General features: G+C 45.1%; 1 protein-coding gene across 3 annotated transcripts; it reads left to right on the top strand.

The window, feature by feature from the left end:
* Positions 1–65,223: 65,223 nt before the first annotated feature.
* GPR37L1 (G protein-coupled receptor 37 like 1) lies at positions 65,224–278,556 on the top strand. 3 transcript variants are annotated; one of them, XM_069238943.1, is made up of 4 exons: positions 65,224–66,348; positions 92,447–92,530; positions 274,218–274,326; positions 277,555–278,556. In XM_069238943.1, the coding sequence occupies exons 1-4, from the start codon at positions 65,536–65,538 to the stop codon at positions 277,635–277,637; spliced, it is 1,089 nt and encodes a 362-aa protein (XP_069095044.1). In that variant the 5' UTR covers positions 65,224–65,535; the 3' UTR covers positions 277,638–278,556. The 3 variants fall into 3 exon arrangements, with proteins under 3 accessions (XP_069095044.1, XP_069095045.1, XP_069095043.1); XM_069238944.1 differs by lacking the exons at positions 274,218–274,326; positions 277,555–278,556 and adding an exon at positions 126,306–126,386 and having other exon boundaries at positions 65,226–66,348; XM_069238942.1 differs by lacking the exons at positions 274,218–274,326; positions 277,555–278,556 and having other exon boundaries at positions 65,226–66,348; positions 92,447–94,433.
* Positions 278,557–288,358: the final 9,802 nt, after the last annotated feature.

Raw genomic sequence — 288,358 nt, 5'->3', positions numbered from 1 at the left:
AAGGATGAAAGAGTTGGGAACTACATTGCATCTCTTAAGACTTTAACACAGACTTGTGAATTTGCTGATTTAACTGACTCTCTCATTAGGGATCAACTTGTGCGGTGTACTAATAATCTGAAGGTACAAGACAAGTTACTAGCCAAAAATCCTTCTTTCTGTGAAGCCAATACCATGGTGGAAAGTATGGAGCATGCTGCTTGTTGAGCTAAGGAAATGAAAGACACAGTTCCAAATTGTCAGGCCTTTCCAGCACCTGCGGTAGAGTCGACATTAAGCTCTGCGGTTTCTAGGGTTGTAGGTCAAGAAAATATACATGAATGTGATATTGTACAAAAAATAGTAAGTCATTTAAGAGTGAGCAATGATTTGCCCAAAGACTCCAAAGTTAGATGTTATAAATGTGGTAGTCCTGGGAATCTGGCAAATAACCCAAAGTTTTTTGCTAGGAATATTAATTGCAGAACTTGGGGGAAGAAATTACATTTGGCGAAGTTCTGTAAGGTTAAAGTAAATGTGGTTGACGAAGCAGCAACGGGGTAACAGTTGATATTGAATGTGAACTGTTTTGATAATCAAAGTGCATCTGGTACTAACTTGGTTATGCCAAAATGTGACATTGAAGTTGATGGGAAAATTGTTCTGGTCCTTGTGGACTCAGGGTCTCCTTTTACTTTGATAGGTGATAGGAACTGAGAAACAATTTTTGGAAATTATAATATTGAATTATATCCACCTGACATTGACCGTATAGGTCAGGGTTCTGCAAAGTCTGTCCTGGAGAGCCGGGTCCATGCCAGATTTTTAACTTATCCACATTAGAAAAATGTAGATTTCTGAAACTTCTTGTTTCTAAATGTGGATATGCTAAAAATCTGGCATGGACCTGGCTTTCCAGGACCGACTTTGCAGAACCCTGCTATAGGTTATGGTGGTCAGAAGATTGACTTGTTTGGCTACTCTCTTATGACAATTAGATTTAAAGGGCGAGAAACAGTAGGAAAGATTTATGTAGCTAAACGAGGAGACAATTTGTTGGGTTGGAGAAATCAAAGAGATTTGGGTATTATTCTTGATCCGAACTCTCCTGAGCAAGTTCTCTCTTTATCACATGTGGGGAATGATGTCAATATTGTAGATTAATTGTTCAGTGATAAACTCGGATTACTAGTAAATTTCAAACATCAAAATATTTTTAAATCTACTGCTAAGCCAGTAGTTCAAAAAGTAAGGAAGGTACCTCATTTGATGTTGAATCCATCACAAGATGAATTATTGAATTTAGGAGTTATAGAAGAAATTGAATCCTCAGAATGGTTAGCTCCCATTGTTATTGTTCCCAAGGATAATGGATCTAAAATAAGAATGTGCGTGGATTTGAGAAGTCTCAACCAGTGTATATGGGTGGATTGTCAACCTCTACCTAATATTCATGAGACTTTAACAATGCTTTCTCAAGCTAAAGTACTTAGTGCAATGGATTTGTCAGCAGCATATCACCAGATTTTACTCCATGAAGACTCAAGATACCTTACATCCTTTGTCACACCTTTGGGAGCATTCAGATTTATTAGGATGTCGTTTGGACTAGCATCAGCTGCTGCTTGTTTTCAAAGGAGGTACTTAAGGGTTTGAAATCGGTTCTGTTTATTCAGGATGATATGTTAGTTTATGGTGAAGCTGAAAATAAACATGGCACAGCTCTAAGAGCAGTTTTAAGGAGGTTGAAAGATTGACTCTGAAAAAAGAAAAATGCAATTTCAGAGTTGGTACTGTTTCCTATTTGGGCCACACTATTTCGGGGGATGGTATTAATCCTAAATTAACATTAGCCAAGTCAATTACATCCATGCCTACTCCTTTAGACAAAGATCAAGTGCGATCATTCCTGGGTCTTGCTGAATATTATTTAAAATTAATTAAGAATTTTGCAAGTGTTGTGCAACCTTTAAGAGTCATTCTGAAGAAGGGTATGAATGTTGTCTGGTCTCTGGAGTGTGAAGAAGCCTTGAATCTTGTAAAAAACAGAATCAGAGAAATGCCTACTCTAGGTCATTTTGATACTAACAGGAAAACTTTGTTGTCCACTGATGCGAGTCTGAAGGGTCTTGGTGCAGAGTTGTCACACATTGTGGATGGTGAAGAAAGAGTGGTAGATTTTGCATCTTGTTCACCTAAGGAGTCAGAAGTACGCTATTCAGTAATAGAGCGTGAAGCTTTGGCATGCAATTGGGCTATAAATCATTTTAGGTACTACTTGTGGGGTTTACCATTTGTGCTTAGGAGTGATCATAGACCTTTAGTTCAGATGTTTGCTTGTCGTTGCATTGAAAACACAACTCTGCGGATCAAGCGATGGGTAGAAAATTTGATGGAATATAAATTTCATGTTGAATATTTGCCTGGGAAGGAAAATATTCCTGCTGATTTTCTCTCTAGATTACCCTTAGTGGATCACATTGCAGAAGATTAAGTTCCGATATTTTGGGTCAAAGAATCAGCTGTTGATAAGGAAGAATGATATTCAGAGTGTGAAAAGGACACTTTTCGCAAGCTTGTTTCTGATTATGTGGTGGAAGGTTGGCCCTGTTCAGGCAGTTGTTCTAAAGGTGCCAAGGCATTTTGGTTTGTCAAAGCTTGAGCTAAGCATTGTGGAAGGCAATTTGTATAGGGGTGATAGATTGGTACCACCAGCAGGATTATATGAGAAGTTAATTAATATAGCTCATGAGGGACATTTAGGTAAGAATTTGACTAAAGAGAGTGTCAGGGAATGTTACTGGTGGCATGGTCTTGATAGACAGATTGAGGCACTTGTGAAAAATTGCATACAATGTGCTGGCAATGATAAGTCTAAATGTGTGACAACTGCTCTGCTTTCACCTTTCTCGGTTCCAGATGAACCTTGGCACAAACTAGGTTTGGATCGGGTTGGACCATTTGAAGCTTTACCTTATAATGAAAGATTTCTCATTGTGTTGGTTGATTATACTTCCAAGTGGGACACTGTCAGTTGTGTGAGTTTGATCACCACCAAAGCTGTTATTGAGTTCTTGACTGATGTTTTTGTGTGTGAGGGCATTCCTAAGGTGATAATTACTGATAATGTTGTACAGTTTACTTCACTTGAAATGAAGAATATTATTAACAAATTAGCCATTTTGCCTTTTCTTACAGCTCTATATTCCCCTCAGGCTAATGGTTTGGTTGAGAAAATGAACCAGTTGGTGAGGGCTAGTGTGCAGACATCCACTGATAATAAACTACCTTTAAAGACTATTCTCTAGGAACAATTGTGGGCTCACAGAAATGCTCCAAATGCTGTTACTGGTATGTCTCCATTTAGAATCTTGAGAGGTAAGATGGCTGGTTCCAAATTAAATCCTTTATGGCTATCATCTGATGTAAAGTGTGGAGAGTCATCAGTGAGTAGTGGTTGTTGCGAAATAATTGAGAACCAAGCTAAATACAAGGAGAAATATGAGGACAAACATAGTGCACACCATAGAATTTGGCATTTAGGTGATTTGGTATATGTAAAGAAACCTATATGGACGAAAAAGGGTGAATCAAAATTTATGAGACCAAAGAAAATTGTACAAGTTAAACAAATGTTGTGGTTCTGGAGGGAGGAGATGTCTGGAGAATGTCACGTTTAGCTAAATATGTGAATAAAGCACCGACTTGTGAGAGCAGATGCAGAAAACAGAATGTTTTTGAGTCTGATCTGAGTGGGAAAGGCAGAAAGCCCACTAGATGCCAGGGCTTTAAAAAAATAGAGGGGTGAGGTTGTCAACCACTCTGGGTATGGTTATGCCCACCACCCCACCTGCAAACTAAAGCATCTCATCCCAATGGCAAGCAAGAGGACATTTGACTCTTTTGGGTTTTGATTTTACATATGAGCCAACAGAGCTTGTCTAACGCCCAATATCATCCCACTTGGAATGGTGAGCAGCTGTGTTTTTTGGACTTTGGTACGCTACCACCTAGAAAAACCTACCAGGCCTAGACACATCGGAAAGCTAAACATCTGGGCGAGTCCAGGGAGAAGTGCTTCACATGCACCCCACACCATTTTCTTATCCAAAATACCCTGCAAACCTCCAGCTTTGCTTGAAATCATGTATTTTCCCAACATTTGTATGATGCAACCTTCTGGAATCTGTGGGAATCCACAAAATTCCTCCCACCCAGCATTGTTACATCCATACAGATAAAAATTCTGCCCCACTTGTCAGCCTAAAAACGTTTTTAAAAAACTCCCCTTTTGGACCCACTTTGGTTCACCCTCAATTTCTACGTTTTTGACCCTTACCTGTCACATGCACTAGGGCCACCTACACAAGTGAGGTATTATTTTTATATGGGGAATGAGGGGAATGCTGGGTGGTAGGAAATTTGTGCCAGTGCAGTGATCCCACACAGAAATGTGATGTGATTTTTTAGCTAAATTTGAGGTTTGCAGGGATTCTAGGTAAGAAAATGCTGGGGGATCCACCCAGGTCACACCACACCTCTCTGGACTCCTTCGGTTGTCTAGTTTTCAGAAATCTATGGGTTTGGTAGGTTTCCCTAGATGGCTGCCAAGCCCAGGACTAAAACCACAGGTGCCTCTCTTGCAAAAAAAGGTGGTTTTGTAATGGATAATTTTGATGTGTCCATGTTGTGTTTTGGGTCATTCCCTGTTGCAGGCACTAGGCCTACCCACATAAGTAACGTACCATTTTTATCTGGAGACTTGGGGGAATGCTGGATGAAAGGAAGTTTGTGTCTCCTCTCAGATTCCATAACTTTGCAGGACCGAAATGTGAAGAAGTTTTTACGTCAAATTTTAAGGTTTGCACAGGCTTCTGGGTAAAAGAACCCAGTGAAAGCCCCAAAAGTTACCCCATCCTGGATTCCCCCAGGGTATCTAGTTTACAAAAATGTACAGGTTTGCTATGTTTCTCTAGGTGCCGGGTTAGCTAGAGGCCAAAATCCACAGCTAGGAACTTTGCAAAAAACACGTCTGTTTTAATTGGAAACCACATCATGCTTTGGGGCATTTAGTGTCGTGGGCACTAGACCAACCCACACAAGTAAGGTACCATTTTTTGGGGAAAACTGGGGGGAATGCTGGGTAGAAGGAAATTTGTGGCTCCCCTCAGATTACAGAATTTAGCGGCACCAAAATATGAGGAAAGGGTATTTTTTTAGCCAAAGTTTGAGTTTTGTAAAGGATTCTGGGTGCCAGAACCAGTCAAAGCCCCATCCTGAACTTGCCTAGATGTGTAGTTTCCAAAAATGTATAGGTCTGCTAGGTTTCCATTGGTGCCGGCAGAGCTAGAGGCCCAAATCCACAGCGAGGCACTTTTCAAAAAACACATCCATTCCCATTGGAAAAATGTGGTGCCCATGTTGTGCTTTGGGGCATTTCCTGTCATGGGCACTAGGCCTACCTACACAAGTGAGGTACTATTTTTATCGGGAGACCTTGGGGATTGCTGGTTGGAAAGAGATTTGTAGCTCTAGTCAAATTCCCAAACTTTGAAGCAACCAAATGTGAGTAAAAAATGTTTTTCAGCCACATTTTGAGGTTTACAAAGGATTTTGGGTAACAGAACCCAGTCAGAGCCCCACAAGTCACCCCATCCTGGATTTCTCTAGATGTCTTGTTTCCACAAATGTGTAGCTTTACTACATTTCCCTAGGTGCCAGCTGAGCTAGAGGCCAAAATGAAAATCTAGGCACTTTGCAAAAAACATGTCTGTTTTCATTGAAAAAATGTGATGTGTCCACATTGTATTTTGGGGCGTTTCATGTCAAACGCACTAGGCCTACCCACACAGATGAGGTACCATTTTTATCGGGAGACATGAGGAAACACAGAATAGAACAAGTGTTATTGTCAATTGTCTTTCTCTACATTTGTGCCTTCCAAATGTAAGACAGTGTGTAAGAAAGAAGTCATTTTGAGAAATGCCCTGTAATTCACATGCTAGTATGGGGACCCCCGAAATCACAGATGTGCAAATAACCACTGCTTCTAAATTCCATACCTTGTGCCCATTTCAGAAATACATAGGTTTCCTTGATACCTATTTTTCACTCTTTATATTTTACCAAATGAATGGATATATACCTGGTATACAATGAAAACTCATTACAAGGTAGCTCGTTTATTGGCTCTGGTTACCTTGGATTCTTGGTGGACCTACAAGCACTATATATCCCTACAACCAGAAGGGTTCAGAAGATATAACAATATATTGCTTTTAAAAATCTGTCATAGGTGGAAAACGTTACAGAAGAAAACGTAGACAGAAATGGATGTTTTTTACCTCAATTTCATTTCTTTTTTTATTTCAACTGTTACTTTCTATAGAAACAACCTTGAATGATCTACACAAGTGACCCTTTGCTGTATTCAGAATTTTGTCTACGTTTCAGAAAGGTGTAGCTGTCTGGGATCAACCATTGATTTCACACCCATTTCTGTCACTAACTAGAAGGAGGCTGAAATGACAAAAAATAGTAAAAATGGGGTGTGTCCCAATAAAATGCCAAAACTGTGTTGAAAATGTTGTTTTTCTGATTCAAGTCTGCCTGTTCCGTAAAGGTGAGAAGATAGTAATTTTAGAGCCGCAAACCCTTTGTTGATGCCATTTTCAGGGAAAGAACACATGCTTTGTTCTGCAGCACCTTTTTTCTCATTTTTCCTAAAGAAAATAAAATTTTAGCTGTATTTTGGCTAATTTCTTGGTCCCCTCCAGGGGAGCCCACAAACTCTAGGTGCTTTTAGAATCCCCAGAATGTCGGAAAAAAAGGTCATAAATTTGGTGTAGATAACTTATGTGGACAAAAAGTTATGAGGGACTAAGCACGAACTATCCCAAATAGCCAAAGAAAGGCTTGGCACAGGAGGGGGAAAAGGCCTGGCAGCAAAGGGGTTAAATACAGAATTCTAGTCCTGATGCATAACACAGAACGTTTTCCATATATACCACTCGAAAAAAGCACTGTTCCATCTATGTCACTCCACAAAGTAGTATGCTACTGCTTTACAAAGGTGCTCTGATGCATCATTAAGTATGTTGCACTGTATAAATGCAACTGCAATACAATACAACATAAACAAACCCTACAGCAATGGCAATAGAGAGCTATTTTGACATACCATTTTCTTCCCTTCTATAAACATACAGACCTTGCTTAGACTGTAATTCAAAGTTTTATTATAATTTCTGATCCATGTACAAATGAAGGTTTTCACACAGATCGAAATTCTGAGTTTTGCATCAAGTACCACATTCTGAAATTACCCCCTGACAAAGTTCACCAATCACAGCCTAAAGAAATCTATCAAGATAAAATGTTAAGAAATAAATGTAAAATATGCAGTAATCAGTGTGGTAAACACTGATTTCACGTTAGGCTTTATTCTAAGGTGGAGAGCTCAAGAAAAGGTAAACGTGTTACCCAATCAATACCCCAAAGCAGGATGGCATCAATTACCATATGCACTCATTATCACTATGCCTTGGCAGAGTTCATGGAGTTCCACTCACGGAATTCCTTAGAGTTGATTATAAACTCCACTGAATTCCATGGAAGCGGAGTTCCGAATGCGCCCGATCTCGGAAGAGCTAAGCAGGGTCGGGCCTGGCTCACCAAACCCAACCTGGCTTAGCGCTTACAAGATAGGGCACACTCAAGAGAGGGCCATAGGCAGTGAAAGCTGCCATTTCAGGCCTCTTGTGCACCGGCCTGTCCCATGTGCACAAGAGACCTGAAACAGCAGCTTTCTTTCGTGGCCTACAACCCTGGCCTGGGCCGTAGGCAGCAGAAGCGGCCAGGCCTCTTGTGCACCGGCCTGCTACATGTTCACTGCACACAGGACAGGCCAGTGCACAATAGGCGTGAAATGGCAGCTTTCATTGTCTGCAGCCCTGGCCTGAATTCAGGCCAGGGCCATAGGCAGCAAAAGCTGGCGTTTCAGTCCTTGTTTGTGCACCAGTGTGCCCACACAAGGAAAAAGAAAAGAAGAGATGAGGACTTACCTTGGTCTTCCAGGGGGTCCTCCTCTCCATGTCATCCTCCACAGTGGCCTGGCTCTCAGCCTACCTCTGCCCCCTGTTCCCAGGCTCTGGTGCACACTGCAGCCCAGTTACGGACTACATAGCACTAGCGCAGGCTGTCTGCACTTGCGCTGTGTAGCCCATAACTGGGCTGCAGTGTGCACCGGTTGAATTCTGCTCTGCTGGCGCAACTCGTTTTTGGTCAAACTCCACACTACAAGCAGAGCGCAAAGTACCAAAAACTCCTTTCGCTCTGCCAGTGGAGCTCCCTGCACAAACCTAGTTATCACTCGAACTCTACATAACTGGGAGCCATAGCTTCAGTCTACAAATCTGTATTTCTGCTGCCATCATGATGATATCCAAAAGGGTACATAGTTAATTATATATTAGTCTTAGTATGGGGTCACCAAGCTCATCTTGTTTGTTCATTTTTCAGCCTACTGTAACTTCATAGCCTCCTATAGCCTAGATAACAAATGTCCAGTCAGAACTCCAAAATCTTTACCTGTGAATCTGCTTTTACCTTCATCCTTAACACCTCGTTTCACCTGGCACTTTCACTAGTGGATTGAAGAAAGGGGTTATCAAACGCCTTAAGAAGAAGACAAACTTGGACCACAGAGCAGAGCTAACTATATGCACACAGCGAACTGTAGGCTCATTTTGATTTTGCAAGGGGTCACTAAAATTGAAGGGAAGTTCTGGCTTACAATATTTCTAAATATCTTGAAGAGCACCAGATACTAGATGCTAAGAAGATGAGTTTTACACCTGGATTAGCCAGTCAGGCTGTCCCTATAGTGTACTGAATTACTTCAGAAAAGATTACTATGATGGTATTTCCACCTGCTTCATTTACCTATGTCAATGCCTGTCAGATCCCGAAATCAGGTGTGTTAATCCAGTAATATTTTTTTCTCAGACAAGCACGTATGTGTAGCCTCAAACAAGCTGCTCTTCTGATGGCAGACTGCAAAAAATACTTTTGATCATTCCATCGGACAGACATGCTTTCTGAAAATGGAATTAAAATATTTTGTGAGCACTTTGTCATCTAATAGAAAGAATTTTTGAAAAAATGACAAAAAGTGTTGTAGTCTTGACCTGACTTTGTGAAAACTGGTTCTATAGTGTTATTTATTGAAATCTATAGAAAGTTTTTTCAATTGTTAAATCACTCATTCCCTCTTTAAAGATCTCTGTCAATAGCTTATAAGCATAATCAAAATTCACAAAAACGTTTGTTGTAATCATATCTGGTTTGACTAATATGTTTAAAGTGCACAGATTATCACTCTATTTTCTTGTATTAGCTCTAAGGATAGCTTCACCCCATTGTTTGAGGTGCTAGCAGTGCCTCATTTGATTGATCTGTTCTTCACCCCATCCCTGAAGTTTGGGTCTAGTTGAGCCCCTGTTTTACACACAGCGACGTATGAAACTACTCCAACATTGACATCTTCAGGGCAGTCAGCACTTGCTTCTGAACCACGTCTCATAAAAATCAGTGGAACTCCATTCAGAGCCTCAGTCGGGCAATACTGATAGCCCTGCTGGTGGCAAGTTTTACCTTGATACATACATCTTGCCATGGGTAGAGTGACACATGTGCGTCAAGCTGACTTCACAATACCCTACTGCACACATATTTGTCCCAGCACAAGCTTGGTTCATTTTCCAGTAACAAACTTCTCCCATCACAAACCCATAAAGGTATCATCAGATAAGACTTAGGGGGTCATTCCAAGCTTGGCGGGCGGCCGGAGCCGCCCGCCAAGTGGGAACCGCCAGAAGACCGTACCGCGGTCAAAAGACCGCGGCGGTCATTCTGGGTTTCCCACTGGGCTGGCGGGCAACCACCAAAAGGCCGCCAGCCAGCCCAGTGGGAAACACCCTTCTACGAGGAAGCCGGCTCCGAATGGAGCCCGTGGAGTGGAAGGTGTGCGACGGGTGCAGTAGCACCCGTCGCAAATTTCAGTGTCTGCTAAGCAGACACTGAAATTCAAAGTGGGGCCCTCTTACGGGGGCCCCTGCAGTGCCCATGCCATTGGCTGCGCCGCCATGGAGAATTCCCCTGGGCAGCGGAAAGTCGGCGGTACACCGCCGACTTTCCGTTTCTGGCCGCGGCTGTACCGCCGCGGTCAGAATGCCCAAAGGAGCACCGCCAGCCTGTTGGCGGTGCTCCCGCGGACCCCGGCCCTGGCGGTTTTTACCGCCAGGGTCGGAATGATCCCCTTAGTATTGGTTTTCTCGATGCTGAGTCAGCCATCAAATACTGTCTTTGCCATCAACCTTGCACTGCTACCCTACACAGCTAAACAGAAAGATCCCCTGCATTTTCCCATCCTATGCTTCGGTAACGCCTTCAGAATCTGTGTTCATTCCTAAACCTTTGCCTTTCCTGTACACCACATTGAAACGCGCACCACATTCAGGGTCATATTTACAAGGCCCATGGCACTGGGCTGCACATTAAGGCCCATATTTAAACTTTTTTAGCGCCGCATTTGCATCACTTTTTTTTTTTGTAAGTTTGCACCCTTTTCCATCAAAAAGTGGCGCAAATGCAGCACTAAAAAAGTATAAATATGGGCCAAAGTGCCTTGCTCTGCTTTCCTGCCCCACCAGGAAAGGGCAGAAATGTACTGTATCTACAAGTTAAGGTGCATTTCCGTCCTCTCCCCCTGTGCTGGTGCACAAATTGCTGACATGCACCAAAGCAGACACCCTTGCACCAGAGTGCAAGGGTGTCTGCATTGTAGGTATAATTGTTTTTGTGCAGGAAGGGACACCCGTTCTTCACAAAAACAATCAATGGAGGTGATTTTCTCTAAAATGGTGAGAAATAAAGATATTTTTCCCCGTTCGTTACAGCACTCTTATGCCACCCTTGAGGAGGCATAGGCTTTTGACGCATTCCCAGGTTTACGAAACCTTGTAAATCTAGGAATGTGATCAAATCCATGGGTGTTGCGTAGGAACACCCACGCAACTCCCATGGAAACGCCTCCCTGATGCAAAGTAAGGCAACGTTTCCTGATGCAAAGTAAGGCAACGCAGTGACTTGTGCTCCATTGCCTTACTCCGTATCTACAAGGCCATGAAAGCCACGCAAAGTGGCCTTGTGTGGTCTTGTAGATATGGGTGTGCAGCTCATAAAAATAAAAAGTGACGCACCGGCAGCGCAGGCCGCTTGTAAATATAGGCCTTAGTGTATTAAACTAGGACAGTCCTAAGCACTTGCTAAATTAATCAAGACTCAAAACAGGTCATCATCTTGAATTAAGGACCTTATTACTACTCTAACATAAAGGAAAAAAAGAGGAGATTTTCTGAAATAGCAATGTTAGTGTGCGTGCTTGCGTTTGTGTGCGTATGTGAGTGCTTCTGTGTATGTACTTGTAGGTCCGTGTGTAGAGTTTCTTTATTTGCTTGTGTGCACATGTGAATTTACTTGTTTGTGTTCATGTGTGTATGCTCTCCTATGTGTATTTATTTGTGGATGACTGACCAGGTAATGTGTGTGATCAGGCTATGAAATTATCTTTATATCAACTTATTACTAAGGGGAAACATTTCTGAATTGGGCATGATTGTTCATACAGTTGTGGGTTGATATAAGGATACAGTTATTGGGTAGCAATTTGTGTGCGTGTCCGTTTGTGGATTTCAAGGTTGTGCTGAAGTGAGTGAATTGTATTTTAGTCTGTTTTATGATAAGGTTTACAATTCTGCGTATGCTTCTGAATTCCTTGCTGTTGTTGCATAGCCTAGCTTACGTTGTAGGGTGGTTCCTAAGTGTGTCAGGACTAAAGATCTGCCATTTTGAAAAGTTCTTCCATAACCTATAGGAATCAGTCAACGGAAGGGATTCTACTTCGTGTGTGAAGTTGCTGATGCACACCCTGCCTGGAAGAAACTTTATAACTTTTTTTTTTTTTTTTAAATTAAACCCTTTCCTGATTTCTTGCCCTATCCTGCCATCTAGTGGCTGAGCGGAGAAAACTAGCTGATTAAATAATTCTCCTTGTAAGGAGGCATACAAGTTCTTTGAAGGGACGTGTATTTTTAACAGGCTGGATCCCTTGTGTCCTGCATCTCTCCTGAGCAGACAGCACCAAGCCCGATCAGTCCTCCTCCCCTAATTGGGTCTTCCCATTATCCGGTGAGACAAGTAAGAGGTTTGAGAGGAATGAGGAAGCCAGGTTACCTGTTTTCAACCCTGACTAAAAACAGTTTGAAGTGTTCATGTTGCTATCACCTCTGTTATGTGTGTATAATTTTTCACCAGTGAAAGATTGTCTCTTAGACCCTCCTCTTGTACAACTCCATGTCCAATGCACTGAGAACTTTAGTAACGGTACTGAAATTATGAGTGTAAACGCTGCATGAAGTGGGCCTGTAAAGTAAGCACTTCGGGTTAGATTTACTGTGTCACTCCTCATCACGCATAGAAAGATGTGAAATATTTTCCCGCACAAAAACAGTCCTGCCTGTAACACAAGTATCCTTGCACCATGGTTGCTAGGGTGCCTGAATTGGGGCTGGCCAGCTTCAAGCGCACCAGTGCATGGCAGAAAGCCAAAGAGCGTCACATTTTAGTGGATATACAACACTGTTCGGTTGCCTCCCTTCACACAACACAGCTCAGCAACTTTTCTTGCATGAACGTTTAGTAAATATGTCCCTTCATTTGCAGACACATCCTCAATGCCATGATCAAAACCAGGTCTTTTGTCTCCATTGCTATTTTAGTTTTTTGTTATACATATGCTTCTGACAGGGGCACCTTTGAAATTTGTTACTGATGCTGTCCCTATTATTCCTGCTCGAAGGTAGATCAACACTATTTTAACATTTCTGTCGGTAAAAATGTCCACACGATGCCAAGCCCCTAACCGCTCACACTGAAGTTAGATGCCTGTAGCTGCAGTGCTCGGCAGTAACTTGATGTCTGCCTCAACTCCTGACGTTTGAGCTGCAGGCTTTCCATTCCCTGAGTCCAGAAGTCTAGGGGAAATACTTTGGGGCAGAGGTGAATGTGAAGTTACTTTAGTTTTTGTCCCCGGCTATCTCAAGTCTTGAGTGACAGTAAGTAAACCAATTCACAGCAGCTAAGTGTCTTGTGGGAGTTCTACTGGTATGGTGTTGTTTGGTTTCACCTATTGCACTGTATTTCCTCCCCTTTGCTTTGATGGAATGTTTTATTCTCAAGGACTTGTTTTTAAGTCCCATCCTCCCTGCTCAAGGACTGTCACTCACTTTATCTTACAAATTAGGGGCACACTGCCCCTCTTTACAAAGGGTGAGATTTTCCAGTTTGTCAGGGATATTTTAATTTCAAGCATTCCTACCCTATGACATGATATATTCTTCTAGAACTACACTGCCACAGGCGCTGACTTGGCATCATTTTGGTAACTCCTCTCTAAGGATCTCCTGTGCTTACAGTTCTGGAGATGGATTCCTCAGTTGTCCTCGAGAGCTCCCACACTACTTTTAAATCATAAATAAATAAATCTAGCAGTTATGTTAAATGTGTGTACCCCAAGACACCAGGGGTGGTTCCTCCGTTAGGGTGGAGAGGCATCACCCCCCCTCCCTCCATCGCCAGCAGCAGCAGGACCTGCAACCTTTAGAAACAAAATGACAATTAACACTGTTTATTGTCATTTTGTTTCTAGAGGGGCGGGACCAAGGGGGTGAAGAGCATAGAGGGGAGTGCACAGAGCACCCCCCTCAGTGCGCATGCATATTTGGCCAGCCGTCTTGGGCCATCCAAACACACATGCACACTGGACTCTCTCCAAGCCGGCACCGTGGTGCCAAGTTGGAGAGAGCCTGCACAGGATCCCAGTCTGCGCTGGAGTGCCCAGCCAGGGTGCTCCAGCCAATCATAACGCTACTCTGAGCAGAGTCATGATTGGCGCACGGCAGCCTGTGCCTGGAATGAGATGGCGACGACGTGGGAGCAGCACGGCATTGAGGTAAGTAGATTTTGTATTTATTTATTTATCTATCTATCTATCTATCTATAAATATATATATATATATGTTTGGCCTCCACCCTGCCACTATGCTGAGTCGACAGTCACAACTGCAAGACACTGCACAATAACATGGTTTAAATACGCCATTGAATGAAACAACTTCAGGACCACTCTTTTATGTGATGAAGTCAGGCAAGTTCTCTAGGCCTCTGGGACAATTAGGCAATTCTTTATACAGTTGAGGGTGTGATAGCATGCGCTAGAGCATGCATCTCACTTGCAAAACTCTGTTGTTAACTAAGAAGGGCTTGGAGCCTGCCCATTGTTTGCCATTTGTTTGCTTGCCTGGCACTCTACTTTACAGTCTCAAAATTGAACAGTGCAGGCCTAGTATAATTTCCGTTCTTTTCTGTGGAGCAGGGATTCAACTTAATCAGTGCCTGTCTGCTGCTCCGGGCATGATCAAGGTACGTTTTTTTTAAACTTCTTGGGCCCTGCAAACAAAAGGCATGTGACTGGCAAAAAAGTGCCCAGTAGGACAAACAAAATTGCAAAGCCTTATTTTCTGTAGTTAACTCTTATATTTTATTTTGTCAAGTCTTCTTCTCTCACTTTGCACTCATAATTTGTTTTGTTTTTGCTTGTGGGCGCTGGTCTCAAAAATGATGATTATCTTGTTCTAAACATTCCTAAGCAACATTGTTTCTCTCTTATGTGCAATATCTGAAATTATGCTTTAATACATAATCATGCAGTACACCACAATCCAACCCACTCCAATCCAATCTGCTGCACTCCATGCCAATCAATCCCACCTCACCCCACACTAATCCACCCCACTCAATCCAATCCACCCCACTCATTCCAGTTGAGCTCAGACAAATCTAATCCACCCTACTCCAATCCTCCCAACCCACTTCAATCTGTCCCATCTGTCCCACACCAATCCCAAAAATCTACCCTAGTCCAATCTGCCCCATGCCAATCCAAGACAATCTGCCCCATTCCAATCTAAAGCAATTTGCCCCACTCCAATCTGCCCCACACCAATCTAAAACAGTCTGCCCCACTCCAATCCAAAATAATCTGCCCTACTCCAATCCAAAACAATCTGCAAGATTCCAATCTGCCCCCTCGTTCCAAAACAATCTGCCCCATTCCAATCCAAAACAATCTGCCCCACTTCAAGCCAAAATATTCTGCCCCACTCCAATCTGCCCCCTCTTTCCAAAACAATCTGACCCATTCCAATCCAAAACAATCTGCACCACACCAATCTGCCCCACACCATTCCAAAACAATCCGCCGCACTCCAATCCAAAACAATCTGCCACACTACAATCCAAAACAATATGCCCCACTTCAATCTGCTGCACTCCAATCTGACCCACTCCAATTCAAAACAATCTGCCCCACTCCAATACACACTGCTCCAATGTGTCCCACTCAAGTTGTCCCTACTACAATCTGCCCTACTCCAATCTGCCCAACTCTAATCCAAAGGAATCTGCCCCACTCCACTCTAAACCAACCTGCCCCACTCAAATCCACCCCAATCTGTCACATTCCAATCTCCCCCACTCCAATTGAAAACAATCTGCCCCACTCCAATCTGCCTGATTTCAATCCACCCATCTCCAATCTGCCTCACTCCAATCTGCCCTACTCCACTCTGTCCCATTCCAATCTACCCCATTCCAATCCAAAACAATCTTCCCCACTCCAATCTGCCCCACTCTAATCCAAAATAATGTGCCCAACTCCAATCTGCTTCAATCTAATCTCACCCAATTAAATCCAAAAAAACATCTGACCCACTCCAATCTGCCTCGCCACAATCTGCCCCACTCCACTCTGCACCAATGTAGTCCAAAAGAATCTGCCCCACACTAATCCACCCCACTCATTCCAGTTGAGCTCAGACAAATCCAATCCACCCCACTCCAACCCTCCCAACCCACTTCAATCTGCCCCATCTGTCCCACTCCAATCCCACAAATCTACCCCAGTCCAATCTGCCCCACTCCAATCTAAAGCAATTTGCCCCACTCCAATCTGCCCCACACCAATCTAAAACAGCCTGACCCACTCCAATCCAAAATAATCTGCCCTACTCCAATCCAAAACAATCTGCACAATTCCAATCTGCCCCCTTGTTCCAAAACAATCTGCCCCATTCCAATCCACAACAATCTGCCCCACTTCAAGCCAAAATATTCTGCCCCACTCCAATCTGACCCCTCTTTCCAAAACAATCTGACCCATTCCAATCCAAAACAATCTGCACCACAGCAGTCTGCCACATGCCAATCCAAAACAATCTTCCCCTCTCCATTCTAAAGCAATCTGTCCCTCTCTAAACCATCCCACTCCATTCTACAAAATCTGTCCCACTCCAATCCAAAACAATCTGCCCCACTCCAATCCAGAACAACCTGCCCCACTCCAATCCAAAAGAATCGGCTGCACACCAATCTGCCCCACACCATTCCAAAACAATCTGCCGTACTCCAATCCAAAACAATCTGCCACACTCCAATCCAAAACAATATGCCCCACTTCAATCTGCTGCACTCCAATCTGACCCACTCCAATTCAAAACAATCTGCCCCACTCCAATACACACTGCTCCAATCTGTCCCACTCAAGTTGTCCCCACTACAATCTGCCCTACTCCAATCTGCCCAACTCTAATCCAAAGGAATCTGCCCCACTCCACTCTAAAGCAACCTGCCCCACTCGAATCCACCCCAATCTGCCACACTCCAATCTCCCCCACTCCAATTGAAAACAATCTGCCCCACTCCAATCTGCCTCATTTCAATCCACCCATCTCCAATCTGCCTCACTCCAATCTGCCCTACTCCACTCTGTCCCATTCCAATCTACCCCATTCCAATCCAAAACAATCTTCCCCACTCCAATCTGACCCACTCTAATCCAAAATAATGTGCCCAACTCCAATCTACTTCAATCTAATCCTACCCAGTTCAATCCAAAAAAAAATCTGCCCCACTCCAATCGGCCTCACCACAATCTGCCCACTCCACTCTGCACCACTGTAATCCAAAGATTCTGCCCCACTGCCCCGCTCCAGTCCACTCCAATCCAAACTACCCCAATCCAATTCAATCCACCTCACTCTAATCCAAACCATGCTACTCTAATGCAAACCACTACAATCTACCTCACTCCAGTCCAAAGCAATCTGCCCCACTTCAATACCAAACAATATGCCCCACTCCAATTAAAAACAATCTGCCCCATTCCAATCACAAACAATCCACACTACTCAAATCTGCCCAACCCCAATCCAAAACAATCTGTCCCACTCCAACCTAAAACAATATGTCCCTCTCCAATGTACCCCACTCCAATCAAAAGCAATCCATCCTACTTCAACATGCCCTGCTCCAATCTGCCCTGCTTCAATCTGCCCTAATCCAGTCTGCCCCACTCCAATCTGCCCTACTCCAATCTGTTCCATTCCAATCTGCCCCACTCTAATCCAACACCATCTGCCACACTGCAATCTGCCCCACTCAGCTCAAAACAATTTGACCCACTTGAATCCACCCCACTCCAATCTGCCCCATTCCAATCTACCCCACTCCAATCCAAAACAATTAGCCAACTCCAATCTTCTTCAGTCCAATCTAAGCCACTTTAATCTAAAAAATATGCCCCACTCCAATTGGCCCCACTCCAATCGGCACCACTCTAATCCAAAAGAATTTGCCCCACTGCACTCTGCCCCACTCCAGTCCACTCCAGTCCGATCTACCTCAATACAATTCAATCCACCTCACCCTAATCCAATCAACCCCACTCTAATGCAATCCACTACAATCCATTTTACTCCAATCTAAAACAATCTATCCCACTCCAATCTGCCCCACTCCAATCCAAAGCAAACTGCCCCACTGCAATCCCAAACAATCTGCCAAATTCCAATCCTAACGAATCCACAATACTCCAATCCAAAACAATCTACCTCACTCCAATCTGCCCCACTCCAATCTAAAACAATTTACCCCACTCCATATGCCCCAATCTGAAACAATTGTCCCACTCCAATATGCCCATTCCAATCCAAAACAATCTGCCACACTCCAATCTGCTCCACTCCAATCCACCACACCCCAATCCAACCCACCGCATGCCATCTTCTTTCACCCCTCTCCAATCCACCACAATCCACCCCACTCCAATCAACCCCACACCAATCCAATATAGCCCAATCCAATCTACCCAATCCCTACTCCAATCCAATCCACCTCACACCAATTCAGACAACCCCACCCCAATCCACCCAGTCCAATTTAGTTCAATCCACCTCAATCCTCCCCAGTCCAATCTGATCTACCCCAGTAGAGTCCAATCAACCCACTCCAGTCCAGTCCAAACCACACAAATCCAACTCACTTCAATCCAGTTCAACCCAATCCGCACACTCAGATCCATTCCACCCCATTCTAATCCAATCCACCACACTCCAATCCAAACCACCACAACCCAATCCACCCTCCTTCAATCCACCCACCCCACTCCAATCCAATTCACCTTAAACCACCCCTTTCCAGGTCATTCCAGTTCAAATTAATCCACCCTACTCCAATCCAGTCCACTCCACTTAAAACCACCTTAATCCACCCCCTTCATTTCAATCCATCCCCTCCAAACCAGTCCACCCCACTCCACTTCAATCCACCATAACCCACCCCACTCAAATCCAGTCCACTCAAATCCAGTCCATTCCACCCAAGTCCAATCCACCCACTCCAGTCCATCCAACTCCAATCCACACCAACCCACCTCACTACAATTCACCCACTCCAATACTCCCCATCTCAATCCACCTCACCCCAATCCAATTCACCCCAATCCAATCTACCCAGTCCAATCCACCCCAGCCCAAGCTGCCCCACTCAATCCAATTCAACTCCCTCCAATTAAATCCACCCCACTGCAATTCAACCCACTCAACTTCAGTCTACCCCTTTCCATGCTAGTCCACCACACTCCATTCCACCCCATTCCAGTCCACTCCACTCTTAATCCACCCCACTAGACTCCAATCAAATCTACTCGAATCCACCCCACTTTACCCCAACCCAGTCCACACCACTGCAGTTCAGTCCAATCCGCTCCAATCCAATCCATCCAGTCCACCCCAGTTCTGTTCACCCCACTCCATTCCATCTATCCAGTCCCCCACCTCCAATCCAATATACTAAAATCCAATCCAGGCCACCCACTCTAATCCACCCCACTCTAGTCTAGTCTACCCCACTCTTGTCCAGCTCTCCCCACTCCAATCCAACCCACATCACTCCAGTCCAATCCAATCCACCCCACTCCAGTTCAATCCAATTCAACCCACTCTAATCCAATATAGTCCACCCACTCAATACCATTCCAAGTCACTCCACTCCAAACCACCCTATTCCAATCCAATTCACCCCACCCAAATCCAAACCACCCTACCCCAATCCACCCACCTCAACCTTATCACTTCAGTTCAATCCACCCAACCCAATGAAATCTAATCTATCTCACTCCAATCCACCTCACCTAATTTCAATCCACCCCACTCCAATCAATCCCATCCAATCCACCCACTCCAATCCACCCCACTCCTCCCAATCACCCCACGGTACCCCACTCTACCCCAATGCAGTATACCCCACTCTACTCCAATACAATCAACCAGACTAATGCAATCCACTCCAAACCACTCTACCCTTTTCACCTCACTCCACTTCACTCCACGCTATGACACTGCAGTCTGACACTCTTTGCCACTGAACCACTGAACTCTACTTCCCTCTGCTCAACTCTACGACACTCTACTCCCTCACCTTACTCTATGACACTCCATGCCACTAACTTTAATCTATTCCCAGTGCCTAAAAAAAATCAAAACAAAAACAAACCTGACCTTGTGTAATGTAACTGCATTTCACAAAATTTGATTTTTTTATTAGGCAAGGGGAGATTGAGGGCATGTTTAGGTCTCAGCGGAGGGAAATACTCCGTCACATACATGACTGATATCCCGTCCACTGTATTACAGTCCTGCACATGAACAATCATTTGAAAATGAGTCTTTGGCACTTCTGTGTGTGCTGCATTTTGCAGCACACACAGAAGTGCCAAAGCGCCATTGGTGATTGTTTATGTGCAGGGAGGGACACCTTCCCGCACATAAACAATCACACCCCTGAATGCAGACATCTTTGCACGATGGTGCAAGGATGCCTGCGTTGGTGCTGGCAGCTACATTTAGCACCAGCACAGAGGACAACACAGGGGTGTGCCATATTCACTTAGATATGGTGCATCTCTGCATTGTGAAAATGATGGAGCATGATGCTGCCAATTTTGGCGCAGCGTCACACTCCGTCATTTTCCCATAAATATGGGCCTAAATGCTTCTCAAGACCAAAGCAAAAATAAAGTTGTAAAAGGTAGTCTTAATTCTACAGATAAGTGCAAGGTCAGTGTCTTACAGGAACAGTAATGTATCTGATGTCTCACTCTGGTCTGTAAATGTAGCCTGCTCATGGCTCTTGTGGTGCCACACTGCCAGAGCACTGTCTGTAATGGCACTCCCCTACCTTATCTTTCCATGTGGTTCGAATATGTGAAACCAGAAGTACAGTGCCATACAGAAGCACCAGGGCTCTATTATCAGGGATCAGTGCAACTTGCAAATATATTGAGAAGAATAAAAAATGATGGGTGGAATGCTTGACTTAAACTCAGCCTCTGGTATTTACTTGGGGTCACATTCCAGTCGATTGTTTTTTGCACACCATGCCACTTCAGACAAGGATCCTTCATATGCAAATCACCCTTTGACCTCCTCCAATAGAAGTAGTACAGCCAAAACTACCAAGTCAGGTTCATTCTAAAAAGGAAGTCAAGCAGCCCAGACCCCTCAGTAGGGGGCAGCTTGCCCAGAGGGTCCTGTACTCACTGTGCTGCTGGGCTCAAGCTATACCTCGCTAAAGAGACTAACATTAGTCTAAAGTTGTTTATTTTCTTGCAATGAGGGGCCCTGGCAGTTTGGTAAATCCTGTTCCTATTGCAGCAGAACTTAGGCTAGTATGCAAATGGCTGACTTCTGTCTTGAATTGCATAGTGGATGAAAAAGGATAGGCTGTGATGCGGCCCCAAGTGATTGCCAGATTCTTAAATTAATTCAAGCATTCCTTCCATCACTCTATTGTGTGATGCAGTCGCAAACATGCTGTCATTCCTAGCACTACAGACTTTTTTGCTGCTATACATTTGTGATAAGGCATCTGTTATGGCCCTGCATTGATGTTACAAATATTAGTATCTAATTTAATTAACATTTTGGCACTTTGGTGCATTTTAATCCAAACTCTTCTGTGGATATCAATGTGCACTGCTCCTAAACAAGACTAGGCTTGTGCTTGAACTGTGGCACCCACACCTTTTTAGGTCATACCACCACCTCAAACCGAATAGTTCCCTACATGAACTGCATTTCAAGTTTGCAAGATTAGGCCATAGCAATCCATAACCGGCCAAGGATGTGGAGTAAGGATTAACGCACAATGAATAGTTTTCCCTCTAAATAGGGGACCAAAACATTGTAATTCTCTCTGCTGCAGCTACCTTAAAGTTATTGTTGCGTCATGGCTTTTTTCCCCATTGAACTTTCAGCATTTTGTGATAATTTGTGTGATTCACTTACCTTCACTCTCTATAAATGCACATATGGTTATGGACCAGTGACATACAGTCATCACTCTATCAAATTTGGGGCCTCATTTACTTAGTTTTGGTGCGGGGCAGCACTGCAAAGCCTTTTTGCTGCGCTGCCCTGCCTCAAAACAAAAGGGCAGGAATGTGCTGTATCTATAGGATGTGATGCATTCCTGTCCTTGTACCCTGTGCTGGTGCACAAATTGCTGCATAGCGCCAATGCAAGCACATTTGCACCATGGTGCAAGGGTGCCTGCGTTGCAGGGATGATTGCCTATGTGCAGGAAGGGACACTTTCTTGCACATAAATAATCATTAATGGCATTTTTCTCTTTCTATGTGGGCTGTATAATGCAGCCCACATAGAAAGAAGAAAGAATGGGGAGAAATAATGTTATTTCTTACCATTGCCCCACTGCAATGCCACCCCTGAGGTGGCATAGGAATCTGACGCTTTCACAGACTTGAACATCTGGGAAAGCATCAGGTTCCATTGGATTCCATGGGTGTTGCGTGGTAACACCCACAGCAACACCCATGGAACGCCCCTTTCAGGCAGTGTTATGCACGAAGGGTTCCATGTACAAAGCCATGCAAATCCACGTAAAGTGGCTTTGCGCAACCTTGTAAATATGGCCTGGCACACTGCGTCACTGGAGCGTCAAAAAAAATGAAGCTCCGATGGTGCAGTTTGCTACTCGAGCCTCGTAAATGAGGCCCTTGATATTTTCTAGCGTCATTCAAAATGTTTAAAATGCAAAGCCCCCTTTTTCCCTTGCATATTCCTCAAAGCCTTTCTTGTAGTACATTTATATGCACACTTGACGTGTGCTTTTACTTGCGAAGGACTTTACTCCTGATGACAGACCCATGCAGCTGCACCAAAACACTGCAATTATCAATGAGACCGGGTATTATTACTTCTGTGATTATTTTTTGTTTTGTTTTCTAGCTAGGTTCCCTTACTACTGTAGGAATTCGCTGTTGCATCCTCTTTTTATGTATGCTTGCAGGTGGAGGGGGCAAGCAGAGCAACAAAGTTAGAGGCACGAAGGCCCTCATGCTGTTACACAAGTGTCCGGCCCAGGAAAGCATATTGAGATTGTCTGAGTGAGAAAATGAGGAGCAGGATGCCACATGCAGACCACATGCCACCTGTAGGAGCGGTCACTCCGAAAGATTGTCTCCAATTCTTAGTGTGCTACTCCAAGAGGTCTTCACCTCAGATGAATAACCTTCATTTTAAACCACTGATTCACAGAGAAGTGCCTTTGCTTTGGTACTAGCACCGAAGGAACAACGCGTGTGTGCACATTGGTTTCTATCCTAAGCATTGTGCAAAGGATTGCACAGAATGCATGTGTGCACACTGGAGCGTGCACATGTTGCCTTACTTGACACAGGTGGACAGAGCTGCCGCCTCGGCAGCCGAAGGGACAGCAAAGATGCCGCCACGGCATTACAAGAGGTTAATATCAATGTTTGCATTAGGTATTAAGCAAGCCAGTTCATGCGAAGTGTTTACCTCAGCATTCCTTGTGCGATCAGCCTTTTTTTCAGTCCCTGACACAAAGTAAAATAGTTCTAGAGAAGAGGTAATCTTGGCTCCATGATCTGACAGAACAGGATTGATCATGTTTCAGACTCACTCAACGCTTACCGAGAATTTCCTCCGAAACGCACGAGTGTGCGATGATAGCGGTTGTCACGGAAAGGTCAGCTGGATGTCCTCAGGAGGTCTTTCTTCTGAGATTCGGATAAGAAGCATGGACGATAAAAATATGTTCGTAAGATGTAAAATTGTCGGTTTTGAGGAGTGTTTGTCATGGGAGATGACACTCCTGAGTAGATATTACGGGGCTGTGCAAAGTTTTAAAGACGTAGGCAAAGTCTCAAATAAATCCACCGTTGTTTTTTCTTTGCTGGGGTGTTGTGCCATAAGGAATCATGACCATAGTTCCAGAGCAGTTGTCACTCCCCAGGCACAGGTTGTCAATAAACAAGCCTTTCTTCTAAAAGGAGGTAGCATACATGACCTTGGCAACACTAAGAATTACACCAACCATGAACCTTATCTTAACTGCTATTATTTCTACTGCTCAATTTGGGTCAAATGAATGGCAATTCCAGAAATAGACAAGGTAAATACCCTGGTCAGATAGATGTAATAACCAATGAATGCAATTATGTCATGGTGATAAAAAGTATAGAAAATACCACTTCCAGGTTGCCACCTGACGATATTGGCCTTGCAAATGCTTGTGCGACAAAGAACAGCACAGGGGGGCAGACTTAAGCAGCAAAGACCCACGGAGGAGGATATATATATGAGGGACGGGCAGAGAGAGTGGGAGAGGAGCGCTCACGGTTGGAGGCAATGTTTACTAGCCTGGGTGGGATCAACACAAGAATATGGAAGAAAGCAATTAAATAAGGAGCAAGTAACCAAGGTATGCAAGTAAGTTATCAAACAGTAAGCAAGAGGTTGACCAAAAGCACACTGTATATATATATGTTTAAGTTACTGGTTACAGTGCTGTCAGTAAAAGACTGCTAAAGCTGTCCAGAGCACGATTACACTCCAGTGCTCTTTGGTGCTTGGAGCTCCTCTTCCTCAGCATCACATGCGGCATTCTAATTGTAGAAGTCAAACTAGCAGGCTATTTGGGCTTTGGGTCATTTTATGCCCCTGGAGTAAATGGGACTATAGTTCTGATGGACATTTAATATGCTGAATAAACACCTCTAGAGCATGTGCTCCTTCCCCGCAAACAGTATTGGCTGAAAGAGACATTTAAAAAATTGGTTATGGTCAGAAAATGTTGAATGTGTGGCAGGGTGTAATTCTGATGGACTGTATTTTTCTTTAACATTCTATTTTGGGTGCATCCTATTGTGAATGCAGAAGACATAACAGTTAGTAAGGGGTTCTTGATTCTATAAAGGACTCATGCAATGTTTTCAATGAGGGAATATCATGGCCAGACAGGGAGTGAAAGAAAGAAAAGTCTTAGGGCCAGATGTATCAAGCTCCCGGTTCACATTTCTTAAACAGCAAATTTTAAGAAATCACTATTTAAGAAATGCAAAATGGGATGTATGAAATTTGCCATTCAGTGATAGCGATTTCTTCAAATTCGCAATCGCTATTACCGAATCGCAATTAGAGAATGGGACTCCATTCATCCCTATGGGCCTGTAGGGCCACAGGTGCGAATGGTTTAGCTTTTTCCAATTTGCAAATTCCAGTTAGGAATTCGCAAATTAAATTAGGTAATGCAAATCCCAGGATACTTGGGGTCTAAGGCTCCCTCTGATGCACCTCAAAAAACATATTTGCGGACATGTGAAGCACACACATGCCCTAGGGGCACGTGTGCTCTAAATGTCATTTTTAAAAATGCATTTATAATGCATTTTGTAAAATTGCACATGCTTACCACCAAATTGGATTCAGTGGTAATTGTGTTTCCTAAATGCCCAATTCACATTTACGAAATGCTTGATACATGTGCTTTGGAAATCACAAATAGGAATTCCCTATTTGCAATTTCCTATTTAAAGAATCACAGTTTGTGATTCTCTAAATGGGGACGCAATTTTAAGGAATCGCTATTTTTGCGATTCCTTAAAATTGCACAGCGCATGCCTTTCATACATCTGGAAAGGCATTTTTGCATTCGCAAACGGACGAATTTTGTAGTTCGCACCATTTGCGAATGCAAAATTGCTTGATACATCTGGCCCTAAGTTCATTAAGACAGAGTTGCCCCAATTGTTTTACAATATAATAGAGGTGCACTAACACTAGGAATGGGTATGAACCTGTATCACCAACACATGTACATTTATTGATTAAATATTTTCAGTTTTTCAATTCTTCGTTATTTGTATTATATTTATAGAGTCCCAAACCTGAGTAATGCGATGTGCCCCTGACGAACTCACAAGAAAAAATATGCCATGTGTTTAAAGAGGTGGAAACACGTTGGCTAATTTAACATGAGGGAAGTGCTGGAATGGCCCCATGTGAACATTTCTTTAAGAAGAAAGTTATTACTCCTCACAGTAGTTTGGTGCAGAACTAGTATTGAAGGGGACAATGTGAAGGATGCTCTGCCCTCCTCAATGTACTAGTGGGCACCAGATGAACTCGTTTGAGCTAATCCAATGTAGACCCTGATGGTTAGCTCCTGTGGATAAAACAGGAACAGGACTCAGAAATGTATCTACTCAATGGAGAATATTTTGTGTATATGTTATAATTGATATGTGGAACTAATATTTTGTCCTGTGTAGGTGTTGTGTAATTGCGCAAATTTATGTGCTTTTATGTGTTTTATTCACCTTTAAATATGTGTAAATGAGGGGATGGTGTGAAAAGCGACAATGTTAATGATACAGAATGAAAAAAGTGATATATTGATGTATAGACAGGATTAATGTACTTTGATGTATTAAATTGTTTAATCAATAGCCAGTGGGGTTCGTCTTTGCTGCTTTAATAAGGTTCGTGGATCTGGGCATGTAAGGGAACCGTTCGAGTATGGAGACAGAAGAAAGACTGTACACATCGGAAGTAACCATTAAATGACTACCAGTGTGTTGATGTAATATCGAAGCGCGAGCAATACAATATCCTTGCACCTGAGAGCATTCCTAGCACATCGGAGCCAACACCAGACAGGCTCTGGGATCGGCACAGATTTTAAAGTCGCAGCCTGTTCAAGCCCTGTACCAGGGGAGGTCCCCGTCAAATGCAGAGCCGTGTAACGTTATTTGCGTAGATTATTTCAACAACATACAATATACTCCTCCCTGGGTAGTTGCAGTTAATAATTGTGAGGCTTTAGTGCTGCAAAATAAAATGCTTTTAAAAGAGGAATGTAAACAAAACGTTCTTAGTCAAGAACAGTTCAGGGAGTTTAATTGACGGGCACCTGCCTCTCTTACAGCTAGATAACCAAAAAGGTATTTTAAATTCAAGATTAATTTCCTTACATATTACAGGTATTCTCTCTTTCTAGAGCCATTGTTTGAGCTGTGTTCGTCAGTGCACTTAAAGATCAAAATAGTAATTTTTGTTTTTATATTTCAAGAAGAAACTTTGTTGTATTTGGAACCACAGGTTGCCATCTTCCATCCAGTGTATATCTGTGTGGTATCTGGCGCTCCATTGGTTGCAAAATGATGGTCATCTTCTGGGGGTAAACAATATTGTAGCTAAGGGGGTCAGTATTTATGGAACAGAAAAAAAAATCATCTTTGCACCTGGTTAACTGAATTAATACTGAAACATTAGCTACATGCAAAAATAGGGTTTAGGATATATTGCCATAGCAATGACCTAAAACAGAGGTTAAATTCCAATAGATCCATTCAGACTGGGTTGGTAATTGGACATAGAGATACCAGGGACAGAGAGAAAATTCCAGTCCATATCTCCACTTCCGTTACTGGACTATCCAAGTTACCAGCTCTAAAGTGGGGAATAACACGCTGTACCTGGAATTACAATGTCCAATTTGACATGCTTTCCCTGAACCCGGGCCACTCGTCATGCGCATCTACCTCCTGCTAACAGCTCAATGAATATGTGTTGTGAAAAATTTTTGGTTTACTCATTGTGTTTCCACGCCCATTAAAACTTGGAATTAACTGAGAAAGAATATCACACTTGGGATATCACTCTAACTGATTGAGAATGGGACCCCCATTTTTTTAATAATAAGAATGTTTTTGGCAAGAGCACATATACCTGTGCTTTAAAAGTGCCTACAAATCGCCGAGTGCCCTGGGGTAGCTTATGGAACAAGCACAGGTACTATGGGAGGTGAGCCCTGTTCTCCAGAGGGAGGGTTTCCAGAATTCTAATGGGGAATATCCACTCTTGCAAGCAAGGAACTTTGATTGGCACCAAAACATTGTGCAGCTAGCCCAATCTTGCTGTTAGACGTATTCCATTATACATCGAAGAGAGTAGTTTCCCTTTTTTAAAGACAGAACACCGATTGAACATTAATTGTGTGCTGTTCTTGTCCAAAACCCCACGCTACCTCCCTGAGTAAATCTTAGATCATTCTCCTTCATTATCCTGGGGTCATATGTTAAATTATTATGCCCGGCGGGTCCATTAGTATGTCAGTTGTTAGGCAAAAGGCTCCAATTTGTACAACTAGTGCCTAAAAAAACATTGAGTGGTTTGGAACTTACGAACCAGGAAGGAACAAAGGCACGTACATACTGGGGATAGCATTGAAATAGAGGCAACAGACTTTATTAATCACAGTCCCTAACCTTCAGCCACACTTCATGAGAAGGATTCCTGGGGGCATAGCACAAGGGACTGCAAGTCACAAGTAAGGTCAATACAGATCAAAATTCTGTAAGAATATGTTTGTCAAAACAGTTGCACGAGCTGTGATTTCACTGCACCAATAAATAAACGTGCAACCAACAGGTCACGTATTTGAATCCCGAAAGGTTGATTCATAACCTAATTCTTCAAACTTTGTCAAAATCATGATCATTAATTTGAGTAATAGCAGCATCTATTGCTGAAGTGTTTTAAGTAAGCGATGTTATTCGTGATGCACTATATAAAAGACAGTATTATTTCATCATTAAAACTAAATAATCAAGAACTCAAGAACTAACTTTCTAGCTCTTATGTCTCAGTGAACACTCGGAATTAATATTGTGTTTATTCTAAAGTTTTATATTACAACACTATTTAAATTCGTCTATTTCACTAATTGATGTTGTGGAATATACAAATACACCCATGGCAATGGTCCTGCTGGATGCGGAAAAGGCTTTCGATGTGCGAAAGTATGGTGACTTTGGGCTTCAGTCAAACTTTTGTTAACTCTTTCAAAGCATCAGACTGAAACCCAATTTCCAAACTTCAGATAATTCGTGGCTCTTCAGACAACATTGTAATAACACGGGGATAAGGGAGGGCTCTCCTAGCTCACCATTACTATTTGCCATCTATCTTAGTCCTTTTTAAGCAACCTAATTAGAAAGCCGGATATTTCAGCAATATGCTCTAACAGCCATCTGACAAAGGCAATTGCATATGCAAATGATATGTAATTGTTACATCCTGCCTCAAAACAGCCAGAGAAACCATAGAGGGAGAGCTTACGAAATTCACAGCCATACCTGGGTATTTAATGAATAAGAGCAGAACTCAAATCTTAATTAATCGTCATGCATCCTTTCTCAATTCTAGGACTACCAAGGAGGTGGTATATTTGGGGGTTAAACTGGCTATGGATATTAAAGGCATCATTAATATACATTATGGACTGTTGAATTACATTTCACATGATCTGAAAGCTGGGATGCATTTCCGACTTTAAATTGCTGTAATATGGTGATTTAGTGGTATCAAATTGTATTTTTCTCCACATACTGGGTCTATTCCGTGCTATACCGTTGGTTATCCATAGCAAATAGTTTAAGAAAGTAGACTCAGCATGATCAAGTTTTATTTGAGGACACAGGCATCCTCTTAAAACTATAAAATTCCTTAGACTTTCGCTCTCGAGGGGATGTCTGCCTCTCTGTAGTTTCAAATGTTATTACTTCTTGGCCATGTTAATACACATTCACTTTAGGATCAGTGGTATGAACCATACCATAACAAGTGTACGTAAACAGCAGCCAATATAAAAACCAAGCCTGTAAAATATAGTCGAAAACTTTCTAATTAGCTACTCTGAACCAAGCCATTCCAAGAGAGCTCGCTTTAAGGTAATTCAAAATGCAATTAAAATTACGAAGAACTGGACTGAAATATCCATTATCAATGGCTATCATTACCATACTCCTCTGTGCTACGCGCAGAGGCTCCCGGCATTATTTCAGGATGGGCATACAAGAGTCTGGTAAAATGACGGGATTAATTGACTCACAGAAATCAGCAACAAAGTCACAATTTGCTCTTTTTCATCTTTACAAGATCAATAAGGGTTGCCCAAATATATGTTTTCAACTCAAAGGTTTCGTACGGGAAAAAAAACAGCTCTAGTCAGTTTAGAGTGTTCCCAGTCCCGTAGTAAAATATGTACTTTTACCAAAATTCTTAAGGTGAAACAATGCTGTATAATGTTTTTGGGACTAATCTTGCAACTAAGTGGTGGGATCTGCCCGGCATAAAACTAATGGGAGTAACCTTAGTGAGATCTTAAAGACAGGCAATAAATAGTCTCTTGAACTCAGCACAGAGTAAAGTACAACGTTACAATACATTACTTAATCTGCACTATACGTTTGCAAAACCTTATACGTGGCGTCCTAGGGAATATGATTTCTGTTCACTTTTACTTAAACTCAGATTCGGATATAGCACTCGTATGCTGGCTGTCCAAACCTACCTGGGTACTGGAGTGAAATCTTTGTTTTTTAAGTTCCATAGCAGGGAGAAAGATTATAGGATCCTCTGAATTGATAATGCCTGTTTTTCAGAACATGGGTTGTATAAGAAGTAAAAATTAGGATTTTTTTTTTGTAGCTCTTATAGTTGCTCGGATATGTATTACATGTGGATGCTTTGACACTGAACCTCCTACATTCTATCAATTGAGATCTCCAAATCTATCTGCCTGTCAGACATAGTATGCCTTATATCAACCTATGGGATAAGGGGCGCGTAGGAGGTGGGCAGAGCTAGGGACACCCAGTAGAATGTGTTAATTAGATAAAAAATGCTGAATTAATAAAATGTGTGTTTAGACTTGAATTTAAGCATACCTAGGGCTGGTTATTATTTAGAAATCATACCATTCGATTAGCTCCTTTTACTTCTTTTTAATCTGTGTCATGTTTCAATGAAAGAATAGACTGTGTATTACAACAAGCATTTGCAATGCAACGGGTCTCGCATTTCGTCGAGTTTGAGCTATTAGCTTTGTAAACTCCTAACCAGACTTTGCTTGTCACATTAAATGGAAAAAAAAATGAGCGCGATCGCACTGTGTAAAACATAGCACTATCGTGCTCCAAAATAAAGAGAAAAAGTAGTCCAGAAACCATACGGTAAACATGGAGCCTCTTATGTTTCCAGTAATTGGTTGATGTGCTTGAGGAGGGCTAAACTCCAGAAAAGGCATGACTTATGCATGCCTTACACTAATGAAAGCAAGCAGATTTTTAAAGGCAAGTTCACAAACCAATGGAAGAGACTGACGTGATATGGGCGTGGTTGAAGACTAAAGAGAGATTACATCAGGGGACGCAGCACATTGCGCTCGCCCCTAAAAATGCCACCGGTTTCACCCTTGGGAATATTGTGACTGTCAGTTGTGATAGAAAGTTTCTCACATAGTAACAACTCCGGTGATTTGGGCATTCGCAACACGAAATGTGAAATCAGGGAAATTATCTACTTCTCACCAAAAAATTTTTTTTTTTTTTTTTTTTATCCAAAATGGAAAAAATATACAAAAATCATCTGCAGCTTCCCACGTCCATAAGGTGCATCATACTGTCATTTAAGCACTGCACCACCACTGCATGTTTTGGGAGAAACCATCTCTCTTCCCCAGGGTTTTACTGGAGCAAACTATATCTGAAGACGAAAGAGCTAAACAATCTACACACACCCAGTTATAGAACCACAAAGGGGAGTAGCTTGGTCAGTAAGGTTTTCCGACGATCATGCTGCCATATCTTGTTAATCATTATATGGGACGCAGTGCAAGAAAGAGCCTTAAGGGCCAATGGAAAGGAGTGTGGATTGTGAGGGATAACTAAAATACAGCATTTTGTAAAACAAACATGTTTTAAGACCTTCAAAACAGAGCTAAGCGTGAGTGTGAGTATTTAAAAATCCCAGGTGAAATCAGACATCTTACTATAGCCGACTGAAATCCCCATACTCAACTATTTAATACATAATACATTTATTAGGGGGGTGTAACATCACACAAACATACATCCTCCCCCCTCCAAGCTACACTCCTGCAATCATGTCAATTGATTTCAATTATTTCAGTACCTATTTAAAATATATTTCAGTCACTAAGCTATCTTTTACTAATACCAGAAACAGTTAACCATTCATTGATTTGCCACAAGAGAAAACAGTATTAGTTAAAATCCACTATTATATGCGCAAAACTCTTAGAACAGAGAATGCAGCATTTCAAGTTGAGAAATATAGTTAATGGTCTCCCCCTGGATATTTTTGTTATTAATCTTTCAAACAGAAATTCACAGTGCTGTGTTTTCAACGCATGCAGATATTTCTTAAATATCCTCTATTCTACCTATCCCTGAACCCCAAATACCCCATTCCATACTTTCTTCTGGAACTCCCCTCCACAACACCTGTCCTTTTCTTTCTCTTTAGAAGGCAAACCCCAAACACCTTATCCTGCCCCTAAACCTAACCCAGACCGGGGCATAATAAAACCCTTATTATCCCAAAAACTACAATATCTCCGAATCCTAAAACCCTTTATATGCCCATAACCCAACACACCCCTGCCCCCTCAAAAACTTTTCTTTTCCTATATGCATCACATCCTATTTTCCAAGAAAACCTTCCTACCCCTAAACTCAACCAATTCCTGATATATCATCTGCATGGGTATCCTGGCACTGGAGGTAGAGGAGGGTGTGTGGAAATCTATTTGGCACAGCACGAACACACAGAATACGCTATTGTATTTTAAACGTTTAAGCTGGACAAAACCTTTGAAACATGAGGAGAAAAAGTGATTTGACCAGAATCACAAAGTTCATTCATCAGGTTTCAAACTCAGGATTAGCTCATTAGTTTAGCAGCTAAAACACATCTCCACCACTTTAAAACTGTGCAGCTTGAAACTGGCCAATTAAATCACAGCTGACTTTTTTAGCCATCTCTTTGGTTTCTGGTTTTAGGCTTTTACCAGTATATGTATAGTACAGATGGACAGTGGTCACCCAGTAGTTACAGGTAGTATTCCTAGGTATAGGAATCCCTCTGATTTTTGCTTGCTTATAACTTTGCCCTCCCTTTGACAAAGCTTCACAAAACTTTCCAGACCTATAGCTTTTTCTACAATGGTGGAGGATGGAAATGTTTGCTGTGATTGGTTAAGGGTGTACAAAGATAAAAGGGGGGAGCTCAAAACACTGTTTTCCAACAATGCATTTTCTACAGACGTTTGTATTCCACGTAGCACAAAAACGACTGAATGGATTTCCATGAAATTTGGAAGGAAAACACATTATGGAGGTCAGATGATTCTTTTGGGCACTATTTGTGAGTAGGGTAAGTATTTCTTAATTGATAAGGCATTTTAACTCAGTGATATCTGTTGTTGCCATACTTTCAGAAAATTTTATTGTATTTCATGGTATTTCACAGAAGTACAGTGATACATAGTGATCACAGGGCATAACGTGATTGGTTAATGACTGCCTTTACAAGCACTAAAGGTAGCCATACTTTTTTTAAGTGCACTTTGGCAGTGTTCTGCGTTATACCCTTAGATATATAGAAGTATTAGATTTGATATTTTTCACCTCCCCAGTACCACTTTATTAAATTTATAATAGGTATCGAAAAATATTTAAAAGTTTCTATATAGTTTGAAATATATACAGCGTACAGTGGTGCTTTTTAGGAGGTACCACAATACTTAAACAAATAATAAAAAATATGTTTTAAATTTTTTTTTTGCAATGTACTACACCATAGTTTATGAATATAGGGCCAGATTTACAAGGCCCTAGCTCCTCCTTGCACCACATTAGCACATATTTTCTTTACGCTAATGTGGCTCAAGGAGGAAACTTTCACCGCACCATATTTACAAAGTGGCACAATACATGCATTGCGCCACTTTGCAACCCATTGCGCCACGTTATGCCTGCATCAGACATAATGTATGGAAGGGGGCATTCGAGCATTAGGAGGCCCTAAAAAATGGTGCAGTAAAAGATGAAAGATTTCACTCAGCCAGTTTTGGCATCATTTTTAACGCCTGCTCAGAGCAGGTGTTAAAATGCTGCACACCCATTGAAATCAATAAGCCTCCGCACACTTTGCTACTCTAGTGTCAAAATATATGACGCTAGTGTAGCAAAGCGCCACATTAGCATCACAAATGTTGACACTATTGTTCTAACGACCACCATTGTATGCCATATTATAAATACAGGGCACACATGGTGTCGTTAGGTGGGGCAAGGGCGACGCAAGATAAGTGGCTCATAATTACTGATGAGCCACTTTCTTGTAAATCTGGCCCATAGACTAGTGCAATGTATTTTCAATTTTTTACATATTTAAACCTTCACAAAAAAGTCTGTGGAGTACCACGGTAATACCTACAAATTACCATGCTACTTAAACATTTTTTTTTTAAAAGCACAGTTTTCCCTAAATTGCTGGAAAAATATATGGAAAACTATAAATAAATTTGTAAGCAGTAATACGGAACAGCAATAAAGCCTAATACTTACCTAGATTTTCGGCCTTAACCCACAATGCAGCAAAAGTGTGCTGAAATCTATTTGGCTGCTGTTTATGTTTAGCAAAGACAGTCATTAGCCAATCAGATACTTTCTTCTTATCAGCATGTGCCTATGTAGATCAGAAAATTACAGCGGTATACTGCGGCACAATGTATTACACAGTATTTTAATGCTTATACCTTTAACACTGCTTACATATTTACAGCTTCTATAAAAGAAATAGCATTTACACCTCATAATCTATATTTCTGGCACATTACATTTACATCTGTTCACCAACTTCTGACTATGGTCCTCATTATGATAATAGCGGGAAATCCCACTTACCGCCACACTGACTGACGCCAACTTACCGCCGCCGTGGCAGATATCCGTTCACCATATTATGACACACATACACCAATCTGTCAGTATTCAGCCACATACACAAATCTGCCAGCCCGAAGGTTAGTGATAAACTGGCAGTATCAAAACCCTCACCGTTACGCCAACAAAACAATGCCCACCACAATATGACCCACGAATCACCACGGCGGACATTCAATGGCGGTAAACCATTGGTGGTACATACCGCTGCGCTCACAATGGACACACACAAACAAAACAACACGACATTGGATAATTCAAACAGCACACACCTGACACCCATACACACACCACACCCACACACCGACAACACTATAAAACACACACCCACATTACCCACAACCCTTTACAATTACTGCTAGGAGATTGACACCAAAATCACTGACACCACCAGAGCCACACACTATACACACCTATACACCTATACACCAATCACGCACAACACAGTACACACCCCAACACATTACTCAACAAACCCTCACCTACACACCTCACACAACACCCATGGCACCACAAAGACACCCCCGCTTCACAGAGGAGGAGCTACAGGTCATGGTGGAGGAAATCATCGGGGTGGAGCCACAGCGATTTGGAGCACAGGTGCAGCAGATATCGATAGCTAGGAAGATGGAGCTATGGCGGAGAATCGTGGACAGGGTCTATGCCGTCGGACAGCACCCAAGAACAAGGGATGACATCAGGAAGAGTTGGAACGACCTACGGGAGAAGGTATGTTCCATTACAGCAAGACACCAGCTCGCTGTACAGAGGACTGGCGGTGGACCCCCACCTCCTCCCCCACAACTAACAGCATGGGAGGAGCAAGTCTTTGCAATCCTACATCCTGAGGGCCTGGCCGGAGTAGGAGGAGGACTGGACTCTGGTAAGTCAACTCCCTACTACTATCAACCCCTGCCTGCATGCCATCACATACCCCCACCCTCACTCCCGTCACTCCACTCCATCCCACACACCCCATCATCACATCTCACTCATCCCAATGCCAAGCCCTGCATGCTCTAACAATGCATGGACACCACTCACAGCCCTGCATGGACACTCATCACTAAAGCATGCACAACATAGAGAACTAACAATCCCACCATACACCAAGATACACAAGTGAAAGCTGCCAGGGCAAATACAACCAAAGAGGGCAAGTCATGGATGCACAATATGTCAGACACAGAAACCATAACACATCATTTATATCCCCACAGGTACCCCAGCCAATGTCAGCGGAGAGGAGGTGCCAGCAATATCCAGTCCCCCAACTGACGAGGCCCACAGTGATGACAGCAACTCTGGACTTCAGGATCTGGATGACCAACCTGGCCCCATCAGGGACCTCTGGACAGCCGGTTAACCAGTAAAAATGAAATTGAGCAGCACTCAATAATAATCCTATAACACAATATTATAATAATTGTAAATGTCCATAAATAATATATTCTTCCATAAGTTAAGCCACAGTGCTCTTTATTCTTCTCAGTAGTTCTTGTATCCAAAGGTGTTCATATCACAGTCCTTTCACATCGTCCCAGTCAACACGTGTTTTTTCTTGGGAATACCCCTTTGACTTCCTCAGGACTCTCTTATCTTAAATAGGATGATGTCACACGCAGTGATTCGCTTTTGGCTGGTGATTATTGAATGATTATTGAGTTGCAATCTGTGATCTGTGCCAGGCATTTCTCCGTAGTACTCACGGAGCGCAGCACGACTGACAGCAGGATATGCTTGCTTGACTTAACGGCATCCACACTAATAATAGTATTGAAGCAAATATAAGAAGATCACAGATTGCAAATGATGTGACATCATCCTATTTAAGATAAGAGAGTCCTGAGGAAGTCAAAGGGGTATTCCCCAGACAAAACACGTGTTGACTGGGATGATGTGAAAGGACTGTGATATGAACACTTTTGGATACAAGAACTACTGAGAAGAATAAAGAACACTGTGGTTTAACTTATGGAAGAATATTTTATTTATGGACATTTACAATTATTATAATATAGTGTTATAGGATTATTATTGAGTGCCGGTCAATTTCATTTTTATTGGACAACATTGTTTGTTATCTGGGTTTCAGGGGGATTCCCAGAGAGTAGGCACTGCTTGGGTAGCGAATAGTTGTTGCTATTTTGAGAGGGAGCGCCAATTACCCAGTGTGAAATCACCCCTGAAAAGTTTTAGCCGGTTAACCAGACCCAGTCACACGTCACCACAGAGCCTCCCCATCAGGAAACACCACCACAGCACCCACCCAGTGTACCCACACCTCTGTCCCCAGGACACGTCATTCAGCAGTGTGTCCACCTCTACGTGGACCCCAGGCCACACCTCATACCTAAGACAATCAGGGTCCTGGGGTCAGTGGCAGTGGGCACACGGTTCAGGGGACAAAGGCACAGGCCAGCAGGGACACTGGGAGGACTGCTGTGTGCCAAGGGGAGAGCAGGGCCAGGGAACTGACTCTTCAAGAGGCACTTGCAGAGAGCATGTCAACATTCCCAGGACACGATGGGCCAAATCCTGGACAATGTGCAGGAGAACAGGCGGCTGCAGGAGGGACAGTACCAGGGGATCAGGGAGGACTTGCAGGCCATCAACAACACCCTGATCTCCATAGCAGGGGTGGTTGCAGACATGGCCAACATTATGAGGGAGGTAGTCTCACACCACTGGGCCCCTGCCACTAGCCAGATATCTGAACAGCCTTCCACCTTCCCTTCCACTAGTGGCCAGGAGGCCCTGCCACAGGACTCACAGGCCACCAGCACCCCTACCCTTGCAGAAGGTGAACCACCCCGCAAAAGTTCCCTGCGATCCAGACAGAAGGCAGAGACACTTGCCAAGGAAATGACACTCTCCTGATTGTCACCCTTGTGTCCCACTCTGTCACCCTGTCCACCTTGACCTGCCATTGCTCCCCTTCCTATGTCCCCTTGGACAATGCACCAGTGCTACAAACAGACTGGAACAATACCCTGGACTTTCCTCCATCATCACCCCCTTCCCCTTGCACTTGCCCCTCAATATTTTAGCACTTCAATAAACACCCTTGGAAACAAAAGAACTTTGGAGTATGTCATATTTTTCAAGTATGTATTTATTGAAACAGGTGCAAACATTGCAATTCAACTGAACAGAAATGAGCATAGATGAATGACCTGTAGCTGGCTGCAGTGATCACAACAGGAGTATATGTGAGGTCACCAACATCTGCAAAATGAATTGCCAGAGGGTACAGTAAGTGGCCATAGAAGTGGGTAAGAACAGCATGCCAGTGCCACAGAAATTCAAACAAATGTCAGTGTAATGTGAAGAAACACTGTCCTACCGGTGCGTCATTGCAAGTATTGTCTGATCACTGATGTTCTGTTGTCCTCATCCTCATCCTCTGCCTCCTCATCCTCACTGTCCACAGGGTCCACAGCGGGCACACAGGCATATCCAGCCTCCTCCTCCTGCAGAAAAGGCACATGTCGTCTCAGGGCAAGGTTGTGCAACATGCAGCATGCCACTACTATCTGGCAGACCTTCTTGGTTGAGTAGTACAGGGATCCACCTGTTAAATGGAGGCACCGGAACCTGGCCTTCAGGAGGCCAAAGGTCCTTTCTATTATCCTTCTGGTTCGCCCAGGGGCCTCATTATAACATTCTTCTGCCCTTGTCCTAGCATTCCTCACAGGGGTCAGCAGCCATGATAGGTTGGGGTAACGAGAGTCACCAGCAAATATTGAGGGACAACATTTAGCCACACACTATCCCATATGGCCCACACCATATACCAATTTATACTGGGTGGGAACCAGAGCTCACTTATTAGCCACACCCTGTGCCTCGGAAGTTGGTCCATCACATTTGGGATGCTGCTATTCCTCAGGACAAAGGCATCATGCACTGACCCATGATATTTAGCATTGACGTGGGAGATGTACTGGTCTGCCAAGCACACCATCTGTACATTCATAGAGGGGACCAATACAATAAGTGTTCCATCAGTCTCCCCAATCATGTTGGGGATATGTCCCATTCCATAGAACTCTGCCTTCACTGTGGCCAAATCTTCAACCTGGGGAAATACAATGTAGCTGAACATGTGTTTAATCAGGTCAGACAACACTCTTGTCAGCACTATTGAGAACATTGGCTGTGACATTCCTGCTGCCAAGCCCACTGTCACTTGAAAAGAACCAGTTGTCAGGAAATGGAGCACTGATAGAACTTGCACAAGAGGGGGGGTCCCAGTGGGGTGATGGATTGCAGATATGAGGTCAGGCTCCAATTGGGCACACAGCTCTGTGATTGTGGCCCTGTCAAGTCTATAGGTGAGGATAATGTGTCTGTCCTCCATTGTTGCCAAGTCCACCAGGGGTCTGTACGCGGGAGAATGCCTCCATCTCCTATTCATCCACAGTGGTAGGAATCTATGGGGCAAAAGAGTGAGGAGCCGGTCACAAACTGAACAATGGAGCTACAACTGAACTTTGCATGCTGCTAACTTGTAATGGGTAAGTGTGATTTGTCCAGTATGTTCAAATTTCTTCAGTGACGCAGCAATTTTCCAGAGCCTGCCCTCCCATGAAATGGTGACCGCGTGCCCTGTGTGGAGGGACAGGTGGAAGTGAGGTAATTCCGCTGACGTTGGGTGCCGTTGCGGGAGGCGGTCAGAAACACTGTGCAATTCCTCATTGGTTAACATTGGGCCCTATGGCTTACAGTCGACAATGGTGATCTACGCCGGCGGTGATGGTATGCACCGCCGCGGACGTCATCACTATTTTCTCTCTGATCCCTCACTTGCTACCTGATCTTCCACAGGAGAGGACCTACACTGCATATCCTGCTGTGACCTGTGTCTGGAACCTACCATGGCCCATGAGACTAGGGAAAGGGCCCCAGCCTTCACTTTGGAGGAGATGGAGAGACTGGTGGATGGGGTCCTACCCCAGTACGGCTGCTGTATGGGCCTCCAGACCAAGAGGTGAGTACACTGTGGGCATGATGTATGTGGCATGAATACATGGAGTGGTACGTGTGAAGGCCTCATGTAAGGGGGGTAGGTTGATGTCCTCTGGGTGGCGTATATTTTCTGTGCTGGGTCATGTGTGTGTAAATGGTGATGGGAAGGGGTATGGTGAGCCACAAGTGTAACAGGCAGGACTGTTTGGCTAATTCGATTTTCCTGTATGTTTTGCCTGTGCAGGTCAGCGCCCATCAAAGGAAGGGTACATGGCGTGCCATCGCCAGGGATGTGCGGACCCTGGGGGTCTATGGCAGGCAGAACACTCACTGTCGCAAACGGTGGGAGGACCTGAGATGCTGGCCACAGAATACCATTGAGGCCCAGCTGGGGATGGCCTCCCAACGAGGAAGGGGTGCTCGTCGAACCCTGATCCCCCCCTGATGGCCCGCATACTGGCGGTGGCCTATCCTGAGCTGGATGGGCGCACGAGGGCATCGCAGCAGGCACAAGGGGGTGAGTACAGTGCCCATCATTACAACTTACGCGTGGTAGGGTGGTATCCGGGTGGGGGAGGATGTGTATCAGTTGGTGCCCCTAGGCCAGGCCTGACATTGCAGCGTAGGTCCCCTGGTGGCTAGGGTTCTGATGGGGAAAACTTGCTACCTAGCTCGTAGGCATCCACTACTGGTCAGGGCTGCGTGGGTCCCAGGTGTGCTGCATTTGGCGGTGTGTGCCCCTCTCCATGCCTTGGCTGCTAACTATTACACTGGTAGTGCTATGGCATATTGGTAAGGCCTGTTCCCTGGGTGTTAGGGTGATGTGTACACCAACGGTGGTGTTGGTGCAGCCATTGACCAAGTGTATCCTTTGTCTCTTCCCCCTCCCTTTTTGTTTTGTCATTCTGTCCTTATGTGCATTAGTATCATCTGGCGGAGGAGCAGAGGCACCGGCGATGGAGGAAGCTGCATCCCACAGGACCCAGGAGGCAGAGTCCACCAACGGTGAGGGCACCAGTGGGACAGAGGGCGAGGGGAGCACCACGGCAGAGACTAGAGGGGATAGCTCTGACACAGATACCTCCTCCGATGGAAGCTCCCTGGTGGTGGCGGACACTTCTGTGACCACCCCAGGTACAGGAACAGCCGCCACCCCCCATACCAGCACCGCCCTCCCAGCAGCCCCTCATTGAGTTGCCCGTGCCCACTCGCCCAGGAGGGTGGGCATCTCCTTAGCCCTAGGCACCTCAGGGCCTGCCCCAGTGAGCCCTGCTGCCCTGAGTGAGGAAGCTATTGACCTCCTGAGATCCATCTCTGTACGACAGTCATCCATTGTGAATGCCATCCAGGGGCTGGCAGCCCAGATGCAACAGACTAATGCATTCCTGGAGGGCATTCACACTGAATTGGCGGCCCAACAGAGATTGATCCAGGCTCTGTCCTCCTCTCTGATGGCAGCCATTGTCCCTGTTTCTACCCTCCAACCTCCTCTTCACAGTCCCAGTCCCATTCTCCTCAACCCCAACCCATTCCAAGCACACAGCCAGATGAGCACACACACAAGACAATACACAAGAGTGGTACAGGCAAACACAAGCACTACACTTCATCCCACAGTCACACACACAAACGCCATTGAGATGCAGACACACCAACATCCCTATTTCCACTGTCTCCCCCTCCTCCACTACCTCCCTCCCAGTTCTGTCTACACTCAAACCTGCATGCACTACATCATCATCCACTACCAGCATCATCACCACACAAAGCAGAACACAAACCTTACTGGCAGACACCTCCTCAACAGCCATGCACACGTTCCCTGTGTCTTCTCCCACTGCACCTGCATCTAAAAGCAGTAGACAGACACCTCCAACAACCACTCCCTCTTCCTCCACTCCCATTCCTTCTCCCTCTTCCCACCCCAATGTCCCTAAAAAACTGTTCCTATCCACCATTTACCTCTTCCCTACCCCTACCCCCATCCTGCACGTATGGGCTGGTTTGGAAGAACCCAGCCAAGCACCTCAGCCACCCAGTCCACGGGCCCAGTCGTCACCACACCCACTTGTGGTGGAAAAGGATCCAGGCCACATGGCCTGAAGTTGAAGGAGCCTACAACAGGCAGCCTCAAAGGAAAGAAGCCTGCCCCAACTGCCAGAAAGACCAAGGAGCCTGCCCCAGCAGGCAAGAAGGTAAAGGAGCCTGCCCCAGCTGCCAGGAAGACAAAGGATCCTGCACCAGCAGGCAAGAAGGGAAAGGAGCCTGCCCCAGCTGCCAGGAAGACAAAGGAGCCCGCACCAGCAGGCAGGAAGAGCAAGGGCCCCGGGGTAGGAACTGTGACGGAGCCCCCACCACTAACCATGGTTGTGCAGCAGTCCGAGGTTGCAGGGGATGGGCAGGAGCCTCCCCCCACCCCGCAGCACCACCACCTCCACTGAGCAGCCGTCCAAGGTTGTGCCAAGTGGTGCCACTTTAACACCAACCGCCAGGGTTGTAATGAGGGCCAATGCCTTTTTCAGGTACCACACTCCATTCTACACCACTCCACTCTATGCCACTCCACTCTACGCTATTACACTGTACACCACTACACTGTACGTCACTCTACTACACACCACTCTGCTCTAAGTCAAGCCACTATACACTACTCCACTCTACACTAATACATTGTACCCACTCCACTTTATCAGACTCCGCCCTATGCCACTACTTTCTGAACCACTTAACTGTACACTATTACACTCTATGCTACTTTATTTTATGACACTGCAGTGCACACCCCTACACTTTATGCTCCTTCACTGTATGCCACTATGCTCTATCACAGTCCACTCTACGCCACTACCCTCTACATCACTCCAAACTGGGCTATTCCACTCTACGCCACTCCACTCTAGTCTATGTCACTCCGCTCCATGTCACTCTATTGTCCACTATTCCACTGTATGCAACTACACTCAATGCTACTCCACTATATGCCACTCCACTGTATGCCACCCCAGTCTATGCCACTCCACTGTTCCACACTCCACTCTACACCAATCAAGTATAAGCTATTCCATTGTATGCAACTACAATCTACACCATCTACACCACTATACTTTACTTTATTCCACTGTGCGCCATTACACTCTACCCAATTCCACTCTACGCCACCACACTGTATGGTATTCCAGTGTATGATACTGCACTGTATGTCCCAATTCTGTATGCTACTCCACTCTATGCTATTCCACTCTACTACACTACATTCTACACCACTCCACTCTGTGCTATGCCGCTCTATCCCACTCTTCCCTACACAACAATACTGTATGCCACTCCACTGTACACTAGTCTACTGTATTCCACTCCACTCTATGCCAATCCACTCTATGCTATTTCACTGTGCACTACTCCCCTGTATGCCACTCCAATCTACACCAGTCTACTATACCCTATTTTATTGTATGGCACTCCGCTGTACACTAACAAACTCTTCACCACTCCAGTTTATGCCACTCCATGCTATTTTATTCTATGCTATTCCACTGTGTGCCATTCTACTCTATGTCACTATTCCTTATTCCATTTCACTGTATGGCGCTCCACAGTACGTTACTACACTTTACACCACTCTAGTTTACAACACTCCACTTCACCCCACTCCACTCTACGCTATTGTATTGGACGCCTCTTCACTCTATGCCACTAGACGCTATGATATTCCACTGTATGCCACTCCACAATATGCTATTCCAGTGTACGATACTACACTCCCCCATGCTTCACTCTATGTCACTCCACTATGCGCTAGTCCACTGTACATCACTACACTGTATGCCACTCTACTCTGCCCTATCCCTCTGCATGCCACTCCAATCTACGCCACTTCACTCTATGCCACTACATTCAATGCTAGTCCACTCTGCATCACGCTGCTCTATGCTACTACACTGTATTACCTCTCCAGTCTATGTCACTAAACTCTATGCTATTACATGCTTGGCACCCCACTCTATGCCACTCCACTCTATGTCACTCCACTCTACACTATTAGACTGTACGCAACTACACTCTATTCCACTCCACTCTATAACACACTACTCTATGCAATTCCAGTCTTCGCCACTCCTGTCTACACCACTTTCCTGTGCGACACGACACTCTACCCCACTCCATTCTACGGTATTTAACTGTACACAACTCTACTGTACATCACTCCACTCTATACTATTCCAATTCATGCCACTCCAGTCTGTGTCACTCTACTATATGCCACTTCACTGTACTCTATTCCACTGTATACTCCACTATATGCTACTCAACTCTACGCCACTCCACTGTACACACTCCACTCTACACATTACAATCTATGCTATTCCACTCTTCGCCACTCCATTCTATGCCACTGTAGTCTACGCCAGTGCTTTAAATGGGCCGGTACTGTTCGGTACGGAGTACCAGCACTTTTTTCATTTTTAGAGGGAGAGTACCTGCACTTCCCAAGAAAAACATAATACTTTTAATTGGAGAGTACCTGCACTTCTCAGAAATAAGCAGGTACTCTGGCACAGAGTACCTGCACTTCTATTTTTCCGTTTCAAAGCACTGGCTTACACCACTACAATCTATGCTACTTCACTTTACACTATTCCACTGTATGGAACTCCAGAGTACACCACTTCAGTCAAAGCTATCACAGTGTACGCCACTCCACTGTGCACTGCTCTACTGTGGCCTATGCCACTGTACACCACTCCACTGTACACTACTACAGTGTGCGCCACTCCACTCTATGCTTTTCCACTGTACACCACTACACCTTACCTCACTCTGGTCTATGCCACTCTACTTTAAGCCACTCCACTCTATGGTGTTACACTGTAGGCCACTGCACTATACCATACTTCACCCTACACCATTTTAAAGTACTTTATTCAACTGTATGTCATTCCCCTGTACCACACTCCACTCTCTGCCACTCCATTCTACACCAATCAACTGTATGCCATTCCACTGTATGCCACTCTGCGCTACTCCACTATTCAGCTCTACATTCCCCTCTCTATTACACTAAAATGTACAACATTGTCCTCCTCTTTTCCATATGATACTCCACTTAACTACACTCTACACCAAGACATAAAACGGCATGATTTAAAATACATTTTTATTCAAATAAAAACCATTAAAATTCCATAAAAAAGGTTAAGCCTTTTTTAGCTAGGAACACTTTGGCCCTCATTACAACCCTGGAGGTCGGTGTTAAAGCAGCAGTAATACCGCCAACAGGCCGGCTGAAAATAAAATGGAATCACGACCATGGCGGAAACCGCCAACATAGACAGCCCCTTCAACACTCTGACTGCCGCGGTGGTAGAAACAAACACCGCGGCGGTAACCACCAACAGACAGGCGGAACACAAGGTTCTGCCCACTGTATTACAACATGCCTATTCGCCACCTTTTCCAGGGCGGTACCAACGCCATCAAAAGCACAGCGGAAACAGGACTTGGAACGGAAACCACTCACCTTTCGACACTTTACGAACAACCAGGACACCATGGAGCCCGAACTACAGGTGCTGCCCATGCTGGTCTACCTCCTCTTGTATCAGGAGCAGCAAAGACGCTGACAACGACCACAGTGAGTACTGCACCTAGCACACAGGGCAGAGGGGGAGGGAAAAGAGAGTGACACACACATGCAACAGGCAACACCCCCACCCCCCACCCTCACCCACAACACCATACACACAAATACATGCCGGTAGAACACAAGGACAAAAGGAAATGATTGTAACAAGTGTAATCAATTAAATATCAGCTAGGCCAAATTCAATATTCAGTATATATCAAATATGTACCCCAACTACACAAGTCCGGATATTATTGAAATCATTGTCCGTGGATCAGTGTCCCAAAATGCATGGGCGAAGCCCACACAAGATACCTGACTCGAAACAGAGAGAACACTGCAGGGGCATCAGATTGAAAATAAACAGGCACCTCAGGGGGAGGGGAAGGGGGCACCTCAGCCGGATGAATGGATCCCACTGCTCCACGAGGGGGCTCCATGCCCACTGATTGGTCCTGGGGAGTGCAAAACCACAGTCTCTCAAGTCTCTCCAGTGGGTGGGTTGCCCACTGCTTCATCCTGGGGAGTGCAAAACCACAGTCTCTCAAGTCTCTCCAGTGGGTGGTTTGCCCACTGCTTTATCCTGGGGAGTGCAAAGCCACAGTCTCTCAAGTCTCTCCAGAGGGTGGTTTGCCCACTGCTTTATCCTGGGGAGTGCACAGCCACAGTCTCTCAAGTCTCTCCAGTGGGTGGGTTGCCCACTGCTTTATCCTGGGGAGTCCAAAGCCACAGTCTCTCAAGTCTCTCCAGTGGTTGGGTTGCCCACTACTTTATCCTGGGGAGTGCAAAGCCACAGCCTCTCAAGTCTCTCCAGTGTGTGGGTTGCCCACTGCTTTATCCTGTGGAGTGCAAAACCACAGTCTCTCAGGTGGATAACAGTCTCCACTGGTTCTGAAGGGGGCATTGTGCCCAGAGTGCTTCATCCTGCCAAGGACTGAGGTAGTGGATGTGAATCTCCACTGGTTCTGGAGGGGGCTTTGTGGCCAGAGTGCTTCATCCTGCCAAGGACTGAGGTAGTGGATGTGAATCTCCACTGGTTCTGGAGGGGACTTTGTGCCCAGAGTGCTTCACATGCAGTGTAGCAGGTCCCATTTCCTCACCTTGGTGTGTGTGCCACGAGATTGCCTCGGAACAGGTAGCATGATACTCCATGGAGCCAGAGACACCCTCCACCCTGCTGCGACTTCGCCTTGCACCTGCTGGTACAATCAGTGCTGGGAGTCATGCCTCATGTACCCTGGGCATTGTAAGGGTTTGTGGGTAATGTGGGTATGTGTTTTATAGTGTTGTGGGTGTGTGGGTGTGGTGTGTGTATGTGTATCAGGTGTGTGTATTTTGAATTGTTCAATGCAGTTGGGTTTTGTAAGTGTGTGTGTATTTTGAGCGTGGAGGTGTGTATTTTCTCCAACATCATGGGAGCGTACCATAATTCCCAGGAGACAATGGCAATGGTACTGGCCAAGTTTCAGGAGACCCAGCGGCTGCAGGAGGAACAATATCTGGGGATCAGGGAGGAACTCAAGTTCATTAACACCACCCTGGTCACCACTGCAGGGGTGCTGCAGGACCTTGTCAACACTAGGAGGGACACTGTGGCACAACAAGGGGCCCCTGACACTAGCCTGGATGATGAACAGCCCTCCACCTCCACCGGCGCTAGTGGACAGGAGGCACCGCCACAGGACCACGACACCAGCACCCCACCCCCTGCAGATGGAGAGCCACCCCGCAAACGGTCCCTGAGATCCAGGAACAAGACAGAGAACATTGCCAAGACCCCCGCCAGGAAATAAGACCCCCCTGAATGTCACCCTTCTGTCCCACTATGTCACCCTGTCCATCCTACAACTGCCCTTGCTCCACTTCCTATGCCCCTTTGGACAATGCACCTGTGAAACAAATATACTGGACTCTGCCATTGACATTCCTCCACCATCACCCCTGCCCATTTTACAACCCCCTCCACTTATTTGCACAGAAATAAACACACTTCAATCACAAAACAATCTGGAGTCAGTCTGTGCTTTCACAAATGTGTAATTGCAATAACTATGGAATTTAGCAATGTCAATTTAATTGTTCACAAACCAATGAAACATTGCTGTAGGGCTGGATGAAATATAGCAGAGGGCACAAAGTGGGACCCACATCTGTTAAATGGAAAGGCAAAGTGTCAAGTCACAGTCCATACTCTGAGTGAAAATGACAGACTTATGAAAGCTCAAACAATAGTATGAGATGTGGGAGGCAGTGACATCTTCTTACCTGTGTCTCACTGGAAGTATTGCTGGATAACGCTGTTTCTGTTGTCAACATCCTCTTCTTCTGCCTCCTCTTCTTCACTGTCCACAGGCTCCACAGCTGCCACAAGACTTCCAGCTGGAACCTCCTCCTGCAGAAAAGGCACCTGTCGTCGCAAAGCCAGGTTGTGCAGTATACAGCAGGCCACGATGATCTGGCTCACCTTCTTTGGTGAGCAGTAGAGAGAACCACCTGTCATATGGAGGCACCGGAACCTGGCCTTCAGGAGCCCGAAGGTCCTTTCGATCACCCTCCTAGTTCGCCCATGTGCCTCATAGTGGCGTTCCTCTGCCCTTGTCCTGGGATTCCTCACTGGGGTCAGTAGCCATGACAGGTTGGGGTAACCAGAGTCACCTGCAAATGTCGAGGGACAACTGTTAGACACACACTAACCCCTAGGGACAACCCCATACCCAGACAACTATTCACACTGTATAGGGTCCATGTCCTCACCTTTTAGCCACACATGGTGCCTCTGGAGATGCCCCATCACATAAGGGATGCTGCTATTCCTCAGAATGTAAGCGTCATGCACTGAGCCAGGAAATTTGGCATTCACATGGGAGATGTACTGGTCGGCCAAACACACCATCTGCACATTCATCGAATGGTAATTCTTCCGGTTTCTGTACACCTGTTCACTCCTGCGGGGGGGACACCAAGGCCACATGTGTCCCATCAATGGCACCTATGGTGTTGGGGATATGTCCCAGAGCATAGAAGTCACCTTTCACTGTGGGCAAATCCTCCACCTGAGGGAAAACAATGTAGCTGCGCATGTGTTTCAGCAGGGCAGACAAAACTCTGGACAACACGTTAGAGACCCTGAAATGGCGGCTGCCTGACCTGTAAGGTGGGACAAGGGGATATGAGGTAACTGCGCTGGCGTTCAACACTGTCGCGGAAGGTGGTCGAAGACCGCGGCGCAATCCTGCATTGGTTAACCTTGGACCCTATGGGTCCTAGGAGCCAATGACGATGTACGCCGGTGGTGACGGTACGCACCGCCGCGGACGTGACCGCCATTTTCTGTCTGTTCACTCACTTGATACCTGACCTTCGACAGGAGAGGACCTACACTGCAAGTGCTGCTGTGACCTGGGTTTGGAAGCGACGATGGCTCATGTGTCTGGGGAAAGGGCCCCTGCCTTCACTTCAGAGGAGTTGTAGAAGTTAGTGGATGTGGTCCTCCCCATGTACACGCTGCTCTACGGTCCTCCAGGCAAACAGGTGAGTACAATGTGAGCATGCTGCATGTCCAATTCCTGTTTGGAGTATTGTGGCTGGAAGATACATGGGGGGGCTGAGGCCTGCATGTGCAGACGGTGAGTGCATGTGCGTCAGGGCAAGGGTGGGAACGTGGGCCAATGAGTATGACGGTCCGGACGGGTAAAGATTATCCTTTTCCCATGGACTATTCCTGTAGGTCAGCGCCCAGCAGAAGAAGGATATTTGGCGTGCCATCGCCAAGGACGTCCGGACCCTGGGGGTCCACCACAGATGGAGGACCCACTGCAGGAAAAGATGGGAGGACATTCGCCGCTGGAGCAAGAAGACGGCCGAGGCCCAGCTGGGGATGGCCTACCAACGTGGGAGGGATGCCCGTCGCACCATGACCCTATTGATGTTCCGGATCCTGGTGTTGGCGTGTCCGGAGTTGGATGGGCGCTTGAGGGCATCACAGCAGCTACAAGGGGGTGAGTACAGTCACAATCATCTGACTCTGCGCGCATTACGAGGTGTCTGGGTAGGGGAGGTGGGCAGTGGGTTCCCCTAGGCCAGGGCGAGCTTGGTAGACAAGGTCCCTTGTGAGGCAGGCTCAGTGGCATCCCAACCTCACTAGTGGTTAGTGCCATCTACATCTAGTCAGGCTCCTGTGACTTCCATGTGTGCAGCAATCGGGCATAGGCCTTGTACCCCATGGCCCTGTGAATAATCTAGGAACTATAAGTGCATGGGGTAGTGCAGAGGTCTGATGTGTCTGTAGTGTCCACTAACCGTAGTGGTGTTGCATGCACTGAACATGTCTTTCTTCTGTCTCCCCCCCCCTTTTTGTGGTCTCCCTGTTCTTGTGTGCAATAGCATCATCAGGCGGAGGAGTAGTGGCACCGGAGCAGGAGGGAACTGCATCCCACTTGGCCCTGGAGGGCGAAACAACAGAGTCTGAAGCCACCAGTGGGATGGAGGGTGAAGGGAGCTCCACGGCAGGGACAGGAGCAGAGACCAGCGACAGTGACTCCTCCTCTGATGGGAGCTCCCTTGCGGTGGCGGGCCCCTCTGTGCCCCCTGCATCGACAGGTACAGCTGTAACCCCCTACCAGCACCGCCCTTCCAGCAGCCCCTCAGCGTGTGTCCTGTGCCCGCTCACCCAGGAGGGTGGGCATCTCCTTCGCCCCAGGCACCTCAGGCCCTGCCCCAGTCAGCCCTGCTGCCCTCAGTGAGGAGGCTATTGACCTCCTGAGATCCCTCACTGTTGGGCAGTCTACCATTCTGAATGCCATCCAGGGTGTTGAGAGGCATTTGCAACAAACAAATGCATACCTGGAGGGCATTCATTCTGTTCAGGCAGCCCAACAGAGAGCATTTCAGGCTATGGCCTCAGCACTAATGGCAGCCATTGTCCCTGTGTCTAGCCTCCCCCCTCCAACTTCCTCCACCAATACCCAATCCCCTGGACCTCAGCCTATCCCAAGCACACCATCAGACCAGCATGCACACACATAAACACACAAGGGTGGCTCAGGCAAACATAAGCACCACACATCCCACAGGCACTCACACAAGCATCATACCCGTGCAGACATAACAACATCCACTTCCTCCACTGTGTCCCCCTCCTCCACGTCTCCCTCCTCCCTCCCAGTCTCGTCTCCACTCACACCTGCATGCACTACATCTTCAGCCACTACCTCCATCACCAGCACGCCCATCACCACACACCACTCACGTGCAATCACCACCCCCACTACCATTCACACATCCCCACTGTCCTCTCCCAGTGTGTCAGTGAGCCCTACTCCCGAAGTACACAAACGCAGGCACACACGCACCCAACAGCCATCCACCTCACAACAGCCTCCAGCCCATGCACCTTCACCCAAATCCAACAGACGTACACCTCCTACAACCACTACCTCTTCCTCCACTCCCAAACCCCCTCCATCTACCCGTCCCAGTGTGTCTAAAAGACTTTTCCTGGCTAATATTGACCTCTTCCCTACAACTCTCCCCCGTCCGTCCCCCAGGGCCAGGCTTTCAAGGCCCCAACCCAGCACCTCAGCCACCGCATCCCCAGGCACAGTGGTGCCAGCAACTGCAGGCTATTGGAGTGCGCCAACTATCAGGGCTGCCAGTGTGCCACGGAGCGAGGGCTAGGACATTCCGCCACCTGCAAAACAAAAAAAGTTGCCCACATCCCGAGGGAGAAGCAGAAAACACCTACCACCAAGGGCTCAGGGAAAACTAAAGGCAATAGTGGCAAGACAGCTGCGCCACCATCCAGGGTGGGGAAGGGCCAGAAACTCAAGGGCAGGTCAGGAGAGGGCATGGTGGCACCGACTGAGGGACCAGTGTTGCACCTTCTGTCCACGTCGATGCCAATCTGTACGGCGGAGAAGACCGCCACCTGCCCCGCTACCTGCACCGCCACCTGCACCGCCGCCAGCACCGCCGCCACAGAGCCCGCAGCCAGCACTGCTGCCACAGAGCCCGCAGTCAGTACCGCCGCCACAGAGCCCGCAGCCAGCACTGCAGCGGCTGACACCGCTGCAAGCACCGCCAGTGGCCCCGCAACATCCTGAGCCAGTGGCATCACCGCAGACATGGCTGCCATCCCAAGTGGTCATCCGTCCGATGAAGCACAGTGGGCACCAAGCCCCCTCCAGAACCAGTGGAGAAAGGCATCCACTACCTCAGTCCTTGGCAGGATGAAGCACTCTGGGCACAAAGCCCCCTCCAGAACCAGTGGAGAAAGGCATCCACTACCTCAGTCCTTGGCAGGATGAAGCACTCTGGGCACAATGCCCCCTCCAGAACCAGTGGAGTATCACATCCACTACCTCAGTCCTTGGCAGGATGAACCATTCTGGGCACAATGCCCCCTCCATAACCAGTGGAGAAAGGCATTCACTACCTCAGTCCTTGGAAGGATGAAGCACTCTAAGCACAATGCCCCCTCCAAACCCAGTGGAGACTGTTATCCACTAGAGAGACTGTGGCTTTGCACTCCCCAGGATAAAGCAGTGGGCAAACCACCCACTGGACAGACTTGAGAGACTGTGGCTTTGCACTCCCCAGGATAAAGCCGTGGGCAAACCACCCACTGCAGAGACTTGTGAGACTGTGGCTTTGCACTCCCCAGGATAGAGCAGTGGGCAAACCACCCACTGGAGAGACTTGAGAGACTGTGGCTTTGCACTCCCCAGGATAAGGCAGTGGGCAAACCACCCACTGGAGAGACTTGAGAGACTGTGGCTTTGCACTCCCCAGAATACATCAATGGGCATGGAGCCCCATCGTGGAGGAGTGGAGTTGTGCCTTCATCAGGCTGAGGTGCCCAGCCTCCCACTGAGGTGCCTGTTTATTTTCCATCTGATGCCCCTGCAATGTTCTCTCCATTTGGAGTCAGGTATCTAGTGTGGGCCTCGCCCATGCATTTTGGGCCCAGTGGTCCACGGACAATGATTTGTGCACGATCCAGACTTGTGTAGTTGGTGTACATAATTGTATATACTGTATTTATAGTTTTGACTACTGGATTTTTATTGATTACAATCGTTCTAATCAATCCCTTTTGTCCTTGCGTTATTGAAGGGGTGGTGGAGGGGCTATATGTAATGTAGCTGCATGTATTTGTGTGTCTGGTGTTGTGGGTGAGGGTGGGGGTGGGGGTGTTGCATGTTGCGTGTGTGTGTCACTCTCTTTTCCCTCTCCCCTCCCCTGTGTTGTAGATGCAGTACTCACCGTGGTCGTCGCCGCCGTCTCTGGAGCTCCTGATAGAGGTGCAGGAAGACGAACGCTGGAAGGATCTGCAGTTCTGGCTCCATGGCGTCCTGGTTCCTTGTGGTGTGTGGAGAGGTGAGTAATTTCCCCTTCTGTGTACTGTTTCCGCCGTGTTTTTGATGGCGTTGGTTCCGCCCTGGAAAAGGTGGTGGATTGGCATCTTGTGATAGGTTGGGCGGGACATTGTCTTCCACCTGTCTGTTGGCGGTTACCGCTGCAGTGTTTGTTTCTACCGCCATGGCGGTCGGAGTGTTAAGGTGGCTGTCTATGTTGGCGGTTTCCACTGTGGTCGTAATTCCATTTTTTTCCGCCGGCCTGTTGGCGGTGTTACCGCCTCTTTAACACCGACCGTCAAGGTTGTAATGAGAGCCTAAGTCTTTATTGGGAGCCCAATGCCAAACTGTCACTATTAGGCAGCCGACTATTTAACTACTAGAATGTCAAATTAGTGAGGGCAAGGAAGACATATCCTTCTCAATGTCCATTAGAGGTCAGGTATTGTTGACTCACTTGACAAAGGAACGGCAGTAGTAGAGCAAAGGAGGCATGCACAGTGTGTTACTAATACCCAATGACTGCTGCCAAGAACCCCGGCAGCCACCTTTGCTAAAAATCCTATATCACCTTGAGATACCCCATTGGAGAACCACCCCACAGGGGTTTTGGCTCTAACAATGGCCGTTCCTATATTGCACCTGCACAATACCATATTTCTCCCCAAAATACAGAAAGCTACCAAGAACTGCAATTGACTTGATTCAAACAACAACAACAAAATCATCCCTTGTATCCCCTTGTAAGGAATTGGGTCTCTAGTTGGCAGGGGTTTGTACACTGTCCAAATAGGGACCACAATCCTAGTCAGGGCAAGTAAGATACACACTAAAAGCTTACCGGTGCTCACCCTCTGCTAGCTTGGCACAGAGCAGTCAGGCTAAGCTAAGGAGGCAAAGTGTAAAGTATTTGTGAACCCACATAATAACACAGTTAAAACACCACAAAAAGACTCCACACCAGTTTAGAAAAATAGCCAATATTCATCTAAGTCAAACAAGACAAAATTACAAAATTACAACATACACACGTCAAGCTATAAATATTCAAAAATTAAATCAAACTACATGCTTAGAAGAAGGCCTGGGCAGAGTTCATGAAGTTACACTCTGCAGAATTCCACGGAGATGACTTTAAACTCCATGGAATTATGTGGAGGCGAAGTTCCTTGAGCCATGGAGTGCCAACCTGAATACGCCTGATCTCGGAAACTTTAAGGAGGGTCATGCCTGGTAAGCCAGTGCACAAGAGGCCTGGGCAGTCCGGTGCACAAGAGACCTGAAATGGCAGCTTTCGCTGCCTAAGGCCCTGGCCTGAATTTAGGCAAAGGCCGTAGGCAGTGAAAGCTGCCATTCCAGTTCTCTTGTGTACCAGAGTGTACAACGAAAAAATAAAAATACTAGGACACACGTGTGTCCTCATTGCCAGTGGCCTGGTGCTCTCCCTCCCTGTGCCCCCTGCTCCCGGGCCTGGCCCAAACTGCTGGCGGAAGGAGGCCTGGTTGATCCTCCTGATGGTGCCAGCTCCAGCTTCATCGCCGTTGGGGACAAGAATGTGCACTGCAGCCCAGTTATGGGCTACACAGCTCAAGTGCAGACAGTCTGCACTTGCCATCTATGGCCCATAACTGGGCTGCAGTACTCAAACAGTGAGCTCCGCTCCGTTGGTGGGGCTAGCGGAGTTTTTGGGCAAACTCTGCACTCCAAGCAGAGCACAGAGTGCCAAACACTCCGTTAGCTCCACCAGTTGAGCAGAGCTCGCCACCTACATGTACTTAGAAGACAATAGCTCTAACCTGGGCTATCTAGTCATGCTGAACTGGGGCAAATCCAAAAGAGCAGACCAACTATGATAGAGTGCAGGCCAGGTACAGGAGTCATGCAGACCTGCTGACTGTATCCTTGTTCTGTCGATGCTCGGTGAAGAGGTGTTGATCCAGAGGATGGGATGCCCTCACTTGTAGGCGATGCATCGTTTCCTGATTGGAAAACATCGTTGATGCGACAGCCAAGCCGGGGCTACATTGTAAGTCAGGGTCATTGCGTCATGCAGTCAGTGAGCAGTGTCCACCACTTCGGTGCAGGCAGCGGCAAAGCAGCGTTTCTGCAGCAGGATGCGTCGGTTCTAAGTGATGTGCCGATGTTGTGTTACAAAAACACACTCATTTCCAAGGGCCCAGGACTGGATTTGGCACCACTTGGCAGAGCAGGGCTCACAGTAGCTGGTAACAAGATGGAGGTGAAGTCTTTGATATCCCTCAGGCAGCAATAGGAGGCAGTAAGTCAGGTCCTCAGTCAGGTCCTTGGAGAAAATTTAGATTGCAGAATGAAGAGAGTTAGATCCAATCCTCTGCCTCCCAGGCAAGAAGTAGCAGGTAGCAGGCCAACACAGCAGAGCAAACAGCAAAGTAGCAGCTCTCCTGACAGCGGCCCTTCTTCCTGGTAAATTGTCCTAGGACCGGAAGTGTTCTGTGTATATGGTGTCAGAGGCCCAGTACTTTTACCCAAAATGGCCTTTGAAGTAGGGGTACTTCAAAAGAATTCTCTGAAGTGCACAAGGTTCCCTTTCAACCCAGCCTTGGCTCCAGACTACTAGTGGAGGGTATCAGCTCTTTGTGTGAGGGCAGGACCCAGCCTATTCAGATGTAAGTGTGAACTCCCTCTCCCTGACCAGGAAAATGATTAGTATGCAGATGTGCCTCCTGTCACACCCAGCACTTCCTGTATGTGGCTGCCTGGACAGAATGCACAAATGTAGCTGTCACCTAAACCCAGACATGTATTCAGAGACAGGCTAAGGCACAGAATGGTTAAAGTAAGAAAATGACATTTTTCTAAAAGTGCTATTTTCAGACCTGCAATTCAAAAAACAATTTTACCAAAAGATGTATTCTTAAATTGCCAGTCCAGAGACACCAAACTCAATTTTTCTATATTTTCCCAATTGGAAATTACACTTAGAAGATGTTCCAAGGCAACCCCAACTTTAGCCTATAGAAGCAATAGTACTTGCAATAGTTCACTACCTGGACATGTTAAACCTAAAAGTACAAGTCCAACTTTTTTAATACACTGAACCCTGCCCATGGGGCTAACCAAGACCTTAGTGGTGACTTACATGTAATAAAAAGGAAGGTTTGGGCCTGGCATGTGGATAAACTTGCCAGGTCGGAATGGCAGTTTAAACTGCACAAACAGTCTCGGCAATGGCAGGCCTGAGACATGCTTGAAGGGCTACGGTAGTGTGTGGCACAACCAGTGCTGCAGGCCCACTAGTACCATTTGACTTGCAGGCCCTGGGCACACATAGTTCACTTTACTAGGGACTGCCTGAAAAAATCAAATATGCAAATCATGGAGAAGCCAATGTTACCATGTTTTAAGCAGAGTACATGCACTTTAGCAGTAGTCAGCAGTGAAAAAGTGCACAGAGTCATAAAGCTAACAAAAACAGGGTCAGAAAAAGAGAAGGAAGGCAAAAAGTCTGGTGATGACCCTGCATAAACTAGCCATTTCCAGCACCCCTCAATCAGTTACTGTACAAAAACTCTGTATTGCTCAATTGACATAGGGTCAATTTAAAGATTGTAGTAGAGGTGGTTCTCTCTCTGCTCTCCAAAGACAGGCAGTTCTACATCTGCTTTCCTCTCTTTGCAGCCTCGGGAAACAACCTCAGACAAAGGAGTGGTTTCTCCCTATCTCTGTCAGTGCCCTCGCCTTAGAGATTCAGCCCACCATTAGGCTCAGCAGACTCTCCACAGACAGCCAGTTCCTTCACCCCTCCAGAGTCATCTTGCTGTTTGGGCAGGGCATTGTCAAAGACAACCTTTTAAAGATTTTGAAAAATTATATATTCCTTGAGATGTCTTTGCGTCTGGGCAGTTACTGAACACTAAGCAGTTACTGTGTCACTTTTCAACCAAATCACCAGTTCAAATGGGAGTTGGAACTTGGTGCTAGGATGGGGTCTTTTGTCAGTACCAGATCTCTCTGCAGCCTGCTGATTTTAGCTTGTCGACTTCAACTCAGAGAGGCATTCCTTTTCTCTCTTTTCCATCTGATTTGTTAATTGTCTACAGGATCTTGAACCCACACTCAATGGTGTGGAATGGTGTCTGCCCCACCCGACCTCTGTAGGCCATGCCCAAGGCCAGACCTGTGCTCACTTGTTGGGTTTGTCTTTACTCCAGAGGAGTGAGTTGATTGCCCACTTGTAATTCTGGTAGAAGGCCTGGGCTATTCGTAATACCTTAGAATTGCTTCACTAGCTGACATTGTGGAAACAATTTATACATCAGGATACTTTGAGTGATCATCAGTCATCATATGTATGGATCAGCCATGAGGAAGGCTTCCTAAATCCACACTACCTCATATCCACAGTGAACTCAAGATTTCTTCAGTAATGATTGTGGTTTAAGATCTGGACTCCCAGTGGCTTGCCACATTTTATAGGTATAAAATACCTGCTACAGTAGCTCATCCAACTGAGAAAAACATATTTTGGCTGTTATTGAACTACATGTTTTCAGTATATTTTTATGTGCCACATGAATTACTTACATTACCAGACTGAGGAATGACTAGTCTGTAGCCTACTATAAGGCAAACGTCCCTTGATGTTGCTAATTCATGCCGCACATTATGCACCAATGGCAATATCTGTTGAGCTTTTGGTGTTCTTCTTGATGCATTGGCCTTCAGGTTGTACCAGTTCCCACCACAGATAGCTTTGAGGGCGAGGTTCTGGTGATTTCTTCAAGTGGTATGGGTAGGATTGGGTCCACTTGATGACAAGTTAAACATATTCTTTGAACTTTCTGGCATGTGTTTCTTCTTCCCCCCATAGCTGATTGGAAGTGCTATGACAGATAGTTCACAGGACTCTGTGACTCCAATATATACTCAAAAGAGAAGAAGTATTCCTGCAACTGCAGGATCCTTAGTTTTTTTAATTTTGGGCACTATTTGGATGGTGACACTTGGAGCGATACATAAGTGTTTTGAAGTCTTTGTGAACAGCGATGGATGGCCTTACAAGTGAAATTGCCAATACATTGGCGATCGCCTTCCTCTCAATTTGGAATTTCGTTGCTCCATGGGGGTGAAAGCTTGACTGGCCTATTCTACAGATGACCAGTCTCCACAGGCCTACCATTATGAAAGCACAGCTTCCAGACCTGTGGGGCCAGCATCTACTGAGAGCTCTCTCTTCTTCTCCAAATTAAAGTATATCAAAGTGATCTCCGCTGAGGAGTTTTTTGCGGTCTGAAATGCTGTTTCCTGTTCTTGTCCCCACACCAACTCACCAATGCTTTTATCAAGCTCCCAAAAGGGAGCAGTGAGGTCAGATGGTTGATGAATTGCCTGCAACAGCTGACGATGCCCAGGAAGCTTCTGGCTGTGGTTACAGATGATAGACTTGCACCAATTTTATATCCTACTGTATCGCAGGCTCTGGCTCCTCTACCTTGGGTGAGCTTGAGGGCCACACTTATTGAGTCTCTGGAGTACTTTCCATAGGCATGTGTGGTGTTACTCGAGTGTTGGTGAATACACTTGTATGTTGTTGCTCACATGGAGGCCTCCCCTTAATCCTGACAGTACCTCTCTAATAGTGTTCTGAAAGACACAAGACCTCTGTGGCACTAGATTGGACCTGCAGAAGCCGTGATGTATTTTATAGTGGTCATGGCCTCCAATGACCACTTTGCATTTTAATGGAGTTGTTTCTCAAGTTTGAATCTAGTCTACTGTATGCACCTCATGTATGGTGCCTTCACCTTTGTCATCATCCAAATCATTTTCAGCACGATGGACATTTGAGGGCTCCACTGCATTCACTGGCTTTCTGGGGACTTCGCTGTGGCCATGATGACCTACACACTTCCACAAAATGGTTATTTTTCCACATGATGCTGGTGGGGCAATCTCCGGGGTGTGAAAAAGGTCCTCCGCTGTGACTGCATGGTCAGTGCTGCCTCAGGTTTCCTTCTCCCTGGGAAGTGGAGACTGTTCAAAAATTTTGATTTACTAGTTCACTCGTGATGGGTCTATGGAGAGCTGCCTCCATGTGTTTAGAGTGCTTCAAAGTCAAAATGTCCTGCATCAACGTGCCTGGCAGTTGTAGTATTTGCTCTCTATTAACGTGGCTGAGATACAGCCTTATATGAATTGGGCTTGTATTTCCCCCATTTTGGCACAGAAGGTACACTGCTAGCAAGTTCCTTCAGTCGAGTGCAGAAAGCATCCAGGGTCTTGTTGGACATTGTTCAGGAGAAATAGTTGATTGTCTAGATTGGTCTTGGGTTCAGAATGGATATTGAGAGCTGTCACTAGAGTATCATATAGGAAGGGTAGCCTGCCATGGGCAGGGTGAGGAACAATTTGCATATGTCTTCCCCTGCCAAGTGCACTAGTTGATGGCCTTTCCTGTTGTCTTCAACGGCAGTAACTGTGAAGAACATGTTGAGCCTCTCCACTCATAATTTCCACTTCAGCCAGTGGTTGCACCATGACTGCAAAAGGATCAATTGCTGGGATAGATGCAATGTTGTGCATGGGCCTCTACTTTCCATCTTCTCAGATGCAGTGACCAGTCCACCCATCTTGTGTGCAGCTCCACATATGTTCATGGCAATGAAGTTTTTTGTTACTCCTCATTGGTGTTGCTTGAACCTATTCCTTACCAAGATATTGAGTGGTGTGGTCCCTCTGACTCATCAGCTCCTCTGATGTACCTTCTCAAAGATACCATCTCTCTTGAAGAATATGTGTGTGTAGATGAGTTTAGATGGGCAGCTGCACTATTGTGTATGATTCTCCACAAAACGTGGTGTGTCTCTTTCCTGTGGTGCAAATAATTTTCTTTCCTTAGGCCTGATCAGCTAGTAGAGCTCCTAAAAATTGAGACCCCCCATGGGCTGACACCTGCTGCTCCACCTCACCCCTGTCTCACGGGTGTGCTGCGCTGTGTGATTGTGACAGCTGCTTCGTACTGCTCTCTCCTCCAAGAGCATCCAATGTCAACACTTCTCCTGAGAGCAGACTGCAGGCAGGTAATGCACACTAACTGTGGATCAGTAACATTTGTGATAGCTCTTGTGTAGATTGCAGGTGTGCTCAAGATTCTGCCCTCACTGGCTTTGTCAATCCAGGTTTCCGGTAAGGGGTGCAGGTTAAGCCACGGTCCTCATCACCAATATGTGGTCAGAATGCAATGGTCAAGCCAATGAGACACGCACAGTGTATTGGTATTACCCAGTGACTACTGTCAAGAACTCTATCAGCCATCTTCACTGAAAAGCCAATATCATCTTGGGATGCCCCACTGGAACCTCATTGCAGTGGTATTGGCTCTCACAATAGACCATTCCGGTATTGCACCTGCTCAATACCATACTTGCCGGACATGAAGAATGTACAGCAGTTGCTCCCCCATACCTTGTCACATGCTGGGTGTTCACTGTGCAATCACAGTGTACTTTGTGCTTTTTCCACACCAGTGCTCTTGAATATCAGTAGTATTACTTTTATTGCCGGCCTAAAGCTCAGCTACCACAAGAGCAATTGCCCAACTGGTCGGTGCATCTAAAAAACAGTCTAGGCTGGGGCAGAGCCATTCATATGTTTCAGTCATTTGATAACTGACCATTTTACATCCATAAATACCTTTAAGTATTTAAGCCACACAGAAGGTGCAGTGGTATTGGGGTCCAGTGATATCATGAGCCCACTCCACACATACTGCAGTTGTTCTTATGACCAAATATGGGAATGTTGAGTACTTTTTTTCTTGTTTGCATTATGGCCATTGACACCACTGCCACACCACTGAATGTGTGTGCTTGTAAATCTCAGTTTTAGTGTTTTGGAACAACATTGGGGCATTGGAGCTGGAAGTAAGGGTGCTAAGGATGCTGTAACACCACCAGAAATATCTATGCTGGAGTTCAGAAAGTGAATGAGCAATAAAAATGCCTTTAAAGTGTGTCTTTATCTTGCCACATTTGCTGTGTATTTAAAGACAGAGAGCAAATGTCTTCGGACAAATTGCTGTTCTGCTTATCTTTTTTTACATGGAGATTGTTTTTTACTTTTCATTCTCTGAATGCAAAGAGAGACACTTTTGTAAAATAAATTATGTGACCATCTTTCTGGAGTACAGAAAGATGGAAAGGCAAGGCTGTAGGATGTCAAGTGTTTTTCGAAAACAACATTTAAATACCTTCCAATAGACTGCATAAATATTTCAAAATATATCAGAAGAAAGCAGGAATGAAGCATTTTTTCATTTTAATTGGATCAAAACAAATCAACACAGTTAACTTAGTGGTGTGGAACTGATAATTATTCTCCAAAACTCGATTTCCACACATTATAGATTGTGCGCTGCACAGTTTTATTAGCAAATTCAGTGGCCATTTCAAATAAAAATGTGCTGTCTGTAAATGACAGTGTACTACCACATCATGCTTTTGTAACACCTTTGTGACAGTGTGCTCCAAAAGTCACATCTGGCTACATACCACACCTTCACTGCTCTGCTGCTTATGTGACTTGGGTGTTGTAACATTGATGGGAACTCTGAAAATTGTTCCAGCACTACCGCATTGAGGAATAGATTTATTCTAAAAAAAAAAAAGTAATTAGGAAACAGCAAACAATCAGCGGAAAATAAGAATCAATACTCAGCTTCTGAAGTAAAAGGGATCCACATGAGTCCAATATGAATTGGATGTATTTTGCATAACTTACAAAGTTAAATCATACAGAACCAGCATGAATTTTATTTAAAAATGCTTTATGGGAATGTTATGTGATGCAAAACTACTGGAGCATCGCTGAAACGCACAAAACCTTGGCTTCACCCTCTACTCCTCACTCTCCATGTCAAAGCAGGTCAACGCCATCTCCTCCTCTTGCTACAGCACCCTCTGCATGCTTCGCAGAGTTTACAAATGGATCCCAACAGAAACAAGAAAAACAGTTACCTAGGCCCTCGTCAGCAGCAGACTCGACTACGGCAACGCCCTCTACACCGGTATCTCATCCAAACTCCTCCAACGCCTCCAACGCATCCAAAACGCCTCCGCCTGACTCATCCTCAACATCCCTCGCCACTGCCACATCACCCCCCACCTAAGAGACCTTCACTGGCTCCCCGTCAACAAGAGGATCACCTTCAAGCTCCTCACCCACGCACACAAGGAACTCCACAACACCGGACCATCATACCTGAACAACAGACTCAGCTTCTACACCCCCACCCGACATCTCCTCTCCGCTAACCTCGCCCCCGCCTCCATCCTCTGCATCCAACGCAAATCTTCCGGCGGCAGATCATTCTCGTACCTCGCCGCCAAGACCTGGAACACCCTCCCGCCGGATCTACGACAGACCCAGGACCTTCTTTCCTTCAGAAAACTCCTCAAGACTTGGCTCTTCGAGCAGTAGCAGCACGTCCCCCTTTCCCCCCTCCCCCAGCACCTTGAAACCCTCACAGGTATGTAGCGCACTTTACAAATTGTCTGATTGATTGATTGAATATACAGTAAATACAGTAAACAGACCACCTTTAAATGTTCTGTAATTCTGGGTATTTACATTACTGAGATAAAAAATCAAAGCTGTAATTTGTTCAGCTTTTATATTATGTTTAATACAAGACGTTATGTTTCGAGCAACAAACATTTGTGAACGAAATTAGAGCTAAAGCCCAGGAAGATTTTTATTTTGTCAAGAAACACACAGGTTATATTATGGCAACAATGTAGATTAATGGAATGGTTGAAATTTGCGTAGCTATGTAACCATGTGTTTTCATTAAAAAATCAAAAAATAAAAACATTAAAAATTAGAATTGCTTAGGTTATCCAAGAAGGGAATAGAAAATTTAGATTAGGACCATAGGGCCAGATGTACGAAAGGATTTTACCCATTCTGTGTCTATGGGAAAAAGCTTTCGTACATCTGACCCATAATCCCTATTTATATAGTCCTTATTACGTCCAGGTTGCAAAGTATTTTCCTGGGCCATAAACTGAGCCATCAGAATGTATTGAGGGAGGTTGTATGCTGTTCTTACATCATAAAGGTATACAATTTGTTAAAATAATAAATTCTGAGTTCTCGAGAGTGGAGGCTACAATTTTAACTGTTAACTAATTACTGCTTCTTTGCAGGAAGGGGATGCCCAGAAACAGAGTAACCTGCATTAAGTCCCAAGTACAAAACACTGTTCACTTCTTACATAGCACCTGAAACAACTGCCCGAGTGTTTAGGAGTCTCCCTAATTTGCATAGTGGCACAGTGTGATAAAGGGTTGCGTTCAGGATTACACAATGTGGGTTTAATGGAGAGACTGGAGTAGAACTCGGCCTATGACTTCACAAAACATTTATGTAAACCAGAGGTTTTTTCAGTTTTGACTTCTGTGGACCCCCACTGCATCATTACTGGAATCCTGGGACCGCACTAACACAATATCGGAAGCTGGGGACTCCTGGCCTAAGCAATTTCTATGATTTGAACTCCAAAATGATACACAAAAATATATAAATGAGTAGAGACCAAACAAAAGCTTAAATATTTAAATATGTTGTTTAATTCACAAACAAATATAGAATGTTTCCAAATTTTCAATGCTGCTTCATTTGTGTATACTTTATTATTTGTAATGTATTAATTTCAATATTATTTAATGTTATAACAGTTGCAGACCCCCCCAAGACCCCCCCCCCCCCCCCTGAGTAGGCCTCGTAGACCTCCATGGGCACTCAAACCACATGTTAAGAGATACTGAGCTAAACCATTAAACCACATCTGTTTTATGGATTAGTTCCGGGCTCTAAAATTTAATTGTATTGTTTCGGGCCAGAGAGGACTTGTGCAGAGATGTAAGGCAGAGGTCATATGTAGATCTGACACGAGCCTCTTGAGGCATCCAGTAAGGGGCAAATATATACTCTGTTTGCGCCGGATTCACATCATTTTTTTTACTCAAATCCGGCGCAAACTTAACTCCATATTTATATTTTGGCGCAAGACCCGTCTAGCATCAAAATATTGGAGTTAACGTCATTTTTTAACCGTGAAAACCTACCTTGCACCAATGAGATGCAAGGTGGGTGTTCCCGGGCAAAAAATAACTATAAGGCCTTTGTGCCTTATTTATCCTCCTGTGCAAAAATCACGCACGGGAGGAGGAGGGCCTTAAATAATGGTGCTAAGCCTGTTTAGCACCATTATTTAATGCCTGGGTCAGGGCAGGCGTTAGGGGACCTGTGGACCCATTTCCATGGTCGGAGACCATGGAAGCAGTCCACAGGTGCCCTTCCCTGCCCCCAGGGCCACCCCTACCCACACCTGGAGTATATTTAAGGATGGGGGACCCATCCAAGGTAAGTCCAGGTAAGTTTTTTTCTTTTTTTTACAAGTGCCAAAGGGGAGCCTAACTTGGGCCCCCCTACATGGCACTGTGCCCAATGGCAATGCCCAGGGGACATAAGTTCCCTGGGCAAGGCCATTGGGCAGGGGGGCATGACTCCTCTCTTTACTACGACAGGAGTCATGTCCATGGGGGTTGTGGATCAAAAAATTACGTTAGTCAGGTTAGCGTCATTTTTTCTGATTCTAACCTGACTAGCGCCATTTTTCGATGCACAACCTCCTGTTTCCCCTACGCCTCCCCCACCCGATTAGCACCATTTATTTTGACACTAACTGGGCCTTACCATCGGCTAGCGTCATTCCTTAAATATGACGCCCGGCGGTAAACTTTTTGATGCAAACCTGCGCTAACGCAGGTTTGCGTCAAAAAGTATAAATCAGTGCCTAAGTGCTTTGTATGGGAGGTCGGCTGGAAGGCAGGAGAGAGCCTTGCTCAATTACAGGTTACCATAGGTTGTGCTGTGCGGGATCCCAGCCCAATGGCATAAAACAAATGTTCTCTGTCAGCTAACATCGGTGGGTATTTTTAATAGTCGCGTTGATCAGGCTTGTCAGAAGTCATTAGATGAATATTTTTTTATGCAAAACGTTCTATTTATATATTTCTTACAGAATAACAAATACAAGCCTATGCTCAATCTACATACCCAGGTCTGCTATTCCATAGGATTTCGTGTTCTCTTATATGTTCGAAAAATATTCAAAGAATATCAAGAATTTATGGCTGTAAAATTCACATTTTGTCCTTCGTGTTTGTACCCACTATTCAGATTTTGACTTCATACCCAAGAATTAGGATGAGCTGGGTGAAGAAAAACAAAACATAAACAAAGATACTGGCTTTTTTGGCCAGTTATGTGTGCATCTTATTTGGTGAGATTTATAATGTGGTGTTTTTACGTTCTGATTGCCACATGGTGCAGAAATAAACCTGTATTCAAAAATAAAAGAAACTCTATGATCATCGCAGATCAACAGACCTAATTTGATCCGTTCTGGAAGGATGAAATTGGTAGTAACTGCTTGCTTTAAATTCGGTGGATGCTGCCAGTTTTCCGTGGCTGCTCCTGAGTGAGTAGTGACGCACTACAGTGCCATGGCCACCGGGAGGCAATAGAACACCAGACTACTTTGGTATTTCAAAGTGAAGGCGGGTTGCGCGGGAGATGGAGTTGTGGGAGACCAAGGGATGGGGAGGGGGAGAGAAGAATAAAAGAGCTGCTTCATAAGCTTGTATGGGATCTAAAGAACACCCAAATCAGCAGGGGAAGCCGGCAGAGACAGACTGCAATGGTTTCTCTCCGCAAATGTATTTTCTTCTCAGTGTGTGAAGATTTGTCCTCGTGTATGTGAGTAAGGCGCATTGAAGGCATAAAACATCATCTGTTGCTGTGCCTTCGACGTTTTGCTACTGAGCATCTCGCTTTTAAAACCTCCTGTGTGCAGGCTCCTGGATCGGCTACGAAGAAAGCAACACCAAGTTCTCATCAAAACTTTTATGCTAACTTTTTGTGGTGAAAGCAGCATGTTGCTTGCTTGGTGGGTGTTTCATTGCCTCGTCCTGCGCCCTGGAGATATCATGGCTATCAGCGGGGACACCGACACGTCCGAGGTTGCTTCGTTTATCTGGCAAGCTGGCGACCCTTGGAGGACGGGTCCAGAGGCTGCGGAAGAGATGTTTTCGGAAAACCGAGGGACGGGGAACCCGTCAGTGGAAACACCTGGGCAATATTGGCTTCGAATGAGCAGGGGGCGACGGCGGAGTGCCCCGGACACCCCTGGGACCTTGTTGCGAGCCCGCAGAGGTGCAGAGGACGATGATGCCAAGGCTGTGCAGCAGTATGAGCCAAGAGTAATCGCCGAGTACCCTCGACTCATTGACCCGGCCCACCTGAGGCCTACCAAGCCCCTGCTTCCTTCAAGCACAGACCCTTCCAAAGGTGGACATGGAGGGGCCTCGGGGACCGACAAGGCTGAGAGGGGACCTCTGGGGAACAAAACCGCGACCGGCCAGAAGCGCCCCCAGGTCCAGAACCCACTGTACCCCATGACGGAGAACTCATATAGCGCCTACGCCGTGATGCTGCTCTCACTGATCGTCTTCGCCGTGGGCATCATCGGCAACCTGTCCATCATGTGCATCGTGTGGCATAACTACTACATGAAGAGTGCCTGGAACTCCATCTTGGCCAGCCTGGCCTTCTGGGACTTCCTGGTGCTCTTCTTCTGCCTTCCGGTGGTCATCTTCAACGAGATCACAAAGAAGAGGCTCTTGGGAGACATATCCTGCAGGGTCGTGCCCTACATGGAGGTAAGGTGGAACAGGCAGTGACATCTCCGATTCAATTACATTACTGTAGTGCTGCCCCACGAAATGGTCAGTTCCACATATAGCGCCAAGTCCCTGCAGGTAGAGCTGTCTAAGCACTTTCAGGTGTACAATTTTGTACATCAGAGAACCTCGGCCTTCAGAGATGCACTGGCCAGGTCAAGATCCCACTGTTTAGCCAAACATGAAAGCTGGTATGAGACAACTGTTTTTGCAGGACCACAACTAGCAACTTCATTGCTATACCAAAGCAACTAAACTACCTAATTGAGTTAAGCACTCTTTGCTGAGATGTGTGTGTATGTATCAGTAACGCACATGTTAAAGGTTAAGGATCATGACAGGAATCATCATTGAGTGGGTAATGACCTGAGTAACAATGAGCTTAGTGGTAAAAATATGTTATTTACAATGTTACAAAGTTGCAAAAAGTGGACGCAAGCAACATCTGAAATACAGTTTATTATTCACAGGAAACCACATCAAATACCAAGATAGTATAATCTTTGTGTCTGGGAGATCCCCTCTGGGAGTCAAGTTATTGAGTCCAGTTTACGACCGGAAGGTGTTTCTTATACATTAATCATGTATCCAACGGGAGCAGCGTTATTTTAGTACCTGACTTATGAAAAAACAAGCACACGGTGAGCAGGATTCTTTGATGGGAAGTGAGTTATGTCGCGAGGGGATGGAAGTTCTCTGAGTGCACGGGTTTGCGATGATGAAAGAAGGGAGTGATACAGAGAAGGGAAGGGCAAGAAACGAGTAGCTGTGATTTGAAATGTTAGAGCTAGGAGGGCCAGAGAAAGTGATGATGTTATGCTATTAGATGTGTCAAAGTGACAGAATGACCGTCTAATGTCAGTGTCCTGGGGAAAGGGTCATTCCTACTGAGAGGGAGGTGCAACCTGGTACCTCATGAGAAGGATTGGCAGTAGAGGAAATACATGATAGTTGGGGACCGGAAATAGATGCAAATACGCTCAAAGAGAAGAGGGAGAATTCAACTGAATTGCAAATAGGTGCTTAACAGTTCAATTAGCCACCTAATTTAGTGGCACTTCATTTCTGAATCCTAGAAGGGTGAACGGCTGTGAGAGGTTAAGTAGTGCTACACAGGCCCCATCCTTTTGTTTCGATGAGAACCTTATATAGGTCATCTTCCATTTATGTGTAACACTTGTAGGGGATTCTGCCAAGCCCAATCCTGACCCAGAGTTTGGCTGTTGTGTGACTTTTGCAACTTTTGTATGCATCCTACAGAGTACCAACTTGAGAATGTTAAGCAGCCAAACTACCTAGCAGGATAAACGGAGCTCACAGAGCTGTTATTTGTTAGGTTAACTGCCGTTATATGTCTATGTTTTAAATAGCAGAGCTACCCCCAGATGACAGAAATAGTGTTTGCATAAGTCCTTATCAAAAGAGCTATGGTTCTGGTTACACAGATTCCTCTGAGCAGAGATGGATTGGCCAAAAAAAGAATGAAAAGAGATGATTTTTTCTAGAGGCCAGTGCTTGCAAAGGGCAAGTGGGATAGGGAAGAAATAGCTCTTTATGCAGCAAGCATTTGTATATGGTAGGCCATGGGGGCTGTGACATACGCCTCGTTGGACAAACTAATCCACTTCTCTGATCTGTGTTTGACCACATTATTACTGATTGAAATCCCAGTAGGCCACATAGCCTTTCATCCTTCTTAGGTTGATAAATTGTCTACCATTATCTCTCAAATGCAACAAGAGACCTCTGCAGGGTGAATTTATGTTCTACAAATACCCTTGTTGTAAAAGCTGAGGAAGAGTCACACATAAACCAGGCAGTGTCTGATTCTGTCCCGCTTTCACGAGATGTTCAGGGTTCTTCTATCCCGTTGACAATGCTCGTGATTTCCCTAAACATCTTCACGCCTCTATCAAGGGAACACCATAAAACTGTCATCTGACTGATCGTCGGTGCTAGCTAATTAAATGGATAGTGAGGGTTCACGCTTACCTGCATTCACCCTCGTTAAAAGTATCTTACTCTCCTTTTTAATATATCAGTTTTAAATTTCTACAGCCCCCACCCTCTTTTTTCCTGTCTAATTGTAGCACAGGAGTGCTAGTACAGACATCCTGCTTAGTGTAGAGGCAGGATAAAGACATTTGGGCTGGAAATAGTAGACTAAACGGTTGCTCAAGACAGTGTGTTGGGGTTAAGGAAATTACAGTTGTGGTAGTCGGTAGTAGTTTGTTCTCGCCAAATGCGTGCCTGGTAACTGATGTTATATATATATATTCTCAGTGCTTAATTTGTGCTTGTGGTTTCTGGTGCACCGGCATTTATTTTTGAGGGCCGGCACTTACTTTTCTGCCTCAAGCATTTACTGCGAGCAAAAGACACATATGAGAAAGATGGAAGAAGAGAAAAATGAAAAAGTGTCACAATGGTAGAAAGCAGGAAGCTGCAAGAGTGAGCTGAAGGGGCAGGGAGTGGCTGTAAATGGATTGAAGAGGCCCGAGATGGCTTCAGGATTGTGCTGCCTCAGTATTCCATGTTGACACATTTAATTGCAGCAGCCGCGTGTTTCCAATGAGGGCTTTGGGCACTGACACGTTTTTATTTACAAACTAAACACTGCATATGCTAGAAATGGGTGCAATGTCCAAGCAAGTGGCAGTGTTGGTGATATGCAATGCTATAGTTAACTGAGTGTAAAATAGCACTGTGAGAGCGTTGTCTGCCACTTCTAAGTCACTAAGGGCCAGATGTACGACTCAGAGTTTTGCGACTCGCAATTTGTGACTCATTTGTGAGTTGCAAATTATGAGTTGCAAAACCATATGTACAACAGTGTACCTCACACTGTTTGTGATTCCCAATGGGGTCGCAAATGACCTATCTCTTTAATATTCATGAGGTAGGTTGCAATTTGTGACCCCATTGGGAATGGCTGCACTCACAGGAATGGTGGCCTGCTGGGGACTGTGACTCGCAAACCTATTTTGCAATTCGGTAAGTAGATTACCGAATCGCAAAATAGGGTTTGTGCATACCAAAATGCTTTTTCCTTGTCACAAATGGCGTTTGCAACAAGAAAAAAAGGTATGTACATCTGGCCCTAGGACTCTTCGGTCATTGGCTTGTCTTGCAGTACAACAGGTCCGTGTAGAAACCCTGCTAACTGCATTGTAAAAATGAAAAGGCCCAGAGAAGCTGCATGTGTTTACTATTGTTCTGTGCACGAGGGCGAAGCATGAAAATGTCAGCCAAACTGCTGCTTGTGAGGGATAGTTCAAGTAATTTGCATATTGGTACCTTTCCTGTAATGTCAGCACGTAAGATGGACACTGATGCAAGAGGTATTCCAGTTCATTTAGAGGAGTTAAAACAATAATTTCCAATCGAGGCATGGTTCGCTATATAACACATTTATCCGTGTTTTTACTGGTCGAGATTTTGAGGTAATTGTGCACATGGCAGTGTGTATGCGCGTGCAAAAGTACGTGTGCTTCCATGTATTGCAGCGTTCTGATGGTTTCTGCGGTGGATTGTGAGTGCAGTGTGTTAGTGTGTGAAGTGAGAGATTTGTCTGATGGTATATGATGTATTTATAACCAACCATTGATAGAGGGCAGTGCTCAGTTTGAGCGGGTGGTTGACGGTGGGGGGCACCAGCACTTATTTTTTGGGACCGGCTATTATTTTTTGGCATCTGACATTTACCAAGAGAGAGAAAGAAAAACAAAATGAATAGAAGAAGAAAGAGAAAGAGTGAACACCTCCTGGAGTGAGGGAAAGGGAATGTCTGGTAGTGGATTAAAGAGGCACAAGCTGGAATAAAGACCATGAAGCTTTGGTATTGGGTGCACTAACACTTAAGTGCACTGGCTGAGCACTTCTAAACACAGTTTTTGGAACAGGCACTCATTCTTTTTCAAAGTAAGCACCAAGTATTAGTGACTATGGCCCTCATTCCAACCCTGGCGGTGGAGGGCAACGGAAGCACCGCCAAAAGGCTGGCGGTGCTTCCAGGGCCATTCTGACTGTGGCGGTAAAGCCGCGGTCAGAAAAGGGGAACCGGCGGTTTCCCGCCGGTTTTCCCCTGGCCCAGGGAATCCTCCATGGCGGCGCTGCTTGCAGCGCCGCCATGGGGATTCCGACCCCCTTCCCGAACAGGATGGCGGGAACGGGTGTCGTGGGGCCCCTGGGGGCCCCTGCACTGCCCATGCCACTGGCATGGGCAGTGCAGGGGCCCCCGAACAGGGCCCCATAAAGATTTTCACTGTCTGCTTTGCAGACAGTGAAAATCCCTTCGGGTGCTACTGCACCCGTCGCACCCCTGCAACTCCGCCTGCTCATTCGGAGCCGGCTTCCTTGTTGCAGGGTTTTTCCCGCTGGGCCAGCGGGCGCCCTTTTGGCGGTCGCCCGCCGGCCCAGCGGGAAAGCCAGAATGGCATCCGCGGTCTTCTGACCGCGGAGCGGCCATTTGGCGGTTCCCGTTTGGCTGGCGGCACCCGCCGCCAGCCAAACTTAGAATGAGGCCCTATGTGTTGGAGTGATGGTGTGTGAGACCGTGGTGAGATGGTGATGCTGGTGATTGTGTTAGTGTGTGAAAAGGGATTGAAAACCAATCACAAAAGTTCTGGGTCTACCTGTCCATACCAAATAAAATGAATATTTTGGAGTGTCATCTGCTTAGACAGCAGAAACTGAAACAAATGTGAGAGTAGAAATACAACCAGCATGGAGACACACTCCCATGTGAGGGGATGGCAGATTACAGTGGTGAAGGGACTAGCAGAAGACGCTAGGCAGAATGTGAGAGGTGTGTAGAGAAACACTAAGGTGAGGAGAGGGTCAGAGGCAGAAGGGAAAAGGTGATTGGCCAGGAAAGAAAGAGCAGCATAGAAGTTAACAGGATGTGCAGAGAACTGCAAGTCCCCACCAGGCTATATGTAATGTACCCCTGCAAAGTTCTATGGTGGGGACTGATCAGCAAGGTTGTGGAGTTCCCTGCATTCCTGGGACACACACTAGGACTCCTAATCCAGATATGGTGGGACCCAATTACCAAAGAAAACAAAATGAACAGGGCAAGCCCTGGGAGCCTCCTGATTCTTGCCTGCATGGTGCAACTAGTGCCCAGAGTGATACCACAACAGTCGGGATGAACCAGGATTGCCTCCCAGTGTTCTTTGATCAGGGCACTGATTGCTGCCATCAGGACAGATCTTGGCACTCCTGATTCACTAACACTCAGCAGAGTAGGGAGTGGGACACAAGCTTGGGGATGAGTGGTATTACTCAGGTAGTGGCACAGAGTGGGGCACAGGCTGGAGAAGAGCTGGGAATTGAACATAGGTTAGTGGTGGAACGAGACACAGTTACAGATGAAGGATGGTACCAAATAGGAGACAGATGTTTCAGGCAGACAGGTACCTTGAAGTGGCACTGGATACGTAAGGACAGGAGTGAGGCGGGCGAGAGACCAGTTCAATGGATATAAGAATAGTCCATGGAAGGCTGTGTGCAGCCCAGTTGCTGTTCTGAGTGAGTCAACCATGATTAGATGTTTACTTACCAGTCCTAATCGCCCAAGTATGGCCTCGGGATCACTCATTCCTGCATATTATGGAAAGGGAACTCTCATGGATCCAGCTCTTTTTCTAACATGGTCACAGTGCTACGTCCGGTGGCGTCACATCCTGCGTACAGTGACTGGCAAAATGGATCTTCTTTTACAAACAGAATATTTGAGAAGTCCTTATAATTCTTGCTGTGTAGTCCATATTTTGCAAACATCACTCAGATAGTTTATGCCAAAACATAAAAAGTAGGTGTTCCCATTCTTGTGTCTAAGAACATGGTCAGATGGTCGTTCAGCATGGCATACTATATCATCACTGTGACATGCCGTGACTAACTTGCATGGTCCCTTCCCATCCTTGAGCACACAAGGCTCAACTTAAGAGCAACATTTTACTGTGCGTTACTGCCATATGATGGAGACTTAGCTCCATAGAAGAACTGGGGCATAGATTGTTAAATCCACAAAGGGGCACAATTCGACCTGCATGACATTTAGTAAGTGATCCTACAAACAAATCCAACGATATGTTAATGTATCCCAAGAAAAAACTAAATTTTGCAATCTGACTGTTTGAGGTCCAGGCCCTGCTGTTATGGGAAGGCAGATCGAGTGGGCTGCATCTTTGTGGCTTTCGGACTCTTTCTAGGCCTCCTGTGAGTAGCCTTTGAACCAGGATCGATTCAAGGTCAGAGGTCAAAAGACTTAGGATGGGGCACAGGAAAAGAAAGGGACCTCAGACAGAAGAAAGGAGCACCTGCAGGGGCTCCATGTGCTTTGTTCTGGTTTTGACAGTATTCTGGTTCATAGGCATAAGGTGACACTGCTTTTGTGAAGCCGTGGGAATGTTAGTATACCGCAAGAAAGCACTTAGCCCTAGCATGCGGGGGCACTGAGGAAACGGCAGCAGGCTTTCCCATGGAAATCACCCTATTCATAGTCACCATTAATACATTATTAATCACAACAAAGCCACGCTGCATCACTCTTGTCTGTTGTCCGAACTGTCCTAATTACATGTGCCCGCTTACCCTCGCCGTCATACTGGCTTCTTTAATTTGTTTCAACTAACCTTCCTCGCCCGCCTCTGCACACACAAAGCAGCTTTATGTATAATGCCACGAGATGAATATGCTATTATTTCAATAAAAATGCTCTATATAAACGCTGCTCATTGGAACTAGTTCTGTTATATTTCAGATATCTAAAATAAATCCTAACAAACCATTTGATTTAAGGTTGCTGCCTGGTTGGCATTTATGTATTTGTTTTGGAGTGCATTACATTGTACTTAGTAGCACATTTATTTGGTGAATGGTAGAGAAGGCATTGGCAAAGTCAATAGATTAAACCATTGTACTGTGTGCTTTTGACTTTGCCAATACTTGTTTGTGTATTAGGAAGCAAGTGCAGGTAAAACCATCTAAAAATGATGTTTCAGAGAGGTAAGGGTTGCTTCCTTTCCTTTAGCGCACCTTCTTCACATGCAGGTGTCAGCATACAATCTCCAGTTCTGCCAACCACTTGCAACCTATGACGGTCAAATTGTAACAGTTAAACAATAATAGAGTATGTGGAATGCCCTCCTAAGCTAACTTTCATTGGGGAGTTAGAGCTGGCAAAAAGCAACTAATACCCGGATGCTCCAGAAATTAAGCAATCCTTTTTTGTGTTTCATCCATCTTTCAGATGCTTTTGCCAGAGAGCATTTTCCAGCGTTATTGGTACTTGTACAAACTCACTGGAGAGAGAATTACACACCTAAACATCCAGTAGAAAAAGACTGACACTAAAATACTGTGGCGGGCAAACCCAAGATGCCATTGGCAATGTCTCCAGTCAATGGCAGAAGGTTCCAAGTCAAAAGCAATCAAATGATGTAGCTGGCTGTCCTAAAGTCCTTGAAGTAGGTACTGCATATAGTATTTTCACCATACACTTCAGACCTTTAAAAGACAAAAAATAAAAAATGAGTACTTTTCACGTTCAAATACAAAACAGTAAACAACAGTGGAAAACTTCAAATACCTTAGCATTCCTGTGCATACTTCAGCTGACTGTCCTTCCAGAATTCAAATATATAAATGGCCAACAGTTTCGGCTTTAAAGAGCAACATTTCTTGTGTTTTGTTATAAACATTTTATTAATTTTCAGAACACAAAAGAAATAATACAAACAGTAAAAAGCAACATATGGAATATAGAAAAACGAGATCCAAGTAAATATCGCATATCATACGTAATAATAAAGCAAAAATGCACAAACCATTATGCATGTAAGCTACAAAAGAGAAATGTTGGTGTAATAACTATCGAAGAAAAAATTGGAAAATCAACCATCTGTTTTGATTGCAAGCAAAATTAACCAAATATATAGAAAACAACAAAAACTAATCAAATCTAATAATACTAGTTTGATAGTAATTTAGTAAAATAAGGATTATAAAGAGAATGTGTGTGGATCTCAATGGTAAGTTCTGTAGAGAAGATGAAAAACAGGAATAGAAGAAAATAAAGAAAAAATTAAAAGACAGAAAAGAAAGAAGAGCGAGAACACCATGAAGTTATATTACATAAAATAAAAATAAAAATAAAGAGATACTTCCAACAAAACCATATAAAGCAAAAATATTAGTAAATAACAAATTATGTTGCTGCCATATAAGTGTCTAATGTGTGCCAGAGTGACTGTGAAGGGGCAGGTATCTTTGGGGAAAATTATAAACATTTATGTATGCTCCTAACGTAGGTAACCCATTCCGACCATGTATAAAATGAAACATTATTTAAAGATTTCCATTCTAGGAATATTACTTTGAGTGCTACCATCAAAAGAAGGTCTAACAAGTCCATATCACTGTCAGACATATCCAAAGGAGAACACACAACATGTGGGCCTAACATAATAAGAAGGGTAGAGAAAGAAAGAGATATATTAAAATTTTTAGAAAGTCGATCTTGAACATCCATTTAATAGTTGGAGAGGTGCTTGCATGTAAGGAACATATGATCGAGAGGATTGTGGTCTCCTTACAGGACAAGCAGAGGTCAGAATCAAGAAGCTATAATTTAAACATTTTGGTCGGTGTCCAATAGAGAAAGTGTGCAGTGTAAAAGCACATCTGGAATAATATTGGAATTAATATATTGTTAAGATGTGTAGAAGAAATGTTTGTCCAGTTCTAATCAGTAATCAAAGAAAGGTCTGACTTTTGAAGATATATCGACCAGCGTTTTTTCAGAGGTGAAGGGGACGTCATCATTGCATTCCACAAGATTTTGTATATTTTTTGAAGCTATATGAACCCCCTTTACTCAGTTGTTGAAAAAAGAGAAGAACATTCAACGAGATAATGTACCAAGTTTTTACATTTCTACTTTAATCTTTAAGAAATTGTTAAAAACCATGTTTGATTGTGACTATTTAGTCTTTAGTAGGGCAAATGAGACGAATAGATTATCTTCCAACAAATCAGGCTCTACATTTATACCTTTTGTGACACAGACTGGACCTATATCAGCTGAAACCTCAGTAGGTAGTTTTGAGTCGTACCACAAGGAAAAGGCAGAAGATTCAGACAATGTAGTCGGCTTAAAAGCTCAGATGATATCAAGAAAAATATGTGAAGAATGAGGTAAATCAAAAGAGTTCATAATTAAAGCTGGAAACAGAGAATACCGAGATAGAAGTTGATGCTAAATTAGAGGCCAAGGAGGAACTATGGTAGGTGAGAGATCGAGCCAATACTCTCTGTGAACTATAAGGAAAGCTGTTTGATGACTATCCCAACTATACCAATTTAGGAAGTCATACCCTCACACTGAATGCAGGACTCTTAAGTTTTTTAAAATTTATTCTAGGTTTTTATTAGACCACAACACTTTAGATCTAGATCTAGATGAGAGACAAAAGTAGAAGACAGGCAAACAGGAAGCACATACTCAGAAAATTTACAAGAAGAGTAATCATCATGTTTATAATTTCCAATCTTCCCCACCAACATATAAATTTAGGGGACCAGGAGGATAACTGGTCTTTGATATTATCTAGGAGTTTTGTTCATTAATGGAAATTGAATCTGCCAAGTTCTTAGAAAACCACTTACCAAGATATTTAATCATTTTTGCTTACCATAGAAGGTCTGAATGTCCAATACAAGAAGAGTGACAATAAACATCAAGCGGCATGACCTCAGGCTTATCTCTATTCAACTAGTAACCCAAATAATTTGTTTGCGACTGAATCAAAGAAAGAAGTTTAGGGATTCCTATAGCAGGATTTCCAGAGACAATTAAGATGTCATCTGCACATGCAGCTGTCTTAAATGTATGTGGACCAAAAGTAACACCATGAATTTCTGAAGAGGTATTAATCATCACTATTAATGGCTCAATCACCAAAAGAATAAAAGTTGAGATAATGGACAGCCTTGACAAGTGCCTTGAAATAAAGTAAAAGAGGATGAAAGCGAACATTAACTGTTATCCTCACAGTTGGGTTCACGTAAAGGGCCATAACCATCAAAGAGGAAGTTTCACCCAAGTTATTTTTATCCAAAGCAACTTTAAGAAAAGGCCATTAGACTTTATCAAACGTTTTTTCAGCATCCAAGGCTATTGCAACAGTAGCTGGGGAATTAACAAGTGATGCTTTTTTGACCACATGGCAAAAAAGACGAGAATTGTCACATACCAATTTACCTTTTATAAACCCAGATTGCGAATGATAAATTAATTTGATAATTAAGGGTTCTAGGATTTTTACAAACTTTTTTGCATAGATATTTGCCTCTATATTTAGAAGGGAGATATGCCTATAATTCTTAGGGTTCAGATGGTCCTTTCCTTCTTATAGGAATCACCACTATGGTGGCTTCCACTGATGACCCTGAGACAACTCCAGATGTAACAAATTGCTGAAGTAAAGACTCTAAAGGAGGTAAAATTGTATTAGAAATGGACTTGTAAAATTCAATTGGAAAGCCATCTGGTCGAGGAGCCTTACCTCGAGGAGTACGTTTAATAGCCTGTAATATTTCTTCTCTCATAATCAGTTTGTTAAGTGAAATATGCTCATCCTCTAAGAGGGAATTTTTAAGTCTCCCCATACAATATGTTTCTCTGATTGAGGTAAAGCATTAAGTTTAGAAGTGATTGTATACCAAAATTGAGAATCATCAATATTTAGAGCATATATATTAACTGCCTAGAGTTCACCACCATCATTTGGAAGTCTAGCTATTGTCCACCTGCCTTCATTGTCATGTTTGACAGATATGATCAAAAAAACAGATTGTTTTGTGATAAGTGTAAAGGCGCCATTCTTTTTTGAGTTGCGTGGAGAGCAACTAAGCTAGATATTGGTCCAACACACAAGGAAGTCGCATGCTTATGACCGATCATAGTTTCTTGTAAAAGGATTAAACCCTCCTTAAGACAAGTATAATAATCTAATTTTGTTACACTTTACTTGGTGATTTAAACTTTAACATTGAGAGACAACCTTCAATTCAGTTATATTAAAATGTAATAGTGGATCCAAAAATTGAGATGATGATAGCCACCCCATACAGAGGGCCAAATAGAGGAAGCATCTTCTCCAAAAGGAAAACAACCCATAGCACAAGAAATGAAGGGAAGAAAAATAAAAGAAGAATTTAAAAAAGTAACAGAAACAAACAAGAGAGCACACACAAAAACATATATTCAAAAGTCATCTCTAAAAATTGAGATGATAGATCCCAAGTGATGAAGTTTAAAGCCTAGGAGGCTGTGGGAGCATACACACAGCAGACGGAACACTGAGTAATCCATAGAGCTGAAATTTGAATTAAAGATACTAATATAAAAAAATTAATTCTCCAATAGATGGGGGTCGATATAAAAGATTAACAATTTGAAATAACACAACACACAAACAGATATAAAAAGAAACATCAGGTGTAACATACAACAGTTAAAGAGAAATAGTAATGTTAAGAGAGAAAAAACAACACAAAACAAAAAGAGAAACTCAGGTAAGGTCACTTGTATGCATGTCCTCAGCATAAAACAGTGGAGAGAGTACCATGTCTACACATACTTAGCAGATCATTCTCTACTACAAAAGAATAAAAAGGAATAGACAACCAACAGTCATCATTGGTGATGGAGAGTGAAGATGAGAAAAAGAGGAGAAGAGGAAATAAAATCTCCCTCCCTGACTCCCCACGGATAAAAGATAATGGCATATCATATATCAAATAATAGTTCAGTAAGCTAAGAATTAAACAGAACATAGCCATTGCTGAAAAAAGAGACAAATAGAGTCAATATATAACATCTTTACCACCAATAAGTCGAAAACAATTGCATTTTCAGGGCAAAAACTAGCAGCAAAATTTGCAGTTGAAAAATAAAGAATTCACAGAAATAATGTGAAATAGTGAAAGTCAAGGTGGGGAAAAATACAAAGAGCCAGAATAACCATCTTCGTCCATCTGAGTCTCAAATGTATGGTCCAAAACGGTAGCAAGATCTGAAGACTCATCAAAACAATCCTGAAGAGGGAGGGACCGGCAAGTGGGAAGGGGATATTCCTTTCCGACAGTCTATTTCTTAAGGCTATAAAAGCTCTTCCTCTTGCCACAGTGTCTCTCGAAGAATCTTGAGCAATTGAAATCTTAGTTGCATTCCAAGAAACCCCCTTGGATTTCCTCATCTGTGCAAGAATAAGTTCTGCATGATGAAGAAGTGAAGGTTTAAAAATTACTGAACGTGGTGTTGTAGATTGCTTCCATTGAAAAGGTGGTATCCGATAGGCATGTCCTATTTCAAAGTGTCTATGAAAACAAATTTAGAGGATATTGGGATCCAGAATTCCAAGAAGTCAGTTATATCTTCCACTCCCTCTGGAAAGCCAAAAATTTGCAAAGTACAATGATTATTACAATCTTCCACATCAGTGGTGTCTCTTTTAAGAGAAGAGACAACCTGATGAACCTTTTGGAGATGTTATTCTTGGGCAGTTGCACAATCTTTTATATTACTAATTCTACAACCAGCATGGTTAATCCTACAAGTCAGGTCTTCCATGTCTTTTCTGATAGCCGCAACCTCCACTTGTAGGAGATACATGTTAGTTTTAGTATTTTGTGCAATGCCATGTACATCATTGAGTTTAGATAGTATAGCCACCATTATTACAGAATCTCCAGTTTTGCCCTTCATAGGGGAGTCAGGGAGTAGAGGATCTTGCTGCTGATGCGAAAGAGTATGGTGACATGGGCATACGAAAACCAGCGCAGTAGAAGAAAGCACTGCAATGTTTTTGAAATGTGGGATGCAAAAAGTGAAGGCTCTACCATCTGTTACAGGCTTTTCTTAGTTAAATCCCTTTATGCAAAGAGGAAGTTCAAGAAAAGTGATCAGCTTACAGTTCAAACATCATCTGCTGCAAGATTCTATTTTGCAGAGTGCATTAATGATATAGTAAACTACTGCTGATATCATAAATCACACAACAAAACATACACGCACTCACAACCACACATGCACACACATACCACATGCAACGCACATCCGCATTCACGAACACACTAACATACACACACCCCCCTACACACACACAACACCCCTCACCCACCTCCCCTGTCGGAGCACCCAACTTACCTGATTTCAGGGGGTCCTCCGGCAGGAGCTGGGACGGCAGCAGCAGCGTCCTCCAACAGTACACCCCTTGACCGTATCATGGGTCATTCTGCGGCTGTCTATTGGCGTGGCGCTGCTGCTGGCAGCAGCACCACCTTTCCTCCGTCCGCCGCCATGACCATAGCTGGAATTCCGCCATCCTTCTGGTGGTATTCCGGCTACGGTCATAATAGGGCAGTCGGGTGGTGGCCTCAGCCTTTTGGCAGCTGTCACTGTGGCGGTAGGTGTTTTTTACCGCCAATGTCATAATGAGGGACTGTATCTTCATCTTTCTTTCTCTTGTCATCCTTTTTCAAGCAGCAGGTAAAAATTATCAAGCGTATCTCCAAGCATAATTTAGTTGCAAAGTGTTAAAAATCAAAGGTCTATGGGGCTGTGGGGTAGCAATATCGAAAGCACAATTCTCTCAAAACGGGAAAGTTAAGTAACTTTCAGCGTTCTCCAAGGTAGCACGATATTTATAAGACCTCGTCAGTCCTTTTTGCATCTCTGCGCTACCAGAGGAGAAACAGCCATGGCTTGGGGGCTGCGCAGTAGAGTTGGTGAGGAAGAGGTTCGCCCGGCGAGAGGAGAAGTGCCAGGCAGCTTACTACGATTCCCCTGGGGAGAATGGCTCCCTCGGAAGCTTCCCCGAACAAAGGAAGATAACGGGCAGTGCCATCTTGTGAGGTGCCTGTTCTTGAGGAGTTGATCCGTGGTCGGCATTTTGTAGTAAAACTGTGGTCCCCGGCTCATAACAGCAACTGAGCAGGCTCCATAGGCATCTCTACGTCCATGCACGTCATTGTTGTAGAAGCATCTTGCTTCTCTATGGCTCAGCGCGATGGAGGCTCAACAGAGTACAGAAGAGAGCCATCATCCAGCGTGGCACCCTAATCAGGCCCCCCCTAAAAGACAACTTTTCTTTTAAATGTGCCATGTGGGATCACCCTTTCGTCCACTGGAAGATAATAAAACGAGTTACAAGTTGAGTAATAATAAAAACTTTAATGACAAGCATTGACAACGTCAATATTAAGTCTTGATTAAAACATGAAAAAACAGTTGAAACCAAAAAAAAAACTGTTGGTTTTATAAAGAATGCATCTGTAAAAAACAGAATCAAATTTCTGACCATTCAGTGTACTTTTGTTAAATAAAATAGTCTCTCGTGTTGCAATATAGGCACTCTGTAGGAGAATTTATAATACATCAAAGAGCTATTAGGACATAGGGAAAGAGTTGTTGCCCTCGGGGAGGAACCGAAGCCCGCTCTATTTATAGCTCAATGAGTTGGCAGCAGTAGGCAAGCAGACATATGCCTTTTCAAACCATACCTAACAACCTTAAAGACTATTGAGTGTATGGTGTTCACTATAGAATTGGTCATTATTATCAACATCATATGATTTCCTGGTGTGGGAAGCTTTTAGTATGGCTGGGACATCATTGGGGTGTCAGCATTGTCCACAAATGTTACCCCTATGAATGGTTTTCAATTGCTTCTGTAAGAGTTTTAACTAATTATTTGTGCACCAATTATTATTATTATAATTATTAGTAGTAGTAGTGGTAATAGTATTAATGTTGCTGTTTATCCACCTCTCGTAGCTCAGGATTAAAGCTCTTTCTGTGAGATCAGGGGTTCCAAGTGCGTATGGTGTTCCTTTCTGCTCCCTTGTGATTCTGGGGAAATGACAATGATGCAAGCAGACACATCAGTGCTCTCCAAAACCAATGCGAGATCGAACTGACAACACAATTCGTAAATGCAAACAATATTGAGAAAGACAAAGCAGAGGTTAGCATTTGCAAAGCGCGATTACATTACTGCCAGATTGTAGCATCATTTCGTGCATATCTTGAGGTTGAACACTCACTGCTGGAAAGTCAGCAATTTATTTTTGTTGGTCGAAAGCAACATGGTGAAGCCTGTTAGTTATTGTTAGTTATTATGAATTGCCCTTTGTGTAGAAAGTGTACACTGTGCAGAAATCGTTGATACGGGTCTATGTTTCATGTAAGTGGGAACAGTACTTTGGTGTTCTGGCAGCTGTGTGATGGCTGCTTTCTGTAATAGCTACTGGAAACACGGTGCACGGGTTGAGGAACACTGGTGAAGTCTGATGTTCCGAGAAGCAGTGGTTACATAGGGCTTTACTTCGAACTGGACAGGAACGTAACATTGGTTTATTTCTGGAAAAGGCGCTACATACAGAAGTGATCTCATCAGAGGAGTTTTCTCCACTTGCAGAATAACTTGAAGAAAGAAACAGTAGTGTACTGTAATACAAAATGATTGGGCTTTCTGCAGAATATGACCAGAGCCCCCGAGTCTCATCAGTCTAAGATATACTAATTGGCCTTAAGCTGCAAGGGCACCCATTGAATGGTGTGCCCTCCAACCCCCTGCCCTCAGCGGCTGCAGGGGCCTGTGTTACTGATCTGGAAAGAAAAGCTCCAAGTGGACTTTCCTACGGGCTTTGTGATTTGTGATTAGAAAATTGTACATTACTTTTATGTGTCCAAACGCAGAGAATCCTTTGGGGGAATATGCACTTTTGAAGGAAAAGAGAAATCATCCATCTGTATTCCCGATGATTATGTGTTTCTAAACTTCCCTAAATTCAGCCCACAGACTCCTTTTCTGAATCAAAACTGTAACTCAGTCCCAGCTTCTGCAATCCTTGAGACGTTTGATGTGGTAGTCAAGCAGTCCGAGAGGAACGATTTAAGAACATCCAGCCTTGAGCGTCACAGTCACCCAAACACCAGCCACACTCCCCTCACCACCTAGATAAATAGCAATGCCGGCACAACCCGCCATGCGCACCAGAAACAGCTTGCCGTCATCCAAATGTGTTTGCGACCTAGCTTTAAATGAGGGGTTAATAAGAAATTAATAGATGGGGGACGGAGACGGGCTACACTATCCAAAAGCTTTGAATTGATCATAAACATCTATACTGTTTGATGCAGTGGTTAATTCGGGTTCATGCGTCAGGCAGCACTGCAGACTGGTGAGAGCCTTCAACAAGGCAATGTGTTATCAGACTTTGCAAATAGCACATACTGAAATGTGATTGCCAGCAATATCAGAGAGCTACGATGCCTCTGAAATATACCGAAGCCAGCCAAACCTGTTGATGGGATCAGGACCCAGAGAGAACAGTTAACCTAGTCTTATACATTTACTGCAAGAGGTTAAAGTTCCCATATAGTTCCAACCAGGTGACTATCAAACCGACAATACCAATAGACAAAATGGAGGAAAATATGGCAAAAAATATTGACAGGTAAGTCAGTCTAGATATTCTGTTCCTTAGTCCTCATATATATACCTACTCAGTACACGTATCTTCTTGGGATGTAGATGTGGAGTTATGAATAGTAAATGTATACTTCCCTATATGCACTTACCTTTCCATATTCTGTCCTCGATATTCTTGTACCATGATATTCTGGGGTTTTATATTCTGTAGTACAGTTTTCAAAGCACTATATCAGGCAGGACGGACATTTAATAAATTCTAAATATGTCCTTTTCGCACAAGCTAAATTAGGTGACCCTTTAGTGTGCTACCAACAGAATTTGTCAGATTACCCCTACAACCGTGAAGCATGGGTATTGCCAAGGTTGAGGGTAGCAAAGTATCAACTGCAGCACTAAACACCTTGTACCTGCCGGGCTTGTGTCAAGATGCGAGATCCATTGGGTGATGCGATCATATTTCTTCAGGCCTGGAATGAGACATACTGTGGAGTGTAGGATATCCTTAAGGGTTGCTAGGTGGAGTCTGGCTGGCAATAGAGCAGGGATTTTACTGCCATCTAGATGTGAGAGCACAATGGCTTAAACAGCAATTTTGTAATTACTTCTGGAAGAAATGTTTCACTTTCTATTGAAGAGAAAGTTGTTTCCAGGTCATCTATTTTGTTTAGCAGTGTGCTCCTTGAAGGAAGTGGGTGAGGTTGGTGTCCTGGGTGAATGACCTTGACCCCAGTGTTGTTGTTTTTTGTTTGTGGTTCTTGTAAAATAGCAGGAATTTTGCCCTGGGTGGGATGAGCTTCAAGTAAGTGATGGACATCCAGGGTCCAGATGAAATGCAGGCAGTGTTTAAGACATTATGGTCCTCATTACGAGTCTGACTCATGGTGGAGGTCGGACGACCACCAAAGCAGCTGTCCAGCCTTCACATTACAACTGTGCCGGAACCGCCACGGTCCCATCTGCTGGCACCGCCAGGTTGCCACCAGACGACAGCCTGACAGTGCCAGGTGTCTTAATCCGCTAGGGGAGCGCTGCCCTGGGGATTTCGAGTCCCCTCTCCACCGGATTTTGAATGGCGGTCTCACCACCATGCAAAGGGTGGCAGCGACTGGGTGCCGGGGGCCCCATGGAATGTCGTCGCTCTTTTCACTGCTTGAATTACAGACAGTGAAAAGCACAATGGGTGTTGCTGCACCCGACACACCACAACATTGCCGCCATCTTGATTACGAGCCGGGATCACTGTTGTGTTGAGTATTCCGCTGGGCCAGCGGAAAACTCATAATTCAGCCTGCAGGCAAAAAACCAGAGTGCCGGTTTTTTATCTGAAAGAGTTTGGTGGGTGGCCTCCGCCACCCGCCAAACTCAAAACGTGGCCCTGAATGTCTGAAGCAGAGGAGACTTTCAAGCACAGTTCTCCATCATTTGCATATTGGTGAATCTTGACACCGCAAACTCATCTCACTCATGCCTGCATAATGAGGAATCCCTGCTGTGACAAACCAAGTAATATCATGACACTGGATAGCTCTTTCATTACCTTCTAGCACAGATTTAACCACCCTGGTGCAGTGAATCTTTCCAGTGGAAAAACTCAAATTACCCATGCACCGGGCAGCCCTTCTTTAATAAGCAACCCTTTTTCCATACACATACTTTCACTTGACAAAATGAATAGCATTCTAACAGTAGGCAGCCCCATTCCTTCTTTCCTGTCCCAGAAAATGACAGCACCCGGACTCCACCCAAAAAAATAGGAGAAATCTGCCAATGAGCACCCACTTCTTACAACCATAAAATACTTGTGCACTCTAAGGCTTGGCACCATGCAGCACCCCACACTCCCAAAACGGTCAGTATTCTTTAATTCGGCAGCCTCCTTTACTCTCTCTGGAAGAACAGAAAGGAGTCTGTTCTCACCTTGGCACAGCTGCAACGGTCCAGCCTTTGGCGACTCTCAAACAAGGTAACAATGGTACAACAGTCATACATCTCTGCCATTCCGAGTAGTATTAATGCACAAGTGCTCAAGACACTTAAACAAAACTCTTTCCAAGATTTGTATGTCTGGACCAGAGAACAACTCTGCCAAGACCCATATATAGAGAAAAGGTAGCGGAGCACTCTTATGATGTATCTGATGTATTTTTACTTTATGTCCCAGGAATATACATTAATGTAATCTTTAAAAGAGTATAGTCATAACTGATATAAGTATTGAAATAATATAAGAAAAACTTCCAAATATTGTAATAGAAAATGTTCTTTTACTTGATAATAATTTATTTTACATACAAGCTATAAACATGTCAACATTTTGTTTACAGCAGTACAGACAATAGTGAATGTGTTGACAATCGTGACAGAAGCTTCCAGCAGACGCAAGTTTTGTCTCTATCTAGGGGCTTTTTCAAGGCTATATACAAGTAAAGTTGTATTAAAAACGAATCCTTTTAAGTGCTAAGCATAAGCCATAGAAGCCTAGCGATGTGTCAACCCTATGCCAAAAATAGAACCTGTTTGTTGTGTTAGAAGCTCTACAGCGGTATCCTCCAAAGTAAATCTGTGTTTGTTGCATAATCTGAATCCAGTGTTAAGAGCGCGTGGTGTCTGGTCTCAAGCGTTTTGCAACTGCCAAGAAGTTAGCTTTGTTGAGCAGTAAAAACGTGGTCTTTATAAGAATATGGACCTTGATAATTCCCTGTATAGTATCGTCATAAAGTCATTGTGCCATGCGACCAATTGTGACATTGGGTTGACAATTCACTAGACTTCTATGACTTAGGCTTAGCGCTTATGAGGATTCGTTTTCAAAACAATGTGATACAATATACATTTATTGCGGCACTCATGGCCATAAAAGTACATTAAAAAAACAAAACTATTTCATAAACATGTTGATCATTGTACATCTTGCAAGCAAAGCTACAGAAGTACTATGATAAAAACAATTTCATAAACTCAGTGGTCATGGCACTTTTTGAAAGCCCCATGTCGAGATTCAAACAGTCTCTAAAAACATATTTTAAGTCCATAGGCCAATTAAAATCATCAAAGTAAAATGCAAACATTTAAAACCATCATGAAAAGTGGTAGGTAGCCTAAAAAACAATTTCATGTGACCCGTTTCCGCAAGCACCTAATCCTAAATAGATATCTAGAGACAGCATATACAATGGGTTAGTGGGTATCAGTCTTCAGAATTCTTAGGGCTTCAGCACAGTATAATGAACCAATATTCTGACAGATTGGGAATAACCATAGTGATCTAGGTTTCCTATAAGCAGGACAGGAAAAAAGAAAGTGGGCATCTGATTCTTCTGCTTGGCCACAAGAGGGGCAAGCCTTGTCCGGTTAATGCCGCCTGTTATTCCAACTGCTGGTAAATGGGCGCAAGGGTAAGGCGCCACGTCTAAACTGTAGATAAAGCTTCCTGGCTATGGCTGGTCAGCATTCCTCCAGGAAGCATTCTAAACTATAAAAAATCCTTGTGGCCCAGAAATCTCAAGGTCAGAACACCTTTTGAAGAATCTATTAATAAAGATGTCAACTTGTGGTCCAGAAAGCATGTGGTGAATACCAACTTTACTTGTATATAGGCTTGAAACGAAACACGTGTCGGCTGGAATCTTCTGTCAAGATTGTCAACACATCGCAATCTCACCTGTTCTGTTGTAAACATAATGTTGGCATGTTTAGGGTTTATACATTAAAGAAATTATTAAGTAAAATAACACCTTCTATTACAATATTTCGGAAAGATGCTAGCCTGTTGGGGGTGGCCGTAGGGAAGGAGTGGGTTGTGCGTAGGAAAATGATGCTAACCTGGTTAGAGGTAAAAAATGCCTCTAGCCAGACTAGCGCCATTTCATGATTCCTGTTTTAGGAATGGCAGGAGTCATGCCCACCACCCGAATGGCCAGCACAGGGTACAAGTGACCCCTAGGCATGGCCATTGCACCCTGTGAAATGCAGGGGGCCCCACGTTAAGGCCCGATGGCAAATAAGATGTAGAAAAAAATACTTACCTGGACTGACGTGGGAAGGGGTCCCCCATCCTCCGGTGTCCCTCTGGAGGGGGTGGGGGTGTTCCTGGTGCTTGGGGAGGGCACCTGTGGACCCATTCCATGGTGCTTATCCATGGAAATAGGTCCACAGGTCCGCTAATGCCTGGTCTGACCCAGGAGTTAAATAATGGTGCTAAGCAAGCTTAGCACCGTTATTTGGCCCCTCCACTCACCTGTGCGTCATTTTAGCTTGGGGATAAATATGGGGCTATGGAGATAGCTCCATTTTTTGGATGGGAAACCCACCTTGCATCTCATCGACGCAAGGTAGGTTCACTCAACCCAAAAATGGTGCAAATTCCTATATTTTGACGTTAGACGTGTCTAACGTCAAAATATAAATATGGAGTTGGGTTTGCACTGAATTTGCATTAAAAAATGACACAAATGCATCGCAAAAAAGTACAAATATGGGCCTAAAATAGTAATTACGCCAAACCACAAACACCATGGCAGTCCTTGAATTCCATTGTCTCATTGTGACTTTTATGGATACGATTAAACCTGTTGTGTTCTATTTCCTTGCAGGTTTAGATGCCATTAAGATGTAATTTTTAGGTATGGCATTAACCAGGACCTTTTGATTCAAATCTATATATATATATATATATGTATGTACAATATATTTATTTGAGGAGGCTTTCAACCACCTTTCTTCATCCATTGATCTATTGGTGTGTCATGCATGTTTTACTTCCACCCACTGCAGCATACAAGATGGGGGTCAGCCCAGTCCAACCACTGGATAGCTTCATGGTGGTTTGATGTTTCACAAAGAGCACTTCCACACACAAGCTTGTTCCCTTCTGTGGCAATGTCATGTTTTAAATGTGTTACTTTGATGTTTCTGTTGTTTTTAGAGTATGATGTGACAGCAGCACACTTTAAACCATTTGGTTGCGTAGGCCGCATTCCACACTTTATCAGTTCCTGTCCCCTACCAATGCTTTTATACATTTCTTTCGAAATGCAGTTTATTTGACTGGTGGTATTTCACAGCATAATAGACGGCGTCCATTTTAAACTGTTCTGTACCAAGTTCTCCAAGGCCTAGGCCTCATATTATACATGTGAATTTATAAGCGGACAATTCTTCAGAACATGTTTATGCTGGTCTCAGTTTCACCAATAGTTCTGCAATACACATTCCCAAAAAGAATATCAGTCTTTATCATATCTAATTTTCAACATTTGTAATGCTTATTTTTTGTTTGAAAATGGGTTATTGGTAAGGGCAGATAAGTACCTACACTAAGCAATAGGCCACTAACCTCCACTTAGGTCCAGTAAGGTCTCAGTAAATTAAACCTAGTTCAACCCTTGGTAGCTTGGCAACGAGCGACAAGGCTTAACTTAGGAGACAAAGTACAAAGCATTCAAATATCACAAAACAGTAATTAAATAAAACACAGGAAACAGTTTAAAAATCTGAAATCAATTTATAAAAATAGGAAATATTTTTAGCTTTAAAATGACACCAAAACCAATAAAATCAGATAAGGGGAACCAGAGATATGAATTTTTAAAGAATTAATGCTTTCTAGCGCATAGAAACAAAAAGCGCCAATCTGGTCATCTGGTCGCACCTTAACCGGGGCAAAGTCAAAGTTTAAGGCCGACCGCGATGGAGCCCGGTTCGGCTACAGCCCGCGGGAGGCCTCAGTCAAAAGTTTACCTTAGGACTTAGTCGTTTTTCTGGAGATTTTCTTCAGCAGGACGAACCTGCAAGTCAGGCCTGGTCGCGGTTGAGGCAGGCCGGCTAGAGTTGCCACGGCGGGTCGGTCCCTCTATGGAGCTTTTTTCCAAAAGTTCTCCAAAGTTCTCCGAACTTCTGGATCTTCTTCCAGATGTTCTTTTAAGGTTCTTTTGAGGTCCACAGTTCACCCCAAGGTTCCAGAAGCTCTGAGATGCTCCTTGTGGGTGCGGACTACAACTCCCAGAAGGCACCTGGCGCAAACTCCATTTTGGCCACTGGACAGTGGTCAGCTGGTCGGTTTCTTCAGAAGATGGTGCAGGGGTCTCTGGTTAGCAATTGTTTACCTGTAGCAAACAGGGAGTCCCTCCTTGAACCAGTTGAAGTCAGGCAAAGTCCTTCTTGTGGTGAAGCCGAAGTGTGCAGCTGGTGCAGTCCTCCAGAATGCAGTGTCCAGTTGCAGGCCAGGGGTCCAGCAGGGCAGTCCTTCTTCTTCTGTAGTTTTTACTTGTTGTAATCTGATAAGGATCTGGTAGGGAACTGAGGTGTGGGTGCAGGTCTGACAGTTGTATCCTTGCTCCTGGGTGAAAAACAGCTGGGTCCTGGTTCTCCAATCAGGGGCAGGGTCCTTCCCCCTGTGATGACCACTTCCTTTGAAGTGTGACAAAAATCAATCCCAGGAAGCAACATTCCTCAAAAATCCATCATGGCTGAAAGTGATTTTTGGAGGTTACATCTGGCTGAGCCCACCCACTGGTGTGGCTAAAAACCCTAAACACATTCCTCTCCTGCCCTCTCCTAATCTAATCAAGGGGGCACCTAATTATCTGGGTTTGCAGGATGTGAGGGTGTTACTGGGTTGCTCCAAATGTCTTTCTCTGCCTTTGAAGACCGGTTTGGCAGCCCTCCCCCTTTCCTGCTTCCCCATCTGCTGAGGGAAGATCTCCCCCCCCCAGGAACATCTCTTTGTGTTGAGTCAGGCCACTTCACACCTCATCAAGGCAGCCTGGCCAGGCTGCCAGAGGCTGGCCAATCAGAGCAAAGCAGCAAAAACACTGCAGGGCTGAAGTTGGCAACTTTTCAGGTAAAGTTTAAAACTCCTTACCTGAACAAGTTATATTAAATCCCACAACTGGAACTTGTGATATTTATGATAACAATTACTTTGATACCAAACTTGTGGTATCTGTTACTTAAGGGGACTTTTAAAATTAAAATAAAGTTTCCCCATTCTAGCGTATGGAGGCCATTCACTACAATGAGAGAAAACATGAATTTGGCTGTTTAACTATTACTATTTATAACTATTTTTATAAGGTCCCTGCTTATAGTTACATGGTACCCAGCCCTAGGGGCACATAGGGCACACCTTAGCGGTGACTTATATGTAATAATAAAGTAGTTTAAGGCTTTGGAACTGCTTTTAATTCCAAAGTCGAATTTGCATGTAACTTTAATTTAAAAGCAGCCGGCAAGGCAGGCCTGCCTTTAAAATGACACTGGGCACCTCAGCAGTGCACCTACGGGTGCACTACCTATGCTGGGGTCCCTAAACCTACATGCCCTACCATATACTAGCGACTTATAGGTTGGTTGACTTAGCCCATTATAATTAGCCTAATTTGCATACTAAATTTACACAGAGTACAGGCCTGGGGACTGGTTAGCAGTACCCAGGGCACCATCAGAGTCAGGAAAACACCAGCAAAAAGTGAAAATTGGGGGCAAAAAGTTAAGGGGCCTCTGCAATCAGCCCTGTTCTCTCACATTTTTATTTCCTTCTTTCTTTTTTTTCTTCCTTCTTCCTTTATTTCCTACTTCCTTCTGTGTTTGTTTCCTTTGTTTTTGTGTTTTTCCTCATTTTTTTAAAAATCAGTCTTTCTTTCTGTCTTTCTTTTTTAATCCTACCTTCGTTTATTCTTTCATTTTTCCATTTCTATTCTCTTTTTTCCTCTTTCTTTCATCCTTCGTCCTTTCATTTTCCTTCTTTCTTTCTTTCCTTTTTTCTTTCATTCTTTCACTCATTCTTTCTTGTTTTTTTTTCTTCTGTTTGTTCATTCATTCTTTCCGTCTTACTTGCTTTCTTTCCCTCACCTTATTTCTTTCAGTCTGTCCTTTGTTCTTGCTTTCATTCCTTCTTTCATTCATTCTTGCATTCATTCCTTCTTCATTTTTCTTCTTTCTTCCTTGCTTTTATTCCTTCTTTCTCATGCTTTCTTTGTCACTTTCTTTCCTTCTTTCTCTCTTTCTTTCTTTCTTTCTTTTTATCTCTCTTTCTTTCTTTCATTCCATCCTTCCTTCTTATTTTCTCTTTCTTTGTCTCTCTCTTTTTCTTTACCTTTTTTATTTCTTTATCTCTATTACTTTCTTTTTCTCTGTTTCCATTTCTTTCCCTTTCTTTATTTCTTGCATTCATTCCTTCTTTCCTGCTTTCATTCCTTATTTCATTCTTTCTTGCTTTATGTATGTCTATCCGTCCCTTTCTTCGCTCTTTCTGTCTTTCTATCCTTCATTCTTCCTTTCCTTCTTTCTTGCCTTGCTTCTTTCCTTCTTCGTTGCTATCCTTCTTTTTTGCCCTCTTTATTTCTTGCCTTCTTTCCCTATTTCTTGCCTTGTTTATTTTCTTCTTTCTTTCTTTCTTTCCTTCCTTCTCTTTTCTTCATTCTTTATTTCTCACAGGCAAGAGGCTGGCAGCCAATTGCACAATTAATGGCATTTTGGAGCTATGTTACCCAAACCCTTTTGATTTTACCAAATTTATGTAATGTGTAATACATAGCTACTTACAAGGGTTTTAGCTTTCATCAATTTGTCTGTGATTGAGTCATTCACATTTTTTCTCCAACCCACTCAAGCATGCTTCAAGGGGCAATGCGTCACCACTCTTGAGTCATTGGCTGACTTCACTACTATTTGTGGCATGCTGCCCTTTCACAAGGAGCACATACACATGCAAAGTAGTTCCCTTCACTGCTAGGGAGTACTATGGTAATGTGTGCTTTTGTGAGGCCAAAAAAAACATATTTGCCTTTAATTAGTATTTTTTTTTAGATTGATAATTGTCTGGCAGCTTCCCAAACAATAACATTTTGCAAAATCATGACAAGACAATACAAAAATTGCCAAAAGGCTGGCGGATGAAACCGACCTATTGGCTTTGCCAGCTTTTGATAGGACAGGCGTTAGCCAAGGCCTTTTAATTTTACTAAAATGATAAGTGTACATAGTTACGCATTGGGACATTCAGACAGCCTTCTTCATCCATAGCTCTATTATTGTGCCATTCACATTTTCTTCCCCCTACTAGAACATACAGCATGGGGCTGTGGATCAGCCCACCTAGGCCATTGGCTAATTTCAATGTGAGTAATGGCATTCCACACTTTGACAAGGAGCACATCCATACACAATGTAGTTCCCTTCAGTGACAGAGACTGTTGTGGCAATGCGCTCTTTTAGAGAATAACATATTTTGGATTACAACCAGTGTTATTTGTTAGACTGAAGAAGGTCCGACAGTGCCCCCAACAATAAAATTGACAAAAAACATAGAGGAACAAAACAAGCATAGACAAAGCCAAGAGGCTGCTAGCCAAAGCCATAACTATTGGATTTACCAATGCTTATAAAAATGTGAGTTGTTTGTCATTTCTTTCTGTGCTTCATGCTGAAATGCTTATTAAGGAATTAAACTGCTGTAACATGTTTTATCAAATAGAATTAATACCAAATATGAACAAAACAACATGCAGTAATCTAGTACTTCTTTAAGACCATGTTATTTCAATCTCTCATACTTTTGTTTGCAGGTGTCCTCTCTAGGAGTTACCACCTTCAGTCTGTGTGCACTGGGAATTGATAGATTCCATGCTGTTACAAGTCCTCCCTCCAAGGTGAGACCCATTGAGCAGTGCCATTCTATTATCGCTAAACTAGCTATCATCTGGGTGGGTTCCATGACTTTGTCTCTGCCTGAGATACTCCTATGGGAGATAACACAAGACACCTCTCCTGTCTCTGGTATGGTCACAGAATACTGCGTTATGAAACCATCCACAAACCTACCCCAGTCCATCTATTCTCTTGTTATTACCTACCAAAATGCAAGAATGTGGTGGTACTTTGGCTGTTACTTTTGCCTACCCATCCTGTTTACCATTACCTGCCAGCTGGTGACCCGAAGAATTCATAGCACAGAGAAGACTATAGAATGCCATAGCTTGAAGCACAGTCAACGTGAAAACCAACTCAACTGGACTGTGGTAGGCTTGACAATCGTTTACGGCATCTGCACCATTCCAGAGAACATCTGCAATGTTCTGGTGGCCTATACAGCACTGGACATGTCAAAACAAACCCTTGATCTTCTCAATCTTATCAACCAGTTCTTTATGTTCTTTAAGTCCTCTGTGACCCCGGTGATCCTTCTGTGCCTCTGCAAATCCCTCGGCCAGGCTTTCATGGACTGCTGTTGCTGCTGCTGTGAAGAATGTGGTCAAGATAACTCATCAAGTGAGGGTTCAGACAGCAAGCTCAAGGCAGAGATGTCCTCCTCCATCTTTTTTGATAAGTCCAGGGATTCACCACCTCCAATCATGGCACTTGGCACTCCATGCTAAGATGCATCGTAAAATAAACATGCTATGGGTGTATTCCATGGTTAATGCCAAGACAGGACATTATTTTTAATTTGCAAATGTATATTATAAGTGAGAAAAAGGAACTGATGCTGGAATGTCTGGCTTTGTTAACCAAAGGACATTCTCTGCTCTCAACGTGAAGCTCCAATGGTTAAGACCTAGATGCTAGTCATTGAAAAGTGTTTCATTTATATGAATAAAGCAGTTATTGTTCTATGTAAACACCCCTTTTCTCAACCCTCCCTTTAAGGATATAGTTAAATAGTCATCCACCTTTTTACTTCGGTAATTCTAAGAGCAGCTGTTTGTTTTAATATATTTCCTTCTCCTGGAGCTCTCAATCTGCAGCCACTTTTTAACAGCTCTTGAGTCCCAAGCACAATATTCATCCATCACTTTTGGCAATCAAACATGGTATGATTTTTTACATAAAAGAGCCTTTAAAAGACCAGACACCTTTCATTCCACGGAAATAGGTAGAATGAGATGGACTTGAAGAGACTTATAGCAAGAATGAAGAACACACATGGACATTGAATTTTAAATTACTGAAAAGGTGATTGCTCAGCCTAAAAAGAGAACTTTGGGTGGAGTGCAATAGACTTAACTGTATGCCTTTACAAGAGTTACCTGGACACATTTCATGGCGCCCCATTCTAAGTCGGACTTGCCATGGTGACGATTTTGAGATTTCTATTAAAGTGGAACTTGTGAAATTAAATAGATGACATTGAACAATGAGTGAAACACTTTATTCCTGACATTGACCCAGGTTCAGTATCTATGGGGAAACTCAGATCTGATCCAATAGTGTATTCAAAGGTGCATTGAAGTAGTCAATAGTTATTGCATTAACTTGAGTGACATTCCCATATGGCCTGATGGGATGCAGATAAAGGTCAATATGTAATGTATCATCTTTATGTTGGCATTCACACCATACTCGCGGCCGTTGTTACCCAGCTTCTAACCATCAGATTATGGTTTTCATATGCAATACTTAATAACGTAGTATAACACTGTTAGCAACTTCTTAGCCCGGGATTACTAGAATCGACAAAGGCAGAGTAAAATTTACAACACTGGTGTTTATTAATATTTTATTAATATTAATATAGATATTATCGTGTGTAAATAAATGTAATAAATGAGCCTGTATCATGTTTTCATGCATTACTATTTTCTCCTTCTGTGTCTGTAATAGCCTACGCATGTTGGACATGACGGTGCAAGAAGCAGGTGTCAAGGCTCTGGGGTGTGATTTTGAATCTATTATGAGCACGTGTGGCATTTCAATGACCCATGAAATTAATGCAACTCCCTTTACATTTGTGTATTTCTTCCAGGTGGGAAAGCATGCATGAACCTAAAGAATAAAAAAAGTTACCGTTATAGATAGTTACTTCCATTAGGATCAATTCGACCTAGAGAAATAATGCAAATCCTCTTGAGGATGCTTATTAGAGATAGGTTTATGGTTTACTCGTGATTATGGGCAGAACACATCTCACCATGCTGATGGCAATTCCAGGCAGTTGTCAAGTATTAGGTGAGATCACAAACTGAAGTTTATGTGTATTTTCGGACAAAATTGCTTGGTTCTATAGACTGAACGTTACACAACATATACATAATGCTTTCTCTTAAGTTAGAGTACTGGAACCTAGGCACAAACACCACTCATATGTTCTCATTTGAATTTCAAAACAAAACAAATTGTCAATTAGGTAGAATGCTGGCACTAAAGATGACATCTGTAGAGTGATGTCAAATATTGACAGACTCCAGAGCAAGAACTCCCGGAAACATTAAACTGTCAATTCAAGAATGGGGCTAAAATACCAACTAGTTCCATATGTAAACGTCCTCTTACAACAAACATGGCTTTTATTCTAATTGGTGAGTCATTACCTGATCCTGTAGCCATTCATTATATTAAATATCTCACTAGGATGGAGTGAAATGTTGTTTGCTCCTATAGCAAGATCTCCACTCATCTTAAGAGTGGCTTTTCTTGTCCATTCACCCTAACGATTTCCTGTATGGAAATTACATAACACTTCATTCAATGTGTAGATGGAGTTTTTTTGATGGCTTAAAAGATCACATTGTCCTATAAAAAATAACTATACCAAAGGTATCCACTTTCTTGGTTCCTCGTATATTGACTTTATGTGACCTGCGCCAAAGGTTTGTGTCTCTAATACAAAAGCATACCATCATTCCTGAATTTGGTGTGCCGGTGGATTTGGGGAATGTATGTATGTGTTTTCAAGTGAGTAGTGTTCAAAGTGCAGTCCCATCAACATAACTAAGGTTTCTTATTTTCTTTGTTACTCTTTTCTGTTTTCATAAATTCAAGTTTACCCTGCTTCCTGTTAGTTCAAAAATAGCCCCATGCCTCGTATGTTGTTGCCTTAGTGCCAGAAAAACCTAAGGGTGAACATGCGCTATATAGGTTTTAATGATTCTTCTGGATACCATGACTAGGAGGTCCAATATTTTGTGCATCGTTCTCAGCAAGGTAAAGCATTTGCATGTCAGTTTTTTTTAAACTTGTGCTTCCATTGACAGAGAACTATTCAGCCATAAACTTTTTATAGAGTTTGAAGGTGCAGGAGGGGATCCTAGGCTCTTTGGCCGGTCTAATGTGGTCAGCGGACTACAAAGGGATGCCTTATTCCTCACCATAAGTAGTTCTGTTTTGTTTCCAGTCAATTTCAGGGAGCAACTTTACATCCATTGGGCAACCTTCTCCAGGCAGGGGCCCAGAGGATGCTGGATACCGTTACTGGGAAGAAGAGAAACCACCAACTGCGTATCATCAGCATAAGAAATTATAAAAACACCAAATTCCCTTACCATGGGGGTCAATGGCTGTAAATAGATGTTAAAGCGGACCCTTGCAGAACCTGGTTTTTCAGGGGGAATACTTCTAAGAAGCAAGGGGGAATCCCAGACCTGAAAAGATCTTCTTTAAGAAAAGAGTGCAGACAATTTCATACCTCCTTCTTTACCACTAGTTTACTCTGCCTGTGTGCTAAAGTGTTGTGGTCGATAGTGTTGATCGCTGCACTCAGGTCGAGGCAGATAATTGCAGCCATACCACCATTATAAAGAATTTGTTTGACCTCCTCCGTAAGCAGCAGCATGGCTGATTCCATGCTATGTTTTTGCTGAAAAACACTTTGCGTTCGATCGAGTAGCAAGTTTGCCTGTAGATGACTAGAGAGGAGTTTTTAATATGCTTCGCGAGAATTTTACCCCAAAACAGCAGCAAGGAGATAGGTCTATAGTTTCTAGACAGGATGGGTTCAAGGCCAACTTTTTTTAACAGAGGTTTAACTACTGCGTATTTCAATTCTTAGGGAACAGAGCCTGAAGTGATGGAGAAATTCAAAAGATCCAAAATAACAGGTAGAATTTCTTGTCTTCCTTCCCAGAAGATATGGGGAGGTGCCCTTTCAAGGGGAGTCCGATTGTAACCTCCCCAGAGAGTCTGAGAGAATTTCTTAAGCGATAAGGCGAAAACTTTGAAGATTCCCTCTATCTTCTACCAAGGGTACATTTCCTACTGTTGTAAATGGCACTTCTCTTCCCTTTAGTAGTTCGGTATAGATTGCAGCAACTTTATTCTGAAAAACAGACTGCAAGTTCATTGCATTGTTCTTCTGAGGGAGTGGGGGGGGCGTTACCTGATTTAAGGGTGTTCAGGGATTACGCAATCCGGAACAGCTCTCTCAGGGCATTCACTGCTTTTACCAATAGATCTTCATAATAGGCAGCTTGGACCCTTCTAATCTCTTGATGGTAGAAACAAGTGGAAGTACGCAGTCTTAGCCTCATTGTTATATTGACATCTCCATATTCTCTCCAATTTTTTACATCAGTTTTTTTACCACCTGGAAGTTTATGGTTCCAGCTCAAGACCCACACAACTGGTCCCATAATACTGTGGCGCCGTCCATATCATACCACAGCTGCAGTCTCCTCACCATATGTTTAGGCGTGGTCCTGATTCACGTAAAACTGAATGTACTCTGTCAAAGTCACACAATCCTTTGGAGGCACAGTACCACAGTGAGATTGTACCTCAGGGAACTCCTCCTGCCAGCACATAAGGCAAATAAGGACCTGTGGATAGGATCAGGAGTGTAGTGCAAGATAACCAGGCTATTAGCGAGTGGATAGTAGATAGCAGAAAGGACGGCTAGGAGAGTGCCAGTCTTCAGTCTGAGAGGCTGATTTGGTCCTTGCCACATGACACACCTTTCTTTGTACAAGTGGAAGTGCATATGAAGTTGTGAAAGTGCAGCCTCCTGGGGCTGCGTGGAAGCACACCAGGGACTAAAGGTCCCTTGCTTTCAATTCACAGCATAGGGTATTCAGGATTACACTGAAAGCAGTGGGGAGAATCATTACTCCGTACAGTGCCCTGTCAGAAGGGGTCGCTGTATGCCTGCTGAGCCATAGGCTCCATCTAGTCACAAGTAATGCCATAAGGCACATGGCTCCTGGGTTGGCCTTGCACATGTGGAAATACACAACACCCCACATGGATAGAAGGAACAGAGATGCTTTGAGGTCGCCAAATGCAGTGACCGTCCTTTAGTCGTCCCATAGGTGCATGCAGAGGGCAGTTACGGCCTACAGATCACGAGAGGAGGGGAGCACTTAAGAGCAACCGGTAGGCAATCAGAAGGAAAGAGTTGCCATAACAGTGGTCCTTGTGTGGCCTAGTAGTAGGGACACCGTTGGGTGATGGAAACAACCAAAGGGGATAGTTGCAAAGCAGACACGGCAGGTGTAACCCAGGCATGGATGGAAATGGACTCGGATGTCACATCTCAGCAAACAGCATACACTTATTCTGGGCAGGAATGGACATGTTTCTACTAAACTTAGTGGAGCGCTGAAACTGCTCGGTTTTACATAGGGAGTTGCAAAGGGGGAGCTGCATATGGTCTGGAAACCACAGGCATCATGGTGGAGGAAAAAACACAGACGGACAGAAGCATGATAGCCTAAAAGAATACCCGCTCAAACAATGACCCTGAGATGCCTTATGGCAGAGGCATATAGCCAAAAATAAGACCCGCTCAAACAATATCCTTGGGTTGCCTTACGGCAGGGACATGGGGAGTAGGTAGGGTCCACCAAAGGGTCAGCAGTGGGCAGACATCGCATTTGCAGCCTGGACACGGCCAGGGGCCACCCACAGAGATTGGTAGCAAGGTGGAAGCATAGCCGCAAATGCTGGGTACCCGACCAAGGGAGCCATTGTCGAGGAGGCTGTACATGAACACTGACTACAAGTAATATTCATAAACAAACCCAAAGGGACAATCAGGAAGGCCGGGAAACAAATAGTTCAGACGTGGAACGTGTTTATAACCATTAGTTGTGATGTTTTGTTATGTACCATATAATGTAATAAAACTGCGGCTGTTGATATTCCAGCAATGTCTCACCTCTTGTTTGTTGATGAAGAGTGAAGGAGAGGACTGGGAAAAGGCTATGGAGTACATGGACAAGAGAGTGACTAGGTGGGGTTGGCGGTCTCTCGCACGTCTGGGAGGGATTTCAACACAATACTGGAGGCTGTCAGTGGGGCAATGGTTGTATCATACATGCCTTTCATACCCCTTGGGCCGGGGGCATACAAACTGCTACATGATTTTTCCCTCCACTGCAGACCTCCATTATCAATGAGGGCTATGATCTCTTGGAGTTGAGGCCCCCTCTGACCCATGAAACGGAGGAAGTGGCCCTGGTACTATTAGCTCTTACATAGGGGGAGCCCACACCTCTCCGAGAGGACAGTATCTGTTTATCCGCCCTCCGCTCCTTCATTGCCAGAGGACCTCGACCATTCGCCCCTCCACTGTTTTGCATCCCCTGGCCAGTTGCCTCACATTCTGGAAGGATCCACACACCATGTCCCCTGAGCACCTTACACAAGGATCAGATGCGGTGGGATGCTTTTCAAAGAGGACTGTCTCCTGGGGGACTTAAAGCCTGAAGCATTCATCACTTCACATACTGCAGGACTGGGTGATGTCTTGACTGCCCAATCACTAGAGCGCACCTCTAATCTTACCTCCCATGGCCGCGCCATCTCCTCTTGTCATCTCAAAACCACCTTCACTATTTCATGTTGAAACCCAAGCCTTTCCATCAACTCACATTCCCGGAACCCATGGCAAACACTGCTTAGGCCAAAACGTCGACCACTGAAATACCTCAAGCCACCAGGATAGGTGGACACATTTACAGTGGATGAACTGCACATCTACACTGGATATGCAAAAGTGGTCCCAAGTTGCTATACCACTATCTGGGAAGATTTTCTAACCAAGAAACAAGTTGAGGACCCTCTCAAGACCTGATGAAGTTCTGCCTCTGTGTGTGCCTGGCAGCATCCTCTCCATTACATATACCTGTGTTATTATATGAATGTGAATTTCTCCATCCTCCTTCTCTCTCTCTGCCCACCCTGTTTGTGTAGGATTGTTGGAGACTGTGGAGGACCAAGTGGTTTGTTGTTGTTTTGGGAAGTGGGAGAAGGAAGTTGGTGGACATTCATTGTTGTGGGCCTATTTGCAGCTCCCAGTGGCCCTAGTGCCTCTTAACCCATCCATGGAGGTAATCCCCACACTAGCCATATTGGACTGGCTCTCCTCATGCTCTCTATCTACTCCTTCACATTTTACCCCTCGACCTGAAGAGCTCACTTGAAGCTTCATTGGCAGGTGGCCCCGCTCCTACAGTGCCAGCACCCCCTCTTGCATCCTGTCTGCTGGCTCAGACGTTCGGTCTGTCGGAGCCCCATATACGGCCCCAAGACCTGTTCCCCCTCCTGACATAATCTCCCAACTTCCAGTGATTATTGCCAATGTTGTAATGAGGACCAAACACTTTAACCTCAGTCACTACATGCAACCTAGTATTAAACGACATCACAAAAATTATCAAAAAAACTGATGAAACTTAAACTCGGGACAACAGCACCTAGAACAACCAAGAATTACTCATCAGAGAGGTCAGAACCAATGAGACTATTTGGTGCACACCTGACTATGGGCCCACCAAAATACAATGACTGTGACACAACTATCGGTCTGAACTGTCATGAGACATCTTCCTTGAAGATCATATAGCGTTTGTCATCTAACAACTGAAACAAAAACCTTAGATCTGGGTGTAAAAATACACAGGATGTTGAGGAAACATATTGTAGGACCTGGTCCTTTCTGCAGGGTCATCCCCAAACATTGTTATTTCCTTCTTCCCTTTTTGCTGAATACGTTTTGTTGACTTTAGGTCTCTGAGCCCTTTACCACTGCTAATTAGTGGTAAAGTGCATGTGCACTCTCCTTAAAACATGGTAAAATTGGCTTGTCAACAATTAGTATATTTAATTTACTTATAAGCCCCTAGTAAAGTACACTATCTGTGCCCCAGGCCTGTAAATGAGATGCTACTGATGGACCTGCAACACTAATTGTGCCACTCACTTCAGTAGCCCTTTAAACATTTCTCAGGCCTGCCATTGCAGAGCCTGTGTGTGTAGTTTTAAACTGCCATGTTGACCTGGCGAGTTAAACCTCTTGCCAGGCCCAAAGCTTCATTTTTAATACATATAAAAAAGAAGGCCCTAGGCCTTAGACAGCCCAGGTGCAGGGTGCATTATATTTAACAAGTAGGACATGTAACTTTAAGGTTTGCATGTCCTACTAGTTAAAAACTCTTAAATTTGTTTTTCACTTCTAAAAGGCCTCTTGCTCCCAAAGCATAACATTGGGATTACCTTATTACATTTTGTAAGTGTAATTTCCAATTGGGAAAAGATGGGGCCCCCGCATTTGGTGTCTCTGGAATCACAATGCAAAATCACAACTTATGGTAAAGTTGGATTTTAAATTGTAATTCAGAAAATTCAATTTTAAGAAAGTTAGAGTTTTCTTACTTTAACCATCTGGTTCCTTCTGCCTGCCTCCAATACATGTCTGGACTGGGAGAAATCTGGACGTTGTGCATTCCCTCAAGACAAAGGGAGCTTAGGTGCGACAGGTGGGACATCAACATTTTGTTTGGTCACACTAGGCAGCTTGTCAGGGATGGAGGAGCTGACACGTACACCTGAATAGGCACTGTTCTGCCTCAACACAAAGGGATGCATAACACCCTGTAGTGAGTCTGTAGCCAGGCCAGGAATAAAGGACCTATGTACACTTCAAAGACCCTTCTTGGAAGTAACCCCCAATTTAAAGGCACAACTGGGTATAACTACTTGAACCCTGACCCTGCTGACTCAGAACACTTCTGGATATGTGAATATTCTGCCAGGAAGACGGGCTGCTGTGCTGTTGAAAGGACTGTTGATCTGCTGGATTCTGCTGGACGTCTGCTCTGCAGTGCTGACCTGCTTCCTGCTGCTCTCCATGCCTGATAGTGAGAAGGACTAGACCTGAATCTCTCCAAACTTGAACCAAAAGAGACTCAAAGTGATTGCTGGCTTGCCTTCTGTTCTTCTGAAGACTCAGGGACACAAAAGACTTCCAACATACTGGCTACACCTCCTAGACCCATCTTCAACCATCTGCTGACCCCAAAAAGGTGCCTCTCCAGTCAGTAAGTGGTTTTTTGCTACTGAAATCATGTTTTGGGCTCTTTGTGACCACGAACAGGCCTGTTTGCACCAGAACTGCACCACTCACCTGAAGAATCAGCGCAAGCCACCGCAAGTTCGTCTCTTCCCTTCACAAGCATCACCACTTGTGATGGCGAGGCTCCAGTCCTCTTGTCTGTGTCACTCAGCAGACTCCTTTCGCCCATGGACCACCGCCAGTGACCCTCTCCTTGCTCCCCGTGAACTTCTTCTGCCCGAACACAGGACTCTTGGCTTAATTCTTGAGAAGGTAAAACTTCAACTGGACTTATCTGGGACTGTATCCGACCCCCGCTCCATCACGGTCAGGCTGAACTTTTAGATTTAACCTGGTCTCGTGCGACCAGATATTCCCAGTTGAAACTTTATTTTTTTAAGTACTACATTGCATTTTAATCATTAAAAATTAATATTTTAACTTCTACTTATTAGAGGTTTGTCATTTTGGTCATGTTTTGCTCATAAAATTAAGTTCTATTCTTCTAAGTGTCTTTTGTGGGGTGTTTTCAAAGTTTTACTGTTTAAAGTATTGCACAGATTCTTTACACATTGCCTCTTAACTTAATCCTGCCTGTTCTTTGCCAAGCTATCAGAGGGTGAACATAGGTTAATTCATAGTGTGTATCTCACTTACTTTGACCAGGACTGTGGTTCCTGCTTGGACAGGACCTGAATTGGGATTTCCTAGCAACATTAGAAAACCCAAACAGAAAGGAAGAAGGAATTATTTTTGAAAAGGTACAACTCTGGATTTATTGCCTGCAGGCATATCAAACAGGGTTAGCAGTAATATTCCATGCTTGTCCCTGCAAACGTATATTGCAATACCTTTTAAGCCAGTGATATAACATATTTAATTAAATGCATTCTTTCAATGACCTCACACATGTAATATAACAGAATTCATCTTTGGGGAGTGGAATGCTACTTGACCATATTCCTTAATAAAATCATGGCGCAACGTATATGTCTCTGTTGTTGGACACAAATAAGTCTGTAATACACACATTTTGGTATACCACACTCTGGTATACCATAACTTTGATATTTTCTCATTATTTGCTCAACATTGTTAATTTGTACTCCCTTAACCCCAGCTATTCTCTGGATGGTGTTTTCAAGACATTTCAAAATCAATAGGGCATTTTTTTACATTGATTGAGGCTGATATGTAATAGAACACCATGACGCACCCACGTGATGGCCACACACATGGTGGGCGGATCCACTACTACCCACATCTGTTTGGCATTTTGTACTGAGATGGAGCACTCGTCTATTAAGATGCAGGGAGTGGAGCTCAAGTCAGTTAATCCAGCAGGGCAGAACCCTTGACAAAGTGAATGCAGGCATCTGGGGAGGGGGAGATTGCTTTTCCCAGCAAGGATAAGAGAGTTTTTCTCACTTTTTACCTTATTGTTATAGTGTATGACTTTAGCGTTCGCCCTCCTTCAAAATACCCTATGGGTTATTTTAGAATCCCCTCACCTCCACTTTCCCTATTTGTTTTGGCAGGTTTTTCAAGTGCATGGAAACCCACACAATGCACTCAAGATATACTGGCTGCTATAGCCTTCTACGGCTCACACCCTGACTTCTGCATGTGAATTTCTTGTCGGCCATATTATGATTACACCATTATATCTTGCACACATAACATACACAGGCTAGCATAGTCTTCTATAACTTACACCATGACTTTGCATTATTATGCATGCAAGCTTCTTGTCTATTCTATTACGATTACACCATTAGCAGTGTTAACAGATGTTAAGATGGCATTTTGTTTCTAGGACAATGTATCTGAAAACTGTTAGAAATGGGGTTTCTATGTGGCAGGGGTATGCACCCAGTCCAAGTAAGGGCCACCACTCTAGTCAGGGTAAGTCAGATACATAATAAAAGATAATCTGTGCTAACCCTTTGGTAGTTTGACACAGAGCAGTCAGGTGTATCTAAAGAGGCAATGTGTAATGTATTTGTGCAAAACACACACAGTAACACAAATGAAAACATCACAAAAAGACTCCACACCAGGTTAAGAAAATAGACAATGATTCTATTAATAAATCAAGTTCAAACGACAAACATCAAAAAACTAGAGTTATATATTTAAAAAATATAAACAGAGTTCTAGAGCTTATAAGCAATAAGCGCCAATGGGGGTTATCTGCTCAAGCTGGACTTGGACAAAGTCAACAGTTCAGACCAACTATGATGGAACACAGGCTGGGGACAAGAGCAGCAGAGGCCTTTTGAAGAAAATACCTTGATCCTGGTCGCAACGGCGAAATGCAGGGAGCCGATGAAAGATGCGTTGAGCTATGTGTCAGTGCTGGGACCACAGTCAATGTGATGTGTGGGTTTTCCTCATGCAGTGGTGGCAATGTATTGGCTCTAAGGACTAAGCATTGAGCTGTGATGTGTTGATTCCGAAGTGTGATGCATCGGGTTTCTCAACGCAGTCGAGGGGATGCGCTAATCTCTCTGAGCTGCTGCAGGGGTGATGCGCAGTTCTGAGCATCGAGGCTTTCAAGGCGATGCTTTGATGCCAACAGCAGTGCACGGGTTCTACTCCCACAACAAGGTTGATGCACTGGTTCTGCTCCAAGCAGACTGGAGATGCGTTCATTTCTCTGGTGCAAGCATCTGGGTCCACTTCCAGTGAACCAGGCACAGGAGCACAGGTAGAGACTTTGATATCCCTGAATCTCAAGCAACAGGAGGCAACCCAGCAAGGCAGAGTCCAGCTCTCTCACAGCAAGGCCAGAGAGCAGCAGGCAGCAGGACAGCACAGCAGAAAAGCAGTCATTCCATGTCAGCAATACAGCCGAGAAACAGTTGTTGATTCAGCACAACATTAATCCAGTTGTAGGTCCAGAAGTGTCCGATTTGGTGGGGTCAGATGCCCAGTGCTTATATCCAAATGTGCCTTTAAAGTGGGGGGGACTTCAACAAAGTGTCTTAGAAGTGCATACGTATCCTTTCTTCCTCAGCACTGGCTCCAGACTATCAGTAGGAAGTATTTAGGTCATGGTGTGAGGACAGGCACTGCCTATTCAGGTGTAAGTGTCAGCCCCTTCCACCCTTCCTGCCGAGGAAGAGCCATCAGAATGCAGATGAGTACTCAGACACACCTAGGGCCATATTTATACTTTTTGACGCAAAACTGCGCTAACGCAGTTTTGCGTCAAAAAAATTAGCGCCGGCTAACGCCATTCTGAAGCGCCATGCGGGCGCCGTATTTATTCAATGATGTTAGCCAGCGTTAGCCGGCGGCGCTGCCTGGTGTGCGTGAAAAAAACCGACGTACACCAGGCAGCGCCGGCGTAGGGGGATATGGAGCTTGGGCGCCAACAAATGGTGCAAGTCAGGCTGAGGCAAGTTTTTCGCCTCAACCCGATTTGCGCCATTTTTTTCGACTCCCAACCCCCATTGAAATGACTCCTGTCTTAGCAAAGACAGGAGTCATGCCCCCTTGCCCAATGGCCATGCCCAGCGGACTTCTGTTCCCTGGGCATGGTCATTGGGCATAGTGGCATGTAGGGGGGCACAAATCAGGCCCCCCTATGCCACAAAAAAAAAAAAAAAAAAAAAATTACCTGAACTTACCCTAATGTCCCTGGGATGGGTCCCTCCAGCCTTGGGTGTCCTCCTGGGGTGGGCAAGGGCGGCAGGGGGTGTCCCTGGGGGCTTGGGAGGGCACCTCTGGGCTCCTTCCGAGCCCACAGGTCCCTTAACGCCTGCCCTGACCAGGCGCTAAAAAACGGCGCAAAAGCTGCCGGACGTCATTTTTTTTGACCCGCCCACTCCCGGGCGTGAATTTTGCCCGGGAGTGTAAATACGGCGCACATGCCTCGGAGTCAATTTTTTAGACGGGAACGCCTACCTTGCATATCATTAACGCAAAGTAGGTGTCCACGCTAAAAAATGATGCAAACTCCATGGACTTTGGCGCTAGACGCGTCTAACGCCAAAGTATAAATATGGAGTTAGTTTTGCGTCGGAATTGCGTAAAAAAAAACAACGCAATTCCGGCGCAAACAGAGTATAAATATGCCCCCTAATCTTTCAGTGTTTGTGGTTGTCTAGAGGGAATGCACAAAGTGAAGGTTTCATCTGCACCTGATGGGTATTGCAGACAGGCTGCAGGTAACAGCAGATAAATGTCTGCTTTCTAAAAGTGGCATTTCTACCAGTAAAGAGGGTTTATCATTATCATTCCAATGATATGAAACATGGCATAGCTACTCCTCTACCAGGAATTACAGCTTAAAAGTGTAACAAGAAATTCCCAGTAACCTATAAGAGGAGTTAGCCTCAGTCTAGTGAACAGAAGCATTAAACAGTGAAAACTAAAACAAAATCTTAAACTAGAAACACGCTAGTTATACTAATCTACCTGTATATATTAGTTTAATTGCTTGATTCTTGAGGTCCAGGATTATCCAATCACTGTGCCGGATAAAAACGTTCATGAAGCAATCTGTGTGCAAAACTCCATAAGGAAGTCAACACCTAGCATAGAAGGAAGACAGCACAGCCCAATATGCTAGCTATCACTGAAAACAAAAGGATTTAATCAATATGCTCAACCGAAGCCATTTGAATGGCTGGGCCAACATGCAACAAAGACATAGGGACTCAGACATGCTTCTCTCAGTATCCCCAGGTGTTAATTGTTAATTAATATTTCTGTCAGCATATATTTAGGTGGTCCTTTCACCTTTTCTATGCTGTGGGTACAATTTTACCCCAGCAATACCAACAACAATACCAAGGCATGTGACATATTATGAGGGAGTAATCATTTTAAATCCTTGTTAAAATCACCACAGATAATTGGGAATGCCTTATAACCTTAGTTCTGTGCAAGATCTGAACAAGCTCAAACTCTGAGTCATGGAACAGGGCTCTACCTATTCCAAGTCTCACCTGCCCTGGTTGGCAACACTTTGACACATATTGCTTTACATGAATCTAGTGTACCCAGGTTCCCTTTGCTACTTCTCTTTCTCCAAGGCTGTCCAGATTTAGAGGGTCTGCCCCACTGGACTGAGTCATCCACTCAAATATTGATCTGTCGTGTGCTTGGATCCCTACAGTCTCCAAAACTTGTGAAGCCTAGGCTGGGTCTGCCAGCTCTCAGGACAACCATAAGTGGAGCCAATATAAAGCCCACATGACAGGACCTGCCCTGCGCAGAGGTCTTCTTACTCTCATGACACAATATTATTTAGTGATAGGATTTCTCCAAGACATTTATACAACAAACAATTTAGATTATAGACCTAACTCAATGACATGAACCGCAACTCTCACCTAATGCCAAGTCACTTGGATTCACCTCAACACAAGCCTCAACCTAAGGGAGCACATTGCCAAGATAGCCATCCTGATACCATCTCCCTATTCTAAACAAAGTCAAGCTGTTTTTTTTGCAAGAAAGTACTTCAGAACTATTTTCAAGCCATCATATTCTTGCACCTTGATAGGGGTAATGCCCTACTCCATGGCCTCTCAGACTCCACATTGGCACCCATTAGGGGCATTCTACACACCACAGCATGTCTCATCCAGTGCCTGAAGATATATGATCAAATTGTCCACATATTGATGGAAATCCAGTGGCTCCCTCTGCTGGCCCACACCATCTTCAAAACTAGCTTCATCGTTTACAAAGCTATCACAATCAGCACCTCTACTTATCTTGCAGACACACTCACCATTTGAGTTGTTTTTGGCACACCCAAGGCCAGGGCACCATCAGACTAAAGACGAAAAAGTGTGTAAAAAACAAACAGCAGGCCTTTTGGTTTTATTTGGTGCTAAAAGGATCTCTAAAATATTTAAAGCTCGAACAGTAACAAGCAGTACATTAGATAATGAAAAGTATTGCACAAATTCAGTCAAAAAGAGAGTGGTGGCAGTGAATATGGAGACAGGTGACATCAAAATCTAAAGTAGATTTATAAAGATGAAGAGAGAGTACACATTTGCTGAGGAGTCTCCACATTGAGTTAGATAGCACCCACTTATAATAATTTGCAAAATAATCCAATACAAGAATAAGACACAGACATTTTTACTGGATAAATAATACATGGACGCATAGTCAATGCTCCCAGGTACTCCAGGAGATAATGTTGCTTATACTATTGAGAACATGTTGTTGCACCCTGCCACCCTCAGCACCTTGAGACCCTCACGGGTGAGTAGAGCGCTTAATAAATACTCTGATTGATTGATTGATTAAGGATCCTCCTGTGAGAGTGGCTACTGAGAATGTTTTTAGAAGTAAGAGTGAGATGCTATACCCTACCCAACTCCAGAAGGACAAAGTATTATGGTGCTAGAGCAGTAGGAGAGAAACAGAAACATAATTTTGGATATTGCATGGGGAAGGTTAGAAAGGTTATTCGAAATTCTCTCAGATACTGTAGATAATGTTGCTTATACTGTTGAGAACGTGTTGTTGCTCAGGACCCTCCTGGTGTGAGAGTGGCTACTGAGAATGCTTTTGAAAGTACGATTGAGATGATATACCCTACCTAACTCCAGAATATGGTGCTGGAGCTCTCGGGAGAAAAAGAAACAAACATAATGTTGGAAATTGCATGGGAGGGTTAGAATCGTAGGTCTTGCCAAACTTGTGAACACAAAATATCTATTTATATATCAGGTCCAGAGTTTTCATTATGACGCAGATGCCCATTTTACCAAGCTGAAAACTTCAACTCTGTCTTCAATGTTCCATTTGTTAGTGAGAATGAGTAGACATAACTTTGCTCTTTAGCTTAGTACCCTAGAGCCTGATTTATAACTTGGCTGAGGGATTACTCCATCACAAATGTGATGGATATCCTGTCCACTGTATTATGATCCTATTATAACCTATAGAGATCATATTATGGTGGACTGGATATCCGTCATATTTGTGATGAAGTATTCCCTCTACCAACTTCTATATCAGACCCTTAGTTTTGTGCCACAGAAGTTTAATGTGGTCATTAGAGGTCATCAAAAGTTTGAGGATGCAGGGTATCTACGAAACATTTTTGGCAGATTACTGTCCACCAAACTCCCATTTCCCTCATCCCATTTAAAGGTGGGGAAAATCCTGCCATCAGAAAACCTTGACTTAACAATCCATCTGCCACTACACGTCTGGATTATAGTGACGGCTGCCCTGCCCTGTTAAGGGCAGGGTGCTTGCCACTGAATTTTCCTGCCCAGCTCCACTATGTGAGACATTGCAGATATGAATAGGGAAAATAACAATTGACCTTGATATGGAGAGATCATGCCCACTGAGTTTTTATTTCTCCAAACCAAACTTTCACTTCAGAAGTTTGTTTTAGAAAAGTGGGGCTAGGAAAGCAGTCCCAAAAAAATAACATCCACGATGCTTTCTGCTTGGCGTTCAGTGAATTTGCTGCACAGCAGTACATGTAAGTCCCAGAAATGCCCACGAGGTAGACACTGATCTCGAATCACGTTGGGAGAGCTTTCACCAACCAAATGTTACTGCTTACCTGGAGGGCTGGCTGGGAACGAGCTGAAGTTTAAATGAGCCTGTAAACCATACATATCTTCAAGGCCACGAACCAGGACTGCAAATTTAGGCCATTGGTACCACTCGGGGATGGGTTCTAACATGATTGTTTTGCAAAGTATGGATGCCTAGAGATGGAAAATATGTGATAGCAAGTCATCACTGTTTGCCTTATGTCTGATCTTACTGGATTAGCAAACATAGCCCAAAAAAATATTTGTTTTAATATTTTTGATAAATAGCATACACATTCATCATAATATGTGGAAAAATAAATCTAATTCCACCAGGTTAGTTAAACGCAATACAATGTAAAAATAATTATAATTATTAATTGTAATAATAACAATATAGTCCTTAAAATAATAACAAAACTTCATTGTATTCCTCATATTGATAAGATTCTATGCATAATTTTCACTTACAATTTCAAATAATAATAGTTGTCACATCTTACATAGGCAATGTATGTCATGAGTGAACATAAACACAATTTTATCATTCACATTCATCATCATTATCTTCTTCTTCTGAAAAGGTGTCATCATTCTCTGTGTCTGTTTGTTTTTCACAGACACATGCAGGCAGTTTGCAGTTCCTAATGCAGTTGCAAACGAGTAGATCTAACACAGTCTGAGGTGCTGGGTGCTCTTCTATCTAGTCCACTACCAGTTGCTCTGCTCCCTTGTGTTTTTACAACTTCCACCCTCCCCCATTTGGAGTAGGTGTCTGTGGATCATTCAGAAAACATCTCCTGCTTACAGCAGCTTCATAATTCGCACATTCAGCATGTTTCTTCAGACAGTCCCTGCAGGATGGAAGCTGATGACTGTCTATCCCACCCTTCTTTGTGCAAAATAGATGATATCTCAGGTCATTCACGTGATGAACTGAATATTTTGGAGCATACAGCAAGCACAAGAATTGCTCTAATTTGTTCTTCAGAGAGATCCCATTTATCTCTGAGATGCGAAAATGTTTCCTGTGTATGTCTGTTGGAAGACAGGATTTTGAACACACTTACTTTTCCTTTTCCCGCAAATGCGCTTTTTGTGTCATATGTACTAAACGTATGGAAACATTTCATAGCTTGACAAAACTTTTCACCTAGAGTTGAAGCTATTTTCCCAATGTCAAGAACTCGCATGCTTTTAGTACCACATTTCAGAAACAATTCAGCCATGACTTTGACATGGAATCTCAAGCACATAATAAACACATTGGTGTCATCTGAGCTCATCATTACTACCTCATAACCCTATTTAGAAGCGTGTGCAGCATGCAGCAACAAACGGACATCTGCTTCTTCATGTGACTGTTGAGATCGGGCACTTTGTGGCTCCCTTCAGATGTTCATGAACAGTGTTTTATTCTCAAGTTTTTCAAAATACTCTCTTTTCCTCCATTCATTTGCAAGACATGTGATGAGAGTTGTTTTATTGCTTATGTGGCTTAGGAATTTCCTCCACTGTCTGACAATCTGAACAGGTGAGATGCTCTGTAAATGGTACCTGAATTATTACCCTCTGATTGTCCTTTAACTGTTCTTACTAGCCATCTCATTGTACGTATCAAACACAACATCGATTTTTTGACTCCTATTCCCTTCATGCAAAGCCATGGACAAGACAGACATAGCCACCTCACCAAAGTCTGATTTGCCTCCTTTTACTCTCTGAACAAAAACCATACCATCAATCAGCGTGGCTGACTTTCAAGGTATTTTCTCAGCAGGGGTAACATTTTTCTGCAAGTGTTGCTAAAATAGCTTTGTCTTTCGCAACACTCCTTCTGTTCACCTATTTCATGCACCTTCATTATGTCGGACACTATGGCCTCATTACGACGCTGGTTGTCTTAAGCACTGCCAGTTTCCCTCCACAAGACGGACTGGTAGTGCAGGCAGTCCTAATCCGCCAGGGCAGCGTTGCAAGCAGCGTTGCCCTTGGGATTACAACTCCTCTCTCTGCCAGCGGTTTCATGGTGGTAGCACAACCATTAAATGGCCTGGGCAGTGCAGGGGCCCCCCTTGCCAGCCCCATCATGATGTTCACTGTCTGCTTTGCAGACAGTGAACATTGAGACAGGTGCTGGTGCACCCTAGGCACTACAGCATTGCAGCTGCCTTTTTTGTCATGGAGAGTATAATGAGATCATGTGGCCCAACAAATGGGTTTATCCAGCTTTGAACCAGGTTAACAGCTCTCGTAACAGTATCTTTGACTTTTTCAATTTGTGATTTATGTAGGTCTGCTTGAGTAAGATCTGATCTGTTGTTACAAACAACTTCCCTAATCTGACCCAAAAAGGCGCTTGTGTGTTTAGCCGTCATATAAAATCATTTCACAGCACCCGCCTTTAGGTTAAACCTTGTTGTATCACCCTCGCCCTAGTCTGTGTGTCTTTGTTGACTGTTACCCCTATCACTTGATTGACAGTAATTCGTCCAGATGGACTAATATATGAGAGATGAACTGAAAAGCACCCGTTTATTAAGTTGTGGTGTATAACTGGATGTTTCACTGCAAGTAATGTCATTTTGGCATAGTATACATAAAGTATGTAGCATAGTTCATCGTGCCATATGCAAAACACCATGGGATCATAGAGCCTTTGGTGGTAAGATGTAAATGACAATTTCCTTCTTGAGCAGCACGCAGCAGAGTAAGCAAGACATTTTCAACAATAACCACATACAACATCCAAAATGCAGAGAGATCTCCACTGTCATGACGAAGATGTTCCAGGAATACATCATAATACTGTTTTACTTCAGCTAAGGTAGCATTCTGCAAGAGGTCCTCTAATCTCCGTTGGCAAAGGTCTGTTTAAAAGTCATTAACATCCTCAATGAAGGAGTAGACTACCTGAATGTTCTCTTCGTAATTCTTCTCCACCCAGGGTATAAATTCCAACCAAGCCAGTCTCAACATAGCTTTATACACGCACTTGTGTACTCGAGCTGCACGATTGTACATACAACCTTCTAGTACTAATGATTTTGATCCTTTTGCTATCATGTCTGCTTCAATGCAAAGGTCGCAAAGGCCAACGTCTTGAAAGTGTTTTCCAAGAATGAACAGGACACTGCAAATGGTATGAAATGTGCCCATTCGAATTATGATTCTGTTGTACGATGCTTTATGCTTCCACACAATCTCAGTTGCTTTTGCATAGAGAGCTTGATCCATGACCACTACAATTTTCTCCAAATGCAGTGATTCCCTTATCAGCTCTGACTATTTCAACATTTCAAAAAAAGTTAACAACTCAGTTGCAGGGGCATTAATGGTGGGCAAGTAGCTAATGGAATCCTGTGATACACTAACTAGGTCTCTAGAGCTGATGTTAAGTCCTGTCCAACTTGTTATTATCTGTGCAAGGCTCGTTTCTTGCCTTGTAACAATCCAGATTGTGTTGTTATTTTGTGCAACCTTCAATCAGGCAGCACATTCCGTCATGACTTTGGTACTTGTCATCAATGGCTGAGCCCCATCTTGTTTACTAGAAACATACATGAACAATTCTTCAGTATTTGTGGTGGTCAATGTCCTTTGCTTTTGTTTCTCAATGCTTGGGAGAGGAGCTTTAAAAGATTGTGGTCCAAACAACTTGGGCTGCATAGCTATACCATTGACTTGATGAGTTGTCCCCTTACTAGTAATATCCTATCAATGTTATCCCATGCTAATGGGCTTCTGCAGCCACTATGTCCCTACTACAAACTGCTAAGATCTTTGAATGACAATTAATGGCTGCACACTCTCAAAGTATTTTGTCAACTCTATGTTCCATAGCTTTGATTAATTTCTCAGGCATTGATGTTCCCTTGTAGCATTTTATCTTTCCACAAAATATATGTTCTTCAGCATACACATTTGACTTTAATGATATTCTTCTGTTTAAGCATTTATTTGTGCACTCACTCATTCCAGCATCATCACTGATTCTTGCTTCAGCTTTTCGCTTAATAGTCTGTAAATCTCTCTTCATAGTAAACAGACTCCTGCATTTCCTGTGGTAAAATACTTAGGGAACCGTGTTGCTTTCCACATTTCTCACAATGTCTAACAGTCAATCTATCGATCAATGAAATCATTTGTTAAGTGCACTACTCACCCATAAGGGTCTCAAGGCTCTGAGGGGGGGGGGGGCTGCTGCTGCTCGAACATCCAAGTCTCGAGGTGTCTCCTGAAGGTAAGTAGGTCCTGTGTCTGTCACAGGTGGGTGGGAAGAGTGTTCTAAGTCTTGGCGGCGACGTGGGAGAACGATTTGTCACCAGCGGACGTTCTGTGAATGCGTGGGATGGTGGCGAGGGCAAGGTCGGTGGAATTAAGCTGTCGGGTCGGGTGTAGAAGGAGAGTCGTCTGTTGAGGTATTCTGGTCCGGTGTTGTTCAGTGCCTTTTGAGCGTGGGTGAGGAGTTTGAACGTGATTCTCTTGTTGACAGGGAGCCAGTGCAGGTCTCTCCAGTGGGCTGTGATGTGGCTGTGGCAGGGGATGTCCAGGATGAGGCGTGCAGAGGCATTCTGTATGTGTTGCAGTCTTTTCTGGAGCTTGTCTGTGGCTCCTGCGTAGAGGGCGTTGCCGTAGTCCAGTCTACTACTTATGAGGACTTGGGTGACCGTCCTTCTGGTTTAAGTGGGGATCCATTTGTAGATCTTCTGAAGCATGCGGAGGGTGTTGAAGCATGAGGAAGAGACGGTGTTGACTTGCTGGTTCATTGATTGCAATGAGTCCAGGATGAATCCCAGGTTGCATGCGTGGTCAGTGGGTGTCGGTGCGGTTCCCAGTGTGACAGACCACCAGGAGTCGTCCCATGCGGTGGGGGTGGAGCCGAGAATGAGGACCTCAGTTTTGTCAGAATTCAGTTTCAGGCAGCTGTTCTTCATTCATTCGGCGATGGCCTTCATCCCTTTGTGGAGGCTGGTTTTGGTGGTTGCGGGGTCCTTGGTGAGGGCGAGAATCAGCTGGGTGTGGGAGAGGATCAGCTGTGGGTTCCAACAGTGGAATGTGATTCCTTACTTGAGCTGCCTTTACCAAAGTTTTCTATGATGAGTAGTCATGCGGGCTTGTCAGCTTAACTCCGTGTTGGACATTTGACCATTAATTAATAAAGGGACAGGATGTGCTTGTTTCAGTCTTCTTGATGATGATGCACAGTTAATCCCCACCAGCTCTGGGAGAAGAAATTAATGAAAAAATGCATACATTTCACTTGGTGAACTTAATATAATCATAATTGCTATTATAGTTATTATCAATTTAGATGATCTCATTTACTGTATTTGTAAATTTTAATAATAATATTCACAATAATAAAAATTATGAAAAAAATTCCATTCACTTCAATGTTTCTTGGGAGTGCAGTGGTATCTCACAAAAGGCAAGGAGATATGACTTGCTATCACATATGTTCCATCTCTAGGTGTCTATACCTTGCCAATAAATCGTATTAAAATCCATACCTCCATGTGGTAGCAATAACATGGTTGGCTCAAGGCTTATTTTGCCCAAAATTAACCAACACAGTACAAAATATATCCTGGTTGAGTAAATTTAGCAAAATCAAATATAATTATAGCATGTTTTTCCTATAGCACTTGCTTATAAGTGCTGGGAATAGCTGGGACTGCCAATGTAATGGTTTTCAATTTACAGCCTCAAAGGGTGCTGAGTTTTGAGTTTGTAAACTGAAGATCATCGCATGTATCAAAAGTGAATGTTCAATTCACCTCGGCATAATGCCAACTATTCACTTGAAAGAATCCTTTGCTAAACATGGTGAGTGCCTGGGGTTTCTTTCGAGGACATTTCACATAAAAAAAAAACACAGGCCCATATTTATACTTTTTTAGCGCTGCATTTTCACCACTTTTTGACGCAAAAGCGGCGCAAAATTACAAAATACAACTGTATTTTGTAATTTTGCGCCACTTTTGTGTCAAAAAATGATGCGAATCCAGCATTGAAAAATTATAAATATGAGCCTCAGTTCTTTTGATACACTTCCTGCTAGCTTTCCCGTCAAACCAATACATTTGAGGAAGCAATGGTAAACTAGGCTATTATTGAATCTGTGCAATATGTGCATTCATTATGTTATAAAATCAGTAGCGAAGTGGTTCAGAAATTGCGTGCGTCTAGAACTGAATCTGGTTTCAAAATATATTTTTGAACTAAACGACAGGTGTGCAGCACAGAAATGCAAAAAATATTCATTGGTAAAGATAACAGGACACGCCATTTTGACCTACTGCCTTTGCTTAAGGTTTTTGCAGATGTTGTGAAGCATCGGGGCATACAACGCTGTGCAGTGATGCGACCATGCCCGTGTGTACATCATACTACTGTGGCATCCTGTAAATGTGCACAAGCTTGAAGGTGCATGCATGTCGCCATACAAGCACTCGCCTACAGAATGACTAGTGCTTTTTTGTTCATTATTTTAATTCACTGAGCGGTAAACAAACAGCTGTCAGACTCTTCCAGTCTACAAGAAAAGGGCTGCAAGGAGTGAGGGAGCAATGGAGTAGTGGATGAGAGGAGGCAACAGGTAGTGGGACGGTGGAGCACTGCATACGGTACAGGCTAAACAGGCAGTGGGGTGGGGGAGCACTGCATAAGGCACGGGCTAAACGGGAGGGGGGATAAAGAAAATGCTGGGGCGTGGGAAGTAATGGTGGGGTGAAGCAGTTGTGAGTGACATGATGTATGTGGGGTGGGGAAGTAGCGCATAAGGGGAACAGCAAGTAGTAGAACAATGGTGGAGCTGGTGCTAAGGAGAGGAGGATGCAACATAGAGAACATAGGTGAGGGGTTTTGATGGAGGTAAGCTGCACACGCAGATAGAACTAGAAAATACTATGCTAAATGAAAAAGTAGAAATGTAGTTTCCTGAATGTGAGCAGTGGAAGCATACAAGTCATCCACTCAAAAGGATGGTAGAGAATCTACACTCCAAGGAAGGGACAAACATAAGAATATGAAGGAACTCTTCAAATAAGATGCAAGTAAATGAGAAGGACAATACAATGGTAAGCAATGAGTTGCCTTTAAGAACATTGCACATTTTGGTATGGGCCACGAGAGGTCTTTCAAAAAGGTCTTGAGAGACCTAAAATTAACAAGTATGGTCAGTATTCATCTGCAAACTGAGCAAGTGCCAAACAGGAATTAGAAGCACTGAAGCAGGTGCCACCTTAACAGCAGTATTCTCTGCCATTCAACTGAGATATCTCAGCAGTGCCTCCTGGCAGCTAGCTTTGAAAACTGTCTTGAGATACATATAGTGGAGGGAATGGTGTCATTTCACTGTCCCAGTTTCACAATACATCACACAATGCAATGCATAATTATTCAAGATGGTAGGAGCACATACCTTTTCATCCTTTGTTCAAAATCTTTCAAGGAGCAGTCCCTTCCCTTCCTTCTACACATTTTGCATTATTTAATCTTGGAACCTTAAATATGTGACACTTAACAGCCTGCTCTAATCTATAACTAAATGGAGGGTATGTTTACCGTACTGTTTAGTATAGTATGCAACCCTTACATATGCAAGCACATGGAATGTTCATCCTGATTCACTCACTTACTGATACTTGCCCCAGAACCTTTCAGTCAGGTAGAGATCAGTCTATAGATCAAAAGTCTCAGTAAGCTGATGCCTCACTTTTGTACTTCAGGGGTCATATTTTAACAGTAGGTACGATATGCAGCATAGTAAGAGAGAGAGAAAGTTAAGCAAAGTCCCCAAAGTTGCCCACAACTAGTTCAGGGCATTTGCACACAAAGGCTTCAAAGACCCAAACCCATCCTCATAGCAGATACATTTTTATTTGTTAAATTTTGTAGACTTACAGAACCACATAGAGTGATTCAGGGGCCAAGGGGGTCCTTAATAAAGTTCAATTTTTTTCATGTAACTGTCCGGATGAGGCTTGGATTCTGTCTGCTCACAGTGTTTTAAAGCACTCTGATGTGGTTGTAGGGAAGCATGTTAGAGCTATAGAAAACACCTAACCAAGCAAACTTCTCATCCAGCCAGATGAGCTGCATCTGGTACCGCTTGCACTACTAAAGACATTTTTCTTGTACATGAAAGCAAAGTAAACAGAAAATTAGCTTTAAGAAAAAGCTATTTCAGTGAAGATGGGAAAGCATAAAAAGTGACACATCTCAATATACTACAACACAGGTGGAGAAAATCAAAAGATGAAAACGACAAACTAGTACTATACTAATATAACAGCGTATAAGGAACAGCCATCAGAACCACAGAAGGAAAACACTATTCTTCCTACTTATTCAAAGCCAATTCCTCTTCTAAGGGATATCACAAGATTTTAGCAGAATTCTATAATCCAGAGTGCCAAAACACAGACATGGAACAATTGCATAACTTCTGTGACTACGTTTACATAGAATTAATCTAAAACACTAAAAAGATAGAAAATTACATTAAGGACATCACTAAAACCACCCCAATACATGGTCCATCCACGCAAGAAAGATACAAAAGCTTTCTTAGACACCCAAATCCCTTCAATGACTTCTCAGAAAAAGATTTCTACAACATTATCCTCGCAATACATCCTTCATACAACCTGTGCAGGGGAGGTAGCTATAAGCTTTTTCAACAAGTCGGTGTAACTAGGCTCACTGCTACCTGATAAGAAACCCTCCTACATTAGACTCCTCCTCACAAGGAGAAATCTTAGCCCATCTAACTCAGCAACCTACAGACCAATATCAGTTGGATGATCCTAGGAATAGTATTTGACAGAGCAGTGTTCATTCAACTGTTCTAGTTTATGGAGAAAAATTACTCAATGTTAGACCAAAAACACGATTTCAGACCAGGCAGACATAGAGTCAGCCATCATATTCATACTATGGTCAAGAATAGAGTGGTGGCCATATTGCTTCTGGATCTGTCAGGGGCTTTTGATTCTGTGCATCACCACATGTTACTAAAAAATGTCATCATCTCAGAATACATGAAAAGGATTCTGAAATGGTTTGCCTCTTACCAGAGAGACAAACAAAGCATTGTATAACTACCACTTTTCACATTAGCTTACCAAAACCTAAGCACTGGTGTCCCTCAGGAGTCCATCATACCTCCTCTATTTTCCAACATTTACCTGACCCCTGCCTAGGCCTGACCACACCATTCACTATCACTTGTTACAGTTATGTAGATGACGCACAAATCATCATACACATGAATGGTCCTCATAACCTTTACGATTCAGACTTTCCCAACTGCCGTCACCCCATAATGCATATGTGATGAGAGATGACTTACAGCTCAAACCCATAAAGACAGCAATTACGACCTGCAGACAATTGCAAATATACCACCCTACTACTATATGGCCCAAAGTACTTGCCGGCCATAACACTATTTCACGAGAAGTTGGCAACCTAGGGGTAGCCACCGATTTATTAATACCACATCAACAAGGTCAAAAAGAACACCTTCTACACAGTGAAAGCACTGCATTGCATCTTCCATGAATACTATAAAAATATACAAGCTCTCATCACACTCATAATCTACAAGCTTGATTATGCCAGCAGTTTATATCATCACGGTTGATGTGGCTTGGTCTAATCTGAGATGGCACTGTGGGCAAAAGAAAGATGGGTTAAGAGGCTGAGAATAGTTTAAGCATCCCATCCATCACTCTTTTGTATACTTTTGCAGCATATTATTTTGCACCCACAGTTTCATTGCGCCCAAAATACAACTCATCCAAATTGATGTTTCAAGACTCCTTCTCCACCTTCACCCAAGAGAATGCATGACTCCAGTTCTCCAATCAATTCCCTGGCTTTATCTAACTAGAAGAACAATGTTCAAGGCACTCTGCATTGTCTAAAGAGCATCCGATGGAAAATGGCCATTTTACTGGTAAGTTAAATTCAAGCAATACAAACAAGGCCAGACTGACTGTATCGGGCATTTGCCCAGGAGGCTGGAAGGGTGAGGGGCCGCTTTTGTTACTTGTGGCCAGTTTTGTGGCAGTGCAGCAGTTTTTAAAGCCCTGCAGATTTTCATGTATATCCAACAGTTTTCAGGCAACAATAATAGTGCCAAGATAACTCTGGTGATTAGTGTTCCTGCTGAAGGGTGTTCAGAGTTCAATGTAGTCCCCTTTGTCTTATGTAACATTTTCTATACACTGATAGACATGTATGATTCACTGTCTCTCTATGTGTGTGTGATGTAAAGTGCACCAACACCCTAAGATAAATGAAGTACATGTGAGAGAGCGCTGCTATGGAGCTATGAGAGGCACTGTTAGAGGGTGATGATAAGGGAATCATTGAAGAGCCCCAATAAAGATTTCCTTATCCTGGTGCACTGTACAGTCATCATTTACTTTGCTTTAGAAAAAAATATAATTGAATATATAATGAAAAATGTGTTGGCACCATTTTTTCAAATTTTCCCACATTTCCTTGGGCTGCAGAACCCCCCAAAGCCAATTGTAGTGGTCAGTCTTGCACACTGTGCACCTTATGGGGACTGATCTGACAAATTTTGCCTGGGCTGCTTTACGTTCCCAGTCGGGCCTTGAATACAAACAAAATAGAACACTACACTTAAGTCTTTAACCACAGATCATTGTATCACCTTACTGTAAGGAATTCATAGGGTCTTCTGATTTTGTGGAATAAGTCATCAAACTCTGGAACTCACTACCAGCTAAGTCTCTCTGAATTCAGGAGCATCTACACTTCACTTTGAGCACTTTGGCACGCTTTTACCCAGAAACGTTTCATAATACATGCGTGCCCAATTTGTGCGGGTCTGGGACGGAGTTAGCCTCAATGTCTATGAGGTAATGGGTCTCAAAAGACAATATCCAAACAATATTTCAAACATATAGTCAAGAGGAAAGGAAGGAATAAAAAACATGAGTTTGAGATCAGGAATTTAAAAAACCCAGTAAGGTTTATTAGGAGTTAAAAGTGCAATACAGAAATGTAAATGCAGAAATAATCTCATTGCATCAGCAAGGTACGCAGAAGCCAATTGCCATAAAGGTTCTCAGGTACAAAGAATAATGCAATAATGAACAGGTCAGGAAATAGGCTAAGTCTCAAGTGTGCAGCAAATCAGTCGAAAATCAGACAGCATCCCTAAAGGATCAGGAAGGGATTCAAAGAACCTCCATCCCGCCCTCCAATTCATGGGTTACATCACTAATTTCAGCATAGAAAATTATTAAAACTGCAGAGTCAACATGGACTGAACATCATTATAACAAATTGCAATTTCTATTTTTAACACATCACATAACCCTACCATCTTAAAAATAACCCACTACTTGAATATTAACTCTGACTTAATATTCTCTTCTGATTTAATATCATCCAGAGGCGTCAGAACAAACTAGTTTTGTAAACAACAGAAAGCAATTGTGAATAAATGCAATAAAGTGTGCATGCAGTTAGTGCCTGTGAATGTAGTGAACGGATTCCTCTAGTGAGTTCTTCAATAACAATATTTCATAAAATTAAACAGTGCTCATTTTGCTGCATAAAATGTCAAACAAGAAATTTAAACAAAGAATGAACATCATGATGTGGTAGCCATTTTAAATAAAACATGGCATTGAGGCCTATCTGAGGCTAGTTAGTCTAGGCCAGAAAGATCCATTAAAGCACATCATAATAATTTTGTTATAATTACAGTAGCTCTATGGCAATACACCAGTGTGATTCGGGATGCACAAAAACTACTATTAATGCACATTTCAGTTAAACATGGAAAAAGTATTCAAAATTCCCCCTCTGAATACTACATCATCATTAAACCCCAGACTACTTTCAATACAGTATGCATCCTTTTCTTTCTCTTGCATCTTTGTTCTTCTAACATCCTAAATCAATCATATATTTAAGCCGTTACATCTTTCATTTCCATCTGTTCAGTCTTCTTAGACATAGTTAACACTTTCTTTTTACACCCACAATTTGAAATAATTAAGACATTAAAAAAGGAATAGAACAATTGCATAAAATAACACACAATAACTATAGAGGTTAAAATAACACGCAGCATGTTCCCTACAAACCTTCAAACCATTCATCAACACCTTTAAATCCCTTTCCGATCTCACTAAATCATGAACCAATTGATTCCAACACATCATACTCTTCTCTATAAACAATGTTAATTCATAGGAGATATTAGTAATATTATTGGCATGGGCATCAAAAAGCTTACCGTTATCTTCGATGAAGGTAGGACACACTTGTACCCTCAAAACCTGACAAACTCCACCTTCTTTCACAAGAAGGATCTCTAGCACAAGACCATTCTGCATAGTCATAACACGCATTGTCATGAATTCTTGATTGATTTGAGTTAGTGCTGCGGCAGTGTTAGAAGTAAGGCGGTCTACAAGCATAGACATGCTTCTAATGTTCACATCATTTATGGTCACCAGAAGACAGAATCATAGTTCCTAACACATAAAAAAAAACATGTCCATAACTGTGCTCCACTGTCTTCAGCCAAGCAGCACTATTCATCATATTAACATGGTAAACCTGAGGGAATACCAAAGCAAGGCAACAACTTCCTACCCAATTATGAGGCAGGATGAAATGAGCTGCCTTACCACACACAAACAAATCCTCTAAAAATTGTCTCTTCACAAGCCAAAAACTCAAAATCAACAACATAACTCCATTCACTCTTTCTCTCTTCCACAAATCCCTTTGGCCTAGTTGTTTGAGTTTCCTTACCCACCACACACAACTAACCTCTTCTTTCATGCTTCATTTCCAGCCTTGGGTGCATGTGAACTGTTACATTTCTCTTCAACTTCAATGTGTTCTCTAATTTCACTCACCTCTCTCCAATCTGTTAGAATTCTCACTCTACTTTCATTATATTCCTCAACAAGCTTTTCTTCACTCAGGTTACATACATGCTCATTTTAGTCATGTGAGTGTCCAAATTAAGTTGTGCAATCTTCATCAAATATAATTATGATATGTTACATGATTCCCAGGTCTTTAGAAATAGAAATACCTTTCAATGAAATACTGAAATCCAACATATACAGTATGACTGAGTCTTCTCTGATTGATTCTGGTCTCTGAAAGTACAACCTCTTGTTGCTTCTTACAGAAGCAGGCCACTTATCTCCTCAATGTGCCTCTCAACGTCTGTGTCTTCTCTTCGGACTACTGCTGAATCTTCCTCACCACTCACAGCTGGACTTGTGCTTTGATCAGGAACTTAGCTCACTGGGCACCGCTTCCCTTTACTTTTCATAACAGTCTCAGCTTCCTCTTGTTGCTCATGAGTTTCCAACAACATTTCTCCTTGCTTTTGAATTTGCTGATTTTCACACTGGCTACTTGATCCACCAGGATCTCCATCTCCACGCTCTGAATCCATGCAACAAACTCAAGCTGGGCACTGAATCAGTGCTTTTTGTCATCACTTCTTAATCTACAATCTTCACTTTCTTTGTGTGAGCTGCATGGATCCCCTGTGGGATTCAAACACACTTCACAGCAGTGTTATTTACAAACACAACTAAATAGGGGCCCGTGCACCTTGTCTCTAGGCAACCTTTGCAGACATGCTTCTTGATCAGAACCCAGCATCCTAGATGCAGTGTGTGTCACTGGACTTCTTTTGTTGACAGTGTTATCAAACTTACCTGATGAGAGACAGATTTCAGCATATCCGCCAAACCTTTACAGTAATCCAATAGAATATCTGTTATTGATACAAGTGCTTTTCGGGGAATATATGGGATTTGTAGAGCCGTTCCTATGAGGATTTAGTAATGTGAACGACCAGTCTTTTTGTTTGGAGTACTTCTAATGCTTATGACAACAAGAAGAAGAGCATCAGGCCTCTTGAAGTTGGTCCAGGCATACATTTTGGCAAGTTTGGATTTGATCGCGCCATTCATTTTCTTAATCTCAACTGATTCCTCTGGCTGGTAACTAGAGTGGAACCTTTGCTCTATTTGTAAGGTAACACACAGCAATTTCAAGCCCTCATTTTGAAGATGAGTACCTCATCTGCCTCGCTTGAAGTAGGCATGTCAAACTTTTGCACCAACACCCTCAACAAACGTTTGTCCACAGTCATGTTATCGCTTCTCCTGGACGGTTAGGTCTCAGCTAGTTTAGAAACAAGCAGACAATCACGATAACATAAATGATACCACTGTAAACAGATCTCTCAATGATGTCTGATTGTAGTCAATGTGTGTTTGCCCTGATTAATTATCTAACAAATAACACATCTTTGACATAGTTCTGCTACACTTCTGTACTCTATATTGTACCAATATTTTTTTAATGTTTTAATCATACTATCTCTTCCTACATTAATCGGCTCATGCAGGAATCTGGCCATACCCTGCAGCATTGAATCTGAAAGAGCATATTGATGATCTGAAGTTACCCATATATCATTGCAATCCCTCTTGCAGACTGCTTTTTCCTATCTTTTCATCTTCTGGTGCTTCCACTTGCAATTCTCTGAATTCACTTAATCGTGTCTGTATTTCATTCAACAAAAAACAATTCACAATATTCATGCCATCAGTTTTCATATCAACTTTACATTGTTCTGACTCTGGTTCTTGTTGACAGTTGCATTTTCAACAGCACAGTACTTTACTGCTTGATCAGCATAATTATTGCCCATTATGATCATGTTGTCACCACATTTATGGGTGACACATTTCACAACTGATATGTCTCTAGGTTGCTGTATTGCTTCCAGTAAATGTAAAATGTACAAATCATTACAGATAAGATTACCAGAGGATGTCATGAGCCCCTTTCGACCTTAACTGCCAAAGCTATGTACCTTACCAAATCAATATTGGCTGTCAGTATAAATCATTGCACCATGTTCTTCTGAGGGCAATCAAATCTACTGTGAGGCTTCAACAATTTCAGAAATAGAAAAGACTGTACAAGCTGCTCCCAATATTCCTGCTTGGTCTCTCGGTCAAGAAACATCTGTGTACAAAGTCAAATCAGTCATTTCAAGCAGGACATATTTGATATCTGGTCTTGATTTGGTACATAACTCTGTTACACTGATGCAGTCAACATGAGTAACTGAAGGTATTGCTTCTTCGAACTGAAAAAGTTTCAGCTGCCAGTAATGTTTGTATATTTTGCAAGGTGGCTGTTTGTCAGATGCTGAGTTCGAGTATGAGTCTGTAGAATCTCAACTGCACAAGAGACTAACACAATGAGTATGTGACCAATAATAATTCCTTCACTCTGTTCAGTGGCAAGGCAAACAGATGCTACAGACGTTGAACAAACAGGAAGACCTATGGCTACTGTGTCTAAGCTAGCAGAGAAGTAAGTGACAGACCTGTCTACCTCACTATGCTTTTGAACTAACACTGAAAGTTCACATCCTTCTTTTTGTGGCATAAAAATAAAAACTTTTCATAATCAAACATTCAAGAGTGGGTGCTCTACAAAGATTTTCTCTGAGCTCTCAGAAGGATTTCATGAATTAGATATCAAATGTTGCAGGTGTCAAGCACTAACTTGGCCATCCCACGGAGACACAATGCTGACCAAGCTGTTTGTTCCCAATTCCACCAAATCTTGCGTGCCTCCCACTTAAATACACTTTATCGGCACTGCAACGTCCCAGGGAAAGAGGATGGATGACAGAAGGAGAGAGACACTGGTGTAGCAGGGTTGGATATGGACGCCTAATGATGGTTTTTGAAGAGCCGGTCTTTCCTATGGTAAATTACACATCAGTCAAATAACTAATATCTCATAGCCATTTATACTATACTGTTAAACTATGATGTGCAAGCTAGACGTCACTGTTGGGGTCCCCTTTCCTGCTTTTGATGGCTCTCCCTCTCTCTAAGAATTTTTGGAAACAATGTGGATTACCTGTAATTAAATAAGAGCCTGGAACCTCCTATACTGGTTATAACTACTCCCACTGTGATCCAAGATTAATCCCTTGTCATTTCAATTAAGCTTATCTAGATTTTCATTGACGTTCAGTGGATATCTTGCGTGTTTCGCCTTCATGAGATTTTCCAAGATGCTGACTCACTCAACTCATAGACATTTACATAGGCAACAATAATAAGAACAAATCCAAAGAGTTAATCATTGTACTGTGCTAGTACTGCAAGGAACGCAATCCAATGTATAAATCACACTAAAAGATATGGTTTATATCAAGGATTACGGTTCACATTATATTACTATGAAAACATACGGTTAACCAGTAGCGTTCACCTACACGAACAACTGGCTTATCACTGTAACATCACAGCATAATTTTAAACATGGCAAAGGTAAGCTTCAACTTTGTTTAAGTGCCAAACACAGAATGCTCTGCATCACCAGCAACAATTTGAAATAATGCAAATGCCACTTTGAGCTCAGCGATAATAACTGTATTCACAGTACACTGTATCGCTAACAAAAATAGTAATGCTCCATCAAACTCAGCGATAATAAACGTATTCACAGTACATCGTTTTCATAATAATTGTTCAATAGAAACTCCTTTCTGTGGTATAATGCAAGCAACTACAACGAGTGTTATAGTATGACAAGCTGCGAACATCCCAATGACCTTAAAATCCAAAGATGTCCCATTTTAGGCGCATCGCATCTTGGAACATTTGCTTTTCAAGTTTCAAGTCAGCAAGTATCAAGTTTTAGCAATAAATGTTCTTAAATTGCATGCAACATGTTACTGCCTTTTTAAGGGTTAATTCCCTTGGTCTCTTCTTCTTCCAGAAGCAGCCTCTAAGATGATGGACAGAAATGAACATGAAGATCAACAGCGGAGGAGCAGAGATTCCGTCTCTGCAGCCGTTGACTTTTACAGCAAGCAATTCTCTCAGACCTGGTGTGGGTTAAATACCTGCTGCATCCAGCGCCACACAGTCTGGGTCTTAGGGAGCCACACCCAGTCTGAGTCATAGGGATGCTGGAGGCTTGTGTAACACATGTTCCCAAACAAGCATTGGTCTCTAACAAGTATTAGTTCCAACAAGCATTGGTCTCTGCAAACAAGCAATGGTCTCTGTAAACAAGAATTGGTCCCTGCAAAGGCAAATGATCAACTCATTTGTTTTTTACTGGGGCATATTCGAGGTTGCAGGCCCGAAAGCAGGACCCTCTACATCACTGCGAGTGAGCCTCAGTAAAGGCTTACCAATCAGAGAAAGATTTTGAATCCACTGAAGACAGTAGCCAACAATTCCTAAGAATATGTGCCTATAAGTAGTTGGAGGATTCATCTTCAGGACTGCAGAAACCTGTTCTTTGGACACTTGTCCTGCCCCTTTCACAATGTTGTGGCCAAGATAAATCACTTCTCTTTTATAGTACTACATATTTGTGGGTGAATCCTTATGACCATTGCCAGCAAGATGGCTCAAGAGTGCAACTGTAACCAACTTGCAGTGTTCTTTTGTCTTTGGTACCAGCTCATCTATATATTGCATCATCAGTGAGGCAGAGGGAGCAGCAAGATTTCCAAACCTTTCTTTAAAATCAGGCTAAAGTTTAGGGTACTCGCTGTATACCCTTGTGGGATCGTACACCAAATGAGGACTTTATTGAGGAATAAAAAATCGAAAAGGTGTTAGCTGTATTCATGACAGTAGTGAAGCAGAACATTTGGCATAAGTCAAAGACTGTATACCATTCTGATTCCACAGGAATTTGAAACAAGATTTCAGCAGGATTCATTATCACTTGACAACATAGAACTACAATTTTGCTTGTTTTCCTAAGTTTGTAGACTACCTTCCGTTTTCCACTCAGTTTTTAATGCTGATTACAGGAGGTCTTCAAGGACAACCAAAACACTTCTGGTAAAATACCCTGCTTGAAGATCTTTTCTATAACAGGCTTCATTCCCTCTTTTGCTTCTTGTGAAAATGTATACTGTTGAGTACTAGAGAAAACAGTGCATGATTTGACCTTTATCTTCAATCACTCTGCCCTCTATTAATCCTATATCTTTACCTTTGAAATGCCATACCTATTCTTTCACTTTGTTTCTTAAATCAAGAGGCAGGTCATCTTTTGTAAGTACTGGGAATAAATGAGCTTTCAATTCTTGTAATTTTATTTTAAGTACTGAATCTTTGTCTTTGGTTTCAATTCCAATTCCATGCAGTGGGGAATAAATCACACAATTCATACTCCAAAGCAAGTCCCTACCAAGTAAATTAACAGAACTCGAATCATGATCACGGGCCATTTTGTTTTAATCTAGGCCCCTGGGTTTTTCCATATCCCCACCACCCAGAAGTGCCGGGGGTCAGAGTACCCCTACCCTACCCCCTAATATATTTTTACTATTTTATATACAGGACACGGGGACAGAGCCCCCATGACCTGTATATAAAGAGTCCTTATAACTTCTAATGGTGGCTGCAACATTTTCGTTGATTTTGCATCCATCCAATCAGATTGCTCTGTCCCACAGAACCAAAAGGGCCAATGGGAAAAAGGCCTCTCAACCAATCAGGCACTGTATTATTTTGAATGTTGGTACTGTTGGGGTCACACAAGACTCACACAGGACCAACTGTCCAGATATACCTATTTTTAATTAATTCTGAATGACCATCCTGAACATCTATTTAAACACATTTTTTTCAAATGCCTGAGCGCATTTCCAGCCAAATAACAAAAAACACACCTTCTCTGTAAAATTCTAACTTTCTGCAAAGTTGGTGTAGTTCTGTTCAGCAGTTTTTTTTGTGTCTCTTCCCAAATCTTCCTATGGAAATTAGCATGAAAAAACAATGACTTGGGATCGTCACGCTAGTCCCCCTACCTCTGCCTGCCCCCCCATTTTCCTCTGCTTCTTCTTGCAGATGACCTTGAAACTTTCCTGGAAGGAGATTGAATGAACAAACATTTATTTTGGAAAGTTTTGTGAAGATTTATCAAGCAGCATCAAAGTTCTTAGCAAAACAAAAAATGACAAAAAATGTTCCAATGTTCCTCCTATCAATACATTTATATATGCACTCAACTATATCTGTAAATATATCTGTATCTATATCTATAGCTATATTCACTGAAAAAAACAAAGGTTAAAGTAAGGTCAAATTGGCCATCCCCCATGGTCCGGCATTATTATTTATGGGAGGGGGTATGTGGCCTCCCTCCCTCCGCAGCCTGATTTAGGCTCCGGGGACCACATTACCGGGACTCCAGTGCTGAAATGAGGGGGAGGGTGGCCTGCAGCCCCCCTCCCCTGCCCAAGGGCATGGCATGGTACATTGGAGGTCACGTGGGAGCCCCAAGGTCCCCACAGCCCCAGCAAAGCTCCTGGCATCCTGTGGGAACTGGTATTGCTCCAACCTGGAGGGAGCTACAAATAATGCTGCTCTCACCAGGTAGGAGCAATGTTTAGGTCTGTTTCCCTGTCCACTTCACTGCAGGCAGGGAAACAGAGGACAAATCCGCTCACAGCAAACAGGGGAATATTTTTCAAGCTCCCATTCACCACTTGGCGGAAGATTTGAAAATTCTCCTGTCAAGTGAGAGGTTTCCCTGACTGTGCCAGTGCAGTCAGGGAAACCTCTTTGTCCCGTGATGGCTACTCTGTGACATAGCTACTGAGTTGGCTCTGGGGGTGGGCTTCTTGGGGCCATTAATGGCTCAGGGAAGGGGTACCGCGTGGCCCTGTTCCCTTTTTCTAAAGTTTGCATCCCAAGGGGACGGGGTCCATAGTACCACTAGAGACTGGAATCTCTTGTCAGACCTCTCTCTCAGATGCAGCTGTGCATATTAGGATGTAGAGGGGTACTGACCTCTCCTTTCAGACCGCTCTGTCAGATGACGGGTGTGAGTGGTGAGGTGTATAGAGAGAGACTGGCCTCTCTGCTGAGACCTCTCTCTCACATGACAGCTGTATGTAGTAGGGTGTGGGAAGGGATTTGTCTCATCTTTCAGGCCTCTGTCTGAGAGGTCGGGTGTGAGTAGTAGTGTGTGGGGAACTACATGCCTGACCTTTCAGACTCTCTCTCAGATGGTGTTCCTACTAGTGTGTGGGTAGGAACTGTCCTCTTCTGTCAGACCTCTCTCTGAGATGACAGGTGTGCGTTGTAGAGTGTGCGGATAGACTGGCCTTTCCTTTGAAGCGTCTGTCTCAGATGACAGTTATGTGTAGTAGTGTGTTGGGATTGACACGCCTGCCCTTACACACCTCTCTTTCAGATGACAGGTGAGAGTAGTAGTGTGTGGAGAGCAACTGGTCTCTCCTGTCAGACCTCTCTCTCAGATGATGGCTGTGCATAGTAGGGTGTGGGAAGGCATTGGCCTCTTCTTTCAGACCTCTCTCAGATGACGGGTGTGTATGGTAGGATATGTGAAGAGACATTGGTCTCTCTGCTGAGTCCTCTCTCTCAGTTGAAGACTGTGCATAGTCGGTTGTTGGGAGGAACTGGCCTCTCCTATCAGACCTCTGTCTTAGATGGCAGGTGATCATAGTAGTGTGTAGAGAATGATAACCTGTCCTTTTATACCTCTATCTCTCAGACGACAGGTGTGTGCTGTAGTGTGTGGAGAGGGACTGACATCTTCTGTCAGATCTCTCTCTCAGATGATGGGTGTGCATTACAGGGTGTGTTGAGAGAAACTGACCTCTCTGCTGACACCTCTCTTTCAGATGTCAGTGGTGTGTAGTAGTGATTGGAGAGGGAATGTCCTTGATGCTAACATCCCTCTCTCTGATAATGGGTGTGCATAGTAGGATGTAGGAAGAGACTGTACTCTACTCACAACTCTTACCAAGCAGATGGGAGTAGATGGGTAATTCTGCTATACATAATCTCCTGTTAATACTCATTCTTACAGTAGCACATGTGCATACAACAGTGTATCCAATGATCACCTACTCTTTTCTACTTTTAGCAATTCTGCAAGAGTTTCACCAGAGCGTAACATTTTTTTTAAACACAGAATTAACTTTTACTCATCACAATTCTTATCTCTTACACTCTTCCTCTCAACAATGAGGACCACAATGTACATTTCTACTAGAAGACGGTACTGAGAACTCACATACTCCTTTTTAGGGTCGAGCTTGCGTCTCAGGCGCTTGCGCATGCGTTTCGGTTGCAAGACGATTTAGGAGTCAGAAAAGGGCTCGGAGCCCCGTTCACGTCACGTCAGTTGTCTTTCATTGGCTCATGGGCTTGCCTGTTAAAATCTGCTTGCTTTCATTAGTGGAAGGCACGCATACGTCATGCCTTTTCCGGTGGTTATCCCTCCTCGAGCGCAGCGACCAAGTAATGAAAACATGTGAGGCTCGCTGTTTCCCGTCCAGTTTGTGGACTACTTTTTATCTTTTGTTCGCAGCGCGATCTCGCTTGGCAGAAGTCTAGCGCTTTGCATAACATCGACGATGTTACATAGCTAATTGCACTTTTGCCGGTTACGTAGATAATTGCACTTTTGCCAATAGGTTTCATTACGAGTGAACTGTAGCAGCGCGATCGCGCAGTTTTTTTATTTCAATGTGGAAAGAAAAATCCGGTTGGGAGTTTACAACTGCTAATAGCTGTAACTCAGAGACATGCAAGACCCTAGTGCATTGTAAATACTTGTTACTATTTGAGATCCTGCAAGAGTCCTGCAAGATCGTAAAAATTAGTTAAGACATTATACATTTATAATCTTTACAGTGGTTATCCCTTACACACGTCCTGTCTAAATCTAGGGGGACTGCATGCTCTTCAACCGCTCAAGTCTAGCTTTTTTTACTTAATTTCCACAACATTTTCAATTTTTCACAGTAAACAGTAATGGTTGCCATTTCATTTCTAACATTCCAACAGCCAGCCAATCAGAGTGCTTGCAGGACTTTCAAGATCCTCTCGCTCCTAAAAGAGCATGAAGGTTCACAGGCAAAATGGGCCTCTCGACCAGTCACAGGGCTTCATTTTTTAATTTGCGCTCTTGCAGGAGGCTCACAAGACACTTGCGAGCCCAACTGCCAAAATATGCAATTATTTTTTAACCCTTAATTTCTCAAAAACTACTCAACGGATTTTCACCAAATCACAAAAAGCCCAATCTGGGGACCAAGATCTTGCTTCTTGCTGAATTTGGTGTAATTCGCTTTGTCAGTTTCTGCTAAAAACTTGTCTTAAAGAAGTTTATGGAAAATGGGTGGGGATTTTGCGTTTTGGGGCCCCTTTTTTTGCTTGGCTCCCACTTGAATGATCACCTGAAACTTTCCAGGAAGGAGCTGAGGTGGATGAAAAAAATTTTGGGGAAAGTTTTGTGAAGATTTGTCAAACCGGGTCAAAGTTATGAGCAAACCAAAATACCTCTGTCTTTGGAAATAAACAAAAGTTACAGGGATGTTATAGTTAGGTTCTGAACGTACATGCATAACACTATAGAAATTCAGCTGTTAGAGTTATTTCAAATAACTATAGCTTGTGCCCTAAGGTAACTATAACTCGTGCCCCTGCCATGCAGTTTTCTCATCAATAACTGTATTGCAAATGTTTCAGTGATAATGTCAATGATGCCATTGAAGATGTCATGAATGATGCAATATGTGTGATAATTACCTGTGAATGGCCAGAAATAGAGTTATAGTTACCTTAGGGCACGAGCTATAGTTGCTTGAAATAACTCTAACTATAACAGCTGAATTTCTATGGTTTTGTGTGTGTAAATTCAGAACCTAATTATAACGTCCCTGTAAACTATGATTTTTTCAGTTCATTACTAAGGTTTTTATAAATGCTAATTCCTAACTATAACGTCCCTGTAACCTTTGTTTTTTTGAGTGATTGTTTCTGTTTTTTGTTTACACAGGGCAAGATTGGCCGCGGGGGTAATCATTTGCACGCATCCAGCCTCATGCCACATGGCGTAGGGTTGGCTGCCTGTGGCCTATCCTCCATAGGCTTCCAACCCCTGTAGGCATCCAACCCCAAGTTATGCAGGGCTTTCGGCCAAACAGATTGGGCTCCTGGTCATTTTGCCCATTTGCATACTTGTAGTAGTTAAATGGGAAACTGACATGCTCTGTTTCCAACAGCAGATGACAAGAGAAGAAAACACTCGGCACACTCATTGTATCATGGATTTTGTTGTACTTTAGGAATTTTCAACATGTGACGCATTCTGAGAATTCCAATGTTTGGAACAACGAGCTGAGGGTTTTTTGGGGACAGTTACCCAGAGGCTGGTGAGTGAGCTCCATGTTTCCTGGCTCCTCGACGAATAAAGTAATATTGACTTCCCTACACATGTGTGGCAGTTTATACGGAGCATTACGATCTTAACATTGGTGACGAGTGACAGCCACTGGCCTGAGGAGAGGAAAGAAACACAGGTTAAAGGAGCAATTAACCTATTAATATAAAGAAAGCTGAACTATTGAAAAACTACTCAGACTAAGGAATAGAGGTACGGAAGATATTTTAGACAAAAAGACATTGTGGAAAATATGTTAGTAGTAATTGTGCGCATTAATTAATTTGTATCATGGCATGTACACTTACCGAGCACGAGACAGCATTCCATCTCAGGGCAACAAGCTCTTTTGATTGTAGACACATGTGTGCAGCGGAGTTGCGTCACAACAAGCCCTACTGACTATGGAAACAGAGGTATAACAACGTCGAGGTGGCCATATTTCAATTTATGGGAAAGACCAACGCGTATTGCATAGTTGACAGAGCTTGTTTAAAAAAAGAAAATCAGACTACGGAAACAGACGTACAAGGTCGAAGTGGCCATATTTCAATATTTGGAAAAGCCCAACACGTATTGCATAGTTGACAGAGCTAGTTTAAAAAAAAAAGAAGAAACGCACAGTAACTCTGGCAATACATATGAATTTCAACCTACATTTGAAAAAAACAAAGAACAAAATTATTATTATTTTTAATTTTTAGACACATATTAATAAGTTTTCTAATGGCTACCAACAACCAAAGAATAGTACCACCACCTTTATTTCCTACTCAACCAGGTAATCCACCCGTTCCATGGGAAGAATGGGTAGATATGTTTGGTGGCACGGGATGAGTAGGACTTGAAACCCACGAGGAAGAGAGCAATACTTCTCAGCACTTTGGGACAGGAAGGACAACTTATTTTAAGTGTTCACCTATGGTGCTAGAGCAGAATGGGCAACAAATGACAGATATATACAAAGAAGTGAGGAGAAGATTGGAGAAAAGATTTGCAAAAGAAGTTAACATTGTTATGACAAGACATACATTTTATACCCAACCACAAAGAATAGGAGAGAGAGTGAGTTTGTTTCAAGAGTATGAGAACTGGCCATCAAATGTCAATTTGGGCCAATGACCGATAAATTAATGTGACCAATTGATCGTACAGTGTCAAAGCAAGAAAATGCAAGACTGTGGGCAGCCAAGTTCCCTACATAAAAATACTCTATTGAAATAGCAAAAATAGTGGAGCAGTCAGACTATTGTATGAGGGAAATGGAAAAGAAAGACAAAGGAAATGAAGCTGATATTAATAGCGCAGATAAAAAGGATGGCGATGGCCAACTAGACCAACAGCCAATTTTACGGTTAGGGGGAAGAATATTTAGTTAATGTTGGATTCAAAGTCATTGTATACTATTATACCCAAGGAAATGTTCCTACAATAATGGCCTCATGTATGTCTGCTACTAAAAATCATTATTCCAGGTGGTTACCAGGAAGAAAAAATATACATAATTGGTTATATGTTAACAATAATTGATTTAAATAAAAGACAGATAGAGGGAAAAGTTTATCTAGCAGTTAGTGGCCCACCTATTTCAGGACAGCACAACCAATATGATTTGCGCATTTAAGTAGACCCAACAGCACGGAATCAGGTTATGATAGTTGCAGACATGACCCTTAAAAAGATTTTAGAGAAAAATTAGAAGGTCTTTGGAGATAGTTTAGGAGAACTCAAGGGTTATGTACATAAGATCGTGGTAAAAAATTATGCAGTTCCCGTCCAACATAAATTGAGGAAGATACCTAATTCAGCATGTGAGGAAGTCCAAAAAATGATTAGAGACATGGTACGGGAAGGTATAATTGAACAGATTTAAACATCTAGCTGGATTTCTTCAGTAGAGATTACAGAAAAGTCAGATGGTAAATTGAGATTTTGTGTTGACCTTTGTACACTCAAACAAAAATATTGTAGTTGACAACTTTCCATTGCCTAACATAAATAAATTAATTTTGCTGTTAAAAGGGGGGAAGTATTTTTCTAAGCTAGACCTTAGGAGTTCCTACCATCAAATCAAATGATTCTAAAAAACTCATGGCATCCAATGTTTTTTTCTTCTATTTCCAGACAAGCCTGGGCTTCGAGGGTGAAGGGGCCTACTGTGATGTCACTGGAACTCCCGGCATCTCCTTTGCGACCCCCGGCAGGATCGGCGATCCACCTTTCGGGCAGCCGGTCCTGCTGCAGGCCGCAACTTGGTTGCGGTGTGGCCTGAGAGTCCTAACTTGGGCTCCGGGTCGCACTGCGTTCATTGGCGGCCCCCTTAGTTTCCCATACCATACACTTACCTGTGATTCAGGAACACCCCTCTTTCTCTTTTCTTCTTTTTCTTCTTTTCTTCTTGAAGCCATATTATCTTTCTCCTAGGTGTCTATGGTTTCGCTGCATGCATTGCTTTCTTCCTTTTTTGATATGGCATTTGTTATGTTTCTCCTTATGTGGTATTCCCAATCTAAGATGGTGTTATTGCTTCTTCCTGCATGTCACTTCCTGTTTTTAGGTATATAAAGACCAGAAGGCCATCCTTTCCTTGCGTTGCAAACACTTCCGTCTTGGTGGTGATCCTCGCCCCTGTCCTCAGTTTTTGGGATTTCTTTTTTCCTGTTTTCCAGGTGTTTTTTTTTATTCTTGTTTCTGACTCCTTGCTGATTCTCTTTTTCCTTCATTTAAGGAGTTCCTGTGGTTTCAGTTTTTTTCCCATTTGTTGGGTTTTTCCTCTGGGACTCCTTCTGGAGGGTACAGCCTGCTTTGGCATTATCTAGTCAGCAGCACCATGGCTACCAGAAGGGGTCGCCTTTATCTTGGCCGATCCAGAACAAGCAAGAAACAAGGTGGTATTCCAAGTTTTGCAGACCAAAGTGGTAAGAGACGTGCAAACTGTGACATTCATTACAATGGAAGGGTCTTCCAATTCACAAGGATGTTGTTTGGCCTTGCCTCTGTTGCAGGGGTATTCAAGAGGATGATGAGTGAAGTATTTAAAGGTGTAGGTAACGACATTTACTTCCAAGATGATATTTTGATTTTTGGTGACACAATGGGGACTCATAACAGCACATTAAAGTGTGTTTTTGGTAAGCAAGTAGGCAGGGCTTACGTTAGAGAGAGAGAAGTGCAAATTTGTAGTCAATGAGATTGAATACTTAGGGTATACGTTATCAGAACAGGGGGTTAAACAAAAACAAAAAAATTGTTGGAAGCAATTAGGAAAGCCCCTTTCCCTCAAGACAAAGATCAGTTAAGATAATTTCTGGGACTTATTGAATATTATTCGAAGTTTATAAAAACATTTGCAAACAAAACAGAAAGTCTAAGGAAATTATTACGCAAAGGGCAGAGTTTCCAGTGGGAGGATGGACAAAGTGTAGCATTTCAAAATATAAACCATGATATGTGTGAAGCAAAAGTACTGGTGTCGTTTAATGTGAATACATTTTTTTCGAGCTATCGCGTCAAGAATTTTCAATTCGATTAAGGACACGGACGCGAGGATTATGCTTTCTCTTTCTTTACTGACTTAAACAGCAGCCAATCAAATACAAGTAACAGAAAAAACTACAACACCCAGGATACCTAACATCCTGTCACATGGTCCAATCACCGTCCATGTCCTCTGCTATGAGTCCTTTGACCTATGAAGTCACTTCCTCGTTCTTTGTTCAAAACAGATAAGATCAACTTGAAATCGAACTTCTTACGTCATCCCGAAATCCAGAGTCATGAACTTCTTCTCCATACTGAAGAACCGAAACTTGGATGGCTCCATGCCGGAGAAACAACTGGTTAGAACATATAACCCAAACTTTCCTTGAGGATGCGAAATTCAGGAGTTCTTCTGATCAGAAGCTGTAACAATAAACAGGTAGGTAATATCTCATAAAGTATACATTATCTCAAACTTTATAATTTAAATAATGGGAGGGTTAAATAACAATATATCATCAGATATGTACAATAATTGATAATAAATATTCCATATATATAACAAGGGAGGGATAATCCTCGCCACCGTGTCCTTAATAGAATTGAAAATTCTTGACGCGATAGCTAGAAATTCTTTTATTCTATGTCAGGACCGTAGGCTCCGATTATGCTAGTTCAAAGCTGTTCCATCACCACACTAGCTACATCCAATATAGGTTTATGATAAAACTTACGAAAGGTATTTTCTGAAGACCAATCTGTAGCTTTCATTATGTCCTCTAAACGAGAACCTAAGGCAAATGATTTTGAAGCCATAGCCCCTCTAGCAGAATGGGCCCCGAAAATCGAGGTATCAATACCTGCTTCACTCATCAACCATCTCATCCATCTAGCTAAAGTAGCTGAGGAAACTGGTTTAATAGGTTTTTGCAAAGCAATTAACAATTGACCTTTAGCATCCTGACGAAATTCTTCTGTGACAACTTCACAATCCTTTAAACACTGAACAACACATAATTTCGAATTTGCCGTATAAACTGGATAGGATACTGACCTGTAATTTGTTTTAGTTCTTCTTGTCACTGAAAATGAGACTCCTTCCGGCGAAAAAGTTCTACCTGCTAAATCTAAGGCTCTGACGTCCGATACTCTTTTGCAAGAGACAAGGCATAACAGCATGGTTAGCTTAGCTGAAAGATGCTTGCGCGACAAATATCTGTTGGCAGGCCAAGAATCCAGGAATTTTAAAATAATATTAACACCCCATAAAACAGTATATTTAGCTTGAGGGGGATTTGAAAGACGTATACCCCTCAAAAGCTTGCAAATTAATGGATGTTCTCCAATGGGCTTACCTTCTAACTGCGAGTGTCCTGCTGAAATGGCAGATCTAAAATTATTGACCGTCCGATAAGCCAAACCCGAGCTAGCTAGTTCTGCTAGAAAGTTAACAATCAAGCCAATATGTGCTTCCATCACACCAACTAGACCATCTGCGCCAGGCTGAATTATATCTCGTATGGGTACTACTGGCCCAGGCCTGTTTAATGAACTCCACAGCTTGTTGCAAAACATCTGGGGTACTCCATCTCGACCTGAAAGTAACCAGACCAGAAGTGTTAACTTCCCTGATAAGATCAGAGGATGTTGAAGGCCCTCTGGACTCAAGAGAAGATTCGGACGAGGAGGAATCAGAAGAGGAGAGGCACAGGCTAAATGAAGAGCACTGGGGAACCAAGGCTGTGCTCTCCAAAACGGAGTCACCAGAACAACCTCTGTTTTCTGTCTCCGCACTTGAGACAGAACTCTGGCAATCATCAGAAAAGGAGAAAATGCATAGCCTCGAAACTGGGACCAGTCCTGAAGAAAGGCATCTGTCTTTAATGCATAAGGGTCTGGACTCCAACTGTAACATTTTTTAATTTGGCAACTGAGACGTGAAGCAAACAGGTCCACTTCGCAATTGCCCCATTCCTTGACTATCTGAGCAAAAATCCGAGGATCTAACTTCCAATCGCTGGAGTCTGATAGGTATCTGGAGTTCCAGTCTGCTATGATATTCTGATCCCCAGGCAGGTATTCCGCTATGACTATTAGACGCTGAGACAGGCAATAATGGCAGAAGTCCTTGGCAATCTCCGCCAGGATTCTGGACTTCGTGCCTCCCAGTTTGTTGACATACCTCACTGTCCATCCGTAATAGTATGCAAAAATCTGTTTTCTGTGGGGAGAGACTCTTTATGGCAAATGAACCCGCTAGAAGTTCCAGACAATTGATGTGAAGGGATTGTTCCCATTCTGACCATCTGCTCCCCGTCACTAGGGAGTTGCAACGAGCTCCCCAACCCCATCTGCTGGCATCGTATTCTATCACCACCTCCGGGCGAGAGCCGAAAATCGCCCTGCCATTCCAAGCTTCCATATGATGAAGCCACCATTGAATCTCCGATCTTACTTCGGCAGTCAATGGGATTTGTTCTGAATAACTCAGACCCTGTTGTAAATGTCTGATCTTGAGCCTTTGAAGTGCCCGATAATGTAGGGGAGCAGGGAATATCGCCTGAATAGATGAGGCTAATAAGCCCACTATTCTGGCTATATTCCTCAATGATACGGTCTGACAGGTTAAAACTGATCTCAATTCTCTCTTGATGTTGCGTATCTTCTGAGATGGAAGGAGAAGTTGACATAACGTGGAATTTATCTGGAAGTCCAGAAACTCTATTATCTGTGAGGGTTTCAACAATGACTTCTGTACATTGATCAGGAAACCTAAATCCTGTAGGAGACTGATGGTCCAATCCAAGTGCGAGACTAGGACTTGAGGGGACTGAGCCATCAGCAGAATATTGTCTAGATATATAATCAATCTGACACCCTTGGTTCTGAGACATTCCATCACTGGTCTCAGTAGCTTCGTGAAGGACCAAGGGGCTGACGATAGACCGAATGGGAGTGCCAGGAACTCCAGGCATTGATCCTTCCACTGAAATTGTAGAAATCTTCTGTGGGGAGGGAAAATTGGAATCGACAAATAGGCATCTTTTAGATCCAGACGCACCATCCAATCCCCTTCTAACAGGATGTCCCTAAACATGTGGATACCTTCCATCTTGAAATGTCTGTTCAGAATCCACTGGTTGAAATCCCTTAGGTTTAAGACTAAGCAGTGACCTCCTCCCTTCTTGTCTACTGCAACAATAGGGCTGAGGAAACCGGAGGATGAGGGGAAGCAAATTGTACGGCTCCTTTGTCTAAGAGAGCTTGCACTTCTTTGTCTATAAAATCTTGATTTGCTTGGGAAAAACACATTAGTACAGGGGGGAGAGTTGTTTGGGGGTACTGACAAACTCCAGTCGAAATCCCTCTACTGTTTGGAGAACCCATGAATCTCCGGATATTCGTTTCCAATTTGCTAAGCAAGATGCATTTCTGCCCCCAAGTCTGACCTGAGAAAAATGAATAATGCTCACCTGTGAAACTTGAGTCTTGAATGGCTCCTTGTTGTCCCCTGCGATGACCCCTGCGGAAGCGGGGTCGACCCCCTCTGGGTCACGTGGGGTAGAAGGTGGAGTCTTGATCTCCGTACTAACTACCTCTGCCTTTTGGGTAGTAGTTTTGGGGACTGGGAAAGGAGCTGCGGCCGGACATACGTCCCCCGTAACGACCGGCCCTACCAAAAAGGCCTCGTTTGAAAACCTTTTTAAGTGACATTTGTGCTTTGTCAAGGGAAGAAAAAGTGGAGCAAAACTTAGCTAGGTCTTTAATGAATGAGGATCCAAAGAGCAGTCCTTCGGCCGAAGGTCCCGCTTCTGAAGACGCAAGATCTGATAATTTGGGATCAATGCGCATAAGCACTGATTTCCTTCGTTCAGCTGAAATGGCACAGTTAGAGTTACCTAGAAGACACACAGCTCTTTGTGCCCACCCGATAAGAACATCGGTGTCCACCGGAGAACCAGATTCTTTGGCTACATATGCCAATTCCAGGATCCTAGTCAAGGGTCCTGAAAGGTCCAATAGTTTGTCTTGCCAGCTGCGCCATGAGCGGTCTAAACCTTTTTTGGGATCTTTAGCGAATTTTTTCATGAAGGTGATCATGGTGGGGTCTATCTCTGGAGTTTCAGACACCTTGCCTTCCAGATCAGGTCTGGGGCATTCCGCCTTCAGGCGTGACCTAACTTCTTTATCAAAGCTTTTTCGCAAATTGGCTTGAACATATTGCGCTACTTCGGGAGGGGGAACCCAATTGGAGGACCTGGGATGAATAATTTCTGTAGGATCAAAGTCCAGAACCTGGAGAGGGGGGGGCGTTTTCTTACTTTTCTTGCTCGGTACAGGGTCATCAGAACCATCTGAATCATCAGAGGAGGAAGTCTTATCAGAGGAAGAGGAAGAAAGGGGAATTCCTTTTTTCGAACTGTAACTGTGTTCGCCACTGCGTTTTTTCCGCAGTTTCTCGAAAGCGTCAGCATGAATAGCACTGACCTCTGCTCCTGGTTCCAGATTTTTGGCTTTATCTTTTACTTTTTGGGGTTCTTGTTGTCCCTGCGACCAACCCTGGGATCGGGTGAGGTCAAATATTTGCCCAGAAAAAGGGCCCAGAGCTTTCAGTAGAGCATCATTAACTGATTGTTGGACCCTGGTATCAAGGGCTTCCACCAGATCAACTTCAAGTTGATTACCCAACTCCTCAGTGTAGTACTCGGTTTCTTGCTCATCCCATTGAGCCATGGTTGAAGGATAGTAACAATATTGAGGAGGAAAATTATTATAAACCAAGAGTTCAATTGGGGGAGCGCAAAAACACCAAGTTCAGGCCAGGAAAAGGAGCCCTTAATTAAAGTGTGGAGGGAGCGACATGAAGAGCACTCTAGGCAGAAGCCTGTTCTTTATTTTACAACCCAGTCAGTCTTTAATAACTGCTGGGCATCAGGGAGCAATATTTAACAGAGGGAATTGGTCACAGACGAACACGCAGCATACACAAGCCGATCGATTTCCAATCTGGAAAGAGATCAGCTCGATAATGCGTGCACGTGCGTGTGCGCACTAAAAATTGAAAAAAGACTGCCCGAGGGCAGCTGAGCTCCCGCTCCACCAAAAGACGGGCTACATAAATTGGCAAGATGCCACAAATATTAAGCGCGAGGGCGCTTACATCAATTCCATCAAAGCGCGCAGAATCGCTACGCTTATTTAAACAAATTACACAAATAAAAACACTCGTAATACATTCAAAATACAGGAGAGAAAATAATCGTGTACTTATCTGCTGCAAAGCAGCAAAGAAAGAGGAAGTGACTTCATAGGTCAAAGGACTCATAGCAGAGGACATGGACGGTGATTGGACCATGTGACAGGATTTTAGGTATCCTGGGTGTTGTAGTTTTTTCTGTTACTTGTATTTGATTGGCTGCTGTTTAAGTCAGTAAAGAAAGAGAAAGCATAATCGGAGCCTCCGGTCCTGACATAGAATTCAAAAACTATTGTTACTGTTGATGCGAGTGAAATCGGTTTGGGGGCTGTGTTGTTACAAGTTCAAGAGGATAAGGAAAAAACTGTCGTATTTGCATCACGATCACTGACCAAAACACAAAGAAATTATTCCGTGATCGAAAAAGAGACTCTAGCTGCTACATGGCATGTTGAATATTTCAGGACCTATGTTTGGGGTCGGAAAATAATACTTTGCACGGACCAAAAACGTTTACTGAGAGTGTTATTGCCAGGAGGTGTTAACAAAGTGTCATGACAGTTAGCTAGATTACCTGGTCGATTACAAGAATACCAATTTACGGTTGAATATATTCCAGGGTGGCGTAGTGTTCAAGCAGATTGTCTTTCTCATCTACTGCAGGGTTGGCAGGAAGTAGACTGGGGTCGTGTACAAGAATGTGAATATAGAAGGAGCGGTGGAGAGTGTTGAAGATGTAATAGAGTGTACCCAAGGCATAGAGTCACAAGAAGAATGGTGTAAATGTACGGAAGATGATGCAATCATAAAGGAATTATTAAAATAATCAAAGGGGGAGGGAGAACAGAAAGTACAGTCAGTGTTCATATGAGACTATTTGCAAAAATATTAGAAGAACTGTCATTGATCACAAAGATATTGTTGTTAGGGGAGACAAATGTGTTCCTCCTGAGGGGGTAAGATATAAATTGTTTTTTTAGCACATGAAGGACACTTAGGACAAACTTTAACCAAAAGAAGATTGAAGGACATTTTTTAGTGGCCTGGTGTTGATAGCGATGTGGATGATTGGTTAAAAATGTGTGTAGATTGTAAAGAAGGTGAAAGAGATTGAAAGTGGAGACGCAGAATATTAAAGGAGAAATATCAGACCCTGGAAAAGCATGGCACACATATGTATGTCTTTCATTGGTTCATTAGGTGGCATAGGTATTGATTTGAAATATGCACTAGTGATAGTGGACTTCCACTCAAAGTGGTTGATTTTCAAGTTCATGAGGGAAATCACTACTGTAAACACAATCAAAGTACTGCAAGAAATCTTTCAGGAGGAAGGCTGTCCTGTAAGATTAATTACAGATAATGGTACACAATTTGTGTCAAGTGAAATGGAGAAATTTGGCTGAAATATGTCACTCTTGTACTTTTTTGTACAATGCACAGGCAAATGGAATTGCGAAAAGATGGAATTGGATGGTAAAAGTTGTCATTCAAATGGCATTAAGCAGTGGAAAAAATGTGCGCACAATGGTGAACGACCGAGTATGGGCTTATCGCACTACGAAAAATGTTACAACAGATAGGATACCTTTTGAGGTAATGAGAGGGAAGAAAACAGGCACGAAGAAAAATTCTGCTTGGATGCCTGCATTATTTGACATTAAAGGTGTGGTTACCCACAGGGTTTATTTGAAAACTAACATAAAAGAAGGTGATTTTGTGAAAGTAAGATCTGGGTGTGTGGAAGGGAGCCTTATGAAATTTCGTGGACCGTACAAAGTGAAGGAAATACATGACTTCCATGTCGTCTTGGAAAATGATGAAAGGTCGAATAAAAGGAGAGTAGCCCTCTACAGTAAATGTAATAATGGGATGGAAAGGGAAGATGACCATGATTGGTGCAGTAGTTTTTTACTTATGAATGATGAAGAAGTATTGAACAGTAATAAAACAACAGAAGAGAGTTGTAGTTAGACAGAGGGTATTACCCATGGAGTTCAAATAAGAGAAGTATATCCCAGGAAGCGGAGGCTGACAGACTACCTTCATGACTCTGTGATGTAATTAGCATTATAAGATATTATTTTGAGTTATAATAGCCATACATAAAGTGTTTGTATCTTCAAAATATGTTATAACGTGTAGATTAGTTTACTTACGTAAGTTCAGTTTTTTGTTTTTGTTTCTTTGATTGCATGTTATATGTTCTGAGTTATCTTTACAAAATGTATTTTATTTGTGTAAAGGTGATGGATGTGTTGTACTTTAGGAATTCTCAGCATGTGACGCATGCTGAGGATTCCAATTTTTGGAACAACGAGCTGAGGGTTCTGTGAGGACAGTTACCCGGAGGCTGGCGAGAGAGCTCCATGTTTCTTGTGCTCCTCGATGAATAAAGTAATATTGACTTCCCTACTCATGTGTGGCAGTTCATATGATGAATTACGATCTTAACAGATTTCAGAAAAGTTTTGAAGGTGGAACTTCAGAGAGAACACAAGAGCTTTGCGTATTTGATAAACCATAATTACACCTCGTTCCCATGCAGCTGGGTGCTCTTGGTCCTTGACTGAACTGTTGGGGATTTTGATTTTAGCTTTGAGGCTCGCAAGTGACATGGTTAGCCCTCACAAAACATTACAGAAGAGGAGTCGGTTGCCTGCAATTGAGAAGTTAGTCATTATGGCCCTACAATGCTGCAATCATCATAGCGTTGCCCGTAATCACCTGCATCTGCCACCACTTTTTGGCATCAAACACTGCTCTTATTGATGTGGCAGAAGCTGGCATGAGGCAAGAGATCCAAAGGGCTGCAATTTGTACATCCAATGGAAGATTACTGAGAAGGATATTGTGGAGACAGAAAAGAACCACTGCTGAAGAGGAGGAGGTTGTGAAGCTAATGCACAATTAAAATGCACAATGTGCAATGTCATTCTGCTATCTGCCTCCTGCCATGGGTGAACATTAGACATTGAAGGGCGCTAAGTAAAGCATGTCATCCACAGCGTGTCATCCTTTGGAACTCCAAATGTTGTCCTGGACAGAGTAAAGAGTTCCAGTGCTTCTTGCATAAGGAAGATGTCAGACTGCATATGCATGAGAGTGTTATACTTGTAAAGGTAGCTATTGAATTACCTGAGGAGAATGGGCACCACACCTATAGAGCCCAGGGCTGCAAATTATCTATTTCCATATCTCCTTGCTTTGAAGCCTTGAAGTGAATGGGGCTGCTGGAGAGTCACAGCAAAGCTACTGGCCCTTGGACCCCATTCCTGAAGGACTGACAGCACGGTTACATCAGCCACGGAGTTCCACAGTACACTACCAGAAAACTGAGAGGAGTCAGAAGAGCATTTATTCCTCATCCCAGATACTCAGATGATGAGATCAAAATGTGAGAGTGTCAGATTGAAACAGGCAGTATCTGAGCAATGTATATGCCCTGTTGACCCTGAAAGGCAACTGCAGAATGAGAAGCTAGTGCCGCAGGTTGCTGTGCAGCACCCCACAGTACATCAACACACTGCAAATTCAGAAGAGTGTTAGAAGGTGCTTGAATTGGTCTCCAGGGAGGAACAATTGAGCACAGAGAACACGCATATAAGATAGTGAAGTGTCCAGCCATAAATTAATAATCAGGAACTTGAGAACAGAGTCCTGGCTGCAACCAATGGAAATGGAGTGAGTCTCTGTGCTCCTATTAAGGCAGCAAACAAGCAGGTTTTACCTAATCTGAACTGAGTGCCGGTGGAGTGCAGATGAATGGTGAAATAGTCCTAGAGAGCTTGAAGGCCCTGGTTTCCTGAATAGGCTTTTCACCAAATGTAGCATGAGTATGCATAGTGGGTTGGCCAGTACACCAGATGCTAGCTGATATAACTCTTGTCATAACAGGCCACCCAAAGCAGAAACAAGGACTCTAACCATCAAATGAAGACATTGGCATGAAGAAAGAGCAGGCTCACATGTCCGGTTTATGCCTCGCTAGTTTATTGCTTGCAACCCTGGTAAGTAATGAGACCCTCATATAGTCTTATGGGATACGCAATTTCAGGTAATAATGTTGTATGTCTGATTTCGATCTGGAATCCAAAAAGGAAGTATTACGGGGCTCAAGCTTCTTTCCCATCCATATCTTGGATCATAGGCACCTGATCTGTGATTGCATCTTAGGTGTTTCTTCATGTCAACTTGAAAACAGTTCCACTTGCAGAACATTCTCAGCTGCAGCACAACACCCTATGACTAAACCTCACGTTATTGGAACAAGCAGATATTAATTAATCCAAAAATCCTCCAAATGTTTTATAAAATATGTTTCTTATGAAAGACTACTATACAATTTCACCAGTGCTGTTTAATATTCCGTTTACCACCAGTTAATTAGTTTGCCCTGCAATCAATCACAGGAAACAACACTGTATTAGCACTATCTTCCCTGAGTAAAATGAAGTTGCTTGAATAGTGAAATAAAAAAAATAAAAAATAAAAAGATGAAATGTTTCTTTCCTCCATGGTACAATATATTTATGAACGTCTGTTTCCCTTACTGCAGACAGAATCCACACGGCAGTTCTTCGGTTGGGGCTTTTAATACAATGGAGGCAGGACTGTCACCTCATTGCAGATAGATTACAGCAGAAAGAACAGCGACCAACTAACTTTGGCTAAGCAACTATCGTATTGCATCTGATGTACAGCGTTTCTGAGGATGTTTTTTTTCGAGTGAAATTGGAAATTATGTAGCAGATGTTGAATTATGTTGCAATTGAGTCAAATGTTTGTTTTCGTGCAATATGGCCTCTCCTCGGAATAGCGTAAATCCAATGATCCTCCTCTTACGTTTCAACTCCACAGATGTCTCGGCAAGTCTCCCAAGTTTCTTAGAGGCCTTATCCACCTCTTTGTCTAGTAAATAATATCACGATAGTACTAATCCCAACCAGATATCTTAAAACGACGGCACATTCTGAATGTGTTCAGGCCTTTTACCAAGCGCAATTTACGAGAAGACCCAAGCTTTAGAAAAAAGGGGCAGAGCAGCTTCTCGAGCCAGCTGCCTATTTGCATTTGTCTGGTGATATTATGCACAATCCTGTCCTAGTTCTGTAGCCTGGCCTCTGGGCTGCTCTTAAACCCTCTTATTCTCTCCCGGTCTGGGCAGTTCCCACCCTCCCCAGGCATGGCTGAGCATACTTTACAGAGAAGGAGGCTGTTGCCAGGACGCGGCCTGCAATGCGAGGGATAACAGAGGCCATTGTGGAGTAAACAACACCCACGGCTTTCTCTTCGGCGCGTTGCTATGGCGACGGATTCCCCTTCTTTGTTCACGGAAAGTCCAGTTTTATTCCCACTGTTGAAGGGTCCCATGCAAGGATTGTTGAAAAGAAAGTGACGTGTCTGTAAATGATACTGTCGGAGAGTCGGGGACACGGTGCCTGTCCTCCCAGGGAGCAATCTCTCTTTATATAGGTTCGCGCCACTAACTACAAGTTCGGTGTCACCTGTAAACCTTCTATTGCATCCCTTTGATAGCGCTCTGGATTTCCTGCTCTACCCACAGTAAAGCCCTCGTATAGCTCGCAGCCGCCACCAGTGCTATTCTCAACGTACGCGTACTATTACATTTGAAGGACGTTGCGCGGTCTGCAGTGAATGTTTATAGCACGCGACTGTAACGAAGCGATAGTGAACATTTTCCACAAACCACCCCTTCCTGGACTAAAAATCTATGTTCTTCTGCACTGTCCCCAGTCAAATTCCCACAACGTATCTTTCAAAGCCTTGAATCGCTATACGCCTCAGCACAGCAAACAACTTTTGCACTCTGTGGCGCTCAGTGCTTGAAATGGACAAATAGAAGTGCAGGTACTCTGTGCCAGAGTACCTGCTTGTTTCTGAGAAGTGCTGGTACTCTCTAATTAAAATTATTAAGTGTTTCCTGAGAAGTGCAGGTACTCTCCTCCTCAAAATAAAAAAGTGCCGGTACTCAGTACCGGGCAGTACCGGCCCATTTAAAGCACTCGTGGCGCTAGAGGAAGAGCTTCCTAGTGTCATATCAATGAACGTCAATTCACCAAAATGCTAGGGGTAGCAGAAGTGGCATCACATACCATTTAACCTTTACTTTCACTCACACACCCATATATGCATACCTATGCACACATATTCACACATACACACGCTCTCTCTCACATAAACACGCTCTCACCCTCAAGCACACAACATGTATTTAAAAGCATGTTTTACTTACCTTAGCTGCCAGCTAATTGTAACACATTCTTTACTACAGTAACAGTAAATACTAATTCTATAATATTCTATAATATAATATTATTCACTATTACTGTAATAAAAAATGGTCAGAAAACAAGGAAAGTGGAGCCCCAACGAGCTGCTCTTGCATTCCTGACACTACCTTTGCCACCTCTGAGGCCAGGGATCACAAGGGGCAAGTCAAGGGTCGCCGTTGCAACCCCTAAATGATCTGATAAAATAGGAGGCTGCTGTCTTTTTCTAGAGCTGGTGTACAAACAGGTTGCCATTGCCAAACCCCGCACCACAAACACTCACACGCACTCACACTCACAGTGTGTGCATGGCGTCTAGTATAGGCTTTTGCACTGAAGGGGTCCCTGCCAATTCCACATCCTCTCAGTACAAAATACAATGCTTAGACAAATTTTAAAATATTTCCCACGGCTGTGTGCCCGAGACACACATGATGCTCTCAATGTAACCTGCACAATGATTATTAAGCTCTTATTGTACTATATGCTCAGGTGCCAGTGCAGCTGTCACTGTACTCGATATAACCTTCCTTCATGGAACTTGCAACCCCTCTACAAAGTTGTCAGTGAACTCTTCATAGCCAACAGTGGAGCTCTGATTGTGCAGCTCTACACAACTACCACTGATGATCTCAGTGAGCCACAAACAAAGTTTCAACTATACACTTCTGAGCTTCACTCCCCCTCCCCCAAACAAACAAAATACAACCTCAATGACCGCATGCCAGTCAGCGCTCACAACCTCCCCCACCACTGCATTACTGGTGATTGAATCAATGTCATTGATGCCTAGCTCCAGCAGAAATTCTGGGTCTTGGTGTGGACAGAGGTCGTATGACTCAATGTTCTGCAATGACACAGATAACCTCATGGTTTCATTTCCTTAAGATGCTGAAGAATCGTGGCTAATCTCCCACATAGCAACAGGCTTAGCAGTGCCATGGTCCAATGTCATGCATGACAATTATAGCCAGTCCTCGCTTTTTAGCAAGGAGCACATTGACTGCTGACGTGTTTAGTTGACTGGCTGAAGAATTTGTTATAGCTAATTTCTGATTAGAATTATATCTGCCTATTGATATGAAGCTTTAGCAATTGAAACAATAATGTTGTGTTATACAGGATTGTTTCCATGGCATAGGCCAAACTAGGGGGGTCATTATGATCCCCGGCGGTTCAGACCACCATGCCGGCAGTGGGTGAAAAGACCGCCACCGGCATGGCGGTCTGATCCGCCATATAAAGAACACAGGGAGGGCTGCCATAGGCGGCCCTCCTCCACCGCCAGGCTGCCTCCAACAGGCAGCCTGACGGTGGAGGGAATCATTATCTGACAGGGCAGCGCTGCTGCCCCTCAGATAATGATGCCTTCTGCCACCAGCCTTTCAAGGCTGCCGGAAGGGATGCTCCGGGGCCCCCCTGGGGGCCCCTGCACTGCCCATACACTTGGCATGGGCAGTGCAGGGGCCCCTGTGCAGTGCCCCATCGCGCAGGTCTGCGCCACGGGTACAGCTGCACCCCTTGCACAGAGGCATTGATGGCGGCTCCATGTGGAGCCACCGGCAATGTCCCAGCCATGCATTTTGCTGGGCCGGCGGACGGAAACAATGTTTCCACCTGCCGGCCCAGCAGAATGTTCTTTATGCGGCCGGCGGAGTCCCAGGGGGGCTCGCAGTCAGTTAAATGACCCCCAGCATGAACACGGCGGTTAACACCACCGTGTTCATAATGAGGGCCTAGGTCTCAACTAGACCTCGACTCAATTTTTGTCCCCTGGAGCATTTATACCATTAATTTTGTGGTTGGTTCTCATTAACACCATATGGAGCAAAATGAGTATTGTTGTTTTGTGATGACATATTGTTCTCTAAGAACTGTGGGCAAAGCTTTTAGTTACTTTTCAAGGCTGTTACATGTTCCCACCCCATGCTGGCTGTGTGATTTCTATTGCTTTCAATTGTAAAATTAATTATAAAAAGCCTTGTTTCTGAGGGTGAGTCAGATATCTTTATGATTCTTTGTTTCTGTACTTTACTGACTTGCTGCTCACTCTCGACTCAGGGCCTGATTTAGATGTTGGTGATAATGGTCCAGCCATTGATTTTTGGACTGGAAACCCATCCTCTGACGTGACAGTGCACCCGCCATATTTAGATGTTGGCAGTCCCATAGATGAAAGGCCACATTCGAACCGCTGTCTCTGCCAAGAAATATTGCCTGCGTCAGCAGCAGGAGAAAGAAAAGGGGATGCTTGTGGGACCCCAGCCACCCTTCCTGCCATGCAAATTTGAATGTGCCTTACTGTCAAGAAAAAAAAATGGCGGTCCAACCTCCATGTCTGAGTTGGCTGTTTCGGGGGGTAGGGGTGAAAACTCAACTTTTTTTCCCGATTCCACCCCTGTCTTCGACTGGACACGACTGGACAACACCTACCGTCACTGCTGCAACCTACCCAAAGAGAAAACAACCCTCCCAGACTCGAAGGTAGGGATGCCACATTGCCAGGGTACGTTGGGTGGGCACTTCATGGGAGGTCGGGACCACTGCACACATATGCATGTCACAGTCATTTTTTAAAGTTACTGTGAGATGAATATGTTGGGGACACAAGTGGGTCAGACACGGATGGGGACAAACTTGTACACAACACATATCATACGCATACAAAACTGTCATTACGGTGCCAGTATTCACTGGCAAATGAATGCTGGCACCACAATGACAGTACATTCATACCTGTCAACTGTGTCCATTTGTACACATTGTCATGGGACCTGTACCTGCCAGTTGTGCTGCAAGTTGTGTGTGTGAGTCAGTACATGTATATGTGTGTGCATTGCAACTTGCTGGGAGAAGGGGGTGCTGGAGTGGGAGCTGTTGTTATTTCAATATGTCTGCCACCTGCATATGGTTGTGATGCTGTTGTGTATGTTGTGTTGTGTTACTGCGTGCAACATTCTGGTGAGTGGTGTTCTATGGTTGTTGTGTTTGTGATGTGTGTAGTTGTGCTTGTGTGTTTTTGTGTAGCTGTGTGTTTAATTGTGTCAGTTGTATGGGTGCTGTGTCATTGGTGAATGTATGTTGTCATAGATTTCAGTCAATGTTTGTTTGCGGTATGTATGTATATGTTGTGTTGTGGTGGTGTGGCAATGAATATGGGTGTGTATGTCAGTGGTCTTCAAACTTTTTAATGCTGGGCCTCCTCAGTGGAAAAAAATAAAAGGCCCCCCTCCAAATTTTTCACAATTGTTCTATTAAATTGACAGTGTTTAAATGTGTTTAAATTGATTTAAACATTGCAGTTACGTTCTGTTATTGTTTTAAAAATGCAATCATCTACATGATGCCAGACATACTATTCTGGTATCCACAGTGTGATTACTAGAAGTTTAGGTGGAGTGAGGATTTTTAAGAGTATTTGGAGTATCTTCCTTTTTGACACATACTTCTGTCGCATAAGTTCCCATTATCCTGACGAGGCTACTGGATTCGGGCAGCTGAATCGCATAGATTGTGGGGTACGTGGTACAATTCCACACCATGTAACGCCTGTCGGCCTAATCGGGGTGTTCCGGCTATCTAGCAGCACCTCATCTCCACCCAAGAGCAGGGATAATTGTGGCAACCGGGCGCATGTAAAGAAAGAATCATCTTGGTTGATCAGATCTCATCCCTTTCTTTCAATTACACTAGTGTCACACAGGCAAAGACAAAATAGGCAGAATTTAGTTCAATAAGGGTTTATTGAAGTAACTGCATCTTAGATAAAATGACATGTATTGCAATAACAAGGATGATAAAACACAATAAAAGCAAGAGTGTGACACGGTGAGTGAAACACAAAAACAGTCCCACCATACTGTCACTAGGAGTCATATATAGTTCTCCTACCTATGCTATGTTCGAGCACAGCATAATAAGCATAATCCGCCCTTCAGGATTCCCCATGAGAAAGCATCATCCCTCAGACCTGAGTAAAGAAGCCTGTAGTCTAGAAAGACAATGTCCCCATGTAGGGCAAGGGTTCAGCAGTCTAAGCAAGCAGCTGTAGCAAGTCAATCAGCAATCAGCATGCAGTTGTGGTCATCTGGCTGGAATCTCCCTCTGACGTATATGAGACAAAGGAGTGTTCTTATAATAAAACAGTTGACATTCTAAGAAATGGCCCCCATGTATGAGTGTGTATGTTTCTGTGAATGTTGGAGACACTGTGTACCACTTTGCCGGCAACCCTATCTGACTGCCGCCTTGACGAAAGCACAAAGTGAAGACTGAGAACGCAATACTTTCCTAGGCGACAGAACAATTAGATAGAGAGAAAAAATACAACACTGCAAATGTGGCTATTGCTGGAAAAATAAAGCAATGCTGAATAAAATGTAACAGGGCCAAAGTGCATAACGGCAGGCCTAGTTTGCTAAAATAACGTGTCTAAAATATGGCTATGATAGCTATACAACACTCCCAGATTGGATATAAATGACAAAACATTCTAGTGATGTACAATTACAGTGCAGTTTACTGCTGCTTATTTTTTTTAACTTAAAACAAATCCCTGTTATCAGCCTAATGCTTCTTTTGGCCACAGTTTGGTGGTGCCCTCCCCTGGAACACCTCGGGCCCCCAAGAGGGGCCCACCTCCAAGTTTGAAGACGCCTAGTGTATGTGGTGTGTTGTGTGTTGTGCAGGGGGACACATATGGCAAAGGTACAGTGTATCAGTGTTCCTTACCTCTTTTCCACAGTCACTGCTGTTGTCTGCTGTCCATTGGGTTCCACAATTCCCTCCCTCTGTTAGAAAACCGCCGCCAGTCCTCTGCTTGCAAAGCTGTAACATCTAAATATGGCAAGCAGAACACCGTCAACTTCATGGTCTTCTTGGGTACACCATTGTCACGGCTTGGCAGTGCGACCACCAAGCTCTAATTCAGGCCCTTAGTCTGTTTTCAAAATTTTGCTATTCACTTCATCTATTTTAAATGCTAAGAGGGTTTATAGCAATTTATCACTATAATTTTTTTAATAGTTTTTATTGTGATTTTCAAACGTTCCATAACATACATTATGCCAAAATAGTCAGTTTTAATTTGCACAGTGTGTGTAGTTATCAATGCGTACAGGTGATACTACTATTGGAATACATTGGCATAGGAGGAATCAATTTATTACAATTGGAATACAAATAATTAATAACATCCCTCTGACAAAGGAAAGCCCAATAAATGAATCCATTTATGCTTGTATGTATATCAACCAGCATCAGGGCAGCCATCATTCTTGGCAAAGTTGGAAGCTGTGGGGATGGGAATAACACCTATTTCTGGTTGAGTGTGTTGGGGGAAGATGATCTGTAAGTGAAGTGGCTTGAGCACTTCAACCTGTAACGATCGCACCACAAGAAATCCTGAGCATGGGCACTGGGTAGGCTTATGTCTCTGTGTCCAAATCTGGGGAGGTGGCACTTTCTCCCTTTGGAGTTCGCAGACTACTCGGGAATATTAGCTCTGGTCTTGTTTAGGGAGGCATAGTGTCATTCCTTTCTGCTTACGCTAATGCCTGCATCATGGCCTACCAGCAATCTGAGATTGTTTTTTTAATGCCATCCTCTATATTTTTCAGAGCTTAGTGCCCTATATTCTAAATTTGCCAAATGCCCCATGTATCTCTTCCTTTTGTCCACTCCGGGGGTTCAAGGTGGCTTCCAGCTCCTGGTAATTGCTCTTTTTGCTATGAGAAATAAAAGATCTATACATTTTGAAAAAACGTAGGTTCCTTTTGGCCTTTGATAAATGCCTAGTAAGAAGTCTTCTACTGAGTGGAATTTCTCTACCTGTTGCCAGTATTATCTCTCCCAGAACTGCGGTCCAGAAGCTATAGATTTGGGACACAACATATGCATGAAGTCAGCCTGTTCTTCATGGCATAGGGGACAGCAGGCAGAAGAGGAGGAGAAATCATTGTTACTTGCACAAGGAGTAAGACATACCCTATGGAGAATAATAAACTGTCTACATTTGAACTGGGCACTTTTGTGATACTCTCTGAGGGTAACCTTGAGCTTTTTGCCATTCTTTATCATGCATGCAATGCTCAAGCACTGTGTCCTATTTGCTCCTTAGGGGTTGCAGGCTCACTCCTGTGTGCTCAAGCAGGGCTTTGTATTTCCATGTAATCCCGGGGAGCCCCAATCCTATTGTGTGTAGTGCCTTCCCTAGGGCATGTGTTAGCGATGCTGTAATACCTTTTGGATTCTATCATATAGTAGGAATTGCCCGCTAGAGATGTCCCAGTGTTCCACCAATGTGAGAAAGGGTATTAGGGTAACGTCAGAGTATAAGTCTCCTGTCGTGTCAATGCCAGCTGCTTCCCACTGTTGTGTTTCATGATGGGTCAACGCAGCTGTGCCTGCTCTCATTCTCCTCAGTGGAATCGCTAGGCCTTAGGGGGCCGGTGTGCATGAACATGCCAGTGCTCATTTTTAATAATTCAGGGTGGTGGTAGGAAGAGGGCAAGTGGAGATCAGCTATGTGGGCTGGGGAGGAACAAAACCTGCCATCTGCTGGTGGGAAAGACCTGTCTCAAGGTGTCTGTCATTGAGACAAAATGTGACCCACTGCAGTTGTGCAGCAAAGTAATAATTCTGGAAATCTCTGCCTGAAGGCCTCCCTTGTTTGTAGGTAACCTCAATTGGGTAAGCATCTCTCTTCTTCTGTCCGTGGTCCATATCAGATGACCCAATAATGTGTTGAGGTCCCCGAATATGCTTATCTGCAGAATAAATGGTAGGTTGGCGAAGTAATACAGGAGTCATGAAAGCATAACTATTCTGGAGAGGGTAATTCTGGCAGCTACTGACAGCAGCAATTGTTTCCAGAATGACACCTTGGAACACAGCAATTATGACCTGTTGCACATTGCCTTCTATTACATCTTGCTCTGGATAATATATTGATTTCTAGGTATTTCAATTTGTAGGCCTCCCATCTGAGCATTTTCATCTCCAGAATGAGAGGGTGTTGTGTTGCGAATTGGCGCAATGGGATGATGCATGACTTAGTGTAGTTGACAGTTAGTCCTGGGACTTCACAAAAATGGGTGAATAGTTCATAAATTTTGGTCCGGTTGGTGAAGACATCTTGTAAAGAAAGCAGCATATCAACTACATAAAAGGAGAAAATGTGTCCTTCTACCTACACAAATCTCCTTTTCACCCTCCAGGGCTCTTAATTTCACCACTAGGTGGTTCAAGGGCCAATGCAAACAGGATAGGGGCAAAGGGGCACCCCTGCCTTGTGCCACGGGTGATGGTATACTTTTCTGAGACGTGTCTGCCGTGGGTGTGGAATAAAGCAACTTTATCCAGACTATCAGGACTTAGCCCAGGCCATACCAGGTTAGGGTTGAAAATATGTAGTCCCAGCTTATGGTATCAAAAGCTTGTTCTATATCTTTGTTCATACATGCTGAATGGAGCAAGTGTGTAGGGGACTGTTCCATGTCCTGATACAGCCTTCTGAAATTAAAAGATGTATTTCAGTAGGGGATAAACCTATTTTGGTCAGCATGGAGTAGGTCTGGCAGTAGCGGGAGAAATCTTTTCACCAACAATTTACTCAATATTTTATAGTCTGAATTTAGGATGGAGAGCGCTCTATAAAGCACCATTGCAGCAAGGTCTCTCCCAGGTTCAGGATAGAGGTGACTAGCACTTCCTGAGCGGTAGCAGGGAGAGAACCAGCTGCTCTGGCTGAGTTGTATAGTGTGAGCAGTTTTGGGGCCAGTAGGGTTTCTTATGTGGTGCAGAAATCTGTGGGCAACCCATCCGATTCCGATGCCTTGCCTTTGGCCAACAATTGTATGGATCCTTTTATTTCTTGTTCCGTTAGAAGCGCTGATAAGTCACCTTTCTCGCCTTGGGGATCTGATGGAGGGGCAGGACTGACAGAAAAGCCTCAACAGTTGACAGATCAGTTGGAGGAGCTACAGCATACAATTGCACATAGTGGTCTTTAAAGGCTGTATTGATAACGATTTGAGCCTGCACCATTTGGTAACTTCTATTTACAGTAGACGTGAGTAGCGGGTCTGACAGTGGTGGTTTGATAGGTTTGGCTAGTAATCTGCCCTTTCTGTTTCCCTCTGCATGTTTTACCTTGGCATACTTCACACAGTCCAGGCACCGGATTCATTTTAGGAGGTCCACATGAGTTTTTGGTGCTGTTGCTAACTCGTCAGTTTCCAAAATGCGTATATGCTGCTCTGTTTTCTGGAGGTCCATCTCCAGTATCTTTTGTATTTTAATAGTGAAGCTGATACAAGCCCCCTCTTAATGATGGCTTTAAAAGCCACTAAACAAAGGGGGAGAAGGAGGGTTAAAGGGGAGGGCCTATCCTCCTTGAAGATTCAGTAAACGTATTTAGAGACCCAACCCAGAAGGGAAAAACTTCCACAGAAAAAACGTTTTTTGTGAGAAAAACCCTCACCCACCAGGGTCACCCCTTGGTGGCATGCTTCATCATTGGATTTCTTCCTGTTCTGCTGCAGAAGGAGGCGTGCTGCGACCGATGGAATATGTGGGAGCACTGTTGGTATCAGTGCTGTGGATGCTAGAAAAGGATAGGAGTGGTGGGGTCTTGGTAAGTTAAAAATACCCCCCTCGGGATGATATTACTAGTTTAATATGTCTCACAGGGGTATTATGATTAAAAAGGGGTGTCAGGAGGGTGGGTATATTATGTACTTGTCCTCCTTAGTGGTCTACATGTTTCAGAGTTTACCCCTAAACTCCTCTTCAGGACCAAAGGGATCTGCCTAGTATCACTCCTCGTGGGCCTACCACTAGTGGAAGTAATCTTACTATTTACTGTGGTATGGTGATATATATCAATTAAATTAAATTAAATACTACCCATCAGTTTCAATGCTCTGCTGAGCAAATCTGTGGAAGAAAAGAGAAAATAGTAGACGTTAATGCATGTCACCATCACCCAGCCAAATGGCTTCAGTAGTTCATACATAAAAATGAATACAAGACGTACTACATATAAGAAACACTACAAAACATTTAAAACATGTGAGGCACCTCTAAGAAAGACACATGTGGTGCATGCTTGACCTATTTTCAGTGTTTATGCTAATTGCATCATAGGTCCTCCGGGAGGGGTGTGTGCTTATTGTCACACGCTGTAAAATATACACAAATTAAAATGCGGCGAAGGTCAATCTCAACGAGCACGTTCTAATCACTGCCGGTGGTCTAGGGCATACAGAGTACTTACTTCCTCAAAGCGACACTCCCGCCAAAAAGCTTACTCCTCATCTTGCCGTGGCCCGAAATAACACCACGATCCCCATAGGGATCCGGTATTTGTAATGGAGAAATGCTCAATTGTCCAGGCTTGTCGGCGCGTGAGAAGACTAGACCGACGACCTTCCAAGATAGCAGTCATCTGTGGCCCAATGAAGGGCTACAAGGGTCCTGAATAGCGGATGCCCCTCTAGATGCCTGTATTGATATGGCATCATTGAAGTAGAAAAGCGACACACAAAGAAGTGTCATGGGGAGGAGTGGGGTTGGGTAGGGGAGGGGTTGGGGTGGGGCAAAAAAGGGGGAAAAAAGGGGGAGGGAGGAATACGGGAGAGGGTGTGAGGAAAAGGAAAAAGTGAAAGAAAAATTGGAAATTACAAAGAGAAAAGAACGAAAAAAAAATATAATAAATAAAACAAAAGAAATAAAAGAAAATAACGAAAAAATTTGAAATACATACTAAATATAGAAATAAAAAATTATAAATGGAAAATAAAAGGGGGAGAAAAAAGAAGAGGAGGGAAAAGGGGGGGGAAGGGAGATTCAGAGAGAGAGAGAGGAAGAGGGAGGGGGTCTAATGAAAATGAAAAAGGAAAATGAAAGAAAAATACAAATTATAGAGAGAGGAAGAGGGAGAGGAGAAAGTAAAGGAAACAAGAGGAAGAAAGGGAGGGGAAAAGGGGTAAGAGAAAGAGGGAGAGAGAGGGAGGTTTACGCAAGTCCAAGAAAAAATTGTCATTCGTTAGGGCTGGAAATAAGGGGCTTGATGGTAATCGAGGAATCCAAAAGAGTCAAGTCCATATATGATGTTGGACATCTAGGTGTCTTGCTCAAGTGGGGGGAACAGTAATTAATGTTGCAATAGTTGTCCCTATGGGATGTTTTCCTTGAGACCAAGTTGATGAGTGCGTAATTTGAAGACCCAGCATTGTTCCCGTTCAAGAAGAAAGGACTCAGACTTAACCTCCTTGTGATTTTCGAGGATGACCCACTGGTAGTCATCTACTGTGTGGGTGTTATCGATGAAATGGGAGGACATTTTTGTCATAGCGCAGCAACACCTTAAGTTACTACAATGTTCTCCTATGCAGATCTTTGCTTTGCGGGTAGTCATTCCAATGTACTGTAGGTTGCATGGGCATGTAATCATATAAACTACTCCTTGGGTGTTACAGTTGGTAAAACCTCTGATTTCCCATGTGGAGTCGTTATTGAAAGTGACGTTCTTGGTCGCACGTGTCAAATGGCATACACCACAGGCAAAACAGTGCCGGTTAGGAAGAAATTCATAGGATTAGGGCGCTCACAGAACGTCCATTAAAATCAAACACATTCCGTTCATGGCACGGTGCTTCTGACAAGAGGATCTTCCTTAGTCCTCCAATGTCTCAAGGGAAACAAAACAGCAAAAAAACAGATGTCAGAGCACTCATGATATCAAATTAGAAGTAAATTCAAATGTCCAATCTCCTTGGTGAAATTACGACAAACTCGTGTTTGTCTCAGAGTCCAGTTTAATTCATAGTATTCTATTGTTCTCCACAAGAACAGCCAACACGTGTTAGCTGTTCTTGTGGAGAACAATAGAATACTATGAATTAAACTGGACTCTGAGACAAACACGAGTTTGTCGTAATTTCACCAAGGAGACTGGACATTTGAATTTACTTCTAATTTGATATCATGAGTGCTCTGACATCTGTTTTTTTGGCATACACCACAGGTGTCGCGTGGATAATGTCCTGTGGGTGGTGGTAGGAGGTTAGTGATGTTCAGCCCTCTCTTGGGTTGATGTGGTCGGGTGTGTACCAGGATGTCCCTTATGCTTTTGCCGCATCTATGGGAAAACATAGGTTTCGGAAGGTCCAGGCTGCTGCTGTTCAGAATGTGCCAATGTTTATTGATAATCTTATGTAGCGGATTAGAGGCTACATTAAATGTGATGATGCATATGCACCTTTCTACTTTCTCTTTCAAAGGGGGGGTGTCCAAAAGGGCTTCCCTGTTGTTATTGCGTGCTCGTTTAACGGCACGGTTAATGATTTTTGGGGGGTAGTTCCTAGCCACTAATTTGGATGCTAGGTTCTGAGCTTGCTGTTTATAATCAGACACCTTGGAGCAGTTTCTCCTGAGTCTGAGAAACTGGCTAAAGGGTAGGTTCTCTCTCAGATGGCGAGGGAGTGTACTGTCAAATAGTAGCAAACAGTTCTTGGCTGTTGGTTTCTCATGGGTAGTGGTTTTTAGAGTGCCATTCGTTGCTATGATGTTTAGGTCAAGGAAAACCAGCTGTTTTTTGCTGTTCATTAGAGTGAATTTCAAGAACTGATCCTGTACGTTTAGCCACGCCAAAAAAGGGGTCATCTGTGTTTCCTCCCCTTTCCAAATGACTAGGATGTCGTTGATGTATCTATGCCATAGAGTAATGTTTTCCCTATACGGGTTGGTGGCTTTGAGAATTATTTCTTTCTCCAGATGGTGAACGTAAAGACCTGCTGGACTTGGAGCAAACGTGCTTCCCATGCTGGTGCCATGTTTCTGTAGCTACAGGGTGTCTTCAAAACCAAAGAAATCTTTGGTTAGTGCCCAGAAACAGCACTCCAGAACCAGGTTGCGTGGGGTCTGATATTCCCAGTCTATATAAAAAATGACCTCTTCTATGATACCTAGAGTGTCAGAATGGGGTAGACTGGTGTATAGGCTCTCTACATCTAAACCCAAGAGTGTTTTGCTAGTGGGGTCGAAAAGCCTGTCTTTGAGGAGACATAATACATCCTTTGTGTCCTTCAGATACGTGTCCGTGTTTTGCAAAATAGGCCTTAGGAAAACATCGGCAAAATGGGACAAAGGCTCCAAAACTGAGTTTATACCGGACACAATGGGTCTCCCTGATGGTGATTCCAGGTTTTTGTTGATTTTTGGGTATTTATGGGGTTACTGGGTTTTTGTTTATCGGGAAATCACCCTCTTTCTGGGAAATCCAGTCATGTGCCAATGCTTTCTCAACCATACTACTCATCTTTTTTTGCAGGAAACTCGTGGGATCCTCCTGTAGTTTTTTCATAATTTCATGCGTCACCCAGCAGTCTTAATCATTCATTCCTATAGTTGTCCGTGGTCTGGATGACCAGGGTGCCCCCTTTGTCTGCTGGCTTAATAACTATGCTTGTATTGTTGGCCAGGTCCTAAAGCACTTTCTTTTCTTCCCTTGTGGTATTATGGAATACTTTCAGAGAGGTAGGATCAATGTCATTGATATCCTTCATAACTGCTTGTTTGAATGTCAAGATCTCTATTGGAATAGAAGTACTTGGTGGTGTAAAGGAGGATTTGTTGCTTAGACCAGTGTCACCCCATACTGGGGCCTTCACTAGATGAGTGGTCCCCGGAGTAGGATCTCAGTTTAACTTTCCTTATAAATTCGTTCACCTCCATACACAGCTTGAAATTGTCTAACGGGGCATTAGGGACAAAGCCTAAACCTTTCTCCAAGGACACTTGTTTGTGCAGGGGTAAGTGTCAGACTACTTAGGTTTACAATTAAGCTGTGTGGTTGCTTGGGCCCACCTGAGTGTCCCGACCATGTGAGGTTTCCATTGTCATATTGCGGGTCAGCATCCTCCCCTGCTCTGCATCCGGTGCCCAATGGATTTGTGACTGCTTCTTGGTACTGCCCCCTGGGTGTCCCTGGCCCATCCCTAAAAAAGTCCGGTATCGTGGCTGGTGGCCTCCCTGGGAGCCCCATTGTTCACAAGGTAGGGGATACCCATGAGGTGGCATAGGACCTTGTGGAAAGGGGCCCAGAGCTGAAGCCTGTTCTCCTTGCTCTCCTATTACGGCCCCTGTACGAAAAGAATGAATTTTTATTGGTGTCAGAATTACTGGAACCTGAGTCAAATGAGTCCGAATCAGTGTTGTACCCTGGCTTCCTCCCTTAGGAGATGTAATCCTCTTTGATGTAAGGGTACACCTTTTCATGGGAGAATTTACTGACATCTTTCTTGAGTTTTTGGTATTTTGTCTATAATAAATATACATCATATTCATTGATGAATTGATTGAGCTCCTCTAAGCGTTTCTTGAAAGCCCCTGTTGATGATGTAGGAAGAATAGGAATACATCACTTACAAACAAACATAAGTTCACAAATTCCCATACAAACATTTTAAGCTAGAGATAGTTGTAAACCAATGTAAGTAGTCAAAGGCTTAATACATGACCTGTGAAAAAAGACAGACTGTGGGTTCAATAGAAAAGGCAGGTCATATTTAGGACAAACAAACACTTATTACTTAGGAAACTTATAAACATGTTGCATTGTTAAGTTAGCTGTGCTGAAACACACAAGAGGCCCAAGCCACATTAGAATGAGAGTTTTTCTTTAAAACTGCACCAACTGTTGCTTTCAAAATGTTCACTTAGCACGAACAGGGTGGAATAAAAGGGTGTATCCTTCCTTAGCACAAGGGTCCTAAAAACCACAAGTCATTCATATCGTGGTAAGGGGAACTGTGTAAGGGTCAGATAAGTATTTGCAAGGCAGGGCTACCATGAGCAGCACCCAACATACAGGGGGTCATTCTGACCCTGGCGGTCCGAGACCGCCAGGGCTAGTATGACTGAAAGCACCGCCAACAGGCTGGCGGTGCTTTCTTCCCCATTCTGACCGCGGCGGTAAAGCTGCGGTCAGACAGCCGGGGCCGGCGGTTTTCCGCCATTTCTGCCCCGGCGGCGATAATCCGCCAGGGCAGCGCTGCTTGCAGCGCTGCCCTGGGGATTATGACCCCCTTACCACCAGCCTGTTTCTGGCGGTTTTCACCGCCAGGAAGAGGCTGGCGGTAAGGGGTGTCCAGGGGCCCCTAGGGGCCCCTGCACTGCCCATGCCACTGGCATGCCACTGGCATGTAACAGGGCCCCGGCCAGCTTTTCACTGTCTGCTAGAAAGCGCGACGGGTGCAACTGCACCCTTCGCACGGCCGCAACACCGCCGGCTTCATTCGGAGCCGGCTTCTGTGTTGCGGCCTCATTCCCGCTGGGCGCAAACTTGGTTTGCACCCGCCGGCCCAGCGGGAATGTCTGAATGGGGGCCGCGTGAGTGCGGCTGCATTGGCGGCCGCATGGCGGCCGCATGGCGGTGTCCGCCTGGCGGGTGGCGGTAGCCGCCCGCCAAGGTCGGAATGACCCCCATAATCTCTTGTTGTGCAGAAAGATAGATATGGTGAATGACGTCAGTGTAACTTACCCACCCATGAGGCCAACAAGTGCAAGAGCTTCTTTCATGAGGCACCTCATTATCTTATCTGTACTGCTTGTAGTTGCTTACGTCAATGCTGAACTCTTGACCACAGTTTTTTGTGTTTTTTACAGTATAAATGCTACTGGTGTTTGAACCAGAACTTTGAAATTCAGTCATGGCCTCTATGTGAGACTGCCTGTTGTTCCCAGCTGAAAATCGATTAAACTTACATTATTTTGTCAAAATGATTTGTTTTATTTTATTAACAGATTTCCCTCTAACATTGACATAGATGCTTTCAGGCGAACCTCAATAGTGAGGATTTCACCTTTAAGCTTCTCTGCGAGACGCGTGGCTGTTTTTATAATTAAAATCAACCAATTGAGAGTGCAATGCCATGATATGAGTGACCAATCCTTTTTGAAGGCCTTGTCATTTTGAAAAATAAAGGGTGCGTTCCTCACTATTAGGCCCTGTGGTGCTGCACTTGCCCTTAAATATTTAGTCATCCTGATACTATGGATCATAGTCTTCACCCGGTTTAGTTTAAGGGTGTTAAGTTCATCCCAATCTTTGCTATCGCCTGTGATCCCAGAGCCTCCTATTCAGTAAGTTGGTATGAAGTGGAGGCTGTGTTGTACTTAAAGTATTTTATTATTTACTACTGTAGTTCTTCCCTAAATAAAGGATCCTCATGGCATGTTGGCTGTAATCTCCAGGTGGGAATAGGTGACAGTATGGGGCCCCATTACAGGCACATATCCAAGGTTCAGATGCCATGTTTCCCCTATAGTCAGTCAGGTAAACCACATTCTGGAGTTCTTCCTAGAATAGAATGCGGTCTAAACTGATGTGTAGTTTATGCATTGACATGAAGTACAAATATTTGCATGTTTGGCATTCCTAATGTGCCCAGAGTCAGATAGTGACCAAAGCCTGAACCACCCATTGAGGGTCTTTGAGTTGTGTATCGTAGGTGTCCCTGGTAACAGCAGGTGTGAGCGGTCAAGGGCCAAGTCCATTACACAATAGAAATCAGCCCCCAGCACCCATCAGGCATCAACCCAGTCAGCCAACACTCTTGTCAGGTCATCTAAAAAATTGGCCCAGTCAATATTTGGGTAGTATAAGCAACCAAAGACCAGTGGGTGGCCAACCAAGCCCCTCAGAGCATGAAAAAGAGCTCTGCCACATCTATCCATTGTTCAGTGACCATGAATGGTGTACCCCGTCTCAACAAAACTGCTGCATCTCGGGCATACACAGAGTAGAATGTGTAGAAGAGTTGTTTTTTTATTTATTTTTTAACTTTCATGCTCTCAGCTTCAGTAAGGTCAGAATCTTGTAAAATGTTATATCAACATGGCACCTCTTCCTCTGAGCATGATTTTTATATTGCTTGGTTTCATATCCAATCCCTTTAATATTCCATGTGTCAAAGAGGTATCTATCTGCTAGCGCCATCTATATTATGGTATATCTCCAGGCAGAGAATAGTTATTTGTGTTGTGCATAGGAGATGTATGTGTTAGTGTATGTAGGACTCCCATCGGTTTTAGCTCAACCCTTCCCCCGACTCCCAGTCATGTACATAAATTCATACAGACAAATTCAACTTAGCCCCACAACTCAAACTACTGTAATACATGCTAACAGAGTGTTAACAAAGTGTAACTGTGGAAATACAGGCATCTGAGTTGGGGAGGTGGTTTTGTCTGTTTGTTGAAGTAGCCCATATGTCATCAGGATCCAGTGCCAGCCTGAATTATTTGAAGATGTGTTACCTGCCAGCAGGACGTGCCTGTTGGTGGGGAGAGTTAGGACCCTGACAAGGTCATCGAGCAATGCCGCCCTCCCAGCCTCACCAGGTTTGCGTCAAATGAGGGGGAGGATGCCGGCAGTCAGTAAACTGTTTAGGTCAGGGAAAGCACCATTAGACCAGTTCATCAGTCATTTTTGGAGTTACGCTTTGCAGTCGGTTTCAGTCCACTCTAGTCTCAGTATCCTCATGGCTATTCTCTAGTCGGTCAGTCTGGCTGATTCCAATCTCTCCCCCCAGGGCAGCTGCTGATTGAATCACCAATATCCTGCCTTTTCTGGACTGGTCTCGGGAGAGAGAGCCAGACCAGCCAGATGAGTCCCCTGTCCGTAGTACTTAGACTGCTATTTTCTGGATTTTTTCAGTGTCCAGCCATTTCCGGGCTTGGTTGGGAGGACATCCAGCCCCTGTTGAATCTGGTCAAGCCACGTCCTGGTGTCATTAGGATCAGTAAAGGAATTTGTCCTTTGAAAAGTCATAATTTTCAGCCTGTCCAGGAACAACAGTACATATTTGATACCCAGCTATTGAATGCATTGTTTTATAGCATTTAAGGTGGCCCTAAGCCGTTCCACCTCAAGGGTGTAATTCGGGAATATCATGACCTTAGAAGTGTCCACATTGATGTGGCCTGCTGTGCAGCAATACATCCCGGTCACAGTAATTAAGATTCTTGGCCACTGTGGTTCTCAGCTGCTCTCCTGGAGGCTGCAGTCATGTGCATACTCTGTGGACCTATTCTACCACAAAGCATGGTGATAGACCGGTTGGTGCAAAGGCAGTTTACAGCCAGTTTTCAACCTATTTAGTAGGATTGGTGACCTTGGTGCGTTCAGGGAGCCCAACTATTTGGATATTATTGCACCTGGAGCGACCTTCCTAATTTTTTGTGCAGTTTTCTATTATCCAAATTTGTTCCGTCATCTGTTGCATTTGCTCGGTCATGTACCTCACTAGAGGAGACAATGTAGCTAGTGCTGAGTCATGGTTGTGGATATTTTCTTTGTGTTTGAGCTGGTCATCATGAAGTAAGGTGAGGTCCGCGTGCCACAGTGTCTTTCTTGTTTTTCTAGGATCACATGAAAGTCCTGCATTGCCCCCAGAATGTGCTCCAGTTTGTCTGTGTTAGCATCCATGTCCAGGATCAGTTGGGATACTGTGGGGGGTATAACCCAGGGATCTAGTGGTGTATCCGTGCGTCTGGCGTCGTGTGCTGGGATCTTCTTGGCACTGTTCTTCCCCCTTTATGCTACACGAGCCCATGTTGGAGTGCAATTGTCGATATTCAGGCCCACTGTAAGCGGTCTATCATGATGCAGCCTGACAGTCTCCTGGGTCATGTGGGAAGTACAGCCAGCATATCTCGTGGACTGGCATAAGTAGCTGCAGCACAGCAGTGCTATCCCTGAGGGCCGGTTAAGGCCCTGCCTCCACCCCCCAAACCGGTAATCTTGCATTAAAGGGAGGCCCCTCAAGGAGGCCTCAAGCCAGTAAGCGAGTAATGTTGGGTGCTAGCCAGGTTGTAGCACATGCAGTTGTTGCAAAAGTCGACACGTTGTGGTTTTCTAAGCCACTCAATGGCTTCAGGCCATGTACTCCTACCCAGAGTGGGTCCCACTCAGGTGTGTTAAGTCAGATTGAAAGCAATGTGTAGAAAAAACCCTCTTAGCACCCAAAATCTCTAAGGGTCTGTTTCGCCTCTTTTGTGGGCTGTGCAAGATCAGGAAGCTCACTCACCTCAAAGGTCACCTCACTGATGCCTCCTGTAATGTATCTCCTGAACTGGGATGTAATTTGCCACCAGCCTCACTTCTCATCCGCCACACAACAGCCAGACGGTGCTGCTGGAGAATGTTGGGCCTAAGTGGCCTCAGCAGCCCAGTGGCTCAGGCCAGTCATTATTCTGCATGCGGCTCCTCCCAGCACAGCCCTTCCAGGCAGGTCCGGCTGCAGATGGGATGCCCTCTCACCTCCTTTACACCACCAAGTACTTCTATTCCAATAGAGATCTTGACATTCAAACAAGCAGTTATGAAGGATATCAATGACATTGATCCTACCTCTTTGAAAGTATTCCATAATACCACAAGGGAAGAAAAGAAAGTGAATGGTGCCACGGGCGATAGTATACTTTTCTGAGACGTGTCTGCCAGTTCTTGCTCTTGCTGTGGGTATGGAATAAAGCAACTTTATCCAGACTATCAGGACTCGGCCCAGGCCATACCAGGTTAGGGTTGAAAATATGTAGTCCCAGTTTATGGTATCAAAAGCTTGTTCTATATCTTTGTTCATACATGCTGAATGGAGCCAGTGTGTAGGGGACTGTTCCATGTCCTGATACAGCCTTCTGAAATTAAAAGACGTATTTCAGTAGGGGATAAACCCATTTTGGTCAGCATGGAGTAGGTCTGGAGAAATCTTTTCACCAACAATTTCCTCAATATTTTATAGTCTGAATTTAGGATGGAGAGTGCTCTATAAAGCACTATTGGAGCAAGGTCTCTCCCAGGTTCAGGGTAGAGGTGACTAGCACTTCCTGAGTGGTAGCAGGGAGAGAACCAGCTGCTCTGGCTGAGTTGTATAGTGTGAGCAGTTTTGGAGCCAGTAGGGTTTCCTATGTGGTGCAGAAATCTGTGGGTAACCCATCAGATTCCGATGCCTTGCCTTTTGGCCAACAATTGTATTGATCCTTTTAATTCTTGTTCCGTTAGAAGCGCTGATAAGTCGCCTTTCTCACCTTGGGGATCTGATGGAGGGGCAGGACTGACAGAAAAGCCTCAACAGTTGACAGATCAGTTGGAGGAGCTACAGCATACAATTGCACATAGTGATCTTTAAAGGCTGTATTATTAAAGATTTGAGCCTGCGCCATTTGGTAACTGCTATTTACAGTAGACGTGAGTAGCGGGTCTGACAGTGGTGGTTTGATAGGTTTGGCTAGTAATCTGCCCTCTCTGTTTCGCTCTGCATGTTTTAGCTTGGCATACTTCACACAGTCCAGGCACTGTTTCGGTTTAGGAGGTCCACATGAGTTTTTTGTGCTGTTGCTAACTCGACACCTTTTAAGCATGCTCAGTTTCCAACATGCGTATATGCTGCTCTGTTGTCTGGAGGTCCATCTCCAGCATCTTTTGTATTCTAATAGTGAAGCTGATACAAGCCCCCTCTTAATGATGACTTTAAAAGTCACTAAACAAAGGGGGAGAAGGAGGGTTAATGGGGAGGGTCTATCCTCCTTGAAGCTTCAGTAAACGTATTTAGAGACCCAACCCAGAAGGGAAAAACTTCCACAGAAAAAAATAAAATTGTGAGAAAAACCCTCACCCATCAGGGTCCCCCCTTGGTGGCATGCTTCATCATTGGATTTCTTCCTGTTCTGCTGCAGAAGGAGGCGTGCTGCGACCAATGGAGTATGTGGGAGCACTGTTGGTATCAGTGATGTGGATGCTAGAAAAGGATAGGAGTGGTGGGGTCTTGGTAAGTTAAAAATACGCCCCTCTGGATGATATTACTAGTTTAATAAGTCTCACAGGGGTAGTATGATTAAAAAGGGATGTCATGAGGGTGGGTATATTATGTACCTGTCCTCCTTAGTGGTCTACATATTTCGGAGTTTACCCCTAAACTCCTCTTCAGGACCAAAGTGATCTGCCTAGTATCACTCCTCGTGCGCCTACTATTAGTGGAAGTAATCTTACTATTTACTGTGGTAAGGTGATATATATCAATTAAATTAAATTAAATACTACCCATCAGTGTCAATGCTCTGCTGGGCAAATCTGTGGAAGAAAAGAGAAAATAGTAGACGTAAATACATCTCTCAGGGGTGTGGTGTTGTTGTCACCATCACCCAGCCAAATGGCTTCAGTAGTTCATACATAAAAACAAATACAAGATGTACTACATATAAGAAACACTACAAAACACTTAAAACATGTAAGGCACCTCTAAGAAAGACACACGTGGTGCATGTGTGACCTATTTTCAGCTAATTGCATCATAAGTCCTCCGGAAGGGGGTTGTGCTCATTGTCACACGCTGTAAAATATACACAAATGAAAATGCGGTGAAGGTCAATCTCAACGAGCACGTTCTAATCGCTGCCGGTGGTCTAGGGCATACAGAGTATTTACTTCCTCAAAGTGACACTCCTGCCAAAAAACCTACTCCTCACCTCGCCGTGGCCCGAAATAACACCACGATCCCCATAGGGATCCGGTATTTGTAATGGAGGAATGCTCACGTGTCCAGGCTTGTCAGCGCATGAGAAGACTAGACCGACGACCTTCCAAGATGGCAGTCGTCGGTGGCCAAATGAAGGGCTACGAGGGTCCTGAATAGTGGATGCCCCTCCAGATGCCTGTATTGATATGGCATCATTGAAGTAGAAAAGCGACACACAAAGAAGTGCCATGGGGAGGGAAAGGGAGAGGGGAGGGGCAAAAAAGGGGGAAAAAAGGGGGAGGAGGGTATACGGGAGAGGGTATGAGGAAAAGGAAAAAGTGGAAGAAAAATTGAAAATTACAAAGAGACAACAACGAAAAAAAATATTTAATAAATAAAACAAAAGAAATAAAAGAAAAGAACGAAAAAATTATAAATATATACTAAATTAAAAAATTATAAATGGAAAATAAAAGGGGGAGAAAAAAGAAGAGGAGGGAAAAGGGGGGGAAGGGAGATACAGAGAGAGAGAGAGAGAGGAAGAGGAAGGGGTTCTAATGAAAAAGGAAAATGAAAGAAAAATACTAATTATAGAGAGAGGAAGAGGGAGAGGAGAAAGTAAAGGAAACAAGAAGAAGAAAGGGAGGGGAAAAGAGGGAAAGAGAAAGAGGGAGAGAGAGGGAGGCAAGTCTAAGAAAAAATTGTCATTCATTAGGGCTGGAAATAAGGGGCTTGATGGTAATCGAGGAATCCAAAAGAATCAAGTCCATATATGATGTTGGACATCTAGGTGTCTTGCTCAAGTGGGGGGAACAGTAATTAATGTTGCATTAGTTGTCCCTATGGGATGTTTTCCTGGAGACCAAGTTGATGAGTGCGTAATTTGAAGCCCCAGCGTTGTTCCCGTTCAAGAAGAAAGGACTCAGACTTAACCTCCTTGTGATGTTCGAGGATGACCCACTGGTAGTCATCTACTGTGTGGGCGTTATCGATGAAATGGGAGGACATTTTTGTCATAGCGCAGCCACACCTTAAGTTACTACGATGTTCCCCTATGCGGATCTTTGCTTTGCGGGTAGTCATTCCAATGTAATGTAGGTTGCATGGGCATGAAATCATATAAATACTCATTGGGTGTTGCAGTTGGTAAAACCTCTGATTTCCCGTCGTTATTGAAAGTGACCTTCTTGGTCGCACGTGTCAAATGGCATACACTACAGGTGCCGCGTAGAAAATGCCCTGTGGGTGGTGGTAGGAGGTTGGTGGTGTTCAGCCCTGTCTTGGCTTGACGTGGTCGGGTGTGTACCAGTATGTCCCTTATGCTTTTGCTGCATCTATGGGAAAACATAGGTTTCGGAAGGTCCAGGCGGCCGCTGTTCAGAATGTGCCAATGTTTATTGATAATCTTATGTAACAGATTAGAGGCTACATTAAATGTGATGATGCATATGCACCTTTCTACTTTCTCTTTCAAAGGGGGGGTGTCCAAAAGGGCTTCCCTGTTGTTATTGCGTGCTCGTTTAACGGCACGGTTAATGATTTTTGGGGGGTAGTTCCTAGCCACCAATTTGGATGCTAGGTTCTGAGCTTGCTGTTTATAATCAGACACATTGGAGTGGTTTTTTCATGAGTCTGAGAAACTGACCAAAGGGGAGGTTCTCTCTCAGATGGTGAGGGAGTGCGTTGTCAAATAGTAGCAAACAGTTCTTGGCTGTTGGTTTCTCATGGGTAGTGTTTTTTAGAGTGCCATTCGTTGCTATGATGTTTAGGTCAAGGAAAACCAGCTGTTCTTTGCTCTTCGCTAGAGTGAATCTCAGGAACTGATCCTGTACGTTTAGCCACGCCAAACAAGAGGCCATCTGTGTTTCCTCCCCTTTCCAAATGACTAGGATGTCATCGATGTATCTATTCCATAGAGTATTGTTTTCCCTATATGGGTTGGTGGCTTTGAGAATTATTTCTTTCTGCAGATGGTGAACGTAAAGACCTGCTAGACTTGGAGCAAACGTGCTTCCCATGCTGGTGCCATATTTCTGTAGGTACAGGGTGTCTTCAAAACCAAAGAAATTTTTGGTTAGTGCCCAGAAACAGCACTCCAGAACCAGGTTGCGTGGGGTCCGATAGTCCCAGTCTGTATAAAAAATGACCTCTTCTATGATACCTAGAGTGTCATAATGGGGTAGACTGGTGTATAGGCTCTCTACATCTAAATCCAAGAGTGTTTTGTTAGTGGGGTCGAAAAGCCTATCTTTGAGGAGACATAATACATCCTTTGTGTCCTTCAGATATGTGTCCGTGTTTTGGAAAATAGGCCTTAGGAAAGCATCTGTGAAATGGGACAAAGGCTCCAAAACTGAGTTTATACCAGACACAATGGGTCTCCCTGATGGTGATTCCAGATTTTTGTGGATTTCGGGTATAGTGTAAGAGTATGGGGTCACTGGGTTCTTGTTTATTGGGAAATCACCCTCTTTCTGTGAAATCCAGTTGTTTGCCAGTGCTTGCTCAACCATACTACTCATCTTTTTTTGCAGGAAACCCGTGGGATCCTCCTGTAGTTTTTTCATAATTACATGCGTCACCCAGCATTCTTAATCATTCATTCCTATAGTTGTCTGTGGTCTGGATGACCAGGGCGCCCCCTTTGTCTGTTGACTTAATAACTATGCTTGTATTGTTGGCCAGGTCCTGAAGCGCTTTCTTTTCTTCCCTTGTGGTATTATGGATTACTTTCAGAGAGGTAGGATTAATGTCATTGATAGCCTTCATAACTGCTTGTTCGAATGTCAAGATCTCTATTGGAATAGAAGTACTTGGTGGTGTAAAGGAGGATTTGTTGCATAGACCAGTGTTACCCCTACTGGGGCATTCACTAGATGAGTGGTCCCCGGAGTAGGATCTCAGTTTAACTTTCCTTATAAATTTGTTGAATTCCATACACAGCTCGAATTTGTCTAACGGGGCAGTAGGGACAAAGCCTAAACCTTTCTCCAAGGACACTTGTTTGTGCAGGGGTAAGTGTCAGACTACTTAGGTTTACAATTAAGCTGTGTGGTTGCTTGGGCCCACCTGAGTGTCCCGACCATGTGAGGTTTCCATTGTCATACTGCTGGTCAGCATCCTTCCCTGCTCTGCATCCGGTGCCCAATGGATTTGTGACTGATTCTTGGTCCTGCCCCTTGGGTGTCCCTAGCCCATCCCTAAAAAAGGCCGGAATTGTGGCTGGTGGTCTCCCTGGGGGCCCCATTCTTCAAAAGGTAGGGGATACCCGTGAGGTGGAATAGGACCTTGTGGAAATGGGCCCGGTATAAAGGGGCCTTGCATTACATGCGGGTGGTCTATGGGGTACATAGGCCACCCCCTCCCGGAGCTGAAACCTGTTCTCCTTGCTTTCCTATTACAGCCCCTGTTTGAAAAGAATGATTTTGTATTGGTGTCAGAATTACTGGAACCTGAGTCTGATGAGTCCGAGTCAGTGTTGTACCCTGGGTTCCTCCCTGAGGAGATGTAATCCTCTCTGATGTAAAGGCACACCTTTTCATGGGAGAATTTACTGATATTTTTCTTGAGTTGTTGGTATTTTGTCTGTTGTAAATATACATCATATTCAGTAATGAATTGATTGAGCTCCACTAAGCATTTCTTGAAAGCCCCTGTTGACATAGATGCTTTCAAGCGAACCTCAATAGTGAGGATTTCACCTTTAAACTCCTCTGCAAGACGCCTGGCTGTTTTTATAATTAAAATCAACCAATCGCGAGTGCAATGCCATGATATGAGTGACCAATCATTTTTGAAGGCCTTGTCATTTTGAAAAATAAAAGGTGCGTTCCTCACTATTAGGCCCTGTGGTGCTGCACTTGCCCTTAAATATTCAGTCATCATGATACCATGGATCATAGTCTTCACCCGATTTCATTTAAGGGTGATAAGTTCATCCCAATCTTTGCTATCACCTGTGATCCCACAGCCTCCTATTCAGTAAGTTGGTAAGAAGTGGAGGCTGTGTTGTACGTAAAGTATTTTATTATTTACTACTGTAGTTCTTCCCTAAATAAAGGATCCTCATGGCATGTTGGCTGTAATCTCCAGGTGGGAATAGGTGACAGTATGGGGCCCCATTACAGGCACATATCCAAGGGTCTGATGCCATGTTTCCCCTATAGTCAGTCAAGTAAACCACATTCTGGAGGTCTTCCTAGAATAGAATGCGGTCTAATCTGATGTGTAGTTTATGCATTGACATGAAGTACAAATATTTACATGTTTGTCATTCCCAATGTGCCCAGAGTCAGATAGTGACCAAGGCCTGAACCACCCATTGAGGGTCTTTGAGTTGTGTATCGTAGGTGTCCCTGGTAACAGCAGGTGTGAGCGGTCAAGGGCCAAGTCCATTACACAATAGAAATCAGCCCCCAGCACCCATCAGGCATCAACCCAGTCAGCCAACACTCTTGTCAGGTCATCTTAAACATTGGCCTAGTCAATATTTGGGAAGTATAAGCAACCAAAGACCAGTGGGTGGCCAGCCAAGCCCCTCAGAGCATGAAAAAGAAAACTGCTGCATCTCAGGCATACACAGAGTAGAATGTGTAGAAGAGTTGGTCTTTTTATTTATTTTTTAACTTTCATGCCCTCAGCTTCAGTAAGGTGAGAATCTTGTAAAATGTTATATCAATATGGCACCTCTTCCTCTGAGCACGAATTTTATATTGCTTGGTTTCATATCCAATCCCTTTAATATTCCATGTGCCAAAGAGGTATCTATCTGCTAGCGCCATCTATATTATGGTATATCTCCAGGCAGAGAATAGTTATTTGTGTTGTGCATAGGGGATGTATATGTTAGTGTATGTAGAACTCCCATCGGTTTTAGTTCAACCCTTCCCCCGACTCCCAGTCATGTACATAAATTCATACAGACAAATTCAACTTAGCCCCACAACTCAAACTACTGTAATACATGTTAACAGAGTGTTAACAAAGTGTAACTGTGGAAATACAGGCATCTGAGTTGGGCAGGTGGTTTTGTCTGTTTGTTGAAGTAGCCCATATGTCATCAGGATCCAGTGCCAGCCTGAATTATTTGAAGATTTGTTACCTGCCAGCAGGACGTGCCCGTTAGTGGGGAGAGTTAGGACTCTGACAAGGTCATCGAGCACTGCCGCCCTACCAGCCTCACTAGGTTTGCGTCAAATGAGGGGGAAGGATGCCGGAAGTCAGTAAACTGTTTAGGTCAGGGAAAGCACCATTAGACCAGTTCATCAGTCATTTTTGGAGTTACGCTTTGCAGTCGGTTGCAGTCCACTCTAGTCTCAGTATCCTCAGGGCTATTCTCTAGTGTGTCAGCCTGGCTGATTCCATTCTCTCCCTCCAGGGAAGCTGCTGATTGAATCACCAATATCCTGCCTTTTCTGGACTGGTCTCGGGAGAGAGAGCCAGACCAGCCAGATGAGTCCCCTGTCTGTTGTACTTAGACTGCTATTTTCAGGATTTTTTCAGTGTCCAGCCATTTCCGGGCTTTGTTGGGAGGACATCCAGCCCCTGTTGAATCTGGTCAAGCCACGTTCTGGTGTCATTAGGGTCAGTAAAGGAATTTGTCCTTTGAAAAGTCATAATTTTCAGCCTGTCCGGGAACAACAGTGCATATTTGATACCCAGCTATTGAATGCATTGTTTTACAGCATTTAAGGAGGCCCTGAGCCGTTCCACCTCAAGGGTGTAATTCGGGAATATTATTACCTTAGAATTGTCCACAGTGATGTGGCCTGCTGTGCAGCAATACATCCACATCACAGTAATTAAGATTCTTGGCCACTGTGGTTCTCAGCTGCTCTCCTGGAGGCTGCAGTCATGTGGATACTCTGTGGACCTAATCTACCACAAAGCATGGTGATAGACCGGTTGGTGCTAAGGTAGTTTACAGCCAGTTTTCAATCTATTTCGTAGGATTGGTGACCTTGGTGCATTCAGGGAGCCCAACTATTTGGATATTATTGCGCCTGGAGCGACCTTCTGCATTTTTGGGTCAGTTTTCTATTATCCAAATTTGTTCCGTCATCTGTTGCATTTGCTCGGTCATGTACCTCACTAGAGGAGACAATGTAGCTAGTGCTGAGTCATGGTTGTGGACATTTTCTTTGTGTTTGAGCTGGTCATCATGAAGTAAGGTGAGGTCCGCGTGGCACAGTGTCTTTCTTGTTTTTCTAGGATCACATGAAAGTCCTGCATTGCCCCCAGAATGTGCTCCAGTTTATCTGTGTTAGCATCCATGTCCAGGATCAGTTGGGGTACTGTGGGGAGTATCACCCAGGGATCTAGTGGTGTATCCGTGAGTCTGGCTTCGTGCTGGGATCTTCTTAGCCCTGTTCTGCCCCCTTTATGGTACAAGAGTCCATGTTGGAGTGCAACTGTCGATATTCAGGCCCACTGTAAGCGTTCTATCATGATGCAGCCTGCCAGTCTCCTGGGTCATGTGGGAAGTACAGCCAGCATATCTCGCGGACTGGCATAAGTAGCTGCAGCACAGCAGTGCTATCCCTGAGGGCCGATCAAGGCCCTGCCCCCACCCCCCAAACCGGTAATCTTGCAGTAAAGGGAGGCCCCTCAAGGAGGCCTCAAGCCAGTAATGGGTGCTAGCCAGGTTGTAGCACATGCAGTTGTTGCAAAAGTCGACACGTTGTGGTTTTCTAAGCCACTCAATGGCTTCAGGCCATGTACTCCTACCCAGAGTGGGTCCCACTCAGGTGTGTTAAGTCAGATTGAAAGCAATGTGTAGAAAAAATCCTCTTAGCACCCAAAAACTCTAAGGGTCTGTTTTGCCTCCTTTGTGGGCTGTGCAAGATCAGGAAGCTCACTCACCTCAAAGGTCACTTCACTGGTGCCTCCTGTAATGTATCTCCTGAACTGGGATGTCATTTGCCACCAGCCTTTCTTCTCATCCGCCACACAACAGCCAGATGGTGCTGCTGGAGAGTGTTGGGCCTAAGTGGTTGGCCCCACCTCAGCTGCCCAGTGGCTCAGGCCAGTCATTACTCTGCATGCGGCTCCTCCCAGCACAGCCCTTCCAGGCAGGTCCAGCTGCAGATGGGATGTCCTCTCACCTCATACGGAGGGGTCAAGTCCCACTCTTTGTCTTGTCAACTGCAGGCACAGTCTTCATCATGCCCCCATGCCCAGCCATTCTTCCTAGTGTATCTCTATTCTTCATTCTCCACCCTCTCCAGAGCTGGTGGTCTTTGCTTGCCTAGGGGTATATTTCCCATCCTCCCCGGGCATGACCACAGAGCACCAGATTCACACATCCGCCATGTTTGGTGGTTGGCCATACTCCTCCATTAATTTTTATGTTTTATGACACATTTTTGAGACTACTACATTATTGCCTTCTGTATTGCACTTTAATATTTTTAATAAACTTTCATGGTTTCTGATCTCGATCTCCTTTTTTTAATCAATCATATTTATTCGTTATTGTTTGAAATTATGCTTTGAATATTATCGTAGGAACAGAATTCCTCAGCGTTTCACAAACATAACACCATCTCAAACCTACATCAGCACTTTGCCTATCATGTAGATTGTTTAAGAGATAGCGCCAACACTGTCAAATGCAAAATGGGGGCACTTTGACACTGTAGAGGCTCGATTGTCAGCATTCTAGCAGACAGGTGTTTTCAGGTTCAGGTTCAAATGATTAGACATCTAGTACAATTTATAACACAATTTTCACTTAAATGTACTAGAACACTTAAGATTTGGAAGGGGGCGTACAGAACATTCCATTACCTTGCTGGTGTGGCAAGGAAGACTGTCTTTATCATTGGTGTTTGAAGTTTCATCTATACTATGGATGTTTTGGAAAACGGTGGAGTAATTGTGTATTTTTCAGCTCAATTTCCCCCAAAAATTATCTGAAAACTATAAATGATATAGGTAGATCAGAGAATGTAGCTTCACACGACCAGTCATTTTTATGGAATCTATCTTTATTTCTAGGGTTGCCACCTGACTTTTTTTTTACCGAATTGACCAGCATTTACATATTCCATCCGGTATAAAAATAAGGAAAATCACCTAAAGCTGTTTTTTTTTTCATTGATCAGCACATACTTTAAGCAGAAAATATAAGAAGAAAGCTCTTTCAAATGTGCTGTAGAGCTGTTTAAATGCAGAAGCGGTTGGTGGGCTTTAAAAGTGGTGGTCGGAAAGGTGAATCTCAAGTTGAAAAAGCGTGCGCGCCTAAACCAAGGTATAGGAAATGCATTCTCCTGTATAAGAAATGGTGGTAAACATGGGCTTCGATGGTTTATTTCAGGCTTCGAACTAACAAATAATGCCAGAGTATGACTCCCCTGGCCATTTGGTAAAAAACAAAAGATCAAGGAAGCAACAAACGTTCCTGAAATATGCAGCTTTCGTCTATCATCCAGAGGTCAGCTTGAGGAGCTTCTGACCCTGACGAACAATGTTATCCTGTAGGCAGGGATGTCCCCGTCAGTTAAGGGTGGTGCTTGAAAGAACCAATACTAGATGGCTACCACAGTGATTATGTATTATGGTGTTAGAACTGTTCATATTAAAGCTCAATAATGTATTTCTTTGCCCAGGCTGCTTTTCTATCTGCACACATGGAACACTGGACCCAAGAACGCAAAAATTAGGGGCTGATGGACAGTCTGCACTAGAGACCACAGACTGATCTTTCCTAGACAATGACCCTTTTCATATTTTACTATTTCAGCAACTCACCAAAAGGATCATTTCATGATTGTGGCTGCTGGTTGCATTGCAGGGCTTATCAAGGCATCTGTTGGACTCCATTAAAAAAAAAAAAAAAATTAACTAACCATCAATGTGTACCCCTCTTTGTGAATGTGAGCACTGTCTCTTTCCAAGAAAGGGTGGCAGAATAGAATGATGCGCTGGGATTTCTTTCCACGGTGGAGCTCCAGGTGTAAACATTTTTTTGGAGTTTCAAACAAATGTCGTTTTGCTGTTTGTGCACACCCTGTGCCCCGACAGCATAGCCATTTTAGGTCACTTGTTCAAATCTGACACTCTTGTGGCCTGTTTGTTGTGCTGTAGGGCAGCTTAGCTGCCTATCATGGCCGTAGTGTAGCAAAGCCCTGTGTCTGAATCACCCGGGTGCAGCTCATTTCCCCAGTGAATAAAACTCTAAACAGATGCTGAGAGACAGGTTGAGCGAGTCAGACACTTCCTCTACCTCTTTGCCTCTAGTAGTTGCACTATTCTACTGATACTTGCATCAAGTTCTCTGTCTCCATAATGGGGCTGTTTATTCTAATTCTGCATATTCTTTGCAGAGTTAAGGGAGTCTAAGGCTGTTGTTGTCACTCTTTCCATGCACTGCACTCTCCCTCCTCACTGCCTGCTTGGAACCACGTGTGCTCAGTTCTTGGGTGGGGGCCCTTGGGCCTGTGGCGAGGCCTCTGCCTCCAGACTGCAGCAGGAGTAGCTGATGCTGACCATATGACCATAAAGCTGCTGTATTATTGTCAGCTAGTTTTTTTTTTTTTTGCAGTTCTTGTACAGCGCTAACTCTACCCGAAGGTATTGGAGCACTTTATATAAGCACCAGTTACATTACACAAACACACATTAATTTCCTTTTAGGCATAAGGAGATTAAGGCCCTCATTATGACATTGTTGGTAAATGCCACTTCCCGCCATGCTGACTGCCGCCAACATACCGCCACCACAGCGGATATCCGTTCACCATATTATGAGACACACACTCCAATCCGTCACTATTCAGCCACAGACACAAATCTGCCACAAAGGTCAGTATTAAACTGGCGGTATCCAAACCCACACTGTTATGCCAACAGAACAACACCCACCACATTATGACCCACGAATCACCACGGCGGACATTCAACCGCGGTAAACCATTGGCGGTACATACCGCCGCGCTCAAAATACACACACACAAACAAAACAACACCACATTGGACAATTAAAAAAACAGACCTGACACACATACACACACCACACCCACACCACTATAAAACACACATCCACATTACCCACAGCCCTTTATCCTTACAAATAATTGCCACCAGAGAGGGACAGCAAGACCACTCACACAACCAGAGCCGCATACCACTCACACCTATACACCACTCACGTACCCCACATCACACACGCCAACACATTAACCTACACACCCTCACCTACACACCTCACACAACAACCATGCCACCACAAAGACACCCCCGATTCTCAGAGGAGGAGCTAAGGGTCATGGTGGAGAAAATCATCAGGGTAGAGCCTCAGCTATTTGGAGCACAGGTGCAGTAGATATCGATAGCTAGGAAGATCCTGGGAGCCTACCAACATTCCCAGGACACAATGGGCCAGATCCTGGACAATGTGCAGGAGAATAGGCGGCTGCAGGAGGGACAGTACCAGGGGATCAGGGATGACTTGCAGACCATCGATACCACCCTGGTCTCCATTGCAGGGGTGCTGGCAGACATGGCCGACATTATGAGGGAGGCAGTTTCACAACAGCGGGCCCCTGCCACTAGCCAGACAGCTGAACTGCCTTCAGCCCGCTGCTGCTAGTGGACAGGAGCCACAGGAGCCACAGGACCAACAGGCCACCAGCACCCCTCTGCCTGCAGAAGGTGAACCACCCGGCAAACATTCCCTGCAATCCAGGTAGAAGCCAGAGACTATTGTCAATACCCCTGCCAGGAAATGAGACTCTCCTGATTGTCAACCTTGTGTCCCAATCTGTCACCCTGTCCACCTTGAACTGCCATTGCTCCCCTTCCTATGTCTCCTTGGACAATGCACCTTTGCTACAAATAGACTGGAACAATACCCTGGTCTTTCCTCCATCATCACCCCATCCCAATGCACTTGCCCCTCTTCTTTTTAGCACTTCAATAAACACCCTTGGAAAAAATACAAGTATGGAGTATGTTACATTTGTAAAGTATGTATTAATTTAACCAGGTTCAAACATTGCAATTCAACTGTACAGTAATTGTACACATAGGAAAGACCTGTAGTTTCCTGCAGTGATCACACCAGGAGCGATAGTGGTACACCAACATCTGCAAAATGAATTGCCAAAGGGTACAGTAAGTGGGCATAGAAGTGGGAAATAACAGCATCCCAGTGCCAAAGATATTCTAAATAATGACAATGAAATGTGAAGTAACAATGTCTTATCTGTGTGTCATTGGAAGTATTGTTGTATCACTGCTGTTCTGTTGTCCTCATCCTCATCCTCTGCCTCCTACTCCTCACTGTCCACAGGGTCCACTGCTGGCACACGGGCATCTCCAGCCTCCTCCTCCTCCTGCAGAAAAGGCGCATGGCGTCTCAAGGCAAAGTTGTGCAACATGCAGCATGCCACGACTATCTGGCAAACCTTCTTGGGTGAGTAGCACAGGGATCCACCAGTTAGATGGAGGCACCTCAACCTGGCCTCCAGGAGGCCAAAGGTACTTTCAATTATTATTCTTGTTCGCCCATCTGCCTCATTGTAATGTTCTTCTGTCCTTGTCCTGGCAATCCTCACAGGGGTCAAGAGCCATTACAGGTTGGGGAAACCAGAGTCACTTGCAAATATTGAGGGACAACATTTATCCACACACTATCCCATGTGGTCCACACCATACCCATACACCAACATCTACTGGGTGGGAACCAGGGCTCACCTATTAGCCACACCCTGTGCCTCTGTAGTTGGCCCATCACATTTGGGATGCTGCTATTCCTCAGGATAAAGGCATCATGCACCGACCCAGGATACTTTGCATTGACATGGGAGATGTACTGGTCTGCCAAGCACACCATCTGTACATTCATGGAGTGGAACCTATTACGATTACTCAACACCTGTTCATTCTGGCGGGGGCGAATGCAATATGTGTTCCATCAATCTCACAAATTATGTTGGGGGTATGTCCCATTGCATAGAAGCCAGCCTACACTGTGGCCAAATCCTCCACTTGGGGGAAAAAAATGTAGCTGCACATGTGTTCAATCAGGGCAGACAACACTGTGGTCAGCACTATCGAGAACATTGGCTTTGACATTCCTGCTGCCAAACCCATTGCCACTTGGAAAGAATCAGTTGCCAGGAAATGGAGCACTGACAGAACTTGCACAAGAGGGAGAATCCCAGTGGGGTGACGGATAGCAGATATCAGGTCAGGGTCCAATTGGGCACACAGCTCTGTGATTGTGGCCCTGTCAAGTCTATAGTTGAGGATGATGTGCCTGTCCTCCATTGTTGCCAAATTCACCAGAGGTCTGTATACGGGGGTATGTCTCCATCTCCTATTCAACCGCAGCGGTAGCAGTCTAAGGGACAAAAGAGTGATGAGCCGATCACAAACTGAACATTGGAGTCACAACAGTACAATGCATGATGTCAATTTGTAATGGGGAAGTAGGATTTGTCCTGTATGTCCAAAGTTTAAGTGTGACGCAGTTATTGTCCAGTGCCTGCCCATCCCCACTAAAATGGCGTCCGCCTGTCCTGTGTGGAGGGACAGGTGGAAGTGAGGTAATTCCGCTGACGCTGTCTGCCATTGCAGGGGCGGTCAGGAGCCGCTGTGCAACTCCTCATTGGTTAACATCGGGCCCTATGGGTTACAGTGGCCAATGGTGATGTACGCCGGTGGTGACAGCATGCACCACCGCAGACGTGACTGCCATTTTCTATCTGTTCCCTCACTTGCTACCTGACCTTCAACAGGAGAGGACCTACACTGCATGTGCTGCTGTGACCTGTGTCTGGAACCTACCATGGCCCGTGTGACCGGGGAAAGAGCCCCTGGCTTCACCTCAGCAGAGTTGGAGCGATTGGTGGATGGGGTCCTACCCCCGTACAGACTGTTGTATGGGCTTCCAGACCGACAGGTGAGTACACTGTGGGCACAATGCATGTGGCATGAATGCATGGAGTGGTGTGTGTGAAGGCCTCATGTAAGGGGGGTGGGTGGATGTCCTCTGGGCTACGTATTGGTTGTGTGCTGGGCCATCTGTGTGCAAATGGTGATGTGAAGGGTTATGGTGGGCCATAAGTGTAACAGACAGGACTGTCTGACTAATACCATTTTCCTGTATGTATTACCTCTGCAGGTCAGCGCCCATCAAAAGAGAGGTATATGGCATGCCATTGCCTAGGATGTGCGGACCCTGGGGGCTACGGCAGGCGGAGCACCCACTGTCGGAAACGGTGGGAGGACGTGAGACGATGGGCACAGAAGACGGCGGAGGCCCAGCTGGGTATGGTCTCCCAACGAGGAAGGGGTGCCCGTCGAACCCTGACCCCCCCTGATGGCCCACATACTGGTGGTGGCCTATCCTGAGCTGGGTGGGCGCATGAGGGCATCACAGCAGCCACAAGGGGGTGAGTACAGTGCTCATCATTACTACTAATGCCTGGTGGGGTGGTATCTGGGTGGGGGATGTGTGTCAGTGGGTGTCCTTAGGCCAGGCCTGACATTGCAGAGTAGGTCCCATGGTGGCCAGGGTTCTGAAGTGATAATCCTGTTACCTATTACATAGGCATCCACTAATGGTCAGGGCTGCGTGGGTCCTAGGTGTGCTGCATTTGGCGGTGTGTGCCCCTCCCCATGGCTTGGTGGCTAGCAATATAACTGGTAATGCAATGCATAGTGCGTAGGGCTGTTCCCTGTGTATGAGAGTGGTGTGTATGCCAACAGTGGTGTTGGTGCAGCCATTGACCAGGTGTATCCTTTGTCTCTTCCCCCCCTTTTTGTTTTGTCACCCTGTCCTTCTGTGCATTAGCATTATCTGGTAGAGGAGCAGAGGCACCAGTGACGGAGTCCACCGACGCTGAGGGCACCAGTCGGACGGAGGGCGAGGGGACCACCACGGTGGAGACTGGAGGGGACAGTTCGGACATGGATACCTCCTCCGATGGAAGCTCCCTGGTGGTGGCAGACACCTCTGTGACCACTCCAGCTACAGGTACAGTCATCACCCCCATACCAGCTCCACCCCCCCAGCATCGCCTCAGTGAGTTGCCCGTGCCTGCTCACCCAGGAGTGTAGGCATCTCCTTCACCCCAGGCACCTCAGGCCCTGTCCCAGTGAGCCCTGCTGCCCTGAGTGAGGAGGCTATTGACTTCCTGAGATCCATCTCTGTAGGGCGGTCAACCATTGTGAATGCCATCGGGGGCTGGCAGCCCAGATGCAACAGACTAATGCATTCCTGTTGGGCATTCACACTGGATTGGCAGCCCGACAGAGATCAATCCAGGCTCTGGCGTCCTCTCTGATGGCAGCCATTTCCCTGTTTCCACCCTCCAACTTCCTCTTCCCAATCCCATTCCCCTCAACCCCAACCTATCCCAAGCACACAGGCAGACGAGCATGCACACAAGACTACACACAAGAGTGGCATAGGCAAACACAAGCACCCCTCATCATCCCACAGGTACTCACACAAACACCATCCAGATGCAGACATACCAACATCCACAATTTCCACTGTGTCCCCCTCCTCCTCCACCTCTCTTCCAGTTCCGTCTACACTCACACCTGCACGCACTACATCCTCATCCACTACCAGCATCACCACCACATCTAGCAGAACACACACCTCACTGGCAGACACCTCCACAACAGCCATGCACACGTCCCCTGTGTCCTCTCCCACTGTGTCTGTCCCCTCCTCCTAAAGTACACAAGCACAAGCCCTCAGACACCCAGCAGCCATCCACCTCACGACAGCATCCAGCCCATGCACCTGCACCCAAACTCAGCAGACAGACACCTTCTACAACCACTCCCTCTTCCTCCACTCCCAAACCTTCTCCCTCTTCCCGCCCCAATGTCTCTAAGAAGCTTTTCCTCTCCACCATTGACCACTTCCCTACCTCTCCCCCCTCCGACCTTCACGTATGGCCCGGGTGTCAAAAACCCAGGCAAGCACCTCAGCCAACCAGTCCACGGGCCCAGTAGTCTCCACACCCACTTGTGGTGGGATAGGATCCAGTGCACATGTCCAGAGTCTGAAGGAGCCTGCATCAGGCAGCCTCAAGGCCCGAGCTGCTGCCGGGAAGGGCAAGGAGCCAGCCCCGGCTGCTGCCAGGAAGGGCAAGAAGCCATCCCCAGCTGCTGCCAGGAAGGGAAAGGAGCCAGCACCAGCTGCTGCCAGGAAGGGGAAGGAGCCAGCCCCAGCTGCTGCCTGGACGGGCAAGGGGCCTGGTGCAGGGAATCAGATGGAGACCCACCACCAACCATGGTTGTGCAGCCGTACGAGGCTGCAGGGGATGGGCTGGAGCCTTACCCCAGAAGTATCAGCAGCACCACTTAGCAGCCGTCACTGCCGGTGGACGGTATGTAGTCCTGTGTCCATGGGCTGCTGTGGGGCCTGCCCCCCTCAAATCCAGTGGGTATGACACCCACCTGAGAGACTGTGACCTTGCACTCCCCAGAATCAAAAGCACAGGGCACAATGCCCCCTCCGGAACCAGTGGGTAGGACACCCACCAACCCCAGCCTCCCCAGGATCAAGAGCACAGGGCACGTTGCCCCCTCCAGAAGCAATGCGCAAGTCACCCACTTGAGAGACTGTGGCCTTGCATTTCTCAGGACAGAGCAATGGGCATGTTGCCCTGTCCAGAGCATATGGGCAAGTCACCCACCTAAGAGACTGTGACCTTGCACTCCCCAGGACCAAGTACAGGGCATGTTACCCCCTCCAGAGCATGTGGGCAAGTCACCCATTTGAGAGACTGTGACCTTGCACTTCCCAGGACCATGCACAGGGCATGTTGCCCCCTCCAGAACCAGTGGTCTTGTTTCATCTCCCGGCTGAGGTGCCCCCCGTTGCCCGTCCCCCTGAGGTGCCTGCCTATTTTCCAACTGATGCCCCTGCATTGTTCTCTCTGTGTTGATGCAGGTGACAAGTGGGGCCTTGGACTTTGGCCTGTGGCCCAGTGGCCAAAGCACACTGAGGACTGGGCAGTGTCCCTTGAACTTTACATTTGTGTATACAAGTTACATTGCATTTTCTTATTTCTACTGTGTTGATCTTATTACACTCACTTTGGTAAATTCATGTTGTCCTTGCATTATTCACCTGAGGTACAGGGTATATATGTTTTATTACTGCAGCTGATTGTGTGTATGGTGGTGGGGGCGGGGGTGGGAGTGTTGCATGTGTGTGTCACTCTCTTTGTCCTCCCTCCCTCCCTTGTGTGCTAGGCAGCTGTACTCACCGTTGTTGTCTTCGTCGTCGTTGGTGTTTGTGGTAGAGCAGCACGTAGAAAATCATTGGGAAGACATGCAGCTCGGGCTCCATGGTGGAATGGTTGTTCCCTGTGTCTCCAAAGGTGAGTCCTTTCCCTTCTGAGCTCACTTTCCGCCAGGCTTTTGATGTCCTAGGTACCCCCCCAGAAAAGGTGGTGGATTGCAGGGTCTTAATACAGTGGGTGGGACATTGGCTTCTGCCTGGCTGGAGGCGGCTACCGCCATGGTGGCTGTTGTTTCCACCCTGGCGGTCGGTGTGGTAAAGTGGCTGTCTATCTGAGTTCTCACCACCATGGTCATAATTTGGCAGTAATTACCACCAGCCTGTTGGTGGTATTACTGCCACTTTATCACCGACCACCAGGGTTGTAATGAAGGCCGAAGTGATTTATCCAGGATCAAAGGATGTTGAGCAAATTCGAGACTCAAACCTGGTTCCCCAGCTCCAACGTCAGTAGCTCTGGCCCTAACGCCACATCCTTAGTCCGAACCTCAAATTAAATCTGAAAGCAAAAAAAGCTGGACTGTACGGTCCAAAAACAGAAAATGAAAGGCATCGGTATGGCACAAATGGCACGCTCACCGGCTTCACAATCTGTCCTACTCTGAAAGTCCAGTAGCCAGTAGTACTGCCTGCATGTGACCACCTGCACTGAGGGAGTCTGTAAATAATGTTGCTGCCGTACTTCTCCACAGCCCTTCCTAACATCCAACCTCAGTCACTGTCTACCACCATTCACAATTCAGCACGTCCTATCTACTCCTAATTTGATTTTGTAAATCCTGCCCTGCTCCTTGCTCCATGCTGCTATGGCACTCTGCAGTGCTGACTCTGCCTTGGGGCCAAAGGGCTAAATGCCTCCACAAACACATTTCACATGGCACTGTAGAATGGCCACGGCCCACTTTTCACATAGGCTCTCTGGCCTTTTTCTCTAGGGTAAGTGAACCCTCGACCAGGCATGCAAAATCAAAACCCCTAACCCATCCGAAATAAACAGTCTATATCCTGCTTCGTCACCAGGCAACGGGTGAGTAGCGCGCTCTACAAATTTCTTTGATTGATTGATTGATTGACTACCCCATATGAGGCATTGAAGCACTTTGCAGCGAGTAGAACACTATTCCAGAGCCTAAAATTAAACGTTAATATTTAGTAGATTAGTATTTTTTCCACTTTTTAAAGTTTCGCCTACACAGTGCTTGTGCTGTGCTTGCAAAATCTCACGTAATAAAAAAAAATCTTAAAAGGGGCTTATCTATACTTACGATTGGCTGTGTTTCACGTGGGATCCTATCTCACCTTTCTTACCATTGGCTGGCTCCCACATGGCTTCCTCCTCACTGTAATTGCCATTGGCTGGCTTCCACGAAAGCTCCTGCATCACTCGGCTGGTCAGCGCCTCCTCCAGGTCTCTGTGGTCCTGCCATGGAGCCTCGCCCATGTACTACTTCCGGTAGCCGGTGTCCATGAGAATGCAAAGGTACTCTTTTTATATTTTCAGGAGTAGCAGTCCCTCAGAGAGAACTTGTTTGGATGCTGTCTCTACGCTCGCATTTGTTGGGGCTTGTTTGTCCTGTGTTGTTCAACGCAAACCGGATCACCTCTAAGCCAAGCATCTGGCCTTTATTCATGACACTTCAGTGTTTCCCCTCCCCTTAGGGTGCCTCTCCAGTACCTGTACCCAGAGGCCTGACCTGAGGGGTCCCAGCCCCTCCCTCGGGGTCAACCTGTAGATAAGTTTGGATATTCGAATCACTCAGAGGAGATACCACCCACATTGGTAGCCCTTCCCCTGCCTACAATGTCCTGCCCCAACCCCACCCCCCTGGCTTTGCACAAGGGAAGGGGTTCGAGACAGAGGGGTTGGTACCCACACTCTTTTTGAGGTGAGATTTTGGTGTGGCAGAAATGCAGGCTTCCAACCTGTTGACACTGATTGCAGCAGCTGCTGCCAATAAGAGCCTCCCCAGCAAGTCAAAGTCCGTGGACCCGCATCCTTGCACTCCACAGAAGCCCTCCAGGTAAGACTGCCCCTCTGCATAAGGCTTTCCCAGGCTCTTATTCAGACAGGTGACATGGCAGAACTCAACTGACGACTTCCATGCTCGCCTAGGTAATGGCTTTGCATTGCATTCGGAGATTTGTAGTCCCAATGTTCACCTTATAATCTCAGAATGCAAAGGAAAAGCATGGACCTGGTGAGCTTCCTATGTGTCAAACTGGCACATTTGAGAGACCTGAACATGAAACTTGTTTCAAACCTCTGTTTTTACTCGTGATAAACGTGGGGCTAGCCTAGGATGTATTTTCGTCCCCCTCAGGTAGGTCAGCAGCAGCTGGGAACTTCTGTAGCACAGTGGGAAAGCCCTCTAGGCACCAGCAGTGCTGTGGCCAGGCACTCCGCAGGCACACTGGAATAATTCGGCAGGGTTGACTAAATTATGCCACAACAAAAGGCAAATTATGCAACGTAATGTGGTTTATGTTAGCATTAACTCATTATTTTGAAATTCTTCCACGTTATTAACACTTTCTGGGCAAAAGTTTCACTTGATGTGAAGTATGACTTTGATACCCAAATACAGAAATAAGAAACAGAAATTTGACCAGTTGACCTTTGCGAAGGGCCTTCTACTGATACCATGTTTTTTGGTAACTTTTGATTTCTTGGAGGTACAAAACACTAAAAAAAAAAAAAGATGTCTGGAGGTTTGTGCGCTGAGCTTGCAAAATCTCATGTAATTAAAAAAAAATCTTAAAGGGGGCTTAGTACCCGCCCCTAACTTACCTATACTTACAACTGGCTGTTTCCCACGTGGGGTTCTACCTGACCTAACTTACCATTCGCTGGCTCCCTTGTGGTTCCCTCCTCACTGTACTTACCATTGGCTGGCTTCCAGGAAGGCTCCTACGTCACTCGGCTGGTCAGCGCCTCCTCCATGTCTCAGTCTTCCTGCATGGTGGCCAGTGTCAGTGCACATGAAAAGGTACTTTTTTTCAGGAGTAGCAGTCAATCAGAGAGCACTGTTTTTTTTTGCTGTCTCTACGCCCGTATTTGTTGATGCTTGTTTTTCCTGTGTCGTTCAACACAAATCTGGAGCTCTGAACAGACTTAAACAGTCTTCAAATAACTTCAAAATTTACCTCAGACAGTGCGTGGGGGCAAACAAAGTTCAAGTCATGCCACGACTACAGTAAGCAGATGTCATTTATGGATCTCTACAAATGTGCTTGCTTGTCCCTGAAGCCAGTCTGGGAGAGGGTGGCAAAACATTACACTGTCAAACATAAGATGAGGTTGCACTAAGAATAGAAGTTTCGCTCCAGGTAATGGAGTTGTTTGATATCTGATTGAGCTATTATACTCTTATTCTTTCTCATAAGTTATAAGAAAATATTCTATGAAGCTGCCACTTTGCTCACACTGTGAGGTGTGTGACTCCAGAGCAGCTGCATTTAAGGGTGCATTCTGCGCAAGGCAAATCATGCCAGAACCAGGAGGATTCACACGATGCGGGACTAAGGTGGTCATTCTAACCTTGGCGGTAAAAGCCGCTTACCGCTGTCAGAAGACCGCCAACATACCGCCGCGGTAAACCGCCACGGTCATTCTGACCCACAACAGGCAAACTGCCAAAATACAGACATCCACAAAAGTCCGTCACACCAAAGGGCAGCGAGAAACTGGCGATGACCAAACCTCCACCGTCATGCCAACAGAAATACGCCCACACTATCACGACACACGAATCCACGCGGGGGTCTTTCAACCGCGGTATTCCATTGGCGGTACACACCGCCGTGCTCAATATACACACACACTTACAAAACACAGCCACATTGGACAATTACAAATACACACACATGATACACATACACACACCACTCCCACACACCCAACACAATATAAAACACACACCCACATCACCCACAAATCCCCACTGCTACAGAATCGGGACCACGTACTGAGAAAAAGAGAACTGAGCACCCAGACGCGCATTTTACTTTCACCCAGCAATATTTCCACGCACTTCACACAACACACCAATACACATCACCACACAATCCACCCCATACATCATCCACACCACCCCATGGCACCGCAAAGACACCCCAGGTTCTCCGAGGATGAACTCAGGGTCATGGTGGAGGAAATTGTACGGGTAGAGCCACAGCTCTTCGGGACACAGGTGCAGCACACCACTATTGCCAGGAAGATGGAGCTATGGAGCAGAATAGTCGATAGGGTCAACGCTGTGGGACAGCACCCAAGAAATAGGGACGACATCAGGAAGCGGTGGAACGACCTACGGTGGAAGGTGCGTTCAATGGTATCCAGGCACAACATCGCGGTTCAGCGGACTGGCGGCCGACCCCCACCTCCTCCCCCAGAATTTACAACATGGGAGGAGCAAGTCTTGGCGATCCTGCATCCTGAGGGCCTCGCAGGAGTAGGACGAGGAATGGACTCTGGTAAGTCAAATCATCACTACTTCATCCCCCCCACCCCACCAGCATACCAACTCATACCACCACCCTCACCCTCACCCCCATCACATCCTGCTCCTTGCAAATGTCTCACCATCACAGCCCACCCATCCCAACACCAATCCCTGCATGCGACCACAAAGCATGGACACCCATCACCAAAGCATGCCCACTGCACATACCCATCCCCCACCAAATCACCGTCACAAAAGCCCCCACACGGGAATGCCAGCACTGGGGTACAAGGGCACCCACCCATTACACGCTATGGCACACATAAAAGCAATAACCATACTTTTATACCCCTGCAGGACCCGAACACCACGTCACCGCGCAGGAGGGTCCACAAATGTCCACTCCACCCCCAGAAGAGGCCCACAGTGAGGACAGCACCTCTGTCGACCTGGATCTAGATGACCAGCCCGGCCCATCGGGGACCTCGGGACAGTCGGTTCCCCTCACACAGCCACAGCCCATAGCAGACCTTCCCCCCTCTGGGAACACCAGCACAGCACCCACCCAGCGGGCCCATCCCTCTGTCCCCAGGACACGTCAATCAGCGGTGTGTCCACCACTACAGGGCACCCAGGTTAACCCACCACCCCAACAACAACAGGGACCTGGGGGCAGTGGTAGTGGGCACACGGTCCAGGGGACAGAGGCCCAGGGAAACAGGGGAACTGGGAGGGCTGCTGTGCGACAGGAGGGGGACAGGCCCAGGGAACCCACTCTCCACGAGGCCCTCTCCTCCATCATGGGAGCCTACCACCACTCCCAGGAGACGATGGCGACAGTCCTGGCCAGGTTTCAGGAGATCCAGCTCTGCAGGAGGAACAGTATTTGGGGTTCAGGGAGGAACTACGAAACATCAGTTCCGCCCTGGCCACCATTGTAGGGGCTCTGAATCAGGTAGTCACCACATTGCGGGACACTGTGGCAGGACAAAGGGCCCCTGACACTACCATAGACCAAGAACTGCCTACCACCTCTGCCGGCGCTAGTGGACAGGAGGCCCCGCCACAGGACCAACAGGCCACCAGCACCCCACCCCCTGCAGAAGGAGAACCACCCCGCAAGCGGGCCCTGAGATCCAGGAAGAAGACAGAGTAAGATGCCAAGACCCCCGCCAGGAAAGGATACCTCCCTGATTGTCATCCCACTGTCCCACATTGACACCCTGTCCATTCTTATACTGCCCATGCTCCACTTTCCACAGGCATTTGGACAATGCACCTGTGATACTAATAGTCTGGACTCTGCCATGGACAATCCTCCACCATCACCCCTTACCGATTTGCAATCACCCACCAATATAGAGCACTGAAATAAACACAGTTATTGCACAAAACAATCAGGAGTCTGGCTGTGATTTTGTACTAATGTATTAGACATTACTGTCCCAAAATGCATATTTACATTGTGATGCCAACATACCACTGTCACACAGCTGTAGTCCAAGGGAAACAAAGCAGATGTCACGCAGTATGGCCCACATCTCTGAAATTGGAAGGGAAAGTCACAACTCAGTTACCATACACTGGGGGAAAAGGTCAGACAGTAGAGAGGTAGTAGGGGTTAAGTATATGTAATATGCCGGGTTGGAATCTTACCTGTGTGTCATTGAAAATACTGCTGTATTTCTGTGTTCCTGTTGTCTATGTCGTCCTCTTCGGCTTCCTCGTCTTCACTCTCCACAGGCTCCACAGCTGCTGCAACACCATCATCTGGACCATCCTCCTGCAGAAAAGGCATCTGGCGTTGCAAAGCCAGGTTGTGAAGCATACAGCAGGCCACGATGATCTGGCACACCTTCTTTGGTGAGTAGAATAGGGATCCACCTGTCATATGGAGACACCTGAACCTGGCCTTCAGGAGGCCGAAGGTCCGCTCGATCACCCTCCTAGTTCGCCCATGGGCCTCATTGTACCGTTCCTCTGCCCTGGTCCGGGGATTCCTCACTGGGGTCAGTAGCCATGACAGGTTGGGGTAACCAGAGTCACCTAATAGCCACACCCGGTGCCTCTGGAGTTGACCCATCACGTAAGGGATGCTGCTATTCCGCATGATGTACGCGACATGCACTGAGCCAGGGAACTTGGCATTAACATGGGAGATGTACTGGTCTGCCAAACACACCATCTGTACATTCATCGAATGATAACTCTTTCTGTTTCTGTACACTTGTTCACTCCTGTGGGGGGGTACTAAAGCCACATGGGTCCCATCAATGGCACCTATGATATTGGGGATATGTCCAAGGGCATAGAAATCACCTTTCACTGTAGGCAAATCCCCCACCTCAGGGAAAACAATGTAGCTCCGCATGTGTTTCAGAAGGGCAGACAACACTCTGGACAACACCTTGGAAAACATAGACTGAGACATCCCTGATGATATGGCCACTGTTGTTTGAAATGACCCACTTGCAAAGAAATGGAGTACTGACAGCACCTGCACTAGAGGTGGGATCCCTGTGGGTTGGCGGATGGGTGACATCAGGTCTGGCTCCAGCTGGGCACACAGTTCATGAATAGTGGCTCGGTCAAGCCTGTATATCAGTATGACATGTCTTTCCTCCATTGTCGACAGGTCTACCAGCGTTCTGTACACGGGAAGATTCCTCCATCTCCTCGCATGTCCCAGCGGACGGTGCCTATGAAGGACAACAGCGAGCACAGAGTAAATCAACCCACAGGTAAGTAACCACAGCTTGCACATAACACGATTCCCAATGCATTGAATGGTTTGTATGAGTTTTGATGCAAGGCCTAGGTATGTGTGACGCAGTTAAAAGTAAGCCATGTGGGCCCTTGTAATGGCGGCTGCCTGACCTGTGAAGTGTGACAATGGGATGTGAGGTAAATGCGCTGGCATGGCACACCGTGGCGGTAGGCGGTCGAAGACCGCAGCGCAAAACAGCATTGGTTAACATTGAACCCTATGGGTCTCAGGAGCCAATGACGATGTGCGCCGGCGGTCGCGGTACGCACCGCCGCGGGCGTGACCTCCATTTTCTATCTGCTTAATCACTCGATACCTGATCTTCGTCAGGAGAGGACCTACACTGCAAGTGCTATTGTGACCTCGGTCTGGAAGAGACAATGGCTCATGCGACTGGGGAAAGGGCCCCTGCCTTCACTGCTCAGGAATTGGAGAAACTCGTGGATGGGGTCCTCCCCCAGTATGCGCTACTCTACGGTCCTCCAGACAAACAGGTAAGTATACTGGACCATGCTTTGGGGGCAATGGCTGTGTTGAGTCGGGTGGATGAAAGATGGTGGGGAGGGGAGCGAATGAGTCATGCATCAAACGACGGATGACAGGATGTGCCACATGGCAAGGGTAGGGATGGGGGGCCACTCACATTGAGGGTGCAGAAGGTGATGACTCTTTTTCTCCCCCTGTACATTTCACATAGGTCAGCGCCCACCAGAAGATCGACATTTGGCGTGCCATCGCCAAGGACGTCCGGGCCCTGGGGGTCCACCACAGACGGGGCACCCACTGCCGGAAGAGATGGGAGGACATCCGACGCTGGAGCAGGAAGACGGCGGAGGCTCAGCTGGGGATGGCCTCCCAACGTGGGAGGGGTGCCAGTCGGACTTTGACCCCCCTGATGTCCCGGATCCTGGCGGTGGCCTACCCCGATTTGGATGGGCGCGTGAGGACATCACAGCAGACACAAGGGGGTGAGTACACTCTCATTCTGGTGACTTTGCACGCAGTGGAGGGGTCTGGATGGGGGAGGAGGGCTGTGGGTATCCCTAGGCCAGGGCGATTTCTGTAGGCTAGGCCCCTCCGTAAGGCATGTCCCTGTGCCCCCGCCCCCCACCTCTGTAGGGTGCCAAGTACAGCTATTCATGGCCCTGTGTCATCTATGTGTGCAGATGTCGTCCATAGGCTTGTAGGCCATGTCACACGGATTGAGTAGTGGACCCCAAGTGCGCGGCGTAGTTCAGGGGGCTTCTGTGTCTGTCCTGTCCGCCAACGGTGTCGCCAATGCATGCACTCAACATGTCTTTATTTTCTCCCCCCCCTTTTTTGTGGTCTTCCTGTTCATGTGTGCATTAGCATCATCAGGCGGAGGAGAAGTGGCATCGTAGCACGAGGGAGCTGCATCTCATATGGCCCTGGAGGGCCATGACACGGATTCAGAATACACCAGTGGGACGGAGGGCGAGGGGAGCTCCACAGCAGGGACTCTGGCAGACATAAGTGACACAGACTCGTCCTCTGAAGGGAGCTCCCTTGTGGTGGCGGCAACATCCGTGCCCCCCGCAACAACAGGTACAGCCGCCACCCAGCGCACCAGCACCGCCCTCCCAGCAGCCCCTCAGCGTTTGCCCCGTGCCCGCTCACCCAGGAAGGTGGGCATCTCCTTCGCCCCAGGCACCTCAGGCCCTGCCCCAGTCACCCCTGCTGCCCTCAGTGAGGAGATCATTGACCTCCTGAGGACGCTCACTGTTGGGCAGTCTACCATTTTGAATGCCATCCAGGGTGTAGAAAGAGAGGTGCACCAGAGTAATGCATACCTGGAGGGCATTCATTCTGGTCAGGCTGCCCTTCAGCGATCGTTCAACACTCTGGCCTCAGCACTGATGGCAGCAATTGTCCCTGTCTCTAGCCTCCCCCCTCCAACTTCCTCCACCCATACCCTATCACCTGTACCTCTGCCTATCCCAGACACACCATCAGACCAGCCTGCACACACCTCAACACCCAAGGGAAGCTCATCCAGACATAAGCACCACACATCACACAAGCATTCACACAAGCAACATCCACATACAGACATACGAACACCCACTGCCTCCACTGTGTCCCCCTACTCCTCGTCTCCCTCCTCCCTCCCTGTCACGTCTCCACTCACACCTGCATGCACAACATCTTCAGCCACTACATCCATCACCAGCACACACACCAGAACCCCCCGCACACGTGCAGTCACCACCCCCACTACCATTTACACGTCCCCTGTGTCCTCTCCCAGTGTGTCTGTCACCCCCTCTTCCAAGATACACAAACGCAGGCAGCCACCCACCCAACAGCCATCCACCTCACGACAGCCTCCAGCCCAAGCACCTGCACCCAAAGACACCAGACTTAAGACTCCTACAACCACAACCTCTTCCTCCACTCCCATACCCACTACACCTACCCGTCCCACTGGTCCTAAATTGCTATTCCTGTCCAAACTTAACCTCTTTCCTACAACACCCCCACCCCGTCCATCTCATAGGACTCCAGTCAGCACCTCAGCCACCACAAAACCGGGACCTGTGATGACAGTCTGCCATGGACTGTGGAGTCCCCCACCCTCAAGGGCAGCCAGTTCAGTACAGAGCCAAGGCACGGGCAGCCCACCCCCGGAGAAACACCCGAAGATAGTCTCAAGCACCGCTGCACTGGGCCCTTCATCTCAATCACCGCTGCACTGGGCATCGCCGTCTCAAGCACCGCTGCACTGGGCCCTTCATCTCAAGCACCGCTGCACTGGGCACCGCCGTCTCAAGCACCGCTGAACTGGGCACCGCCGTCTCAAGCACCGCTGCACTGGGCCCTTCATCTCAAGCACCGCTGCACTGGGCACCGCCGTCTCAAGCACCGCTGAACTGGGCACCGCCGTCTCAAGCACCGCTGCACTGGGCCCTACATCTGAAGCACCGCTGCACTGGGCACCGCCGTCTCAAGCACAGCTGAACTGGGCACCGCCGTCTCAAGCACCGTTGAACTGGGCCCCTTCATCTCAAGCACCGCTGAACTGGGCACTGCCGTCTCAAGCACCGCTGCACTAGGCCCTTCATCTCAAGCACCGCTGCACTGGGCACCGCCGTCTCAAGCACCGCTGAACTGGGCACCGCCGTCTCAAGCACCGCTGAACTGGGCCCTTCATCTCAAGCACCGCTGAACTGGGCACCGCCGTCTCAAGCACCGCTGCACTGGGCCCTTCATCTTAAGCACCGCTGCACTGGGCACCGCCGTCTCAAGCACCGCTGAACTGGGCACCGCCGTCTCAAGCACCGCTGAACTGGGCCCTCCATCTCAAGCACCGCTGCACTGGGCCCTTCATCTTAAGCACCGCTGAACTGGGCACCGCCGTCTCAAGTACCGCTGCACTGGGCCCTACATCTCAAGCACCGCTGCACTGGGCACCGCCGTCTCAGGCACCGCTGAACTGGGCACCGCCGTCTCAAGCACCGCTGGCCCATTAGCGGCAGGGGCAGGCCCGCATCTGTGTCGGGCAGGGCTGCACGAGCAATCTGGGCACCAGTCCCCCTCCAGAACCAGTGGAGACATGCATCCACTTGAGAGACTGTGGCTTTGCACTCCCCAGGATGGCACAGTGGGCAACCCACCCACTGGAGAGACTTGAGAGACTGTGGCTTTGCACTCCCCAGGATGGCACAGTGGGCAACCCACCCACTGTTATCCACTTGAGAGACTGTGGCTTTGCACTCCCCAGGATGGCACAGTGGGCAACCCACCCACTGGAGAGACTTGAGAGACTGTGGCTTTGCACTCCCCAGGATGGCACAGTGGGCAACCCACCCACTGCAGAGACTTGAGAGACTGTGGCTTTGCACTCCCCAGGATTGAACAGTAGCCATGGAGGCCCCTCGTGGATCTGGCGTCGTGCACTCATCTGGCTGAGGTGCCCCCCCTTCCCTTCCCACTGAGGTGCCTGTAGTTTTCCTATCTGATGCCCCTGCAGTGTTCTCTCCGTTGGAGTCAGGTATCCTGTGTGGGCTTTGCCCATGTGATTTGGGCCCAGTGGTCCACAGACAATGCCTGCTACAATGCTCGGACTTGTACATATATGTATATAAGTGTTTTTGAGGTGTAGATATATATATATATATATAATTCTGCCAGTAATACAATATATTCCAATGTTTAGAATCATTTCCTTTTGTCTTTGCATTCTTCCGGAGGGTTTGGGGGGGGTAACTGTGATGTATTACTGTGCATTGATGTGTGTGTTGTAGTGGGTGAGGGTGGGGGTGGGTGTGTCGCGTATGTGTGTCCCCGTAATATTTTCTCCTCCCCCCTCCCCTGTGTCGTAGGTGCAGTACTCACTGTTGTCTTCTGCGCCGGTGTTCGTGCTCCTGGTAGAGGAGCAGGAAGACAATCGCTGGGAGGATGTGGAGTTCGGGTTCCATGCTGTCCAGATTCCTCGTGGGGTGTATGGAGGTGAGCGTTTTCCGTTTGAAATGGCTGTTTCCGCCATGTTTTTATCGGCAGGGCTACCGCCCCGGAAAAGGTGGCGGATTGGTGTGTTGTGATAGGGTGGGCGGTACATTGACTCCCGCCTGTCTGTTGGTGGTGACCGCCGCGCTGTTTTTTTGTGCCGCCGTGGCGGGCGGTGTGGTAATGTGGCGGTCTCTGTTGGCGGTTTCCGCCAGGGTCGGAATTCCATTTTTTTACCCGCCAGCCTGTTTGCGGTTTGGCCGCTGGTTTAACACCGACCGCCAAGGTTGGAATGACCCCCTAAGTGACTCGTTTCCAGGTTTATTTTAACTGAGTGTTGTACTTAACCATGTTTTTGCCATGCATTATTCAGAAGTTAGCGTGTCAGAATAATTTCCAAAGCAATGAAGTTCAACTCATTGTTAAGTCCATTAATGATGTTGGGAATGGAAAACAACCATTCTCTCCGGTTTGTACACTGCATTAGTAAAGATTGTGGTTCTTTTCTGCGCAGTCAGCTTTTCTTAGGTTATTCCATCGGCATAGGAAGCTGCTTGGCCTGCAAAGAGAGATGGGTTACACGAGAGCTGCAGTCATTACTTTCCTGCTATACTGCCACACTCCAGAACTGAAGGCTGCAATAAAAAGAAATTCTAGCAATCGCGTCAAGAATTTTCAATTCTATTAAGGACACGGAGGCGAGGATTATGCTTTCTCTTTCTTTACTGACTTAAACAGCAGCCAATGAAATACAAGTAACAGAAAAAACTACAACACCCAGGATACCTAACATCCTGTCACATGGTCCAATCACCATCCATGTCCTCTGCTATGATTCCTTTGACCTATGAAGTCACTTCCTCTTTCTTTGTTCAAAACAGATAATGTCAACTTGAAAACGCAAACTTCTTACGCCATCCCGAATCCGGAGTCATAAACTTCTTCTCCATACCGAAGAACCGAAACTTGGAGGCTCAATGCCGGAGAAACAACCGGTAGAACATTATAACCCAAACTTTCCATGAGGTTACGACTTTCAGGCGTTCTTCTGATCAGAAGCTGTAAAAATAAACAGGTAGGTAATATCCCATAAAATATACGTTATCTGAAACTTTATATTTGCAAATAATGGGAGGGTTAAATGACAATATCTCATCATATATACATAATAATTGATAATAAATATTACATAAATATAACAAGGGAGGGATAATCCTCGCCTCCGTGTCCTTAATAGAATTGAAAATTCTTGACGCGATAGCTAGATTTTTTTTTTATTCTATGTCAGGACCGGAGGCTCCGATTATGCTAGTTTAAAGCTGTTCCATCACCACACTGGCTACATCCAATACAGGTTTATGATAAAACTTACGAAAAATATTTTCTGAAGACCAATCTGCGGCTTTCATTATGTCCTCTAAATGAGAAAATAAAGCAAATGATTTTGAAGCCATGGCCCCTCTAGCAGAATGGGCCCCAAAAACAGAGGTATCAATACCTGCTTCATTCATCAGCCATCTCATCCATCTAGCTAAAGTAGCTGAGGAAACTGGTTTAAAAGGTTTTTGCAAAGCAATTAACAATTGACCTTTAGCATCCTGTCGAAATTCGTCTGTGACAACTTCATAACCTTTTAAACATTGAACTACACATAATTTTGAATTTTCCGTATAAACTGGATATGATACTGACCTGCAATTTGTTTTAGTTCTCCTTGTCACCTCAAAGGAGACTCCTTCCGGTGAAAAGGTTCTACCTGCTAAATCTAAAGCTCTGACGTCCGATACTCTTTTACAAGAGACAAGGCATAAAAGCATGGTTAACTTAGCTGACAACTGCTTGCGAGACAAATATCTGTTGGCAGGCCAAGAATCAAGACATTTTAATATAATATTAACATCCCATAAAACAGTATATTTAGCTTGAGGTGGTTTAGAAAGACGTATACCCCTCAAAAGCTTGCAAATTAATGGATGTTCTCCAATGGGCTTGCCTTCTAACTGTGAATGCCCTGCTGAAATGGCAGATCTAAAATTATTGACCGTCCGATAAGCTAAACCCAAACTGGCTAGTTCTGCTAGAAAATTAACAATCAAACCAATATGCGCTTCCACTGGATTGGCACCCCTTCCATAACACCAACAAGGCCATCTGCGCCAGGCTGAATCATATCTCTTATGGGTACTACTGGCCCAGGCCTGTTTAATGAATTCCGCAGCTTGTTGCGAAACATCTGGGGTATTCCATCTCGACCTGAAATTAACCAGACTAGAAGTGTTAACTTCCCTGACAAGATCAGAGGATGTTGAAGGCCCTCTGGACTCAAAAGAAGATTCGGACGAGGAGGAATCAGAAGAGGAGAGGCACAGGCTAAATGTAGAGCACTGGGAAACCAAGGCTGTGCTCTCCAAAACGGAGTCACCAGAACAATCTCTGTTTTCTGTCTCCGCACTTGAGCCAGAACTCTGGCGATCATCAGAAAAGGAGGAAATGCATAACCTCAAAACTGGGTCCAGTCCTGAAGAAAAGCGTCTGTTTTCAAAGCATAAGGGTCTGGACGCCAGCTGTAAAAAAAAATAATTTGGCAATTGAGACGAGAGGCAAACAGGTCCACTTCGCAATTGCCCCATTCCTGGACTATCTGGGCAAAAATCGGAGGATCCAGCTTCCAGTCGCTGGAGTCTGATAGGTATCTGGAGTTCCAGTCTGCTATGACATTCTGATCCCCAGGCAGATATTCCGCTATGACCACTAAACGCTGGGTTAGGCAAAAATGCCAGAAATCCTTGGCAATCTCCGCCAGAATTCTGGACTTCGTGCCTCCCAATTTGTTGACATACCTCACTGCTGATATGTTGTCCATCCGTAATAGTATGCAACAATCTGTTTTCTGCGGGGAGAGGCTCTTTATTACAAATGATCCCGCTAGGAGTTCCAAACAATTGATGTGAAGGGATTGTTCCCACTCTGACCATCTGCCCCCCCGTCACTAGGGAGTTGCACCGAGCTCCCCAACCCCATCTGCTGGCATCGGACTCTATCACTACCTCCGGGTGGGATCCGAAAATCGCCCTGCCGTTCCAAGCTTCCATGTGATGAAGCCACCATTGAACTTCTGATCTTACCTCAGCAGTCAATGGGATTTGTTCTGAGTAACTCAGACCCTGTTGTAGATCCCTGATTTTGAGCCTCTGAAGTGCTCGATAATGTAGGGGTGCAGGGAATATCGCTTGAATAGATGAAGCTTGTAAGCCCACTACTCTGGCTATATTCCTCAAAGAGACGGTCTGGCAAGCTAACACCGATCTCAATTCCCTCTTGATGTTGCGTATCTTCTGAGAGGGAAGAAGAAGCTGACATAAAATGGAATTTATCTGAAATCCCAGAAAATCTATCACTTGTGAAGGTTTCAACAATGACTTCTGTACATTGATCAGGAAACCTAAGTCTTGTAGGAGACTGATGGTCCAATCCAAGTGTAAGATTAGGACTTGGGGGGTCTGAGCCATCAGCAGAATGTCGTCCAGATATATAATCAATTTGACTCCCTTGGATCTGAGACATTCCATCACAGGTCTCAAAAGCTTCGTGAAGCACCAAGGGGCTAACGATAGGCCGAATGAGAGTGCTCGGAACTCCAGGCACTGACCCTTCCACTGGAATTGCAGAAATCTCTTGTGGGGAGGAAAAATTGGAATCGACAAGTAGGCATCTTTTAGATCCAGTCGAACTATCCAATCCCCTTCTAACAGGATGTCCCTTAGCATGTGGATACCCTCCATCTTGAAATGTCGGTATAGGATCCACTGATTGAAATCCTTTAGGTTCAAGACTAAGCGGTGACCTCCCCCTTTCTTGTCTACTACAAAAATTGGGCTGAGGAAACCGCAAGGATGAGGGTAAGCGTATTGCACGGCTCCTTTGTCTAAGAGAGCTTGTACTTCTTTGTCTATAAAATATTGATTTGCTTGGGAAAAACACATTATTACTGGAGGGGACAGCTGTTTGGGAGTGCTGACAAACTCCAGTTGAAAACCTTCTACTGTTTGGAGAACCCATGGATCTCCGGATATCCGCTTCCAATTTGCTAAGCAAGATGCCACTCTGCCCCCTAGTTTGACCTGAGAAAAATGAATAATGCTCACCTGTGAAACTGGAGTCTTGAATGGCTCCTTGTTGTCCTCTGCGATGACCCCTACGGAAACGGGGACGACCCCCTCTGTGCCGTGTGGGGTAGAAGGTGGAGTCCTGATCTCCGTACCAGCCACCTCTGCCTCTCGGATAGTAATTTTGGGGACTGTTGAAGGAGCTGCGGCCGGACATACGTCCCCCGAAACGACCGGCCCTGACAAAAAGGCCTCGTTTAAAAACTTCTTGAGTGACATTTGTGCCTTGTCAAGCGAAGAAAAAGTGGAACAGAACTTGGCTAAGTCTTTGATAAATGATTAGCCAAATAGAAGGCCATCGGCTGAAGGACCCGCTTCCGATGACCCAAGATCCGATAATTTGGGATCTATGCACATAAGCACAGACTTCCTGCGTTCTGCCGAAATGGCACAGTTAGAATTACCTAGTAGTCACAAAGCTCTTTGTGCCCAGCCGATAAGGACATCGGTGTCCACCGGAGTGCTAGATTCCTTGGCTACATATGCCAACTCAAGAATCTTAGTCAAGGGTCCTGAAAGATCCAACAGTTTGTCCTGACAACTCCGCCAGGAGCGGTCCAAGCCTTTTTTGGGGTCCTTAGCGAACTTTTTAATAAAGGTGACCATAGTGGGGTCTATCTCTGGAGTATCGGAAACCTTGCCCTCCAGGTCAGGTCTGGGGCATTCCGCTTTCAAGCGTGATCTAACCTCTTTATCGAAGCTTTTTCATAAATTAGCCTGGACATATTGCACTACTTCAGAAGGGGGAACCCAATTGGTGGATCTGGGATGAATGATTTCCGTGGGATCAATGCCAAAACCTGGAAGGGAGGAGGTGTTTTCTTACTTTTCTTACTCGGTATGGGAGCGTCCGAATCATCTGAATCATCAGAGGAGGAATCTTTATCAGAGGAAGAGGTAGAAAGGGGGGGTCCCCTTTTTTGAGCTGTAATTATGCTTGCCGCTGCGTTTTTTACGCAGCTTTTCGAAAACGTCAGTATGGACACCACTGACCTCTGCACCAGTCTCCAGATTTTTTGCTTTGTCTTTGACTTTTTTAGGTTAGTGTTGAGGAGGTTCCTGAGTCCAACCCTGTGAGCGAGCGAAATCAAATATTTGCCCTGAAAAGGGTTCCAAAGCTCTCACTAGAGCATCATTTACTGACTGCTGTACCCTGGTATCAAGGGCTTCCACCAGATCAACTTCAAATTGATTGCCCAACTCCTCTGTATAGTACGCAGCTTCTTGTTCATCCCATTGAGCCATGGCTACAATATGTATCAAAGTACTGAGGAGAAAAAACCTTTTACTAAGGGATCCAACAGGGGGAGTGCAAAAACCCCAATATCAGGCAAGAAAAAAGGAGCCCTTAATTTTAAAGTGTGGAGGAAGCAGCCTGAAAGGCACTCTAGGCAGCAGCCTAATTTATAATTTTACAACCCAGACAGGTTTTTAGCTGGGCGTCAGGGAGCAAGAATAACTATTTATTTGAGTGAGGGGGCACAAACAGGCACGCAGCATCCACGAGCCGATCTTCACTAAAAGTGAAAGTAGATTGGCTCGATAATGCGTGCGCGCGCGGTAAAAAATGGAAAAGAGACTGCCCTAGAGCAGCTCCGCTCTCGCTTCCACTCCACTTAAGGAACCGGGCTGAAATTTTGGCAAAATGCCATAAAAAAGAAGCGCGAGAGCGCTTCTACACATATACAGAGAGCGCGCTGAATCGCGACGCTTAGATCGGTAATATTTTAACCTTTAAATAAACAATGCAAAGTACAATCATTCAGAGAGAAAATAAAAGTGTACTTATCTGCTGCGAAGCAGCAAAGAAAGAGGAAGTTACTTCATAGGTCAAAGGACTCATAGCAGAGGACATGGATGGTGATTGGACCATGTGACAGGATGTTAGGTATCCTGGGTGTTGTAGTTTTTTCTGTTACTTGTATTTCATTGTCTACTGTTTAAGTCAGTAAAGAAAGAGAAAGCATAATCGGAGCCTCCGGTCCTGACATAGAATTTGTGCGCTTAAGATGTCAGGGAGCGGTGGAAAGTTCAAAGGATCAACCCATAATAGACAAGGGAAAAGCTTCCTGAGTGTGAGCTAGGCGGGCACCTTGGGCATATTTTTGTACGGTTTTGGGCTGTTGTGCACAGCTACATACACCAGGTTAGAACTATTTCCTCTATTTATATGAATAGACACCTGAGCACATTTTGTGGTTATACACTCCTTTCTTTTTATAGTCTTCTTTGACAGCGCAATTATCGCCGGATAGTTATATGAGCATTACTGGAGAGGAGCTTTGGATTCACGCACATGTTGGATGCCAGGAGTACATATTTGGCTTGGGTAAAAGTTGTGCGCTTACAGAAAGTGCTTGCCCTCCACACACCTGTGATCATTTTGTCTATTTATCTGCCCTCCTGAACTTAAGGGGCACACCCATGAGATTGCAATGCTATTAAAGTGTCTTAAATAACTAGATACTTTTTGATGTTTTTCTCTAGAAGCAACACAGATGGGAGGAGGGCAGTCATTAACCTACATGGATTTGTAAGGTCTGGCTTGACAATGCAACTGTCACTTGACTTTTAACCTATGCCAGGTTATACATCTATACCTATACATTTAACAAGCATTAGCAAAGCCAATAGGTTTTGCATATACAAAATCTATTGCCTTTGTCAATTTTTTTACATGGTGCACAGCAGTTGGCCTGCTGTATAACATGGTTTAAAGTACCAAAAAAAGTGCTATGGCATGGCGAGCTTTGACCGCGTCATAGCATTTTAAAATTTACTTTAAGTCATATCCCACAGCAACACAACTGCTGTGCAACTTGTAAAAAAACATTGACAAAGTTAATAGATTTCCCATAGGTGAAACCTACTGGGTTTGCCTATGCTTGTTTGTATTAGCTGTGGTAGGTTTGTGCTCTTGAGTTCTCACTTGTTTAGCAGAACTTAGAGCAGGGATAGAACATTGGGAATGGATTTGAAATAGAAAACACTAAGTTGTTTTTGTTAAGTAGAGATCATATATGTCTATTAATTTGGTGTTATGGGTAACAAGCATTAGCAAAGCTATTAGGTCTCCTAGACAAGAGCAATTGGCTTTGGCTATGTGTTTTTGCCATGTTGTACACCAGTGTCGTTGCTGTTCAGCATGGCTAAAAGTTGGTGGCATGGAGTGTCATAAAGTAGAGTGTTGTAGCGTAGATCAGTTGGCGTAGAGTGTTGTAGAGTGGAGTGTCAGAGTTTAGTAGAAAAGAGTTCAGTTCAGTGGTTCAGTGGCAGCAGTGTCATACAGTGGAGTGGTGTTTAGTGAAGTGGAATAGGGTGGAGAGGGTTGGAATAGATTGAGGTAGTTGGGTGGATTGAATTGAAGTATGGTGGGTGGACTAGATTGAGGCACAGTGGGGTGGATGGATAGGATTTGAGTGGGGTGAATTGAAATGGAGTGAGGTGGATTGGACTGGAGTGGGGTGGACTGGAGAGGTGTGTGGATTAGATTGGATTGTGGTGATAGGACTGTGGTGGGGTGGATTGGGGTGGGTGGATTGAATTAGATTGGGGTTGTTTGTAGTGGAGTGGGGTGGACTCGACTGGACTGGGGTGAATTGGATTGGACTGGAGGGGGAGGATTGGATTGGAATGGGGAGGGATGAATAGGATTGGAGTGGGCTGAATGGACTAGAGTGGGGTGGATTAGAATAGAGTGTGGTGGATTGGACTGGAGTTAGATGGGTTCGACTGGAGTGGGGTGGATTGGTTTGTAGTGAGGTGGAGTCAGGTGTGTTGCATGGACTGGATTGAGTGGGGTGGACAGAAATTGGGTGGGGTGGATTGAGTAGGGTGAATTGGATTAGATTGGAGTGAGGCGGAATGAAATGGAGTGGGGTCTGGATTGAAGTGGAGTGGTCTGGAGTGGGTTGGAGTGGGGTGGGGTGGATTGGAGTGGGGTGGGTTTGATTAGTGTGGGTTGGAGTGGGGTGAAATGGAGTAGGAAGGTAAGGGATGGGGTAAGGAGGAATGGAGTGGGGTGGATTTGATTAGCATGGGGTGAGATGGCTTAGAGAGGACTGGATTGCAGTTTGGTGGACTGGATTGGAGTGAGGTGGATTGGATTGAGTGGGGGTGAATTGGAGTTGATCGGAGTGGGATGAATTGGATTGGGATGGGGTGGACTGGATTGGGTGGTATGGATTGGATTGAGGTGGATTGGATAGAGGTGGGGGATTAGAATGGGGTTGGTGGATTCGGATTTGAGTCGAATGCATTTTTTGAGTGGGTAAATTTGATTGCAGTGGATTGGATTCTGGTTGATTGGACTGGAGTGGTCTGGATTTAAGTAGGGTACATTATGGTAGATTGGACTGGAGCGGGGTGGATTAGATTTGAGTTGGGTGGATTAAGGTGGTTTGGAGTGGAGTGGATTGGGGTGGGGAGAATTAAGATGGAGTGGATTGGATTGGAGTGGGATGGATTAAGGTGTGAATTGGATTGGAGTGGTTGGGTTGGATTGGAATGGGGTGGGTGGACTGGAGAGGGGTTGATTGAGTTGCAGTGGATTGATTGAGTGAGGTGGAATGGATTGTAGTGGGTGGACTAGATTGGATTGGTGGGGTGGAGTGGGGTGGATGGTTTTGGATTGTAGTGTGGCAGATTGGAGTAGGGTGGATTACTTTGGGTTGGAGTGGGATAGATATGAGTTTGACAGATTGTTTTAGATTGTAGTGGGGCATATTGGAGTGGGACATACTGTTTTGCATTGGTGTGGGGCAGATTAGAATGGGGTAGATTGTTTTGGACTGAAGTGGGGCAGATTGTTTTGGACTGGAGTGGGCAGATTGTTTTGAATTGGAGGGGACAGATTGGAGGGGGCAGATTGTGTTGGATTGGAGTGGGGTAGATTGGAGTGGGGCAGACTGACGTGGGGCTGATTGTTTTGTTCTGGACTAGGGCAAATTGTTCAGGATTGAAGTGGGGCAGATTGTTTTGGATTAGAGTGGGGCAGAGTATTTTGGATTGGGATTGGGTTAGAATGGAGTGAGGCAGATTGTTTTGGATTGGAGTGAGCAGATTGGATTGGGGTGGGTTGGGAGGATTGGAATGTGGTGAAGTGGATTTGGGTGAGTGGTTTGGCTTGGAGTGGGGTGGATTGGATTTGATTGGGGTGGGTTTGATTGAGTGTGGTGGATTAATGGTGGGAGAGGTGGGGTGGATTGGCGATGGTTGGAGTGGGGCGAATTGAACTGGACTTGGGTGGATTGGATTATAGTGGATAATTATGTATTAAAGAATATTTTTTGAAATTACACATAATAAAGAAATAATGTCGCTTTGCAATATTTAGAACAAAATAATCATCACCCACGAATGAAAACAAAACAACACATGAGTGCAAAGTAAGTAAAGAAGACTTTGCTAAATAAATAAAAGTTAACTATAGAAAACAAAACTTTGCAATTTTGTTTGTCCTGCTGGACAAGTTTTTGCTAGTCACATGCCTTCTGGTTGCAGGGCACTAGGAAGTTAAAAAGAATAAAATACTAAACCAGCCAGGAGCATCGGATGGGCACTTAATAAGTAGAATCAATCAGTACTTGGTCCCTGCTCCACAAAAAGGAGCGGAAATGATGCTAGGTCTGCAGTGATCAATTACAAAGCTGTAAAGAGGAATGCCAAGAAGCAAACAAATGGTAAGCAACGGACGGACTCCAAGCCCTTTTTTTTTAATGTAAGTGTCTCCCAGGCGAAACGCATGCTCTAGCACTTGCTCTCGCATGCTCAAACCTAAAAATACTTGTTTGCCAATGAAATCCAGCAACAACCAAAAAAAAACAAAAAAGCAAAATCAAAGCTTACTGAGCTATACCTACATGAACCACCAAACAACTTTGTACGTAGTTTTTTTGTGAATTTAAAAAATGAGTACATCTCCTAAAACTATAGACTTGCGAATTGTTGTTGTATTCATTTTGAAAAACACACAGCAATATTTTTTTATAACTCTGTTTTTATTGATTTTAATAAACAGAACCATCAAAAGCAGTACAGTGCAGTGCACATCAATACAAGGATGACATACTCTTTTTCTTTTGTACCTATTGGTCAGGTTCCTATAGGATAAACCAGACATGCATTCAGGTATAAGAATCTATGATACCCACTACAATGAGAATTACATTCCCCCCGCTCCCCAGGAAGGATCCACCTGAGACCAAATCGTACATATCTGAAGAATTATGTAAACGCGATCTAACCACAGTTGGTCATCATTCTTTTAAGCATGACATATATCATTCCATCAGTCATCCTCATCTGTGCTCCCTTCTAGGCTTGACTCCTCCACACTGGAGAAGTGTTCCAGTAATGTCCCCCACGCAATCACATGAGTGCCCCTTCCCCTCTCAGCGTCATGCGCACATGTTGTTCTTTGGCAGCACCCCATTCCATCAAGTCTTGAATTCAGCAGGAGACTACCGGGCACCGAAAGCTCATCCAACCAATGGCCACCATACGTTTGGCCAACACTAAGGTGGTCATTCTGACCTCGGCGGTAAAAGGCGCCTACCGCCGGTCAGAAATCCTCCATAATCCCGCCGCGGTCGCGGAAACCCGCCACGGTCATTCTGACCCGCAGAAGGCAAACCTCCGAAAATCCGACCGCCACAACAGACCGCCAGACCAGCGGTCGGCGGAAAGGTGGAGGTGACAAAACCTCCACCGCCACGCCAACAGAAATACGCCCATCCCATTACGACCCACGAATCCACGCGGCGGTCATTCAAACGCGGTATTCCATTGGCGGGACACACCGGCGCGGTCAGAATACCCACCAACGAACAAAACTCACCCACATTGGACGATTTGAATCCCACACACCTGATACACATACACACACCACTCCCACACACACAATACAATATAAAACACCCACCCACATCACCCACAAACCCCTACGCTTACAAAATCGTAAAGAAGGCAAGAGAGAGACACCAGGATCCAAAACATAACAGCCACAGCCACTCAACACCATCACCCACACACTATCCACACACAAAACAACACACACCACCACACTCAACTCACTTAAATACACATACTCCACCCCACACATCATACACACCACCCCATGGCACCCCAAAGACAACCCCGCTTCACAGACGAAGAACTCAGGGTTATGGTGGAGGAAATCGTTCGTGTAGAGCCCCAGCTGTTCGGCACACAGGTCCAATACACCAGCATTGCCCGGAGGACGGAGCTATGGCAGAGGATTGTCGACAGGGTGAACGCAGTGGGACAGCACCCCAGAAATCGGGAAGACATCAGGAAGCGATGGAACGACCTACGGGGGAAGGTGCGTTCCATGGTATCCAGGCACAACATCGCCGTGCAGAAGACTGGCGGAGGACCCCCACCTCAACCCCCACAATTCACATCATGGGAGGAGGAAGTCTTGAACATCCTGCATCCTGACGGCCTCGCAGGAGTCGGCGGAGGAATGGATACTGGTAAGTTGAAGCTTCAATACTGCTTCCCCCCCACCTGCATGCCAAATCAGACCCCAACCCTCACCCCCATCCTCGAACCCCACCCTCACCCCCACCCCCATCCTCACCCCCACCCTCACCCCCACCACCATCCTCACCCCCACCACCATCCTCACCCCCACCACCATCCTCACCCCCACCCCCAGCACACCTATTCCCCGCCAATGTCTCACCATCACAACCCACACATCCCAAAACCTAGGCCTGCATGCGTCCACTAAGCATGGACACCCATCACCAAAGCATGCCCAATGCATATACACATCCCCCCCACAAGCCACCCTCACCAAAGCCCCCACACACACATGCCAGCACTTGGGGACACGGGAACCCACAGATACACCCATATGCCACACATTGAAACTATAACCATACCTCTGTACCCCTGCAGGACCCGACCGTCAACACACCGCGGCGGAGGGGCCAGAATTATCCACACCCCCCACCCAAGAGGCCGTCAGCGATGACAGCAGCTCTGTCGATCTGGACACCGATGACCAGCCCGGACCATCGGGGACCTCTGGACAGTCGGTTCCCCTCACACAGGCACAGGCCACTATAGACCCTAACCCCTCTGGGAACACCAGCACAGCTCCCACCCAGCGGGCCCATGCCTCTGTCTCCAGGGCGCGTCAATCTGCGGTGTGTCTACCACTACAGGGCACCCAGGATAACCCACCACCCCAACAACAACAGGGACCTGGGGGCAGTGGTAGTGGGCACACCGGCCAGGGGGCAGAGGCCCAGGGAAACAGGCCAACTCGGCGGGCAGCTGTGCGACAGGGGGGGGAGGAGAGGCCCAGGGAACCCACTCTCCACGAGGTCCTCACCACCATCATGGGAGCATACAACCGCTCCCAGGAGACGATGGCGACGGTACTGGCCCGGTTCCAGGAGATCCAGGTGCTGCAGGAGGAACACTATCGGGGGTACAGGGAGGACATCCGAGCCATCAACACCACCCTGGTTACCATGGTAGGGCTGCTGCAGGACCTCGTAAACAGCAGGGCGGACACTGAACAACACCCAAGGGCCCCTGCCACTAGCCGGGACCAAGAACAGCCATCCACCTCCGCCGGCGCTAGTGGACAGGAGGCCCCCGCACAGCAGCAGCCCACCAGACCCCCACCTCCTGCAGGAGAAGAACCACCCCGCAAGAGGGCCCTGAGATCTCGCAAGACAGAGTAGGATGTCAAGACCCCCGCCAGCAATGGATACCACCTGATGTCATCCCACTGTCCCACATTGTCACCCTGTCCATCCTCGAACTGCCCATGCTCCATCTCTCCACAGGCCTCTGGACAATGCACCTGTGTGACTGTTACTCTGGACTCGGCCATGGACATTCCTTCACCATAGCCCCCACCCACTTGAAACCACCCATCCCATTTTGAGCACTTCAATAAACACCTATTTTGCACCAAAATATCAGGAGTCTGGCTGTGATTTCAATAGATTGTAATTGACATGACAGTGCAAATATGTCCTTGTACATGGTGAAGTCAACAAACAGCTGCCACAAAGCTGTAGTCCATGGGGAAACGAAGCACAGGACTCGTAGTGGGGACCCCAGATCTGAAATAGGGAGGGAAAAGCCAAAACTCAGTCATCATACACTGGGGCAAATAGACAGGCAGCAGAGATGCTGCAGAGTAGTTAACTTTTACTAAATTATCTTTGAAATGTTACCTGTGTCCTATTGGAAGTACTGTTCAATGATTCTGTCCCTGTTGTCTGTTTCAGCCCCGTCGTCTTCCTCCTCGTCACTCTCCTCAGGTTCCACCGCTGCCACAACACCACCGTCTCGACCATCCTCCTGCAGGAAAGGCACCTGGCGGCGCAAAGCCAGGTTGTGAAGCATGCAGCAGGCCACGATGATGTGACACACCTTCTTAGGTGAGTACATTAGGGATCCCCCGGTCATATGCAGGCAGCGAAACCTGGCCTTTAGGAGGCCAAAGGTGCGTTCGATCACCCTCCTAGTACGCCCATGGGCCTCATTGTACCGTTCCTCTGCCCTGGTCCGGGGATTCCTTACTGGGGTCAGTAGCCACGACAGGTTGGGGTACCCAGAGTCCCCCACTAGCCATACACGGTGTCTCTGTAGCTGTTCCATCACGTAAGGGATGCTGCTATTCCGCATGATGTAGGCGTCATGCACTGACCCTGGGAATTTGGCATTTACATGCGAGATGTACTGGTCAGCCAAACACACCACCTGGATGTTCATTGAATGGTAACTTTTTCTGTTCCTGTACACCTGCTCCCTGTCTCTTGGGGGAACCAAAGCCACATGGGTCCCATCAATGGCACCAATTACGTTGGGAATATGTCCAAGGGCGTAGAAATCACCCTTCACTGTAGCCAGTTCGCCCACCTCAGGGAAAATGATGTAGTTCCTCACGGATTTCATCAGGGCAGACAACACTCGGGATAACACCTTTGAAAACATGGGCTGAGACATCCCAGAAGCAATTCCCACTGTTGTCTGAAATGACCCACTTGCCAAGAAATGGAGTACTGACATGACCTGCACCAGAGGGGGAATCCCTGTGGGTTGGCGGATGGGGGACATCAGGTCGGGCTCCAGCCGGGCACTCAGTTCATGGATAGTGGCACGGTTAAGACGGTAGGTCAGGATAATGTGGCGTTCTTCCATTGTCGACAGGTCCACCAGCGGTCGGTACACGGGAGGATTCATCCGTCTCCTCGCCCAACCCAGCGGACGGTGCCTAGGAAGGACAACATGGAGCACACAGTCAGGCAACCCACAGGTACGTACTCACAGCTAGCACAGTATACGATTCTCTATGCAGTGAATGGCGTGTATGAGTGGCTATGCAAGGCCTAGGCCTGTGTGACGCAGTTGAAATTGAGCCATGTGGGCCCTGGAAATGGCGGCTGCCTGACCTGTGAAGTGTGACAATGGGATGTGAGGTCAATGCGCTGGCGTGGCACACCGCGGCGGGCGGCGGGCCAAGACCGCGGCGCGAAGCCGCATTGGTTAACATTGAAGCCTATGGGTTTCAGGAGCCAATGGCGAAGGGCGCCGGCGGTGGCGGGACGCACCGCCGCGGTACGCACCGCCGCGGACGTGACCGCCATTTTCTATCTACTTATCCACTTGCGACTTGAACTTTCACAGGAGAGGACCTATACTGCAAGTGTTGCTGTGACCTCGGTCTGGAAGGGACAATGGCTGCTGCGACTGGGGAAAGGGCCCCTGCCTTCACTGGAGAGGAGTTGGAGAAACTTGTGGATGGGGTCCTCCCCCAGTATGCGCAACTCTACGGTCCTCCAGACCAACAAGTGAGTTTAATTCTATCTGGATTTGGGGCCACGGGCTGGCTTGGGGGCCTGGCGGGGATGGGGTGCATGTTGGGGCTGGCGGGGGGCCTGGCGGGGATGGGGTGCATGTTGTGGGTTGGAGGGGGGCCTGGCGGGGATGGGGTGCATGTTGGGGCTGGCGGGGGGCCTGGCGGGGATGGGGTGCATGTTGTGGGTTGGAGGGGGGCCTGGCGGGGATGGGGTGCATGTTGGGGCTGGCGGGGGGCCTGGCGGGGATGGGGTGCATGTTGTGGGTTGGAGGGGGGCCTGGCGGGGATGGGGGGCATGTTGGGGCTGGCGGGGGGCCTGGCGGGGATGGGGTGCATGTTGGGGCTGGAGGGGGGCCTGGCGGGGATGGGGGGCATGTTGGGGCTGGCGGGGGGCCTGGCGGGGATGGGGTGCATGTTGGGCATGGCGGGGGGCCTGGCGGGGGCCTGGCGGGGATGGGGGGCATGTTGGGGCTGGCGGGGGGCCTGGCGGGGAGGGGGGGCATGTTGGGCATGGCGGGGGGCCTGGCGGGGGGCCTGGCGGGGATGGGGGGCATGTTGGGCATGGCGGGGGGCCTGGCGGGGGGCCTGGCGGGGATGGGGGGCATGTTGGGCATGGCGGGGGGCCTGGCGGGGGGCCTGGCGGGGATGGGGGGCGTTGGGCATGGCGGGGGGCCTGGCGGGGGGCCTGGCGGGGATGGGGGACGTTGGGCCACTGGAAAGGAAAATGCTGAGTAACTTGAACGTGGTATTTCTCCCTCCCTGTACGTGTCACATAGGTCCGCGCCCATGAGAAGATTGGGATTTGGCGTGCCATCGCCAAGGAAGTCCGGGGCCTGGGGGTCCACCATCGACGGGGCACCCACTGCCGCAAGAGGTGGGAGGACATCCGCCGCGGGACAAAGAAGACCGCCGAGTCTCTGCTGGGGATGGCCTCCCAACGTAGGCGGGGTGCCTGCCGTCAACTGAGCCCCCTGATGTTCCGGATCCTGGCGGTGGCCTACCCTGATTTGGATGGGCGCGTGAGGGCAGCACAGCAGACACAAGGGGGTGAGTAGAAGCATCATCTACTCTGTTGTCGTGCAGTGGAGGTGTCTGGGTGGGGGAGGAGGGCTGTGGGTCCCCCTAGGCCAGGGCGATATCTGTAGGCTGGGCACCCCCGTAAGCCCCTGTGTCCCCAGCCACCACCCTCAGTAGTGTGTCAGTACAGCCATCCCTGGGCCGTGTCATCCATGGGTGCAGTTGACAACTCTAGGCGTGTAGGGCATGTTCCACGGAATGCGTAGCGGACCACAAGTGCGCAACTTAGTGCAGGGGGCATCTGTGTCTGTCATGTCCGCTAACTGTACCGGAGATCCATGTACTCAATATCCCTTTATTTCTCTCTCCCCCCCCTTTTTGTTTGTCTTTCTGTGCTTGTGTGCATCAGCATCATCAGGCGGAGGAGAAGTGGCATCGGGGCAGGAGGGAGCTGCATCTCACATGGCCCAGGAGGGCCATGCCACAGAGTCAGACTGGACCAGTGAGACGGAGGGCGAGGGGAGCTCCACGACGGGGACGACTGGAGCCTGCAGCGACACGGACACGTCCTCGGAAGGGGGCTCCCTTGCGGGGGTGGCACCATCCGTGCCCCCCGCCATTACAGGTACAGCCGCCACCCAGCGCACCATCTCCGCCCTCCCTGCAGCCCCTCCGCGTTCGCCCCGTGCCCGCTCTGCCAGGAAGCCGGGCATCTCCTTCGCCCCAGGCACCTCAGGCCCTGCCCCTGTTACCCCCGCTGCCCTCAGTGCGGAGCTCATTGACCTCGTGAGGACGCTCATTGTTGGGCAGACTACCCTTTTGAATGCCATCCAGGGGGTGGAGAGGGAGGTTCATCGCAGCAATGCGTACCTGGAGGGCATTCATTCGGGTCAGGCTGCCCATCAGCGATCGTTCCAGGCTCTGGCCTCAGCACTGACGGCAGCCATTGTCCCTGTCTCCTGCCTGCCTCTACTAACTCCCTCCTCCCAGTCTCCTGTTCCTCTGCCTGTCCCACCCACACCATCAGACCAGCCTGCACACACCTCAACACCCAAGAGAAGCTCATCCAAACATAAGCACCACAGATCACGCAGACATTCACACACGCAACATTCCGATGCAGACATGCCAACAGTCACTACCACCTCTGTGACCCCCACCTCCTCGTCTCCCTCCTCCCTCCCTGTGACGTCTACACTCACACCTCCATTCACCTCACCATCAGCCAGTGTTTCCATCACCAGCACACCCTCCACTCCAGTCCGCACACGTGCAGTCACCACCCCCACTGCCATTTACACGTCCCCTGTGTCCTCTCCCACTGTGTCTGTCACCCCCTCTTCCACACCACACAAACGCAGCCACCCACCCACCCAACAGCCATCCACCTCACGACAGCCTATCCCTCCTGCACCTGCACCCAAAGACAGCAAACGTGACTCACCTACAACCACATCCTCTCCCTCCACTCCCATTCCCACTGTACCTACCACTCTCCATTGTCCCAAGAAGCTCTTCCTCGCCACTACTAACTTCTTTCCTGACCCTGAGCCCCCCCCTCCTTCTCGTCGGGGTAAGAAGAGCACCTCAGCCACCACCAGCCCTGCAGCCCCCTTGACAAGGGTGCAGGGGTATTGGAGCCCGCCAGCCCGCATGTCTGGATCTTCACCCAGCAGCAAGGGGACAGCCAGCCCACCCCCTGGGAAGAGGAGCAGAAGGCGGAAGGGGCGCCGCAGGAGCCCGCCTTCTACATCCCCCCCGGACACCACCCAGAGACAGTCACCAGCCACAGCTCCAAAGGGAGGCAAGGGCCACAGGCCGACGACTAAGGAGGGCAAGGGCAGCAAGTTGGAGAGGTCAGGCAGCAGGCCTGCTGCCCAGGAGGAGCCCACAACCCCCATAGCCGCTGCCCCGGGAGAGCCCACCACCCCCATATCCGCTGCCCATGGAGGACCCAGCCCAGCTGGCCAGGAGGGCCCCACCACCCACAGCCCAGGTGGGCAGTGAAGGAGCACCATCCCCGCTGCCCAGGAGGGCACCACCATGCAATTAGCAGTTGGCCATAGACCGTCCGCCGTCTCAAGAACCGCTGAACTGGGCCCCGCCGTCTCAAGAACCGCTGAACTGGGCCCCGCCGTCTCAAGAACCGCTGAACTGGGCCCCGCCGTCTCAAGAACCGCTGAACTGGGCCCCGCCGTCTCAAGAACCGCTGAACTGGGCCCTTCAAGGCAAGAACCGCTGAACTGGGCCCCGCCGTCTCAAGAACCGCTGAACTGGGCCCTTCAAGGCAAGAACCGCTGAACTGGGCCCCGCCGTCTCAAGAACCGCTGAACTGGGCCCTTCAAGGCAAGAACCGCTGACCTGGGCCCTTCAAGGCAAGAACCGCTGAACTGGGCCCTTCAAGGCAAGAACCGCTGAACTGGGCCCCGCCGTCTCAAGAACCGCTGAACTGGGCCCTTCAAGGCAAGAACCGCTGAACTGGGCCCCGCCGTCTCAAGAACCGCTGACCTGGGCCCTTCAAGGCAAGAACCGCTGAACTGGGCCCTTCAAGGCAAGAACCGCTGAACTGGGCCCCGCCGTCTCAAGAACCGCTGACCTGGGCCCTTCAAGGCAAGAACCGCTGAACTGGGCCCTTCAAGGCAAGAACCGCTGAACTGGGCCCTTCAAGGCAAGAACCGCTGAACTGGGCCCCGCCGTCTCAAGAACCGCTGAACTGGGCCCTTCAAGGCAAGAACCGCTGAACTGGGCCCCGCCGTCTCAAGAACCGCTGAACTGGGCCCTTCAAGGCAAGAACCGCTGAACTGGGCCCTTCAAGGCAAGAACCGCTGAACTGGGCCCCGCCGTCTCAAGAACCGCTGACCTGGGCCCTTCAAGGCAAGAACCGCTGAACTGGGCCCTTCAAGGCAAGAACCGCTGAACTGGGCCCCGCCGTCTCAAGAACCGCTGACCTGGGCCCTTCAAGGCAAGAACCGCTGAACTGGGCCCTTCAAGGCAAGAACCGCTGAACTGGGCCCCGCCGTCTCAAGAACCGCTGAACTGGGCCCTTCAAGGCAAGAACCGCTGAACTGGGCCCTTCAAGGCAAGAACCGCTGAACTGGGCCCCGCCGTCTCAAGAACCGCTGAACTGGGCCCTTCAAGGCAAGAACCGCTGAACTGGGCCCCGCCGTCTCAAGAACCGCTGAACTGGGCCCTTCAAGGCAAGAACCGCTGAACTGGGCCCTTCAAGGCAAGAACCGCTGAACTGGGCCCCGCCGTCTCAAGAACCGCTGACCTGGGCCCTTCAAGGCAAGAACCGCTGAACTGGGCCCTTCAAGGCAAGAACCGCTGAACTGGGCCCCGCCGTCTCAAGAACCGCTGACCTGGGCCCTTCAAGGCAAGAACCGCTGAACTGGGCCCTTCAAGGCAAGAACCGCTGAACTGGGCCCCGCCGTCTCAAGAACCGCTGAACTGGGCCCTTCAAGGCAAGAACCGCTGAACTGGGCCCCGCCGTCTCAAGAACCGCTGGACTGGGCCCTTCAAGGCAAGAACCGCTGGCCCTTTGGCAGACGTGGCAGGGCAGGATCTATCTTGCGCAGGGCTGCAGGATGTCCTCTGGCCAACTTGCCTCCTCCAGTGGCAGTGGGGTCTGTTATGGACTGTTTGGACTGTGGCTTTGCTCTCCCCAGGATGGCCCAGTGGGCAGGCCACCCACTGTATGGACTGTTTGGACTGTGGCTTTGCTCTCCCCAGGATGGCCCAGTGGGCAGGCCACCCACTGTATGGACTGTATGGACTGTGGCTTTGCTCTCCCCAGGATGGCCCAGTGGGCAGGCCACCCACTGTATGGACTGTATGGACTGTGGCTTTGCTCTCCCCAGGATGGCCCAGTGGGCAGGCCACCCACTGTATGGACTGTTTGGACTGTGGCTTTGCTCTCCCCAGGATGGCCCAGTGGGCAGGCCACCCACTGTATGGACTGTTTGGACTGTGGCTTTGCTCTCCCCAGGATGGCCCAGTGGGCAGGCCACCCACTGTATGGACTGTATGGACTGTGGCTTTGCTCTCCCCAGGATGGCCCAGTGGGCAGGCCACCCACTGTATGGACTGTTTGGACTGTGGCTTTGCTCTCCCCAGGATGGCCCAGTGGGCAGGCCACCCACTGTATGGACTGTTTGGACTGTGGCTTTGCTCTCCACAGGATGGCCCAGTGGGCAGGCCACCCACTGTATGGACTGTATGGACTGTGGCTTTGCTCTCCCCAGGATGGCCCAGTGGTCATGGAGTCCCCTCGTGGATCTGGAGTCGTGTACTCAAGTGGCTGAGGTGCCCCCCCTTCCCTTCCCCCTGAGGTGCCTGTCCTATTTTCTTTCGGATGCCCCTGCAGTGTTCTCTCCGTGGAGTTCTTGTCGTGGGACTGGGCCTTGCCCCTTTGCACAGGACCCCTGTGATCCACGGACAGTGGTTGGACTACATTTAGTAGCTGTATATATTTTGTACATAGTTTATTTCAATATATCTGGCCGTTTATGATCTCTTCTTTTGGTCTTTGCATTATTTCGGAGGGGGGTGGTTTGTGGGTTGTGACAGTGATCTGTGGGAATGCATTGATGTGTGTGTTGTAGTGGGTGTGGGTGGGTGGGTGTGTGCCGGTAATCTTTTCCCTCCCCTGTGTCGTAGGTGCAGTACTCACCGATGTCTTCCGCGCCGCCGGGCGTGCTCCTGGTATATGAGGAGGAATAGGAGTGCGGGGATGACCTGCAACTCTGGCTCCATACTGCCGGAATCTCCCGTGGAGTGCGTAGAGGTGAGCGTTTTCCCGTTCGTAGTCTGTTTCCGCCGTGTTCTTATCGGCGGTGCTCCCGCCCCGGAAAAGGTGGCAGATTGGTGGGTCGTAATAGGGTGGGCGGTACTTTGTCTGCCGCCGGGCTGTTGGCGGGAACCGCCGCGCTGTTTGTTTGTACCGCTGTGGCGGTCGGAGTGTTAAGTTGGCGGGCTGTGTTGGCGGTTCCCGCCAGGGTCAGAATGCCATTTTTAATACCGCCGGTCTGTTCGCGGTCCGACCGCCGCCTCTCCGCCGACCGCCAGGGTCAGAATGAGGGCCTAAGGCCAGTTGTGTGAGTTTGTATGGGATATTCCTACCTCGTGGCCTCTTCACTACTCCTAGAAGGCATGTCACAGGCGACACCTCGAGCTCTAGTCCTGTTACCTCCTCCACTTTACCCACCACCTCCTGCCAGAATTGATTCACCATCTGACAGGACCAGGCCAAATGGAGAAAAGCAGCATCCAACAGACCACATTTAGGGCAACTCGCTCCCCTTGCTGGGTTGATCCTATTGAGCCGGTCAGGTGTGATGTACGTTCTGTGCACAAAGTTAAAGTGTATTAGTTTGAACCTGTGGTTGCATAACACAGCACGCATTTGTGATAATGCCACTGCCCAATCCGCATCCTGCAAGGGCTCTCCAAAATCACGCTCCCATGCTCTGCGCGCTATGCACGTAGGACCTGATTGGTCCGCCTGAAGGGCCTTCTAAAACCAAGAGATCAAATGGGGGTCATCACCCAAATTCAATAGTCCATTCAACAACGACGATGGTTTAGGGGCCAACGGAAATTCACACCAGATCTCCTTAGCCACACTCTCCATTTTGGCATATTGCAAGAACTGACCTGGGCCCAGTCCGAATGTATCCTGAGCACCAAAAATTAGATAAATTCTCCATTTGTATATAAATCTCCCACCACTGAACATCCTCCCAATCTCCAGGCTTCCATTGACATTAAGGCATCCATAACCCTAAAGGTGGCTAAGTCCCAGATCTTTAACTCTCTATCAAACGGAGCACGTTTGAGAACCTTCTTGACTGCTTGCTCCCATATCCAAGCAGTAGTTCTAACCAGATATGGTACATCTGGCTCAGACCGGCCCCCGACATTAGTAAATGTGCCAGCGTTTTCCTGCCCAACAATCCTACAAACAATCTCTTCTCCCAGTTGTCCAAGTCTGTCATCCACTTCACAGCGTGCTGTAGGTGCGCTGCATAGTAGTAATTTCTAATGTTAGGGATTGACAATCCTCCCTCCTCCAACTCCCTCTGCATCGTCGATAATGCCACCCTACTACGTCGCCCAGCCCATACCAACGAGATCAGCAAGCTATCCAGTCGATTAAAAAGTCAGGCAGGCAGAGGGAACAGTGAGTTCTGAACTAGATAAAGACACCTTGGCAAAAATACCATCTTGGCTACAGCTGCTCTCCCCATTATTGAGAGAGGTAGTCTATTCCAGAATAGCACCAACCGCTCAAGACCAGACACCACTGGTTCCAGATTGTGTTTTTCATGGGCTGCCATGCTTTGAGTCACCCAAATCCCCAGTATCTAAAGCTTTTAATCTCCCATCGGAGCCCCACCCTCAGTAGCTCCTCCAGAGGGGCACCACAGAGAGAACCCAATGAGTACAGGAGTGACTTCTTCCTATTCACTCGAAGACTGGACACAGCTCCAAAAGCCTGCAACAGCTGCAGCAGCGCAGGTACCAAAACACTGGGTTCACGAAGATACACCAGCGCATCATCCGCATATAAAGAGACAGTGTGTGTAGCCTGTCCCCCTTGGATACCCCAGGGCTGCAGCTCCCCTCGGATCCAGATCACCAGTGGCTCCACAGCTAAAGCAAAGAGAAGCGGAGAAAGCAGACAGCCCTGCCTAGTTCCCCTGCCGAACTCCCACGCTTCTGATAGCTCTCACCCTACTCGTACACACGTGACGGGTGCAGTATATAGCAGTTGCCCTAACACACAGCAATATTAGATGATATACAGCACAGAAACATGAGTTTATTTCCCATTTTTCCCTACAACACTCATTGTGTGCTCCTGTGCAATTGGGTTTATTTCTCTTAGCCTCCCTTCTACTATCTTCTAAGAAAAGGACACTCCCAGAAACAGAAAAAAATCACCAGTCTTTAAAAATAGATTGAAACCTGCCATTTATTTCTTTATCAATTTTTCTGGGAAAATAAATGAACTACAAGACTATAATTTGTTGTCAGTGTTTCTCCTTATAAAACAAAATCGCCAGTTAAAAAAAATATATATGCATCACTTCCTTTAAAGACTTCAAACAAGAAATCAAATTGATATGTTCAAAACATCCTTTGGGTCACACACGTGTAATTAGCTTGCGAAGAGGGAGTGACTAGCCAGAAAGTGCAATTTTATGTCTGCTTAAATAGGCTGCATGGAACCATTTGTTGTCTCTCACAGATGCCTGGTACCGGACCTCGTTTAGTACATTAACTAGTTGCCTGTTATAGGGATCCCTGCGTCAGCAGCATTATTCCATCTTATTTAAGTTAGATGGCTGCCATTAAATTACCAACAATTTTTAATAAACTCTCATTAGTAAGCAGCATGAGGAGCCACTCCCACATATATACCTCACTAGAATAGAAGCCGGTAGATATGTTAGCCCCCACAAAACTGGCCTTTGCGAAATCGACTCCAGGAAAGCCTCACCCAGAATAGGAATGAGTAGGAGGATAGGAGCTGATGATAGATCCTTATTAGTCCATCACAGTCATATTGCTACAACAGCAACACAAAGGAATGGACAACAATTACTGGCTCCTTACTTAAGTAGGAAAAGCAATGCATCTTAATATGTACACATAATATATTAACAATAGAATTCAAACTCCCAACTAAGAAGTAAGGGCATCCAAACCTGGATGGTACTCTAAGATCTTGATTGGCTACAGCCTCAGCACAGTTCCACAAACATTCACATGTATTGACTTGCTGCTGTTGTGTGATGTGACTGTGTCTCTGTCGGTTATGTGGTGCAGCATGGGCCTCCAGAAAAATATGGTGTGACTCCTCCAGGGAGAAAAGCAAAGGGATCATTTCACCAATTAAGTCAATTAGTGGGATGTGTTTTGGACGATCCCACGTCTCAGTGTGGTTGAATGCTCTAATGTAGTGGTTCCCAACATTTTGACTTCTGTGGACCCTCACTTTATCAATACTAGAACCCAGGGACCCCCTCTGAATCATTATTGGAATCCGGGGACCCCCACTAAGTAATTACTGAAAGCTGGGAACCTAATCTGTTAATATTATTAATATTTCTAAGCAGTCGCGGACCCCCTGAGGAGGCTTTGCGGACCCCTAGGGCTCCCTGGACCACAGGTTGGGAACCACTGCTCTAGAGAGTTTTCAATGACTCGCAAATAAAGATTCTTCACTGAGTTGTATAACATTTACAAATCACAAGAATGCCTGCTTCTCACGGCAGCTGGTGATAGTCAGAGTGCCAGGACACGATGCACAAGATCACACAATTCATGTTATCGTTATTGAAGATGATCACAGGTTTGATAGATTCTATCATCAAGTGAGCAGCCTGTTGCTGGCAGATGGCAGTATACTACATGCGTACTGAACAGAGAAAGGCTATGACTCAATTCTACTTCCTTTTCATTGAGAGTAGTGATGTAATTAAGCCCAGGACTTTTTGAAGCAATAGGAATAGCACTACCCAAACTGCAGGTCAAGTCCTCCATGAACTGGAACACAAGCAACCCAAGACCTGATTGGGGTTCTTCAGTTGGGTGTAGCATGGCTCCAGTGCACAATGAGCAAGGAACTCGTGTTTGGGCATAGCCTTTGCCACTTAAGACATTAGATCAATCACACAAAAGGTGATGAAAGGAATGCATGAAATAAGTCTAACCACTGTCAGTCACTCAGGGTAGCATTCCAACTCATCAATAGCTGCAAAGTATTCCTGATAGCACGTTTACTGTTAAAAGAACGACTTCCCAGTACTGATCATAAACCATTTTGCCAATAATAGCTGATGCACATGTTTACTTAGTTATATTGATGCAGAATTTTGGCCGAGCTAGCGGCTGTTAAATCATCATTTTGTTCTGAAGCTTTCGAACAGTTGTGTGTAGATCACAGGATTCATAAGGATAGAAAATGAAGAGTTCAGGTTTTTTTTAATGTGACCTTCTTATCTTTTCCAAAATCAATCTGGTCCACCGGTTTATGGGCCAGCACCTGTAGCGGTTATTCACAATTAAACCTGGTCAAATGTTTATATCCCAGACTGTAATGAGCAGTGTTAGACTTGGCATCATTAGCATGGTCTCCCCCAACCTCTTGCCTCTACTTCCCAGGTTGCTTCTGTGTGCTGGACTCTGTTTTTGCTGTTTTGTTTGTTCTGGACACTTTACCACTGCTGACCAGTGCTAAAGGGTAAGTGTTCCATGTATAAAGTATTTGTGTACATTGGCTTATCCATGATTGGAATATTTGATTTACTAGTAAGTCCCTAGTAAAGTGCACTAGAAGTGCCCAGGACCTGTAAATCAAATGCTACTAGTCGGCCTGCAGCACTGGTTGTGCCATCCACATTAGTATCCCTGTAAGCATGGCTCAGACTTGCCCCTGCAGTGTCTGTGTATACAGTTTTTAACTAATTACAAAAAAGGAGGGAACAGTGAGATTATTGGTCCAGTGTACATTCTCCCAACTACAGCAAATGAAAAATGTACAAAGTACACTGTTTCATAAATGAAAAGGAATACAGATAGACACAGGGCTAATGATAGTGGCTAAGGAGAGCCCTCACACACCCAATAGGATGTCAAGCTTCATCACTGGGCAATCTCCTCGTCAGACCGGCGCTACAATGTCTGACGGGCCACACCTATTAAGGCGGTGGTACTTAACCGGAGATCATCTACCAAAATTGGTCAGACCTAGGATGAGTACTGGCTATCGGTATATGTAGGAGAGAGGAAAAAATGAAAGTTAAAATTGGCTCAAAACCATAGACATCATATTTAATAATTCAGGAATAGGTTAAGGCCAAGTTTAAAAGTAAAGGGAGGAGTGCTGATGGAGATAATGCTCAGATGCACTCCACTCAAGGAAAATAGGTAGTGCCCCAAATCCTATGATACTAGGTCAACATGTTTCGCGTCTAAGTGGTCACTATTGATCCCGTGAGGCTTCTTCAGGACCGCTACTACTACTTCTCCTATACTAGTTCAAAAAAAGTAAGTACTGGTCGGTCACTTACTTATGTGGACTGCCCGTCATAGTCAGTTTGGTCAGCAAGTCACCCATCCCATCACAGAGTACGGGCTTCCTAGGAGTACGCAAGCCTCAAAACCAAGAGAGTAATACGTTTTATCTTCCTGACAGGAAACTAGACAGCTATACAGTGGCTCAGTTGAAGCAGTTCTGCAAAAATATTGCCTGTCCCATTAAGGGCTCCACCAGGAAGGAGGCGCTACAGGAGGCACTGAGGCAAACCATACACAATGGGGTAATGGGTGGACCTGTTCTGTCTGGGGGGAGAGTCTCCAGGGCAGGGAGCAGTGTGTCATCCAAGGGTCTGACTCATGAACAGTTACAGGACAGACAGGCAGAGAAGGTTCACCAGCTGAAGTTGGAAAAGTTTATGACGCAAAGGGAGATGGAAGAAAGGAGGATGGCGATAGAGGAGAAGAAGATGTTGCTGTCTCATGAGCTCAGCTTGAGGGAGCTGGATCAGAGGAGCCAGATTAGTAGGGATGGTGGCAGCAATATCACAGTGCAGCCTGAGAGGGTGGTGCACAATCCTAAAGACCTTGTGAAGGCTTACAAAAGGGAGGATGACATATTCTTGTGGATCAAAGGGTATGAGTCCACTCTCCATATGAATTTGGTCCCTGAAGCTCATTGGGGGCGGGTCTGTGGAAGCACTTTGAGGTACAGGGAAGGGATACACTGACATCCTTAGGTGATCCTCAGGGGCTCACTTACTATATCATGAAGGATGCCCTACTCACAAGCTATAGTCTCACCCCTGATCAGTATAAGGACACGTTTAAGGTCCTATGAGAAGAAGGAATCCCAAACATCGCTGGAGTATGTTGATTCTTTTTGTAGGTCACTGGATGTTTGGGTGAAGGGCAGTAGGGTGACAACGCATGAGGGGCTTTCAAATTTAATTGCTTGGGAGCACTTGTACAGTTTATGTTTTCCAGACCTACACCAGCACCTAATTGACAGTAAGCTGACTAACCCCAGGAATCTTGCATAGGAAGCGGACCACTGGGAGAGCACTAGGGTACAAAAGATGTATGGGGGAGACCATGCCAAGGGGGGGCAGGGTCCTCATCAGATGAAGTGGGGGGTAAGGGTAAAGAGGGGTAGTTCTCTTAAGGGCCCCAACCTACTTCCCAAGGTAAAGAATCCCAGCCCTCAGCAAAAAAAAAACATGGGTCTCTACAGGGAAACCTGCAGAGAAGGCTCCCCGCAAGTGCTTTGCATGTGACCAGGAGGGTCACATGAGGGGAAACCCCATATGTCCCAAGTGGACACCGGCACCCACTCGTGCTCAGTCACAGGATTTGGCCAGTGTAGCGCTTGGGGAGGAATTGGTTCCAGGTGGGTGGGAGCCAGCTGAGATGACTCTTGTCTCACTAGGGGCCAGTGAGATGGTCTGGAGGACCCTCATGCGGGATAACACTAAGAAGTACAGGCGGTGGGTGACCATCAGTGGACAGGGGGTTGAGGCTCTGAGAGACACAGGAGCCAGTGTGACTACAGTGAGGAGTCACCTAGTGTCTGAAGTGCAGATAGATCCCTGTGTACTTCACCAAGTAGTTGCAGTGGACAACTTAGAGCGCCTGTGCAGAGTGGGGTACATTCTGTTTGAATAGGGGGTGGCCTCAGGTTCCTTGAGTCCAACCATGTCTGTAGAATGTTTGCTTGACAATGACCAGTAGGATTGCCCTTGGCAGGAGGTGGAACGGAGGTCACACTTGGAAATGTTGGATCAGCCTGGGTGGGTGTGTGTGTCTAACTGTCAGGGTGATCAGGAAACCCTAAAGCCTGAAAGAGTGGCCTAGGTGTCTGCCAGAAGGAGGAAGGGCAAGGGGCGTAGGAAACTGACCCCAGATGTTCACACGGTCCAGGGAGGAGACTGACCTGAGGAGGAGGCCCTGGATCCTACAGGGGAACAGGTGGCTGAATTTGGGCAAGGTCCCTGAGCTATCACAGTAGCAGCAGGAAGAGGGGCCCACCAGGGAAGCATTCTCGATCACATTTGATTAACTGGGAGGATGGCCTTGTATATAGTGAGCCTAAGGTTCTTGAGCCTGCATCAGCCTATGTGCTGGTGGTACTCCAGTGCTCCAAAGCCTCCATGAGGTGCCTTTAGCCGGACATTTGGGTCAGGACAAGATCTTTGAACAGCTTGTCACCCACTTTTACAGGCCCCTAATGTGCAGGCACTCAGATGCTCATTGTACGTCTTGCCCAACATGTCCGGCAAGTAGCAAGAGTGGGAGGAAATGCTAGGCCCACCTACAACCTTTCCCTGTGGTTAGTACTCCCTTGAAAGGGTTGGTATTGACATTGTGGGGCCTCTGACTCCCAAGACAGCCCTGGGCATCAGGTTTATCCTGGTCTTGGTGGACCATGCCACCTGCTACTCAGATGCCATTCCTTTGAGATCGATCACTGTGGCGGGCTATGCATTGACGAGGGTTTTTACCCGCATTGGGGTTCCCCAAGGAAGTGATGTCCGATAGGGGTACCAACTTCATAGCAACTTATATGAAGTCTCTATGAAGGGAGTGTGGTGTAACGTACAAGTTCACCACTCACTACCACCCCCAAAGCAATGGTCTGGTTGAGAGATTAAACTGCACCTTGAAGGGAATGATTATGGGCCTGTCAGACTCTGTCAGAGATTATAAATCTCCGGAAGAAGTTTAGTGCCCTGCTGCTGCAGGTGAATAGAATGAGGCAGCAGGGAGCCCCTTTTATATTCAGAAGTCAGGACCTGGATAATTGCATCACAGTAGTGACTGCCTCCGAACATACCTCTGCACCACTCCCGTGAATTATTATGTACAGATTAGCATCTCTAGTACCAAATTGTTTGTTGGAGGAGGGCAGTTGACAGGAACTCCATTGTCTGTATGACCTTAATGCAGATATCTCCTTACGGCCCAGCTAACCAATGCCAAAAGCCAGCTGTAGTTATGGCTAACGCCGGACTTAAAAAAAACATGGCACAGATGAGTTATCCATGCATGGGCATGGTAAATTTACAAGCTTTAAGAAGTGAGAAGCCCAAAGAAAAAAGAAAAAAAAAAATATATATATATATATATATATATATATATATATATATATATATATATATATCATGTCCACCAAGCACTGAGAATGGAAGGAGTTACTGTAGGTGCTACACAGAAGAATACAATTTCTCTCAGCTGCTGCGCTGTCTTCTTTCTGACAAAGAGGATGATTCCTAACCGTTTACTTTTAACTAAATGTGCAAAATGAAAATAAGCACAGTTCAAGGTTAGTAAAATAACCCATTTATGTTTGTGTGTGGTCTTACAGCTTAAACATGGCAAGAAGGGGGTTAGAGAAACATAACAGACCAACAAGAAAACAACAGAGCAGGCAAGTCCTTACCAGGCAGTAGAGATGTGAACAAGGGTGATGTGCAGGAGGCAGTGTTTCACAAAGCAGGCCCATGGAAGTGGCAGATGCATCATGTTACACTGTGAAGAACTTGTGAGGGAATTAAAACCCTGTGCAATCCAGGCAGCATTTATGTCCTTTGATCTGTGTGCCCTACCCTCAGGAGCCTGACAGTAAGGGACCTCACCTTATGTCATCTGAAATCAGACTGAATAATTGAAAATTAATCTGCTGTGCCCTAAACTCCTTGGGGATAACCGTGCCCCACCCAAGTACACTCCTAATTCTATTACTTTTCTGCCTCTTAAGAACAAGCATTAGGGAAGTTTCCGAAGACGGTAACGTTGAAAGCACAACAAAACAAAAAGAAACAAATGAAAGACACCGGATGGGACTGGACGTCAAACAAAAACTTCTAAGTCTCCTGATGGAAATGCCAGTGTCACCAGGCCTAGAATCGGAACTGTTAAAGGAATGAGTGTATTTTAAAAAGTTCCACTTCAAAAGTGGATGAAAGCAGTACTTGGGCCTCAGGACACTGATAAAAGCAAACAAACAGGGAAGAACAGAACAGGAAATAGCATGCTACAGTGAATAGAAATGGAGGAAAAGTAAGTGGCAAGCACAGGAACCAGTGAAAAGCAAGAGACATGTTGTAAGCCCTTTCAAGATTTATATTAACGGCAGATTGCACAAGCACTGCATGTGAAACCTAAAAAAGGAGAGAAACTTTGAGAAGGAAGTTTATGGGTTCATAGTAGTCAGAAAAGTTTGGGATGGGTCAGAAAGAGGAGGGCATGCTAATCATCTAATACTGTGGTCTCCATGTACAGAGATCACAGTATCAGTAGACAGTTATCATGCTGGTTTTTGGTAAAACTTCATAACCAACTTTTTCTTTTCAATGTGTTGTCATATTGGACTAAGACAGTATTGTTAACATAAAACCAAGAGGTGTTCTAACTTTGATGGTGAGACTTAATTAATTTATATATCTGCACTTTAAAACTAAACCAAGATTAAACTTATCCAGTGGAAATGTAAAATTGAACAACCTGATAGGCATGGATCTTGGTCAACATTAGTAGGACAAAAAAAAAAATGTTGTGTTCTAAAACTGTTGTTGAAGCTTGTGGCCATTTATGGACCTAGATGTAAAGTAGATTTATAATAATGCTAAAACCTAACATAACTCAATTAAAAAAATTAGCTATCACATCGCCAAGTATAGTTCTGCTTGAAGAAACATGTCTTATAGTCAAAGAATGTGAAAAACTAAAACATTGTAATATACACCTTGTTATTCTCAGTCTGGTGATTGTCCCTTCATGGGTCGCAGACTTGAAAAAGGTGAAGTAGACATCCTCTTTCACAAGACTCTACCTATTCAAATGATCCAGATGGGAGGTTTGTCTTTGTCAAATTCAAGTTGTAGGACACCACATTGATAGGCTCAATCTATGCCCTATAAAACTGTAAAACTGGCTTCTTTGCTTGAGCGAATAGACTGCTAGCTAAGTTTGACAATACCCTAATTGTCATATGAGGGACTCGAGCAGGGTTGTCAAGCCCATCTTGGGTTGATTTTGTAAACTAACCTACATGGCGGCCGAAACAGGAGAATGCAGCAAGACTAAGTACACCATGGAGGCTAACCCTTGAACAAGATTGAGAGTATACTTTGTTCTCCTGTGCTCCTGGGACTAGCACAAAATGTTTTTCATCCTCTGAATTTTTGTTTCCTATTCTCTTGCAGATATATATGGGTCCGATAACACCTAAGGTCAAATCTTAGAAAATTAATGTTACTAAATGTTGGTAACTAAAGAAAAAAGATGCTGCAGCAACATTCAGCCAAATTTCTAGACGTGAATGAGAGCTTGGGGTCCTTAGCCAAACCAACTAGACAGCAGCTAAGGAAATTCGATGGGAGACTCAGGATAGTGAATACAAAAAGCTTCACAAAAACAGAAAGTCCTGGAACAGTCTATCAATCTCTCATCCTTTGGTACAGCACACAACCCTTCTTATAACAAGGAAAAACAAAATACAAAACTGAACTCATATAGGTTGTAGTCTGTACTGTCCCAAAGTAAATGGAAGAATTATGAGTAGGGCAAGAAGGATAGCAGATTGCTGGCACTGCAGCCAATCGAGAGGAAGGCTGTAACTGTGGCACTGTGATCTGAAATGACAAGGGGCAATTAGTCACTCAACAAACTGAAATCACACAAGAATTCCAAACTGCTCTTCTTGTTTGTACACGTCACAAGCAGCATCATAGATCATGGAAGGTTCCTTTTTGGCAAATTATCTTCATCCTATGTCTCATCTAAAGATGGTGCATCCTCGCAGGTAAAAGTGAAGGAGATCAAACAACCCATTAAATCAATGCTCACTGGTGATGCTACTAGGCAGGATGTGTATCCCATTGAGCTGTACTAAACAAAAGATGAAAAACTAGCCCTCTTACTGTCTGTAGACTTCAAAGAAGGGAAAATGGGTTTGGTTAGATTTCAAGTGGAATTGGAACATGGCAGATCATACTTACAAACTCTTCACCAACACATAGGACAAACTTACAATGTGCTTAATGATGAAGTTCCACTCTTGTTAAATACAAAGAAGGTTTTTGACCTGGTGGACTTGGGGTTCCTCTTTAAGACTCCTTCCAGAGTGGGTATATGCCCAGAGTTCATCACAAAAGTCAGATGGCAATATTATTAAGATCCCCTGGCTAAATCGAAGCAGCTTCTATCTACCAAATTTCTATCCACTGGGGTACATGCCTGCAATGTTCTTTCCTACTCTTATTTTTGGATTCTTCATTGAGCCCTTGGCCACACCAACTACAGCACATGGGATGGAAACTTGGGTAGGAGAAATTAAGGTGGTGCTTTACTCCAATAACATACTGCTTACTTGTTTTCCCTAGCTGGATATGTTTTACAACAGAAATAAGCCCCGTTAGAAATTGGGTCTCTAGTTGGGAGCGATAAGCACCCTAGTCAAGTAAGCACCATAATCCTAGTCAGGGTAAATCAAATACACAATCTAAAATTAACCTGTGCTCAAACTCTGGTAGCTTCGCACAGAGCAAGCAGGATTAACGTAGAAGGCAAAGTGTAAAGTATTTGTGCAACACACCTGTACCAACCACAATGGAAACACTTCAAAAAGACTCCACACTGGTGTATGAAAATAAAGATTATTTATCTGGGTAGTTCAAGACCAAAATGATAAAATAGCCAATTAACATTTACCTTAAAATATATCAAGAATAAGCGCACTTTGTACGGGGCTCGTTTTAGAGCTTTTATTGCATTTAGGAAGCGTATCTGTATCCCTCTGCGATGAGCACAGTGAAGACTTGTAGGGGCCTTTCGGGACAGACCTGAGAAGTGAATTCCAAATGTGTTTGCCTCTTTACTGCAGGGAGTGCATCAGAAGTTCTAAGACCGCTGGGGTCTCAGTCATCAGGGAATGCACAACCGTGGGTTGAAGGCAAGGCGGTATCAAAGCAGGCCGGTGCTGTTGCAGCGAGCAGAGTTGTGTCTGAGTGCAGCTTGCCAGTATACTGCAGTGTACTGCAGTGCAAGTGTGTGCAGCATGTCTCCTGTTACCTGGCAACAGGGGTTGAAGGCTGAAAGGAAGCCGCTCTGAAGTTGCAAAGCAGGCGGTAGGCTGAGATGAAGCTACTCTGAAATCCTAGTAACATGGGCGGCAGACTGAAAGGAAGCCATTCTGAAGTCCTTTCAAAACAGGTGGTAAGCTGAAATGAAACCCCTCTGAGGTCTTTGATGTCACACAGACCCTTAGTAAAACTGAGGGAAAATCAGCAAGCCCTTGGAGTCACTCTGGAAGTGGTTCTTGGCTCTTTGCCTGCAGGGCAGAGTCACTCTGGAAGTTGTTCTTGGCTCTTTGGCTGCAGGGCCGAGGTCAGCAAGCAGCGGGGCAGTTCAGCAAAGCCGGACAGCAGTTCCTTGAAACTGTCAGACGCAGCAAAGTAGCATTCCTCAAGCACAGCCATCACTCCAGCAGGGTTCTGTCTTAGGTCCAGAAGTATACTGCTTTTTGGGGGTCAGAATCACTTACTTTTACTAAAAAGCGCCTTTGATGTAGGGATGACTTCAAAAGGTTTCTCTTATGTGCAGCGGTCCCCCTTTCAGACCAAACCCAGCTCCAGTCTATCAGTGGGAGGTAATCAGCCCCTTTGTGAGGGGCTCAGGACACTACAATTTGAAGTGTAAGTGGGAGTCCTTCCCAACCTCCTTACCAGGAAGGCCCATCAGTATGCAGATGAATGCAGATGCAGTTAAGTATCCTGTGTTGTAGGTGTCTGGGAATGCACAAGTGTAGCTGTCATTCCAGACGTGTATTGAAGGAAGGCAGTGGGCACCCAGAACATGGGAACAGAGAAATGGCCTTTTTCTAAAAGGGCATTTCTAAAAGAGTAATAATAAATCTGCATTTAGAAGTAAAGAGGATTTATCATTGCCATTGTCAATGAAACCAAATATGCTTCAGCTGCTCCTCTCTGATCAGAAATCACAGCTTTAAAGTATTTTAAGGAATTCCCAGTGCTGGCCTATAAGAGGGGCAGGCCTCGCAGTAATGAAAAATGGCTTTGGTAGTTTTTCATTACCAGGAATTGTAAAACTTAAGACTACATATCCTGCCTTTTACTTAGATCACACCCTGCCCTATGGGCTACCTAGGGCCTAACTTAGGAGTGACTAAAAAATGTAAAGAAAGGGGAGTTTGAGGCTTGGCAAGAGGCTTTAAATGTCAAGTCAAAGTGGTAGTGAGACTGCACACACAGGCTCTGCAGTGGCAGGCCTAAGATATGGTGACAGGGCTACCTAAATGGGTGGCACAAACAATGCTGCAGGTTCACTATTATCATTTCACTTACAGGCCCTGTGTATATGGTATACCACTTTACAAGGGACTCACATATAATCTAAATATGCCAATAATGAAGACACCAATGTTACTATCTTTAAGGGAGAAGCACATGCACTGATAACATTGGTTAGCAGCGGTAAAGTGTGCAGAGTCCCAAGGCCAACAAAAAGATGCAGCTAAAAATAATAGGTAAAAGTCAAAAAGTCTGGGGTAAGATCATCCTAAGGATGCCAGGTCTAACAAGCGCCCATAAGAAACTACCTACAGCTGCTACACTTCCTGCAATGCTTGGTGCTCCTCAGGCTCGCATCCTATTGTGTACTTTTATTCCTGCTCCCCTAACTACATGGGGCAATACCAACAGATGACGTCTAGCCTTTCTGGTACTCTTATTAGAGCACGCAGCACTAAGTCAATGGAAACTGAACTGTTCTTAACCTGGCAAAACAGGCTGCAAATTTAATTCTCCGAAGAGTGTTAGTCTGAACTGGTGGTATTGCTTGATTGGGATCTGAGAGAAGCCCACCTACAACTGTCACAAGGACAACACTGGTCACCACATCGAATGCCTAGGGCAGGTACTGTGCTGGAATGCCAACAACCAGGCTGCAATAATATAACATATTGTGGTCTTGCACCGCTCTGAATTATTCTGAAAAAGGATCGGGGAAGAAGGAATTCAAGCGACATGTCACTATGTTCCTCCCTGGCACTTCTCCTTGACTTGACTGACATTATTCAAGGCCTAAGCAGACATAAACCGATCTGGTCTGGCACCTCACTAGAAGTTGCAAAGTTGTGTATATTATTCAATCCATAACCTCCCTTATTTTGCAGACTGGATGTCAGAACTGATGTGGCTGATTTACAGACTAAATGACCAGTCATAAATATATGAAAACATTGGAGGAGCTCTGATGGCTGGGTAGGCTTCAGTAAAAAAGTGAGGTACGTTTTCATAGTACCGTATTGTGCTGTTGCTATGTATTGGTTGCCATACTGGAGCTTACTTTTTGTTACTGAAAATGCATAAAGTTTTATTCTGATGTCATTGGAGATGGTTAAAACATTACCTTCAGATTTTCAATTTACTATGGATCACAATCTCGTGTTTTCAGAACACTTCTCTACTTCTTCTGTTAAACACATTTTAAACTAAAATTCTCATTCTGTTTATTTTAATGTCATTGTTTCTGTTTCTGCTTCTGAGTCCTGGTGGAATTCACAACTGTCAGCCAAAGTCCTGGATTATCCCTTCCCTCTCTTGATAGCTACAATCTCATCAATAGGACGCCCTGTCTATCAATTACCTTCCTCAGCCTGGATTCTTGTTCATAGCTTGTTTTTGTTATAAGACTACATGTGGGCTAAGCATAACTCTTGAGCAGTCCCTCTTTCTCTTCCTTCTCTTCTTTGTTCTTCCCACCTCTATCCTTTCCTCTAGTGATTCTCCTTTGATAATCATAATCTGACTGGTCTTCTATTTTCTCCATTATTTTATTTCCTCAATCCTGGTTGTCATGCCATCTACTGTATTTTTGATAGGATTTAGTGCAGTGTTTTGTACTTTGTGACTCCATCATTGTAATCTTCTTTTCTATTGCGATGTGTTTTTACCATTGCTGTAGTAGATCAAAGACTGTCAAAGAATCCTGGAAAAAGTACTGCATCCATTTCATGAGTGGACCTTAATTTAGCTTCCAGGTCCTGAAAAGCTGCCTTTGTGGGTTTCATTTCCTTTCTCCTCTTCTTAGTTCCTTAACAGACACCCCGGGACAGCAGATTTGAGATTAATTAAAGGAAAGCATTTTCTTTTCCCGTGTTCTGTCTGAAAATCTCTCCCTGCCCCATTATTTAACAGGGCCATAATCTATCCTCACTTGTATATTACATCTCTCCATTTTCCCTCCTACTCCACCTAAGGAGAAATGAAAAATATACAAATCTTGCAATCTTAGACAAAATCTCTAAAACAGATTTCATAGGCTCATATGGAGGTTCTATTACTTTGGTTATGAAGACTTTAAAGGTGTGTGCAAGGAGAGGGGTTTTAGCAATCTTACACACTAGTTTCTGTGACAAGGCTAGTAATTTTCGACACAGTATTAAACTTAAATATATATATTTAGAAATACAAAGATTTAGGGCCAGATTATGAGTGTGGTGGTCTCAAGATCACCAGACTCGCGGTAGCGATCAGACTGTCGTGGCTGTGGGGAGGTGCGACCGCCACATTACAATTCTGGCTGTTGGCCCGCAAAAAGACCACCATCTCCGCCATGGTCTCTGATCCCGATGGGCTGACAGCGGTCTTGGTTGTGATCATCCGGGGCAGTGCTGAAGTCAGCCACCGCCCTGCTGATTACAACCATGTTCCCCGACAGCCTTTTCATGTCGTTTCAACCATGTGGAGTGAAGTCCAATGTCACCCCATGTTGTTCACTGGGCTGCGTTGAGCCTAGTGGCAAACTCCTAATAGGGTAGATGGAGAGATCACCAGCCCCACGGCGGTCTCCTCACCATGAGTCTGGCGGTTGCGTTTTCCGGCCGCCAAACTCTTAATCAGGCCCTTAGTCCTAGAAACCAGCTTGTGAGTTAGTGAAGCTATATGCATTTTGCTATTAAATGCATGTGTTTCATTTCACAAAGAACAGCTCCCGAAACAAAACCTTATAATTTTCATGAAAAACCACAATTTTTGGCCTGAAAAAGACAATTCCTCGAAGTAAAGACTCATATTTTCATGGAAAAACACAATTTTGTGTCCTGAAATATCAGCCTTCCTTTTTCAGCGATTACAAGTTTGCTATTAAACATCAATGTTATAATGAAAAAAGATCAATGGTTCTTTAGAATCACGCTTTATTTTCATCTCCACTTCTCCTCATCAGCTCTTCACATCTCCTCTTCTCTCAGCTCTCTCTCCCAACATTCTATTGTGAACTCCTCTACCTAACAGTCAGAACATTCCATTCTAAAGGGAAGGTGGGGGGGGGAACGTACCACTTATATTTAAATATGTCATAACCTCTAATCTAACAAAATCTGCCTACATGTAATTACATGTTGCTACCTTAAAATATTACAACTAAATTACAACACATCTTCCCTTCCACACACAATATATACAAAGTGATCAAAAATATATACATTCAATAATAATTTGACATACCTACATTGATGTCTTAAATATATACTGTACATTCAATAGATAATTGGACATACACTACATCGATGTTTTAAAAGAAGTTCTATTGGTACTCTCTGTACCGACGTCACGTCTCTGCTGAATCACCTCACTCTCGCCATTCTCCATGGAATTTCCTTCACTCCTCACGAGGGCTGATGGCTGTTGGACAATCCTGTCCATACTCCAACACTGACCATTTGTTAACGTAACCACATTGTTTTTCACTTTGGCAATATCAAAAGGACCGGAAAATTTAGTGCCTCGCATATTCGGACAAAAACCCCTTACAGGATTTTTAACATAAACCTTATCCCCCACTTTCCACTGTTGTTGTTTAGTACCATGTTTAGTATTGTATCTTTTTTTGTAATTGTTTTGATGATTTTCTCTTCTAATTCTGAATTGTGGAGTTATGGCATCACTTTTTCCTCCTCCACCTAACCATGAAGGGAAGAATTTGGTACTTGGTTTCCTGCCCTTTAGAGCAGAAAATTGAGAAATTTTTGTAACTGAATTTGGAGTAGAATGGTACGCCCATAACATGTCTCGAATAGCATTTTCAATGATTATTTGGTTTACACTAGCTAACTGGATGCACTCTTTAATCATGCGGTTGGTCCTTTCGACTAAACCGTTTGCCCTGGGACAATATAGCGCTGTAGTGAGGTGGTGTATGTTTAAAGAGTTAAGAAAATCTTTCATTTTTGATGAAGTTAATTGAACTCCATTTTCAGTGATCAAGGTGGCGGGTATTCCTTCCATAGCAAAAGCATCTTTAAGGAAATTTATAACTGATTCAGTGGTGATTTGGCTTACCATTTTTACATTAATCCAATGCGAGTAATAATCAATCAGTACTAAAGCAAAACGTTTCACAACACCTTTCATGTTGATAGGCCCTATGATGTCTAATGCCAATTTTGTCCAAGGCTTGTCTGGTACAGCCACAGGATATATAGGAGTTTTACGAATAATTTTAGTTTTGTCACTGCACGCACATTTAATGCAATTTTTAACTTCATTTTCTATCATAGAGTCCATTTTAGGAAACCAATATCTTTCTCTAACACAAGCTTTTGTGAGGCTCCTGCCTAAATGACCTTCATGAGCCAGATTGATAATTTTGTGTATCAATCCTGCCGGTGGTATTATCTTATCATTTCTTAAAACAAAATTTCAGTTTTCATTTATTTCATGTCTAACCTCCCAATAGTTTTTTAGTGTTTCGTCCAGATCCCTCCTAAATTCCGGCCATCCCTCCTTCGCTAATGTTCTCAATAAGGATAGGGATTCATCCTTATGGTCAGCCAACTTCCATTCTTCTTCACTGATAGCCAGAGTACAAACAACCATTACTGGGTATTCCGGGGTCTCATAGTCTTCATTTATAGTCAACGGTACTCTAGATAGAAAATCCGCAGCACAATTATTATTACCCGGTAGGTACTCAATCTTAAAACAAAAGCTCTCCAGGCCTAAAATCCATCTAGCAATTCTAGGTGTACAGTTGTAGAAACTTTTTGTAGAGAAAACATAAACTAGTGGTTTGTGGTCTGTACGTAAAGTAAATTGTGTACCCCAAAGGAAGAATTTAAAATGTTTTATAGCCCAGAAACAAGCCAGAGCTTCTCTTTCAATTACTGAGTAATTGGATTCTGCCTTATTTGAAGCCCTAGAAGCAAATGCTACAATTCTCTCTTTACCATCAACCACTTGGGATAAAGTGGCTCCCAAACCTTTTTTGCTCGCGTCAGTAGTAAGTATAGTCTTCCTTTCATGATTGAAAGTACCCAGGAATGGTGCTGTTACAATGGCTTGTTTAATCCTTTGAAATGCAGATTCATGACATTCTATCCATTTGTAAGGTGTGTGGTTTTTTAGTAACTCTCTTAGGTCATATGATATCTCTGAGAATCCCTTGACATATTTTGTCATATACTCAGCAAGGCCTAGAAAAGATTTTAATTCTTCCTTGTTTTTTGGTGCCTCTGCCTTCTTAACAGCTTCCACTAGTGAAGTTTTAGGTTTGAACCCATCTTTAGAAATAGTGTGCCCTAAATAATCAACTGAATCTACTCTAATTTGACACTTATCCTTTCTCAATGTCAAACCCGCCATTTTTAGTTTACTAAGTACCTTTTTTAAGTTTGTATCATGTTCCTCTACATTTGCTCCATATATTAAAATGTCATCCTGAAAATATAGAGTCTTAGGGGTATCTTCCAAAACACGTTGCATGATTTTTTTAAATACGGCCGCAGCTGATGCAAGCCCGAATGGCATTCTATTGAACATATACGATCCTAGGGGTGTAGTGAAAGCTGTGAGCCATTTGGAATCTGGGTGAAGTTCAACCTGGTGGTATGCGCTGGAGAGATCCAGCACGGAAAAACATGCTGCCTCCCCCATGGTGCTTAATATTTCATGAATAACAGGAAGTGGATGTCTTTCCACCCAAATGTTTCTGTTCAAATCTCTCAAATCAATGCACACCCTAATGTCGTCACAATTATGTTTCTTGGCAATTACGATGGGTTCTTATTTTTATTAAAAATTCACGTGTTGCTGTCACACATAGACATGTTCTCCCTTGCATGCACATGTAGTGCCATCTCACATAATGGAGAACCAAATATGTGAAGAATTATCATCTTTATGGCAGGGCCAGTGTTATGTACTATTGCCATGGATGCAGACAATGTGCATAAATTGTCACATTTATGCTGTCCTGTAAAGTATCACTCACCAGAGGTCAAAGTAATGCAAACTGAACATTTTCCCTGCATCACTGCCCTTACATAAATTGTCAAGTAAATTACGTTGCTGTTTGAAATTTCAGAATGATCACTGGAATGTTGGGCAAGCAGAAGCAAGGCCTTTCACATGATATCCTTTACTTTCCTCCTCTGTCGCATGGGCGATGGGTGGTGGAGGTCATAGTTACGGTGTTCATTGTGTCCAATCTGCTGCCAAAAGTCGGTACTTTGAGGCTGCCTGACCCCAGCGGCTCACTTCTGCAGATTGTAAAATACTTGCAGGGGAAACTCTCATCTAACTCTTTGTTTCATTGAAACAATAGTTGTCAGTGCTTTATTGTTTCCCGGGGCACTTACGTGCTCTGATGCTCCTTGCTGTCTCTGCAATCTTTGTGGATGGTGTAAGATAGGAGGGGCGGCTCTCCTGCTCCACATAAGCATGTGCACATACATTTTATCAGTACAGGCAGCTGGCAGACCTATGAACAGCCATAAATGGGCAGCACATCAAAGTTGAACAGGTACAGATCCAGCATTTGAGACCGAGTGTCTGCTGTACATGGTAAACCGCCGAACTGACTGTCATCTAGCAATGTACCACGTTTTAGGAGTATGGAAGCTTTGACATGGATGCCCATGTTTGACATCATGCGCCGTTCCTGGACACATCTTTTTAACCAGAGACTCTGTCAATACTGAGGCATTAAAGCACAAAACTCTAATTGGAAAAGTGAAACTGCAGATCCAAAAATGCAATGTAATTTTGATCAACGTTCCCACCCCTGTCCCAGAGCAGGCATAAGCATAAGTGCTGGAACAAGGTATATAGTGGGGATGCTGCAACCATTGTTACACAGGCAGAGCGGAATTTTGTGGCAGGAGAACACCAAATTATGTGGCACAGTTGAATACGTTTTGTGGCAAGAAAAAATCTAATTATACAGTATAATACAACACATTTTGTGACAGTATTGCTCCAATATTTAGTCATTTGTAAATCTGTTATCTGCATTTGCAAAGGTGTCACCTCATTATGACCACTTTAACTCTCAAATATAGCAATAAGGTACTGAAAAGGTGACCAACCAATCTTGTATGTTGCTTCATTTTAGTAACATTAGATCAGATTGAGTTAAAATCTGCAAATCATGCAGCAAATTATGGATTACGTGGCAAATGTAGCTAATCCATAACTATGCAAAAAACACTGAGGCCACACAGTGCATACTTCCAGTGGTCCTGATATTATGTCACTGAACTCATAGGCATTGTCAAAAATCCAAGTGCCACATAAAGATCAAGTGTAGCAAATGAAGCACATCCACTCACCAATAGAGTGGTAATGGTGCAGTATGTGCCAGATTGCGCATTTGGAGTGCACTGTGACAAATATATTACTAAAGAATGGAAATGGTCACTAAGTTTACAGATGTAGAGGTTGACCGTTTAAACTATATAGAGCACAAAACATAATGTGAGGAAATTGAGATTCAGCAGCTAATTGTCATTTGCTCATCGTCAATAGTCTTGATTTGTTTGAATCCTCATAAAAAACTTTGCTTCCATCAAACCTCAGAATTATAAAAGAAGCTCTTCATTAGTGCTTTTTTAACTGCTGATATATTTTGAAAGAGCTGTAAAATTAATTGAAAGGAGTTTACATTTTGTTGTGTGCTAAAAAACAATGATATCCTGGAGCATTTCTTTTCACATCAGAAAGATTGTCAGTTCACTTTACAAAATTCTCTCAATGGCAGTGAGAGATTGAAAACACCAATCTTCATGGTCAAAAAATAAATAGCAGTTTGTCAAAAGACAACATGAGATTTAAAGGCATCTTTATTACTCCTTCACCTTCAGAATTCCAGCATGGTTCTTTTAGGGGTGCAAAAGCACCCCAGCACCCCTATTTCCAGTGCCTATGGGTTTAGCCCTGCTCTGAGGATCCTGGCATTTGTCCTTGGTGCTGGGCTGTCTGGTGCACTTCTTCCTGCTGCATGATATGCTGGATGAGCAAGGAAACTGGCGAAATGGCATGAAATATCCAGGGACATCTGCTTTCAGGAAGATTTTCATTAGTACATGTGAGTGAGACTTGCCTATGCAGTTTGTTTCAATCTCCTGAGTGTGGATTATGTCTATCTGTTCCTCATTTTGGGTTTAATGGCAGTGTTGTTCAATGATGGTATGGCCCTTTAAACGTGAAATGGGGTCAGTGGTACTGTCATCTCTTGTGTTTCCTAGTAATGTGTGTTGTGGGGAGTGTTGTTACCTTTTTAGGTATCGCCTGTGCAGCACTCGTGAAATCTCTTGTATTTAATATAAATCTTAGATACCACCCCCTTGCTTTCCTCCCTGTTTTCATTGGTTTCTGTGCTTGCCACTTACTTTTCCTCCATTTCTGTTGGCTGTCACTCTAATTTTTTCCATTTACCAATGCTTGGTCCTTCTGTGTTTGCCATAATCAGCATCCCGAGGGCCAAGTACTGTGGTCATCTGCTTTGGTTTTGGCACACACCAGTCCCCGTGGGACAACATGCACTCGCCAGTCCCCCTGGGGCCGAAGCAGTGATAACTATTCAGTTGTTTTAAAACACCAATTTGTCAAGAATTCAGATTCTTTATTTCTATATTTTGAAAAGTTAATATCTGTAAGAGTCTTAAAATATATACTGTTTGACATCGGTGTCAGAAGGCAAACACTCAATTTGTCGGTTTTCCAGGGAAGTACTTTCTTAACTTATAGATGGAGCTACCATTCAAATATGCTAAGTTTGCACAGTCATGGATCTAGGTTTTGCTACACAGTAGAGCAGAACAAATGATCCCGCCCTCAACGGAAGGGGTGGCATGAACCATGCAGGACGTGGCTTTTGGTTTTTAAGAAAACTTACTCTTTTGCAGCTATGAGGCACCTCCAGGCCGTTTGAGGATAGCAGTGCAGGCTCCGTGGCATGAGCGGAAATGGGTCCAGGAATGTGAGGCAGCAAAAGTTGAAAGTACTCCTCTCAGAAGCAGGCCTGGTTCTAGCGGATGGGCCAGGTGAGGCAGGCCCACCCAAGCATGACATTTGGCCCTCCCACTAATAGCAAAAAAGGCCACAGAGAAAACACCTGTTAGATTGCTTCATCCACGTCGGCAAATGTGATTTTTTTCCCGCTTTTGTTTACTTTAATCATCAGTCAGGGGTAAATGAGAAATCACTAGAATACATTTTATAGTGCATTGTTTTAATAATATCTGTTTTACTTGTGTACTGCTAGGAAGAAAAATACCAACTTTAGAAGATTTTCCCTATTTTTCTACTGTCTGAGAGGAAGATCTGGGCATGCCTGTGAAAAGAAAACAGCCCGGAGGCGATCTTAGCTCATGTCTGAGGCAAGCTGCAGTGGGGAGGTGTGTGTTGGGGAAGAGGATACAGGGGTTTACCTTACAATAATGCAGCAGGTGCAGTGGCATCCAAGCCCAGGTTGTAGGCTATCTCCAGAATTGTCGAAAATTGGGCGCACATTGGCCAATCCAACCGCACCCTTGGCACATCCAGATATAAACTCCTGGAACCGGGCCTGCTCAGAAGCACAGACGAGGGTCATGACTATACTGGTTATTCACAGAACGAAGATGGTCAACTAGCCAGCCTGCTGGGCTTTTCAGCAGCACAGACGTTGTGGGTTCTGGCCCTTATTCAGCCTTCCCACTGGCAGTCGGTTGTTCCTCTTTTAATGTCCCACTTACAAAGAAAGCCGATGCGCCCCCCCCCCCCACCGAAACCCTTCTCCCACTCAGTTCTCTGAACTAAGATGAAAAGAACATATTGAAGCTCTAAAGAACAATTTCAATATGAGGTAGAAGTCCTAACACACTCTGGGAAGTTACGCTGGGAGACAGAAGAAAGTAAATGTGTAAAATGCATGCTATAGCTGCCTCCCTCAAGTATAATACCAGCTATAAGGGCGTAATGTCAAATGACAGCATGGACCTACCAGGGAAGGTAGGCCACGTTGAAATTTTGGTTGAGGCTGAGAGATGAGGTAATTTCTAAGATCGCAAGACTGTTTAAAACAGAAATAAAGACAAATGAGTTACACTGGACATCGCAAGTGAGAGGACGGTTAGAAAAGATTTGTGTCCTCTTAGGCTTATCCGGAAATCAGTGGCGCCGAGGACAAATCCCGAAGCAGGAGCTGCGTACAATGGTAAATAAAAGGGCAAGAAAGCAGATCTAGAGTACCTGGAGAGAAAAATTTCCACCCAATTTATGGTAGGTGGGTGGAGGAATGCCAAACATTTCTCTTATATAGAGGCCCTACCCAGCCCAACACTAAGAGATGTAGTATTGCAGTTCAGAGTCGGGTTAAACCCCGGCTATACGGACCCCAAAGCAAAAGCCATACTTAAGGATGATCAGGGTCTATGTACCTGTGGCCTACAATAAAAATGTAGCGCCCAACATATTTTAATGGATTGTTTTTGGTTTTTAGAAGTGTGTAAGATGCTTTTAAACCAAATTTTAAGTAATATAATATTATAAATCAGGATCAAGCGCTTAAGTTGAAAGATGAGGGGTTTTTAGCGGGGCTTGTAGGGCCCCCTCAAAATGCAGTATGTGAATCTTTGAACAAGAGATGGCATTTTCTTAGATGAATGAAGAGTTTACAAATTGACTGCTTTTAAAGTTATTTTGAATGACTGTCATATAGGACATCTGTCTTATTATAATATGTAGGTTTAAAGCAAAAGCACCGCCATTTTATCTAGATTTGGTCCATATGTAAATTATAAGATCTCTGGTTTTATTAGAAATATAAACGGGTTAATCAGGTATGCCCAAGCACTTTGTAAAATTAGTAGGAAAATGAAACTCGTATTCGGGGTAAGGATATTGTATCGATCCACGTGAGGAGCGCATTGCAAATATAAAATGTTATGAATTAGGAACATTGTGTGGGAATACATCATGTAACACATTATCTCTATGAAGCATTGTATAGTTTATTCATGTTTTATACTTTTAAGCCAAATAAAGAATTTATACAACAAAACAACAGCCAGCGTTTTGCTAATGGCAGAAATAGTTAGGAAGGAAATGTGTGGAATTGAGTAAAATATTTTTGACGAGATTTAATAAAACACCTGATCAGGACCATCTTGTATGTAGCTCTGTGACCGTATTTCTTTTTTTTTTTTTTTACATGTCATGTTGTTGACTGACGTAAAATGGACCCGGACTTCTGTACAAAAGACGTTGCAGGAATAATTGCTTATCTATACAGAGTCAATGCACCTTGGCACTACAGAGAAAAGGAATACTACGATCCTTCAATTACAAGCCACTTACTACTGAAATACAGAGGAAGCTATGGCCAGGCAATAGTTCTTCAGAGAAGAAGCTGGTTTAAATGTAATACTTTAATCTATACGGTAAAAAGCATATATTTATATGCTATTGTGTTATCACCAGACTTAACGGCTCGTGAGGGTGGGGGTGGCGCACTATATCAATGCAATGACATTTTAAGTTTCACAAGTGGTACACTCCCTCTCCATCCTCGAAAGTGCAGCATGGGGCTTCTGTGTCAGCTGTCTGGCTGTAGGCCTGTTAAGGGGGACACACGTCAGTGTTTACCTTAAGGTTTTACTCTCATTGTAGGCATGTGAGAGAACAGCACAGATACTGCACTGATGCCAGCACATGACGCCCTTTTCATGGGGCTTTCTTTGTGATTTTTGTGGTGAAGAAAGAATCCCCTTTTGAAATGAACTGCCCCAGTTACAGCTGTGTCACTGGTAGAGCCATGATTCATGTGGTTGTTCGTGTGTTTGTAGTGCATCATTGTGTTATGTTATGCAGACAAGGCGTTTCACACAAATGGGACAAACCTTGCTGTAGTTATACAGCCGTGAGAGAGATCTGGTAAACGTGGATACCTGTTTTGAATGCTTCAACTTTGAACTTTCAGGTGCATAGGTCTTCACTGCCATTCGGTGCAAGTAAGCTGAACTCATCCTCCTACTTGAAGACAGATGTTGCCTCTCTGTGATTGGTTGGTTGGATTCTGTTAATTAAATAACCAGCTTGAAATTGTGCCTTCTTTGAATATGGGCGTAACAAAAATTAAATTACAAGAAACGTTCAATACATTTGCAGTAAAAGTGTCTATGTTTTTATTATTTGTATAAACAGCAGTACTTGTTCAAATGCTAGAATGTTGTTTACCATACAATTTCATGTAAAGAGCATTTTGTTTCTTTAGAAGAGTTGTGCTATTAACAGACTTGTAGACACCTGGGAAGATGTGAAGCTGTGGAGTCATGCTTAGAATTAAAATACAGGTGTCTCTGTTTGGGTATTGATCCTTTAACAGATATATTTTTTGTCAAATTACATGGCGCAAGGCCAGTGCAAAGAGAAAGCATGTTCAACTAGTCGCAGGGAGGTGTGGTAACTTTAGAATGGCTGTGGTAACATCTCATGTTTGGCTGCGAAAATGCTAGTTGTTTACTGGCTGTGGGTCCCGTGAAGAAAGATGTTTGCTTTTTAGGTCAAAGCCTACCTTACAGTGCAGCTGTCTCGTTTGCTAACAACATTTTGTGAACACTCAGAAACCTCCCTGGGAATACATTCCACTCATAGCTTACCATTGGCTTTATGGTTTGTAACTGACATTTCCTGGCTTACTATTTCCTGACTTTATCTGTTTTATGCTGGTCGGTTCAGATTGTCCCTCCAATGAGCAAAGCCTTTTCACATTACCTCTCCTTGTATTCTTCCACAAGTGTCCCTTTCTTTGAACAGGCCTGTAGATCTTGCCACATTTGCTGGGCATTCAAAGACAAAGGACAAATGTCTTCCAAGGGAACTTGGTGTTTACTTTTCTTTCTTCAACTTCAAAGTGAATACATTTATGTGACAATCTTACTGGATAATGGGGGTTAAGGAAAGGTGTTTTTTTTTTCTAGCACACACCAACATTTAAGTGAATTGTGAAAGGTTTTCATTAGCACAGCACAAATGAAACACATTTTTTGTGAATTCTGAGGTGTTGGAAACATACTTTAGTATGAACAAAACACATCAATGCACTAGGTGATGCCATTTCCACACCTTATCATTTGTGAGCTGTATAGTTTTATTAGTAAAACTGTATGTCTGTGCAAATGTAATGATCATTTCATGTGAAAATGTGCTGTCTGTAATGGCAGTGTTCTACGACAACATGCATACTCTACTCTACCCCACTCCACTCTAATCTGCACTGCTCCACGCCACTGCACTTTGCTCTGCAACTCGCCACTTTACACCATGCCACTGCACTCTATGCCACTCCGCTCTACTACAGTCTGCACCACTCCACTCTACACCATTTCACCATACAACACTTCACTCAGTGCCCCTCTACTCTGCACCATTCTACCTTATGCCAATGCACTCTACTCTGCACCCTCCAGTCTAAACCACTCCTCTCTACTCTGCTCAGCTCCACTCTGCCACTCTGCAACACTGCACTCTATGCCCCTGCACTCATGCCAATAATCTGTACACCTATGCACTCTACTCTGTACCACTCCACTCTACGTCTGCTTATTCTAAGCCACTTCTCTGTACACCACTCTACTCTGCACCACTGCACTCTACTCCACTTTACACCATTACTCTATGCCACTGTACTCTATCCTGCACCACTCTACTCAAAGCCACTTCACTCTACTCTGAAACTATCTACTCTGCACCACTGCACTCTACTCCACTTTACACCATTGCTCTATGCCACTGTACTCTATCCTGCACCACTCTACTCAAAGCCACTTCACTCTACTCTGAAACTATCTACTGTACACCACTGCACTCTACACCATTGTGCTGTACCCCACTCTATGCCATCTCACTCTATGGCAATACACTCTATACCACTGCACTCTATGCCACTGCACTCTACTCTGCACCTTGGTAATCTATGCCACTGTACGCCACTGCACTCTACTTTGATGCACTCTACTCCACCCTACACTACTGCACTCTACAACACTGTACTCTGCAACAGTGCACTCTTCACACTGAACTCTATGTCACTCTACTCTGCACCACCGCACTCTCCGCCACTGAAGTCTATGCCACTGTACTCTATACTAAAGACCTCTATGCCGTCAATCATCATGCATTGAGGCACTTTCATCCTGCACTCACACACTTATCAACCTTCATTCATGCACCACTCACTCTTCACAGAGAGCACTCACACCATGATCCCTGCACTCATACACTGCTCCCACAGCTCTTAACGTATTATTAATCTGATAGGTGAAACCTAATGCATTTTCCAATGCTTGTCTAAATTGCTTCTGGCGTTTTTCTCTTGTAAGGCCCTAGTCCCTCTTGCTTTTGGCTGGAGGAGGCACTCCAGGGTAATTTTCCTGTGATTGCCAGTGAGCCAGGTGGCTTGTGATTGGAAGGAATAGTCTACTTATGATGTTTGCATCATGCAGTATTTATAAAATGCAACAATCCTAAAACATGATAAGAACATATGCGGTCCTTACTTTGTTCAATAAAACACATGCATGGTAAGTAACTATTGGATGCACTATTTTCCACATAATTGAATGGAGATTGAGGGATATAAGATAAATATGAATCATATGTCTTTACATTATCACATGACTCATAGTGAGGCACTTTGTGTATTGATATCGTCCTTAAGAATTTCACATACAATAGACTATCACAGGAGCTCAGCTGGAGCCGTCTCATTCCATATCTCTTCAACGGCCTTCTCATCACTGTCACAGATACAGGGAGCCAACACAGCTGCCCGGAGAGAGTGACAACGGGCCAGTCTTCTGCAATACTAAGCTCTCAGCCAGCTGTACTAAGTGCCCCTTCATTTGGTTGAGGAGCATTCACTTCTCCAGGCTATCAGTATTTGATTGTCCACGACCTAAAAGAAAACATTGAGTACATTTGTGTCGCTCCATCATCAACAAATGGAATGGTGAAAATAGGCAAATGCCAGTTGTGCCAAGAACAGCTAATCACGGATTATTTTCTGTTTGGATAGGGCCGCAGTTAAATTGCACTTGCAAGCAACTCTAAGGGGTGAATCACGAATACTGAAACCACCTAGTAATCAACAGGCCTCTTACGTATACAATGTATGTAACAGCAGTTCTGTCACTGCCTCTTGACTAGGAAGCGATGAGCGGCAGAAAGTAATAGTGACAGGTCATCTAGATAACATCACAAAAAATAAACCAGATCACTCTACGTTTTTTGCCCCTTTGCCTTGAGGTGTTGCTGCCCCATGTGGAAATGGACAGATTATGTTCATGCCTCTTTAGGTGGTCAAGCCCATTGGAATAAAATACAAGATGAATATGCATTTAGCTGCAGTATCTATTACTTCTGCCAGGTTTGTTACAGCAGATTGAATACTCAATAGTCTTTTCACCGCAAAGAATGCTGCTATTGCTAACAGCAAAGCCCAGGAATTATCATTGGCAGATAAGTCTATTGTAACCCTAGGCAGCCTAGGCATAGTCAGAATGTATGCTTCTTGATCTGATTCACAGAGGTAAACTTAAACTTTTGTGTAAGTTTACCATTGTTTGCTGTTCACAAAGGTATTATACCAGTAGTATCTCTAAGCGTGTGGAGTCTCTGCACATTAGAAGATAGGACTGTCTTGTTATGTTCGGATATTTTGCAGTCGTAAAGATGCTATTAGTAAAATATCAATGTGAATAGCAAACAACTGTAAACTTACACCAAGGTGAACATTTACCTTTGTGAATGAGGCCCCTTTTTTCCACAAGTCATGAAGTGAGGTTTGGAGGCGAGGAATCCTACCTTCATTCTTGTTTCTGTGGCAATGTTTCTTTGAGGTGGTGCTCTAATGGACTGTGACTTCCCAAGCAGCCCAAATATCTTGATGACAGGAATCCCAACAGATGTTTGCTATTTAATGACCTGGTCTCGCAACAAGAAAGCTGAATTGACTATGAAAAAGAGAAAATATGCTCATTTCGATATTGCAATCTAGTGTTTTCTATTTAGATTGTTCCTTATACAACTCAAATGTCTTGCTTTAGCTGGGCAATTAGAATATGTGTATATCAGCCACCTCTTTACAAACACATCTCCTTACTATGGAATCGTTGCACAATCAAGTAAAATAAAGTGAAAATATGGTTTTGCTTCACTCAACAACGGCTTGTTACAGAAAATGTCCCTGCTGCAGAGGAGGCCATCTTTCCGGCTACAGGGAGACTAACATCCTTTTAACATGACTGGCCATCCCACTATCTGAGTCTCACGAACAGGTATGTAATTCACTCATCATAAATCATATGTTCCCACAGCTGCGCCGTTGCAGTACTACCATAAACCATTTTTGCACAGGCATACCAAATTCAATATCACAGACTCCCAGGGTTTATGATTTACTTAGTGCTGTTCCTGGAACTGCCACCCTCTCTGATCTATCCTCTCTGTGATGTCTAGGGTCTTCTCACATCTTTCCCGGTGAGGACTGGAATCAGTGAACAAGGCATAGTTCACCACAAGGAGCAGGTGTGGGCACACATTTGGGTTCACTTACATTTGGGCAACCCTACAATGCCTAAGGAAGAGGATGAGTCATAGCAGTGTGCAAGAACAGAAGTGGTAAACCCATCCTCACCAACTCAGATTGGTTGATCTACTATTGTGATTTGCTTTGAATCACTCAGCTCTTCCTGCCTTAAGGCTTCATTACGAGTTTGGCGGTATGAGCGCCAGACCACCGTGTTGGTAGTCCCAAAAAGACTGCCATGCTGGTGGTCTAACAAACCACCTTATTACAATTTTTATAGGCAGGACTGCCTTCCGCCAACCAAAAAAAGGCAGAGTGGCAGTGGCGCAGAGACCTGGAAACAGGCGTTTCATCCTCCAGCCCTGACAGCACAGTGACAAACCTCTGGCCATATTACAAGCTCAAACTCTCAGTGCTGGCATCCATGGTGGTCAGCCAATGGTGGTCCGAACCATGGCAATCTGCGGTCACCAAAGTAATACACAATGGCACATTGGATGGATTTGAAAACAACACAGCTGACACACATTGCCACACTGGACACACCTGCAAATGACACTATAAAACACACCCCTTCTCACACCACAATCCTCTGCATCACCAATGCCAAACACTGAAGTCAGAGCAAATTATTTATCACACAGTACAGATATTAGGCACCACTTTGTTCTCACCACCTCTTTTCACACCCAGCACACACATTTGTCCAATCAGACTGTTTTGCACTACCCCACTTTAGTAAGTCACAGTCACATTTTATGTCCAACCAGTTCACTTTCCAAAAATCTCTGTTTCACAAATGAAGATTTAAGAGTCATGTTGGTTGAAATCATAAGATTAGAGTCAAAATTGTTTGGGGCACATGTCCAGCACACTACTCTCAGTAGGATAACAGAAATGGGGGACAGGTTAGTCAACAGAGTCAATGCTGTAGGCACCACCCTGCACACAAGGAAGTACATTAGAAAGAGTTGGAACAACCTCAGCGGCAAGGTCTGTTCCCTAGCTTCCAGGCACCACCTCCAGGCTGGCGGTCGCACTCCCACTCCCTCCTCACAACTCTATCCCTGGGAGGAGAAGGTCTTGGTCATCCGGCATTCTAAGTGCTTGACATTAATACCTGGGGGAGCAGAGTCTGGGAAGTCACAACACTAATAATGTCACCAAATTCCATGCCATGCATGCTCACTGCTCACCTTTTGCCACTATTACTGTCACCCCATACACCAGCCCACTGTTCACCTGTCAAAATGACCCCTGTCTGGCAACTCACAACTGAAGTAGATTCACTTGGGGGAACAACATCTGTGTGACGTGTGTGTAGTACTAGGAGGTACATGACTACAACTCCCACCAGGCACTGTTCCACAACTCCAAATACCAAACCAGTGTTTCCTTCACCAAATACCCTTGTTTGTCAACTCCCAACTGAAGTGTTCCCACCTGGGACGATAACATTTGCCAAGTGTGTGTAATACATGGACTGACATGACTAATACTCCTAGCAGGCACTGTTACTTTTACTCAAACCACCAGAACAGTGTTTCCTTCTCCAAATACTTGTGTTTGTTAACCCCTAATCAAAGTTTACACACCTCATATGAGTAGTGGGTGTAGTACAGGAACTGACATGACTGCTAAGGCCAGGAGGTACTGTTACTCAAACCACCAGCACAGTGTTTCCTTCTCCAAATACCCTTGTTTGTTATCTCACACATGAAATATAGTCACCTGGGAGGATAACCTTTGAGTAGTGTGTGTAGTACAGGTACTGACATGAATGCTAAGGCTAGGAAGCACTGTTACTCAAACCACCAGCACATTGCTTACTTCTCCAAATACCATTGAGGTGTACCAACCCCGGGAAGATAACATATGAATAGTCTGAGTAGTACATGGACTGATATGACTACAACTCCCAGCAGGCACTGTTATTGTTACTCAAACCACAAGCACAGTGTTTCCTTCTCCAAATAACCTTGTTTGATTACTCCCAATTGAAGTGTACTCATCTGGGGGGATAACATATGAATAGTGTGTATAGTACATGGAGTGACATGACTCCTACTCCCAGCAGGTACACTTTCTGTAACTCCAAACACCAGCGCAGTGTTTCCTTCTCCAAATACCCATGTTTGTAAACTCACAAATGAAGTTTACTCACCTGGGAGGATACCATTTCTATAGTGTGTGTAGTAGAGAGAGTGACATGATTGCAAGTACCAGCAGGTACTGCACCTCATACTCCAAACACCAGACCAGTGTCCACCAGTTCAACACATCTCAACTGAAGTGTACTCCCTAGGGGGGAGAACATTGGCAAAGTGTGTGTACTATAGAGAATGACATGACTGCAACTTACAGCAGGCCCTGTATCGGAAACTCCAACCACCAGCCCAGTGTCGTCTTCTCCAAAAACATGTTTTGGAACTCTCACATGACGTGTAGTCTCCTGGGGGAATGACATTTCTTAGGTGTATGAAGTAAATGGAGTGACATGACTGCTAAAGCCAGGAAACTCTGCCTCCCCAAACCTAAACACAAGACCAGTGTTTATGTCCAAATACTCTTGTTCGTTCACACCTGGGGGGATAACATTTGTATAGTGTCTATACTAGAGACAGTGACATGACTGCAACTCTCAGGAGGGCCTGTCGCTATAACTCCAATCACCATCCCAGTGTGCACTTGCCCCAATACATGTTAATGAACTCTTAAATGACGTTTACTCACCTGGGAGGATGCCAAATGTCAAGTGTTGGGAAGTAGAGGGAGTGACATGAATGCAAAGCTAAATGAGCCCTGTTTTGCTAACTCCAATCATCAGCCCAGTGTCCACTTGTCACAATGTATCTGTTAGTGAAATCTCAGTTGAAGTTTACTCACCTGGGAGGGACCAAGATACAGCTCATGCTCAACTCAGATGTGTCTGGCCAGCTAGCTGCATCTGGAACTGCTAAGACAAGATGAAATTATTATGGACAGTAAGGGCGGCTCACCCAGTGTGGAACACAACTGATCCCACAGGCCTCAGGATGCATCACCAGAACGGCATTGGCAGTAGACACATTCACAATGCACTGATCACACAATGATTCCTATCACATATACTACAAACTCCTGGATCTGCCTGCATAACATTCAACTAGGCCTCAAAATGGTGAAAGCCACATCCTGCCCAGCAACTGTTTTGCCTACTGCTTGACTTTACTGGAATCAGAATGCTTCACAACTGGCAGGTCAATGCAACCAATAGCATGGGTACCTGCACAATAGAATAACCTGCAGATCAACTATGTACAAGGGCCTTGCAAAAAGTCACTGTAAACGTTTGGAGGTAGATGTCACAATACAACCAGTAACATTGTATCTTTCACATCAACAGGTTGAGCTGCCACTATCCACACAGAGCCCATAGAAGAGACTGCCACTACCCCCGTTGAGGAGGCCCTCAGTGAAGAAGATGCTCCTGGACATCTGGACGTGGAGGATGGTTCTGGCCCATCTGGACAACTGGGTCAGACCACAACCATGTGTCTCACTGTGGCTGCTACATCACCTCCCAACCTGGTTGCCTGTACATCACAGGCAGCCATTCAGCCCCCTCCCACCAACCTGTGTCCTGAGGACAGGGGCAACCATCTTGTGTCCCAAGTCCAGGATCCTGAGTCACAGAATCACAACTCTGACAATTATGGTCCTGGAACCAGTGGGAGAGTGTACCCTGTGGCAAAGGCACAGGCCAGTGGGGGTGAGATGTGTGGACGGGATGCTGTAGCTGTAGGACAGTGGGGTGAGGCCACTGGGGATGCTCCTGGCCAGGACACCATCAGCCGGTATTGGGGTTTCTATCAGGAGTCCCAAGGCGTGATGGACCAGGTACTTGCAGAACTCTGGGAGATTAAGCAGTTGCAGGGGGACATCCATAGGGATATGCTTGGACAGTGGAGGCCCTCAATACCAACATGGCCTCCCTAACAGGGGTTTTGTGGGACATTAGCACCACCCTCATCAGGGATCCTCAACAATAATCTACCCCTTTGGTGCAGCAACACCTGGCCCTTCATCGGTATCAGCCACTGGAATGAAGGCCTTATCAGGGAGAGAACCTGCCCCAGTTGTCCCTGTCTCTGTAGCAGCAGATCACCACTCCCGCTCCCCACGCAAGCGGGGACATCTAGCAAAGACTCTAGGAGGTACTGATGGCAAGATACCCACCACTGCCAGCAAGTGACCTCTTCCAAAATGGACTCCTTTGTGTGTTACACATTCACTCTGTTGACTATTCTTCAACCATCTTCCATTTTCTACGGGAGGAGTACACTGGATTTGGACTTCCAATAGTGTGGCATCCACTCCAATGATTTCATCTCCCATGACTGAACCCTTCACTTTTCTCTTCAACCATGCGCCAGTTCTATTGTAAATCACAATTTTTCAATAAATCCACCTATCACAAATTCATTGTCTGCATGCTTTTGTTCCACATTTTGTTTTTTAGAAATTTAAGAATATGTGAAGCAAATGAGGAAGACACAAGCTACTAAGCAAGGAGAGATATGTAACAGGTACAGTGTCCTGCTACAGTCACAGTCAGTATGGCATATGACATACTTACACTCAAGAAAAGTAGTAGTTGTTGAGATCGTCCCGCAAGTCAGCTGCTTCCTCTTCTCCACTGTCATTCTCACTTGGCATTTCAACGACTCACCTGGTGGCACTGCAGGCTGCCCCTCCTATGGGATCTGTGGGATATTCCTCCACAGGGCAATGTTGTGGAGTATGCAACATGCCACAGTGATCTGACACAGTTTCCTGGGTAAGTAGAGCAGGGCTCCACCAGTCCAGTAAAGACACCTAAATTTGGTCTTTAGGAGCCCAAAAGTCTGCTCCACTACCTGCCTTGTTCTTCTATGAGCTTATTGAACAGACTTCCCCTGGCGTATTTGGATTCCTTAGGGGCGTCCACAACCAAGGACGGTTTTGACATGCAGAGTCTCCTGTTAAGGAATGGAACATATGCTCAACAATGAGTCCCTCTCATCAGAATTGTGGCACGAGATATTACACACACACAAACAGTACAGATGTGACTTACCAACCAGCTAGGCCCTCTCTGGGTACAGTTGAGTCATCAGCTAAAGGACAGTGGTGTTCTGCATAATGAATAAATCATGGGCTGAACCCATGTGACGGGCACAGACCTGTGAAATATAGAGGTACACCAGACATACAATTTGCACGTTGATTGGAAGTTCTTCCTGTTGCGGTATACAAGTTAATTGGCCTGCAGTGGGACCAAGCCAACATGTGTGCTATCAATAGCCCCCATTACATGTGGGATGCATGCAAAACCATTAAAGTCAGCCTTCACATGGGCTAAATCCTCATGTCAGGGAAACTGGATGTAGCTTTCCAAGTGTTTCAACTGTGCTGAGAGGAGATCCCTCAAAACCAGACTGAACATAGGTTGGGACATGCCAGCTAACAGGGTCAGTGGCCCAGGGCCACTGTATGTTGGAAGGACCCTGTGGCTATGAAGTGCAGTACTGACATGACGTGTTCAATGGGTGATATGCTGGTTTGATAACTAATAACTGGCATCAGATCTGGCTCCAACTGATGACATAAGTCCACTATTGTTTGCCAATTCAGACGATATATGAGTATGATGTGGTTTTCTGCCATGGTCTGAAGGTCTGGCAGTGGATGGTAGACAGTAGGTTGGCATTGGCATTGTGGTTAGTCATATGTGTAGGTGCAGTGTGTGGGATGGAGTGGAGTGATCGGAGTGAGGGTGAGGGTGTGAGATGGCATGCAGGTATGCGGGTGATAAGCAGTAAATGTTGACTTACCAGTGTCCAGTCCTCCGGCTACTCCAGCAAGTCCCTCAGGATGCAGTAATGCCAAGACTTGCTCCTTCCATGCTGTGAGCTGTGGGGAGGAGGTGAGGGTCCACACCCAGTCCTCTGTATGGCGAACTGGTGCCTTGCTGCTAAGGAACGTACCTTTCCCCGAAGGTTGTTCCACCTCTTCCTGATGTCGTCCCTTGTTCTTGGGTGCTGTCCCACGGCGTTCACCCTGTCCACGATTCTCCGCCATAGCTCCATCTTACTGGCAATGGATATCTGCTGTACCTGTGCTCCAAAAACTGTGGTCCTACACTGACAATTTCCTCCACCATAACCCTTAACTCCTCATCAGTGAAACGAGGCGCCTTTGTGGGGACATGGGTGTTGTGTGGTGTGTGTTGGTGAGAGTGTGTTGAGTAATGTGGTGGGGTGTGTGATGTGGGGTGCGTGAGGGACATATTGGTGTAAGTGGTCTGTGTGTCTAGTTGTCTCTGTGCTGTTCATGTCAATCTCATGGTAGTAATTGTTGTTTGTAAAGGGTTGTGGGTACTGTGGGTGTGTGTTTTATATAGTGTTGTGGGTGTGGTGTGTGTATGAGTGTCAGGTGTGTGTTTTTCGTATTGGCCGATGTAGTGTTGTTTTGTATGTGGGTGTCCATTCTGAGCGCAGTGGTATGAACCGCCAATGGTTTACGCCGTTGAATGTCTGCCGTGGTGATTCGTGGGTCATAATCTGGTAGGTGTTGTTTTGTTGGCGTAACGGTATGGGTGTTGGGATCGCCACTTTATCACTGACCTTTGGGCTGACGGATTTGTGCATGTGGCTGTAGTCTGTCGAATTGGTGTGTATGTGTCATAATATGGCGAACGGATATTCGCCTACGTGGCGGTATGTTGGCGATGGCACCGCGGCGGTAAGTAAGATTTACCGCCAATGTCTTAAGAAGGGACTAAGGCCCTCATTCTGACCCTGGCGGTCTTTGACCGCCAGGGCGGAGGACCGCGGGAGCACCGCCGACAAGCCGGCGGTGCTTCAATGGGGATTCCGACCGCGGCGGTAAAGCCGCGGTCGGACCGGCACCACTGGCGGGGTCCCGCCAGTGTACCGCGGCCCCATTGAATCCTCCGCGGCGGCGCAGCTTGCTGCACCGCCGCGGGGATTCTGACCCCCCCTACCGCCATCCAGATCCCGGCGGTCGGACCGCCGAGATCCGGATGGCGGTAGGGGGGGTCGCGGGGCCCCTGGGGGCCCCTGCAGTGCCCATGCCACTGGCATGGGCATTGCAGGGGCCCCCGTAAGAGGGCCCCTACATGTATTTCACTGTCTGCTGCGCAGACAGTGAAATACGCGACGGGTGCAACTGCACCCGTCGCACAGCTTCCACTCCGCCGGCTCGATTCCGAGCCGGCTTCATCGTGGAAGCCTCTTTCCCGCTGGGCTGGCTGGCGGTCTGAACGAGACCGCCCGCCAGCCCAGCGGGAAAGTCAGAATTACCGCCGCGGTCTTTCGACCGCGGAACGGTAACCTGACGGCGGGACTTTGGCGGGCGGCCTCCGCCGCCCGCCAAGGTCAGAATGAGGGCCTAAGCCTTTATTATGTTGCAGAAAGGTGGAGATGTAGGAGTGCAGTTGGGTTTTGCTGTTGGGGTGAGATATCGTGAAATGTGCAGTCTCCAAGGTTTGCGTCCCACGGTGGGTAGAACAAAGTCTAGGGCTAAGAGGACAGGGGAATGGTCTGAGAGTCCTGCCCCTAGGATGCAAGAGTCTTTGGTCAGGGCCACCATTCTATGGAAGAGCAGGAAATAATCTTTCCAAGATTGAGTGCCATGGACGGGTGAGATAAAGGTATAGTCTCTGTCTGTGGGGTGAGATAAATGCCAGTGGTCCACTAGTCCGTGATCCTTCAGAATATCATCCAGCAGTTCCCTGTTGGCATTGTTCCTGAGGTCTAGAAGGCCAGTACATTCAAGCACATCATGGGCAAGATTTCAATCTTCTTCCAGGAGGAAGTGTGTGGCTCCAATCTCAGTCAAGAGACAGTTGAGTTGGTGGAGGAAAGAGCATTTAGCATCCGTACATACACGGAGCCGATGCACACACCATGGTCACCAAGTTTAACTTTGGCGAGGACATAGCACCCATTCTCGTTTGCCCAGGTATTAAGGACGGTAAAGGGTAATAACCTTTGTAGAAGGATCATGACTCCACATTTTCTAGACAAGCCAGTGTCTGATTTTATGGAAGTCGGGCAGCTACTGTATATCACCCACCTCACCCAGTCGTGGCGTAGTTTCTCAGATTCGAGATGGGAGAGATAGGTTTCCTGTAGGAGAATGACATCAACATGTTGGGATTGTAGGCAAGCCAGTACTATTTTTCCTTTTGATGTTGAGTATGAGGCTGTTAACATTCCAGGAAATATCAGTCAAGGCGGAGATCGCTTTAGTTCCAGTGTGGGACATCTGGATTGTGGGTGGGGCCAACCTTAGGGGATGATGACTCACAGAATAGGTGGTTAGTGCTGGGCTGAGGAAGTGGGAGGGCAGGAGGGAGGGGCGATATATGGGAGGAAAACTTGGCCACTAAGGGGTTGGTGGTGTCTGCTACCTTAGCTGTAAAGGATGAGGGCAATGAGGGTGATCCTGAATGAGTGGGGTAAAAGGGAAGTTAGAGGGGGAATCAGCAGGGATCTGGACTTATCCCTGTTCTGGTTTTGGGTGAGTGGTGCTACCACTTGTAGAGCCGTGTCTCTGCCTTCTTACGTCCTGGAAATTCTCCATGACTTTATCTCGCTTCTGGTCTGTATCTGCTGCCCCATGGCCGCCAGGGGTAGGGAATGGGGCAGGTGCACCCAGTGAGGGAGAGGCGGTCAAGGTGTCCACTGGTACGAGTTCCATTGGGTGGATGAGGAGGCCATCCAGGAAATGGCCTAGGTCCAATGGGTTGTATAAGTCTCTGGATCTGCCATCTTTTGTTATCCACATTCAGGCAGGTTCCAACAGGTCAAATGTAATGTCTAGCTGCAGTAATTGTGGACGGAGAGTCAGGAACGCTTTCCTTTTATCTCATGGTCTCACAGGAAATGTCAGGGGCAATATGTATTTCATGGCCCTCAAAGTCGTACGGTCCATGGCTGTGGGCAGTAGTCAATAGTTGCTGCACTTGTTTGTGACATAGGAAGCAGGCCATAACTGGACTGGGATTGGCGTGTGGGGCCCATCCTGTCTGCTTGCTGTAACTCCAAGGGAGGGGAGAAAGTGAAATCAATTAGGGTAGGAAGGATATTTTTGAGGGAGGCTCTGATGTCTTGCTCTTGAAACCCAAAGAAGTGAACATTGTAGCTGCAGCTTCTGTCTTTGAGATCTGTCAAATTATACGAGAGGTATTGGACTTCCTCTAGCTGCTTGCCAACTGCTGTGATTTCCTGCAGAATGCATTCCATCGTGATGTCCGGTTTTGGAGTTCTCGGGGGTGTCGGATGGACCTGCTGCAGGCCATGCCTGTTGGGAGGATCCAGACCATTGTTGGGAGAGAGCCTTTGAGAAAAGTAGTTTTCGGGCAGGTTTATCAATAGGTTTGTCTGAAGGCATCATTGGGTCGGGTTCCTGCCTCCAGTGATGATGTAGCCTTTCCCCATACGGAGGACTCGTGGGTGGCTTGGCGGATCACACATTGCCTGACAATTGTTGGTGGGAGGATCAGTCCTGTCAGAGGCAGGGTCATGTTCCTGATGTGTGGGTATTAGGAATGAGTCTCAGTCCCCAGGGTGGTCTCCTCAGTTCGTCTCGGGTCCCACTGTGTGGCTCATGAGGAGCCAGTGCTTCAGGAGGTGGTGTCTGCAAGTTGGGAACAGAGAGAGTAGCTGGGCAGGGCCCCACCGCTCTTGTGTCCCGGCCCTGGGTTCGGCCGAGTGGGTGTGGCAGAGCGCTGACCATCCTGTGGGGGCTACTTTCAACAGTGGGTAGTGTGGAGAAGAGGGTCCATTCATGATGTGATAAGGCTCACCTCTGGGTCGCCGGTGTGAAGTGGTGAGGAGGTTGCATCACACAATGGCTTGTTCCTCCTGGAAGGGCAAAAAGGAGTAGGCCCCTTGTCCCCCATCTGTGTCCAGGTTGCTGCGGGTGAGTTCAGGGCGATGTGCCATTATTTGGTCCCTCTCAGGTCTGAACCAACCAGGGGCAATATGTGCCCGGTCCTATTTCAGGAAGGTGTCTGGTTCACTGGTCCCACGTGCACTGTCAGGCCTAAACGGGTTAGGTTCCTGGCACTCAGCAGGGTCACAGGATGACGTGAGGAAGGCCTTTGCTCTCAGTGTGTACCTGTGGATGTCTGCCTCTGTTACCTGCTGGGCTCCATCCTGCTTCAAGCTCACCTCGTAGGCAGGCGCAGCATGGCGTGCAAAATGGGACTTGATGCGCCCCGTAGCAATCTAGGTGCATCCCTTAGGTGCTGTGCAGATGCCTTCTAGTCACAATCCGGGATGGGGCTGCAACTTCTTCTTTCACTGTCGTCAGCCCAGGCCATGAATGGTGGTCATTGGTTACTTCGTGTTTCCAGTGAATTCGGGGAGATGAGCTGGGGGTCGCCAATATACTCTTGTTGTCACTCGGGGTGGGGAGAACTGATGGCAGGCGATTGTCGTTCCATCTTCTCCTGGAGCACCCCACTGCTACTGACAGTGCTTTCCAAACGTGGGGTGAGGGCTGTCCGGATACTGTTTTCTTGCTGCCGAAGGCCTTACTTCTGAGGGCGTTCAGTGGGATTGCGGCAGGGGCTGCAGTCCACCGCAGACATCATTGTCAGCCGGGGCACAGCTGCGTCATGGGGGGGTGGCACAGTGGAAGGTCAGGGCATCCCCCCAGCCCTCAGAGCTCCGCTGTCATCCCTTTTTACCATCCGGTGCGCAGAGCTACTTTCCATTTTCGATCGTGGCCTGACCACACCTCCGACAACAGTGGTTTAAATGATACAGTGACAATTATTAACCTATAATACATGGGATTCTGTCATCTCTGTATAAACACTACTATCTCATGTTTTTATAATGGGCAACTTGTGATGCACCAGTTGCTGATTGTTAAAGAAAAGACACCAGGACTCGACTATTGTAAGATATTACAGTCGAGTTCTGATGTCACAATGCCTGCTGCCAGAGTCAGAAGCTTAGGTGAATGGCAAGTCAGGGCACAAAGCATAATTGAAGCAGCTATTCAAAGCAACTAAAACAGAACATTATTTTTTTCTTCTGCTTTATTAGCTTACAAAGACAAGCAGACAGAGCATGATTTTCTGAACTTATTAGAAAAAAAAAGCTAGAGTATTTCTGCATGTTTCTACACATTCTGAGCAACTGTAGCTTTTTTTCTTTAAACAACTAATGTATTGAACTGTTTCTAATATCTATTTTCCAGAAATATCTAACAGGTCTTTCATGTGGTTAACAAGTTTGCAAACATGCTCATTCTTTCATATGAAAGAGCTGAACACCAAGGTTTTAAGTGGTTTGTGTGAAAGGTGATGATGTGACCATGTATTGTCCGGGATAAAGTACACCTGGCGCACATGATAAGGATATTGCAAGTCACATCGTAGGTCCATAACCTTATGAAGGAACTCGGCCTTCGTCTTCATTCTTCTATATGGTTATGAAACTCCTTGGTTGTCTGCAATATTCTTATACGGTAGGGGGTACTTTATCCCTTTAAAATGGGAAATATATGATTTAAAATATGTAGCACTCACAACGTCTAATTTCACAAATAAGAATCCATTCTCACATTTTTCATCCAATCAAACCTTTTATTTTTCCTTTTGAGTACATACATCTTTGATGGTTTGTGATTGAGCTGATCTCCACCAAATCCTGTTTTGACCATTTGCTCGAAACCAGTACTTACACCCTTTCCTGTTAAACCAGTGTTCTGCCAAATTTTAATCACCTCATGCAATTCCGCATCATATTTCTGCACCACTTGCCATCCCTTTATAAATAAAATTGCAATAAGAAACTACACTCTGTGACTCTGTTGTATTTATTTACATCTTTATGTATATCTCATTCTACCCCAATCCAAGACAGCAGGGTGATTTACAAAAATATAGGCAGTGGAGGAGGTTACACATAAATGAAAACAAAATAACAGGCAATAGGGCAAACAGCAGGTGGCAAAATATGATGAATGTAGGGCTACAAAGCAGTGGCTAATAAAGGAATGTATTGCCTGTAATTACCTACGTCCCACCAAAGAGTACAAAGCGTTTTTTAAATTGTCTAAATATTTAGACAATTGAGCCTGTCTTGACTTGATGTGTGCATTGTCTCTATTTTTGCTGGTTTTATGCATTTCTACATTTAATGGGGTTTCAAGATTTATATGTCGGTTTAATACTAGTAATCAAAGTAATGATTGATGAAATGTTGGATGATCACGTGATTTTTTCACTAGATCTTGTTTCTGCAGTTTTTTATACAGCTCTTCACAACATAATCAGTTTACGTTACACATTTTTAAGCACAGGGAGATTTAGGACCTCATTACGACTTTGGCTGTCCTAAAAGTGGACTGTGCCGGGCTGCCTGGAGGGAACAGTGTTATGATATTGGTCTCAGTTCCATTAAGGGAGCCGAGGCCAATATCCCTGGCACATAGCACCCTCTGAATCCATACTGTCTGCCAATGTCCTGGGCATGGGCAGTGCATGGTTCATTCCAGCAGACATTGGCCTGGTACCTGTTGTCAGCAGCTTGTGTCTTTTCTTGATCTGTGGACCCCCTAAGACATAAATATGTCCAAGTCAACGCCGTGTAGCAAGTCAACGCCGTGTCCTCCGCCTGCTTCCTCACCCTCCGCATGCTCCGCAAGATCTTCCGCTGGATCCCCGCCGACACCAGAAAAACCGTGACCCACACCCTCGTCACGAGCCGCCTGGACTACGGCAACACCCTCTACGCCGGGACCACAGCCAAACTCCAAAATCGCCTGCAACGCATTCAAAACGCCTCGGCCCGCCTCATCCTCGACATACCCCGCAGCAGCCACATCTCCGCACACCTGAGACACCTGCACTGGCTCCCAGTCAGCAAAAGGATCACCTTCCGACTTCTCACCCACGCACACAAAGCCCTCCACGACAAGGGACCGGAATACCTCAACAGACGCCTCAGCTTCTACGTCCCCACCCGCCTCCTCCGCTCCTCTGGCCTCGCACTCGCTGCTGTCCCTCGCATCCGCCGCTCCACGGCGGGTGGGAGATCTTTCTCCTTCCTGGCGGCCAAGACCTGGAACTCCCTCCCCACCAGCCTCAGGACCACCCAGGACCACTCCGCTTTCTGGAGACTCCTAAAGACCTGGCTGTTCGAGCAGCGATAACCCCCCCTTTTTCCCCTAGCGCCTTGAGACCCGCACGGGTGAGTAGCGCGCTTTATAAATGTTAATGATTTTTGATTTTTTGATCCCATTTCAAGGATTTTGGTGAAAGCACCATGTTATTATTGGCAGCACTGAATATCTGCCTTTTTATGTCGAAAGACTGGTGTAAAGAAGGCCTGCTTTTGGGTTCTGCTCTGAATTGTTGAAACAAAAGAATAAGTCCCTCATTCTTAGAGGTAATGTCGTGCAGTGTCAGAAATGCTGCTTTCTGGATTAGTGATACTGCAGGAATCCATAATTCCAGGTCATTTGCAGGTTGTGCTTTGAGAAAAGAAGAATAACTGAGGAAATAGAGGTCTGAGCTAAGAGTTCTCCACTTTCATCTCAATTTTCCCAAGTCACAGAGGTTGCTAATAGTCTTTAAGGTACTGAACAATCTAGCTCTGTGAATGAACTAAGCCTTCCCGGGACCTCTAGCCCTCCCAAGAAACTCATGAAAACCTTGCAAAGCACCTTTTCCTAATTGTACAAATATGGATTTTATACACAACCCTGAAAGAGTGCTAGTAATACTTTTCCAAGACTTGAACACATAGTAGGTCCGGCTAGGCTCGAAAAAGAAGTGTCAAGACACTTAGGCGGTCATTCCTACCGCGGCGGGCGGCGGTCGCCGCCCGCCTGGCGGGAACTGCCAGAAGACCGTACCGCGGTCAAAAGACCGCGGCGGTCATTCTGTCTTTCCCGCTGGCCTGGCGGGCGACCGCCAAAAGGCCACCCGCACAGGGGGAAAGCACCAGCAACGAGGAAGCCGGCTCCGAATGGAGCCGGCGGAGTTGCTGGTGTGCGACGGGTGCAGTTGCACCCGTCGCGATTTTCAGTGTCTGCTAAGCAGACACTGAAAATCAATGAGGGGCCCTGTTAGGGGGCCCCTGCAGTGCCCATGCCACCCAGGGGCCCCACGACACCCGTTCCCGCCAGCCAGGTTCTGGCGGTGAAAACCGCCAGTACCAGGCTGGCGGGAAGGGGGTCGGAATCCCCATGGCGGCGCTGCTTGCAGCGCCGCCGTGGAGGATTCACAGGGGCAGCGGGAAGCCGGCGGGAAACCGCCGGCTTCCCTTTTCTGACCGCGGCGTCAGAATAGCCCATGAAGCACCGCCAGCCTGTTGGCGGTGCTTCCTCCGTCCCCTACCCTGGCGGTCTCGGACCGCCAGGGTAGGAATGACCCCCTTAGACATCAGGTATTCTGTTTTTCGGATGCCTACACTTCACTAAAGACTAATAGTGACAGTTCATTTTACGAGCAATCGTAGACAAGGTGTCATACTTTCACTTGACTGCAGTATTCAAGCTTTTTGCTTGCACAACCTTCTTGATGACGATGAACAAGAAGGAAAATATGTAAAGTTCATTGATTCCCAAACCGGGTGGTATGATCCTTGACAGACTATCAAATGGCATTGCTGCAGGTTATTCTGAAAAACAGGGTTTTAGGTTTGGTTTAATTATAGTCTCCCTCGACAAGATCAGCAGCAACACCATTTTTTTATTTTATGTTACGTTATTCAGGTTTGTAGAGCAGGCTATCACACAGGAGGTTGTCCTAGGTCTGAGCAGGTGTAAGTCTAGCCACACCTAAGGCTCATGGGACTACTTGAAAAGCTAGGTCTTCAGTGTTTTACAGAATTCAACAGGTGGGAGGGGGCTCTTATATTTAGTGACAGGTTGTTCCATGCTTAAGGAGCGATGAAGGAAAAGGCTTGATCGTTGAATCTAGTTTTCCATATGCATGGGACTTGTGCAGGTAGGAGTCTGGATGAGTGGAAGAGTTTGGAAGGTTTGTGAAAGCAGTGACCTCGTTGAAATATGCTGGGCCAGTGTTATGTAGTGTCTTGGTACTTTGGGTGACGAGTTTGAATTATGCTTATTTGAGAATGATGAGCTAGTAGAGCTCCTTCAGTTTTGGTGTGATGTAAGTGCAGCGTGGTAGGTTGACAGTGATTCTGGCCATTGAGTCCTGAATGGTCTGCAGTGTTTTGGTGAGCTTTTTTGATTAACCCTGTATATAGGGTGTTTCCTTAGTCCAGCTTGCTTGTGGCCAGGGAGTGTGACAGTTTTCAGGATGCTGAATGGAAGTCATTTGAAATTCTTCATCAGCATTTTAATGGTGTGGAAGCATTAGGCGATGACGGCATTGACTTGGAAGGTCATGTTGAGTTTTCTGTCGATGATGATCCAGAAGTTCTTGGTGTGGGCAATAGGGGTGGGTGAGGGTCCTACGTATAAAGTGCCACAAAGCAACACAAGCCCTTAAAATAGATTTACTAAGCCATGCAGAGCTGCGTTGCATGATGCTGCATGACGTAGTCAATCTGGAGTAACGCGAGGCAGCACAAGTTGCTGCCTTGTGTTAATCTGTGTTGGGAAGGTGTTCTGTGCGTGGAGCATGGGTTTTCCCATGCATCCACCCATGGTTTTGGCACATAACCAGATTTACTAAAACTAATAAACCTAGCAATGAGTCAAAATACTACGCCTATGTTTATCTCTCATTCTTATTTGCTCTTTCTATGTGTGCTGCATTTTGCTCATGTATGTGTTGAAGACAGTTGGGCTTAGGGAGGAAAGCTGGGGAACTCCATTGATAGGATTTCAGGTGCCCGAGGTGTGCAGTGCCACGCTGACTGACTGGGTCCTTGCACTCATGAAAAAGTCATTCCAACAGAGTGCATGGCTTTGGATTTCGATGTTGTGTAGGCGTTCAATGAGAATGGGGTGAGAACTGTGTCAAGTGCTGCATAGAGGGCCAGGAAAATGAGGGCCACCATGTCTCCTCTGTCAAGAGTCATGTGGATGCCATCTGTGGCAGTGATGAGGGCAGTTTCCATGCTGTGGTTGAGTATGAAACCAGACTGAGTGTTGTCAAGGAGTTGGTGGTCATTGAGGAATTTGGTGATGCATCTGTTGATGATTTTCTCCAAGACCTTTGCAGGGAATGATAACAGGGAGATCTGTGATAGTTGGTGAATGTTGAAGGGCACGTAGAGGGTTTCTTCAGCAAAGGGAGGACGGTTGCATGCTTTCAAGCATCTGGGAAGGTCATAAAAGTGGCTGAAACACTCAGAATGGGTGTGAGCATGGCCCTCATGGGTTCCAGTCCTCTGGAGTGAACATAGTAGGGGAAGGGGTTCGATGACAGCATGGACTTCATAGTGGCGGTGGTATTTTCTTGGGTGATGAAAGGGAATGTGGTTAGCCTTGTTCTTTGGATAAGATCACAAGGCATTTGGTGAGGTCTGTATTGTCTGGTTGTGGGCTGAAGTTGTTTAATGGATGGGAGAAAAATATTGAGACAAAGATGAAACACGCATTGGCAAACCCAATAAATTTGGTAGTGGTTGTCAACCTTTTTGGTTTATCTATATCTATTTTGTTTTATTATGTTTTTTGTTATGGTTTTTGTACAATTATAATTTTGCGGGAGGTGCGGGTCCTCGCAAAAATTGAAAAAGATGGCTAAAATCCAAAATGTTTCTTGGTCTCAAAAAGAACACATTTCCATAATAGTTCATGGCACGGAAGAGAACTATTTCTGTGCAGCTGTGCAGCTGCGCAGCTGTGCACCTGTGAAAAAGCAGAAAGCTTTCATTCACAGTGAAGTACGTCAGTGGATGAATTAGACTGACACACTGCCGACGTTGTATGCTGTAGTGGGTGGAGTAAAATGTGAATGGCACACATCACAGATCAAATGATAGCGAGGTGTGACTGAAAGCCCCCATAAACAACTATACTGTATATTTAAGTTTGGTTAAATTAGAAGAATTAGAATCGCTAACATCAGACCTAAAAATGACTGTCAAGGCAGAGTGAGAGCAAGGAGGAGTGCATGGAAGATTCGTCCTTCGGGGGTGGGAGGGGCAGGGTCCCCTGCCCTTCTTCCAAATACCCTCAGACTAGTGCATTCATTAGCACAAAAGCCAATTGTTATGAGTTTGATTACTGTGACTTAATAAGATGTGAATTTCTTCACAGTTCAAAATTATGATTTGTGAAATAATGGACAGTAAACCCCTATCCCTTCAGCCCTTTAATCTAACGCCTGGTGGCAGGCCACACTCTGTATTTTGTGTTGCTTGGACAGTAGTCAATGAGTGGGTTTTTGAGGCCTTCTGGAGAAAGGAGAGATCCCACAAGTGAGGAACAGACTGTAAAAGATGTCTCGAGGTATAGAAAGACACAACAGGGCCTGCTGACTAGCAGAGGCTGCTAGCTCGCCCCGCGCCATCTACAAAAGTGTGCACACAGGCGCTGCCAAGGAAACGCCGGGCTCCCTCTGAGCAGGACATTGACGGGGTAACGCCACCATTGAGCCTTTGAGCACTGAGCTCTGGGCCTTTTCTTTACTGGTAATTTCGCCCAACAATTAAACGCAGCAGCTGAACTCATTAAAATGGTCGTGGAGAGAATAAAAGTCCATGAGAGTTTGCTTTCCATTTTTGTTTTAATTGTTTTCCTTAGGTTTAGTTCCTTGTTTCTCCCATCGTGGGTGTACAGAGCGCGCTTGCGACATTCGTGCCACTTGTTTGACACGTGACTTATCCATGGAGTGCGCTGTAGCGTAACAGAAACACATTTGTCTCGCTTTCTCATGGAATCGTTGGCACATATGTCTAGCAATGAGTACAATGAAGTATTATAGTGGCGTGCAGTGCTGAAATAAACCGTTAATATCTGGACATGTCTTATTAACTATATTGTTGAGAAACATATTCATGCATGTTACTGACATGCCTGCTTTTCTTGAGTTAACCGCCGCCCCTAGAGAATTAAGCCTAGAATTTTTTTTGTAGTATACCTCAGATGCGTTTCATCAACTTTGTTTTGTTTTACATTGAAACAGAATAGATGTCAGCCAGACCTACGTTCAATTTGCTGCGCACTTGCTTGATTTAGGAGTACACATTCACTTTTCTAAACAGAAAACCTGCATTTAGTAACATGAAATTAAAACAGCTATGATTTATATTTTGTGCGAGATAATCAACTAATGGTTGGAGAACGGAGGTTCCAGGATGGGATACCCTGAAAAGTACATAAACACCCGAAAAATTATGAATTTTAGGGTAATCACAAACTTTTGCAAGGTTTTTTTCAAATATGAATATTATTAAAGATTTTGTTATGCCAATGACAGGAGTAAGTGAGTATGCTAAATAGGAATATACACGTGCCGAAATTGGTATGGTTTGTAAAGCATGGGGAAAATACTTTCTCTGTGGCCAAAAATGAAAAAATAAATAAAGTGAAAGTGCACTTTTTAAAAATGCAGAAATTTACATCTATTCCATTTATGCATCTGTAAATAATAACAGTGCTGCTGCAAAGCTGCTACTATCACGGTTTACCACATGTTCTTCTCGATTTTTTGTGTAAATTCCAAAGTTTGAGAAAGTGTCCCTTTTTGAGTGTTCATCACCATTGTTTTGTACTGAAGGTTCTGCTTTTTTCTACTCTTTGGACTGCAACACCCCTGTCCCGGCCAAATGTGTGTGCTATGAGCATTAATACATGATTTAATTGGTGTATTTAACCTTATTACAAGGTCTGTTATATGGACTGCAGAACTTATTGCTCCATCCACTAGTGTGACACGGAAAACCTCCCTTGTGGTCTTCCATTGTAGCCTTCTTGCTGCAGTTTACACATGCAGCCTGACCTGTCAAGATAGCCATTTTGAAAGAGTAAAGACCTTCAATTGAAATATTATGAGTGACTCCTGTTTGGTCCTTGTAACTATTAGAAACTGGGTTTCTGGTTGGCCGAGATACATACCCTGCCCAAGCACGAACCAAAGTCCTAGTCAGGTTAAGTCACAAACACACCCTCTGTTAACCTGTGCTTATCCTTTGTTAGCTTTAGATATATGGTCGGGGGGACCGGGGTAAAGTCAAAGGTTTAGGCTGACAGCAACAAAGTGTGGGTTGGATACAGGGGCCCACTTGGACCCATTGAGCCAAAGTACTGTGATCTGGGATGTGCCGTTGATGACAAAGATGCGAGGTGCAGCAAAAGTGATGAGTGGGTGTCAAGGCATGCGTGTGTGAGATGCTTGATTTTCTCAATGCAACTGTGGTGATGCGTCGGATCTGAGTGTGACACGCTGGATCCAAATACGATGGGAGGCTGCTGGTAGAGATGCCGGTCCAGTCCTTCTCACTCCCAGGCAAGAGGGCAGCAGGTATCAAGCTAGCACAGCAAAGCAGGAGTCCAACAGAGTAGCAGCTCAGTGGAGTGGCAGTCCTTGTAGGAGCGCAGCAGTCTTTCTTCCTGTCAGAGTATCTACAGCTCCAGAAGGGTACTGAGTTGGTGATGTCAGAGATCCAGTACTTATACCCAGTTGTGCCCTTGAAGTGGAAGAGACTTCAAAGAAATGCCTTGAAGTGCACAGAGGCCCTCCATCCTGCCCTGGCTGCAGACTCACTACAGGGGGAAATACAGCCCTTTCTGTGGGGAAAGGACATTGCCTATTCAGGTGTAAGAGTCAGCCCAGCCCTCCCAATCTGACCAGGATGGCCCATCAAGGTGTGGATGGCCCACCAGTCACACATAAGCTCCATTTGTGTGTGGCTGTCTAAAGAGAATGCACAAGCCCAGCTGTCCCTCCACTCCAGATGTGTATTTGAGACAGGCAACGAGCACCAACTGGAAAAAGTAAGAACATGCTCATTTTCTAAAACTTGCCAAACCTATCTCTTCCAGAATGTGAATTACACTCATACGATGTAATAAGGTAATAATAATATCCTATTGGAGAGATAGGCCTTACTGTAGTGAAAACACTTTGGGAGTATTTCACTACCAGGACATGTAAAACTTAAAAGTACCTGCTATGCCTTTTAAACACATTGCACCGTGCCCTCTGGGTTGTCCAGGGTTAGCTTACCTTAGGGGTGACATATGTTTAAAAGGGGAAGATTTGAGCCAGGAAAAAGTTTTTTTTTTTGCCAGGTCTACATGACAGTATAAAAATGCACACACAGGCTCTGCAATGGCAGGCCTGAAACCCTGGTTAGAGGGCTACTTAAGTGAGTGTCAAAATCAGTGTTGCCGGCCCACAAGTAGCATTTAATTGGCATGCCCTGGGTACATGTAGTACACTTTACTAGAAACATACAGGTAAACTAAGTATGCCAATTGGGGTTAGCCAATGTTACCATGATTTAGGGGAGAGAGCACAAGCACTTTAGCACTAGTTAGCAGTGGTAAAGTGCACAGAGTCCTAAAGCCATCAAAAATAAGGTCAGGAAACGAGGAGGTGGTATGCAAAATTTTGGGGAAAGACCATCCTAAGGCTGTCAGGTCTAACACATGGCCTTCCCCAGCTGAAAGTCCGGAGAGTTACCCAACACCTTGGGAGTTCTCTTCACTAAGACAGAAAAACCTGGGGAGAACATAAACATTGGCATTGGCATGGTCTGACTCCTGATGGTGTTCTACCATAAAGTCTATTACCTGTGGGGAGATGGATCACCTCAACAGTTTGGGATTTTCAACCCCCATATGCATGAGCAATCCGAAGGCTGTATGGTCTGTTTGAGCCAGGAAGAGAGTCCCAAACAGGTATGGCCTCAACTTCTTCAGTGCCCAGACCACAGCAAAAGGTTCTCTTTCAATGGCACTCCATCTCTGTTCCAGTGGAAGTTACCTCATACTAATGAAGGCTACTGGTTGTTTTAATTTATCTGTTCTAAGACGTCCTCTATGCTGTGCTCTGGAGCATCAGTTTTTATGATAAATTGCTTGGAGGAGTCAGGTGCCTCCAGTACAGGTGTTGTGCACATGGGTTCTTTGCGGGAATCAAAGGCTTTCTGACAAGACTCTCTCCAAATCATCAATCGAGGTTGTTTCTTCGAGGTAAACTCAGTTAACGGGGAAACAATGGTGCCATAACCTAAAACGTCTGTAGCAGACTTTGGGCCCTAGGAAGGCTCTAACCTCTTTTTTAGTTTTAGGTGGTAGCTAGGCCATGATAGTCTCAATCTTGGCCTGGAGGGTCTGCATTTTGCCCCCACCTACCAGGTGTCTCAAATACACTGTGGAACCCCACTGAATCTAGCACTTACTGGCCTTGAAGGTGAGACCTGCCTGTTGCAGGGCCTGAAGCACCTCGTGGAGTTGCTTCAGGTGTCCCTCCCTGATGGAACTATGGCTAGCAATGTTATCTAGGTAGGCGGCACAAAAGATCTCCTTACCAAGCAAGGACCCTGTTAACCAACATTTGGAAGAAAGCAGAGGCATTTTTCACTCTAAAAGGCATCACCTGAAGCTGGAAGTGGTGCCCTGGGGTTGAATGCCCTGACCTTTCTTTAGGTCCCTCAGTCAGGAAGATCTGCCAGTACCCTATTGTCAAATCAAAGTTACTGAGGAAACTGGCAGTGTCTAGCCTGTCAATGAGATCATCAGCTCGTTGGCTGGAGTGCACATCAGTCTTGTACATGCTGTTCTTTACAGGGGGGTTGTCTCCTGTGTCAATATCATGGATGCACAGATGTGTTAATCCAGGGGTGAGTGAGAACAGGGAGGAAAACTTTACCAGCAACTGATAACAGTCACCCCACTGTCTGTAGTCAGGGAAGTAGAGAGGTTGTCAACTTCTACTGACTCATCATGTTCCTCTGCAGAGAGGAGGCCAGGGTGTCACATTGTCTCTCATTATACTAATGAGGCTGCTTAATCTGGGCAGCAGCATCACCTGATTTGTGGAAAACTGAATTAGATCCCACACCATGTGACAACTGTCAGCCTAATCTGTTTCCGACCAGCTAGCAACACCTCACCTGCGCCCAAGAGCATGGGTGATCTGTGGCAACCGAGCGCATGATGTGACTTCTCAGGGAAATCGTGGTGGATCAGATCTCAACCTTTTCTCTCAGTTACATATGTCTCACACATGCAAAGACAAACAGAAACAAGGAATAGTTCAATAAGATTTATTGAATCAACTGTGTCCTAGTTAAAATAACATGAGCTGCAATAATTAGGATGATAAAACATAATAGAAGCAGAATGGTCACAAGAAAGGTGAAAAACAAGAAAAGTCCCACCATTCTGTCACTATGCAAGATGTGAAATTCCTACCTATGTCACTAATGTTCTATGTTAGAGCACAGCAGGATAAGCCCTAAGCTGCCATTCAGGACCCCACTGGAAGACATCATCCCCCATACCTGACCATGACAGTTGTGATGGGGCCTGTCATCTAATGAGACACCTTCCCCATATAGGCCAGGAAACCAGCAGTCTCAGGAAGCAGCAGTAGCAAAGTCAATCAGCATGCAGTAGTACTCATCAGACTAGAACCTCCCTCTAACGTGCATGGGACAGAGAGATGTTTTTAGAATAAAACAGCTAGTATTCTGAGAAAGAGTCCGTATGTAAAAAATACATATGTTTCTGTGAAATGTTAGAGACACGTTGTTCCACTTTGTGCCGACAACCCTATCCTGTTGCAGCCTTGAGTAACACAGAGTAAAGGAATGTTGTACTAAGAAATGTAAATACTTGCCTCAGCGAAATGACAGCAAGATAAAGGAAAATAGAACGTCACCAAAAGTGTTATAATTTCCAAAAGAATAACAATAGATAAAATGAAACATTACTAGGCTAAAGAGCACAGACAGCAGGCCTCGGTGCTAAAATAACATGCCCATGGACATCACTGAAATGGCTTCACTACAAGCAAGAGGTTCACTCTCCTCTTCCAGTCCCTTATCTGTCACGAGGAGCATGCTCACTTAGGATCTCTCTAAGTGAGGCTTAAGTCTGTTTACATGGAGTGCCTCTGGGGTTTCACAGGGTCTGGAGGTCCACCAGGTAGGTGATCTTCCCCTTGTACTCTTTGATTTCTTATGGGCCAGTCCAGAAGTCCTGGATAGCTCTGGGTTCTGCTGGTTACATGACCCACACTTTCTGGCCAAGTTGAAACTTCTCCAGAGTGGCCTTCTGGTCGTACCAGGGTTTAATTACCTCTTGGCTGGCCTCAAGCTTGCATAGCCTTCTTGCAGAAGTGGTGCATCTAGTTGTGGAGGGCCAGCATGTAACTGCCACCATCCTAGGGTGGTTTCTTGGGACAGTTCTCTAATCCCTCATTGACAAGGCTCAGATGTCCCCTTACAGGATGGCCATAGAGAAGATCAAAGGGACTGAACACTACTCCTTTCTGTGACACCTCCCAGTAGGTGAAGAGAAGCCATGTCAAGAGGACATTCCACCTACGTATCAGGGATTCAGGTAGACCCATAATCATGCCCTTCAAGGTCATGTTGAATCTTTCCACAAGACCATTGGTTTTTGGGTGATAATGTGCAAAGAACCTATAAGTTACACAACATTCATCCCACATAGACTTCATGTATGCAGACATGAAGTTAGTGGCTCTGTCAAACATAACTTGGCACCAAATCCTTGGGTATACAAATCGTTTTGTCTCCATCATATACTTTACCCACGGACCCATGGACCCACATCAACACTGAAGAACAACACTGAAGAAACCAAATCCATCATGAACTCTATCCACTCCGGCGCCCCTTCGGACCCCTGCCCTCACTTCATCTTTAACAAAGCCGACGACATCATCGCCCCGCACCTCCAGACCGTCATCAACTCTTCTTTTTCTTCTGCTACCTTCCCCGAATGCTGGAAACACGCCGAAGTCAACGCCCTACTAAAGAAACCTACGGCTGACCCGAGCGACCTGAAAAACTTCCGCCCCATCTCTCTTGTGCCTTTCCCAGCCAAGGTAATAGAGAAGACCGTCAACAAACAGCTGACCACCTTCCTGCAAAACAACAACCTGCTCGACCCTTCACAAACCGGATTCCGAACCAACCACAGCACGGAAACCGCCCTCATCTCAGTCACTGACGACATCAGAACCCTGATGGACAACGGTGAAACAGTCGCCCTCATTCTCCTCGACCTCTCGGCTGCCTTCGACACCGTCTGTCACCGCACCCTAATCACCCGCCTCCGCTCCACCGGGATCCAAGGCCAGGCCCTGGACTGGATCGCCTCCTTCCTCTCAAACCGTTCCCAAAGAGTTTACCTCCCTCCGTTTCGCTCAGAACCCACCGAGATCATCTGCGGCGTACCTCAAGGCTCATCGCTCAGCCCAACACTCTTCAATGTCTACATGAGCCCCCTCACCAACATCGTTCGCAAGCACGACATCATCATCACCTCCTACGCCGACGACACCCAACTTATACTCTCCCTCACCAAGGACCCCGCCAGCGCCAAGACCAACCTACAAGAGGGTATGAAGGACATCGCAGATTGGATGAGGCTCAGCCGCCTAAAGCTGAACTCTGAAAAAACGGAAGTCCTCATCCTCGGCAACACCCCGTCCGCCTGGGACGACTCCTGGTGGCCCACGGCCCTCGGCACCGCACCGACCCCCACAGACCACGCCCACAACCTCGGCTTCATCTTGGACCCTCTTCTCACCATGACCAAGCAAGTCTACGCCGTGTCCTCCGCCTGCTTCCTCACCCTCCGCATGCTCCGCAAGATCTTCCGCTGGATCCCCACCGACACTAGAAAAACCATGACCCACGCCCTCGTCACGAGCCGCCTGGACTATGGCAACATCCTCTACGCCGGGACCACAGCCAAACTCCAAAATCGCCTGCAACGCATTCAAAACGCATCGGCACGCCTCATCCTCAACGTACCCCGCAACAGCCACATCTCCGCACACCTGAGACACCTGCATTGGCTCCCAGTCAACAAAAGGATCACCTTTCGACTTCTCACCCACGCACACAAAGCCCTCCACAACAAGGGACCAGAATACCTCAACCGAAGCCTCAGCTTCTACGTCCCCACCCGCCTCCTCCGTTCCTCTGGTCTCGCACTCGCTGCCGTCCCTCGCATCCGCCGCTCCACGGCGGGTGGGAGATCTTTTTCCTTCCTGGCGGCCAAGACCTGGAACTCCCTCCCCACCAGCCTCAGGACCACCCAGGACCACCCCGCTTTCCGGAGACTCCTAAAAACCTGGCTATTCGAGCAGCAGTAACCCTCCCTTTCCCCTAGCGCCTTGAGACCCGCACGGGTGAGTAGCGCGCTTTATAAATGTTAATGATTTGATTTGATTTGATTTATGCAGGCAGCCACCATCACTGCTGGAGTCTGCCTACATGGCCTTGATATCAAGTCCTTTCAGAATCCGTTCATGAGCCAGCAGAAGTGTCTTCTCTGCTAAGACCCTTTCGATCTTTTTCCCCTCAGCCTCCATTCTAAACTTTAAATCGTCTGCAGCATGAATTCTTTCCTCTTTATCTTCTCCTTCAGGTCCTCTGGGGATAGGCCATGGAAGGAGACATTGTTTTCTGCTCTCACAGGAAGCTCAAATTCAGGGATTTCACTAAGCCTGGGTGTAGCTCACAGGGTTCTGCTATGCGGAATTCTGCAGAGTGCCCAAAAAACTCTGCAAGACCTCTGCCTCACTCCACAAATGGGCCGAGTTGTGCACTGCCACCAATTTGCACAGATTGGTGCAAGTAGCATGTTCCACGTTGCAGAGCGAGCACTAATGGCACCATGCGGTCACATGCACACATAACCATCTTGTTTTTACTGTTTTGTGCATGGTGCTGGGCCAAATTTTTTATTTAGTCTTTATCTTTGTAATCCTTCCCTTCTCTCACTTATCCACTTCTGTTTTATATTTATTACATTAGTGTGTGTATTTGTGTTTGTGCATTTTTTGTTTTTGTCTCCTCTTTTATTTTCTTTGACTTTTTGTCCCTTTTTTGTTTCCCCCCTAACTTTGTAATTACTTCCTTTCTAGTCCTTATCTTTCCTATCTTCTTTTATCTTCCCACCAAGTGCCATGGTAGAGCATTTGTGAGGCGGTGCTGGTGCAGTGGGTGGTGCTAACCGCATACCTTGCGTTTGCCAGTGCCACAAAGGGGTGTAGCCCTGTATTAATTTCATTGAGGAGGAGGAGGTGGCCTCACTAGTTTTGTGTGTGCAGCAACATTTACCCTCAATGCTGGGAGCATGTGGCAGGCCCGGGAGTGGGTACAGTCTACAGGCATGTCAGCTGCAGTGGCGGAGGGTGCACCAGAGTATGCACAGGTATACTGGAGTTTGATGCACCCATCAGCAGATGCACCCCTGGACCGACATCCTCAATCTAGAGCAGAACCTGCTTGACCTGCTGGGTGTCCAGGATGCAGGGCTTGGAGAGTACTAATTACTAATTATTTGTTGTGGCCTACATTGCTATTTTTTTCAAATGGCATTTTGCTCAGACTTAGAGATAAGTTCATTTCACATAACGTTATGACTATTTATGTGATCCAATTTGAGTGAGCCAGGTGCTACCTTGTTCTGCTCATCGCTGTAGATGCTTGCTTGGACTGATTATTTAAGAAGTCATGCAGACTACTCTGTCTTATCACTAAGATAGCGGTACTGTGGTGGTAGTAGATATATCATTGAGTTAGCTCTGTATCTTTCTTTTTATGTAGCTCATGCAGTCCCAAGCAATCTCCCTGTTTTGTGTAGCATGCATCTATGCATTGAAAAGGAAAACTGACTCAGCTGGCTCATCAAAGGATCAAAGCTAAGATCAAATGTAGTTTAGGAAATTTGAAATAGAACTTAGGTATGGTTTCAGAAATTAGAATAGGTCAAATCGATAATATAGGCGATATCATTTAGAAAATTACAATGTCAATGTGTTAATGTGTTTGCCTTGCCTGTCAAAATATTTTCTAGAAGATTAACTGTCCCACTAATCTCTTTTTGTTATCTTTTTTATTTCATAAATCAACACCTAAGGGCAAGAAGAGGGCTGCGGAGGATCAGTCCAAAGCTGCCACCACCAGTGCAACAGCGGTTGGAAGTACTGCCACCAGCAGCACCATAACTGATGTCTCTGATGGCCTCAGTAATCTCTCATTACTATGATTTATTTCTCTAACTTTTGCCTCTACCCATCAGAATAATGTCCCCTTGTTTCTCTTATACTCTGACTTTTTGTTTTCAAACCATTCTATTTAATGTTTGTTAATTCTTTTTATCCCTCCCTGCATTATCCTTTTTCTAAATTTCTTGTTTCTGTAGCTGACTTTCTCATGTCTGAACTAATCTGCAGCTTTCTTCTGCTTCGTTATTAAGCTTTCCCTCTCCTAAAATGTATATACCTTGTGGACTGGCACTGTAAGACTAAGACCCTCATTTTGACCTTGGCGGTCTTTTGGAAAGACCGCCTAGGTACCGCTGCGCTGAAGACCGCCAGTGCAGGCGGTTTTCCGCACAGTGTATTATGACTGATGCCAGCCCTCCTCCCTTTTTCGGATGGAGGCCTGCCAGCAGCCATACTGGTGGTCGGCGGGGAAGTGGAGGCTGCTCCACCTCCACCGCCCCTTCATCAGAACACCACCCACCGGATCACGTCCCATGATTCGGTGGGGCGGTGTTCTGGTGATGGGGTGCTGGTGGCGGAGCAGCCTCCATGGATCCCGTCCCCTCCCGGAGGATCACCGGAACAGGTAAGGTCATTGTCCGTTAGGGAAGGGGGGGTTTGGGGGTGTTGTGTGGTGTGTGCCTGCATGGTGATTTGAGTGTGACTGTGTGGAGGGGGTGTGTGAATGTGTGTATGCATGCGGGGGGTGTTGTGTGTTTGGAAATGTGTGCGTGTCTGTCTGTATGTTTGACTGTGAGTATGTGTGCGTGTATGTCTGTATGTATGTGTGCGTGTATGACTGTATGTGTCTTTTGGAATGTTTGTTAGCATGTGTGCGGGTATGTGCGGTGGTGGTCTCTCTGCGTGAAGGGGGGTTTGTGTCGATGTGGGGGGGTGTGGGGAGTTGGGTACTACCACCTTTGGGAGGTGGTAGGGGGATCAGGGGTGTGTGGGGAGGACTCGGGGTGTTGGAGGGTGGTGAGGGAGACACCTATCAGTGTCTGGGAAGGAATTCCAAATCCCCCCGAAATCCATGGCGGTATGCAGGGTCCTGATACCGCCGGCAGTCTGGTGATGGCCACCGGGCTGGAGACCAAAGTCTCCAGCCCAGCGGTCGTCACTGCCCTGGTGGTCCGAGTGGAGAAGTGGCGGATGACCATGGCGGTAGCTGCCATGGTCATAATTCCATTTTTTTTCCGCCAGCCTGTTGGCGGTATTACCACCACTTCTGCCCCGTCCGCCAGGGTCGTAATGAGGGTCTATGTCTGAAGATTAGGTACTCTACCGTGAAAACTGCAGAGTTTGCAGACCTAAGTAATCCATTCTATGCTTGTTTGTTGAGAAGATTTTCTATTTCTTGCTAATGCTCAAATTATGAAAGGGTGGCCATGGTTATGGTAACCCCCCTCCAAGGTTATGTTGTAGATACTATTCAGTGCCATAGCAGGAAATTAATATAATGACTGCCCCATTGCATTTGCTAACCAAAACCATAAATCCTTCATTGACCAATTTTCTCTACCCCTTAATTGCACTTCAAATGACTTACAGTCATCATCATATCTCTGCCCCATCCATTATGAAAGGTTTCAGTTGGCTTCATTACTAGCTTTTCTAACATTGTCAAACAACAAAATGTTCAAAGTAATATTTTAGTTGGGAGAGAAGATACTGGGGACTGAACTATAGTCATGTATTGAGGTTGTAGTTTGATAAAGGAAATAAAAGGGAGGTCCACACGGACCACCAGTGCCAGTGCCAGTGTGCCAGATGATGCAGCAGTTGAAGGGGTAGTTTTTGAGGCAGTAGCGGAAGGTGGTGGTAAGTCACATTGCTTGGTTATTGACAATTACTAGCATACCCATTGTATTTGTTAACCGAGGCATATCTGACTCATCATCATCCCTGACCTCCCTGCTCATGGCATTTCACGACCCATGGGCCATGACCCCACCTAACTGCAACAAGGATCAATTTGGTACTGCAGTGTTGGCGGTGCAATGTGCCCCTGCTTCTGTTAATGCAGCATTTACAAAGCTTTCAATGGATTTCAAACCAAAACTAAAACAGGGTGTCTTTTCCCTCCTTCCCAGCACCCACCCAGTCACCTCATAGTACCACACTCCTTTATTTTTTTCTAAGTTCTGTCTCAGCCTACCAAAAACATTGAACATTATTTTACCATGTGCCACATGTTACAGGACAAGTGGTTCATATGGCTTCCATAATTAATTTACGTCTGTTCATATGTTTCCCTTTTGACATTCATCAACTTTCAGTTTCAACTATATTGACTGATTAAGCCAAAACTTAGCCACATGATGATCAGTAACCCCCCATTAGTGTATTACAAAACCTCTACTGTATCTATCAAGCCTTTTCCCTGTGCCTTATCCTGAAGCAGAATGAGTCAAGTTTCCTTCCCTTACTGCCAAGCAAATGTGTTTGACTGAAATAATTTGAGCTTGTGGGAAAGGCCCGGAAGTAAACTGGGATTAAGTGTCTGAGATTTTGTGTTTTGCGGACAGGATAGTCTGTGACCAACGTGTCCATTAAAATCTATATATCCTGTTCTTTTCCCAGTAGTGCAGTGCATCATTTTCCCACCATCAACTTGCAGCAAACAGGATATTTATTATATTCATGTTATACATGATGTGTGTGACATATATTATTCATCTGCCTCTTTGGAGTCAGGGTACAATTGAAAGGTATTTTGAAAAGAGCAAGGCAATTGGAATCAAAGATAATTAACTGTCCATTGAAGCAGCCCCTGCTGCAGACATATATAGTAGCAAATTTGTACCTGATGCCCTAGCTTGCACGCCACAAGTCATTTAGCACAACAAGAATAGTATAATTGTACTCCATAATGGTTGGTGCCTTACTCATTAATCGGAGTTATTTTTATTTTTTTCGTATAAAGTGTCTCTGTAGTTTACTTCTTTTAGGAAATCCTTTACAAGAAAAAAAAACACTTTGTTTTTTTTTTAAATCTGGGGTTATACTGCCTCCTTTCAGCCAGCCAGTGCTTTTATGTGAGACATGTGTTGGTAAAATCATGTCCCTGTCACTCTCCTAATCACATCAGAAATTCCAATGGCCCTAGGGGACCAGCAATGTACTGCTTCTGTGCCACTATATAATTTTAAACAACTGTCTGCTCAGATTATTCCTTACAATTTCTCATTTTTTTTTCTCTTGATATAGCTACTCCTGCTGGTGTACCACCTATACTGACCTGGAAGGAGATAGTGGCCCGGCTCTGGCGGCAGAGGTTAGAGGCCACCTGAGCACTGTACCAACGGCGGCAGTGGAGTAGGGTGAGGCACATGCCCTTACTCTGGGCCCTAGTTCAGCCAGCCAACTGCCTGTGCTTCCAGTATCCAGGCCACATCAGTGTCAGCGCCGCCAGCAGCTTGGAGCTGCCACTGCCCATGCGACCATTGCCACCACCCTTCAGATTGGCTACAACGTTACCAAGTTCTGTGTGAGCTGGTGCACTTGGGCCGTAGGATGGTACACATCAAGGCCCAGCTGCAAGACCTGCGGACCCTCCTGGAGAATTCGCTGTTCTAAGCCCTTTTTAGGTCAAGCACGGAAGCACTTTGACCTGTCATAAAGTATCCGTGGGCTTTTAATTACGCCCACAGCACGTCCATCACTATCACTCATTCAAAAATCCTTTGTTACCATTGGTGAATGCTTTACGTTTGTCCCTACTTGGGCCAGTTTTGTTACTGCCTTGGACACCGACCCTATTACATGGAAAATTGTGCTTTTGCCAATACCTTTGACTGAAAGCAAAATTATTTTTCATTTTGTGTCTCTCTTTCGTGCTCATGGCAGCCGTGGTGCTTTGAATCAGCTCGTTTATGTCAAATGGTTTACTTTTCATTTTTAATTTATGTGGCAAGAAAAGTCCAGTTAGGAATTTACAATGCCAATAGCTCTAACTCAAGCAACTGCAAGACCAATTGCATAGCAAAGGCTTGTTTAATTTTTCCTTTTGGTGGGAGGAAGTTTTGTTGTGGGTAGAGAGGGTGGGAATTGGATAGGGCATCTTTCTACTTTCGGACATTGATATTTATTTTGGACATTGGTTGAGCATGGGGGGATATTGTTGTGGGAGAGGAGTGGGCCTGTTGTGGGTGGAGAGGGTGTCTTTAGTTTTTGATGTTTTATTTTTATTAAAGGTTAAACTTTCTACGCTACAAAAAATCTGAAGAATGATTTTTTGTGTATTACTTTAACATTACACTGATGCCTTTTATGCAGCATGCCCTTTTAATCTGTTTCTCAAAGTGTATGCCAGTTAATTATATATAGTTATACCCTTGTCCTGCTACTCTTTGCAGCGATATTCACCATTGTAAGTGTATGCTGCCATTCCCTATATTGCCTACAGAAACCTGGATAAACAATTACCCATCTCCTCTGCAGTAGGCGTTAGTTATATAATAACTAAACTAGTTTACTTCGCCCCATAGTTCTTTTACATTAGTAGATGAAGTGATGGCTGCTCCCTCTCTCAATCTTCCAAAACCTTACTAAAAGTTTTCCCAAGGTGTCTTCTTAATGGTAGAGGTAGTGCGCTAACAGGAAAGGCATCACAAGCAAAGTCCCCCTTCCACCTAAGTTATCTCCAACTGTAGGATTAATCAAAAGGATTATCCATCACAGACAACTAAATTAAAAGAAAAACACAACGTTAGTGGGTTATACAGATACATTTATATTATAGTTTTTAGAAAGTCTGAGGCCAGACTGCTAGTCCTGCCCCCTTGATATACCTCCGTAAAAAAATTGTTGTCCAGAGATTTTCGTTTTTGATTTCTGTTTTTGTATCATTAGAGAAGTAATTTTGCTTGGGTACACAATGCTAATCTGGGTCAATTTGTTCTGGACAAAATGGTGGATGTGTTATAGTGATGATGTAATATTTCAGGAACAATGAGACCTACATACTTCCTTTTGGTGTCAAAACATAGGTTTTGGGTAGTCACATAGTCTTATAGAGACAGAAAATAAATCCTCAGAGCAACCCTTCCACCATTTTCCAAAATGGAGTCTCTATAACAATGTGTTATAGCCATAATATTGGTAATTTATTTTAATATTGTTTTTGTTTCAGGTTTTCTGTTGATTAAATTTGTAAACATTAATAAAGCAGGTGGTAGCAGAGCATCTTTACCTCCTGACAGAGTGTTGCTAATTACAAAATCTGAGGACTCCTTCAACAAAGAAAAATGTCATATGCCAAATTACTCCAAAAAAAAATGTAACATCAACTGCAGCTAGACAGAAGAGAGTTAGAAATTATGTAGAAATACGGCAAGATGAAGTTCACAAAAGATTGAAACTGATGGGTAAAGTGGACCAAATATTTTATCATTGTAACAACAAATGTTACAAGTCGTATCAAGTGGAAAAACACCTGGAAACAATTGGTCACAAAATAGTAGAAACTAGGGAATCACGACAAGAATCTGCATCTTCTGAGAAAGCGATGAAGGCCAAACCCAATGCCCATCCACTTAGAAGATCGATGGCTATCCCCAGTTCACCTCCAACAACTGATCAGAAAGCAGAGGATCTTCAATGTGTTATCTGTGCTTTAGCCAGAATAAACGCCAAAGGGATTGACAAAAGAACAAAATACAGAGTATATGAGTCTCGAAGGGCAAACATGTTTTATCTGTAGCGATTTTCTTCCAAGATGAAGTTTTCAGCTGAGTAGCTGATCTAAACAGCAAAGTGAATGTATTTGCAGTTGACTTGAATGCCCACCCTAACTGCATACATGCATATGTTAGAAAATATGAATGCACAATGAGATCCTAGCATCAAGATAACCACCAGCATTCAGTTAAGTTTGCACTCCTTGAAAAAGCAAATGAAGTTTTAAAGCAACTCTTGAGTGCTGGGTATGGGTTCACACTCAGTGAGATCACAAAAAAAATAGTCAACATTGATGAAACTGTATTGATCCATAATAATGATTTTAACATTTTTCCGGTGACAATGTACAATGACAGAATTCGTTTTTCTCAGTTTAACAAAAAGAATGAGCCACTTATGGTGTTATTAGCTGATATGACTCCTGAAGTTCTTGCTGCCAAAATAAGAACACGGTATGCAGTAAAATCAGCAGGAACCATTTTAAGAAATGTCCGAAAAAGATTTAGATTTTGGACTTAATGACAAATTCTGTTATTCCCCAGAGCTCCGCAAATCACGGGAGTCAACAATAATGCCTGATGGTATACTAACATTTTTTATATCATTGTTTAATATCAGCAAAGCAAAACTGTTACAAACTAAAGTTCTTGAGTTTGGAACAGAAGCCGACAACATTGATGATGGCTTTGAAGACATAAACGAAGAAATGGAAGACAATCCCACAAACTAACAGGCTTATGTTGTGCAAATGTACTGTCTTTTCCAAATCATGTCTTATGAATGACATCACGGCAAAAAAGAAGCTACAGTACACATGATGACTGCCCACGCAATCTATGACGAGTGCAAAAGTATAGAGCTAATCACTTCAATGAATTTGGACTGGTGCATCAACAAGTTATAATGATATAGTACGGAGCAGGAACTTGTTAGCAGCTCATGCTGTAAAATCTTGTGAATCCAACAGCATACCACATCTAAGTCATTTTACCTGGAAAGGATTTACAATTGCTGCTCTTGATAATTTTTATTTTGAAGAAAGCTGTTGTTTGTCCGGAACATCCAGCAGATAATATTCTGCCATGGTGATTTTTCAAGTCTGTAAAAATGAAGTAGCTGCTGAAAAAACAGCTGTGTCAGCTGTGGACATAAACAAACAAAGCTGCAAACTTATAACCCAATTGCCTTGCAAACATGTGCAAAATCATTACAAGCCATCAACATGTTTCAGTCCACCAGAAACTTTCAAAGTGGCTGAGGACATGGATCTTCTTCTACCTGGCGCTGCGGTCCATAAAGCTGACAACTGAATTTATCATATCACCTATTCGGTGGGCTGGAATTCATGCTCTCGTCTCCCAGGATACCTTCCCACTGAAGAGGGTTGGGTTTTTACCAGAAATACAATTTCCAGTCATAAACTATGTAACAGTATACACAGCTGTAAAACATTTCCAAAATGTGCATGCTCAGCTTGAAAACCAGCATATCCTGCCAATTTTATGCGATGAAGATGTTTTCTGTATTTTAGCTGACATTTTTATGAGCAATCCAGTAGAATGTGATGATCTTTATCCAATGATGGGCATTTAACACATTACAAATTTTGCGTTGCGATGTGCAGGAATTTATCTCAGTGGAATTGGCATAGATGATGCACTTATTGAGGCTCAAATCTTTGGAAGTAATACTGACCAGTCAGTACTTAGCAGAACTCATTATGTTAGTGTCTTACAAGGTATGCTCGTCATGTCTGAGGCTATAGAAACAATACGTTGAAATACTTTCTGGAACAATAATGACAAATTAGGTTTTGCATATCTTATCTCAAAAGTGAACAAGACACAGGGTGCACTTAATTCAAAACACATAATGCAAAGTCAGGCAATGTTCAATACACTCAGTTCAAAATCAGAAAAATCTGAAAACCAAGGCCCATATTTATACTTTTATAGCACCGCATTCGCGTTGTTTTTTGATGCAAAATCGGCGCAAACTTACAAAATACAACTGTATTTTGTAAGTTTGCGCCGCTTTTGCGTCAAAAAACGACGCAAATGTGGCATTAAAAAAAGTATAAATATGGGCCCAAGTTTGTAGAAGTTGTCAAAGAATGTGAAGAAAAATCAGAACTTTGCAATTACCGGGGAATTGTTTTACACATGATAGCTTTAGTGAAAAACGTGGTACATGCTATTTGGGAAGGTGATTGGGAGGTAAACTTGAAGACTGTGGAGTTACTGATTATTGTGTTTTGCAAATTCGATTGCATAAACTACCTGAGATATGGGTTGTGGTATTTGGAAAGAGTAAAGAAGCCAGAGGTGGAAAAACCATACCTCTACAGAATATTCATAAAATACTTTTTGTAGTGAAAGACAGAGAGGGAAAGTTCGATGCTGTGGCTCCAGATATGAAACTAGAACAAATGATCTAGAGATCAGAGAAAAGCTGAGAAATGTTTGTCAGACACGTAAAAGTGAATATGTTGCTCAGTGGCAGCTAGTTTACCATGAAGTAAAGTCCTTTCTATTTGCAATGTTTCCAGAGAAATGACAAATTCAAAATTAATGAACCATCATGAAACTGTTTTTCACCACACATTTCTGTGGAAGAGAGGGGTAATATTTTAATAAACATGTTGACATCCATCCTTATTTCATGCAACAGCAAGGAAACCCCTTTGAAGTGACTGAGCCTGTGCCACTACACAACTTTGTGACCAAGCAAAATGTGGATAACAATATAAAGACACGTCTACTAGATGTCCTGGAACATGGTTCGAAACTATACGCAGAACTGAAGAAGGAGAGATTTTTACTGAAAAAGCTGTTCAGCATAATCACGAAAGCTAAAATTCCACGCTTTAATTGCCATAGTAAGAGTTTCATCCAACCAGCCACTACAAAATAGGTGACAAAAAAATAACTTTCGCATGCACATAAAGAGATGGGTGTATCCGAAGAAAGAGGTGAAATTATCAAGGAGATTTTATTGCATGATCTTCTTCCAACAAACGCATTATTAGATAGAGATGCTGAAACCAAACCAGTAAAGCGCAAACTTGTACAAGAGCTCAAAAAAAAACTTTCATGTGAAGAATTTCAATTCGAAAAGTTGTCCTCATTGAAAACTGCTGTTGCTGTGGACTATGGGCCAGATTTATACTTTTCTTATGGACCAGATTTATACTTTTTTTATGGGCCAAATGTATACTTTTTCACACAAAACTGCGTTAGCGCAGTTTTGCGTGAAAAAGTATAGCGCCGGCTAGCACCGTTCCAAGACGCCGGCCGTGCGTCATATTTATGGAATGGTGCAAGCCGGCGCTAATGCCCTGTTAATGTCCTTGGAAAGGACACTAACAGGGCAGGAGAGCCATAGGAGAAACCGGGGCTTGTGCGCCGAATTATGGCGCTGCACTCTTTAGAGGCAGTACAATTGTCTCTAAACAGTGTAGCGCCATTTTATGGCACACAACCCCCATGGACATGGCTCCTGTCTAAGGAAAGACAGGAGCTATGCCCTCCACCCAATGGCCATGCCCAGGGGACAAATGTCCCCTGGGCATGGCCATTGGGGCAAGCGCCGTGCAGGGGGCACCAAGTCAGGGCCCCCGAGAGGGGTAAAATAAAAATAAAATGTATACTTACTGAGACTTACCTGGGATGAATCCCCATCCTGTGGTGTCCCTCTGGTGTGGGTGGGGTTGTCCTTGGGGCCAGGGAAGGCACCTGTTGGCACTTTCCATGGTCTCTGACCATGGAAATATGCCTACAGGTCCCCTTACGCATGCCCATACCCAGACGTTAAATAATGGTGTTAAGCAAGCTTAGCACCATTACTTAAGGCCCCCACCCCATGCTGGATTTTAACACTGGGGATAAATATGGCACAAAGGCTATATCGTCCATTTCTGAACGGGGACGCCTACCTTGCATCTCATTGAGAAAATTACGTTAACTCCATAACTTTGGCGCTAGACTGTGAAGCGCCAAAGTATATATATGGAGTTAGGTTTGCGCTGAATTAGCATGAATTTTTTTACTCTAATTCAGCGCAAACTGAGTATAAATATGAGCATATGTGTCACAATTGCCAATGGTCACGATTTCATCCATGCAAACCTTTGGAGAAGTCCTTCAGACTGTTCTACAGATTTCGAAGTCAGTATCTACCTTGCAAGAACTGCATCTATGTTGAACGATCTGTCAAAGAGCGTGAGAGAATCAGACTAATGTCTACTAGTGGAACAATTGACTTTGCCTGCATATAAAATTTGATACCTTTACCTGTGCAACTTGATAAATTCTGGTCATCAACATCGAACAAATTGAACTTGGAGATGTTAACTCGCCAAAACATTGTTGATGCTTCAGTGAACACTGAATTTCCAATTATTGCAAGTGGAATAATTGTCAATGAGGAGTTCGTGCTAGCAGAGATATATTCAAAAGGTACAGTTCAAATTGTTCAAGAACTTAACAGAAAATTGGAGGAAGCTGACCTTCGTGTTATGCCATATGTTGAGTGGGAAGTTTGAAATGGTTCCAATCGAGTCATTGTACTGTCGAAGGACACAGATTTAAATATTATACTACTTATAGTTGTTGCAATGTTCATAAGTCAAGCATTGTCAGAGTTATGGATACGTTATAGAATAAGCGAGAAAAGACACTTAATACTGCTTTCTATTCTGTACAAGAAACTTGACCCAGAGATGCCCAGTGTTTTTATCAAGGCATTTATTCTTATGGATGATGACACTATGACCAAAATTGCAACAAAGATTGGAGCTTTAATAGCTGAACCTTTGAAGTTTCTAAAAAGATTTGCTGAGACAGAAGAAGAATTTGACTTTAAAGACATAGACAAATACTATGTGTGTGTGTGGAAAATGAGTTCCGATTGTCACACATCTGACGATCTTCAGTACAGTGAGTTCAGGAGATCAGTCATGATAAGTGACCTTTCACTGACATCATATTCCATGAATTGACTCATTAAAAGAGTGTTCTACTTAATCAGAAGATGTGTAAATGTTTTGGATCATGCATTTGTAGAGAAAGTCCCATGTGAATTTGGTTGGGAAGATATTGATGGGGTGCTAAAAACTGCGAAAGTTCTAAAGCCTTTACCCACAAAACTTACACATACATATACTAGCAAACCTTTGCTACAAAAAGATGTCCTTATTGGGGAAATGCTAAACTATGCTAAAAGGGACTACATATCCCAGACTGCTTTGTGGCCCCAGGAGGTGGCCATTTTCGACATCACCTGCTCCCATATGACATTTCCAATGAGCTCTATAAAGCGCGAGGGGGCACACTGCTGCACGGAAAGTGCTAAAATCTGCTAAAAGGGACTACATATCCCAGACTGCTTTGTGGCCCCAGGATGTGGCCATTTTCAACATCACCCTGGCCCACTTGCCATTTCCAACAAGCTCTATAAAGCGTAAGGGGGCAAACCGCTGCATGGGAAGCACTAAACTCTTCTAAAAGGGACTACATATCCCAGACTGCTTTGTGGCCTCAGGAGGCGGCCATTTTTGACATCACCTGCTCCCATTTGCCATTTCCAATGAGCACTATAAAGCGCGAGGGGGTACACCGCTGCACGGAAAACACTAAACTCTGCTAAAAGGGACTACATATCCCAGACTGCTTTGTGGCCCCAGGAGGCAGCCATTTTCGACATCACCCGCTGCCACTTGCCATTTCCACCAAGTGATATAAAGCACGAGGGGGCACACCACTGCACGGGAAGCAATAAACTCTGATAAAAGGCACTACATATCCCAGACTGCTTCGTGGCTCCAGGAGGTGGCCATTTTCGACATCACCTGCTCCCACTTGCCATTTCCAACGAGCAATATAAAGCGCGAGGGAGCACACCGCTGCGTGGGAAGTGCACGGCCATGCCAGTGCCATGCCCCGGCAAAGCCCAGGCCAAGAGCAGGCCCATCCATGCCCGAAGGAGGCTGGGCCTTCCCTCTTGGTTTTGGCTCCCACCTGATTTTATCATTTATGTCTTGTTGTGAGGTATAAGCAAATAGGTGGGCCTGCTCTCCCCATAAAGTCATTCTTATTTACATAGAGGTGTATTGAGGCTTTTAGAGTCCTAGAGTAACAAAATGGAACAATGCAAATTGCAGAAGAGTAAAACCTCAAAAGGGATCTACAATTGACTTATTCCTAACCCTAGCTATGGGGGTGATTGCAAAATAAATTGATTTGACTGAAAGGAGGTTATCTTTGGAACCGGGGAAGGGCCCGAAAGGTAGGCCACTTGAGGGCCCTTCCACGGTCCCATGTTCCCTCCACTACTCCATAGGGTCCCTGGATATTTTGCCCTTGGGACCCCCCTGATGAAACCCACCCAAGAGAGGTAGTAGCTGGGAGAGAGTACTTAGAGGGCTCATTAGTACAGACCTCACCTATAATCAAAATGAGTGCCCCGCCAGTAAAATGGAAGCGATAGCCCAAGCAACCAGAGAGAAGAGGTTTTATGAGCAGCAAGATGGGGGTCCCGGATGGCAGCCAGGAGTGGGATCATTTACTGGATAAATTTAAATACATTGTCGAGCAGTGTCTGGGTCCAGTGCTAGAAAGGTTATCCAAACTGTAGATGTCGATCTCCACTTTGAACAGGCCAGATCCCGCTTTGACCACTCATGGGACTCCTGTGCTGGAGGTAGGAAGATGTGAGGATAGTCGCTTGCAAGGAGAAGCTGTTAGTAATCCAGAGTTTAGGGAGGGGGTCCGTCCTTTCTCAGGAGTTCTACCTTCAGCTCCATCTAATGTTCAATCCTCTCAATCTTGTGCTGCGGGCTCCTCATTATGTATTAGAAGGACCCCCTTGTTTTGCAAAGTTGGGAGGGAAAGGGTGAATCAGGGGCAATCCATAGAGGGTCCCTGGAAATAATGGGAGTAGGGATGCTCGATTTACACCATCCAGAAGACTGCCCTGTCTGAATCTGCCGCCTGAGTGCTGCCCATACGTGGCAGTATTAGCTGTTGTTCCCCCTGCCCATACGTGGCAGTATTAGCTGTTGTTCCCCTCCTTTTAGTTTCCCCATAGTGAGACAACTGAAAACCTGCAGCATAAGGTTTGTCACTGGCTGAGCCAAAATACAACTTTTCACCCCATGGAATCTAGGAATATACTATTTGTGCGGAGAGTTGAGTGGTTTGGACCTACACATAATTCCATGGAGGGTGACTGTGTGGTGATTAATTGTAGTACCCCGGATATGGTGGGGAGGTTGATTTTTGCTGCCAAGCAACCTTTTATGATGGGACCTGGCATCAGGATTTTGCCATTAGGATTTTTATATAAGCCCACCACCCCGTCTGTAGCTAGGGGTTTTAATTATCTGGAGCAGAAATTAGGACTGTGCTCCATTCCCACAATATCCACCAGAAACAGGTTCACATCCTGCCTGATCTCAGTGAATTAGATTGACAAACTATCACTGTGCCTATGGGGGTACCTGCTGGGGTTAAGTCAGATGTTTGCGACCCTCAGGAGGGTATTCCCACATGCACATCCACGGAACTAAGCTTCCTTTCATGGAAATGTGCGGGTCCGGGGAATAAAATCTCCGACCCTTAGCGGATTATGTTTATTTCCCAGTATGACATCATATTAGTTCAAGAAACATGGGCACAGGAACTGTTTTTTTGTGGAGGGTTTTGAGACCCATGTTATATTGGCAACTCCTTCACAATGGTCAAAAGCTGTTGGTAGTTTGGCTCTATTATTCAGAGTAACTGCAAAGTTATAGGTTTTTCCAATCTCTGTTAGGCACAGTGGTATACAGACATCTTGGGTTGTGGTTTCTGAAAATTATCATTTCTTAGTTGTAAATTTTTATAACTCAGTTTGTTACTCAGGGTGTCAGATCAGGACCCTATTCCAAGCACTTTCGACCTTGAAAGATAGGGTGACCCGTAAGCTGGGTTGTTTTAATGTCCTCTTAGCAGGAGACTTTAATACCAAGAATGGAACGACCCCTCTGGGCGTAGATCCCCTCCTTATGGGAGAATGGGTATCGCCCGCAGAGCTACCGGACCTTAGAGGCAAGCTACTAGTGACTGAAGTGAGATGTGCCGGTCTCTGCAATATGCTGGAGAGAGTGGCAAGTTGTGACTTACTCAAACCCACATTTGTTGGGTAGGGAACAAGGACTATAATGGATTATATTTTTATTTCTAATAGTTTTGTTGAGTGTTTTACCAAAGGGCTGATATGTGACCAATTGTTCAGTGACCATAATGCTATTGAAGCTAGAATGGTTACTCCCGCTACAGGGATTGTGAACTTG

The sequence above is a fragment of the Pleurodeles waltl genome, chromosome 6 (assembly GCF_031143425.1).
Source record: "Pleurodeles waltl isolate 20211129_DDA chromosome 6, aPleWal1.hap1.20221129, whole genome shotgun sequence".
Classification (NCBI taxonomy): Eukaryota; Metazoa; Chordata; class Amphibia; order Caudata; family Salamandridae; genus Pleurodeles; species Pleurodeles waltl.
This window is presented reverse-complemented; position numbering and strand designations above follow the sequence as displayed.

Excerpts from the sequence above, each read along its gene's own strand:
- GPR37L1 (XM_069238942.1), top strand. The coding sequence starts at position 65,536 with ATGCTAACTTTTTGTGGTGAAAGCAGCATGTTGCTTGCTTGGTGGGTG. Across the intron at positions 66,349-92,446 it reads GGGTCGTGCCCTACATGGAG|GTGTCCTCTCTAGGAGTTAC; the intron begins GTAAGGTGGAAC and ends TTTTGTTTGCAG.